The 243,793-nt window shown below is 40.7% G+C and overlaps 4 protein-coding genes and 1 long non-coding RNA gene across 19 annotated transcripts; 3 read left to right on the top strand and 2 right to left on the bottom strand.

Annotated features, from left to right (window-relative positions):
- Positions 1-333: 333 nt before the first annotated feature.
- Positions 334-116,404, bottom strand: zranb3 (zinc finger, RAN-binding domain containing 3). Of its 7 annotated transcripts, none has more exons than XM_039606903.1 (22): positions 116,293-116,404; positions 113,935-114,133; positions 97,129-97,147; positions 96,680-96,858; positions 92,842-93,073; positions 88,370-88,455; positions 85,854-86,025; positions 79,371-79,505; positions 73,430-73,549; positions 67,830-67,949; positions 67,206-67,385; positions 66,389-66,562; positions 64,144-64,591; positions 55,535-55,837; positions 43,984-44,138; positions 29,867-29,971; positions 22,991-23,133; positions 12,833-12,973; positions 7,815-7,976; positions 6,691-6,883; positions 1,615-1,746; positions 334-941 (listed from the first exon to the last, which is right to left on the bottom strand). In XM_039606903.1, the coding sequence occupies exons 2-22, from the start codon at positions 114,078-114,080 to the stop codon at positions 834-836; spliced, it is 3,453 nt and encodes a 1,150-aa protein (XP_039462837.1). In that variant the 5' UTR covers positions 114,081-114,133; positions 116,293-116,404; the 3' UTR covers positions 334-833. The 7 variants fall into 7 exon arrangements, with proteins under 7 accessions (XP_039462837.1, XP_039462838.1, XP_039462836.1 ...); XM_039606904.1 differs by having other exon boundaries at positions 116,283-116,349; XM_039606902.1 differs by lacking the exon at positions 116,293-116,404 and adding an exon at positions 115,722-115,784.
- On the bottom strand, positions 45,802-46,659 carry LOC120436242. Of its 2 annotated transcripts, none has more exons than XR_005610268.1 (3): positions 46,601-46,659; positions 46,147-46,247; positions 45,802-45,933 (listed from the first exon to the last, which is right to left on the bottom strand). It is a non-coding gene; the product is annotated as an uncharacterized LOC120436242 (long non-coding RNA). The 2 variants fall into 2 exon arrangements; XR_005610269.1 differs by having other exon boundaries at positions 46,147-46,191; positions 46,601-46,657.
- LOC116334382 (R3H domain-containing protein 1-like) lies at positions 115,788-166,820 on the top strand. 8 transcript variants are annotated; one of them, XM_039606909.1, is made up of 25 exons: positions 115,788-115,803; positions 124,963-125,122; positions 130,454-130,646; positions 141,616-141,739; positions 142,834-142,912; positions 143,795-143,854; positions 144,087-144,227; positions 144,468-144,576; positions 144,744-144,839; positions 145,226-145,251; positions 145,570-145,623; positions 146,328-146,560; positions 149,382-149,651; positions 150,204-150,358; positions 150,857-150,988; positions 151,902-152,252; positions 152,466-152,601; positions 157,554-157,711; positions 157,962-158,095; positions 160,277-160,380; positions 162,875-163,056; positions 163,664-163,805; positions 164,495-164,592; positions 164,682-164,766; positions 165,638-166,820. In XM_039606909.1, the coding sequence occupies exons 3-25, from the start codon at positions 130,494-130,496 to the stop codon at positions 165,955-165,957; spliced, it is 3,342 nt and encodes a 1,113-aa protein (XP_039462843.1). In that variant the 5' UTR covers positions 115,788-115,803; positions 124,963-125,122; positions 130,454-130,493; the 3' UTR covers positions 165,958-166,820. The 8 variants fall into 8 exon arrangements, 7 of the variants coding, with proteins under 7 accessions (XP_039462843.1, XP_039462844.1, XP_031613650.1 ...); XM_039606910.1 differs by lacking the exon at positions 115,788-115,803 and adding an exon at positions 116,048-116,179 and having other exon boundaries at positions 157,965-158,095; XM_031757790.2 differs by lacking the exon at positions 115,788-115,803 and adding an exon at positions 116,049-116,179.
- A 258-nt stretch (positions 166,821-167,078) lies between these two features.
- Positions 167,079-170,559, top strand: LOC116334380. The gene is made up of 3 exons (XM_031757784.2): positions 167,079-167,490; positions 168,860-168,954; positions 169,067-170,559. The coding sequence occupies exons 1-3, from the start codon at positions 167,292-167,294 to the stop codon at positions 170,384-170,386; spliced, it is 1,614 nt and encodes a 537-aa protein (XP_031613644.1). The 5' UTR covers positions 167,079-167,291; the 3' UTR covers positions 170,387-170,559.
- Positions 170,560-196,650: 26,091 nt separating this feature from the next.
- On the top strand, positions 196,651-211,084 carry rnd3a (Rho family GTPase 3a). Its single transcript, XM_031757803.2, has 5 exons — positions 196,651-196,962; positions 197,271-197,358; positions 206,376-206,485; positions 207,630-207,764; positions 207,940-211,084. The coding sequence occupies exons 1-5, from the start codon at positions 196,813-196,815 to the stop codon at positions 208,186-208,188; spliced, it is 732 nt and encodes a 243-aa protein (XP_031613663.1). The 5' UTR covers positions 196,651-196,812; the 3' UTR covers positions 208,189-211,084.
- The last annotated feature ends 32,709 nt before the right edge of the window (positions 211,085-243,793 follow it).

Below are 243,793 nucleotides of genomic sequence, written 5' to 3'. Positions count from 1 at the left end.
AGCTGAGATAAAACTACGCATATCAACTCTCAAAGAAAAGAGCAGAAAAAAAACATGTAAAAAGTGACTGTTTATCTGAAGCCTGAACTTTTGGAATTTTGTACATTTTCTAACTACTTTGGCAAGTTTAATACGAGCATCCAGGACTGTAACTGGGGATACACCAGTCTAACTTTTTCCACTTCTAATACCACACTGATACCTTGGCTTCAGGTATCTGCTGCTACCAGGTCCAGTGTTAAATCAATAATGTGTATTTCTCACTCTGAGGAGTGAGACAGAAGATTATCGACCTATTCATTAGTAAAGTATTAAAAGACAAACGTATTTATGCTTTAAAAAAACACATTTATTTGCATTAGCGTTATTTCAACTTTGTGTAGGATTAATTACAGCACAGTGCTGTAATTTATAGTCACAGTTTCTCCTTTAATTTCCTTTAAGTTACCATGAGTGACGCAAAAGCTTCCAAACAAGTGTTAAACCAAACATAATGACAGAGAAAGAGAAACGGACCGAAATGTTGTCGCTGAAGCTCTTCAGTCGTGCCAACTCACTTGTACGCATATTAAGACAAACTGGTGTTGCAGGAGCAAAACACTTTGAATTACTGTTGCTTTGCTGTTAGCTGACTTTAAGCTACATTAGCTCTCCTCCTGGAAGTTAGCAGATTGCTGCCGATGCGTGGGGTAGTAAACACAAAACATGATAGACCTGAAGAGCATAGATAAGCCCACTGTCACGGATGCCTGATCTAGCTTTTGGTGTCAGGCTATCTGATCCAAGTATTGGATCGCTCTATCCCTAACTGACAATAAGTGAAAGCGTAACAGCTAATTGTTTTCTTTCCGAGTGAAGAACCTGCTGATGTCTGACGAAACCTTGGAAGCTGCAGCACTCTTCCTCCTCTGGCTTCGTTCTTTGGCTTGCTGAGCCGTCCTCTGTGGAGAAAAATGGAACATGATGTAAGAGGTTACATCTGCAGTCAGCACAGAAAAGTCAGATCGATATATCGAGCATCTCTAGATTAAAGTGTCTGAGAGGGGGCATAAACAGTGCGAGGATCCCCTTATCAGTCGCAGTGCTTTGCTTCAGTTTACATACGTCAACATGTGAAGCGTTTCCTTCCAAGATGACAAAAAAAAGCACTCTGGTGTGAAAGCAAAGCACATTTCAGCTCACGGTGAAAGCTGTGTCTTATTTTGAAAAGTTTCTTCTCAAATCAGATCTGCTTTTAAGAAGTAGCTGACTGAAAATATGAAATATTGAAGGAGTGCAAGAAGGAAGAGGCAGATATATAGCATTTTCCAACGCATGCTATACATCAAAATGTCACACAGCCACATCATGTGATGTTATTATAGGCAGTATATAGCTTTGTGAGGGATAATATGACTTTTGATCAATGTGTTTGACCATGTATCACATTACTGCCAGCACATGTGATCCTCAACATGAGTGATGGCGCTTTCTCTTTATACAGGGATAAAGGAGAGCTCCATCTGCTGTGCACCTTAAAATGTTAGACAAATTGCTTTTGCCCCCTAAGCCCTTTGGCTTTAAAAGCTGGTGCTGCGGTTGTTATGGGTGCTGTGATGCGGAGTGTGCACATACGGCTTTGTGGCAGACCGTGCAGAGTGTCTGCAGGTTGTCCAGAGAGCACTGGCCTCCTCCGCTGTAGACCGGACGGATGTGGTCGACCTGCCAGAAATCCCCTTCGACTGGAGCTCGGATCATCTCGTTCAGCTGGAAGCACACCGGAATGCAATAGTGAGCGTCTCAGTACACCGGCTACCCTCGGATGTTCCCTCACACTGCTCTAAATTGCCTAAAACAACGTTTGATTGCGCTCCCCTCCCAAACCATCCATCTATGCTAAAGTTAATTCTTTGCACTGATGTGATGTCTTTAGTAAAGCTCAGTCTTTCGCTGGGTTCTACAGTGACCCAAATTGTTACTTTACAGCACACACAGGCACAGACAAATCATTCATATTAAACAAATCTCTGCACCGCGGGGACATTTCTGCAATGCGCCTCACAATAAAAGAAGATAAAAAACAGTCTCAAGCCAAAAAAAACCCACATCCCAGCAAAGCACATAACTGGCAAAATCCAGGAAATAATGAAGGCAAACTGCAGGAAAGGGCTTCTGATGGAAGTTTATTATGCTGAGATTAATGTAAGCCTGTGTGATTGTAAGGATAAGACCAGCTGATGAAAACATTATTTGTGCCGAATTGATGACAGCGAACTTTGACCTCCTGCTATCCATCACCATTTGCTGCCTCAGGTACAGCTGTATAAATCACCAAAATGTTTGTGGCCTACATTACAGGCAGCTGGAGGGAAACTTAATCAGGGAGAGCTCACAAGCCTGCCTGACAGAAATTAGGTTAAAAATACCGCTGGGAATATCGTGCTACAGTTAAGGTGCACACTCCTAAATGCCTCAACTTTTTGTGACTTTTAAAAAAAAATCTGCTAATTACATTTTAAAGCACATTTTTTTCACTAGATTAAGACGAGGAGGAGAGTTTTCATCAACAAGGAAAACTTACATAATGGGTAAGTTTGTAAGTAAGATAAAAAAAAACAACCCAAAATGCATTTGCACACAGCAACAATATTGTTGACAATATCCTGAGCAGTATTTCAGGTGAGCTACTGTTTTAATTGCTCTTTTTTTATATATGTTTAAATTGTTAAGGGGCTAGTCGACACAGTAACAGCTATTTTATCAGTTAAACTGATCTCTTTGGAGGCAAAGGAGGAGGAGTAGAAACACAGACACAATAAAAAATACACATAGTTCAATTCCTTTGACTACTACAGAAAATACAGCAAGACACCAGTGTTTTGCTAATCAGAATACTGTTTCCATGAAAGGGTGTACATGATCTGCAACAATGCTTAGGTAGGTGGTACATGTAAAAGCAATCCACATGGATGGCAGGACCCAAGGTTTCCCAGCAGAACATTGCCCAAAGGATCACACTGCCTCCACTGGCTTAGCTTCTTCCCAAAGTCCATCCTGATGCCAGGTGTTCCCAGGTAAGTAACGTACGTGCACCTGACCATCCACGTGATGTAAAAGATTATTCTTTTTTAAAATAATCTACCAGTCAACAGTAGCAGAAGTTGTTGTTGAACGTCTGAGATGCAACAGAAATAAGTCAAAGCTAATGAGTAACTAGCTGAACAATTCGAAGACCTCTAGTGCTTCTTTGTAAAAATGTACTGAGGTCCACTGGACACAGTGTGGATTTACTAGATAATGCTGTTGTGAATCTGAAATTTATTTTATTAAGAAAATATAAAAAGGAAAAAAGAATTGGAGAAAACAGAAAGCAAGAATGGGAAGATGACAGAGAACAGAGACAAAAAGAAAAAAGAGAGCAAGCAAGTGGAAGAACTGAAGACAATAGAGAGAGAGAATCCTGGTGGGAAGAGTTCAGGGCCAGAAATCTATTTTCCTACTTTGAGAACTACTCTGCCGACATTAAGGCAGGGAGCTGGAATTGATCCCAACAGATTTAAAGAACAGGCCTGCTCACAGGGCCAGAGTTCAGATCTCTCTCTTACACACTCACACACAGGCACTCTCACACAAGCTCTCACACATTCGAGTCAATTGAGCCTGCTTTTGTGCCAAAAGCATGCACTTTGGTGCACCTTACCTCACTACTGCACACTTACACACATACTGAAGCTCCTCTCACAAGCACCTAAAGGCCTTAACACATCCTGAAAATCCACACGCGCATCAAAATACCATTACAGCCACACCTAAATTCTGTTATACACATGCACGCCAAAAAGAGAGCCCAAGGTACAAACATAGACACATATAACCATTCTCACTCTCTCTCTCTCTCAATCACATAGACACACACACACACGTACCAAACCCCCCCAGTATGAACCAAAGAATGAGCCTATAATCTCAAGGCTTCTCCACCACTGGTGTCTTATCATGTGGCTGAGTTTGTTTCCTCTAAAGCTTGGTGCATCGATCGGCGCTGATGCTTCTGCCGGCGGCACTGGAAAGAGGGGAGGAGGGGTGAGTGTGTGTTTGTGGTGGGGGGTGGGGGCTGGCTTTGCAGGATAACAGCCAACCAAATCAAATAGGCTTACTGGTCGAGGCCTGGCACTGGGAAAAAAAATCAATGGGCCCAGCAATCCATTTACTGGGAGCTGGCCCCTTGGAGTGCAGATCAACCTGCGTGTGTGTGTGTGAGTAGATGCATATGTGCGTAGGTGGGTGGGATGGGGAGTACAGGGTGCTTTTATTTTTGCACGTACATAAACACACAAAAAATGGTCTACCTTGTCAGTTCTTTGACTCACATAGAGAGACTGATGTCAGTTAATGTGTGCATTTTGATGACTGTTTGTCTAACAAAGTTGATACAAATTTTCAATATTGAGAAGAAAGCATCCTTATATGAAAAAAAAATCTTAACACCTGAAACATCCAACCACATCAAAATAAAATTCCCTCAGGTAATGTGGGTGCTAATCACCAAATAGTTCACCCACCCAGTTCACCCACCCATTGCTTCCTGTTTAACCTCCTAGGACCTGGCGTCCACATATGTGGACATCACATTTTGGGTTTTTAGACCAAAATACTCAATTTTGCTCTACAAGGGCCTGATATCCACTCACGAGGACATTATACTGCTACTGTTCTATCGAAATTTTAAATGAATATCCTCATTTGTGGCTCTCATTTTTCTTAGAAACAAAAATTTGTTTTTACATTCATCAGGTCTCAATCAGCCTAAATATCAAAGAGAAATATAAAATGCATGCCGTGGAAGAGTTCGGGTCTTAGGAGGTTAAAGGGAAAAACAGATAATTTTCCAAACAGACACTCTGTTTTTTTGATAATGAGAAGTATAATGAGATTCCATGTAGTTGTATTAAATATTAAATATTTGCATATATAAAAATGATCATGATCATCATGATGTAAAATCTAAAAACATCAATTAAAACATAGCAAAAAGAATCCCCTTCTGCTTTCTTCTCAGATAATAGTATATCGTAAGGCTTCCTGTATATTACTGGCTTTTTTGGTCTCATTTGGCTATTGTCTCTGGAAGCAGGATTAACTCTGCTTGACTCAGAGACATCTTTATGGGATAAGCATTTTTGAAGGCATGTCTGTGCTCAAGCTCAAGTTTTTGTCCTGTTAACAATAACTTGAGCATGTCAAGCTGAGAAACCAGCAGCATTAACCCATAATCTCTGACAGGATACTGATAGCAGAGACCGTGTTAGCCAATCTGCCGCTGGGTCTGCTTTTACCGCTCTGAGATCACTTACCATCTATGCTTTGTGGAAATGGACCCAGCATTTGCAAGCAAACCATCAATCTGCGAATTACTGTTGTCGCAAATACGTTTTATTGTGCAGTGTTTTTAATAAAAGTTTTTAATAATTCCTTTAGCACATTAGCAAAGAAAGCCTTAAGGCAGAGGAGTGCCAGCTGCTACCATATCCGGTTTAATAAAACAGGCAAGTTTGCTTATTAAGTTTACATACTAAGTTTAACCAGCTGTTTTGCTAATATATCACCTTCCTGTTTATACACATATTTAAAAGACTTTTTAAAATCAAGCTGTAGGGCTGTGTTTCTGAACTCTAATAGCTTTTCATTTAGAGATATATCGTCCTCACAGAACAGCCACAGTAAACTTTAATATTTTATGTTCAATTTACAAGTAACACTGTTTCATGTAAAGTAATATTTAGAAGACATATACAGACTATGACCCCAATTCTGAAAATGTTGGAACAATGTATAAAACACAAATAAAAAAACAGAATACAATGATTTGCAAATCTCATAAACCCATATTTTATTCAGAAAGAACACACCAAACATATTCAATGTGTAAACTGAGAAAATGTACCCTATAAAAAAGTCATTTTAAATTTCACAGGAACAGAATGTTTAAAAAAAGTTGGGAGAGGACTATGCCTACCACTGTGTAGCATCACTTTATCTAGATGCTCCTTTTAGTACCCTTTCGTCTTACTGACCTGTTGCTCATTAACCTAATTAGTTGACATCAAATTAAAAACAGCCAATATTTTTGGAAGAGTAAAATGTCAAACTTGAAACATTTGGTTTATTGGTTTATGTTCTACTGTGAACAAAATCTGGGTTTTTGTGATTTGCAAATCATTGCATTCTGTTTTTATTTACATTTTCTATAGCATCCAAACTTTTTTGGAATTGGGATTGACACAGCTCTTCAGTCAGGAAGGAGTGCAGAAAGGTGAAGCCATCCAGGAAAAGTAAATCAAGCTGCAGCGGGCTGTCAGCTTATGTAAACGAATAAAACACAATCCGATAAAAGACATCTCTGCTCGCCTTTCTGTAAAAGTTGCTGCACGCCACTGTGGCAACTCCTTTGGTTGTATAAAGGTCTACAGGAAAGAAATATGACAGAAACTGACAGAAACAGTGATGTGGAATTGGTATTTGACTTGTTGTTTTTTCCCCTTGAATTTCACATTGACACAACTTGCCTCGTTGCACTGACTGACTACCCTAGTTAATGGCTGCTTGGCACTTGAAAAAAAATAATGTTTCTTCAGCTCATTCGTGGAGTTTTCCTGAAACATGGATGAGAGACAAATACGAAACAGTAGCCTCCCCTGCTCTGTGTCCCACCTGTTTGAGTGGCAGCTGGGTAAGCCAAGTGTTCTCCAGGATCTCCTTTCGCTGGGAGGGTGGAGCATCACGGACCTTAATGAACAGGTCATGGGCGTGGAGGCCACAGTGCTGACAGATGCCGCGCTCTGCCTCCAACACCCGAGACCGCATGTAAGTCTGGCTGGAGCGCAACTGGAACTCGTCCTGACACCTTCGGGTCAAAGCACATAGAAACATCTGCACTACAGAAAGAAACTTGTGATTAACTTCTTTCTATTATAAAAATCATTCTATTGAAAGCACAGAGAAAGTTTTTCTCATGTTGGTTAAAAAACAGAAGCTGGCTTTTGAAAACCATTTAATCGAATTAAGACTGCCAGGAAAAGGTGCAGCATCTTCTTGAAGGACAGAAAAACTAAACCGAAAGAGGTTTGTTTTAGATTTTCCATAAAAAACTTTGTTTTACATTGGTAATGGTATCAAGTTTGGTAAAGACCAAATTTGACTGATTCCCCCCGAAAAAATTTACAGGAAAAGATTTGGAAAAAGACCATTATACATGCAAGAGTTGAAGTCTAATCTATTTTAGTCTTGAGCAAACAGTATTCTTTCTACAAAGAAAGTAAACAACAGGGTGAAGTCAACATTGTACTGCTGTGTTTCTGAGTTTGTTTTGCACACAAAATCTTAAAGCTCTGAATATAATTGAATTTTTTGGTGCCAGATGGGTGGGCTTCTGCGCAGAGGACAATGAGTACAGGGAAGTTTTGGGGGGGGAAAACCTCCCAAACTGTGTGAAAGTTGATTTAATATGTTTTTGTTTGGCTGACATCTAATCAAAGACAGGTCTGTTGCAGTAAACCTCACATCAGGTGCACTGAGATCTATATTTATCTACAAATCTGCTCCAGAACTTTTTGAGCAATTCTTAAATTATTACAAGTTGGAAATGTCCAGTTTATGATTGTTGGGTTTTTCTCTGTATTTATTATTGTGCTATCTACTGTACAATATAAAGCGCCTTGAGGCGACTTTTGTTGTGATTTGGCGCTATATAAATAAAATTGAATTGAATTGAATTGAATTGGAATAGAATAGCCCGTAGCTTTCCCTCTAACTGTATGTAGTTAGTGTTGCGATACCTGTGGCTGCAGAATCGAGTGTCCAACTCTCCACCTGTGGTAGAGCAGGGCTGCTGGCAGGAGAGACACAGAGGGACACCCTGACTGTCCACAGCCTGCAGGTAGCTGGACTCTGTTGATGGCTGTGCATCTGATGTCCTACAGGACTGATTGTCCTGCCTGCTGTGACAGAGACAGAGAAAGGGGAAACAGTCGGGAGTGAAGAAGTGGGAGATGGTAACGTCAGTCCAAAAAGACATCATAAATTCTCAACAGATGGTTGTATGTTTGTATGTCAGATGTGGTATTGAAGGACTTCAGGAAGTCCAAAGACAAGATTTGTTGCTCGAGTGCAAACTGAGTTTTGGTGTAAAGAGAGTGCAATGACACGACTGTGAGCAAAAAGTGAGAACTCAGAGATTTTTGTTTTTCTGTTGCATATGAACTTCTTGGAGTTGTTTTTTCAAGGTGCAAAATATAGGGAGAATATTATTTAAATCATGCGCAGAAACTGATTTGCGACATGATATTTGCGCTGATATTTAACGCAGAAATTGTTTTTCTGCGCTTGATATGGCTGCAGACGATACGTAGACGTAAAGACGTAGAAATGTATAGATTACTGAGCCGGCTGAATTCTAAATTTGTTAAATGAACTCAGAGATGACCTGGATCCTCCAAACTAAAGAAGTCACGCAATACCAGCAGCAACAAAACTTCTTCATTTACATTACATTACATTATTACTCATTTACATTAATGAAGTGAAAAACTTCCCCTTAATAAAGGAAAAAGAAACTTTCCTTAATACAGTTTTATTACACTAGAATTTCAGGACCATGGACAGCGCACAAGGTTTTCACCTGATCTCGTGAGCTCTAACACTGTGGTGGACATACACAAATTCAGCTGCACATACTTTGACTCTACATGAGTTATAGATATGTGATCTATATGGAACTTGTCTTAATACAAGAACGCTACAGAACACAAGGCCAAAATATTGCTGTGCAGTTTACAGTCCTAGATCAGAGCCTGTCTGAATGACTCAAGCCTGTTTCCATTCAAACGACTCTCTGCCAGATTATCACCATAGGCCTACATCTAACATACACGTGTATCCCCTGTATTTATACGGTTTTCTGATTATAACTAACAAGCTGTGCCTGTCCTGTTAGTAATTTACCTGCAGCTGGATATCATCTCTTAGTTTGCGAGAGATTGTGTTAAATTGGCGCGGTTCCTGGGTGATTGGGGATGTTTTATTGAAGTGAACTTTTGTAAATTGCCTGCAAAACTAACCACACCTATCAGCACTAAGCCCTGTATTTTTAAAGAGCAGAGCATTTTATCTATATGGTGAGCTCACAACAGTCATCTCAAGGTGCTTTATATTTCATGGTAAGTCCAGCAGAGAGAGAACCCCTATGATTTCAAACGATGATGATGATGAGAAAGCACTTGGCGACAGCGGGGAAGACGAGTTTTCATCTTAATTTTTCAGGTGACCTCAAGAGAAACTAGAAAACACAGCGAAGAGGAGCACAATAAAACGTCAAAGTCAAACAGGTAAGGTGAGGCCAGGCATCCCAAGTCTCAACAAAAACAATACAAATGAATTTGTTATAAAAAATAGTTCACATTGATGAAGGAGGTTTTATTCTTTTCAACAAAATTCTTTTTTTAAATTCATGACAGCTTCTTCCAGTGTACATGCAAACACCGTGTTTAATGTGTAGCCATTGACCTTGAATCTGAACATGCAGTAGTGTGCAAAAGTCTTATGACACCTCTCACTTGTCTATAGTTTGCCTCATATTTTAAAGCGCTCTTGAGCAATAGTTCTCCACATTTTTTTCTTTGGATGCTTCATCACTGATTATCGGTCCTTGTGCGTGACCATTTTCACAGGAATACTTTTTTGCCCACTTTTTGTAAGTATAAAAAAACACCTAATGGCATGAACCAGTGTTAACTTAGCAAAGAAGCGATTTTAAATTGCAGCTTTAGGCACTTTTTCACTAGCAGCCTGTCACAAAAACACATCATTTGTTCTCATTTCTTTAGATGATTCTACTAAAAATACTAAAGATAACACAGTCTGACGTGCACAAAATTGTATTTTTTGCACCACCAAGCAGACTCCCAAAGAGCTATTAGCTGAAAACTTGGCATATCTCGGCTCGGTGTGTCCTTAAAAAAAATTAAGGATCCTAGACAAGTAGGGGACACGAGAAGAAATGTCACACCTTTCTTTAGTAGGCAAGCAGTATTGAAAAGCCACTTCTTTATAAAAAACAGAAAAAAATCTAACTAATCAACTAAGACCTGACCCAGGACCTGAGAGATGCATGTGGCCCTTCTGTTCACTGAAGCCTTATCAGAATTTCAGTGGTACAGTGGCTGTCAAGAAGACATTATTAAGGAAGGGAAACAGGGAGAAAAATCTGTAGCAACAAGTCTGATGGAGTGATTAATCCAAATTTGAATTTTTTGGTTTACCTGCTCTCCAAACAAGACTTCAGGAATGTCCTTCAAGAAGCCAAGAGAACTATTCCTGATGGCTAATTAAAGAAACGACAAGAAAGCTGCCTATGAGGCTGTGTTGAAGTAGAAAGATGGTCATACCATGTATTCGCTTTCAAACTCTCTTCTTGCCTTATATTCAGGGTTTTCATGTATTTTTGCACATTTTTATAACTCGCTGCACCTGGTTCCCATGTATAAAGAAATGAGGGATCGGTCAAGTCATTACCCTGTAAATCTGATCTAAATTAAACAAAGCTCACTTTCTTCTACAAACTGCAAATACATTTCAGCATAAATATCCATCCAACAGAAATAAATCAGTTTTTTTTCTGTATATTTAGTATATTACAGTGCTCTATCTGCAAAACATTTCTAGTATGTGTATCTGCGTGCATGTCCGTCTGGCAGAAGACAGCAAATCTGGGCATTTGCCATGTAGTCCCAGCAGGGTGCTAGAGCCACGTTGGAGGGGACAGATGGACTAAATTCTCTTTCCCCATGGTTTACAATTCAGAGAGACAGCGAGAGGAACAAAGAGCCAGAGTGACAGAGCACTACAGAGGGAAATTTAATCATTGAAATAGAGAAGAGAACCTTCTAAAAAGGGAACCTTGCTGTTTCAAAGTTGAGAAGATACCAAAAACTGGAAGTATCATGAGACAAATGCTGTGCCAGCAAAGTCTAGTCGATGAAAGAGAGACACAAATAGACTTTTTACTTGTGTGCCCAAACTGAGAATAGTGAAAACATCCAGAAAAGCCAGAAATATGTCTGTTAGAAACTGTAAAACATCAGTGCATTTTTGCACTGATGATACAATCAAAAATGTAGATTTATAGATGCAGATGTATAGACTACCTTACATTTAGTTTCAAAGCAGTTTGAATTATGCACATACAAAACAAATAGTCATGTTGGCATCGTTACAATGCAGCATGAGGTAACTCTCTGAAAACTCATATTTCAAACCCCCAAATCACGCAACATGCCTGCAGCAAACGGCACACAACCTGCTAATGTTTACCACCTTGGCTCATCTCTGATGCTCTATACCGAAAGAAACCAAAGGCACCAACGAGATCTGACACTGGTAAGTCCAGCTGTCAATCGAGATTCTTATTTTCCACATTTTAGCATGTTGCTTTCATGTGGATAGCAATGGAAAGACTGTTAACATTTAAAATGGACACCAGTGACGTATGGTGCATTCTGTTTTAGCCCACGCCCAGAGATAGGTGGCACACTTTAGGATCAACTGATACCTCCAATACCAGAGATGCGCTTGTTTTAAATGGATCTATGTTATCAGAAATTTCTGTTTCACAGATTATCAGTGCAGACCGACTCAGAATGATTGCAACACATTGCCAATGTATCTGTGTTTATAAACTGGACAACATTTACTTGGAAAACATTGCCAATATTTTAGAGAATGATTGCAGTCAGTCAGACTGTTTGGAGACAGGTTGCCTCCCATCAGAGGACTTGTGCAGATGCCTTGCAATCTAAGCGCTCGCTGTCCTTTTTTCTACTCTAGTATAACTTATAGCCACAGTTCAAATGTCAGCAAATGAAAGTGATATCAGCCAGGAGGAAGTATTAGCAAGAACTGAACTGAATTTGCTGTTTTGAAGGAACAGTTCAATATTATGTACAAATTTTACTTGAATGCTTAAATAGATAACAGTGATGGATATAAATCTTCCTACTTTATGAAAACATGGATTCTCCTCATCCCTCCAACCACACGCCTTAGTTGGAGGATATGTAAAAAACCAATGGATGGATGCCATTTCTATTCTAGCTACTAGCATATTTTTTAAGTCAGCTTTTATAAATGGCCATTTAATTTTGTTACCATGCTGCCTTTTACCGTGTTTATTCACACAGCAGTGCTTGCTTCTGTCAAACACTTTATACTTTCAGACACTGCTGTATACCTCATGCAGTAAAACGCTATCTGTTGTCTAAAAGCACAAATCCTGAGCAGAGCCTTTAAGGCACTTTATAGATTATCACAGACATTTTGTATGTAACACCAGTAACTGTGTATATGTGTGAGAGCTCGTCTGTGTGTTTGCTGCAGGTTTCCATAGAGATATTGCCTCCTGGGGTGAGCTGGCCGATGCATCTCACCCAGTAGATCGTATTATGGTCTATATTTACTGTACTAACACACTCAGTGGGCCTTTGTGCCTCTCCCACAAGGCACATACAGATCTCCATGGAGACAGCTGAGGGAAAGAAAATGAAAATACTCTGAATCCTGAAGAGGAAACCATGTGGTGAGACAAACCACCTTTATGTGCAGACCTTGAAGTTTCATCTTTAAATACTACAGACAAGAACGGATCTATGAATGATCAAAATACCGTCTGTGTAGTAGACAGGAGAAACACAGTGATCAGCTAGAAATACATTTGAATTTTAGTTTCATATATTAGCAGCAAACTACTTAAAGACCTGAGGACAACTTGACCTTTATGTGTGCATTTTTCCCCTTAACAAACCTCTGTGTAGCAGGTGGTGTTAGCGAAGAGGCAGACCTCCTCTTTGTGAAGAAGTTTTCCTTTGTGACCAGTCGGACGCTGCCTCCCTCCTCCTGGGCTTTGCTCAGAGACGCCTCGGCCACGTCGTCACGACCGAGGTACCTGTGAAACGGGATAAAATGTTGCTGTGAGGGAATGGTGAATTTGTGGACGTTACATAACCAAAGCACCGGGGAGCAGTTGCAAGCAGATGAATTCATAAACTCTCTCTGGACAGCAATAGAAGCAGGTATGATAGGACGCTTGAGGTTGCTCAAGCATACAAGTAATCTTAGTCATCTTTTTTTGGACTGCGGTAATCCTGGGACTCTACCACATCAATGTAACACACACCATCACCCACATAACAAGCAAAATTCTACAAATGGCCTCAGTGCAGTGCCAGATGCACTTTGATTTTTTTTCTTTCTTGGCACCAAACTGTGCTTAAATGCTCAGATCCTTCCTTCCTTCCACTGCTGATTTCCTATTCTGAATGTGTGCTTATATTCTGTTTGTCTTCTTCTCCTGCTGAATCCTATTACTATTGCAGCAGCAGCAATCTAATTTCCCCACAGGAATCGTCAATCATCTAATCTAATCCATCTGCCCCGCTACTGCTTTTTATGGCCGTTGTAATACAGATGCTATGTGTGCAAGTTGAAAATTGCACTAAACTCTACATTCCAATCTACGCAGGATTAAAATGACCCTGGGATGTCAGAGTTGACACAAATACATGTGGAGGGTTGGGGAAAGAAAATCAGTGATGTGTTCCTCTTGGTAGGAAAAGATTCCACAAGCCTTGAGAGAAAAGTGACCAATCGGCAAATGCCGACTGGTCACTTTACTGGTTTTAACAGAGGGATGGTACAACGCTGTAATGGTCTCCGCAGAGAGCAATTACCCTACCTTTTTACTCCACGGGGAAGTCAGAGGTCAGCCTTAGCCAATAAGCAGATCGCAGCCATGCTGCTGTCAGTACTTGCTGGAACTAGTACTTTACTTTACCAACCATCCACACACACAAGAAACAAACTGCTTTTTTGCTTTGCCAATAACATCCTGTACATGCCGGGTAAATGCCTCTAGTGCCCACTCAAATACAGTCAACGTCCAACTAGAAATATTAAGCATATACATTTTTAGAATGAGTTAATTTGGTCTCATTTGCTAAACTGTGTGTACTTGTGGCTATTTTGGAAATTATCCATCATGTAATATGTGTTGGAAACCCATGGAAGAATTTAATGTCATCAGTGTTGCAGGTGATTGACAGTAAGCTCCTACGTCATTCATCCACCCTCTTCTTTTTATCTAAAGTCAGGCAGGAAGATAAACAGAGTATTCCAAGTGTTCCCAGTATTATTTTCAGTTTCTTATGGGGAATACTGAGGCACTGGGTTTGCCCCACAGTTCGTCGTGCTGTGAAAACCTTCAAAGGGAGGCATCTTGAAGGCATTTTAATCAGACGCCCAAACCACCTTAGCCGACTACTTTGAACATAGAGGAGCAATGGCTCTGAGCTCCTCACCCTGTACCTACGGCTGAGATCAGCCACCCTACAGAGGAAGCTCATTTTGCCTGTTTGTATACATGATCGTGTTCTTTTCGTCACTACCCAGAGCTCACGACTACAAGTGAGGGTTAGCTTCAGCACTGTGACTCAACTGTTTGGTTTTTGTTGATTTGGTGATTCCTATTTGCACATTTTCTCACCAGCAGTTATCCCTCTGCTTTTTTCTTCTCTTACCAGATAACCAACAAAGAGCTTGAACTTTATCCTTTCTGCAGAGTCTATAAAGTGCAGGCTGTGCTTTCAACTATTTTGTAAAAATCAATGAAGACAGCCCTTTAACAAAATACAGTAGTTAAGTTAAAAAAAAAAAAAACAAACCTAATAAGTCATCTAGTGTTTCCAAGTCCAAAGCATCCTTTACCCCTAACACAGAAAAGCTTTCTGCTATATGAAGCAAAATAGGTTAGACTTAGTAAATGGCTCCAAGTACAGATAATGAGCTTGAGGGTTCAAAGAAGTGCGAAGAGCAAGAATTCAGATTTTTTAAAAAAGGGAAAAAAAGAGATAAGGTTTAAAAACAGACAGAAAGACAGCAGGCAGCTAATGGATGGTGTAGCCATTTCACAGACAATCAACTCGAGTGATGAAGCTGTTTCACTAATCGTCGAGCAGATCAATAATTAATGTTTCATCTTCCAAGCGTTTGTTCTGACAGTTGTGTCAATTGTTGAACTCAGTTTGATGTAACTTTACTGCTGGCACAAGGCGTAGCCGTGTACACCGATGAAACACGAGTCAATAACTGGAACGTCTCCTGGAACTATAAGATATGGAATAAATACATTTATCACTGTTTAACTAATAACAAAACATTTACTACACGGTAATAAAACAACAAAAAAAAAATGGGTAAAACACACGTCTCAACTTCTTGAATTGTTAAAAACTTCTGCCGATGCCTGTTTTCATCCAATATATTTGGATATATTTAGCTCTGTGTAGGACTTATTATAGTTCTTTCATAAGAAAAAAATCATTTGAATTGGTTATTGAATTCTACTTGATGGATTTCTATCCTGATTGCACGTTTTTTTTCTGATTACTAATGAGATACCAGCCTCCCAGAAACACCGTGCCGGCGGAAGGTGTTTCCACTGTTAAATTCAACTTTTAGTGTCTCTACTCGGCCCTGCAGGCTATGAAACGACATTTTTATGCAATTCCACCACCTCCATATGGACAGAATACTTTCTTTGGGAGGGAGATGGAAAGAAGGCAGAAGAGGGGAAAAAAATATAAAGGAAAGATGGATGACAGGAGGCAGAAAGTGGAGGAGGGAGAGACATCAAAGAGGAGAAGTTTCTCTGGAAGCTGAGAGGAGATGAGGAAGAAGGTAAGTCTCCATCAAACACAAGAGCTTCCTTTGCTTCAAACAGTCCCAGCACAGAGGCTGGATGAAACGAGATACCTTACACTAAACTGGAGTCCAACTGCGCTTCTGGGAGAGAGTGGAGGTGTGTGTGTGTGTGTGTGTTTGCATGTTTTTATGCAGTTAGGTGCCTGGAGAGTAATTCTGTACACTAAGGTGACTGCTGCTACTTGCTGAATGAATCACATTTTCTGTTATGATCCAAACCTCTTCTACCAGTATCAGGGGGCAGCTGGGTTCACTGATGTTGTTTTCAAAATGTTTGTCAGACCAGCTTACATCTGTGAAAACCTAGGATGATTTGGACTGAATGTACAATAGGGTCTATTAAAAAGTAGTTTAGTCTGCGTATTACTAAATATGTTCAAAGGTGCCGTGCCGAGGTTTTGGTTAGTAGCAGTAGTAATAAATGTGAGTCCCCCTCGCTCTTTATATTGTGCGTAAACAACTGACAGCAGTACAAATCATTTTATGCAAAGCAATGTGCCTGCAAAGGTTAGCAAACATGGATGGAAATCATATAAAAGATAAATTTAAAAAATATGTCTTTGCTAATGTTTTATGAGAACGTAAATACACTCAACACATTTATAAACTCAACAATTTGTTTGAATTTCCAGAGGGTGCCCGGCATGATGAACACAAACATAGACTGAATGCATTGGTTTTTAGACTTCTGGTTGCATAGAAAGGTTTAAGGACCCTCAGCTCATTAGCTCTGCGACCTCCGTAAACACTTTCCAGATTACTTCACAGTTTTAATTGCTAGTTTTGGGGACATATTTAAATATTTATTTTGAAATTACAGTCCTTACTAAAAGTCATAAAGCATGATAAATCAAGAAGCACCAACCAGCGCTGCCTCTCGCTCGTCATATCCAGTCTTAAACATCAGTTTGATGACAGATGAAATATTCAGCTTTATGTTTATCAATGGGACGTCACTACCCAACGTGTGGTAGCACATTATTCATCTTTTATACATAGTCCTATAATTGTGAATAAACTCCATTATCCCCATGTGTATTTTACTGTTACCTGGAGGATCTAAAACTTTCCCTACACTACAACACTTTTAACCAGGCAATAACATCTGCATGTGGCTAATTAGCATAACAAACATAAACACATGATACCACGTCATTAAGTGCAAACACATACACTCAGGCTGTTTCTCAAGTCATCTCTTATTTTTACCCACAATTTTATAGCAACAAAAACTGTTCAATTCAATTAAACTGCATATTTTACTGTAAAAATTGGCTAACATACCAGTAGCTAGCAGCTTATAGTAAGAAGGAGATTTTTCTGTTTCTCTGCCATTGTTGTTACATAATCTTCCTCCTGTGTTTGTTGTTATTTTTGTACTGCACATTTGGTGTCAGGTGGTGGTGTTTTGTGGGCTTGGAGAAGGCATTCTCCCTCACAGTCCCTCAAAGTGTTCTCTGGGTGGTGCTTCGGGGGTGTGGGGTGTCTGGCCAGTTGCTTCGAGCCGTTCAATCAGGCCATAGCCGGCAATAAGACTGAATTGTTCCCAGTGGGCGTTGGACCAGCGCTGCCCTTTGTCACTGATTCTCTTCATAATTTTTATGGTCTGAATTTCTAGGTGTAGCCACGTGGGGAAGTCTTCTACCTGGGCGGGCTCAGAATTTCATCTCTGCTTTCTGCAGATGATCTGGTGTTTCCCTTAGAGATAGGTGAGGAGTTCTGCCAACCGGGAGGGGCTCGGAATAGAGACGCTGCTCCTCCACATCAAAAGGACCAGGCTGAGGTAGTCTGGGCATCTGACGCCTCCTGGGCGTGGTGTTCCGGGCATGTCCCACAGGGAGGAGGCCCTGATTAGGAGACCCAGGATTATATTATAGAGATTATATCTGGCCTGGGAATGCCTTGGTGGAAACTCATACTTTGCTCAAATCAACAGTTTCTATACTTAGACTCACTAGTTTGAGTACATACTGCTGTAGTTAGCATGACACACTGAAATACTGTAAATGTCATTATTGGTAAATGACTCATTTTGAGAGAACCCTAGCCTGTCAAAATGTATGTATTAGACAATCACTTGGTGTACACAGTGTACTAAAGAAAACAAAACAACTGAGACCATTAGCTTAGATTAATAATGGGACTAGGCTGGCTCCGTCTAAGGTAACAAAAAGATGACAACCAGCAGCTCTAACACCCACTAATCACAGTACTTTATCTTGTTTATTCAGTCTGTGCAAAAATCAACTATGTAAACAATAATTCAAAGTTTTAAAAGGATTTTCTTTGTAGCCAGGACTAGTAACTTCCTATCTAACTGCTCAGCAGCTGGTGGCTCATAATTACTGTTAAACCTCATCCAACTTTCAGGAGGCAAGCAAATCAGTGAATTTCCCTAAACTGACAGACTATTCCTTTAATATTACAGGTACAGGCAGTTAGAAAGCTACAGTAAATTTAAACGTGCAGCACATATTTGGTGGAGGTTGCACCAGGACTGACAAAACGCAGCATGATTTGAACTTGATTATCTGGACACGGTTTTCTGCTGGTAGACATTTGATGCGCAGCTGCAGGGGCGCTGTTACAGGCTCAGGGAGTCAGCGGGTAGCTGACAGCGGACACGCAGAGGTGCAGACAGCCGCCCGGCTCGGCCCAGGCTGGCCTGCAGCTCGGCACAGAGGCCAGACCCTGCTCAGCTGTGTGAAATCAAACTAACGAGCTGCTGCACCGGTATGGCCCAGCTGAAGCCGCTTTGATTGATTGCTGTTCTCTGCCGGCCTCGGTCAGACAGAGCTGACAGTAACGGCCTTTTCAGTGGCAAAGATTCTCAGAGACACGTGAAGCTGCTAATTCCCATGTGTGTTTGAACATGAACGTGACATGAAGTATGTCATCTTTAACTCAACTAAATTTATAGAAAAATCAGTGTGTCGGACAACTCCAAATGTCCATTGCAAAGACTTTACGCGAGTACTGTCAAAACAATGCTGTCAACAGCTAAAAGTACTTTACAGAGAGGTTCCTAAAGAATGCAAATTTGAAAAGTTGAGTTTACTTGGTATAAGCAGCAACACTCAGCCTGTGAAAATGTCTTCTGTGGCTCTGGATGAGATTTGCCAAAATTGAGGAAATAGTCCTACCTTTACTGAGTTTCAGCTTGAGACTTTAAATTTATAACAGCAAGTCTGTATTACATACTGGGGGAGTTTGAAATATGTGGTATTTATCACGGAGGAAGATTTTCAAGGAAAGTGTATCATCCAGTGTTTGCGTCAAATCTTTTTTAAAAAGCACTTTTGCAGTGAGTCATTGTGGGGAAAAGCAAAAAGGAAGAAAACAAATCAGAAGTTCAAATTCTAACAAGTCCATCAACTATATGCAAATGCTGTACTGAATTTGCTAGAGTACAGCTTTAATGTACGCTGCCAAGACAACACAACAAAAGTACTTTCCACAGTGTAATCTTAGCCAAATACAAATGCACTGAGTTTCCATCTTTTAGATGCTGAACATGATTTCAGTGTTGTATATACTACTATAAATATAGCGTCTCATACTAATGCACGAGCAGTTTTACTTTTCAAGTCTTCATCGAGCGATCAAAGCGAAGGCTGGAAAACTGATTTCTTCAATTTAGTAACAATTACACACTTTCTGCTAGTTTTGAGAGAGGACGTTCTTCCCACAAAACGGTTTTAGTTCGTCAACATTTCTGGGACGTCTTGATTGAACAGTCCTCTTCAGGTCACGTCTGAGCATCTCATTTGAGTTAAGGTCAATATTTTCATTTGGCCTTTTGAAAAAAATGAATTTTCTTATTCTGTTGTTGATTTATTTGCGTGTGCCCTTCCATCATCAAAAGTATGTTCTCGCTTCATGTCGTGCTGCCCTGACATTCGCCTGTAAATCTTATTGATACAATTTAAAAATTCATTTGTCCTCTGAGTGATTGTGAGGTGTCCTGTAGTGTTGTAGAACATCCAAGTGGTCTTGTGCAAATTTAAAATGTGCAGTTTTTAGTGATCAGTGGTTTCCTTTGTGTTGTCCTAGCATTAAGACCCATCTGGATGAAGATTTATCAAGTTGTAGAGACAGAGCTTGATTCAGGATTGCATGTTGTAGCTACAGTCCTGGTTTTCTTCTTGTAGAGCAGGGGTGTCCAACTCCAGCCCTCAAGAGCTACTGTCCTGCAGCTTTTAGATGCATCTCTACTCCAACACAGCTGAATCAAATGCTTGGATTACATCTTCAGCATGCCATCAAGTTTGGCAAAGGCCTGATAACAAGACATTCATTTGATTCAGGTGTGTCAGAACAGGGATGGATCTAAAAGCTGCAGGATGGCAGCTCTCGAGGACTGGAGTTGGACACCCCTGTTGTAGAGAGATGGTACATTCAGGTTTTTCAACCTTCTTCTGAGCTCCAGCCAATCTTTCTCAGGAAGGGCAGACAATGTCAGCAACCAGACTTTGCATGTCTTTATTTAAAAAGCAGGGCACCTCTGCAGGTCCAGTCTCATCTGGTTAACTGGAACACTGGACTCCAAGTAGCTCTTTTAGTCATTACCATAGAGCTCCACTTAGTTTTTCCAACGTTCACTGTGAGTGATTCTGTTAAACATCTCTCAAGTCCCACTGAAATACTCCTACGCTGTAATTTTGAACTACCAAGTCTTTTGTGTTGTGCTGCTCACCGTTTGACTGGGAGCTGGTATATAATAATACATTTCAGATGACAAAAACTGGCCTGCACAACACCGAATAAAACATTTAACTTTAACAGCCTCTACATTTGATGGCTGGCTTTAACAATTATGTGTTTGTATGCACACAAAAATGAAAAAATAACATTATTATTTCTCTGTATTAAAGTGGTAATTACAGGCGCCAATCAACTTTTTTTTATTTACAAGGTTTTGGTATTCTAACAATGAAACCTCCTCAGTGCACATAACTGGATTAAAATCTCCTTAAATCTTCTAAAATTGCTGCAAATCACCATGAATGGCTTATAACAAAAATATCCAGTGTTGGAAACCCAGGCAAAGTGCATTAAGTTTGAAGCAGTTGAAAACTGAGCGTCTCAGAGCAGGGAAGGTGAGCTGTGATCGCCCCGCTGAGCCAGAGCTGGAGCTTGATTGGTTCTGATTAGTGAATAAATCAAACAGGTATCAAATCAAGCCGGGCCAATTGCCTCCTACTCACACCTTGATTAGGTTCATGCACCCAAACGCTTTCCCCAGTTGAGAAACACTCTCCCTCACTTACAAAACACACACACACACGTCTACCCTGTAATTGGCAAACTCTCCCTGCCTTAGTCCATGCCAGCTGTAATTAGTGTGCCAGTAACAATGCTTGTTTGTCAAAAAACACACATGTACGCATACACAGAGCTCATCCCATTTTCTCTTATGTCTCAGCAGACACCCTTTGATACACCCACACACACACACACACGTGCACGAAAACACACACAGACGCACACACGCATTATTCAGCCTTCCATGACGCCTGGGGCAGTTAGTATTTACAAATCCGCTTGTTTCTCTGTGAAATCTCTCACATTACTTCTTGGATTCTGTCATAATGTTGGGAACTACTAAATCTCACTATTTCCACCGATTCAAAGCAGCGTTAAAGGATATCTTACTGACTGGATCATTGTGGGAGATGCATTTTTGCTTATAGTATACAGGTTTGCTGAACTGCTTACATGGGAGGTGTGGCACAACCAATCATTAGTGCACACGTGCGGTTTAAAGTGATGATTAGGAAGAATTCAAATCTGAAAACATCGAGTCATTTAGGAGAAAATGGGTCTTTGATGTCAAACAGTGGTGAAAAATGGCAGGCTTCTTGTTTCCTGCTGGCAGATGTAGCCAGTTTGCTAAATAAGCTGATATGTGAGAAGAAATTAATTAAATACAGCAATAAATGATCATAAGATCATATCCATCCATTTAGTTGATATTACAATCTGTATGTTAAATTCTACACTTAATCTGTTAATATAGGAAACCCATCCACATGTGGGATAGCTTATTGCACAGAATGAGGATGGCAAGTGAAGACATGTTTGGCTAATGCATTAGCAAAATATTGATTCTAAATATTGTTTTTAGATGAAAGTTTTCACTAAATGTGGTACAAACTTGAAACGTTTAGGTAAAAGATGTATTCAGATAGCTGGACCTTCATCATTAATGCGTGTACATGGTCTACCGGAGGTCTGAATTTGTTCTCCAATGAATTTAGATATTGAATTGACCTTCCTGCAGTCCAGATCTTTCACTAGCTGAAAACATTTGACGATCCAGGACTGTAGAGCTGCTAGAACCATATATTAGATAAGAATGGGACAACTTTCCTCTCCCTAAACTCCAGCAGCTGTGCTCCTCAGTTCCAAGATATTATTACAGACTGCTATTCAAAGTAGTGGGGATGCTACACAGTAGTAAACACGACTCAAGACAACTTTATAGAATGTGTTGTTGCCATCAAATTCAAAATGAGCTCATATTTCTCTTGAAATTGTACACCTTCTCACGTTAAACAGTTAACATTTTTTATGTTCTGTTGTGAATAAAATTTGGGCTAATGGGAATTTGTTTTTATTTATAGAGCCTCACAGTGTTTTTTTAGAACTGTGTTTGCATCTTTTTGGAACGTAGCCTAAAACCACACAAATAATGACCTGCAGACTGTATATTAAAAAAAGAAAAAACCTAAAAAACCCGATGTAGCCAACATGAAGCAGGAGGTGATGAGTGAGGAACTGAGGGACATTCTTTAGGCAAAGACTTCAAGCTTTATCTTCTGCTTTGCCTCACAAAAGGAACATAATTTTGAAGAACACCTTGTAAAAACTCAAAACTAATGACTGAGAGCATGCACTCATTAGGCAAATGTTTACTGACAGACTTGAATACAACACTTTAGATTTTACAATTAGAGGAGTCACATCCTGTGGGCCACTAGAAATAATCCAGGTTTAAGGTATTTCCAAACTGGCTTCACAAACTACATCCATATAACATTAAAGGTTAAAGCAGAAAAACTTGTGTTTTTTGGGGGGTTTGGAAAAGGTTAAAACTCTATAAAAAACCACTTAACATTCATTTCAGTGACTGAAAAATCACTGATAAGAAGAGCGGTTTGGTGAAAGTCAAAGCACGTCTCCTTCAGGGAAAGAATCTGACCTCTTGGTGCTCGAGTGAGGGCGCTGGGCGGCGGACAGCTGCTGCAAGCCCAGGGTAGGGCTGTGGAAGAGAAGACCGCTGCGTCGAAGCAGTTTCTGCTTCATGGCTGGCAGGCCGCTCCACTCCACAGCAAACCTCAGCACCTGCGGGGCGACACGACACCTCACTTCATATTCAATTTCAAGCCGCGACTGCAGCCGCCGGAGTCTTCATTTTCAACACAAATTGATAGTTTGGACAGTGGAACCTCTTTAAAAGCAAAACATTTTTTTAGCTTTTCAATTTTGAAAATGCACTTCAGCCAAAAACAAACAATTCAAAGGAGACAGTTTTCCAGATAGCTGAACAAAACCCATTAAACCAAAAGAGGGCTGTATATTCTTCCAGCGAAGGCAGGATTCGAAGAAAATCTACCAACAATATAACAAATAGCTCACCAGACACCGAGCCCTAATGGACAATTTACCTACGTATATTACACTCGAAAGGGTTTTTTTCTCGTCTTTGCTATGGATGATATTTACCGTCACAAAAAAGACTTGGGTCAAGATAAAAGTCTTTATATGTTATATGCAGACAGGTTTCAAGCTATCACAGCATGAAAGCTGTCTTTGTTGATCTTTGCGCAGGTATATTTTGAAGGAATTAGTACGTACTACTCATTAAATGTTTAATGTTAAATGAAAGTACTCAACAGAAACAAATGTTTGACGTCTGGATGTAAAGATGAACTCATTAAAATAACGCTAATAAGTATATATTTTAAAATATTGATTATATAACATATGTACAACATGTGTCATGACAGCTATCTATATATAATACATGTGATATTTATATAACACACTAATATCCCCCCAAAAAGTAATGTTTATGTACCTCTGATTTAATAAAAATGAATGGATTGCTAATGCTTTCACAGATATGAGGTTCTATAAACAGCAATGAGGACGTTTGTATTGTAACACAATGATATCAGAGACGAAGCCCAACCATCAGATCAGCACTTGGTGAATGTGGGGCAGAAGACCTCTCTTTTGAAGAGGACTGATTGCAGTTTTCTTGGATTGAGTCCGATATCCGATTTTTTCCAAGTGTGACCTTCCCATATAGATTTTTGCTGATTCCAATTTTCTGTCTAAGAACTAGAATTGACAGCATATACAAACAAAAAAACAAACTTTTTCTTCAATATTATATTCTATTTTTATAATAAAATGAATTATCACACTTTATATTTCCCCCAAACTACAGTAAGTTATGGGCATTTCTCTCACTTAAGCAACTGAAGAAAAAGTGCTCTGCTACTCGGCAGCAACAGACATTTATCTTACCAAACAGAAGGTGTAGTGGATTTACACTGAAGCTGCTGGCTTGATGCTGGCTCTGAGCTCTGGACAGCTTTAACTTTAGCCGCTTTGCCTTTGTTAGCGTCTTCAAAATGTCCAACAATATTAGCATTAGCGTTAGCGTTTGCCTCTGAGTGTGTGCACAACTATTTGATATCAGCAATGACATACGTGACATTAACCGGCCAGTCCATGGTCAGCGCCAAGTATGCTGGAAACTGCTGGCTAGTCAATTAGTGCATCTATTTAATTCAATTTTATTTTTATTGGGCCTAATCTCAAGAACAGTTGCCTCAAAGCGCTTTATATTGTAAGAAGACCCAACAACAATATAAAGAAAACAGAGAAAACCCCAACAATCAACAAACATCCTGTGAGCTAGCACTTTGGCAACAGTGGGAAGAAAAACTCCCTTTTAAAAGGAAGAAACCATGGATTCAAGGTCACCTGATCCAATCCTAAATATAGGCTTTAAAAAAGGAAAGTTTTAAGCCTAATCTTAAAAGTAGAGATAGTGTCTGTCTCTCGAATCCAAACTGGAAGCTGGTTCCATAGAAGAGGGGCCTGAAAGCTCAAGCATCTGCCTCCCATTCTACTTCGAAATACTCGAGGAACCACAGGTAAGCCAGCAGTCTGAGAGCACAGCGCTCTAATGGGGTGATGCAGTGCTATAATGTCATTAAGATAAAATGGGGCCAGATTATTCAAGACCTCGCATGTGAGGAGCATAAAAGCATCTCTGCTTTTATCAGGAACAGACAGTACCAGAGTCAGCGAGGGGCCGCCATCTACTGCGACTCATTTTGCACATATTTTCACAAAACCAGAAAAACGGCATTTAAAACCACAAGCGATACTAAATTATTATCGCCCGTAACATCCTTGAGACTGAAGGCAAGTAGTACGCTGTCATTAGGAACTTGGTGTCAAATCACAGCATCAAGCTGAACGTCATGTGCCGGTAGAGCACAGAAACCCTCCTCTACAGCGAGACAATCTTCCTCCTGACAGGAGGAAAGTAGAGATGAAGACTGTGGGTAAGCTTAGTGAAAATCTGAAATAGTAATTGTGCTGCCAGGCCATCAAAGGTTAGATGAGAGCCAAAAAGTTGAATCAGATGTCAAAAGTTGAAACTAAGGAGGAGAGTGGGATGCTCCTTCCAGCTTGCAGATTGGCCGAAGGTCAGACAGGTTAATAGGTGAGACGTGTGGGTGGAAACAGAGGGTGCTGTGATTTTCACTGTGTATCTGGACAAAGATGTATGATAATGATACTTTTATCCTTTAGGTTTTACTTTTTTCTTGTTGGTAAATGATATTTCAAAGGCTAAAAACAAAACAAAATCATTGGTCCCAGTGGTTTTTGTCTTTTTTAGGAAACCTTCATGATGGTGTTTATACAGATGTGGAATTAATATGTAAAATTCTGTCTAAACTGTATCATGGTTACAGCCAGGTTACTGGGACATTTGTAACATCTGGGTATTACTTTCAACAGAACACATGTCTAAATATCACAGACCAGACTGACATACACAATGTGCTCTGTCCTCCTCGAGTTTCTCACTTCACTAAAATGGAAAATAGGAAAAAAAAGACTTATAGATTCAAAAAATTGGACAAACATCAAAAGTTTATGTCCCCAAAGTTGCCAAAGATAAACACAAACCTCTCCACAATGACCAAAGACTTTTTCGTCTCTCACTTTGCACTACAACTTCACTCGTGTATCACATTATAATGTTTATAAAATGCAAGTGGGCTAAAGTGGGCTGGAACTATCGGGAGCAGCGTCCTGGCTACCTTCACTATATCCGATAGGCAGACTTCCTTCGAATAAGTTAATCTGTTATGCACTGGAGCCTGGTTTCGCTTCCAGAGATATCAGGGATGTACTTGCTGAGTAACAGCAATAACCTCCCATGGCCTGCTTACACCTTCATTCAACACATGCCCTTATTCTTCCTATCGCTATGATGCCTTCATGGTACATATGTAAATAAAGGCTTTGCCATATACAGTGTCATGAAAAACTATTTTCCTTCTTCCTGATTTCTTTGTTTTTTTCCATATTTGTCACACTTACATGTTTCAGATCATCCAACAAACTTAAACAAAGATAAATTCAAAAAGCAAGAATGCAATTAATTGCAAGTGTTAATAGCAAGCAATAATTGGCAATAAGTTTCACTGTGGAGTTTGTGGAGCTCAATCTTTGTAAAGGAAAGTGTTTTTTTAATATGAACATCCTGTTTAAGGTCATGCCAAAGCACCTTCACTGGATTAAGTCTGGACTTTGATTGGGCCGCTCCAAAACTTTCATCTCGGGGGTTTGTTTGGCCATTCAGACGTGGACTTGTTGGTGTGTTTTGGATCATTGTCCTGCTGGAAAACCTGAGTGTGCTTGAGCTTCAGGGCACAAACTGATGGATGGACATTTTCCTTCATAGTTTTCTGGTAGAAAGCAGAATTAATGATTGCATCAATTAACGGATCAATGCACTCTCAAGGATACTTGAGACTAGCCGCCATCTACTGCCCACCTAGTCTACATGTGTTTTGTGGATTTGGAGAAGCATTCGACCGTGCCCCCCGGAGTGTCCTGTTGGAGGTCGTCCGGGAGTACGGGGTGTTTGGCTCATTGCTACAGCCCATTCGATCCTTATACAACTGTTGCAAGAGCTTGGTCTGCATAGCCGGCAATAAGTTGGACTCGTTTGTTGTGGGTGATGGGCTCCGCTATGGCTGCCCTTTGTCACAGATTCTGTTTATAATTTTTATGGACATCATTTTTAGGTGTAGCCAAATGGCGGATAAGATTCTGGGTGGTCTCAGAATCTTATCTCTGCCGTAAAAGGGTGGAGTGCTCACTCCGGGTCAGGGATGAGTTCCTGCCCCAAGTGGAAGAGTTTAAGTATCTCGGGTCTTGTTCACAAGTGAGGGGAGAAGGGAGCGGGAGATCGACAAACGGATTGGTGCTGCCGCTGCAGTGATTCGGACGCTGTACCGATCTGACATGGTGAAGAGAGAGCTGAGTGTAAAAGCTAAGCTCTCAATGCACCGATCGATCTACGTCCCTACCCTCACCTATGGTCACGAGCTGTGGGCAGTGACCAAAAGAGCGAGATCGCGGATACAAGCGGCAGAAATGAGCTGACTCCGAACGGTGGCTGGCGTCTCCCTTAGAGATAGAGTGAGAAGTTCAGCCATCCGGGAGGGGCTCAGAGTAGAGCCGCTGCTCCTCCACATCGAAAGGAGCCAGTTGAGGTGGTTCAGGCATCTGACAAGGATGCCTCCTGGGCAAGATGTTCCAGGCATGTCCCACCGGGAGAAGACCGCGGGGCAGACCCAGGACACGCTGGAGAGATTATATCTCTCGGCTGGCCTGTTAACGCCTTGGTGTTCCACCAGACAAGCTGGAGGAGGTGACTAGGGAGAGGGAGGTCTGGGCTTCTCTGCTTAGGCTGCTGCCCCCGCAACCCGGCCCCAGATAAGCGGAAGAAGATGGATGGATGGATGAATGGATGAATCAATTAACTGAAGTAGTTCACATCCTGAAGCATCAAAACAGGCCCAGACCATCACACTACCACCACCATGTTTGACTCTTGCATTGATGTTCTTTATATGAATTTTTTGTCTCGTCAGTCCACAGATTATTTTCCCAGAAGTCTCGGGATCATCAAGATGTGTTTTGGTAACAGTGAGGTTGGCCATTTTAATTTAATTTAATTTAATTTTGATCTTTTTGTTTTCACCTTCGAACTCTTCCATGAATGCCATTTTTAACAGTCTCTTTCTTACTTTATTTTGAAGTAAACATTCTCCTTTTCCAGTTTGTTTTGGACTTTTAACAGTTTCACAACCACTTTGCAATTAGTTTAAGTGACTGTGCAACTGTGGTAAACTGCTAGTGACCAAAGAAATAGCTAGAAATTCTGGATGCAGCACCACATACCTCTTTGTAACTAATTACACCAATCAACTGCAAGTAATTTCCTGCGACCGCTTGCCAAACAGTTTGATAATACACGTTTTCCTGGCGACCATTTACCAGTCTCTAGGCCTGACTGACTGAAGTTATAACCACAGAGCTCAAAGTGTGAGCACAGAAGCCCCACCCACCATCTGTTAAAACCTTCTGTTTGGCAGGGCCAGCCAATCACAAGAATGTTAATTTAAAGGGATGGGGTTTGGTAGCTATTTTGGCTTATTTCAGACAGATGATGACCTGAGACTCAGCACCAAAGCCAACTACAGGTGCAACTTCTCACTTAATTTAAAAAAGGACCGAGTAGCTTTAGTAAGAATATAAAAGCAAAGAGGTTAAAACGGTTTTTGTTGAAAACTATTTGGGTTAAACTGTATTTTAACCTCAATTAATGATTATCTTCACAGAAACATCTTCCGGTTTTCATTAAATACAGATTATTCATACAATACATATTCTGTAATTACTGACCATTCATCTCAAAGATGGTTTGATTCATTTGAAAGTGTTGTTGTTTTGGCTGTAGGAGTGTTTACACACCACTGCTTCCCCATCCAAGACGTTTCACATCCCGCATTAAACCGCTTGCTAAGTATTGATTGTGATGGACAATTGGAGTGTAACGGGGCATAAATGATGGGTCGGAGGATGGATGCAACTCACGCCTCGGTTTAACAAAGCAACATAAACAACGTGACAGGCGGGGCTTCTGTCAGTAGCTGGTACCGACACGGCAGATTGCAGGATTTAATATTAGCTGGTTGGCGCATGGGGTCCTTTGAGGCGATGATCTGTCTCCTTTAACAACCCTCATAAAACTGCCCACTTTCTTTTGCCCGTCTCCTCGGCAGCCCAAACCCCCAAGCCACCCCCCCCCCTTTTGTCCTATCTCCATCGTCCGCCACCTCCACTTCCTCGTCCTCCTCCCTCTCCTGCTCTCCTTCTTCAGGCCCTGCAGTAGTGAAACGTGGGCGTCCATACTCCACCTATCTGTCAGGGGCCCAATGGTGCGCTGCTGCTCTTCCTGCTCATGATCAGAGGTGTCATTAGTTTCACATGCCAGTGACACACACACATCCGTTAGGTTTAATAACCTCCGTACTGCCTCGTGTCTCATCTTCACTGGGTCAGTGGAATTGAAGCGATAGCTCCACTGGTGAGATATGAAACTAAATTATCTTAGTCTAAAATTAAGGTCATCCTTAACGCAGCCTATGGGCACACTAAGTGAAAAACTTTTAGCTCCACACTCCAGCATATGCAGACTTTTCCATCATCTTAAATTCTTCTCATGGCTACATTTTTTTGTCTTTGCAATCAATCACGAGAAGCAAACAGTGGCACATCTTATAACCTAGAAGTCAACCTTAGTTTAATTTGCCTTTAAAGTGTTTTAACAGTAACGACAAATTAAGTAGGTACATCTCCCTCGTGTGAATGCCCCAGTCCACGTACACACCCACACACATTCATGAATATCAAAGCGCACGCAAGAGACGCGCACATATCCAGACTCAGCCCGGCGGGAAGGGCAGACCTGTATTCGATTTTCCCTGCGCCGGCTGAAGGCCTCGGGCAGGTCATCCCAGTTGGTTAGTTTGATGTCCAATGGGATGAAACTCAAGTTCAGCGGAGCTCCGTCCTGAAAGATGAGGAGACAGAGACGAAGGAGACAGCCTGAAGCAAAGTTACCACCATCAGTCTTAAAGTAAAGTTGTTACTAATATTATTTCTAAACATCTTTAGCCTGAATTATAGTTTGTTACTCCACATTTGCCCTTCATCATCTAATATGAAGTCTTTGGAGGCAGCCATGCAATCTGTAGTTTTTGAAACATTTTAATTCCAGTTCAGTATAAAGTGCCAAGTCAACACAGTCATCTCAAAGAGCTTCATATTTACACGGTAAATATTGAGCAAGAACAACAACCTCTGACAGAACTTGGCTCATGGAGGGGCAGCCTTCTGCATGACTGGCTGACTCCCTATACCTGTGTACCTGGATTTTCTCTAACCCCAGTTGGACAAGCCATTTGTAAAGGGTAAGGATGGATGGAAAGAGACCCCAAACCAACCCAAAACAAAAAAAAAGAAAAAAAGAAATCTCAATAATTTAAAATGGCCAGCAGAGGGCAACTCTTCTGGTTGCTGTAAGGTGTCCAGTAGTACAGAGGGAAAATGGCCTTAGGGTCCACTGACCTGTGATCAGTGAACACTTTTCTGACAAGCTTATGTGCTCAGATGCTACTTTCAAGTCATACTGAATAGAACAGGAAGCTTATTTTGAGGATGCTAGATATAGAGTGAGATGGAGGCAAAGAAGAAGAAGAAGAGTACTGATCAGGCTGACAGCTCATTGGCTAACAGCTTATCAGTCTCAAGTTGTTAGCTAATGAGCCTGCTTTGTCCCTCGGTCAGATCCACCCCATACTGGTCACATCTACTTTCAAAACACTAAGATGACTACGACATAACGGGGACTTCACTAAACAATAAGTGCTCAATTATTGCTAAAGCCATCGTTTATATGCAGTTTATGATGCTGACCAAGTTTTCCTTGATGAAATGAGTTGCAGATCATAACGCACAACTCTGTAGTTTTATTCAAATTCATATAAATATTTTTTATATACTATCTCTAAATTGCGTGTAAACACACAGCCAAAGACACAGTATAATTCTGCTGAACTAAAAACTGTGCGCCTTCATGGTTATATGAGTTTTAAATAACTATATGACTATATTTATAAATGTACATTTTTATGTAAATCATATGCATTTATGTGTACTTATGTCAGTTCCTCACAACTGAGTCCACTAAATGAAAGCCATGAGACACAGCTGAATAAACACAGTCAGAAATACACTAATGAGCTAAAAACATCTTAATTAAACTACTATCGACGTTACCAAGCTTCACATGTCATTAAGTCTTCCATTATAGTTTTAAACCTGCCGGGGAATCATTTGTGTATGACTGCCAACAGTAACAAGGATTACAGCTACGTTACAGATCAGCAACCACTCCCAAACACAGGAACAAGTATTCTTTTACAGCAGCCATATAAAGATTCATTCAACTAATATAAACTGATCTGAGAAACATGAATAACTGTATATATATGTAAAGTAATGGTAAAAACAGCTTAACTATATGACTAAAATTATAACAGCTTTAATAACTTGGTAAGTATTTTATATATTAAAATAGTTCAAATGAATTCACTAAATTCCCCCAAAAGCTGAGAGGATGGTGAATGGTAAAACCCAGAGCTCAATAAAAATGCCTCATCACTGACCCTCTAACCCTAACAAAATTACATGAATATTCATTGTATGGCAAGATTCAATTCAACTTTATTTATACAGCACCAAATGACAACAACAGTCATCTCAAGGCGTGAAGAGTACTTCATCCATGTGAGGTATCTGTGGTGTTATACCAGATAAAAAACTGAGAACCGCTGAAGTAGATCATTACTTAGTCTTTGTGTAAAAGGTAATGGATGCTTCATAAACATGTGTAGCTATAGCCTATATTTTCCTTTGACAAATGCACTTGAAATTTGAATTTAACACTCAAATTTGAATTTTTTTTCTCTGAGATACCCGTTTCCACCTGGATAGATTTCAAAGCAGAAGAATATTTAAACAAGAAGCACATCCTTCCAGAAAGAGTAAGATCAGTTTTCTAGTTCCAACAGGGACAAAAATCTTAGATAGAAAGTGGTTTCAAAGCAACAACTGTTCACAGATGCCTCAAAACTTTTTCTTCCTACACCTGTGAGACGGGAAGTCTAAAGGGATTTATACACTGTAGAGCTGTATTATATATTTATATTTCTTTCGTACAGATTGATATGAATATTAATTCTGGATTAATGATCTGATATTTTCTTCATTTTTTCTGGATGTTAAATTATGAATAAATCACAGCGAGATGCAATAAAACTACCTTGAGGTTGTTTTAAATGTGTTTTAGACACACACACAATCACAAATCCACAATTTACTTGAAAATATTATAAATAATAGTAAATAATAACTTTATTAAGGTCCCAAATTCTATGCATAGTAACATTTTTTGCAGTTTAGCTCAGATACAGCACCACAATGGATTCAAACGAAATAATCAAGTTGTGGCAGAAATGTAGACTTTCAGCTTCATGGAAAAATGTTCCATGATTGTTAATGGATTTACAGCCACACAAAAATATTAGCAGTAGCAGAAACTTTAGCAGTGTCCAAATCAATCTGAAGTGTTTGGTGCATTTCTCCCCAGTTTTGGAACAACATTTTTTCCTTTGGAGCTTCTACAAGATCAACTTGTAGAAGATCCAAAGCATGCCACATCATCTGTGAAACATGGCAGAAGCAGTGTGATCCACGGGCATGTACGGCTGCCAATGGAATAGAAGTTTACTGAGGATGTGACCGCTGATAGAAGTAGCAGGAGGAATGCTGAAGAGTAAACGGCTTTACTCTGCTGAGATTTAGCCAAACGCTGAAAAACTGGTGGGACAGTGCTTCATAGCACAGATGGCTGAACAGCAGCAAGACCCACAAACGAGCAGCAACTGATGGCGCTGCAGTGAAAGCCTGGCAGAGCATCTTAAGGTAGAAAAATCAGCATTTGAAGATGTCCGTGGTTACTGACTGTATAAGACTGCATCCGAGTATTCGAAGAATTCTTATGTTTAAAACTGCATTAAAATCGGTGGATCAAGAATCAGTTCTTTGCTTTTTGAGGGGCACTTTCAAGAACATAAAACAACGGCTAGGTTGGAAAAAGAGCAATTTCAAGTCTGAAGTCGTTGTCTGCTGGAAAGGGGTGGACTCCCTACTCCAGGTTGGAGATGAGTTGCTGTCTCAAGTGGAAAAGCATCTCAGGGTCATTTTCATACACAGGGGAGGAGTGGAGCAGGAGGAAAACAGATGAACCTGTGCAGCTCCTGCGGTGGTAGAAGTAATTAACTGGCTTGATATGGTAAACAGAACTCTGATTGTGAAGGTAAAGCCGTCAATTTACAAGTCAATCTCTGTTCCTACCCTCACCTCTGAGCTTCCTCATGAGGTGGGCGTCTGTGCTCATTTGTAGGGCGAGGATGAGGTCCTTAGCCATTAGGGAGTACAAAGCTGCTGCGCCACTGCATCAAAAAGAGCTAGCTTAAGTGGTCTGTGAATCTAACTAGGACGCGTCTCCTGGACACTTCCCAGGTAAGGTTTCGGAAATGTCCAACCAGCAGGAGCTGATGAGGAGGAAAAAGAGAGATCTGGACCTGAATAATTTAAATAAAATGGATGGATGGATGTACTGACATACGCAGGCAAAATACCTCAAATTATGTCACTGTCCAAATAGTTATGGAGCTGACAAAGAAGAAAAAATCTGTAGTTTTGGCTACGATACCCTCACTCCCACTCACAAGGCACACAGAGAGACCCATAAAAAACTATCAGAGGGTCTGTGAAGCAATAAATAGTGCTCGAGCACGCAGTGACACCACCACACTGCACACAGGCCCTTCATGCTTCTTTGGACGTTTCTGAGTGGCTCCTCGTGTTTTCCTTTCGAAGCAGTTGGTGAGACGTGGGATTCTGCCGCTGACTCACTGGTGTAACCGAAGCAAACAGAGATACAACCGTTCGCCGAGCGTGCTTTGGAGCGAATCACGAGGCAGCGCCGTTATTGTTTCACTCGCCCGATGAGAAGAAATGTCAGGATAATACTGTGGTTATATAACTTCAAGCTAAGGAGGAGGGATACATCGCAAAGAACCTTGCCGACGCTATCAAATAAATGTTAACTATGTGTCAGAGAAGGTGGGCGTCTCTGAGTGAACTTTCTTTTTTCTCATTAGCTACAAGAGAATCATTTCTTGTAATGCCGTGCATTTCTCTTTTAGATAGCAGACATTAATGAGAGGCATCGTCAAATGCTTGTCCTGCACTGTATCCTCCCAGTTCTTACAATCAGTTCTCTTCTCTCTGGGTGCTGGACACCTGGGCTGAGAATACTGCAATGTCTACGCTTAACAAAGTTTAGAGGAGAGGAAACACAGTGTATCGATTTAGCTTAAAGCACCGCTTTTCATGTGTGGAGACTCTCTTGCAAGGATGACGTAAAAAGGTTGTGGATTACAACGCTCTGTTATCAGGAGACATGGGAAGTAAGTAAAGTTAAATGAGATCAGTGTCCTCTCCTCTCAGAAGAGCCACAGAGCTGTTTGGATCAAGACAAGCGGGCTGTAAAAGTGGCCTGTAATTACATAAAATAACTCCAGACAGCAAGGAGGATGAAAAACTAATACTAGTGAGTTTTTGAAGGGTTCAGGACAGTAGCTGTCCACTAGCCATGTCCACTTATTATAATGCTACACCAAACACAGCGGTGACCTCGTTTAAAAGGTTTAAGTTAAATGTTTCCAATGAAAGTGCACAGTGAGGGTCAATAAGTGAGGTACAGGTACCAGGCCCCATCGTATGCCCAACTACAGGTAATTCATATGTTGCTGTATCGTTTGAATTATTTGACATCAGAAAGTTTTGATCCCGAGCTTAATCTCCAGACTGAAAACTTCACTTTTATTCATCTGTTCTGAAGCATTAGGACTCAGCGAGCGTGAGGGCTGTAATTAATGCTGACATTTTAAACTTAGCTTGAAAGTTTGCAGCCCATGAATAGTGCTAATAAAAAGCTTTACAGGGTTCAAACTACAACTGAATAGTTCTTTAGGACTTGGGCTTATTACAAACCAAGGGACGCGGCACTGAAGCCTGTTGAAGAGACAGGCTTGGATCTGAAAACAGTATAATAACAGTATCAATATGTAAATGTTACACACACCCCTGTTAACTATTATAATGTTAGCGATGTAGTTTGTTTACTGCGGTTTCTCAAATAATTCTGCCATGACGCATTTCAGAAGCCGAAAAAGGCCAAAACACCCGGATGTGTTGCTCTCACCTATAAAACTCTCAGAGACTCTTAGTGAAATAGCCATGAATTAAACGCTCTTTAATCCTCACAGAGCCATAGAGCAACAGTACAACTATGTACTCCTCCTGTACAACTCCCGTGCGGAAAATAAAAAGTAACTGCAGGACCTAAACTGTCTGTAATTACAAACCGAATATACAGTTTTGCAGCGTTCACATGCAATTAGTTTCATTGTGTGCTGTAGCTCATTCTGCACTAAAACTTTAGGGATTGTCTGCAGAGCAATCAGATTTTTAATTACCAACTTACAGAACTTGAATTTAGTTTCATTTAAGTTCTGTAATCTGGCCACACTTTCTTTCTTTATTGGTTGCCATGGTAATTCCTGTGGTAACCAAGGAGCTCATTAGTGATCTTGCTTGTTTTATCCACCTTTATTCTAATATATGTTTGAAGATCCTGTTTCTCTTGTGAGAGCATGCATGCATGCATTAGTAACAAAAATAATGAGCATTATGAAGAGGATAAAAAAACAGGAATAAACCCATAAGAATATACCTCACTGTAATTATAGGTAATCATACCGCAGCGGCTTGGAAGCATCTGCATAATCACTGTAAAAAATAACCACAATAAAGAACATTTACCAGGTTATTACTGCTTCATTAGCACTAACTACTGCCAATTTGAAGACCGACAAGCCACTTACCCTCAGAGTTAACTTCAATCAAACAACATCGACTGTACCAAACAAGAAAGAGGCTGATGGGCGGATTCAGGTAAAAGCCACAATCTGGTTTCAGCTCTCAGAGCCACGTCAGGCTTGGAGATGATGGTCGGAGAGGACAGGCAGGAGGCAGGAGAAAGGATAAAGCCTAAAGGTTAATACCTGCCGGCAGCCGGCACATGGATTTGGAGATACAAATCAACATTAGGAAGTTTTTTTTTTTCCTCCTGCGCTGTACCCGCAGTGCAAAGACGCCCATGTGTTTATTTGGATTATGGTAAAATAAATATCATGGAGAGTCAGGGGAATGGTGGAGCGAGTTGTGCTGTAACAGCATGAAGCAGGATTAGAGCCCCGCTAGATGTGATTGAAAAGAGGCACACTATGCTTCCCACTAACAAGCTCATGAGGAAAGCAACTGAAAATATTGGTTTCATTCAAACATACGATATTATTATCATTATTATTATTATTATTGTTATTATCATTAATAAAATAAAAGAAGTATGTTTATTTTCAGGTTGAATAAAATGATGATCAGCCAAAACATTAAAACCACTGACAGTTGCTTTTAATTGTCATCTCTTTGCAATGCCATATGCTGCTGAGAAGCCCTTAGTCCTGGTGGTATTTACAATACTTGGATGATACTTTGACATGTACCACCCACCTAAACAATGCTGCAGAAGAAGCACATCCCCCTATGACAATGCATCCCGTCACACCGCAAAGAATGCTCAGGAACGCCCCAGGCATTAACCCGGCTTCTAAACTCAAAATTCCACATGATGTCCTCAAACACAGACAGTCCACTGCACCCCACTTTATATTCCACACAAACCAAAGGATCCACATCCAGCACTACTTATTTAAGTGTATGTATGTATAATTTGTACTCCTGATTAGAGGAAATCTGAAATGAATTTAAACCTATGCATCCAATTCTTGTTTTTTAAGTCAATAAAGATGTTTGCTGTACAATCATTCTATCACTAAAAAGAACTGCTCAAAGAAATCATTAAAAGCCCAAAATGACCATGAAATTCATACTAATGAGCAGTGGATGTAAATTTCTGACCACAGCTTTACACACGTATACACACACATACCAATACAGGGGTTACCTTTCATGAGTGACTAAATCTGACAGACAGATGAATGCCCATTACTTGAAATAATTAATGTTTTAGCCTAGCATTGCTACCAGTGATAGCATGGAGAAACCTGCTCAGTAATATAAGAATAATGTGAGGCAATCATGGTGCAGATGTAAAGCTTCTATTGAAGAGGAACAAGCATAAATGGTACACTATTTCATACCAATCAGACGGTGTTATCTGTGGCTTTTTTTCACTGTTTCAAGTAAAGACATGGGGAAAAAATTTGATACTCTGTTACTATTTTACATGGTAACAAAGTATCTCAGGATTGGTTCTTTGCAAAGATGTCTGTTATGTGAAGACAAAGAAAAAACATCCCTTGAATTAGGAGACTTTTTATGCTTTTTTATGCAAGATCAGTTGAGCAATAAGCTCCTTTGAAGCAAACTATAAACAAATGTGGGGTGGCTCAAGACATTTATATGGTTTATTGTGGATATTAGCAGTGTTAGCATCAACTCTGTTCACTGTCAGCTTTACAAATGTGCTAAAATAACTGACTTTGTTTTATTTATAAGCTAGGATCATGTATTGTGACCATGCATACTCATTTTTTACTTTTTTGAAATATCGTGTCAAGAAGAACCCAAAAAACGGATTTTTAGGTGTGGCCATTCTGGGTCCATGGGTAAATGGTCTTAGCTCCTGTGACCTGTGCCTTAAGTTCATGACTTCAGTTTCTAGTTTCAAGTCTTATTAATCAAAACATGTGTAGTTTATAAAATGAAACTATTCTTTAGTGTCCAGATGGATGATAAAGATGTTTTGGCTTCATAACAAGCTGCTAGTATACGAGAGTACAGTATCTCTCTGTTTGCAGTCACTCCTGATGTTTGGTTCCAAAAAGCTAAGATGACGACAGTGAAAATGGGAAACAGAAAACCTTTAGGTGACGTCATTGTAGGTACGTTCATCACTTATACAGAGTCTATGGTGTTAGCTCATCAGGCTCACGTTGCACTGGTTTCTAAATATATGGTTACATCCAGTTTCAATAAAACCAAGATGATGATAACCAAAATGCCAACGTTGAGGCTTTGCAGTCCAATAACCAAGGGTCTATCATTTACACACAGCTTGTGGTTAACTGACTCATTTTTCTCTTCAAAGTCTTTGTTCTGCACTTCTCTGCTGTCACTAATCCTGGACTAAAACTCCACATGCACATCGAAAAGCCTGACAAACGTATAGCTACTGAAGTCTTTCCAGATATTCTAAGAATAAAACAGTCATCCATGTGTGCAGGCCCTGACAAATGTGGATTGCTATACTGCTCCATTATTCAGTGGTCTGTCACATGTAACAACAGCGCAAGAAAAGTCTGAGAAATCACAACATGCCAAACTAATTGTAGTCCAACATATGGTGTTTCTGAATTATCCTCAGCTTCTTCACCACACTTATCGGTTCTTCCTGGTCTTGACAGGAGTCAAAAAACCTACCCACCAAAGAGAAGGGACAGTGAACCCTTGAATAAAACAACTGTTTGCTGTGCAGTAAATGGACATAAAATTACTAATACTCTCAATATTTCTCATTCAAGCCTCGGTGACAAATCTTCCTCTGATTGTGCCTCGAGTAGCCCCCTGTGTGAATACTTTGCCTTGTCCAGGATTATCCCAATGTGACAGCTTTCCAGCCAGAATTCCTCCACTTTATCATTTAAACGACAGCGGGAGACATTTATCTCCTCAGCTTATCGTCTCAGCCACGCGTACATGACACTTGTCTATTGCTGTCAGGCTAAGATTCCACTGGTGATTCAGTTCAGCGTCTTGCTCTTCTTTATGTAAAACCCTCTTGTCTCTTATCTGTGTTAGTGGGGAAGGAATTTGATCCCTCATGAATGAAGCAAAAGGGCGTGAAGTATCACAACGCGATCAATACAAAGGTCTGTTGGCAAGTGGCACTCGAGGGGAGTGCCAAGAATGCACAGGAGTGTAATCAGAGCCACACTGCAGTTAAACTATAGCTTGTGTTAGTCTGCTGGACGCGCCACAAGCTTCAATGGTGGAAGGCGCTAAAAGAACATTTGGCTTGAATACTGAACAAAACACCTGAACTCTTCAAATAAAAGTGCCTCATGGGTTACTATTAGGCCATTTATATTAGTGCTGATTCTCCTGAACGATAGGCGTCGCCACTCAGACAAAACCTCAGCATCAGCACTGAAGAAGCAGTCAAAACCAGATGCGAAGAAATCAGAAAGTGTCATCTTTTCAAACTGTTGAAACCTCTCCCTCTAAAGTGTGGCTTGCACCAGCAGATATGATGTCGCTTTTGGCGTTCGGTGCTGTTAGCTAGAGCAAGATCAGCGAGTCTAACGGCCCGTTATCGCAGTTCATTTCAAATATAACGTGTTACTGGTGACTGTTATTTTGGCTACTGCATGTGTATTTGTAAAAGTTTCCCTTTGTCAATCATAGAAACATGATTTACTCAGATTTCTAGCAGGCAGGTTCCAGCAAAATGTGTTTATAATGCTGTGAAAAAGTATATAAAGTACCTTCCTCCCTGATTTCTTAGATTTTTGCATAATTGTTTCACTTAAAAATAAAATTAGAGAAAAATTACCCGAGTAAATGCAAAATGTAGTTTTTAAATGATGAAAAAGCTATCCAAACCTATGTGCCACCAAAACCTCATAAATGGCTAAAACCTCATAAATGGCTGTGCCAGGACAAAAGTCCAGATAAAATTAGGGTTTTATCAGGATCAAAGCTGTGAGTGCAGTGCCAAAAATCCGGCAGTGTCCTCTAGCGCTTCCCGGACACCTACCATGTGAGGTTTATCAGGCATAAAATCTTCAGTGTCCTACAGAAGAGCTGGAGGGGGTAGCTGGAGAGAAAGAGGTCTGGGCATATCTGATTAGACTGCTGCTCCTGTGACCCAGATAAGTGGCAGAAATTGGATAGATGGAAGCTATCATGACATTGAACTGACTCAGTGATAACAGTAACATTTAAAACCCACATTACTGGTCATACTAAGGCCTCCAGTCACACAGACCCGTCAGAGACTACATAGAAAAATGACTGGTCAGCGAACATGCTAACTGTCATTAGATGAAATTGTTGAAAGAAGGTGTTACATCAAAAACCTTGTTGTGATTGTTTTGGTTGCTATCAGATTGCCGCGGTTGCCTGTAGTTTGTATGGAAGAGTCCAACTCGTCTCCACACTTGCCAACTACTCGCTAAGACACGCGCTAACACTGTGAAGAATTTGATGCAAACCGGAAGCAGAGAACATGTTTCAAAATGTTTAACTTTAATCTTGAAGAAGAGTCTCAGCACCCTTATTCAAGTTTCACGACTACTTAACGAGTGTTTCCACACAAATCTGTGTCTTCCATGCAAACTATAGGCGATTGCAGCAACCTGCTAGCAACTAAAGCAAACCCAAAGAGGTTTCTGGTGATGTTTGTTTTCCAAAACTTCCAACCAGCTGGGGAATATAGATTTTTCCCTAGCGACCAGTGGTTGCCGGGGTTATACTGACCAGTCTCTAGGCCTGCATGATTGAGCCATAAGTAATACTAGTACTAATATGAATGCAAACTTTTTGCTGGCCCAGCCAAGGAAACCCAGATGCCATATACAGGGTTATTTTGTTATGTCAAGTTCAACATTTAAAACCGTTTGGCTGCCTCCTTCACTTTTTACTTTAAGAATAACCTTTTGTGCACCAAATATATTAAATAAAATCCTTAGACGACCGCTTTACTGGCTGCTGACAAATACAGGAGAAGTGTAGATAAAAGAGGAAACGTTAGAAGGCGGCTTGGAAACTGGTGGCACCTTATTAAATCATATTGGCAATACGCTGGTAAATCCTAAACCTTTAATTTGTATTGAACGGAAGGATATGAATGGATTTAAAAAGCTTTTCTTTCACCTTTTACTCCACAGCAAAGGAGCCTGGTCCACAGAGGCGGCGAAGGTTGCTGCTTTACTATTTTTGAGAGGCAAAAGGAAGATCAATACAAGAGTAATTGGCTGAAATAAACCCTTAACAAATCTCAGCATTATTAATAAAATATTTTTTTCTGATGTCTTTGGAAGAAATCCATTACTGAAATTGACTTGAATGCTTCAGCAGTAATGCCTGCACAGCACAGAGGAGGGGAAAAGACAGCATGTGATGGAGTTAGTGTGGAGCCAGCACGACGGCCTTTGTTACTCGTTTTGGAAAATTTGGAGAGAATCATGCTGGGATCGTTTCCCCAGTATTCCCTTTGGAGCAGAAAATAGTCAGTTTCAAACGTATTTGCACTACTGCACATACTGTATGTGGTTTATGTCTGTGTAGCACAAGCAAGAGGCAGGACACAGGCCGCCCAGTCACTAGTGGTGATATTACTTTTACCAGTTTTTACTAGCAGTTAGCTTGTTAAAGTGTTGTAATGCTAAGGAAAGAACTGAAAATGCAGCAAAGGTCAATAAAGGTTCATATCAAGCATCATGTAGCTTTTTTCCTGTTTGTTAAAAGCTCGTTAAAACTGCCTTTTATGTTGTTTCTACACTAATTAACTGCACCTGTTTTAATCACTATTACTTCAGGTTTTTTCTTCTTAAACTTTGACCAGAACAGCTGGTTACACTGATAACTCTGCAGATTAAATGATTAAAAATGATTATCTGCAGCTCAAACCTGAGCAGATCTTGAACATGGAATTGTGTTTTATTTGGCCCTCAGTTAAATTTCACTAGAACATGAGGATATAAAAGAAAACACTAAGTGGACATCACACCTTTATGCATACTTTTTGGCTTTTTAGCTATTTTTTTGTTGCAAGAATTGAAATAGAGGATATTGCACCACACGTCTGACTTTCACTTAGAGTAGGAGGAGCTCCTCTCTCCTCACACTTAATGTGGCACAAGAAGAAGAAGCATTTTTTTAAAGCTGCAGAAGAAATACTTTTAAATATAAGACTGAGTATTTATCAGCCAGCGAGTACTGCACAGAGGAGGAATGCAGCTTACAGATGAAAATCATGATGTGGGTTATTAAGGTACTAACTAAACTACCCAAACTGTGGTGCACACAAAAAAACAAAACAAAAACATAATGTGGTGCTTTGCCTGTTATTTGTGGCTTGAAAATATTTTTAATTTCTGCTGCAATTTAGTTAGCCAGTCACAGCCCGTCACCGCCACAGCACGACAATGTGTTGTATTTGAAAATTCAAGTTGGATCTGTTGTGCACATAAGTGAATTCGAGCCCAGGAAAAATCCTCTCCAGCAACGACATGAAAAGGCTCATGAAATAATAGAAGCCGGCTCAAAAATGTTTGCAAAAGAGTTATAATTAAACTCTTAGCGACAACTCTTCCACAGTTCACACAGAGCTGCGCAATATCACAAGTCTACTGTCAAGTAACTTGCTTTTTTAATACTTGAAATTTTTGATTTTACTTCATGACATCGAGAAATGTCTGTCAGAATACAGGTACTAATTAAGTCAGATTCAAGCGTGTTAGAATAATGTCTTATGATGTTGTTCAGAATCACCAAAAGTAATGAACCAGCTGCTCACAGGCGGCTGTGGGTCAGATAGTAACTCTCCTAGAGTTCTTCTTCTTTGGGGTTGTGTGTGTTGGGGTCACCATAATGGATCATCTGCCTCCACCTTGCTCTCACATCTCCTTCTGTCACACCAACTTTCTGCATGTCCTCCTTCCCTGCATCCATGCATATCAGGCTTCTTTTACCCTTCATCTTCAGTCCCCTCGTTTGGTGTCCCTATTCTCACCTTTACACTCCTTCCATTACTTTTGTCTTGCTACCTCTGAACATGCCTCCTTGTACTCCAGCAGCAGTTTGGACTGGCACTGTGTTGGAACACAGCACAGGTGGGAGTCATTGTTAAACCTGGCAAGATCCTGTGGTTCAGCAACAACAATCATAGTCTTCTTCCTCTGTCTGGATCTTAGCTTCCTCAGGATCTTAGCTTGGTCATGCTTAACCACCCTAGGAGGCGTCTCGCGATCTTCCTGTATCCTATGCCAGCTACTTGGTTATGATGCTCCATGTACTGTATGCCCTGCCTGCCAGCGTCTTGCACCCTTCTGTAATGTGCTGAATTATCTCAGGAGCATCTCTGCACAAACTGCACCTTGGGTCTTGCCGTAGTGTAGTATATCTTGTGCTTGGAGCTTTTTCCTGCGATGCCATGATCTGTGCATCTGTGCAGTCCAGCTTTGTCCAGCCATTTTCAATATCTGATGAATCCTGCCCTCCACCTGAGCTCTGAGAATTATCCAGATAACTGATGCCCCAACCTCCAATGAAGTCCCTTTCAGTTTCTAACAGAAGAATTTGCCCTCATATCAGAACAAGCCAAATCTCCTTCTCCATCCCATGGACCCGAATTGCCATGGTGTTTCAACCAGTGAAACCACTTGACCCCTTGCTGGCACCCCTCTTGGTAGATTCCCTTTGTCATCACTGGTTCATAAGCAAACAGTTAGTGCATCAACTACAGAATTTCCACCACAGTTTGTTTTTTTTGCTGTTGTGCTATCACACCAATTTGTTTCTGGCCCTTAGAGAACCCAAAATAAAGACAAGGTGTGCAGCACAGAGTGGCAGAAAACAAAAAACGACTGAATCTCACTGTGAGTTAAACACTGACTTGCATTTAAGCTCAGAGTAATTCTTTGGCACAGATGGACAATACAGGCAGTTGAAACATTTCCTGTAATGGCACAACCTTGAGAGGAAGAAGAATTATTGGGAAAACACGCTAGAAAAAAATCTCTGGTCCCTCATGAGCTCAGTCTATGATCAAATATGCACAATCAAACAGACAGGCAGTGGTACCTTGGAGTAAAGATATATTCGGTCTGTGTACTGGCTGGCGCAGAACTGCAGGCCTGGGTAGAAGGGATGGGCGTTGTTGGCGTCCTCGCCACCATTGCCCCCATCATCATCATTAGCATCAGCAGCAGAAGACAAACACGGCACAGCTCCGCAGTCTGCAGGGAGAGAGGAATAGGCTGACTAATATCTCACTGAGCATATATTATTGGCTCATTATTGGTTTTCACTGCTTTATTGGTACTCTGTTTGCTCCTCTGGTGATGCAATGAGTAGAAGAGACATTAAACTCCCGCAGCTTTTAAGATTTATTATACTGAGCACAATATTGGGAAGATGTGGCATTTGTAGCAGATCATTCAAATATGTATGCATATACACTAGATGCATGGAAAAACACCCATATATTGATGCTTATTGCTTTCAAACACTTGATTAAGAATCTGAAATGAAAATGTTGAAGCAATTATCTCTGACATTTTCATATAAATGGGAATCAAAGTCAACATTCTTGCTATCAGCAGTTGATATAAGAGCAAACAAACGTGGCGGTTTAAACACTCTGCTTTACCCTAAAAGTAGACGCAACAGATTATTGAAAGAACGGGAATTTTACGTCACTAGAAATAAGACTGCCTAGGACCAAAAGATTAAGTAATAAAGTGCTTGAAATAAGTCACACCTTTTGTGTGTAACTTATTAAAAGAAATTAAAATTAACTCGCTTAACAAAGTAATAGCCCACATTTATTGTTTAGTTTTTTGTGAATTAGGTGGTGACAGATAACAGTTGATAACAGTTTCAGAATCAGCTGTAAAAGCTATTCAAAGAGAAAATCGCAGAATTTCTTTGTCCCACTGGTGTAAATTCTGCTTCTAAATGGGAAAACATGAAGGCATTTTAGGGTGGATATACATAATTTGTCACAGTCTACGACTTTTGTTGTTCTCAGTCCTTAGTTTAGTTTTTTTTTTAAATCTGATTTTAGACTTTTTAGATTCATTTGTTTTGTTTTTTGGTTTCAATTCCATTTCTAGTTTTGATTAAGGTCTGGTTTTGATTAATCTTGTAGTATTTCTTGATGTTTTGGAACACTAGTTTCTATGTAGATTCATGGGTTATATTTAATCATAAGTTTAATGCTAAGATGCTAAGTTCACCATATTTTGTCAATTCTTAGTCTCTGTAGTAGATTTTTTTTTATGTTATTTTACTTCCTGATTTATTTTGATAGTTGTACTTCCTCTTTATCTAGTTTTCTGATTCTATTCAGCTGTGTCTTGTTTTTCCTTTTTTGTGTATACAGTGCTGTCTGCCCCTTAGTCCTTGTCAGAGCGTCTATATACATCTCTCATGCATTTCCTCGTCGTTCCATGTGTCAGTGTTTTTCCAGCTTTATTTCTCCCATCGGACTTTGTTTTCCCTTTTGGACTTTCTAACAGCCAGCCTTTGACATATAAACACATTTCATTTATGCTAGTTTTGTTTTTTACTTTGCAATTAGTTATCAGAGCGAATGAATTATTTAAATGTCTAATAAACCAGGCAAAATGAATAGCATGTCACAGAGTTTGCGTCTTTCCCTGCTGTTATCCTCGTATACAGTCTTTCTGTTAGTGCTGTGCTGCATGGGGACGCTCCACTCACTCAGAGATAACAGTATACATGTGCAGCTATCCCACCGACACAGAGGAGAAAAACGGTTGGCTTAATTTAGAAAGAACAATCTTAGCTACGGATTAAGACAACAACAAATGTGTAAATGAATTATGTACAAGCACTGCATCAGAACGTCTTTTTTCCTTACAAACAAAAACCAGACCACTGGGAAGCATAATGTTTGGTTTATTAAAAAGAAGAAGCGGGTAAAGCTTGAAAAACTCTTGGAGATGAATCTCAGGGTCAGGGCGCCGTCTCACTGCAGAGTCTTCAGGCTGAATCCTCCTGTGGTTCCTGAGCAGAGAGAGATAGCAGAGAGAAAAAGACAGTAAATGTTAGACATGCCTGTTTAAGCTTAGCCAGGTAAATGCATTAGGAGATGATTTTTTTTATTACCCTGTAATACAGTATTAGTGTGCCAACACACATTTAATATGTTGAGCAAAACAAAAAGTATTTAGCACTGTGTAATATTTTCTTAGAGCCGCTGTCATATTTTAAACTTACCTTGTGTCTTCAGTCTCATTTGGTTCCTCGACGTTCCTTCTGCTTCTGCCGTCAGCAGAGCAGAAATATAAAACAGGTAACTGTCAACAAGACCACGAAGCCTAAAAACAGTATTTACAAGATGTCTCAAATAAAAATATTTTATTTATAGCTATATATCACAAAAACAGCTACTTGTTTCCATGACTGTTGTGCAGTTACCGTTTTATCAGCTGACCAGACAACCACATGCCATCATATTACACATGCCGTACTGGCTAATATTAAATTTGGTCAACTCAGCAAAAAGCCATGGTTTGAAAAAATAACTTGCATTTAATTAGTTGCTCCAAGTTACTTTTATGTGTTGCTAGCTTAATCTAGTGTCAATTAGCATTGTCTAACATCTACATCTATAATCCACTAATATGCTTATATTAGCTAGTTATATGTAGTCTTTTTTTTAACATCTTACCTTTTAAAAATGCTGATACAGCTCTGTTGTGCAGATAGCATATGTTACTAACTTCCGAGAACTATTGCAAGTCTTTGTGATTTGCCATTGGAATAAATTTGGAATTGGATTGGACCCAGTGTAGATGACAAGATTCCAATGGCATCTACATTGTCATGTAGATTGGGACTGGACCCAGTCATGTAGACAAGACTATTACTAGAGTAATGGGGTCTTGCCTAAGGGCGTGACCTGGCTGATCAACCAATTAAATTTGCCGCCTGATGTGCATGACTTTTCCATCTTTAGGCTGTGGGGATAATAATGTGTTGATATGCTATAAGTGACTTTTTGCATCATTACTGAATCACAACCATTCAAACAATGGACACAGTTAAAATTCAAAAATAAACAAAGATTAATAAATGAAATCTATTTTTATATGATAATCTAAAAGTTTTAAAATAAAGTTTTTGAAATATTTTTGAAAGTAGATTAGCTTGGTTTTTCCATGGCGTCCTAAATATCTGTAACCTATGGTCAAAGTTTTAAAAAATGAGCATGAAACTAGCTAGCATGCTAGTCATCTACAAGTTACAACCTGTCCTACACGCAGCACATGTTAGCTTGGCTGGTAAAACAGAGTTCATAAAAGAGGTTATATTTGTACCAATGAGTCCAAGTACATATTAAAAAAAAAAAAAAGATTAGAACTGGAGAAATGTAAACATTTGGGAGCCAAATCTACCAGATGTAGCTATCAACTGAAATTGCAGCAAAAATGCATTTTTAAAATAAAGTTAGAATTAAGCAATGTTTTTATTTAAACAAATGTGCAAACATAAAGCATAGAGTGTTAATGTCACATACCATGTAAAGGATGGACGCAGCTACTGTGACGTCACACATTGTTTCCAAATTCCTGTTTGAAGCTTTGAGATGAGCATTTCTGATGTCGCCATTGTGGCTGCAAAAAAACGGCTGTGACGAGAAGGAGTGACTTTGACTGTGGATCCACATGCTTGTTGGTTAATGACAACTCAGTTATAAAGCAGCATTGGCTTCAAATTCCTGACCAACTGACCAATTATAGTGATTAAAATTAGTTGGTCAGTTGGTCAATTTCCTGACCAACTAATTTTAATCACTATAGAAAACTATTCCTTCAGTATAACGCTGTTCAGCAAGACAGAAAGCCAACTTCTTTGACAGAAAATGCCCAATTTATTTTTCACAAGTTCACTCTAGAATTTGCTGAACAACAGGATTGAAACGCAGCTAGAGAGCAGAAAAAAAGAGTGATAAAATGATCGTCACACAAGGAGAGAAACAGAGAAAGAAGAGAGGGAGCGGGTCATTAATGTCAGCTATGTAGCTTGCTCATCCTGCCAGCATCTAGCACGAAAAGGTCAGGTGGTGGAAATGAGACCGCCACTGTTCGACCACGCTTCATTTAGACAATGACCTATAACACTCTGATAATACTTGCCTTAAATCACTTCGCGTGGCCAGTTGTCTGCCTTGTCGGTGTGTGTGTTAGTGAGACTGTGCGTGCGTGTGTGTGTGTCCATCTGGCTTGCTAATGGGGGAAAAATACTGACACAGGCTGTCTGCGACAAGAGAGTTTCCATTGAACAAGCGCTGCCCTGCACCTGCACTGGATCTCTAGTGAGTATGGGAGAAAGATATCTCTCCAGTGTTTTGGCTGGGAAACGTGTGAAGACTGCTGTTGCCAAGCCACTGTCAATCACCGTTTTTGAGAATTAAATGTATTTAACTCTTTATGTTTTCTCTACACAATCTCTCAAAAGACGTGTATATTTAATAAAAAAGAGAATTAATCGTTGTAGGTGAAACTGACTTTTCTAGCATTTTAATGCAGTTGTTTAAAAAAACAAACAAACAAACAGATTTTCCACCGACTGAGTGCTGCTGGTGGCGTAATATGAATCAGATCAGTGTTTAGTTCCCTTTGCTAGCTTGTTTCTTTCTTTCTGGCTATGGTGGCAAACTCCTACTCTTCTTAGCACATTTTCACTACCAGCTGCTGATCAGTAGAAAACCATGACATCATTAGTGTGAGTGTACAATGCTGACAATATGCAAACTCACTCATAGCAGAGTGATTATTGGTCACAGAGTACATTATGCCTGAGAGGTCAAACAATATATCATATTTTTCACTCTCCCTAGCACACCTTTATATGGCACTGCACAGGTAAGGTATTTAAGCAGAGACACACTGGGATTGGACATTTTCTAGCTGATTGGTCAAAACCAATGAACAGCTGATCAGGCTAAAATATCTGCATCTGATCATAGATGTTCACCTACTCAGAAATATAATTATACGTCTTTCTGATGCAGAACACAACAACTGATTGGTCCATTTGGCAGCAGTATGCTGTTTGAACATCATATTTATTTATGCAAAGGTTCTGTGAGGCTTTAATTCCCTCTCTGATACTAATGCTAATGGCAGCACAGCAGCCACTAATCTGCTAGTGTAACATTCGCTACACTATGGCTACACTACTGGGTTTATATTAGACAGATGCTTAAGTTTCTATTCTATCTCTATATCCTTTTTCATGTCATACACCGTTCTTTTAACATGCTCTTTGTATTCAAAGTATTTCAATCACTTCTACTTTGCAGTATTTCTTTAACCAGCTTTTATTTTCCACAGAAACTGTTTCTATTTACTGACTGTTTAACGGTCCATCGCTGCTTTGAATAATATTAGCGATGTAATTTGATGCCAAATCCCTTTGTATCAATGTGAGATCATCCAAGTAACACATTTTCTGTCCTTGACCTATCCTGTACAAAGTCCATATCTTTCACTTTTATGTTTGCCGTCCTCATAGGTGCAATTTTCCCAGGTCTGCCACAGATTGTTCTGCTCTCAGACCAGCCTCAGCTGGAATGGGCCACTTTGTATCTGAAAATACCAAGATAACCAGACGAAGGCATTTCACAGAGCTACAAACCTGGAACCAAAACATTTTTAGGACACTAGCTTTTCGCTAAATCCCATCCATCCTTCTGTCCTGCTGCATCTGTAATGAAACCTTGCAGCTCTGCAGTGTGCAGCCTATATTTGTTGTAAGCAGTTTTTTTCCCCCCCCCTTCCCCTGTTTGCAGTGGTAGAACGCGCCAGCTGCATTAAGTGGGCCATTTATACGATGGGGGCAATTCATCTTACAAAGCCGTCTTATTAGACTGTCACTTACACAGTATGAACAGTGCCTTCAAAACACCCCAAGGGATTTATCTGTTATTTTACTGAGAGAGAAAGAAAACAACGCCTAATTGGACTGAGTCATCTTATCTTCTGCAGAATCGAAACAAAAGATTAAAAAAAAAAAGAAAAAAAAAGAAATCCTAACTGTGCTTCTCAAGCATGAAGACGTTTGGTGCCGCTGTTACATTTGCACTAATATCCAAAAGAGACAGGTATCCATGTTTGAATGTTTGGGCCATGCAGATCGACTGAGCGACAGACAGTAAGGAGAGAGTGGGAGACGGAGAGGTGGAGGAGGAGTGATTGCCTGTCTGTGCTGTGAGGAAAGTAATCTCAGAGCAATCAAGAGGTGGGAGCGGCCGACAGCTCTGCGGTTTGCCTTCTAAAACCACAGGCAGGTAGAGGAAAATCATTAGGCATCACTCCTGACCCCATAGGTCACTTTTATTGGACAAACACAGTGCTTTGTAATACCCACGCTGCTGGAGACAGACTGGCAACAGCATGTAACTAAGAATCTGACTAAACAACAACAGGACAGATAAATGCCTCGAACAGTTTTTCTTTTCTAAAACAAATTACGTCATGCATACTAGCCGGTACACTCGTGCAGTTTTTGAAGGCAGTCTGCAGGTGATTTGTAGATTTAAGCTGTCAATATCGTCTGTCTCAGCGCTGGCTCGTGTTGAAATCAGAGCCGTGTGAGGGCGGTACTATCTGCCACAGGACTACTGGAACTACCTATAGCAAATCAAGTGAAAACATTAACGTAGTAACATGCGCCAGGTCACTGTGTCTAAACTCTAGGGTTAGACTTAGGTGGAGGGCTTGGTTACCATCCAGTCCTTCTTGTAGAATTGTTGCCTGTTTAAAACGCCCAAATATAATGTTTTAATAGAAAAGTTTCAAAACGTGAGACTTTATCTTCAAGACCCTGAAAATTTGTCTGTGTAGTATGTGGGTAGGACAAAACCCAATCCTGACCTTGGGAGTGAGATGGTGGATGTTAACTCAGAGGTCTACTTCATCATAGGTGGTAACCCTAACCCTACAGTAACCAAACTTTACTTCTGAAGAAGGCCCAAACACGTGTGAGTCAGATGACTCTTCTTTATTTTATGATTAAAGCGACTTGGGAGCACAATTTAAAAAAACTAAACTGGCACAGATTTACTGTAGTGTTGGGGTTGTCCGTGATGACAGCTTTAAGGTCAGAGGGTGTGGAGCTTCAAAATCAACTACAGAGGGTGTTTGTAAGTCATTTGGTTTTAATTGGCTAACACCAACTAGTAAGACTTGATGCATGCTCAATCATCCAGGTAAGGAAATCCCGAAAAAGCTGATTTTGTCCGTCTGGACGTAGAGTTTTCAGTGGGAGAAACGTTTCGTCAAGTGACTTCTTCAGTCTCAGCTGACTGCAGTCCAACCTTATAATCAGTACATTTGCATAATGACAACTGATCAACACTGACCAATGAAGAAACTGACCTCACAGCCTGTTGTTCTTTCAGTGGGCTAGTTCCAGTCATTGTGCAAATGTACGGTTTATAAGATTGGGGAAACCTGCAGTCAGCTGAGGCTGAAGAAGTCACTTGACGAAACGTTTCTCCCACTGAAAACGTCCACATGAACAGAATCAACCTTTTCAGGACTAACTAGTACAGTACTGATCAGTCCCATTTTAACACTTCTATGATCAAGATTTAGCTTTTTTTTGTCTTTTTTTTTATCAAAAACAGTCAAGTCTTAAAACTCTAAACTTAACTCTAAACTTAAAACCATGAAAAAACATGGTTAAAATGGCAGACTGTGGTAATGACTACGCCCCTCACTCCCACAAATATTTTTCAGCAGTCCACTGCTTGGCAAGCTAACAGGTTTATAGATGACCCTTAACTCTCAGCCTGGCCTAATGCAGTCTGAAAGGAGCTAGAGTCCTGCCGTGTGAGCTATTACATTATAAAGACTAATTTTTGTACCTTTTTCAATAAATTAATCTATGAACTGCTCATACTTTTATATCTATACATACATACCGTGGGTGGGCAATTAACAAGCTGAACTCAGTGCTGTTCAATATTAATTCTATCTCTTTATAAACTGCTACTGTTAAGAGTAGATGTTATAATTAGGCAATGAAAATGTGAAGTAGGTAAAAACAGCAGTTTATCTGTTAAAACACATTCCCAAAAACAGAGTGAACAAAATATCTTTTTGCTAAATTTCAAACTACTATTGCCAGTTTTCTTGTAGTTTAATTACTTTATCTGCAGTTTTTCCTTCTTTTTTTTTTCTTACTCAGTGGCAGAAATCCAGTTTTTTTGTCACAAGTGATTTAGGAGCTCAGGAATGTCCTCACAAAACTGCTCTCAGGTCCCATACTCTTTTAACGCTTTGCCCAAGCAGAGCCACGTGACAGCTGTGTGCTAGTCCACGTTCAGTCTGAAGCTCCTCCAAAAGTGAAAAACTATCTGTGATTCAGTCCTCTCGCCCTGATGAAGTTAACAACATGGTTAATTTTTAGCACCGACTTACACAACACCTCCCGACGTGCGATACAATCCAAAAATACCAATTTCAGTCACTTGAAGGTACTTTATGCTGTAAGCTAAATTTCCTAAAGTATTCTGGAAAAATCCCCAACAATCAAACACCCCACAGAGCCCCACAGGAGAGGGGCCTGATGGCTGAAGGCTCTGCCTCCCATTCTACTTTTAGAAAATCTAACAACTATAAGTAACCCCGCAGTCTGTACAGTCAGTACAATCAGATCTTTAAGATAAGGTTGGGCCTGCCCTTTTATGTGAGGAGAAGGATTATAAATTTGATTGTAGATCTAACAGGGAGCCAGTGAAGAGAGGCCAATATGGGACAAATATCATCTCTCTTTCTTGGCGCTGTTAGTTCCCTCTATTTTGGATTAAATGGAGGTTTTCTAGGGAATCTTTAGAACAACCTGATAATAATAAGAGTAGTTTCCAATGGCTTTTAATTTTAGAGAAACTGTCCAGATAAAAGAAAGTAGCTCTTCATATTTGGACATCTTGGTTAAAAATGACTCCAAGATTTCTTACAGTGTTGGTGGAGGCCAAGGTATGCCATTCAGAGGCAAGTGCCTGGTTAGACGCAATTTCTCTGATTTTTAAGGCACCAAGTACAGCTGTAGTTTAATAAACTATGTCATCTGGGTTCAATGATTGATATAACTAGGTATCATTTAAATATCAATAAAAATAAATCTGAAAATTGAAAAGTAGATCATAAAACTTGACAATTTGTCACAATTTCAGGATTTCAAGGATAAAGTTACTCAGCAATCAGCTCTCCACAAACTAAGCACACAGCTTTACCTTTGACATCAGTAAATAAATACGTATTAGTCCAGTTAAAAAAAACAAAAAAACAACAACTTTACATTGAAAACAAAAGAAAACAAAGTTGTACTGTGACTTCACAAAATCACAAAAAAACAAAACAGTGATCTATTCTCTGATGACGAGTTTTGGTGGCTGAAATGGGAAACTGCATAATGTATACTTATTTATGCTCCAATCCTAATTTCCCACTGACATCATGCAGGACAACCAAAGTGCCAGATGTGGCCCAGGGGCCGTACGATTCACAGGTCTGATATAGACCCACAAACAAGCAGCGACTGAAGGTGGCAGCCTTTGAGCATCCCAAGGGAAGAAACACAAACAAACACGGTGATGTCCATGACTTCTAGACTTCTGGCAGCAAATGACTTTTTATCAAAGTCTCAAAACAGACCTTATTTTTTTAAGTATGTTGGCTGAACCTTTAAAAATGGGAGATAATATATAACAATGGCTGTAATTCCTAAACACCACCACAGATCTAACCAATAATGATGGCTATTAATGCTGTGATGTCAGCTTTGTCACAGATTTCTTGTATGAAGCCATCTGCTACAGGCAAGTCCTCCCCAAGAAGTGTAACCCACAAGCATTGGGGCAGGGATTTAGCCAATCAGAAGAAAGTGGACTTTCAGAAAGGGGGTGGCTTAAAGAGGCAGGAACTAAAATGGCTTATAAATTGCATGAGCCAGGTGTCCATCCAATTTATAAGCGACAGTTTAAGGTAAAAATGGATCCTTTTGAACTATGAATCATGCAAACCTACTCGAGAGGACTCCCTGGATAAAATATTAAGAGCTGGAGTTGAATAAGAAAGGTTCAGATAAGAAAATTAAAAGTGAGAAACCCCTTTTATTCATTTATCTGTGGAATCCAAACAACCATTATTTCAAAAATTACAATAAAGTGGCAAATTTAATCCTGTAAAACACTGTGTTAGAATCTAAAACGCTCACATGGCTTTCCAATGAGTGTTGGGCACCTTATGAGCTTCTGTTTCTCTTGTTTCCATGTCTGTTATAAGACGAGGTGTTCTCATCACTTAAGACAGCCCTGTATCACTCTGCCTGTATGTTTAGGTTATTGCTTAAAGCTCTAGAACTCTTGCACAGTACTGCAGGTAGACATGAGCTGTCTCCAGGGGAAAAAGTGCATGACTAAAGGGGACGTAGGGGGCCAAGTTGGTATCCAGCGGTGTCTCTTTAGTGCTGCCATTTCTGATCGACTGTGAAGCTTTTATCGCTCCCCTTGAGTCAGTCTAAATAGAGGTGTTTTTATTTTTAAAAAAAGGGAAAAAAAAGCAGGCTTTTTGCTCACCTTTAGAATAAAGTACAGAAGGCACTGCAGGGAAAAGAAAAGCTGCAGTGGAATTCAGTCCTAGACTGATGGGGTAGCACAGGTATCTGCAAAGATGGGAAATTAACCACTCGACAATCTGGGCACTAATAGATGTCAAATTGTAAGTGTGTGCGTGTGTCTGAAGAACAGGAATCAGCCAGTTTGTTGCACGCTGATCTCTGGATGTTAAAGGCTAATGGGGGTTGATGGCTTGCCTGTTAAAACCTAAACGTCTTATGCAACACTCCTTCCCGTGTTGAGTATTCTAGAAAAATGTTTTTTAAAGAGCCCCGAGCTCAGTGTCACCCCTTTAATATGAACATCTACATGTTTTCAGAGGCAACACCCAGGTCACGGGCTTTTCTTAGACTCTGCTAGTCTGGCATTTTTTTAAAGCTCTTCATATTGCACACAGTGTAATTAGTTCTTTGTAATTAGTGCAATTTATTGCTTTGCGTATCCCTCTGAGACACGAGTACTTGAACACAGAGGTCTTAATTTGCAATATTACACACTGTGTAATTGGGAATTTGTTTCCTCACATCCCTCTGAGATTCACAGACATGTGCACATATAACCAGAGTGGACGGGGGAACGGCAGGTTGCGTTTCAGGGATGAGCTGGAGCATCTAGGGAGCTTGTGCCTTTCATGAAATTAGACCTCGGTCAACTTTATTAAAAAAAAAAAAAACAACAACACCCAAAAAACAAAACAGCCAATCAGGAGCTCATCAGTTGCCTACTGTACACTGGCCCTCAAAGCCAGTGGAGATCAGCGAAGTTTTACTTACTGTAAAATCTCCTGTAGCTTCATGGCGCAAAGTGCAGAAATAGTAATAAGAAGTAAGAATAATATTGCCTAGCCCCATATGGAATGAGCTATGGTGCCTTATTGGAGGTGATGATATTAAACAGCATTATATGGGCAGGTGACAAGAAGGCACTAGCCAATTTCCCTAGATATGAAAAGAAGAAGATTGCATGTGGGATTACCCTGTGTGCGGTCAGGGGGGAGGCAGCCACCACCGCCAGCGTCGTTGTCGCCTCTCTCTCCCACTGATTGTTTGCCTTTGAGCCACCGCTTGTCCTCTTCCTCTGCTTCTCCCACTTTCTGTTTGTCTTTGGGAGGCTCAGCCTCCTTCTCCTCCATCTCCCCCTCCTCGCTCTGTTTGCCTTTGCGTGATTTCTGAGGCCGGGCTTTTCCCCAGCTGAGCTCTGGCTCACTGTCGGAGCTGGAGAGAACGACACAAGCCTGGTCCCTCTGGGCTGCAGGGGGTAGCTGAGGCCTGGGTGGCTCTGAGCCAGCAGGGAGAGACAGAAAGAGCGAGAGATGAAGATTACTCTATTGGCTGAGCTGCACAGTGTAATCAGACTTTGAAGAGTTTCATTCCCGAGCAAGATATCCATCATCTGAAGAGTGTGACAGTGTGACAAAATGACTGCTGACATGAAAGTAAAACTCAATATGGCTCATTAGTGATGTTATTTGCCATCATAAGTTCTTCACTGACAAGTTTAGCGGATGTGATGGTGTAAATGAGTCGACATAAGCAGGGGCGCAGAAGAATGTGTATATTTTCAAGTCTTTATTGTGGACCTATTATGCTCATTTCTAGCTCCTTATTTTTATTCTTGGACTTGAGTATCTTTGCATGATTCACATTTCAAAGTGATCCTTATTTATCTTTTACCGAGCCTCAGTGCAGCACCTCATTATATCCACTGTCTGAAACAAGCCATTTAAACTTCTTCCTCAATACTTTTTTTTTTTTTTTGCACAGAAACTCGATGGTCTGACTGATAACAGCTGACAAAAGCTGAGAAAATATGAACAGTAAGTGCCATGATGTTAAGCAGATAGGTGTATTTTATTCACTTTCTTTTCCTTGGTTTTGCCCTAATAATATACAGACAGTAATAATATAGCAGAATTAAATTCAGTTTTATTTATTTAGCAGCAAATCACAACAATAGTTGCCTAAAGGTGGTTTCTATTGTATGGTAAAGACAATAACACCAAAGAAAACCCCAACAATCAAACAGTCCCCTATGAGGGAATACTCGGAGAAAGTGGGAAGGAAGAACTCCCTTTCAACAGGAAGATTGAGGCTCAGAGAGAGGCAGCCATCTGCAAATCTGAAGCATGAAAATACACAGAAGAAAAACTGAATATCTGGACCTCCCTGACTTTTATTCTTTTGCCCTTAAATTAAAATTAAAGTGAAGTCCACAGTAATCCTTTTTTATCTTAGAGTGGGAAGGGTGCAGCCTCTTAGTTCATCCTCTGTAGGGAGGTTGTTACAACTCAGTAACTTCTAAAAAGAAGTAACTGAATAAAATGGGAAGAACAGCAGGTGGGCGGGGCTTGTGTACTCACAGCCGGACCTGTGAACTCGAAATGACCATAAAAGGCATGTCTGCTATTAGTGACGTAATACTACTAAAATAATAATAATACATGTGTATCATTATCACTGCACTTGTACATACATATATACATGTACATTTTCTTTCCTCTCTTGCGCAGCTGTAACAAGTGAATTTCCCCAGCGTGGGATTAAATAAAGTCGATGTCTATAAATCCAAGAGTAGGGAGAGAAAAAAAACACACAATAAGCCCCCTTTAAGTAGCAGATATTTAATGTGATGAATTTTAAGTGCACATAAGCAAATATATTGAAGTGTATGTCTTATTTGTATCTTTCTATTCTGAGTAGTTGGTTGCTTGGTGTACAATGACCATTTACAGGAAATAAGCACTATCGGGGACTAAGTCTTTGTTGCTCTGCAGCCCATCAGCTGTGATGCAGAAACTTACAGATGAACACCTGCCAGCCTCCGTTCCCCAGCTACTGGATCCAAACAGCCAATATCGTTTGCTGAGAGAGCAAATTACGTTCGTGTCACATTGTTTTGTTAATTGCTTGCCTGCGTCATGTGCAATCAAACCTAAACAAAATAATTGTCAGCGATTGCTGCATCTGCGGCGCGCACCAGCCGGAGTGCAGTGAGCAGTGTTCAAACAGCTGATAATGGCTGAATGCCAACGGCAGATCTCGCTTTAAAGAGTCAGCTTGAAGCCCGCCTATCAAACTTGTTTTGCAGCTCCGCTCTTAAACCATTCAAGTGATTTCCATTCATGCAGAATGTTGTAATTCTGCGAAGGTCAAGCAGAAATCTGAGCCACAAAAATGTTAATGAATGCAGGGATTATGTCATCGTCGTTCGCAGGCTTCACGTTATTTTAAATGGTACTTTCTGTGCTGCTGTTTATTAGGAAAGTAGAATTAACAGACGGATTAGCTGCTTAAAGAAAAGACCGTTATTATTTATAGTCAAATGTAAATGTCACGGTCAGAACAGAACTTCTTAAAAAAAGTGTCATTTCCTACTTTTCTTAGTTAAACTTTAATCACATCCCTTCACAATATTTGTCAAACTTGAGGTGCGAAATGTAAGAAGACAGTAAGTTGTGAGTCTCGAGGACGCAGAGGGCTAATTAGTGATCTTGCCTCTCTGTGGCTTGTTTCTTCAAAAGGCCATCCCCTAGTCGGTTTCCTCAAATGCCATCTGAGTCTCTGGGCTCCTGGCCCCAGCGCTGCCCCTCTTCACTAACAAGCCGAGTGAGGCCGCAGAGAGACGGCTCAATTTGTGTTAAGCTGTCCCTGCCGAGGAAGATGTTAACGGGAAAATCCTGCCGGGCTGAGCCTCCACTTTACCAGTCAATCCCCCTTATTCTCCCCACCCATCAGGAGCCCATTATGTCTGTAGTGGTTTGATAAGGTTCCAAAATCGAGTCTCAAATCTAGAATGCCACGCAAAAGGATTCCAAAAGCATGTGTTCTGGCATGTGAGCTAACAGATGTAGTTAAATAAAAACAAGGAAATGCTTTGAATTTCTTCAGTTGGCAGGGCTCGGAAAAAACTGCAGCCAGTAACAGAACACCCATCAAACAAAAAGAAAGTAGCTGGTTCACATGCTGTACAATATCAGGCAGTTAAAGACTCAGCTGGACTTTGTTGTTAAATTCTGTAATTTGATTTTTTTTTTAAAGAAATAAATAAAAAAATCAGCACATGGTTAGAGTGCTAGCTGAGAGGTACAGAGAGCCAGGAGATAACCAAATTGCCCTCTCCCTGTGTACATCTCTCACAGTAGGTGCTGAGAGACAAATTGCTGGTCTACCAGTGAAAGAGCTGAAGGACTGAACTGTGCCCACGCTCTAGGTCTAAAAAAAAGCTGCAAGCACAGGAACTCTACTAATTCACCTTGAAAATAGTTCAACAGAAGCTGCCTGGTTGTTTCCTGGTGCCAAAACAGCTATAGGAGACGATACAGACGAACCCACCGGAGACACAAAACCCTGTCACAAGAAGGAGGTAATAATCCCTGACAGTTTGATTAAAACCAGGCCTGGATTACTGACGATACAGCACTACAGCGATTCAATTTGTATGCAATTAATATGACATGTTATTGTTTAGCACCTGGAATTAGGTAAATTCCCGTCTCTGTCAGACAGAACAGAACGTTTAATCGATTGAAAAGCTAAATGCCAACTTCAACATCACCAAAACATACATAAACATAAAAAACACAAACGTTAGCTGCTAATCTAACTGCTTTTAAATTTATTCATATAGTACCAAATAACAACAACAGTCACCTTAAAGCAATTAATATTCTAAGGTAAAGACCCTACGATACTACAGAGAAAAACCCAGCAATCACACAACCCACACAGCAAGCACTTGGCAACAGTGGGAAGGAAAAACTCCCTTTTAACAGGAAGAAACCTCCAGCAGAACCAGGCTCGGGGGGGGGGGCACTGCCATCTGCGGTGATTGGCTGGAGGAGAGGAAGACAAAACAAAACTGACTAAGCTTTTATCATAAGCTACCTGGCACCACAGGCTTAAATGGTTGGTGTGTGATTGGCAATTTGTAAGACTGGGTTTTGTTTTAGCTGCAATATAAACAGGCATATATATAATTTTCTCACATATTTAGCCTGTCAACAATTGAGCTGGGGGTGTTAATTAGCTAACACTTGCTAGCTAGGGCTCAAAAGGGGCTAAATGAACAAGTACTCATTTAATAAAAAAACACAGACTTTAAACTAGAGCAACTAAAAATGGGCTCCAAGTATTAATATGTAGAATACTGAAAGTAGAAGCTTTCTGCTATTTCTTTGTAGTCTATTGTAGTCAAAGTACTACTAACCAATCAAATTTGAGCAACTGAGTTTCACACAAGACTCCATGTGGACAGGAAAAGATGGACTCCAAAATTGGATGAAACAATGGGTTAACATTAGATAAAATTTTAGCTTTTAATTACCTTGTCTTTTTAAAATTTAGCTGGATTTGTAAAAAGTTGGAGGGAACTGGAAGTCTGGATATCCACTCCTTACAGGGAGACCTCCACAGAAGCCACTGAGCCTGGTTCTGCCAGAGTTTTCTTCCTGTTAAAAGAGTTTTTCCTTCCCACTGTTGCCAAGTGCTTGCTCAGAGTGTGTTGTTTGATTGTTGGGGTTTCTCTGTATTACTTAAGGGGTCTTTTCCTCACAATATAACAGGCCTGTGGTTGTGATTTGATGGTATATAAATAAGATTGAATTGAATTGATTTGTTTTAAGTTACAGGCACAGCACACCTAAGAAGTACAGCCGGTACAGCTCCTAATCATGGTGTGCTGCCCTTTGGCAAGCTTTTGGAAGTTAGTCATTCATTAAGTAGGCTTCTAGGAAGGGAGGGCTCAAAGAGAGAGCAGCTGAAACGACTTTTAAAACAGAAGAACAAAGAAGTTGCTCTGAGTTGATATAAAGTTGATATAAAAAGGGATTCTTTTGAACTGTCAATTATGCAAAACGAGTCTAGATGAGCCCGGGAATGAAAATCTAGAGCTGGAAGTTAGCATTAAATGTACCCTTTAAAATCTATAGTGACACTGATTATTTTAGTTGTGAAATTTAAAAGTGACAAACTTTCCCATTTTCAGCAGTAAATCTGCCACTGCAGTGTGATGTGCTAGAATATAAGAATTGACAGATGTAACCACAATAGCTAAAGAAACACAGGGCTCTGCAAAGGGTGGTAGCCAGGTTTTAAGCTCCCGTTTCTCCTGCTTCCCACATCTAGCATCAATACTTTCCACTGAACAATAAAAACCCCTTAAAATCTTATTCCTTCTTACTTCATGCATCTCCTTCTGTTACTTTCTGGTACATTTTATTCTGGTCCAAACGCCTCACGGTAAAACAGACCAATATCCCTTCTGTTTGCTCGCTGCTCTTCCTCTACAGCTGCTGGCTTGTTGTATTTTTGCCATTCTGTGAAAATACAGAGCAGAAGCCAAATGCCTCGGATACATCTTTGCCTTTACTTTAAATACAAAGCCCTGACGTCCTTGTATCATGTGTCAGTATTCTGTGATTCATAGCGTCCTGGCTTTCTTTATAGTCATTGTGAAAAATTGTTGCTCTTGAAGGGATAGCATTTCTCATGTCACACTACAGGCTTCGACCTGATTATTTTCTTACATTTCCACGAGCTGTGGATTGCAGTGCCAAGTTGAGAGATATCTCCATAAATACAGTTGTTATTTTTCAGCGCAGTCTGTCATTTGCAAATTTAGCAGGTTGTTAAATTCCCTGTCTAGCAAGCTGACACGGCCTGCTGCTGTGAATGCAGAGTGGCGCTTGTGACAAAGAAGAGTGTGATTGCTGAATAGTTATCAAGCATCTGCTGCAGCTGAGCATGAAATGGGGGCTGAATTTTGTTAAAAAAAAAAAAATGTGTGGGTGGGTGTTTTTATGCTGCTCAAAAGCTGAGGTACTGCTTGTTTGTTCTGTGTCTGTTTTAAGTGCACCAGCTTCACTTCCAATGGACCGAGCCGCAAACAGACCTTTAGCCAATATTTACTGTGTGCTTACACTCACTACAGAGCTTATATTATAATACAGAGACTTCAGAGTCATTAATGCAGTGTCAACCTTTTTCTTTAAACACACGCAGGGCTATAGTGTTAGGACTATATCGATGTCAACATTTTACAGAGTCCTAAAGTGCTATTAGGATGCTAAACTAGTTAGGTAACCTTAGATTTATGTAGAATGTAATCTACGGTTAGCGTGTTTCTAAAGTTTATCAAACACACAGCCAAATGGTATCACCCATAATAGACCGTAGGTAAAAGATGGACAACAATGTTGCCATTTGTTTGAAAACTTTGACTTTGGTATTTTGGCTTTCGTTCTCTTGTAGCAAGGACAGGGTGCAGCAGGAATATGTTTGAAAACAGGGGACTGTGTAGCCACGCCCAACTCATACCCACCTTTATTATCTATTTTACCCGCAGTGGGTCCATAATTTACAAAATACAGCAAAAACTAAAACAAAACCCGTCACTAGTAACATGTGGAATGATTTGACTGACGTCATAAAGCAGGTGAGAAGTAGCATCATTTTGCCATAGCCTTCCATACAATCAGATTTCATTTCGTAACCAGAGGAGTCGCCCCCTGCTGGCCATTAGAAAGTATGGCCAGCACTGGCCTTTTTCAGAGGCTGTGTCTATCTGTGATAAACAATCTATGGTGTCCTCCTGGGACTTTCTTTGTAGAACACTGTCCGCCATGGTTACAAAATGTAAAACCTAGAAAAGGCATAGATTGAATAAATGCGACACATAGTATTTAACAAATCCTGTTAACCCTGTAACGCCAAGAGTATCTCAATAAACACTACAGTTTCAAAGATGTTAATTTTTTTGCAATTATTTTACGGTTTAGGCATTACAAGGTTAACGGTACTTTTAAACTTAGTGAAACATCTAGCTTAGCTGTTCTCAAAGCTAACCGACTCCAGCTCCATATTTAGCTCACGAATACAAGGCTAACATCAAACATCACCTGTCTCTTGGTAAAAGCGCCAACAAGTGGTTTTTTTTCCTTTTCTTCTTCCACAAATTCTCAAATGTTTTCAGAGTGAAGGTGAAAAAAGCAAACCCCCTCACTGGAGCAAAAAGGCTTTTCATGGTAGATGTGCTCTTTATAATTACTGTTCTCCAACTAATAATTTAAATTTCAACATCAACCCTGAAAGGCTTTATTTGACAGTATTATACTCTGCTACCTCATCGAGCCGGCAGTCTGGAAGGCCAGAGGTTATGCTCACGTGGAATTACTTTTTTATGAGTCATCTGGATACATAACTACTCTGACACTGACATTAAACTGTGTCATTCATCAGCGTGCATTTTACTCTGTTTCAAACATTTTAATAATTTTATGAAGTACCATAGTTAAAAACATGAATTGATTAAAATATACCTGCTACGCTCATTTTTAATTTCTTTATTTTATTCTTGGACTAGAGTAGCTTTTCATGACTGATAGATCAAAATAATCTTTTTTCATTGTGCTGGTCTTTGTTGGTACTCTGTGCTGGCTCACCTTAAACCTGCTCCTTTTGACTCGCTGCTCTCGGCTGTGTGCCTACAACGACCATATTAGGGATGTCCACCCTCTTTGACATCATACAGATCCAAGAGTAGAAAAAAGTGTATACTAGCCATGGCTAACTGGGATTACTTTGCACAGAGTCTAACCTCATTATTTAACAGTATATATGAGGCATCAAATAAGGAGAAGAGTAATACGCCTCCTCTAAGTGCATCAAATACAGTGTGTGATCAGGCAGTGAAGTCTGTCTTTATAAAGCAATCGGTAAATGCTACCTTAACCTGCCATACACTAGGTTTTTGTTGACTAATGACTTATCTTTAGCTCATGCTCATATAAGGCTTTATTCAGCCAGGTTTGAGTGTGCATTAGCAAAAGTATTAAACTCATATTACCTCAGCATTACAGCTGTGAACTACATTCAAGTTTGGGGATTTTTAAAAAAATCATCTCTCAAACTGATTTGATGCATCTCAGACATCTAAAGAGCATGGACCTGCAGTCTGCCAGGTCATAACGACTTCCCTCCCCTCTTCTTTGCAAGATACAATCATAGGCTGTCAGAGATATCAGCTCGAGCCAGCTCAACTTTTCCCAACTTTGTGTGAGACGTTTGCAGCAATAGTAGGCGCCTGTTCGCTCTCTCTCTCAGCTTGACAGGTGAGAATTATACTGTGTCCTTGTCATCTGCAGAGAGAGAGAGAGAGGAGAGGGAGACAGACAATATTCTCTGAGCAGTGCTATTTCAGACTCTGGGAAGTCTGCCTCCATCTTTTGCTATCTCGCATCTCCATCTGGTGAAATCTGTAATGCTGTTCAAAAGTATTATGTCAACAGACTGCCACGATTGATATTGACAGGAAGGAAAATAAAGCAATGAATGGATTTCAGCTTCAGGTGCTTCATTTTAGACAAGAGATGATGGAAGCGCGTGCGTTTCCTTAATGAAATTCAGTTTGATTTGCAATCAGGTTTGTGAATTTAATTAAAAACAAAAATAAACAACAGCAAAAATAAAGAAAAAGAAGAAGAAGAAGAAGAGGGACACACAGGCAGAAGCAAACAGGAGGTTGGGGGTGGGATTGGTGGGAGGAGGGGGGTATCAGATAATTGGATATTATTTGTTCCTTACTCTTACCTGAGCTGACAGCAGAGGTAGAGCGCGGGCACTCACACATCTCGCAGTACGGCAACAGGCTGCTGTTGGAGTAGGTGCAGGCCCCGCAGTTCCACACGGATGCAGGATCAGACTCAGACGGCTGAGACATTAGGGAGACCGCGCTGATCCCCCCCGCAGACGACCTGCGCTTTCCCCCCAATCGAGACGTGGAGCTCCGGTTGGGCTGCGGTGTCCGCAGCCTTTTCAGCTGGGGCGAGAAATCCCGATCAGGCGTTTTGGCGGTTTGGGAGCATGACTCCTCGTTCCCCTCCTCGCTGTTTTCTAAGTATACCCGGATGCCAGCTGGCATGGCAGCCGTCTCTGAGGAGACGGAGGGACTTTCTTCATCTTCTGTTCTCTTCCTCTTCGTCTTGCCAGCTTGCGGGGAGAAGAAGGAACGGATGTCGTGCTGCTTTTCTTTCTCAAACTAAAGCAAAAAATATAAAATAAATAATGAATAAAAATACAAGCTCAAGTCGTTTTGTGTCTCCGTAGCACCCAATTTTCAATCCACCTGTAAAGTGACAAAGCATCCCTGATACAAATCCTCCTTTTGTTTCCACCATCAAAGGCAGTCATTTGCATACAAAGCAACACCATGGTAACACACGTAACGATGATCAGAAACCCCATTTAATTCTTTACACATCAGTAATGTAAAAATACAATGCTACAAATACAAGATGTTCTAATGTTGATCACAAATTTTGTGCAGCTCTTTCAGTTTTCATAATTCATAAATCCATCACACTATAAAGTGTCTTCATTTTTCGTCTCGAGTCATCACAGTCATTAAATAATGATCCTAACAGTGCCATGTGTCTCTCCTTAAAAAAACAAGCGTTACACATTTTACCAATTTGGCTGCGACATTAAAACCACTGACAAGTGAAACTGAAACATTCTAAGATGTGACACAACACCCTGTTTCCACCAGCTGGAGCAGATTTTAGTCGCCAACAGTCAGAGAGGAGCGCAGAGCTAACAGCTAAGGACATAACTGCTGGTAATGAGCGGACGACCTTACAAATGAACAACAAAGAGCAGCAAATATCTGCTCATAATGTGATTTTTCCAGAGACTGTTCCTCCGAATGTTTCACAATAAAAGAAGGGAAAGAAGGGGAAGGGTTTTGATGTGAAACTGAGACAAAGTGTGAGATAATAAAAGAACTCTCTGGACTTACTGGTTCATGTTCGCAAGATATTCCAGAATGAAATGACCTTAGATGAACTTGTTCAGCCTCTAACTGAAAAATTAAATTAATTTGAACTTTTAAAAAATTAAATGTATTTAAATATATTTAAATATTTATGAGAATTAGGAATACAGTCTTTACACTCCACACACTACATGACTAGGCGTGAGCGTAGCTGGAGCTGGATTCATGGCAGCGGGATTCCCCAGTGGCCGTGGCCTATTTCAGAAGGTTTACAGACCTTGTCACACTGCAAACACTTTTCAGGACCTTGACAAAGAGTTCAAGGTGCTGACTTGGCCTCTAGGTCTGAATGTGGTGGACCGTCTGTGAGGATGTCCCCATCTCGCAACATGCAGGACTTTAAGGATCTGCTGCTTAATGTCTGGGCTCCAGAGGACAAAGGTCAAAGGTCTCCGGAGTCTGCACTTTAAAAGTTCAGAGTTCGTGCGGCAGTGAAAGCCTACACAATATTCGAGGTGTGGTTTCAATGTTGTGGCTGATCAGTAGTCTGAAACGTTTCCACATCTGTGTGCACGCTTTCGTTTTCTTTTACATTCTGACAATAATCACAGCAAACATGAAAATCTGCACACAGGACGCATTCATCCGATTCTTATAAACATTCACAGATCTGACTACACACAAAGTTTCACAGCTTTCTACACTGAGTTTCAAATGACAATGTTGCAACAAGAACTCCTTATGCAGCGATTTATTTACCGCCACCCAGACCACAGCTCTTGAGCTCCCAAGGTCCTCGTGCAGATTTTTTTATGATGGCAACGAGAAAAAATAACTTTCTTTTCTCATATATCACATTATGCTTAGATATGGAGATACAGAGCGAGTGGTGGCATAGAGAGATGAGGAACAAACCAAACAGTAAGTGTGATGACTTTATATGAAATTAGACTCATTTATTATGAAAGCTCCTGTGGCTTTATACTCGATGGCTCGGCATGTCAGAGCTAATTTAAAGAGAGGAAGAAATAGATGTCTGGTGAAGATTTCCTGCTGACTCACATGAGTAAAGAAGACGTCAGTTTTGGCATTTCCTGCGCTTCCCTCTAGCGGCAGCAGCATCTCACTTGGCGTCCACGCGTTGGCAAAGTTGAGGAATTCCCATTTGTCCTTGTCGCCCTCGTCGGCCTTCAGATATTCCTTTCTTCCATTTAGAGTGCTGCCGGTCACCTTTTCCTGAAACACAAGGAACGTTCTGTTGTACCTTCACTTCACACTTAGGTCCACAAATTTATGAACAGTGACACATTTTTTGGTTGTTTTTTTTGTTTTTTTACAGTTTTGCTTCTTTACAGCACAAGAATAGATTTTAAACAAAACAAAAAGAAACTCAAGTGAACAGTTTAAGGAAAAGGGGTTTTCTCTTGGTTGGATGTAGTAAAGGAGTTTTCCCTTTAATCATGGAAAAGATCCTGCGATCATTCACCACTGTTGTCTTATGTTGACAAACAACTGGTCACCGAAAATGTGGTTAGTAAATATTTTTCAGAGCAAAAATCACATTTAAATTCATTCACAACTTCGTTTGTGATGATCAGTTTGGAAGCCAATCATTACCTGATGTGTAATCGGAATTTGGAGACAGAAACGTCCTGTCCAGGAAGAGAAACTTCTGGATGACTCTTAAAACTTATCAGGTAGGGATCTTTAAGCAATATGCAAATGTTTGTATTGCCTCCATTAAAAACACTGAAGAGCCTAATCAGTACAAGAGCAGTAAGGGTGACTTTTCATTTAAATTTAATATAACATCAGTGAAATCATAAGCAGCTTTGCATAAATTTCTCCAACTTTGCTGCCATAATGTCACCCACAGTACCTTCCTGTTGAGCATGGACCACATGACGGTGTCAAAGGTGCCCTTGGCAATGAGATAATGCACGTTGACGGAGGACGTCTGCCCAATGCGGTGGGCACGATCTTCAGCCTGCTTGATGTGACCGGGGTTCCAGTAGAGCTCGGCAAACACCACGTGGCTGGCAGCGGTGAAGGTCAAACCCTGGAGAGGACACACACAAACACACACGCTACATATCTGTTTCAGAGTACCCAGTACAACCACCTCAAAAATGGAACAATCCAGTCCGATTGAATGAAATTTAATTTGTTGAAATTCTTTTTAATAGCAGAATATTATCAGCTAATTGGCATGTAAGTGCTTCAAGCACCCACTTCTTTTGATTGGAATGCATAACATTTCTGTACATATTTGGTCACTCAGAATAATTGAGGTCAATGAGTTTATTATTAAGACTAGAACACGTTTCCACCATTCATTTCTCTATGATACTATGATTCACAACGACCAGTACAAACCATAATTATCTCTAATATGCAAAATTGAGTCTATTTAGCCGATTTTCCAATTCACTGCAGGGTGTTTTATTTTCTTTATTATGATCAGGCATAGCCTGCATAGCCTGCTGGATAAGTGTGCAAGTACCTGTCCAGCTGCCTGGATGCTGAGGATGGCCACTCGGGTTTCTGGTTCACTCTGGAATTTGTGGACCAACTGGATTCGCTCTGATGACGGCACGCTGCCGTCGATTCGGATATAACCAGCCTGTCAGGGTGGAGTCGAGACAACGCAGCGTTTGATTTTCAAAGGAAAATTTAGATGACTAAAGGTGGCAGTTGAGCAACGTAAAATAATATAATAATACTCGATAGCTTTAAGGCAATAATCTTTCTAACCAGGAGACACAGCTCCAATCTCCAGCTGATGCACACAGTTATTTTCACAAAGCTAAAGAAAAAAAGGAAAAAAGTTATCTGCACAGGACAAAGTGCTGCACAAAGTTTCCAACCAGCAGGTAACCAATGTGTAGCTAAAGGGAGAATATATTTCCTTCAAGAGAGACTAGAGCAACTAACAGAAGAGCTAATACATTTATTAAATGGACATAAGCAAAACACCAAATGAACAATGATGATGTCTAAATAAGCTCAACTTTAAGGTGTGTGAGTCACACTGTGTTTATATTTTACATGTTAAAATGTGCAGTTCCTGTACAACAAGAGGTCAGCGCCTTTAAATCAGATAAAGATCAACATCCGTCTGAAGTTTATTAACATTAATGTTAGCCTTCAGAAGCTACTGGTCATATCTGACCAAGGTTAAAGCCAGTCTGTTGACTAGAGCAAGAGCTGGTAAATCTGTGTTAATCTCCAGGAGCAATTTAAGCTGAAAAATAAAGCCAGTTTGAAAGTACTGCAATTCTTCAAAAGTCCAGTTTAAGCAGGCTCAGAAAAAGAGTCAATCCCAAAAAGAGTCACAAGTTAAAATGACCAACTGTACAGGAAATATTAGCCTTTTTAGAGAACGGTACAAAAATAGGGGTTAGACAACAAGGCTTAGTTCGTCCACCAGGGGAGACTCGGCACAGGTTTGAGCATAAATGAGTAAATACTACACATATGAACAGTTAGGAAGACCTCTTTATGTTTCATGTGTGTGAAAGAAATGAATATCAAAGATGTATCAAAATATCAGTATTGGCTTTAAAAATCATTTAGCGATCGGGCTTAATCATTTAAGCCTGCTTTTCGGAAGCCACAATTACCACCCATTTGAATCTTGTTTCAAAGCTAACGGGATGGTGACAGCCAAAACGCAAAACTAAAGGCTTTAAATCAGCAGAACAAACCACCAATGGATGCCAACATGTTGGCAACAATCACCTTTTGTACATAGTCTATGCTTATTATCCAGCACTCATACCTCTCTTCTTTATGCACATATATTAGTAAAAGAATCGGGCCAAAAACAGGACGAGATATGTGTTGTGAGGTTGTTGAAGAGAAATAAAGCTTCAAACTGAGAGGAATCGTATTGTTTGTCTGTAAAAAGGTGGTGCAGATTGGTGCTGGAACATTAAAGGAGTGTAGCATTTCATTAACCTGTATTCTAGGTTCCTGCAGACATTTCAATAAGAGAAATGTGAATGGATACACCATCAAAGACATCAGCAGGGGAGCTGCAATGAATTAAATAAAACGAGAACGCCGCTAATAACACAATATTTGATAGCATAATGAAACACCAAACAAAGGGAGCAGGCGGCTGCCATGTTTATTAAACCTGAACTCGACCTTCACCGAGCCGCTGATGTGCTGCGGTGACCTCACTCTTTTGATTTGGGGCCATTTGTCCCGCGGAGCTGCGCGGTGGCCGACAGTAGGATAGCGTGTTCGCACTGTGGCGCTCCCGCGTGTGAATGTAACTGTAACTGCATTATTATGAAGGAGAACCGCGCTGAGAAAGAACACACAGATCTGTTTGACTTTTCCTGGAAAAATAAAGGTCAAATAAATGTGCTCACGGAGAACTAGCAGGGAAAAACAATATCTCAAGGCCATAAAACTGAGTTGTTTATTAGCTGGTGGGGGGAAAAAAAACATTGACGATAAAAACTTCCAACCAGTTCGACACCAGGTGAAGAATGAGAGCGTGCGGCGCAGAAAAAACAGTGACAACACTGTAATTGGAGCACAGTCGCTTGTCCCTGCCAAGCTTCTCATCACAGTGCGTTGCTTGTCGTTCCTTTTTTAGCTCATTTCTGTTAATTAGTGAGTGCGAATGCACCACGGAGTGAGCGTCTCAAGGAGGAATGTGTTATCACACGTTGTACCGCTACATTACATTCAGCCGACACCTCCCCGACCTCAGTGACACGCACACGCACGCGCGAGCACACATCCGCAAACACACATTTGAACTCCTTAGCAGGTTGCCGGCGCCGAGCTAAGAGATATCGTTTGCTTGTGATGACTTGAGAAGAACTTAGTTGTGGAAGTAAAGTTTACTTTCTACGAAAGCAAAAGAAGAGTTTCCTTCAAGAATTTGGACGGCTCGAAGCGTCTCAGTGTATAAACTAATTTGTTAATCATCCAAACGGTGCGGCTAAACATACCTTATAAGATGCAGATTCATATAATTCACGACTAACATCTACTGTAAGTAAAAGCCCAACTGGCACAGCTCAGAGCTTAGTACCCTGTCGAAGGTAATCACAGCCATGAGAAGGATTTGACTTATAAACACAGTGGGACTATGGATGAAGGAATAAAACTTAAGCATGGGGCCAATTACCTCTGGTAAGCCAGGAAGTAGAAGTGAAATATGAATACAATCTACACATTTAGTACTTCCACGTTATACTTAATAAGCAACTGAGGTGTCTGCAGCCGGAAAAAAAAGTCAAAATCTTGAATGGAAATGACAGGAATGAGCATTTGTGCCAAAATGAAATATCAAGAATATAAAAACGGTGCTTTCACTTTTGCAAAGTGGTCCATGTGCTAAAATCACAAAAATTCAAGCTTGTTTTAAACTACTCAGAGCAACCAGATTGAAGCTTTTAGGAGAAGAAAGCCTCAGTGAACAGAAACCTTCCTGACCGACTGGTGGTGGCTGACAGAAAAAGTGTTGTGGAAAGGTTGTGACGTTAGGCTGAAAGCTGGATTTTACTGATATATGTTTTCCTGGATTGTCTCTAATAATGCACAGACAGCAACGCAGAAAGAAGCCTGCTAGTAGAACATATACTGAAACCTATCAGTGACTGTTAAAGACACTTATACACACACAACCTGCTGTTTTGGACCCATGATCCTCATTTCCAGACCCTCTCTTACTCTTGGACTACACTAGAGCAGCTTTGCATGAATAACAGTTCAAAATAATCCTCATTGTTCTTACAGTGGATCTGTTTGCAGCTGCTTTCTTTTGACTGGCTCCTTCTCACAAACAGATTGTTTAAACAGCAGGTGGGTGGGGCTTCTGTCCCTAGAGCCCTTTCTGACATCATACAGTTCAAAGATGGAAAAAAAACTGTTTGAAGCAGAGCATTTTAGAAAGCCCGAAGACAAACAGCTCACAGGGATTCCTTTGACATATGCTGACCTCATCACTTCAGCTGAGGTCAGCATATTCGAAAAGGTTTTACACAGCGAGCGTATTGTAGAAATACAACATTAAATTCAGAATTTTTTGGATGCAAATTTGTCGTTTAAGGTGTATACCCGATGCAAGCACTGCAATTTTGCAAAAAAAAATGTCCTAAAAAAAAAAACAAAACCCAGAGCTGCTCATGATGTTTTTAAACATACTGGATTTTCTGGATTCTGGGTTCACCCAGTTTTTCGGGAGAAGTCAGAAGCAGGGTGAATTTCATGGTTTGTTCCAGGAGTCGAAGCTGTATCACGACTGCTTTCGTACATATTTTGGGATGTCGGTAAGACAATTTGAACTCTGGTTGGGAACACATCTGAGGAGGCAGAGAAATCATTTTAGAGACCCAGCTGACCCCGAGCAGAGTCTCGCTGTGTGTCTGATTTCCATATCATTGTAAATTTAGTGCCAGTGTGCGTTTTGAGCTATGAGCAGACTTTCTGCCAAATGCAGTGGTCTGATTGACCAGATTTATTTATCCACATCCAAAAAAATCAAACTTTGGTCTGAAAAAATAAACGCCCCAAATTTATCCTGCGAAAGTACGTGGTTGGTGTGAATGGCTGCATTAAGGATTAGTCTGAAAAATATTTTAATGTATGAAGCATTGGTAAAACTTTTACATGTCCGGTGTGTAAAGGCTTTACACAGAACACAGAGAATTTAGCGGCTCCACAAGCTACCCTTTAGTCTTCAGTTTAATCCCATTCCTTTAATTCAGTGATTCAGTTACTTGGAATTAGAGAACATCTTTATTCCTGAAGTATAAAAGAAGAGAAATATGCTGGGGCAGTGTCTCAGGGCACTATGGAATAGTCCCCTACACATTACATGGCATCTGTCTCGTCACTGCATTTAGTTAAAGATGGACAGATTATAAAAACAACCTACTATATGTTTAAGTCATGGTTCTAGCTTGTGAACCAAAGCCTAACTTTATGTAAATACATTTTCCTTTTGAACTTAATTTCAGATGTAAATGATCATTTTAGAGCCAGTTGATTAAATACAGCTTCTTTTTTTTCCTGATATGTGTTGACGGCAGGGGGACATACGAGGAAATATGTCAGCTGTACTTCCTGATCCTTCTTTCTATCATTTATGGAAAATAGGTGCAAACCTGCCAACGGAGTGTCTTATACAGCAGTAGTCTGGTGCAGCACATAATGAATTATGTTTAGCAAGCCAAAGTAAAAAAAATGGTGCTCAAAAGAGGAAGGGGAGAAAAGAGCAGGATGAGCGTGCTGTCGGGATGTGAGCAATGCTCTCCTCAAAGAGTGAGTAGTTTGTGTTCATGTTTTTGTCAAGGATTGAAACACTGTTACCACTTTATATTGAGAATGTGCACTCATACTGTAATATGTGTGGAATATATGTAGAAGCTGGTCTACTGGAAATGACTGCTGCGTTTTGGCTGACTTGAATACGGTATGAGTTTGTAGCATAACCTAAATAAATGTGCCTGTTCCCCCAACCGCTGGCTTTAGTGTCTGTCCATGGTGCTGATCAAAGCTGGAACAATGCTATTGATATTATTAATTCATTGCTATATGTTACTAATTTTCATATGTGTGTGTATATGTGTGTGGTGAGGGTGGGGATGTTGGGAGTCGGAGTTGCTTGCTTGGGTACAATATGGTGATAATGGGCCATATATATATATGTTACATTGTAGGATGTTAATATGGGCATGCTGCCCTGTGCACAGGCTGTGTCAGAAACTACATGCTAATATACTCTTTACTGTGCTGAGTATATACCCAATAGCATGTGAGGTGCATACTGCTTCCTGGGGAATATTAGAGTATGGCTGGGGAGTTCGAGTGGAGGCCTGAGTGGGTCAGTGAGTTTGGAGCTAGCGTGTGAGATACGGAACAGTCTGCTCTGTATGGAGATTTCCAGGAGAAGCAGCAGCGTACTACAAAATTAATTATACTTGAACCTGAGCTAGCAGCTTTTAGAATTTCAAATAATTCACACACCTCTCGCAAGTGTTGCCACACATCCTACAGGCACCACCACAGCCGTTGCTTACTGCCGCTTTAATACATTTTAGAAACTCCAGTTGCCCGCAGAGTGCCCGAGGTTACCTTGGCCTCAATGACGGCCTCGGTGCAGGCCTGCAGCATGGTGAGGTGGTGGGCGAACACCAGGAACTTCAGCTGCTCTGCCTCCAGCATCATCTTAATGTAGTCCTTCACAGCTCCCGCCTGGCCACACACACACACACACACACACACACAGAAATAGACACAGATGAAAGAGAGCTACTGAATCCATCACTTCACCAGTCGACCACATACAGAGGAAGCGGCGAGATCAGTGAAGAAGTCAATTAATCACCGCGGCATCCTTTCCGTGTGATCGATTCTCTATTGAATGCCAGGGATCCAGACTTTAAAAGGAAAGAGCACACAGAGCGACTGGGGCGCATTTGTCAGCTCGGAGATACCAAGAGTCAAATCAATAACTCACAACTTGGCTTATGCTTGGTGAGTTTTTGGATTTTCTGTTTTTTAATTTCGGTCACAATAAGAAACAAGCAAAACTCACCTTTTCATACATGAACAGCCAGGATTTACAAAAAAATAATAAAATAAAGACCTTTTATGTCACATATTGCCAAAACTGATCTCACCAGCTGATACTGGCCTATCACTGGTATATATATCATACACTATGTGCAGATATTAATGGTATCATTTAGACAAAGTCAGATGATGGAGCAGCAATACTAACGGGTCTATAAACTGACAGTTTGAACTTTTATTGCCAGCTTTATTTAGGCTATAGCACTTTACTATTATCGCATTATTATTTCCTAATAATGTTACTATCATCAGGTATTTGACTGGGCTGATATTTTAGGAGATCTTATATGTGAACACATTCAGGACTTGCAAACACTCCTAAAAAGAATTATGACCTGTCAAAAGTGACAGCTGCAGCCTGGAATTAATGCAGGATGTAAAAGTTTTCTTACTGAAACTATTCCATTCTCAAGTTTTTGCTCATTTACTTTTTGCATAACCATATTTTTTTCCTCCTTCATGTCGGGCTTTTGATTTATGAAGTCAAATGGTAACAATGCTTAACCCCCCCCTAAAAACATCCCAGTCCAAGTTTAATGCACTTTTGTTTGTTTTCTGCTAAAGCCTCTGACCTTGATTGACGGTGTGAGTCTAACAACCTAAAAAGGAAGCGGCACAGTGAGGTAACTGTAGCCTGCAGGTATCTGTATCTATCATTTCACCGTGTGCTGGTGCCCAGCGATCACACTGTGATGGCTGTGGCCTGCTCCCCGCTACCTTCTGCAAGAGCTGTACGAGCGTGTCATTGAGCATCCGCACTCGGCTCATTTCAGAGCCCCGGGCCATAAAGCAGCCAAGAATAGCACCAACTAGTGAGAAATCCTGAGGTTTGAGTTGAGTCAAACAGAGCCCTTACTAGACGGTTTTTGGAGACAGGCCCTTTCTCTGTGGTGTGAAGCCCACCCTATAATCTCCGCACCTCCTGCAAGCTGACAACCTCTGCAGCCATCACACACCTGATGCTCTGGTGGGAGAACCTCTGCTTTGCCTTGCTGATAATTAGCCGACGCGCCTGATAATGAATCTCTCCGCCAGGCCTGCCCGACCCTGTTCTGATCTGGGGGGTCCTCATTACTGACGGCTCGGCTTCGCCGTCTTCCTTCCGCTGAGTTTAATTAGTGCACAAACTTCTCGGCTGTCTGAAGCGGCCCGTTAGCTTGCTTTAAAGTCCAGCATCAGAGCTGTCCTCTCTGGGTAATTGGGAGCAGATGCTTGGCGGGTAAAGCAACAAAAATACCCCAAAGGCGTTTGGCAGCATCGTCGCCAGGCGGACTGGCAGGCAGGCAGGGGCCATGATGCTTGTCAGAGTGACATAGATGTGTGAATCTATCATACCGTTCCACCCCTCTCGATGATCCAAAAAAAGAATGAAGCAAGCTTTCTCTTTTTTTTTTCTCTTTCTCGGAAGTAGAGAAAGTGTGTCCGACTCTGTGAACCAGTAGCAGAGGAAATGAGACTAGGCCAGCAGTATCGGCTTTGAGGTGGGAGAGCGGGTCGGTGTGGGTGGGGGCTTTGTAATGAAAGGAGGTCCAGTGTTAGGCTAAACTGAGCAGAAATCCAATCAGCAAACAACACCAAGCGCAAAAGAGATCCAAGCTTGGAGGCAGGCTGAGCGGGTAGCATGTCGATGATTGCGTTCAGTGGTTATCTCCGCTCTTCGTTAACCTCGGGGCCACACTCCTCATGGCTGAGGGCGCTGGGCTAATTGAGAGGAATGCCAGCCCTCGAACATGGCAGATGATTGGAGAGGGATACTATATCTGGTGGAACTGTTTGCTCAGCTACAAATATAAGAGACTAGGGAACTGCCTGTTCTCTTAGTAAGAGGCTAGAAGCGGAACAGAGGTTGAAAGCTATATTAGTGTAAAAATGCTTCCACTGACAAACAGGAAATGTTAGATTCTCAACACTAGTTGCTCTGACCCCCCTCCCCCGCGGGCCTTCCTTAGACTAAATGCCACCTTCCCATATTGCTCTCATTAAAAAGAAAAAAAGAAGTCACTTCAGAGAGCCAACCGAGTTTCCATAGCAACAACATCACAGAGATGCTATTTTAGTGCGGTGTGTAACTTTGATATAAGGGGTAATCATGCCAGGCTGGACGCAACAAAATAATACCTCAGTTATAACTCCCTACTTTGTCTAAGTGCTTTCACTGGCAACCATTAGGTTCTGTTACCATGGCAATGATTTTCCCATGAGATCTCACTGAGTGGTTGGCCAAGCGCTCTGAGAATGATGCTGTGCCATCAATTCACCATTTCCTGAAATAGGAAAATTAATAAAAAAACAACATCATCGAGCTAATTTTTAAGCTATCTGGGTGATATAATGTATGGCTCTGGGTTTGTTGCTTGTGAGACATTTGGAGGTTAATGTGAACAACAATGTATTTTCCTATTTTCAGTTATAGCCACATATTGTTACAATGGTAGATACTCACAATAAGCGAAGTATCAAATTATGAAGCCAGCATGTGTTCAAGAAATACCCTGTTTTGCAGTTTTTTCCTACTCTTACATCTATATGATGTCTCTGGGAACAGATACACCACCATGGCCATTGTCAGGACAGAAGCCCCACCCACGAGCTGCACATAACTTATTTTTATGAGGTGTGGCAGAGGAAAGTCACCTTAAAGATAAGGGGCAGGTAGACAACTCTACACTAGGGAAAACAATCGAAACTGTTATTGATTTCAATTTAATCCCATTCAGTTTAATTAAATTTTATTTATATAGCATCGAGTCACCTCACCTCAAGGCGCTTTATATTATAAGATAAAGACCCAACAATAATACAGAGAAAACCCCAACAATCAGATGAGCAAGCGGTTGGCAAAAGTGGGAAGGAAAAACTCCCTTTTAAACAGGAAGTATCTCTGGTAGAACCAGGCTCAGGGAGGGGCAGCCACCTGCCACAACCTGTTGGGGGGTGAGAGGAGGGAGGCAGGACAAGAAACAGCGATGGTCACCCTGTCTACCACCACTGCAAACAAGAAGGGGCTCAGAGCCAATCACAGATGAAATCCCACACCTGGTTATGAAGTAGGTTATAGATATAAATAGGGATTTGCGGTTATGAATACTTTCTTACAGACTATTATCTAATGACGCCTATCTATGTTCCCACCTGCCACAACCTTGCATTTTCCTATCTCTTTAAATTCGCTCCTTCTGCATAAGATGTAGTCCACCTGTGTGCACCTTTCTCCACTCTTATACATTACCTTCAACCCTCTCACAAAATCCACAAAATCCGGCTTTCTGCATTTCTCTCCTTAACACCAAATCTACCCAACATCTCACCTCTGTTCCCTTCACCTCCATGTCCACTGAAGCCCACTACGATCACCACTCTCTCCACCTGCGACCACTCTCTACCACTTCATCAGACCTACTCCACGATTCCTCTTTCTCTTCTGACATCCAACCTGTGGGGCACATGTAATGCAAGCCCTTCGATCTAAAACTTCAAACTCATAATCCTGTTGTTCACATACTCTTTCTTCAAGATTATTACTGACACAAACCTTCCCATGTACCTGGGCTTGGGACAGCCAATAGGAATAAAGTGTCTTGTTCTACTTCCTATAAACTGGTATCGTGATTATCCAAATCACTAGTTTTTCTAGCAGTAGAAATTAGTAACAACGTAAAATATTTAAAATGATAGTAATTTCAAATATTTTACATTATTTTAGTGTTTTCTGTTAGTCTGTGTTCATTACTGTTCAAATGAAAAATGAAACCTCAATGATGATCTCCCAATAAATACTATTTCCAGGTCTGGCATAATACAGAATAGACAGACATGTTAGCAGTATTAATGTTCTCTTTCCTAAATGTCAAAGCAGTCTTTAAACTTTTCCTAAACTGTCAGCTCTTTCAGACAAGAACGATCGATTTAACCACATTTTCTTGATACTGATTTAGACAGATTTTCCTGTTTTTCTCAAATCACATTCAGTGTGCTTCCCTTCTATGTTCTGAAACTCGAACCAGTGTTAAATAAATGTATGAATGCTTAGTGGTCATATTGAAACCAAGGCTGTGTTTTCAGGGGTGCTGAAAAGTTTACATTTGTACAGCCTGTAGCCACTAGAGCAATAGAAGGAGAAGACTGAGTGCATTATTTCCCCCCTTCCTGATTTCTTAGGTTTTTCCACATTTTTCACAAGTGAATGTTTTAGATTCTGAAACAAATTGTAATATTAGACAAAGATGACCAGAATAAATTCATTTATTAGGTGGAAAAAAGCAATCCTCTCCTTGTTAAATCATGAATTAACTAGTACTATTAGCTACACTCAGGCCTGATTATTGCCAGACCTGTTGAATCAACAATTCAGTTTAATTCAATTCATACTGCACCAAACAACAGTCAGTAAAGACCCTACAATAATACAGAAAAAACAATCACATGACCCCCTATGACCGTGGTGTCCAAACCCAGGCCTCCAGGGCCGGTGTCCTGCAGACAGTTTTAGATGTGTCCTCGATCCAACACAGCTGATTTCAGTGGCTTAATGACCTCCTCAACATGTCTTGAAGTTCTCCAGAGGCCTGGTAATGAACTAATCATCTGATTCAGGTGTGTAGACCCAGGGTGAGATCTAAAACCTACAGGACACCGGCCCTCGAGGCCTGCAGTCGCCTACCCCTGCTCTGTTAGGTTTGTGATCCCTAGTCTGTAAATACATGTGTAGAAGGACTTCAAACACATAACATTAAAAACAGCAAAATTAAAAAAAAATTAATTGGATAATGAAATCTCATTAGCTTTGATTTTAACTACTAGTCTTAAAACACCTAAAAAAATGAAATACTTTTCAAAGACTTTATTTTTTAAATCAAATTTTACTTTTTAGGAGTTTTTTAAAAAACCTTGAATAATATTACACTGCGGGAAAATTTGTTTTTGGCCCCCTCTGAGCCAATACTTATAATGCTAATATTCAGAAAGCTCTTTTCTTCATAGTAACACCACAGAACAACACAAATACAGAAGAACTGCTGGATATCCGTCATCCAGTTGGAAGATCTCACTCATAATCTATTCTGTGTGTATGCAAGGCCACGATTGGTGCAATAGTTTTATTGATTAAAAATGTTAACTAATTAACAAAACCAGCTGGAGATGTAATATTTAAAATCCATTAGTCAAACAACAGGTAATAGCGTGTCTGATGGGGACTATTTTCGGACTGTGGTGCTTTTGTGAGAATGGATGGTGTGTGTGGGATTGATAAACTACAGTATCTGTGTTCATGGTAATGAAGTAACATGCCACCAGAGCAACAGTGTGGCTCATTGATCATTTGGACAACAATGCGGCCCTATGGGGCTTAGAATACCCCACACAATAGAAAAATCCCCCTGCTTCATCTTTCAAAGGTATTCCTGTATGTAAGATATAACAGCAGCTGGTCTTCCTTTACCTTGGCGATGGCTGTTTGCTTGTACATCTGCGTGACCAGGCCCATGACTTCAGTGAAGGGGTTGTCCGTCGTAGCAACCCCCGACCCCTGGCTCTTCATCAGCCTCTCCCACTCGCCGAAGCTAGCCAAGGCCTCCTGCAAAGCAAGGAGAGGGCAAAGACAGTGAGGCTGCGTCCTCTACTTCTTCACCCACCCTTTTCTAGCTCTTGTTCTCTCTACTGTTTTGAGATATAAAGGGCAAAACAATTAATAGTGCTGCTGGGTGTCCTACTTTTCCTGGAAGAAAAAGAAAGAAAGAGGGAGAAAAGAAAAAAAATGCCAGAGATAGAGAGCGCGCGAGAGAGAGATGGAGAATTCCCAAGGATGCCACCCCCTCCGACTGGGCTGCTGTGTTAGGTGGGTCACGAGCATCTCCCAATTATAGCCGCCTTGTGACAAGCCGGGGTCGAAGATGGAGAAGCAGCCCGGCCGGTACAATAAATCAAAGGCGCTTCGCGTACTCTCAAGGTGATTGGCGAGAAGTATTTAAGGCGGGAGAGGAGAGTGGGAGAGGATCGCAGTGGGAAAGGCTGCCAGCGAAGAGCAGCATATGCTGCCTCCCCACTCATAAACAAGACACATAGAGAAGCTCTGCATTTGTTGCCGACATGTAGGTTAGCCTTGTTTATCATAAAAACGCCACTCAGGAACAGCATTTTTTTCTTTTTTAAGACTTTCTAGTACAAGACAAGATAATTATATAGAAATCGGGCATGAAAAGTAGCACAGGGAAAGTTTGAGTCAATCCTTCTGCAATAAATTCGGCACGCTTACAAAGTTACGGGGCTGGAAATAGTTATCAAGCTCCTTGGCTTTTTGAACCTCCAAACTGCTAACTTTGAATTACTTTGTGATTAGAGCTTATTTTGGGCCTCTTGTTCATCACCTCGCTGTCTTAATTCAAGCTGCAACGTCTGACAGCAGTGAATGTGTAAAAAAATTCAGCAGCAACAAACACTTTCTTAAAGCGCTGCATATCAAATGATGCAAAACTGTGAACCATATGGCAGAGCGATGGAAGGTGGAGGTGGGCTGCGCCTGATTAAGCACATACATACACATAATGGTGAGGTGGGTCAAAGAGGGGAAGGGGGGGGGAGGAAGAGGTGTGATAACTGGAGAGAAACCCTATTAATGCACGCACAGGCTTCTTCAGGAAGCAAGTTTCACGACTGCATTTCCCACACTGTGTTTTCTGGACTCCTTACATGAAAGCTTTGCACCATTTAGTGAAATAATTAGCATTTCAGTGGCTTCGAAACCTCGTCAAAGTCAAGGACGGCTGAATGAATAAATAGTATCGTATTGCTGAGGTACAAAGCTGCGCTTCCTTCATGTTTTTCGCCCTCAGATGTTTCACTCAGAAGCACCTGCATAAACACAGTTGGAGCCGTGCTTTTTTTCCTAATTAAAAACTGTACATTCAGGCATTTCTTTATAATGTGGCAGGGAAAAAAAAACCCTGAGTGGCTAAGCACTCCACCCTCGATGATATTCACCAGACTAACACTGACTAAAGGCCAAGGCTGAAAATGTAAAGGGCAGGTGGGGCATAAAAAGTGTCTGGCTGTGGAAGATAAAAGCCATCATTAGGGAGTAAAATGAGATAGGAGGAATGAACTGGTGAGTGCTCCTAGTATACAGATACAGTACAGTATATATTGTCAGTTAGCAAAATGAGGCTTCAAAAAGACAGTTTGTTTAGAGGGAAAATAATGTCCACTCGGTCTTTTATGTTTTATATTGTTCACATTTTCCTGCCTGTGGGAGGCAAAATGGATGTGGATTCGGGTGACTGGCCATTTCACACTTCCTTTTCTCATCTCAGAAACCAGTCCATTTAGCTGTGAGGATGAAACGCATGTCTATTCTTCTCAGCAGAAATCTGTTAAAAAAAACCAAAAAACTTGCAGATTCGTCTCATGAACAAAAATAAAGGCAAAAACTGCAAAGCAGAACAACTCGCGCTCTTTTGTTTTCCCACCAAAGAAAAATGATCTCCGAGGTCGTTTTCTCTGAGGATATTACGCATCTTGTTTCAGCCCAATGCAGATGAGAGAGAGCAACTCAAACACATGACACGAATCTTTCCAACATGTGGCTTAATTGGTGCTCTATGTAAAAAAACAAAACAAAAAAAACCCACCCACCAACCATATTTAGCCCCCAATTAGTGTCCCCTAACATTTAGGGAGAATAGGGGTAAAAATCCTAGATCATCACTTTTTAAGAAACTCATTGTTGTGTCATTCCTGCGATGGCTCAGTGAGTAATTAGCACGGAAAAAGCTCCTGCAGCATTTTCCACTCCTGCTAATACGAGAGTGTTTCCAAAAAAGCTGGGACGCTGTATCTGCAATATGTGCCCATAAAAACAGAATGCAATGACTTCCAAAACATTTGAAGCTTATATTTAAATAAAAATAATGCAGATATTTTATATCAAATGTTTAAAAGAATTAGATTTTTTTATGAAGAAGAAGAAAAGATGTTTTCTTATTATTGTTTAATACACAGTTTCAGCTGTTTTTCATCTCAAGATGTGTCAAATGTTTCCACCTTGAAGGTGGTACAGGTCTGAACAGCCATTATATGTTGCCCAATTGTGTGTGTGCACACATATATATATATATATATATATATATATATATATACACGATCAGGCATAATCATTACATTATGAACACCTGCCTAATATTGTGTTGGCCTGACCCCATCGATGCTTGGACTTCAATAGACCCCTGAAGGTGAGCTGTGGAATCTGCACCAAAATGTTAGCAAACAAATCCTTTAAGTCCTGTAAGTTGCGAGGTCGGACCTTCAAGGATCGGACTTGTTTGTCCAGCATATCCCACGGATTCTCGATTGGATTGAGATCAGAGAATTTGGAGGTGAAGTACACCCATCAAATAACCATTCATGAACCAGCAAAACTGGTTCATGAATGGTTATTCATGAACCAGTTTTGCTCCGTGGCAGGGCCCATTATCCTGCTGAAAGAGGCCACAGCCACCAAGGAGTACTGTTTCCATGAAAGCGTGTATGTGGTCTGAAATAATGCTTATGTAGGTGCTACGTGTCAAAGTAACATCCACGTGAATGGCAGGACCCAAGGTTTCTTTGGGTAGCTTATTCCCATCGTGCATCCTGCTTCTGGGTGTTCCCCAGGTAAGCGGAGCACCCGAACACCCAAGTGATGTAAAAGATAATGTGATTCATCAGACCTTCCATTAGTCCATGGTGTAGTTCTGATGCTCATATGAACATCGTTGGGGGTTTTGGTTTTAACAAAGGGTTAAGGGGTTATGCAGCCACACATGCAACAAACTGTGATGCTCTGTGTATTCTCACACTTTTCTATCAGAACCAGCGTTACATTGTTCTGATGGATCCAACCACACAGGCCAGCCTTTGGTCCTCACCTCACATGCATCAATGACTGGCAACACCCAACAAAAGCTGCAGTTTTTGAGAAATAGTCGTCTACCCATCACAGTTTGGGTCCTTGTCAAACTGGCCCAAATCCTTACGGTTGCCCATCTTTCCTGCTTCTAACACTCCCTAATATGTCCCACCCATGAACAGGTGCCATGATGAAGAGATAATCAGTTATTCATTTCACCTGTCAGTGGTCATAATCTTATCCCTGCTCAGTATATATCATTTAGTGTTTAATAGTGATGTTCATATGAAAGTGTATCTGACATCATCAAGGAGGATCACATGGCTTCTCTCTTCTTTAACCAAAGGGGTATACTGTACTATAGAACACGACTGATGGGTTAGCACGCTATGTTAAGCTGCAAATCAAAGTTCTCAGTAATTCCCCAAAACTTATTCTGAACACAGAACTGTCTGTAGCAGGTTATGTTCAGAGCTTTGATTTAAATCATCTGGAAGCAACACACTTTCACAGACTCTTTTATTTACAGTAAGCTCTAAGTGCTATGTAGATTATCTGCTGCAGGAATACATTTTATACATGGAACCTAATGAGCCATATCGTACTGATAAAACCAAATGATTCCCAGCTGTAAAGTTGGAGCAGTGCGAACTGTGTGCCACATTTTCACTGGAATTTGTATGGATCCAGTTGGTCATGCAGAAATGTTTTTATGTTTGATCCTCATCCTGCTAAGTCTCCTCTACCCTGCTCAAACTGCAGCTAATAGAGGTCAGATTAGAAAACGGATCGTTATGATCTTGAGGCTATTTATTGCCAATAATTTCTAATCAAACAGTTTATTTCACTTTGATCTGGCAACAAGTCTCCTTCGTTAGGTTATGGGGCAGAGTCACACTTGAAACACTGAGTAATCTTTAATGCTGAAATGTGTCTAGCTTTAGAAAGTTTCAGAGCTCTAATGTGCTGACGTGATGTTAGATATAAACAGCAGCACCGAGAGCACATTGAGCAATAATGTAACATATTTATTTTACTGATGATACACAATGAACATTAATTGACAAAACAAAAACGTTCTGCAGCTCTCCTGCATCTTAATATAAAGTCTCTGACTCTGACGGGAGTAGGTGGTGCTCACTGCATGAATAACCGACCTACACACACAATGAAGCAGAAAGCCTGGCCTAACAGAGAAAGTTGATAAACACCATGATGATGTCGTTTACTTGGGTTTAAGGTTTTGTTGAGTATCTAAAATGGAAGTGTGAAGTTGGTAGTGATGTAATGCAATGTTTACAGACAGTGGAGCTAAGAAAAAGACAGGAGGCTGAGCTGGAAGTGGCAGAGTTGAAGATGTTAGGTTTTGGAGTACATCAGAAGGACAGCTCAGTTTGAGACAAACTAGAGAGACAAGGCTGAGATTGTCTGGACATGTTGCAGAGGAGGGACAGTGGATATAAAACTACCAGGCAGGAGGAAGAGAGGAAGACCTCAGAGAGGATGCATGGATGCGGTGAAGGGGTGTATGCAGAGGGTTTGGTTAACAGAGGACAATAGCAGGGATAGGATGATATGGAGGCAGACGATCTGCTTTGTCAAGCCCTAAAGGGAGAAGGCAAGAGAAGAAGACGAAGAAGCTTCGACATCTGATATGTTGTTTTTGTGTTATTTCCAAATAAATACAGATTTTAGATGGATTTCAAATCAGTTGATTATACTTTCATTTTATACAGCCTTCCAGCTTTTCTGAAAACAAACTGAATGATAGAAAATGTAACAAAAGCCTCTTAGTGGATGCTTCTGAGTGTGCGCTGCTGTGGGTGCTCCCAGTTGGAAACTAACTACTGGTAATCCTTGACATCAGTGACCTATGCATAGAGCACAGGAGACACACTAACTTGCACACAAGCCAGGCCAAAGCCATATTGGCATTCACGTGTACATTCACATGGATCCAGTGCGGCGTGGGAGGCAGAAACCGCAACTACAACTTTGGGGAAGCTAAAAGAGATGCAAACACCTACACACAAAACATGACATTTACTCTACAAATACCCTGGTATCTTCTATATGATGGAGGAAAAATAGCAAACACACAGAGACCTCATTGCTAAGCTTAGACTAACAGAGAGTTATTTAATCTTAAAGGAGTAACAGGCATTTTTCTCTGGGAAAGAAATAACCAGGTGACTGAACCAAGTGCAGCAGCACAGCTCCTCACAGTGAGGCCAAAGGAGACTGATTAACTGAGGAACTGTGCTTAATTATTAGTTAATCTGTTCATTGTTTGCCTATAAAATGTCAGGAAATTGCACAAAGTGACCTCATCTACATGCTGGTTTTGTAAAACCATAAACCTGCAAATATTCCGTTTGCTATAATAAACACATGCAAAAATATTTGTTTTTATTCATCAGAAATCTCTCACACTTTTTTCAGAGGTTTTCTCACATGACCCTCTTCGAGTTGGATTCGCCAAACTCGCTTCTGTTCTGCCGATTGTGGGCGAGTTTTATACAAAAGGTAACAAGCAGACCTTGACACCGCAGAGCTCTGAAAACAGGACTCATTTAGCTTTGTCAGTAGCTGAAGGAATTAGATAACGTGAATGGAGCTGCCAGCGACGTGTTGCCGCGTGGTTACAGAAACAAAGACGGAATGTTTGACATAAATTTAGATTCTAAAAAAACGTCCTTCGAAAGCATCGAGGTCCACGACTCAGACGGGAGATGTCAAGACTTGCACTGAGCGTTCCAATGACTCAGAGAGGTGTTGAGAATTTTGAGAAGTTGTCCCAATAGATCAATTAAATCAGAAGATTTAAAATAAATAATAACTCAACTTATATTTAAAAAATCTGAAAACTCTCCGACTTAACAGGCACTTTTTTTCCTTTTATCTTACAAAATAGAATGCACAGATTATTATCAGCTGACCAAACAACCAGTTCATGATTCACCTGTAGTCCAAATATGCTACAGAAACTACACAAATACACATTACTTGTCTTCACATGTGACCTGCGTCACCCACGTCTACCTTTGCAGCTTCCTTGGGCAGGTCAAAGGGGATGCGTTGGCGGATTTTGGGGGGCAGCTGACTGAGCACATCAGCTTTGAGACGACGGATCATGATCTGACTCAGCCGCTGGTGCAGCTCCTCCAAGTTGGACGCCCCGCGACAGTCCCACTGCCTGCGAGGCCCAAAATACCTGTGAGAGAATAAATAAGTGATGAAGTTGTGCCTGCTTATTTTTTTTTTATACACATACCTCTAACTGAGATGCACTTCCCAAGAAACCACACTTATTTACTTGCAGCAGTGCCTTGAAGGAATAGTTAAACACATTTAAACATTCCCACCTGGGAGCTGCCCAGCACTAGAACAGCCTTCCGTCGTTTACTGTTAAGCAGCTCTGTTGGAGCAGTTGGGGAATCTTTTTTTTTTGTCTTTTTGCTTAAGGGCACTTTGCAAAGCAGGAAACTATTTTGCCTAATGGCCACAGCAGCAGGTTTATTCCAAAACTCACGGGCAACTTTCACAATTCATCAGCCAAATGGACTTTTAGAATAGAACTGGCCCCCCACACAAAGGCTGGTTATCTGCCATATTGGCTGGAAGTGTGGACAAACTTAACAAGGCACTGCCAAAATTGGCTGTTTCACACTTCTGTGTTTAAAGCTGTAATTGGTGTAGGATGGGAAACTAACTCATTCTTTCTAAAATAATGTTTCCCCCTTGTGTGCAGATTTGAACCAGCATCTCTCCTGCTGTTTTTCCTTTCACCTCTGCTGCTGTCGTTTCCCACAGCAACCTCAACTTTATAAAAGAAACAAGAAGGGAAGATTGCACTCAGATGGCACCGCCGTGCGCTCCTCTGAGTGTGTGTGAGAGAGTGCGTACGTGTGACTTAGAAAGGCATTCCCCAGCCACACCAAGCGCTCTTAAACACAAAGCATTATCTTTAATGGCGCCAAGCCATTCCCTGACCGAGTTGCTGACTTTGATGGACATCCAAAACAATGCATTTGATGTGTTTGTTCACACATGTAACCAATCATCACTGAAAACTGGCAGCCAGTTGGCATTTAGCACTTGGCTTCAGTTGCGGTCTGGCTTTGACAACAAACCATCAACTCAGCAGCACCACCAATCCAGGCTCAGGTATAGGCCGGCTTATCCCAGCAGACACAATTAAATGGTAGGTGAGAAGGACTGAAACTGTGCTAATTCCACAGAACTGCAGATAAACAGTGAATGAGAACACTTCAATCTGGTGATACTGGACTTAAAGGCAGGCACAGTAAGACAGGTTCAAAAGGTACGGATCCAATAACATTTGATTTGTCTCAATCAATTTTCATCAATGTACAGTTGCCACCTTAAATGAGTTGTATGCCTCCACCATCAATCAGGTTGCACTTCATATCTACGCCTGTCCAAACTAAATAAAGCATAGACTTTGATTTAAGGAATTTAATTAAAGATTTTTTTTAAAGATTAGCGGCACAAATTCAGTTTCTGGTTTCTGACCCAATGTAAAACGTGCTCACAATCTTCCCTTCTGTTCCTGAATAACAGTGTTGAATAATGGCCAAAGAAATGGTAGCCCTGAATATTACAAATTCACTGTGCACGTGGTTTAAATAGCACTACTTCACTATGCTATGTGTGTGAAATTTCATGACAGGTCACAAAAAATGGTTAAAAAGGTCACAGAGACTTTTATGACCACCGATCTCCAAAACCTGATCAGCTCATCCTGTCTGAGTAAACGTCAAATTTGAAATATCATTTTAAGGAGCTGCAGAGAGATCAAGCCCCAAAACCCTGTACCTGAATATTTTTTAATTTTTCTGTTTTACATATGTGTTCAGATACACCACACAACCTCAATTCTAGAGATATGCTAACCCAACACCATCTGAGGTGTGGTATGGAAGATGTGGCAGTTCTACTTAAATTGAACAAATATAGCTTTCAGCGTCGCTAGCGCTTCTATCCCTAGCTGTCGAGGCATAAAAATGTGCGTGATACCATGCAGAGTAATACAAGGTTAAAATAAGCAAATCAATAAGACAATAATGCTTCCCAATTTCAATATTAAACTTGTTGTAGAGTATATGCTGTGAAGGCTAAGAGCCAGAACACTTTTAGCATAGCCTAGCATAAAAAAACAAACGAACAAAAAAAACAAAAAAACCCAATAGGTAGCTATTTTCTCACACACACTTTTTTTTCTTCCTGGTAATATAACAACTCGGAATTTTTACATATTTTTTGTGCTTCAGTGGTTGTACTTTTAACTGTTCCACAGTGTCAGGCTATCTGTTTACTCTAGCTTCCTGTCTTTATGCTTGGCTAAGCTAACACGCTCCTAGCTCTATTAATATCATGTTCTTGGGTAATACTCTGGACAATATAAACAAAGTGTATTTGAATAACAAAAATGCTGACATAACACACAAATACAGTTATATAAAATGTAAACTAGCATTGCAGTTCATGTTAATAGGAACAACAATAAAATATGCAGAAATTTAGAAAAATGTCACCTGTAATGGGCATTGCAGTATTTTTTAGCATAGTCAGTCCAGGTTCCGAACCTCTTGGGATAAAGGGCGTCAATTTGCATGAATAGCTGTAAAATACACAGACAGGTAAGAGCCTTAGCTACAATTTTTAATAAAACCATGGATTAATTAATAGACATATCTGTGAGAGTGTTTATGTCTGTATGGGGGAAAGAGACAGAGAACTGAAACAAACTGAAGAGAGTGTGTGATATCTCACCGTCTGATTTCTGAATGATTTCTTTATAACACCAATGATCTTCTCATTGCTTGCATAGTTTATCTTATCATACAGTTTCTTTCCAACAATCTTTATGTCTTTATTTAAAGAAATGAAGCATAAAAATGGGGGTTTTGTTAGTACAGCTACACTGATATGGCTATGGAATCTATAAAAGTAGACGTAACTGTTGTGATACTGGTTTTTGAAGTCTCGAGTTGAGCATTTGGCTTCTGATGTGTTGTTTTTTTTAAACCAGATGTCAAAAGCAAAGGAGTGGATGTGACTGAAAATCCAAGGGCACTGCATCCTAATACGTAGCGACTTGCTTTATGCTCCATTTTCTCCTACATGGGACTATATATATTTACAAAAATGAACACTGATGTATTAAAGAAGACTTGAAACTAGTGCGTGAGATTATACACTACTTAGGAAAATGCTAACTGAGATTATAAACAAAGTGAGAAGTAACATAGCTTTCTCATTGACTTCTAAAACCTCAGACTGTTTAGGAGCCAGTAGAACTGCCCCCTGCTGGCCATTTCAAAGAATGCAAATGTAGGACACATCTGCACTGGTTTTACTTTTTTAGACACAGATCCTGCATCCACTTCTTTTATACAGTCTATGAAAATGACCACTAGCTTATGAAGAATAATGTTAGCTAGTGTTAACAAGCTCGACTATTTAACTGACATTAGTAGTTAAGCAAGGTGACCAGCTGCTGGGTCTAACTTTTAACTCTTATAAAGAAAAGTAAAGCAAACACAGTCTCCTGATTTAGCACGTATGTATCCTTGAAACTGCTGGCTGTTTTAGTTCCCACCTTTTCGCTTTTGCACAAAGTAGCATGAGCTTTTTTTAGCTTTAAACAGAGACCTTACCAGAGCTCATGATTAGTCTACTGTCATGAAGTACATCTTCTCTGTAGCTTACCCAAGGTCCTGCTGTCCTTCGCCTAGTTTACCAGCCCTGCGTTGTGCAACTGTGTGGTTATTTGTGTCAGCACCAATTAACCAGGTCAAACCGCTGTGCAGTCTAACAAGGTGAAGAAAATGAAACGGATTTGAAATTTTAAGGATGTGGACACAGTCGACTTACGCCAATTAAACAGCTCCTGACATAAAGATTATCAAAAGATCTTTGCTTTGCTTGATGTTGCAAGACAAAAGACAAGCTGCTGCTGTCTGTCTTCAGTGGACGTATGTAACTGCAGGTAAAGAGCATGTTTATATCACAGGTTGCAACAAAGCTCACAGAATATTCACGTGATGTGTGTGTGTGTGCAAACATCAAGGCTGCTGTTTGAATGCACACCATCCCTGTCAGTTTTCCAGTATATGCAGCAATTTTCCAAGTAATGACAGTTAATCGTCAGCAGCTACACTGACGAGCCCTATTCTAAATTCAGCACTTGTTCACCGGGAGCTTTGCATCCCCCCCCTCACACCACTGATATAATAGGTGGGAGGAATGAGGGCACATCATGAACGGTGCAGCATGCCCTGAGCTGTGTGCTAACTCGATGTCAGAGCCACAGTGAGTAATGATGGCAGCGAGGAGACTGGCACAGAGGCAGGGACAGGGCTTATCAGGTTTATGCTGTGGATGATAAAATGTTATATTCAGTTTCAGATTCTAGTGGCAGGGAGAAGGAAGCAGAGATGATATCTAAAAACTAACCTCACCACTGCAGGCGGGCAACGGCAAAGACAGGATAGCATGTGTCACGCACACACATGCCGAAGTCTATAACACACATGCGCGCGCACACTTTTTCGATGATACACCTTCTCGAGATTACTTGCAAGTACTAACTTTACTTCATTTTGGAATTAATTATCCGCCTGAATTTCATCAGTTAATTATCATGATCGAGTCTAGGCAATAATTAAGTTTCCCTCAAAGCAACGTGGCAGTTAGATGACAGTGCGATCCAAACCGAGGCCCGCATAAATAGTTTAGCATATATTAGTCAGGAGGTTGATTATTAGCTCACTGATAATGAAGCTGCTATATATGAACTGCTAAATATTTATATATGAAGCCTCTTTGATACGAATTTATTGGAAACTTGCAATATTTTATATTTTTTCTTCAACACATCAAATGAAAAATAAGCAATGAATTGATTCTATTAACAAGTGTGTGTGTGAGTGTGTGTGTGTGTGTGTGTGTGAGAATGCTGACATGTTACTCTCTGAACCACAGAGATCGAGCTCTTTTGTTGTTCAAAATCTAATAACAGCATCAGTAAGTGAACATGTTCCTTCATTAGTGTAAACACACACACACACACACACACACACACACACACACACTGTAATTGAGTCAATCTTGCAGAGTCTGTCCTGCTGCTGTAAATATAAACTGGAGCACCAAATGTGTATTAATCCACAGCTAAAAGTAGTCCCCCGTGATACTAACATTTCTTTTCCTTTTAAAACATAAAAACAGATATTTATTATGTTTTTAAAGAGATACAAAGAGGAGTAAGTAAGTCTTAGCAATAACAAGTCAATGTAACAAATTTGGGGACTTTAACTGATAATTACTAATAAAATATTAACTAAAAAATACTAATATGATGCAACACATTATTTATGTCAAAGACGGAGCAGTTTGGGGTTTTTTTAAAGTTGGGTGGAGGTTTCAATTTCTGACCGTCTCCTGTTTGGTTTGAGGTGGGTGGGTGTGGCTCAGCTGGAACATAGTGATGTCAGAAATTAAAGTGCACCAATGGGGAGAGACCAACACACACACTCCCAGCAAAGCAGATCATGAGTTTTTTTGAAATTTGAGCTGTATAAATAGTGTCTCCGAATGTTTTGTATACTCTTCATCATTGATTTTTTCAATTTTACAGACAGATGTTTTTCTGGTTCTTGTGCCTCTTCTTAGTTTCTCCACTGTGGTGTTATTTAACATATCTTTTACATAAATGTGCAGAGCACTTTGGAAACCTGTTTAGAAAAAAGGCCTAAATAAATAAAGTTGTAATGTTTTTAATATGCAGCACAGACATTCGGGTGGAAAAAAAAACTTAAAGATACACCGCAGGTTATGAATAATTATGGGGCCTCTGTGTATGTGCGTGGGTGGGTGCGTGTGGTTGTGTGTGTACTGAAGGAAACAGCTATTCACAATTAGGCTGCTCTGTACAGTGTGCTAAAACAAATTATTCTTAAATGTTGCACTGAAATTGCAAAAAGGAAGGAAAAAAAGAGGCTAAATTTTTATAGAAGATGATGAGAATTAGCTAATAAACACATGAACTTTCATCAATTATTCATTAAGCCAACATCATGACTATTTAAGCAACACAAACACAGTAAAAGCTGAGAGTTACTCTGCTCCCGAAGCTGCAGAAAATGACTGGAAGAATTGTGGGCAGTTTAAAACCTAAGCACACAGCTGTATCGGAGTACAGCGGGCACACGGTGTTTGTTATTGATACTGTATTGTCTCTTCACATTGAGACGGTGAAAGGATTTTCTATTCACGACGTCTTCTTCATCTTCCTTAGCTGCAGTGATGGAATATGGCTATAATCTACAGCTTCAATATAACATATATAAAAATGATATAATAAATCATTATGGAGAGGGGATTGGCTCAGCCGCTCTCCAAACACCGTTGTCCTGTGAACAGCCCTTCTTATTGTCTTGAAATTCAATAGCCCCCCCCTCCTCCTGTGCGTTTCTTTTTATTACTTGTCTCATTTATTGCGGTGCAGTGTCTCTTCATATCGGGCTTTGTAAATGAAGTTTTTGCAACAAAGGTTATTGAAATAAGACCACGGGATCCTGGAGGATAAGTGACGCCGGAGAGAGTTAATTGGCTTTTTGAATGTCGGATCCGAGCGTAGCCTGCTCTGGAGCAAGTTACCATGGCGATCTACCTGCGCTGCACAGTGGAGCACCTTTGTGAGCAGCCAGAGCTGAGCCCCGAGCTGGCCTGCTAATCTCTCCTCACAAGTGTGGGCTCAGGATTCCTTTATAAAAATCCATCTGTTCCAAATCTACTGAATGCAGCCTTCTCTATTTAGCCACACTGCTCCCTCCTCTTCAGCTCTGTGTTTAATTTTTCATTAAAAATTCAAAGCGGGGTTTGAAGGAACTTTGAATCTGCCGTGTCATTTGGTGAGAAAACAAAACAGCTTACTCCAGTTAAATTTGTATCCTTTCCCCCTGAGGTGTCATTAAATTACCATTTAATCAAGTTTTATTACCTCCTCAGGTCGACCCAGAGCAGGGGTACCGGTGAGCAGGATGGCGCGCTTGGCGCTCTGAATGAGAGGAACGAGAATCTTCGTCCGCGCTGCGTTCCTGGATTTGAGGTAATGCGACTCGTCCACCACCACCACGGCAAACCGTTGCCTGCTCAGTGCCTCCACCAGGGGGCGCGCATCTGTGGTGAGTAGGCCATAGCCCAGGACCGTCACTTTACTGCTACCAATGCCCCTGAAAGTATAAGAGCATACACATAAAAGACCAATAAAAAGAGTCACTTCTTTTAATGGCTTTTGCTAAACCAGTAGTGTGAAACTAATACAATATTAGGAGACAGAGATAGCTAACAATAGCCCAAGTAGAACTGGTAAAACCAGTGAATTTTAGATTAAGAATGAATAATGTGTTTATTACAATGTGTATCTGTAAACTACCTATGATTGTGACACAAGAAACAAGAATATTATCAGGTTTCTATGGTTGCAGTGAAACTAGTAACTCTGTGCTTGCTATTTGTGCTTTTTCAATGATTGCTGTATAACTGTTTGATTGACAATAAGCCTCATAAAAAGACCAAAACCAACAGTCTGTTAAATCATCTCATTGCTCAGAAATAGCCCAGAATTTATCCTTTTTTAAAAACATTTAATTAAAAAAAGTTTATTTAAAAAAATGCTCCAAAATCTTAGTAACTGACTTTTTTCCATAGTTCATAAATAAGCAGAAAGTAACTCACAATGGATGTGTATATGTGGAGGGGTGGGGGGCTAAATGCTAACTAACAATTGACTGTACATTGTAGCCTCTAAAAGCTAATGGAAGCTTTAGACGTTAAGCTTGGGCCACATGATATTTAGTTAAAGATTTCCTCAAGTAGCTAACTGCTTCAAATAAAAAAAATAAAATTTAAATTGGAGCGTCAAAGATTTGAGGATTAGTATCCTGCGAAGCATTATATATAAGATTGTTTCCAATTATTAGCATGACAGGTTTAAATCAAAGGTGTTACAGCATCTATCAAGGGTATTTCTGTATGGATTACATATGATTTCTGAGCCTTCCTCTCAAACCTACTGCATCCATATGTGAATGTAATTCTACAATGAAAAATAACAGACACATAGTTTTTTTTAAGGCTTGTTAAACTTCTAAAACATGTCTGTACTACAGGTTTTAACAAAAGGAAATCATTTATTATTTGGGGACTTGAGCAATATTAGCAAATGTTTAGCCACAATAGGATGTGTGTAAAAAAGGCACATGTCAGTTGTTTTTAGCTGTATGGTACAAATAAAATATGATGTATCTGACCTTGGGTACACCAACAGTACTTAGGGTATTTATTTATTTATCTAGTGTCAATTTATGGATGATTTTCATGGAGTTTGTTGGCGATGAGTATATCACTGTAGCTTTTGAAGAAGCCCCCTTTAAAAGTAGTAAACGTGTAGTTTACAGCTTACAGTCAGGATTGTATACACACACTCGACACCTGTTTAAATGTTCGGGTGTTATTGACTTGGCAACTGAGCCCTTAAGGTAAAGCAAACCAAGCTGTTTAAAAGAGCCTATGGACTTAAATATGTGTCAAGGCACACACGCACACACACACACACACACACACACACGCACACACACACACACACACACACACACACACGCACACACATGCCGGCACACACAAACCTTTCATCCATCTCCTTTTTTACGGCTTCATAGCAATTTCTATATTTTACAGCTATGGTATGTGCAGCTCTGACACGGGTACACAGGCACAGATAAACAAACAAACACACAGGCGACATTCAGCTGCATGAAACTCAATAATGATCTCTGAGAAATCAAAAACATTTCCAGCTTCTGTCAAGCTTTAATTCTTTGACTTCGCCACACACGCAGGCGCTCACAGACACACATTTCCAAGCTGAAATAAACCTAAGGTGCCATTCATGTTCTACAAAGGCACAAGTGAGTCAAAATACCGAGAGGAGGTGCTGCATAATTTTTTCTTGCCTCCTCGTTCAGTCATTAACACATCCAGTTCAAGGACACGTTTTCCCCAGAAGGCTTTCACAACCTCTTTGCACCTCATCTGTGATGCTGGGAGTGCCCCCCATCTAATCCAAGTCACAAATATAGAAAGTTTATGTCATTCAAAAATTAAAACGAAAAAAAAAAAAACTAGGGGAAAGTTGAGAAGATGGAAAAGTAGATGTTTTCTAAGCTTATATGCAACATTAATCCACAATACAGAAACCTGAATCCGTGCAAACAAAATAAAGCACGTTCCAGCAACAGCATTTTTCCTTCCTGCGTGGGAAAAAAATAAATAAATAAAATAAATTCAGCTCTTGTTCAATATCGCAGACGTCGCCTTGACATGATTTGTCTGTCAGCGCTGTCAAACATCGGCCCGTGCTGGCTCTTGACACCAGGGGACACTTTGAGATTAATTTATCGGCCCCAACTTTGCCGTCTATCACGCTGCCTCAGCTTCACACAGTGTGACCGTGAGCGCTCGCGCCTTTATTACGTCTTTTTAGAGTAAATGATTAGCAGAAGGCCGGAGAGAAGAAGTCGTAACAAGAGATGTTAGATGCTGCTGTGCAGCTTATTGTAAGGGCAACGACGCTTTAAATTCAAGTAATGGCTGCCGCCGTCCACTCGCACAATACTGTGCATGGATATTATGAAGAGACCCTGAGTGAGCTTCTACACAGTTTACCATTAAATGTATTAGCACCAGACATTCTTTTTGGGGGGGTTGAAACCAGAGAATTGATAATAAATTATATTCTATAAAATCACACTACAAGCCTTTCTTTTAAAGTTACTTACATGTGTTAAAAAAATATTTTAAAATCTCTTAAAATGAATCAAAGCTGTCCACAGAGTGGAAGGAAACAGCTGCCCAAAATTCCCGTGTATGTTCTATCAAAGTATTATCAGCCGAAGCTGAACTAAAGTCCGGCCGTACTTTCATGCAGTACCACTTTGTGCCACAGCGCGGTGTAGTGAGTCAGTATATTTAACCAGTAAAGTGTTACGTTTGCAATTTAATTTAAAAAGAAAAAACAAAAAACCTCACACTGATTATGTTGAAGTCAAGAACTCACAAACCCTCATGTGTCAAATATGATACACTTGGAGTTAAAGGTACTGTTTTTGAACCCTGTAAGTGCCTTCACCTGATTTTTAAGCCAGTATCAACCTTCCCTTCTGCAACGCTCTGTAAACGAGACAGCACCGAATAATGTACATGCTAAGTCACACCACAAAACAAACAAAAAATTCATAATTCACCATCTATCCAGAATTTCACAACCACTGTAGCAGTAATGTGCAGTTTGATGTTACAAACTGCTGCTTTAATAAGCTGTTAAGCTACTGTGGTCTTTGTCATTATGACAATATTAGACTTTCATTTGGAGGAGAACAAATCTGATTTTGCTGATTGTACATATATATTTAGGAGATGATTCAACTTGATCTTAAAAATACATTTTAATAAGGACTGGCTCCACCTGTCGAGCGGTATTTGTGAACAGATGAGAGCATTTAAGAATTAAGGGAGAGAGATTCGCTTTCAGGATGTGGTGGAGACCAAAAACAGACAGAAACTCAATTCGATTTCTAATTTTGCTGTTAAATGTAAACAAGCAGCTATTGTGTTTAGAGCTTTAGTTTAATGAAACAGTCAAACCAGCTTTAAGAACGTCAGAAGAGTCAAAACCTAAATTTAGTCCCAGTAAAACCAGACACTAAGAGGCTGACATGAGTATGGAGGTGATTTTTAGGGATGAAGGTCAAACGGGGTAATGTGGTGAGATGACCTACATGGTGTGGCTCTTGTTCTCCACCAAACTGATGTCTCCAGGCTGCAGCTCGGGGATCCACCTCTCCAGCTCTTCGATCCAGGGGTACTTGAGGGACGAGGGCACCACCACCAGGAGGGGCCACTCCTGCCTGAAGGCGTACGCCACCGCGATGGCCTGCACGGTCTTCCCGAGACCCATCTGGGCCGACCAAACAACAACACATGGCGAATGGGGAGAAAAACAAGTCAATTGCACACTGACTCTGTGGCAAATTGCATATGACGGCTGAGCTGATGTGAGGCCCAAGAGTAATAAGGTCTCAGAATGATTCTAGTGTCAAAACCGATTAAGCACGTGGGAGTGCAGCAGAGGGCTGACAAATTAATTTGGAAGGCATGCAGCAAACTCTCAGGTTCTTTTTTTTGGGGGGGGAAATAGATTTCCTGAGCCAGCGTTGTGTGTGCTTACCTCATCGGCAATCATACATCTGTAAAACAAAAGAAAAAACTTTATCAGACAGGTTTCACCCTTTGTAGAGCTGATGAGAAGGTAATGGCTTCTATATATGACAGACGTTATAGTTTACATATAAAGACACCAGGCCCTCCAACCAGAGAGAATCATTAGAGAAGCCTTAATAACCTGCAGTCACACCCCAACATCTCAGACTTTTGTGGGTCATGTACACAAAGTAAAAGTTAACATAAACCAACATCAAGGGGTTTCTGGACATACAACAAATCTAAAACTACTAATGTACATCTGCAGGACTCCTTGCTATTCAATATTTATGTTGTTGTTTCTGTCGTGTTTGAGATACTGCATCTAATGCAGCAGAGTACCTTTGCAGACCACAATGTTTATGTATTTGGGTTCATTCAGTTCCTAAAAACAACAAAAAAACCAACTCGCTGACTGTTGTAGAAGCCGGTGTTCCACTCTCTGTCTCGCAGGCAGCAGCAAATTTAATTCAGGTCAATTCATTGGGGAGAACTTGAGCATTTTTATTTCTATTGAGTGGTGTTATTTGGGATTTATGGTCCCGCGTTGGTGCCTGTTTGTCTAAGTCTTTGGCTATGTGGGGACGGGGACTGTGGGAATTCAACCAACAGTCCTTCAAAAAGCCAACGGCAATGACGATGCACGTAAGTAGGATTCTGATTGGTTGAAGAGTTGACTTGAACAGGAAAGTGAGTCATGGAGCATACCACAAAGGAGAAGAAGCAAGCTCTATACTGTAAGTATAGAAATAATAGAAGCCATCAAATCACTATTTTATGGTAAAAACGTTGGTATAGACCCGCCCCCAACAATATATGTCAAAGTCCCCGACGAACACAGGCACATTATTACTGTAGCACAAATACAACATGCGTGATTCATTCCTATATTTTTGCCATCTACTGTACAGTGTAGTACTCACACACTGTGCGTGAAAATAAGTGCAGTGTAAGAGGAAAGCTTTAAAACGTAACTATTAACATTTAAAAAAAATTACACTTCCTTCTTTTCCAAACATGAGCGTTACACCACCATCATGTACAAGCTTTTGGCTCGGTACATTCTCGGTGAGAATGCAGCATTATGACTAACAAGAGCTGAAAAAAAATAATCAATTAATTCTATTAGTCAGTCTACGGAAAATCGGCAGCTGCTATGACAATGAATTAATCATTTAATTATCAATCACAAATAGCTGATTTACTGGTTGCTAATCATTAGGGTCCTAATGTTGTTTACATCTGAAATCTGAGCTTTTTATGAGGGGGAGGTCACCTAAGGTGGCTCTCTCATATGACATTGTTTAGCAACCAAACTATGGTTGCTGGTGAGTATGGTAAGTCGATTTTATTTATTTAGGACATTTGTAAAATCCTAAAATTCAAATTATACACATTCACATTATATACATAAATATCAAAGAAACAACCTACTGCAGAGATCAGCAGTTTCCAAAAACTTGACAAAAAAAAAAGGTACATCTTAAAGAAAGTCGCAGCTGAGGCTTGTCTGAGGTCACTTGGGAGATCATCCCAAAGTCTTGGTGCAACACCAGCAAAGGCACGACTCTCTTTTGAAATAAGCTTTGACCACCTGGTGGTTAAGAGTGATGGGGAAGCAGACTTTAACGATCTTGAGGTAGTGTAACACAAGACCATTTAAGGCTTTAAACACAAAGAGCGCTGCTTTATGCTCCAACCTGTAATGCACGGGAAGCCGATGCAAGGCTGTCAATGCTGGAGTAACGGGAGCTCTCTTTTTTGTCCCAGTCAATTATCTTGCTAAGGCTCTTTGAATTATAAGTAAGCTAGAGATGACTGACTCTAGAACACAGTGCGTTACAGTAGTCCAGTCTAGATGTACTAAAAGATTGCATAGCCTTTGACAACTCTGACGACAGCATTCATTCGTTTGTCAAGTTTCAAATTTGTGTCAAAGAAAAAATGCTACTGAAAATGGTATAGAGTACTGAGTATATTCCTGGGTTTTCCTAGTTTAAATTCAGGTATTGTGACAACTTTTTCTGGAAGTACTTCGCATTTAGGACAAGCGAGGTTAACCGAGAAGAAATCGCATGCAATGAGTTCTGCAGACTTACTCAACCGACTGAAAACACACCACAAACTGATGATTTGTGCGTGAAGGCCAAGAAAAACGATGACTGCCAACATTAATTGTCCAACGACTCACACAGCCATAAAAGCGAGCCAGCGCACATCAGCGCACCCATCCAGCTCACAAACACGCGCCGAAATCACCAACGCAATCACCAGAATGCGACTCCACTAAAACACAGCGAGTAACGAAGGCTTTGGGAAAATAGTCAGTAAGGAAGACTTTAGATTTCGCTGTTAGGAGATGCACTCAGGCCATCACAATCACAGTGTAAAGAATAATAGTGACAAATAATTGTGATAATCATGTTGATCATAACTGTGCAGCCCTGCCTACTATCTAGTCTTCCATTCATGCCACACATTGTAAGGTACAATGAGAGTGCGACACAGTCCTTGGCTCAAGTTGTCGCTGTGGAAAAAGTGCAACTAGATCAACCTCTGGTTCTCCCTGCCCAGTGGGTTTGGGCCCATTGTCGTGACCTTGCCTATTCATAAATGCTTCCAACATCATGTCAGAGCAAACAGTGCGACGGAGCGGCTCTGAATGCCTCAGACACCGTCTCTCATTATTCTTTCTCCTCCTCCCTCTCTTCCTCTCCCCATCTCCGCCCCATTTCTCTCTTTCAGCTGAGGAACATGATTAATGTGCACCTTGCCACTGGTGGTTTTTCTAATTGCCAGCACACCGGCCCAGTCAGCGCAATGCACACACACACACACACACACACACACACACACACACACACACACACACACACACACACACACACACACACACACACACACACACTCTCACACCGAAGTGTCTGTGAAAAATGCACACAATAGACATGCAAAAATACACACCAGACACACACACGAACAAAAGGAAGCACACACATATATGGATACAGTATATGTGCTTGCACATCCAGCCGCCCACACACACACACACACACACACACACCACACACACACACAGGAGAGGGAGTGCAGCTGGGGCAGGTGCTTGCCATTTCTCAACACATTAATCATCCTCCTTTAAATAACCTGAGTGTCGTCTTGACGGTTTCAGACTGCGAGCATGCTGCAGTGCTGTTGCCTGACGACGGCACGCTCTCCGTCACAGCATCTTTCTAATGTTATCTCTGAAACCCACAAGCCCCAAAGTGTCAGGAAACGGGCTCCGGCGCCTCCCAAGCTGGCAGCGATGATTTGATGACTTTGACCTCTGCGCGGTGAGGCGCGGTGAGGCGCGGTGCGGGCTCCGCGTGTAACCCCAATCTTCCAAAGCCCCGTTAAGGCTCTCTTCTGAGAACTGGACCTGTGCTGCTCTCTGGTCAGTGGAGAAAACTGCTCAGGAGGTTAGACGCTGGATAAAAGGCTGACTTAAAGGGTGCTCCAGAATGGGCTCACTCTGATTGCGCACACAGTTAACGGGTTCATAGTGCAGTCTTGCTCTATAGTGTGACTCAAAACAAAGCAGGAAATGTTGAGGCAGGTTCTCACATGTTTTCATAGCATCTATGCCTTGAAAAAGGATATTATAAACCTTAGTTAAACAAAGAAATGTTCAGCTTTTGCTCCCGGCTTTTTTGTGCTCACCCAAAACTGTCAGAAAGCCTTTTTAGTTCTCTTCTTTCCCCACAAGGGAGAAAAATCTAATTAGAAAAAAAAAAGCTAGTGTTTCCCAAAGTAATCATAATGTTTTGCTGTTTTTATTGTAGATTTTTAATATCACTACACCTCTGCTGAACTATGTTTTTTGTATTCTGTTTTCAGCCACTTCCAGAAAGAAAGGAAGAAACAGCAGACATAAAATAATCACATTTAAAACAGCAATGACCTCTTAAAGATGCCGTTCTTCAGGAGCTATGATTACAGATAATAGTTTCTGTTCATCATATAAAAACAGCAAGGACTGAAAGAATGCTGTGCAGCATTTGAGAAGAAATAACATGATTTTCTTGTTGAAATTGAAAGGTTGCTCATTTCAGGATGTCCAGAGGTTTTGCTGCTACTTTCTTACTATTGAGGATGTAAGAATCCTGCACAGCAGAAAAAGCCTCCTTCTGCTAAACCAGAATCAAAGTGAGGGTCTGACCTTTGGTCGTGCAGACACCCCCACCACCGCAATCAAATGGCCTCGGTCCTCTTTTATTGAGTGATGAAAGAAATCTTGGTTTCATCCATGATTCAGGTTTAAAATGCCATAAACAAATCACCTCAGTTGTCAGCACTGGCATTTTCCATTTCAGATAACTTGCACAATTACCGTCATCAAAAGTAGAGTCAGTCGGCCATTTTTAGCCTGAAGTTGTTCAAAAACGCAGCAGCCAAACTTCCTTGCTGCTACCAAGAAGCGAGCCCATGGCTGTGCTGTACTGGCAGCTTTGTTTTTGCTTTTAAAACACTACACGAGCTGTCGCCAGGACCAAACTGGATGGAGCATTTTCATTCCTCAGCCCTAATTGTTGAACAGTTTGGGATCCACAATTAGACTTTCCCCTCTCTTGATGTTTTTTAAACCTCTGTTCTTCTCCTCTGTCTCCTAATTATCATCATGGAGCCGTTCCTGAATGTGTATATTGTGCTCTTTTCAATAAACACCTTTCTCCTTATTTATAGTGTTGTTTTAAATCACATGTGTCTAATCTCACTGTAAATCACTTTGGTTAGAGCAGCTGTTGCTTTTAAACACATGCTATAAATAAAAGACTTGATTTTGTAGCTGCTAGCTAACGTTAGCCAACTTTCATCTGCTGACTCTTTAATGTCTGCATATGTGCTACGGCCAATGCTAGCTTTTGCCACACATTTACATTCTCTTCATTTAGGACAAAATATCACAGCTGCAGTGAATTATTGGCCTGATGTTCACAAACTGATATTGGATCATGTGAAGACAGATGCTGCTTTTGGGTTTGAAAGTTAAACTGTGGACAAATTCAAACTTGGTGAACATGGACACACAGGTGAATCTGTGCAACTTAATTTCATTAACTTTTATTCAGATATACTCGATTTTATAACTTTGCACTTTGCAACTGCCAGTCTCTTGCCACACATTAAATATAATATGTTCCTTTTATGGTCTGTAGGTGTAGGTGTATCTGTGCTCTTACATTATGAACTTCATTGTTTTTTGTTTTTTTGTTTTTTGTTATGTTTAATCATAATCTTTTTGTTCTCCTGAATCTATTACATTACATAAAGTATATGAATGCACTGTAAGTTTGGCCATAACAACGCATTTATTCTTAAAACGTTATCAAATGATTAAGTGAACGTATTGTTTATGTTTCAATGTGTTAAGTATTTCTCAAAAAAATAAAAATATTTTCTCAAATACACAAATTGAACCCAGCAGGCTGGAACATTTATTTATGATGTGCCACCTCCGCACTTTGTTTCTATAAAAACCTCTTTACATCCTGGATGGATACTGTCCAAACAATAGAAAGTTACCTATTAAGGCGACAGGTTACTAATGGTGGGTGAAATTTTTCATGCTGTTTAATGAAATGCATCCCCTGCTGCTTTCACAAAACAAAATCTATCCTATTATAATGATAAAAAAAAATTATAGCAAATTTCATGCCTTATTAGGAAGAAATGGAATTTAGAGCACCTTAGGAAGCAAATATGAAAACTAGTTTTTTATTTATAAAGGGAGATACAGGACCCAGTCACTCCCTTTAGATTACTGCTAAGACGTGTCAAAAAACAGTCTAATTAATAAATTGCTGCGTCGTATTATGGAAAATGCAAAGCTTGATCCATACTAGAAAACAAAAGTAAGTATGATGAACTGTGGAGGTGTTCAGGTGACAAAAGGTTGTGATGTTTAAATGATGTTTAAATGATGTTTGCTTTGCTGCGTCACCATGTCTGTCTGAATGACAAAGAAACTGCTGCAGCGCTACTTTAAACTTTGAAAGTTTTTATTCAGTTCAATTCAGTTTTACTTATGTAACACTAAATCACATCAGCAGCTACCTCAAGGTGCTTTATACTGTAAGATAAAGACCCTACAATAATACAGAGAAAACCTCCTCTATCAGACAACCTACTATGAGCAAGCATTTGGTGACAGTGGGAATGAAAAACTCCCTTTGAACAGGAAGAAATTTGTTGTCACTAGCTGCCCTTGCTAGTAGCAGTAGCGGTCTGGACTTTCCTTCAAATCTATTGTTGAATTAAGATTTGGTAATTGTGGAGGCCATTTGAGTACAATGAACTTATCGTCATGTTCAACAAAGCGGTTCAAAATGATCTGAGCTTTGTGACGTGGCACCTGGAAGCAGCCATTATGGATACGCCAACAGTGGTTGTTTTCCATTACATCAAGTACCACCTAATGTGTGTGGGGTCTGTATGCAGCACGGACGCTACAACAAAGGAGGACGTCCAAACGACGGTATACCTGCTGCTCAGTGTATGACTTTCTCTCAGATTTGGGGACTACGGTGTTGTTTTTTTGTGTAGCCATTTCCCTTGTTGGCAGGTTTCAAAAATGGCAGTGCCGATTTTCGCAAAGCAGATGCTCTCGTGACTCGCTCTCGTGCCACGCATGCCTAGGGTTGCCGTAACTGATGGCATGCACGACCATAGCTGGACTGGCCATCGGGCATAAGGGCATTTGCTCGGTGGCCCGATTATTTTATTTTTTTTATTTTTATTTTTTTGGTGGTGGACTGACCAGACGCTGGTCAGTGTGTAAAAATAACTCAGTTGTTTGGTGTTGGCCATGGCGTAGCTTCCACAGATTCAGTAAAATTAACAAGTGATGGAGGCAGCAGGTGGATGAGGGAAGGGGAGGCAGGAGGAGGAGAGACCCGAGGCGGCCGCCGGTCGGAGCGTCAGGTGAACTGAACTTCAGGTAAGAAGTTAATGACCTGCAGTCTATCTGGGTCAGATATAAACCAAGTTTAGGTGCAGTTTATTTTCGTTGTGCTGACTTTTTACAGTCAGTTACAATAACTCATACTGCTACTAGCTAGCATGACGGAATTTATATACTGCTGGGCGGGTACTATGATTTTATTGATAGTGAACTTTATTTTATTCATAAGGTTAGTTAGTAGAGTTGCCAACCGTCCCGCATAAACGGAATCGTCCCCGCATTCAGAGAAATTATTACGCGTTTCGTGTTGAGCTGAGAAGGAACACAGTTTGTCCCGTACTTCAGCCAGGATGGAAAAAGACACAAAGCTGGAGTTATTGTGTCTTTGCTGCACAGCTGCATCTTCTTCTCCTCTCATTCTCTCCCCTCTCTCTCCTGTTGCTACTTCAATCGTGAAACTGATCAATGATCAGCTGATCAGCTTTTCTCTCTTGTTTGTTTATCGCTCACTTTGCGCCAGAAAGAGGAAACTGCCGGATGTCGCACTAAACAACAGCAGCACGTTTAAGCTTGGTCAGCTGTTGTTAGAATGTATTTAATATTAATATCTAGTATCAGCTGATGTTTGCTGGAGCCACAGCTGTAAAAGCTGCTGGTCATGGTATCGGTTTGGTTATCTGGTGAGAGGGAAACATGAAGATGAAACCAGGAGATGTCCTTACTAAATCATCAGAGCTGAACAGGTGATGGAGAAACAGGTTTACCTTTTAGGTGACATGAATGAGTTGAAGGGAAGTTATGAACTGTTTCTGAGAGACAAATAACACCAGGATCCTTTTCTAAGTAGCTGACAGCTGGTAACTGTGCAGGGGCGGGTCTAGCAAAGTTTTGCCAGGGGCCAGGTAGGGCATTAACAGGAAAGGGGGCACAAAGAAATACTTTCTTATTCTCATTTAAAATGTCTGGCTGTTATTAAATAATTATCTGAAGCTTACAACCAAAGTTTTTATCTGACGTAAAATGAATAGAAATCATACATTTACCAACAAGACAGTGTACATCACTGTCACAACAGCGTTGTTTTCATTCAAAGGCTTTATGGCTTTAATATCTGGGGGCGGTCTTTAGTCCAAATGCATCCATAGACTCGAGACACAATGCATTTTGGGACTTTCAGGTGTATGGACCAATGTTTTATTTTCTGATCAAACCAGAAATCTTTAATGAGCAGCTAGATTTGTCTGGCATTAACTGGCTGAGTTAATGACAGTTAATGCGACATCGAAGCAGCTGGAATCTACAGCTGTGCATGTTCATGGAGCTTGCATTTTCACCTGCTGAACATCACTACCTGACAAGTTTAACTGTCTTCAGAACATTGCAGAGGCCTTATTGACAGTATTTGGCTCTACATATCTGTGTGAGCAGATTTTCTCTCACATGAGTGTCCTCAGGTAGCTGTCTGAATGTTGGACACTGGGAGACCTGTGTCTCTGAGTGGGAGACCAGAGATCACATTAACATGTGTGTCTCTGTATTAACAAACATACCATATTGGCCCAGTTTATTTTTCTTATCATTGTTGTGAGGAGACCATAAATAGCATTTGTATTTTCTGTTGTACAGTTCATTTGCTGTTATGGAGTTCTTGTTATGAATAAAATAGCTGATAACTATTCGTTGATAGCTGCCAACATCTGCGAACAAATATAATTCTATAAAGTGGTTCTATATAATGTGTAACTGTTAATATAGAGCGTTATTAAATTTATTGCTAATGCAATCATATGGCACACTGACTTCTGAGGAAATTTTAAATGGCACTCGCCATCAAAAAGGTTGCCTACCCCTGGTCTACAGTATTTAAAAGTAGAATGGGAGGCAGAGCCTTCAGTTTTCAGGCCCCTCTTCTGTGGAACCAGCTTCCAGTTTGGATTCGGGAGACAGACACTATCTCTACTTTCAAGATTAGGCTTAAAACTTTCCTTTTTGCTAAAGCATATAGTTAGGGCTGGACCAGGTGACCCTGAATCCTCCCTTAGTTATGCTGCAATAGACGTAGGCTGCCGGGGACTCCCATGATGCATTGAGATTTTCCTTTCCAGTCACCTTTCTCACTCAGTATGTGTTAATAGACCTCTCTGCATCGAATCATATCTGTTATTAATCTCTGTCTCTCTTCCACAGCATGTCTTTCATCCTGTTTTCCTTCTTTCACCCCAACCGGTCGCAGCAGATGGCCGCCCCTCCCTGAGCCTGGTTCTGCCGGAGGTTTCTTCCTGTTAAAAGGGAGTTTTTCCTTCCCACTGTCGCCAAAGTGCTTCCTCATAGGGGGTCATATGATTGTTGGGGTTTTCTCTGTACCTATGAAGTGCCTTGAGGCGACCTTTGTTGTGATTTGGCGCTATATAAATAAAATTGAATTGACTTGAACAAAGGATGGATTCACTGCACATGTCAAAACCATCTCTAACTTTATCCCCAAACCACTCAACCTGAGTTATCCTACTGCTGTCTTGCTGCCTCCTAACACACCTTCCCCCTCTTCAGCCAATAGTAGCAGTAGAGGCAGTTATTTTTAACCTGGGCCCAGACTGTTCCAATACACAGATCTGATTCTTTATCACCTGTATGTTTGATTTGGCAAAGCCTTAACCCCGAATGCCCTTCCTGACACAACTTTCCCCATTTATCTGGGCTTGGGACCAACACTAGGAGTACACTGGCTTGTATCCCCCTGTGGCCGGGTTACACTGACCCCTGACATCAACAAGTCTTTTTCACCTGGGCAACTGGTGCTCACTGGGTTTTTCCTCTCCCTCAGACCATTCTGCAGAAACCCTAAAGATGGTTGTATGGGAAAATCCTAGTAAAACATTATGTCATCATCTGAAAAACTGCCATTCTATGTTATTCTGTTCCCTCCCAGACCGTGCAATATTACCCAAGAGTACTTATTGAATATTTGTTTTCATCCCCCCATCATACGCTGCTACTCCCTTTATTCTATTGCACAATACTTTGTCACTTTCTAGAACCGCCTGCACTGATAGTTAAGTTATTTATTCACCAGGATATAGTTATATATATTACTTTGTTAGAGTTATCCGATACTATGTCTTGCACTATCCTACTGTATATTACTGTACACTATTCTTATTGTATATATTGTATATCTTATATCTATTTCATCTGTTCCTCTGTCTCTCCTGCTGCTTTGAGCATGTACATGACAAAAGAATTTCCCTCGGGATAAATAAAGTTGTTCTTATTCTTATTCTTATTATTCTACGTTCAAAGACACTTAAATTACCTTTCTTCCCCATTCTGATGCTGGGTTTGAATTTCAACTTCAAATTCTCTACCATGTCAACATGTTACCACGTGACTAGCTGATTAGATATTTGAATACTACACTGCCTACATAAGTGGCCGACACCATTACCAGCATTTATTTTTATCCTGGTGTGCTGAGGAAACAATGGCACCAGACGACATCGATGTCAGAGCTAACTAAAGTTGCATTTCTAGGATGATGCAGAAAGGTTTTGCAGTTACAGCGTAGTGTGGCATAGACTTACTGTATAAATCTGCTTTCAATAGTCACTATTTCTATGTGCTAAACAAAATATCCAAATGAAAGTATCAGAGCCTGTGAAAGGGCCTGAATGGGAGGTTGTGTTTAGGTAGGTGTTTGATGAAAAATGGTGTAGTTATTAAGTCAAGTTTCTAAAAAATAAACTCTTAATAAGTAGATTCAAATAAGATAAAATACACTGACTGTTGCTGATTTAGTTGTGGGGTTTAAGGTTTCAGAGAAATGCTCGCTATGAATGATATCCATCGAGCATCGAGCCTCATTAGCCCAAATGATTTTATGAAAGCACTCTGTGTACAGTCTTTATATTAGGATAGTTATTACGGTTCTGTAAATATGGTTTAAACTCATACACCTACATTTATTCAGAGAACAAAACTCTATATGTGGGCCATTACAGGGAGAAAGAATACAGCATTGACCTCCTCTGGCATCAGCACAGCATTTCTTATTCAATAAAAGCAGAGGCAGTTCCTTACAATAATATTTAGGACAAATTAGAGCAGGTTAGACTGCAGCACATGGCCGGTTTCAAGCTACGGTCAACACCTTTCATCACCTTAATGGAAGCGACCAGGAGGTCTTAATGGACGCACTTTAACTCAAATTAATGCTGTTGTTTTTTTCACTACCTGGCTAGGCCCACTCAGAGCAGTATTTTACGTGTACGCTTCTTTAAAATAGCCGAGTCTATACAAATGTCAGCACTTAAATGGCAAACTTCTGCCCAACTTTCTAAACAATACAATCAACCACATCTCATGGGTTTTTATTGTCATACGGTACCGCAACTTTCCCACATTATCCCCCATCTAGCTCCATAAAATTCACTCACCCTCCTACACAGGCCGATACAGCCGACTCCATAAGTATTTGAATTGCAACAACATTTGATGTTTTGCTTCGGTACTCTTGATGCTCTGGATGTGAAAAGAGACAATGACTATGAGATTTAAAGGAAAAATCCGCCCACGTATCCTCCTACGCTGTTAGACATCCAACATCAATCTATGATGTTCAGTGCATTTCAGGAGGTATTTTATAATGAAGGGTTGCCATTTATTCTTCGTCTGTCAGCCTGTCTTGTCTAGTTGCATTTCAGGTAGTGATTTCCTACATTTACCAGAACTGTTATACCCCTTCCTAAAAATCTAGCAAGTCAGCTGCTGCATTATTGCATTCTGGTCTATTCATGCTAGTAGGTAGAAATATTATTTCCGCCTTTTCCACTGTGATATTCAGTTGAATATTAGTATTCATTTCAGTCTCTTTCCAAGGAAACTGAATGAAGAAATGAAGAACAGCAGGGTGGCTCAAATACAGAGAGAATGATCAAGGTTTCTGCCAATAGCAATTGCATTTTAGCTCATGGTCTCTGTCTATGTTCTCAAGGTAAAATTTTCAACCTCTTAGCCTCTTTTGATGTCTACTGTAACAAATATAGCATGTCCATAAATGAGAACTGTAACAAGACGGACCAAGCCCATTGAAATTTGCATTCCTCCATGTACTCAATATCTAAAAGCAATAATCTGCACTTAAAAAGAAATAAAGAAAACAACAACAAACAAGCATCCAGCTATCTAGCCATCATAAAAAAGCATAATAAGCATTTTCATTAGCTTTTTTTAAAAAAAAAAAAAGAAAAACACTTGGTTAGACCCAGTGTCATGCAGTGATGGAGAATCTGTAAAATAAAGGTCCATTCATGGACGCTAAGCAGCCAAACAAAGACAGTTTTAGATTAGCTTTATAAGCTTTAGCTTAGCTTTATTAGCTAGCCCAAAAAAAACAACTAACAACTAAAAAACACAGTAGGAACCAGCTAACTACACTAAATAGACAAAGGTACTGGGCCACCTATACATTACACATGTAATGCATGCTTTCAAAACTGTATGTAAAGGCAGACTGTGTGGCTGGCTGCATGATTTTATACAAATGTGGTGTGTTCGAACACTTTTGTCCATGTAGCGTAGCTTACTACCTAAAGTAACTGAACATCAAGGCTCAGACAGATTTTCTGGTTGATTATTTCTGCTTTTAACTTTAAGTACACGTAACAACAGAAAAAAAATCATGTTAACTTTATGTGAATAAAGCTCAACAGCTGTGTCTGTTAAATCTGTGGCTATTACTTTCATTCCTCTAAAAAATCCAAAACGGTGTGGTGTGCTGACTGGCTTGGAATACATCTGTTAAAAAACCCTGTTAAAAAAACAAACAAACAAAAAAAAACTATCGCTGGAAGCTAAGCTTTTAATAATCAATTGATATTATCAGACTTTGGCAAATACCTGCAGCTCTGTCCTAATATGGAGAGTTCATCCTACATCAGCTCCAATCTGTGTTTCAAGTTAGGATTTTCTATATACAACAGTTGATATTTTCTCATCTGAGTTTAGTGTGAAAATATGATACAAATAATTATGCAAGGTTGCCAGCCAATCAAATACAGGGTTTTTTTTCAGTATTTCTTAATAATTAATTTAAAAAAGTGTTAACGCCTCCTTTCTTTGCATGCATAACAGTCATGTGAAAAAAGTGTAGACACAAACAGAATCTAAATGGAGTTAGCGTTCCAATTTTATTGTTTAAAATGATTACTCAAAGACTCAAAAGTAGATTTGCCAATTTTATATTAATATGTTTTTTGCTTAATATTTATTACCACCACACCAAACCTGACATGCCTGTTATATGTGTTAAGTAATTAAAATTATCTTAATCACAAAAGAAAATATCAACTTCTGTCTGATTTCAAACCTCCCGCTACCTGTAGTCTCTTGTGCTAATACCATTTGTGCTAGTCTCCAGAGAGAAACGGTGCCTGCGCTGCTCTTCCTGTCACACTGATGCCAATTGACTGAGGTAGCTGTCCGCACGGTGCAGTGAGAGCCAATTGACTCCTGACCCAACGTGTAACAAAGCACTGCCTCCCAGTGTTCCTGAATCAATATGGCCGCGCTGCATCAAAGCAGAGCCCCTCAGATTGGCTCCTCCTGCGCTGACCTTCCCGAGAACCCACATGTATATCGACTGGTCAGGGAGGAGGAAACGGGCAAGTCCTGGTCGGTTCCTACAGTTAATGCTCCGCACATACAAACAGTTGGGGGCAACTCAGAAGCTTTTTGTGGATACCCGTTTTCATAGCTACAGTCTTACAGTCTTCTGAACATCTGGATTTATTCTTCTTGACATACTTTTCACATTTTGTAGCGTGGTAAGAAATCTCCATTCTCATTGCACTAAAGTGGAGCTGAACTGTCTACTTTAAAACTCCATTAGGGAAATTATCGGTGCAAAGATACCATCCTATTTGACTAAATCACACACTGATGGTATAGTGGAAGATGTGTTATACAGCAGAGCTTCTCTGTATGCTCAAATGAACATCCCCATCATCATCCCCATCATCATCAGGAAGTGAAAAATCAAAGCATCAGTGACAAACAGAACCTTTGAAGTGCTAGGAGCTTATCTTCCAGCACAGCATCACAGACTGAATGTTGTGGGAAAGATAATCAAGTTTATGCACTTGATTAGCATTACCTTGCAGGATTTATGGATATTCAGGGGAAGCGTATTTAAATTTAATGCCAAGACCACGGACTATCCTTAAAGCCAGATCTTGCATATACATAAGCCATACCATCACAGGAGCACCACATTTTCTTCCTGTGTGTGCAAGCACATCGCATATTGACAAAAACGGAGACCCACCGATTTCACACTCTTAAAAAGATTACTCCGCAGCCCTACACATGCCCAGAAACTCTACAAGGTCTCTTTAAAGAGGCCAAATAAAACTTCTGTTTGTGCCTTTTTACAAATGATAAGTTGAACTCATAAGCAGTAAAACACACCATTTCTTAACTGCTGCCTTGGCCTTGGGGAAGTGCACAGGTATAACTGCACACGCTGTACATTGTTGTTATTGTTGTTCTTATAATCCCACTGCTGAGGTCTGAGCAATAAATCAAATTTTATTTTCCGTCACCAGTTTGGATTCGAGTAATGAATAAAACAAAATGAAACTAAGATTAAAAACAATTATTATTCTTTAGTTATTTAGCAATGATGTGTTTTCTTGTTTTGTGCGTTGTTGTAAATCCACCCCACTTCTCTCCTTTACTGAGGCGCTCTTTTGCCCCACACTAAAAGCACAGATTCAATCACTGTGTAGTTCAGACTGAGCCACAATAACAGCAGTCAGCGTGGTTTATCTACAGAAAGTAAAAGTCAGCCTTGCACACCCTGCCCATGACTACATGTTTTAAGACTACTGTAAAGAAGGTCTTTGTATGACTTCTGTCTTCTAGGTGGTCAAGGGGACAAGCTTTAGGACCCAACAACAAAACCAATACAAACACAAGTAGCCCGCATCACAGTTTATTCCATGTATTTTTCACATTGCCCCAAGGTGACAGTACATAGCCACAACACGTGGGTCAGTAAAGCTCTGCATAGCATCTACGGGCTACCATGTTGGGACCTTCATGTGCAGGTTTCTTAAGAGACAACTTCACTGTCAAAAAACGCCCCCAAGTCCTGGTTTTAGCGCTCGACCGGATGGCCCTGTGCCTTCAGTTTGCATTACTTGGTTTGCATTCAAAATAAATCCCAAAGTTCATGGAAATCCACTGTTAAGAAGGTAAAAATGTTTAGGTTCAATAATGTGTGATGCTTTGAAAGCCAACACAGAATCATGTAAATTACCAGCAATCTCAAGATTGACCATAGCTGTCTCTTTTTTGCCAAAGTAAACCCTCTAAAGTACTTAATACCAGGTCATATGTCATTCAATAGTATTCCTCATTGGTAGCTGTTTCACTTGCTTGCCAGGAAATTGCTCCCTTCGCATTATCAGCAGTTATTTTGCCCTTAGCTGCAGAATGATATTTACATCCAGCAGCCTCAGGTCAGCAGCTCACTGTGAATCACTTCAAGTGTGGATGCAGCTTAAAGACCAGAAGTTTGAAGTATGACAAGCAGCGGAAAAAAAACAAACAACAACAAAAAAAAAACAGGAATAACATTTTCACATCTCAGTTTGGGTAAAAATGGATCAAATGGGAGTAGATGCTAATTTCCAGGTGGCCAACCTTTTCATCCAAGTTTGATGAAACCAGGCTTGGATTGCAACTATTTGGTAATGGACTGGTTTGGTAGCACCCATTCACTCACATTCACACATTCCTAAGTGCTTTTATTACAACACCGGGGAGCAATTAGGGGTTCAGTGTCTTGCCCAACGATACTGTGGCATGCAGACTGTAGCAGCCAGAGTTCAAACCATGAACCTTCCAATGAGATAGAGACAGAGAGATAGATGACCTGCTCTACCTACACCTCAGTACATGTTGTTCTTTGTTTAGTTTGAAGCATATAAAAATATCACACAAGCAACATTTTTCTTTCGCAACATGCAGTTGAAAATAGCCGTGTGAGTCATAGAACTCATGCATATACGCTTGACACTTCTTCTGCTGGTGCTCAACAGAGTTAATTGATAAAATAGGTCTGGCTGTGGAGGCATCCAAAGACCTGTAGCTGAGGGATAAAACCAGCACATCTACATGTCAAAATATTCTGGATAATTAATGAAATTGATGCTTATCTGTGTTGCAGCATTCCAAGTAGACACAATAAATCGGCTTGGCCTAGCAGGCTGGGCACTAAATAAAAACATTACAGTTTATTTTTGTGCACTGAGGAGGAGTAACTGTGCTGTCCTTTGTAACAGTCAGTCTTGTCTAAAAAGAACATTTTATGAATTTTGAAATTGTTACATAATGAAGAAAGCTGAAAGAATATCACATGAACTGACCAGGCACTAGACATAGTGTACAGTTTATGGTTATAACGAAAAAAAAGAAAAAGAAAATCAGCTAATCGGTGTAGATTCAGTGCATTAAAATCCAAGAGAACTAGCATGTTTGACCTCCGAAGCAGACAACTACCGTCGACCACTGTCCCCTTTAAAGTGCAGCTAGTCTCCTCCTATATGCTTACACAACACATTTGACTTGAAAACATCTTCACAGAAATCAAATCAATACTTGCAGAGGCGGAGTGTAATGTCGAAAACAGAGCGGTACTCCTCTGTTCTCTGTAGGTCTATATTCATTGACAACTATCTTTAGTAGCTATTATTGATTTGCAAGATGTAAAGCGACCTGCACATTTCATTTTAAAATGACTGGACTGTTGCCGGGGGTGTCACCACTCACCGTCCGTTCCTAGATAAAGCAAACTCCACTCCCTCCCTTTGGAAAGGCATCAGGCGCTGCAGGAGCTTGTGAGGAAGGCCTGACAGTTGCTCCGACCATCTTGTATCACAGCAAGAGGCCTGTAGGCCATTATCATCCATTTCCATTAGCAAGTCCTCATCAGTTTCTCAGTACTTGCTCAGTCGGCTCCAATTTGAATCTGGAGGACAAAAAAAACAAAACAAAAATAATTGTTAAACCAAAATGTACATGGATTAGCATCTATTACACAACAGATTTAGTTTAGCACTCTGACTGCTGATTTTGTAGTAATGGTGAGTAACTTTCCCCTGCAGTCTTGGTAGCATTGACAGGAATATCATTATTAAATGCTGGATGATGAAGCACGGTGATAGTAAAAGTTGCCTGTCTCAGCCACCTCCAGTCACAACACAACAACACCTCCTCTGTGTTGCCTCATCATTCGGGTCAGTCCAGGAAGTGTCTGCTGCCACATGTAATCACAGCCACCGAGACAGGCACACCAGCGACCCAACAAAACTATGACTGTGGCTAAGAAGAATTACTAAGGACAGAAAGTTGGCACTACCTGTGCTTAAGAGCAGAAGGAAAGTCTATCATTCATGTCTATTGGTATGTAACTGGTTGGTATCACATGAAAGGAATGACCACTGTGCAACTGAGTGTGCAAATAAAAAGTGAACAAACTTTTCATTTCATACCATGAGGGTATTTTGGGCCAAATATTCAGATTTTTTTGTGCAAATATTAAAAAAGAAAGAAAGAATACTCTGGAAACAGGCCTGGAAGACCTATCAAACAAAAAGACAAGTTAGGGGCTGAGGCCTGCCAAAGTAACAGCCAAACACTCCATGTAGAGGTATGCAGATCCATCCAAGTACTGATATCTTCAATACCAATGCTGGTTTCAGTATTTGATCAATACTAGCACAATCGGATCGATACTTTGTTTCTATCCTCCAATCCAGTATGTAGCCCACTGAATTTGTTTTAAATAAATCATAATAATGATAATAAATTATAAATAAATAAATGAAAAATGTGTTAACCTTTTTGTGTTCTAAGTGTTACATGTATTTTTTTTACAGCCTATAGCACATTTAAACAACAACCAATGTGCTTTAGAGACATATTAACATTCTAGGTCTCCAAAACCCCACTTTCAATACATTACTGTGTTAACTGTTACTATTGTGGAAAGTGAAAATCATAATCCTGGAGTGGTTATTAAAATGTGTTCAGAATTTGGCAAATTGAGGATGATTCAGCTCATAAATCATGACATACTGCTCTCCCCTACATGAGCTGCCTTTATAGGTTAAAGGTATAAGTATAGGTAACAGCAATATTGGCCAAGTATTTACTTGGTATCGTATCGGCACCAAAACGCAGCATTCGCACACAGCGCTAACATCGTTAAAAACTTAAGCGTGTCTGTAGCACCGTGAGCTAGAGCTAGTAGCGGACACAGGAAGTTGTGAAACTGCCTATAGAAATAAAAGCACCAGCTACATTAGTTACACTCCTCGCTGTTCTGCTGCTTCCAAGCTATTCTGTAACTAGACATTGTTATTAAGCTTTTATGTTTGCCGTGTTCACATATAACATAACATAACCACATGCTTCTAGCACAAGCACCCGTTTATTGCTATGCTGTAATGAGAAATTTGGTCACATGGCATAAGTGTTAGCAAAAAAAAGAAGAATTAAATAAATACATGAACAGTATTTTCGGTTGATTTTTATATATGTAAAGTTTCTCCTACCTAGTGATAGTGCGCAATGACGCGAAGCAATAAAACAGCAGACTGAACTAAAAGGCCAGGATGGTTTCGCGGCAAATTCAAGGTACACTCGGTTTATATCACCGGCATCCGCTACACTAACATACCGGTGACTATCCCGTGTAACTTCCTAGCACTTATTTAATTAAATCACAACTCGACTGACGGTGTGAAAAACACATATTTGTTTGGGGATGTGTGAAGAAAAATGACGAAACTGTCTGAGAAACTGCTTGTCTGATTCCTGGCACAAGTTAATTAAAACAACAACAACAACCACCACTAAACGTGACATATTTTCAACACCCTGCGTGTCGAGCGTGAGGAGCTGACGCAGTCAGCCTGCTGCTGGACGCTGCCTCTTCACTCTGCCACAAACACTAGCTACTTCACCCTCGGTGGAGACAACAGCGCCTGTTCACCGATTGTAAACCGAAGCGGTAAGGCAACGTAAGATATTTGCAGTATCCTGTCCTGCATTTACTGGTTTGCGACAAATAATGTTAAGTGGGTAGTTGTAATCATGCAACACGGACTAGTTACCAGTAAGCACCTCTCTTTGGTAGAGTGGGAAAGCTCAGGTCGCCGGTGTTTGGCCGTTCTCAAGCGTTAGCAAGTCACGGTGCCAGGTAAGAGTCGTTAGCTTAGCCCCGAGACGATTCAACGCCAAATGTAGCTCCGTTTGCTCCCGTGCTCCTCGGCTAAAGCACACACCTCGTAACCAGAAACCACATCTGAACTGTAAGCAGACACACTTCAATTCGGCGTTCGTCCACAAAACCAAACAGCCGTTGTTAAATTACGGGGTATTATTCAATAACTTTTAGGCCTGCTTCGACTGTGTCTGTCCTAGTAATCTGCCGCAATGGGTAGTTGACTGACGCTAACTGTTAACCAGTTGAATAAATTAAGCTTTAATTGAACTGTTGAACTGCTTGGATGGATATTTCGTTGGCCGAATTTTAGTCCCATAAATTTTTTACCAGAGCAAAATGTTTCATTCTGTCTGGGGTTTGTAGGTTTGCCGATACAAAGGTAACATTAAATTACCAGATTTGTAATGGAGCTCGGTGTGACAAAGTCGATGTTGCAAAACTGATTGTTTGGCTGAATCTGATTAAATCAGAGTAATCAATTAGCAGAGTAAATGCGTTTGTTTTGAATTGATTCTTCCAACCTTCCTCTGTGCTTTGACTCGGGCTGTAGTGTCTTGGTTTATAGGCTGGGAGCAGAGAAAAACAACTCTCGTTATTATTAATGAATTATACTATGTTTGAGCGGTTTAGCTAGAGATACCATAGAGTCTAATAAAGAGGATCTAAAAAGGTAGGATTTTTATTCAAATAGAAGTTCATTCATGTAATTTGGTAGTGTAACTCTTGATTTAAATTCATTCAGAAGTCTGAATATGGCTAATGATAATGAATGAACGCACTGAAGTAAAGCAGTTTAGTAAAGCTCTATTATTTTTGTAAGAGGACAGTAGATCCTGATTTGAACTTGTAAAAGGCCACCCAATCAGACATCCAATAACCCAGTTTGGTAGTTGCTTAATAAGTAAGCTATAACCATAATAATTCAGATGCACACAGTTATCGGTTCATTGATTTAAAGAGACAGAAATGGCCATAAAAGCCTCCAAGTTGCCACCAATGAGGCTGAGCGTCATGATAGTATCATTTTCATTACAGTACCAGTGGAGCCTGGTGGGCGGAGAGTGGATGCTGGTTCAGTCCCTGCGGCTGCTGTTTCACAGAGTGGAGATGTTGTGCTGTGCAGCAACGTGCTCCATATTGTATCATGTTAACATGGCATTATGCTAAATTATTACCATAATTGATTTGGAGATCTTTCGTTTGGTTTTTGCTGTGCTAGAGCGGTAGATTTAAGACGTTTTACCAGCTAGGTGAGTGCACATATTAAGATCACCGCTCAGATTCTCTCTTATGACTGCCTGTGTTCCCCTCAGAGGCTTAAAATAAATGCTAATAATTGTTTGCCAAAACAGTTTCACCCGCCGGCTGCTCAGGCCACAGCAGCCCGCTGCTCTGTTGACCATTCATTACACAGGTTTGGGCCATATTCGGAGCTGATGACATTATCCGATATTGAGGTTGCCGTGTAATAGCTTTCACCAAAGATGTGGCCCCGATGACTAAATAATTCATCGCCTTCCAGGGGAAGGTCAAAAAAAATCTCTCATTCCTATAATATTTGGCTTGAGCCATTAAATAATTCATCCCCTCGATCCATAAATTGTTTGTTCAATTGGTGACCTTTTCATGGGATTAAGAAAGCACAATAATAAATTCTTCAGAGACCTGGCATAACGAATGGTACAATTATGAGGCAGGATTGGATCGGATCGTTTGTCGCAGCCTGCTGTTGGTTGCTAAGTGACAGCAGGAACTTTTCCGCCCACTGTGTTTGCTCCTAAAAGTCTGAGTGACTGAAAGGACAAAAACAATCACATTATGGCAGTCTAGACTTCAGCTGCACATAGGACCTGTTTGTGACTTCCCGTGTCTTTGACAGCCTGTCAGTCACTTAGTGATGAAAGTGTCTCATGAAGTAGATTATATTCACCATGCAGCTATCAGCATCCCATCTTCTTTGCATGTACAGAGGACAGAAGAACAGTCTTTACTTAATAAAATAAACAAGGCAGATGGAGGAGGCCCTAATTGTTTTTCCTGTTAACCCCTCATAAGTTATGAAAGGCAGGCTCAAAATGGAAGCTCTTAAGGGCGATTTTGTAATCATGCACAGCCGGCATTCTACCTTCACAACTCTTATGTTGTAGATCCAAAGATTTATGGTTTTGTAGATTTTTATCACTATTTCACTGTTATATAACATCCCTAACTGGAGTAGGTGGCACTCGCAGGGATTATTTTGTGCCAAAGAATAGTCATGTGAGGCGTGAATCGTCCCTTTTTATGTCACAGACCCTAAAGCAAAGAGCCCGGTTTATTAAAAGAAATTTGATAACCACTGTTTGATAACAGTTATCTCTCACAGGGGTTTTCGGTTTTGTCAAGCCAGCTAACACAAAGGAAACCTGGCTGGGCGTACTATAAACTTACTTCATAGTATACCCCTCAGGTAAAGCTAGCAAGTCACAAGTGTGCCACAATTATGTGCCGTCCTTTGAAAGCAGTTTGTGATTGGTGGGGGCAGGCTTCTTTGATGAATATGGAGTTACATTTTTGCTTAAAATGTTGCATCTCTAATGTTGCCTGAATATCGGTATCCTTTTGACTGATACCAGCTACTGATGTGTCACCTCTATTTTGGGCAGGTTTAAAAAACACACAAAAAATTGGACAAATTGTTTGTCTAAACATCGTATCAGCTCTCAGTTTCACATTGCTTCATCTCTGCTATCTAACTCTCCTGTTACACTGTACAGTATTAATTTTGCACTGGTAAAGTGATAACAACTTGTGTGATGAGACGAAGAGCTCTTTAAACAGGTCAGTTACTAGACCTAGTTTACACAAAAATCTTTGTTTCCCCACACATAGAGCGTGCAATACATTCCAACAACAAGCAATAAAAAATATTGGTTATAGGCTGTATTGTCATGTTAATACATCGGTATTGGCACAGAAATACACTTTTTTTTTTTTTTTTTTTTTTTTTTTTTTTTTTTTGCTTTGCTGCCGAGTACTTTTCCCTTTTTCTTTTTACACCGTACATCATCTATTCTCTGCTGGTGACATTAAACAAACAAACAAACAAAAAATAGAAATGACGAAGGTTTTCAAAAACATCATTTGTTTTGTTATTTTTTTTATATGAAGATGAAGATGAATCCAAAACCAAAATATATGAACTGAAAAAAAAATCAGTATACCCAGAACGGGACAATCAGTGAACCTCTAATGCACCAATTATGCATTTATTATGTTGTTGTTGTTTTTTAAACAAAATGTCTTATTGCGGCACATTTCCTTTCAGTTGCAGTAACAGGAGGTATTTCAGGTGTTGTCTATCTCTGAGTCAGTGGGATTAGCTGTAGCCTTGATTTTTTTTTTTTTTTTTTTTTTTTTTCGTGCGAAAAGCAGGGTGCCAGCTTGAATGGGAAGGTAGCCCAGTGAACAGCTCGGCCTCTCAGCGGCCAGCGCCTCCCCATCGTCTCTCCACCTGCTCTTTGAGCACCTAGCTGGCTGCAGAACCGTCGCTCCTGTCCCTTATCTTCTCCTCCTCCCCTGTTTGCCGCCGCTCTCCTTTCTCTTTCCTCTGAGCACCTTTCTTTGTGTTTTCTCTATCTCCCGCCCTCCTGTTTTTCTCCTCTTCCTCTCGGTCTCCTTCCATCTATCCCATGTCCCTAGCTGCCCTTTTTCCTCCTCATCATCCTCCTTCCCCCGCCTCTATCCTAAAGCAGCTAATGAAGAGCCCCATTTAGCTGGTGACTTTGGTTCAGTCCGCTCTGTAGCGCCGGCTGGCCTCGGCCGCCGTGACTGGTTGTTGAGGCTCTGACATCACACAGGGGCCAGCTGTTGATTTGGCGCTGTCTCCAAGGCTGGCTGGCTTGATGGGTTGTGGCAGGTAGACTTGTGCTCGCACAGCTCTCTCCCTTCCTCCCTGCCCCCCCCCTCTCTTTCTCTCTCTCTCTCTCTCTTTCTCTCACTCACTCTCTCTCTCTCTCTCTGACACCCACACCCCTCGTCCTCTCCCTTTACACTCTCCGCTCCCTGTCTTCCACCCTCACTCAGTGGAGCGAGCGTACAGGAGGCAGCAGGCAGCTGCCGAGGAGCGAGCTGGGAGGCGACTCCAGCCTCCTCTCCAGCAAATTGTGCCTCCTGTACAATGGAAACTAAGCGGTCGCATAGCAGAAAGGATGGAGAACAGAGCTGCCAGGCAGGTACGTCCTGCAGCACTTTGACAGTGAGCAGACACGACTTAGGTACAGTTAGTATTACTTGTTCTGGTCCTGTGCTTTTTGAACATTTTCTTCATGTAATTTTTGAGTAAGGTTGATTTTCCTCTATTGTATGTTGCCTTTTGTTCTGCTGTTTTAAAAATGTCTCCTGCATCAGCTTTTTCTGCCTCTCTTCTGTCATTGCAAGGCATCCAGTCAGTAAGCAAGTGTGGGGTCTTTCTTCCTTTGGCTTGTCAAACTAAGCACAACACGAGCTGCGCTGTGCCGTCAGCGGCGTGTTACTCGCTGAAGCTCGAGCATTTCCAAATCTCCTGGCTGATTTGCTCAGCTCCGCTTCTGCTTTTCATTACGAGGATAATTAGCAGAGATCAGCCAATAAGAGGCTTCGCTCCGCACTGTTTTTTCTTTTAGCCAACCGTTGTCCTCTTGTCTCCCTCGTTTTCCTGTGTTTGTTCTGCAGGTGTTGTCTTGCAAATTGACTTTTAATGACTCTCACAGACTTTTTGAGTGCTTCTTGTCTCATAAGGCTCCATAGATTAAAACTGCCAGGCTTGCATGTTAGTTTTCTGTGTTTACTGTTTCTAGTACTAATTGCTTAGATTGATATTCCCTGGAAGCTCTCCTATGGGATAGGGTAATGGATTACCTCCATGTTCCACTGTGGATTTAATTTATTAATGCTGGCTGGCTGCACCTCTGCTGCGCCGTGCTGCCTTTTGCGACCTGGAGGCAGAGCGAGCAGCGCAATTAGAGTCTCATTTGTGCCTGTTTGTTTATTTCTGTTAATTCACTCTCGGCTATTACGAGCACTTCCTTAAACTGACACAGCCTCAGTCGTCCCAAAATCAAGGCGAGCAGTGTTATGAAAGTGATGTAATTTCATCGGTTTTACCCTGATCGTTCTGCCGTCCAATTATATAGCTCCCCTGTCAGTGCTTCTCTTTGCTTTGCAATTAGCAGAAATGGGTAGAAAATGGGAGATTAGTTACTCAGTTAAGCAAAACAGCAAAATCAATTTTATTGTAGCGCCATGAATGTGAGCCAGCATTAGTAGCCTAATTAACTGTTTATTTGATGCCTGGTTTTATTAGACAGGATGCATGTCATACTTTAAATGTTTTTTATGTGCGCTTGTGTGTGTTTAAGTTGGCACAACAAAGGGAAATTTTGGCATCCCCCTGCAAAGTAGGAAGAAATCTGCTAAACATAGATGGTCATTTTTATTTGGACAGCAAGCAGGTGACGGCGCGGTATCTTTATAACTATCTGAATAGAGCTCTGGTTACCGTTTTACATCTCCGTTGGGTTTTTTTCTGTGTGTGCAATATTTGCAAAAGCTCTTCAGCAGTGATTAACTTATTTTTCAATGCGGCAGAATGCCTGAAGACGCTACTTGCTCCTTTTCTTTTTTTTTTTTTAAAAAAAATGTTGTTTAAAAAAATTAATAAATTATTGTTTTTGAAATGCTGAGAAATCACTGGTAGATGTTCTTTGAAGCTTCTGAAGGTGATAGCTCGCTGTGTTCCGCCCCTTCTTCCTCCCCCGTTCTCTACCGAGAATAGAGCCGGGGGATAGAGTAGCAGATAGAGGGAGGGAATGAGGGTCCTTCACCTTCAGTTGAGGTGGTTTATAGGCGAGACAAGAGCCCTGATCCACAGAGAGCAGAACACAGCACAGCGGAGGTGTGGGAAGGAAAGGTCAGCCTTTGCAAAAAACAGAGAGGCTGCGAGAGCTGTGTGTGTGTGTGTGTGTGTGTGTGTGTGTGTGTGTGTGTGTGTGTGTGTGTGTGTGTGTGTGTGTGTGTGTGGATAAAGGCATAAATAAAATAAGTAGACTGGAGTGCGTTTGCTCTCCATCACCAGCAGGCTCTCATGCGCTTCACAGTGATTGAGAAATTTCTCATTAGCTCGCCATCGAGCATAATTGTCGGCGAGAGGAGCCCATCAAGAGCCCGCTGTGTGATTAACTCGGCTCAGTTGATGGCCACCCTCATGACCCTGCTGTGGGTTCCTCAAGAGTTAATTTGCTACAAGAACACAGAAAATGTTTGCATGTGTGGATATGAGGCTCATGATTAATGTAATGCATTCCTCAATTTGTGCTGTGCACAGGTGGGTATATTTGGTGTGTGTGTGCATGCGCATGTGCGTGCATGCACGAGGTCGCCGATATGCCGTCAAACGTCGCGATTAAGGTGGTGCGAAGGGGTGGTGTGACACTGAACGATGCCTCGGGCAGCCTCTTTAAGGTTCCTGTGCTCTGCGGTGACTGTAATGCCAATGAACCACTCCCTGTCAGCTCCAGCACAATACTGGAGGACACACAGGCAGGCGGAGGAGCTCGACAAGTCCACTGCTCTGTGCGTGTATGTGTGTGTGTTGTGCAGTGCTAGGGCGTATTATAAGCTGTTGAGCACCTATCAAATGGGGATGTTCCCCTGTCTGTGTCTGTCAAAGCATCTTTTGGTTGTGCATTGTTTGCGCCAGCATACGGTGTTTACTGCACACACACAGAGGCTGAGTGTGAAGTCCTGAAGCCAGCCGGCTAATCCACGTCTGCACCGTTCACTCAGCAGCTCTGGTCATAAAGCCTGGGGCGCGCACGGCCAGACTCATCTGCACTGCTGTCAGAGCAACTTTTACACTGTGTGTGTGTGTGAGAGAGAGTGAGAGAGTGAGATAGCTGCAGGAGCAGGCTCCCATTTTTTTTTTTTTTTTTTTTTAATTTTTTAATTCCAGATATTTGGCTGCCACTATCTGCAATGGTTCCAATCAACACCACTTCTGCTTTGAACTCGGGGGCGAAATCTCGAGCCGCGGCACCAAGATGATACTCCCGTCACACACGGACAGGCGTGTAAAAAGTGCAGAGCACATTTAGAAAGAGATAAAAGCGGGGCGGGAGGGGATAAGTGCAGCGCAGAACAAGAAGGAAAGATGATTCAGGTGATTGTGGGTGCAGAGGTGATTTTGGCTACATGACTACAAAATTCAGACTCTCCGAATGGAACAATGTGGAATGCAGTGGAAATGACACTAAGCAGTTCCTGTTTAAGTCAGTGTGTGGAAATATTCTAGGCAGCGTAGGTGGCTCCGTGGTGCAGTTTCAAACAAAAGCAACACACCATCATCTCAGTCTGTGCGTCTGGCTCCAGGCAGAGATGTCATGAGAAGGAAGAATAGAAATTGAGCTGAGATTGCACTCGGCCTTTTATTTTATTTTTTGGCTGGCACAGAGAGAGCCACACCTTGGCACCGTTGGGTACCAGAGTCAGCGTGGCATCTCGCCCACTTACTTAGCAACAGATTAGAGGAGTTGGGAGAGGCCAAGAGCAATGTGACGGATATGTGGGAGAAGCTTCGGAGTGGTTCAGCTGTAGGAGAATGTCCAGCATGTGGTCTGAGGATGTGATTAATCAGTTAGCCGTTTGATGGGAAATAAATGGGCAACTGTTCTTTTCTTGCAAAGTGATTTTATGGTGTTATCAGCCAACTGACCAAAAAAAATTTAAAATGCATAACCTTGAACTTTAAGAAATATGGCTGCTTTTCTGACATTTTTCTGACATTTTAAACATCAAATAATCAAACAAATATAACTAGAATATTGATTTGAAATGTAAATGGTAATTGGCGTCAAGCGTAACCTGATGTTTAGCAACTTCATTTGGCAGTTGCACCTGCAAAGTGAGCTGATAAGGTCATATTTTCACAATAAAAAAAAAAAAAAAGGAACATAGCGAATAGGGCAGCAGTGTGCATGGAAAAACACCGATTCGGTAATACAGCTGGAATTCTCAATTTTTCTTCTCCAGTATTGTGTCGATATTTCACAGCTGTGTTGTTGTTGTTGTTTTCAGATGTCTGCCCAGCCGGGTTCACCCCGTGGTTCAGCTAGAAAGGAATTTGCTGGAAAATAGAGATTGTACATTAGACGATTTGAAATGTATGTGGCACCAAATGGCAGAGGATTTCTGAGCTGAGAAATGCTATCTTCCCCTGCTGCTCTCTGAATTCCTAATGCTTGGTTTTTACGAGGTTGGCAGGGGTGCCTTCTCCTGTTGCCTCCGCCGCACTCCCAGTCGCTGTGCTCATCCATTATTTATGGGGCACACGCACGCATAGGCCCAGAAATACACACTCGCCACACTTCCACCGTTTTTTTTTTTTGTTGTTGTTGTTGTTTTTTTTCGGCCATGGAACACAATATATTTCAGAGTTGCTGACGTCCTGACTGCTGTCAGTCCACGTGACCTCGGTGACAGCGTTGCTCCTAACCTCCGACCTCGCTCGCTCTAATGCCGCAGCACTAACCCCGTCCCTCTCTCGGTTGCAGGTCAGCAGGGGTCATGAGGGTGTCGGAGGCCCCGCTCACTGTTCAGAGCAGCTGAAGCAGACATGGGCAAAGAAGTCTCGGATGGCATCGGTAGGCTCAGCCTCATCGACTTCACCAGCCACATCCTCCTTTGCCACAACCACCACTGGCTACACAAGAAGTAGGTTTTTTTTTTTTTTTTTTTTTTTACTATGTAACCAGAATAGTAAGTAAATTTCCATAAAATTTGCTCGATACACTGTTTCCACTCATTCGCTGTCATGTGACGCTACTGTCCAATCAGAAGGCGATAACAAGATAACAAGATACTGTAACTAAAACAGTCAGGAACACAAAGTTTGCGTATTTGTTTCATGTATTTGTTTTACGAATGTGTGCAGTTGTCATCACTCCAAATGTATCTATATAATTGTCTTGACTCTTTTCCATATTTCTTTTTATTATTATAAAAACTTAAATCAAATATGAGTTTCTTCTAGGGTACTTCATGCACACAAATTTAAAACATCTATAGATGGATGAAATACACTTAACTTGGGCAGCATGGACAACGTTACTATCTTAGTAAATATCTCACTATCATTTCTGATATTATGAATGAAAATGAACATTGACACAGTAGTTTGGTGGAATTTCACGGGGAATAATAAACCACAAGATCAATGAAATGTCACTCGATGAGAATAAAGTCTTGGAGTATTTCATCACGTCACACCGACAGAGTAAATATATGGATGTTGTTACATATTCTATAGCTATGCTGTAGTTATAAAAACAGCCTGTGTGTTCATATATATATCCAGGTTTAATAGAGTGTGTATTTCACTGACCGGTTTAGCATAAAAATGTAAATTTCTAACACTGCACAGAACTATACTGCTACAGTCTGTCATATCAATAATCATTCATCACTTACCTGTGTATTTACCTCGTGTTATGACACGATCCATCTGTTATACCCTGACCTTATCCCCATTTCACAAAAATGTATATTAAATCTATTTTAAGTGATTCTATACTTAAGTCTTTTTAAAATCTGTGTTATTGATTTTTAGTCAGAAAAGCTTTTGGTTTTAAACTGAACGAACAGAAGTCAGTCATTGTTTAAACCCCCCCCAAAACAAGACATGCTTCAGATAAGACATTTCAAATTTACACTCCTCTGAGGAAGGTAAAAATGTAGAAAACATTTACGATCAAGTACAACAGGTGTTCTAATGATGCTCCAATCGATCAGCTGCAAACCCAAATCATTTCCATTGATGTGTTCAATCTGTGCAGAAGAACTAAGTGTCCTGCTTCTGATTTGTAACTATGCATCACAGTGTAGCAGTATGTTGTGCCAACATGCAAATCAACTTAAACATGACTTATTGATTTGTTTCAAGACATTTTTTCATTGCTCTACCAGTGTCCATCTAAATTCAATGACTTCCAAAGTCTTCTGTTTTTGTGTTGATGCAGTTAGTTAAACTTATGATCTTTAACACTTACTAGATCAAATACTGAGATCTGATCTCAACTTGGTTAGGGTTGTTTAAAATACCCAAAGAAGCTTGAAGCTTGCTGCCAACTGGTATTTTGGAGCTGTAACTACAGAGCAATGCAGACATGAACAACATTAGATGGACATTCTGGGATATACTGCAGTTCATTTGGAGCTGGATTTTAACCTCCAATCTGCTGCAGATTTGTGGAATATATAAAAAAGAGATTTCTTCTTCTTTTTAAACTTTTCAGCCAAAGTGAAAACTGAACACAACGTCAGGACTGGAAGGTTACAAATGTATACCTCTGAAAATCTTTAAAACCCCTTTCTTTTTTGCTCAGTTTGAATTTGATATTAATAATGCACATAGCATTTACAACTTGTAGTCCTTTGTATGTAAAACTAGGGTTGTTTAAAAAAAAAAAACCTTTGGATTCTAAAAACTACTATCAGATTAGATGGTCATTCACGTTAACACACATTAACATTATCCATTTAACAATTAATAATTACCTAAAAGCCTAATAGCCACATTAGCCTTTTGCCAGTTATCATTTCGCAAATAGCTTGTGGCTAATAATAAAAACGAAGCGTAAATATTGGTGCTACGCAGCTAACGTTGTCAGTTCTGCCGGTCTGTAATGTTGTAATAGATGGTGTTAATTTAACAGGGTAAAACACAATTTTTGGCTAAAGTGTTAAGTATCGAGTACTTTCCTGGGTAACTGTATAGAGTTTCTAGCATCGTTGAAGAATACATGATACATGAAGACTTTGCCAAATTAATTAAAGTTTGTATTAAAAAAAATTCATACTGTATTTTTTAATCCTTTATTTTTTTAAATTGTGATGTTTATATTGAACTACACATTAAAAAAAATAAAAATGTTGATGTCTGTTTTCGCTCCAACTCATAAAGAGACCAATTTGCTACTCCCTGAATTCTTTAATGTAACACTAAGGACCAAATGATGATCTGTATTACTTATGCAGTCTAAGCATGGGGGATTCTAAACAGGCACACTGTGCAATTACCTCAGCCGTGAGAGACGAGACGGTGAAATTCAAATGCATCAAAGTCTGAAGCCAAATTTAGTCTAACACTCCAGTCCCATGATAAAATGTGTTTGGAAGAATGAGTGATTCGGTGAGGGACAAAATGGCTATCCATCACAAGCCCAGCGCTCAAAAATATCTGTCCAATATTGCGAATCTTCAACAGAGCGACTCAAGAGACTTCACTCATCAAAATGTCAGCAACAGACGCTAAATATTCAAAGCCATGTGCAGCACTCTGGAGTATTAAGCTGTTTTCCTTCAGAATGTGAAAATAATGTAAAGCAGCAGCCGGCATTGCTTTTGTCAAACCTCTGACAGGTCATAGAAATTCAAAATCTGATTCTGCAGTGCCCGGCTAGATTTTTAGCAAAACTCTTAGCCATGCAAACCGCTGGGCGAGCGGTATATCCGCCTGGGCTGTGGGCCGCTGTAAAAGTCAATTACTTTGACACGAAGGAATTGGATGCCACGTTTTTAAAGAGAGCAGCTCCCTCTTGCTGCCTCAGCTCTTTTGGGATGGATATAAACAATCAAGTCTCAGGCAGCCGCTTTGCTGCTCAGTGATCAGATAGGAAAATGGCTCTGATCACTGCGGGCAAATAGGTTGAAGGCCGGAACGCACACACAGCCAGTCACATACACGCTCAAGCACAGAGTAAGTGCTGTCATGTGTGCTTCCAGTTTTTGATGTGCAACGTGAATTCAATGAGCCCATTTCTAATTAACCTATTAATCATAGCTCTCATGTACCAGATGTCTGCCCTCCCTTCTTGTGAGTGTGCGTCTGTGTATGTTACACACTGCGTGGGACCAAGCTGCACAATTAAGGCATATCAGCAAAATGAACTCGCACCATGACTTAAAACACGGGGAGGTCGTGGTATTACACAGATGCGTCCTGCAGTGGGCCATAGGTCCAAGGCAACTTGTGCTCTGGGATCAGCAACCACGAAGAGCCATTTTATTTTGAAAGGCCTGCTTTTTACTCTACTTCACACCATATTAGACTGTAAACATGTGCTCTGCGTTAACCTACCAACTTTTGCAGCTGTAACCACGATGGGAGTGTTCCTGTTTTGTGCATAACTACAATCAGAGATTTAATTATAACCTTCTTCTTTGGAACATAAAATAATACAAAAATATGTGAATAAAATCCCTTTTATAAAATATAATATAAAATGTAAATCACACCGTATTATGTTTAATCCTAAATAAACATCTTTATGTGGGAACTAGAAAGTGTGTTTGCTGATATTCTAAAGCAGCCCCTTCAAACTAAAACACTATAATATTAATGTGTTTTCTTACAGCGCTAAGCTGTACGCCTGCTGCATCTCGTCCACTCATGCCTATTGTCTCGGGCTGAACAGCTGCAGAGCTGCGAGACAGCGTAAAGAAAAAGTAATGACTGATGACCACAGACTGTGTTGGTGCCACCAACCGCCTGCCTGCTACTGCGTAGACCTTTGTCACCGTAGACTTTCTTTGGCCCTTTTATCCAGTCTTTTACATTAATCAAAATGTGCCAGCTTTATGTTTGGTCTCTTTTATGGAGAAGTTGCAGGGGAAATCTCAGTAGGTCTGCTCTCATAATAATTGGCATCACTTTCAACACTATACAAGTCTAAACTGCATGCGGGCACATTAATGTGCTGTGTGTCTCAGCTCACCAAAATTATGATTGCTTTCTTAAAAAATACTTTATTTTCATCTATTTGAACTATTTTACAATTTCGCTACGCAGCAAGGAGTCAAAGAAGATGGAAACATTACAAACGGGTCATTAAAACAAAAGAGAGATTTAAAAAAACTAAATAATTAATTCAAAGCAAATGCATTTACATTGATCATTTGTACGAAAGACAAAGTATTCTTTGTCTTTCATTCCGATGTTGGATGTTTTACCAAACTGAAGCCAGCAATATGATACATCCATGTCTGAAAAGTGCTTGGGTTGTCAAACTCAAATCCAGTTAAAATGACCTAATGGCTGAATTCCAACCATCCAGTAATACTATTAGTAACACCTATGTTTGTTCTGCAGTAACTCAAGCTACCCATCATGGACAAAGTCAGTTACAGTATGGCTCCATATTGCACCCACATACAATCGGTGCAATTATGTCTCCTGCTGTATTGTTGCTTTGTTATTCAAAATAATATCCAGAAGGCAAACTTTCATTACTCAGCACTTTTTAGACAAGAATACAGTGGACCTGATCTAATAACACAAAGTAAGTCAGTTTTATTTATTACGACATAGATTATAGCTACTGCAACAAAGGAAATAATTTAATGTACCATAATGCCATACTAATACACTTATTACTTTTTATACTCTTATACGCTGTTGTTATTTGCCTTATATTTTTTTAAATGTACAAATTTTTCCATGGCATTTAGTAATAATAATAATAATAATAATAATGATAATAATGATAATAATGGTGATGATGATAATGATGGTGATGATGATAATGATGGTGATGATGATAATAATAAAACATGAAAGAATTATTATTATTATTATTATTAGTATTGTTATTTATAATTAATAAAATTGTTTGAACTTTTTGTCTTTCCCAGTCTAAAGAGTCAGCGTAAAGATTGAGGAAGGTCTCTACAACTCCTGAATCTTAGTGTCATTGCATGCCATCACATGCTGACATTAATTCTAACACTTATCTTTTGAATGACAATTTAAATGAACATAGCATAATTGTGTGTATGAATCTGCCACTACTGTTGTCGTTTTTAAAGAGCTGATATAATAAAAAATAGAATAAAATTCTGTATAATCTGTGTTTCAAATTTAATAAAAATACTTTGAAATGATGGCGTGTAGCTTCTTGTTATTTGGAACTTACCCTTCACACAATCATCCGAACTTCTTTCTCTCCCAAAGATGCTAGCTCTCATCGACACATTCCTGTCTTTCAGGTCCTCTGTATTTGCCAGCATCTCCCTGTAAGACTTTGCAATGAGAATGTCTGATAACGTCGACACTGAAACAATGAAGGTTTCCGAGGCCGCCGAACCCGTGTCATCTGCAAAAGACGCCAAGACTGAGGTGTCTGACCAGAGCCAGAACAGCAGAGATGAACATGGTAGCAACAATAAAAAGGACATACAGGTAAAGAATGCTGATTTATGTTCAACCTTAAAACGTGCCAGTAACAATTCTTCCGTATCTGTGTGACTATAACATTTAATTTTAGAATTATGGACTGCACAGCGATAGAAAAACTATTTTGATACACCGGGTGTGTTTGTAAAAGTGCTGTAATGAAATGTAAAGAAGTGCTTCCTGCCATGTGCCAACACAGTGCAGAGGAGATACCTGAGTAGATTATCTTGTCAGTAGCGTTATATCTTCGTCGCGTACGACTCTGGATACTGTGACTACTCTAAAAAAGAAAGCAGCAAAAGTTTGTTACTAATAGCAGGGAGTCAAACATTCAGCACTACAGCCAGACTGACAAAGAATCAAAGCCTTCATGAGTTTCTTCACAAATAAAACATGGTTAGTATTAACGCTTATAAATATCTTAAGTAACTTCTTCCTTTAGATCCTCATCATGTCTATTAGACCCCATTCCTACAACAGTGTTCAAAAATATTTACCATTAATAGATGTTACATTTTTAATACGATCAGCTTATCTTTATCAAAAAGGTTGTGTATGACAGGCTTTCCAGGCGGCTTGAATTAAACTATTACTTAAAAAGCTTTTACTTGATCCAGGTGTCTTAGCTAATTATAGACTAACATCCAAAATTTCTTTCATTTCAAGTGTTCTTGAAAGAGTAGTTGTTAAAGAGTTCACGATAGTACAGAAATGGGAGAAGTGGAGGTTAGAAATGACCTTCTTATGGCCTCTCACGGTGGACTCTTTTCTGTGCTTCTCCCAATGATTACAATGTTTTACTACAGAGATTTGCATTAAAGGAAATGCACTGCAATAATTGGAATCATATTTATAGATAGATTCCTATGTGTGCGTGCAAACGTGAGAGTTAGCCAGAGTTCCACAGGGCTCTGTGCTGGTACCACTACTTTATACATTATACATGCTCTTCTCAGAAAAGAAAAGTTAGAAACAGATACTTAACTCTGGATCATGGCATTAACTTGGCCTCCAAAAGACTTTGAGAAGTCTTGGGAGACATTTTTGATCGGGTCCTTCAATGCAGATGTTAAACAAATATGAATCGCTGCTGAATAACTCTAACATGTAAAAACATACTTTCTAGGTCTGATGCTGAAAAACTAGCTCATATTTTCATTATTTAGGCTGGAGTACAGTGGTCCATTATTATCAGGTTGTACTTGCAAAGTAGCAGAGTACTTGCTTGTAGGGGTCTCCTCCAGAATACTATAGGATCTTTACCTTACGAGATAAAGTGCCTTGAAGCGTTGTATAAATAAAGTTGAATTGAATGAGCACTAATGTGAAATGAAGTGTCAGTTTCACAGTGTTTTGGTAGACTGGAGCCTCAGTAAGCTGAGGACACTTACCTGACAGCTTCAGCAAAGTCTATCATTTCTTTTCCACACCTCGTTTCCATGAAAATTCAGTAGCAGTCACCGTCGAACACCAACTGCCCTGGGCATCTTCTGTCACCTGCGGCACTCCCAGCCGTTTCAGCGAAGAAATATTATTTCTGAAATGTATAATCGGCGCAGACAGAAATAATAATGCAGGGTTCAACTCTGCCTGAGCAGCACCAAGGTCAGTCATAGTGACTCTTCACTGCTGTCTACCTGGCTGCTGAGAATTGTTAAAGTTGTTAAGAAGTCATGGATCTTCCACGGGAGACATTAAACTGGTTATCTACTGAGGCTTCAGGACAGCTGAGAACACTTTGACATAAACTGCTAATTAATAAGGTCCTTGTCATTGCAACATTGTGCTTTGGGGCTGCAAAAAATTTGCATTTGTTGATTTAGAGCAAAACTGGTTCTGACAGGTTTTCCTCACAGAGGAATGGACACTAAAATCTAAATGGCAGAACTGTGAAATCTCTTCTTGTGTGGTCAAAGAAACAAAATCCAGGAAAGACGAAGGATTGTCTCTTTGGCTGCTGCCTAAAAATAGGATTCAGGCCAATCTGGCCTTGTGGTTGGAGGAGGGGAGCGCGAGGGAGTCAGGCAGGCAGATAATCGGAGCTCAAATCCAGGCTTATCTTCCAACTTCCTGCGCCTATGTTACCCTGAGGAACAGAATGACACCAGCGTGGGGGAAGCAGCATGGGAGAGAGGAGGAGATACAGGAGGAAGAGGGAGGGAGAGACGTGTGGAGAGGTTGTAAGAAGGAAGGATTAGGGAGAGGAAGAAGGTGGAAGAACATGAGAGACGCCATGTCTCTCGTGGAGAAAGAAGGAAAGAAAGGAGAGCAGAGGCGAGACAAGAAAGTAGCAAGAAGATGAAAGTAGAGGGATGATTTCTCCTCCTTAAATTATTTTAATCCACCACAGCAAAGAAAGAATTTCAGCTATCGGCTCAAATATCCCAAAATATATTTAGCCAAAGTATTGACTGCGTTTGAAACTAGAAGGCAACTTTTGAAGCACGAAATGCTCTTTTTGGAATAAAAAGTTGACTTCATAAGCAGTAAATTGGTCCAATTGTACAATCCAGTTCATCCACTCATACATTTTGCTGCTGTAGCGTTGTGTGGTCTGGTATGACCATTAGCTGAGTGACTCTGCTTCATGTCTTCTTGTACAACAGCTTCAGGACCTCTACAAATGTAGGGTACTTGCGATTGTGCTGCTTTTTCTGTTTTGTGTGTTATTTTCTTTCTTGCTTTTTTGCCTTTTGCTCTCCCTGACGTAGTGATTTTATGGTTACTGGAATGCCAGGATATGCTGACGGCACTGACACAGCCGACCTTTCCGCTTGTAATTTCCAGCAGTGGAGGAGGTGAAGCTAATTCCACTGCTCTGTGTAAGGGCATCGGTTAAACGCCTGAAATGTTCATTGTGAGAGGAACGGGTGGGAGGCGACGGCGGTACCTCAAACGAGGCGAGGCGGGGGTGGGTATGGCGGCATCGGGGGGCAGGAATGCATTCCTACAGAGGTAAAAGAGGGTGACTTTGCCACCATCTGCCTCCAGCTCTCTAGCTCTGTCCTCTGCGGCAGGACAGGTGGCTGGTGGCCGCCCTACTTCTGCTGACTTCAGCCCTTTCCCTCTCTCCCCCCGCTTTCCCATTCCTTTATCTCCTGGCGGCATTGTTCATTCCCCACCGGCCCCACACCGCTCAATTAGCTGGTGAAGCGGTGCGCTCACGGTCCCTGACCACCCTCCACCCCCGCTACCCTCTCCTCCACATCCATATTACCTGATATAGAAAAGGGGCACGGCAGGTCACAGGCGTTGGAAATAGGCGAACAGCGGCCCTCGAGCTCAGTGAGGGAGGGGATGGGTTGTCCTTTTGATTTTTAGAGGACAGGTGGGAAGGACAGCGTTAGAGTGTGTGTGTGTGTGTGTGTGTGGTGTGTGTGTGTGTGTGTGTGTGTGTGTGGTGTGTGTGTGTGTGTGTGTTGGGATTAGGAAACAGAGGACTGGGCTCTGTTACAATTTACACTGAAATGGCTCCTGCCAGGTCTCCCCCTCCCTACCTTTCCCCTCCTCCGCTCTTCCCTATACGTGCTACTGAGAGACCTTCTGTTTATACACACACACACACACACACACACACACACACACACACACACACACACACACACACACACACACACACACACACACACACAGAGCCACCAGTGCGTGAAGCGCAGAGGCACCGAGCTGTCTCACACACTAGTAGGCGGGCGGCCTCTCTCTGCTTTCTGCACCTTACATCCAGCGCCTGCTTTCACATGACAGCTAAATGGAGCAACGAACAAAACTGACCCGAATCCCTCGCAGCCAAATGTCTGGCTTTTGTTTTCTGCAGCGTGTGTGTGTGTGTGTGTGTGTGTGTAAAAGGAAGGGGTCCTGCAGTGCAGCCACTTTGGTAGCATATGCTATCCAGAAATTAATTCATTGCTCCCAGTAAATGATTATCTATCCATTATTTATCCAGAGAAAGGTCTGTGATTTGGCCAAGGGTTGAGCAGACACTTTAACAATAATGAACACACAATACTGCAGAAATTGGAGATAACGTATCAAGGTCAGAACTTCAGTGCAACTTTAATTGCAATCACTAAGCTGATGCAGATTCTCACAGATTTTAGTCAGATGTGACAATTTCAGGTCTTTCTGTAGATTGTTCCAGCAAAAAGGAAAAATTAACCAGTCCAAGGACAGAGTGAGCGTTTCCCTTAGCATTACATCATATTTGTGATATATAACGAGTATGGGTACATATTTAAATGTTTTTATTAATTAATTTTTTAAAGAAAGCCAAAACCTACATTTTGTCACTGAATTGGCTGCAAATCTGCTTCTATGGACAGACTTCAGCTTCATCAGCTTGGACGTTCTTCAGCCTTGGTGGTTGGTTAGCCTGCTTTCTGGTTAGATTGGCCCTTAAGCTCGTGTTGGAACGAGGACCACCATCGCCAGCTGCTGTTCAAGTTGTAGTCTGCCCAATTGTGAGACGAGAGACTGGAAAAAGCTGATTGACATAGAGACCAGCAGTAATTACAGCCTGGACTATAAAGACTATCACTAATGCTAGACTGTAAAGACTGGAGCTTGCTGGTTTGCAACAACTGAAGTTTCACCATAAGATTTGGGGAATAGTTCGAAAAGTAGATTGATTTTGTTTAGTTCATCCACGATAACAATGCAATCAGCAGCCTCAAACAAAAATAAACTTGGACAGTCATGAATACACCCAGGCCACCCAAGTGAGGGTATGTGCGAGAACCAAAGAGATTTATCTTTATGAACCAATCAGTGGGAGAAACTCGAGCCGTACAGATGCCCACTGAGCAGCAGCATACAAAGAACAGGGGTATATCCCCTTTCTGTAACCACTCAATATCCAGCTACTTTAGGTGTTTCCTAATGAGCCGATCACTCTAATCCAATAAAGGTTAAAGAAAAAAGTTGCCTGAGGGATGAAATGGGATTTACTCCTTTACAAAAAAAAAAGAAAAAAAAGAAGCAAATTTCATCTTAAACATGAGGTTTTCAGTGTGCATTTTAAATGACACATTCTGATCAATTATCACGCCTAAATATATTATGACCATCTCAACTTCAGCCCCTAGCGCAGTTTCACAAAGATTAGATGCCGTTTGAGAGCAGCATATACTTGTATTTTCTTGCATTTAACACCAGCTTAAGTTGAGTCAAATGAGACTGAGCAGCATCAAAGACTGAGTGCAGTAATTCAGGGGTTCATATAGCAGATGATGATGATGGGATGCAGCATTAGATAAAATGATCACACATGCTGTATAAATGGAGTGCTAATATAAAAACGGTGATTGCTTAACTTGAGATTTTCATTTAATATATTTTATTTTCGCAGACTGATGTCAGCACATTTTGTTCCGCGCTCTTTAAGTTGTTTTTTTTTTCTTCAGCCTGCGAACAGACATTAAAAAGACATCACAGAAACTGAAACCTATGAATTGTTTGGAGTTGCTCAAGCTCTAGAAGTGCACCCATGCACAAAATGTAGGCCACTCATATTTAATTCAAATATCGTTTGTTACTTTCTTTCCAAAAAAAAAAGTCTCCCCCCCCCCCTTTTTTTTCAAGCATCTGTGGTTTGTTTGATTTTATTTTCCTTTCCCTGCACCCCCTCCCCTACCTGTGGACAGCCTGTGAAGTACTCTAAGGTACGGTACTCTCGACATGCATGTTGCGCACGGATGCTCCGACCTGTCTCGTGCACTTGACTTGCGTTGTTTGCTTGGATTGAGATGGAAGTTGTACCCGTGTTACCTGTCACGCAGATGTCTAAAATGACTTTGCTGCAATGTGTTGAGATGCCATCACATGACTGATAGCAGAGGCTGTGATGTGAATTATGAATGAGAATACGGCTAGTTTGGACGTTTCCTTTGTGCTTGCTGCATTAATGTTTCCTGTAGAAAAATGTGAGACAGCTTGGGTCTTTTTTTCCCTCCTTTTTTTTTTTTTTTTTTTTTTTTTTTTTTTTTTTTAAAACTTAAGGTTCCTCTGATCAAATTGTTTGAGAAGTTATAAGAAGCTACAAAATTAGCAATGAAAAGCTCAGTCACTCGGGGAAGACGTGTCTGCTGAAATGTGAATTGTTGGATCTGTGTGACATGCTCGTAAGAATTGATTGTGCTCGCTGGCTGTTTCACTTTGGCTTGTCACTGTGATGTGTGATGAAATTGACACAGGTGTGTACGTGCATGGATTTAACTGTGCCCACCTACTTGCACCCCTCTCCTTACCCCCTTAGTCCAACACCAGGCTAAAGCTCGTGCGGAGCCTGGCGGTGTGTGAAGAGTCGTTTCCTTGCCCTATTCCTGAGCCTTCAGCAGCACCTCAGGTAAAGACCTCCACGAAACCAGCGTTTCACGTTAGAGGCGTGCCAGTTTGGACCATATATTGTGGCACTACCTGAGTAGTACCACAAACAGTTTGTTCATTTTTATTGTAATTGTAGCTGTTTTTAGATGGCATTTTTCCATGATGAGGTCAAATGAAAACACGGGTCTCACATGCCCACCTTAGCGCTAACACACTAAGCTAATATTAGCAAGTCAGCCTACTTGGTAACAACTAATGGTTCTGCTGACCGTCATGTGAGAAGGAATTTAGCTTTAATGCTAAATAAGAAATAATGAAGCTGTGCTTTTGCAGAGATGCTAGTCTGTCTCCTCAACGTTTTGTTTCACGGGGCACATGTGTGTTAGTGAGCCTTTTATAACTGACTGAATGAGTTACAACTAAAGAAAAATGGTTAAAAAGAGGCAGGCGAATGAGTTCATACCATTTTAGCCATTTAGCTGATATCCGTCCACTTAGGTTCACTAATTGCAGCAGGCTAAACCATTTATAGCTGTATGCGAATGAGATTCTCCCACTGCTGCAGCATACGCTCTTTATCTTCACGCTGGTAATGGGAAATAAACTCGCCAGCATGTGAGTGCCTCGCTCTTTCACTGGCATCTGTAGCACTGCTTTGTGTGTGTGTGTGTGTGTGTGTGTGTACATGTAATGGAAGGTGGATAGCGCTACATTAACCCCCGGCCCCTGCAGCAATGGTATCTGTTATCCACAACAGAGCGATCGGATTATGAAGAAAATCACCCAATTCTGTGCTTCAGGATTGTACGCACACATTTATCCGCGCAGGCTGGTTTCATCCCTGTCAGCTGTATTTGGTGTAGTAAGTGTGAGACAGTTCATTTCCTTTACACTTAGATTTAGGAGCGTACATATAGCTCTTGCCCTGTAGAACTGTGGTTGATCAGATCATGATTCTCACCTAGCAAAGGTCTGTTGACCCAGTAAGTTTAAAAATAAGGCCTTTTTCTGAGATTCACTCATTTTAAATTTAAATATGTAAACTTCCTGTCCTGTCCTGGCACTCGGATCTCTTTTCTGTTGCAAAGTTGTGGCAGCAGTCTTGCTAATTTGGACCTTGTAACATTTACTCATCGCTTTGAGGTCAGCACGAGTCTGATTTAATGCTTTTTACATTAACATGTAGGCACTCACATGATTACGGCGTGTATGGAGCCCACACACAGCGCTTCAGAGTCAACAAACTCCTCTCATTAGTTTTTCCTCATTCAGTTAAACTACACTTTGGAAAGTTCATTACACTGAAGTCTTCACCATGACTTAAAGAGACTGTGTTACAGATCAGATTAACAGGGTTCACTAGTAGTGAAAATAATGCTGGTTTTGACAGAGCTTTAAGCGCTCAGGTTAGCTTGTCGCTTTCAGCTGTTTCTGGAAGTCTTTCTTCAGAGCAAAGAGAGTTGAACACATTCCTGACACAAGGAGGTAACTTCATTAATAACTCATAACTTGATTCTCCTTGATCCTTTTTGCTTTATTCATTGATCTGTCGATCTAAAAGCAGCTTTGTCGTCGCGTATTGTCATTTAATGTCTATGGCAGTGGTGTCCAAACCCAGTTCTCGAGGGCTGGTGTCCTGCAGGTTTTAGATGTGTCCTTGATCCATCATAGCTGATTTAAATGGCTAAATTACCTCCTCAACATGTCTTGAAGCTCTCCAAAGGCCTGGTAATGAACTAATCATTTGATTCAGGTGTGTAGAACCAGGGTGAGATCTAAAACCTGCAGGACACCGGCCCTCGAGGCCTGGAGTTGGCCAAGCCTGGTCCATGGTCTTTGGTTGCCGCACCACAGCTAGTTGCTTCCTGTGTGGCCCTTTTGGGGTGAGGTGGATTAATTATACTTCCTGTTATTTTCTGTAACAGGTGGATACTGGATGCTAGTAAACATAAAGCAGGTTTCACAGAAGTCTGTGTTCACCATGAATTCTTCAGGCTGCGTAAATGCTCGAGTTCAGACAGTTTTTGCTGTTGTCAGCTCTGCGTGATGTCATAGAAAGTGGTTATCCCTAATATGGTCACCTCAGACAGCTCTGGGTGTGAATCACAAAAAAGAACAGGATGAAAACTGAGGAATTGCTCCAAGGCCCTGGTGTAGGATTAGGAATAAGTACATTATTTTGAACTGTTTGTCTTGTAAACTTACTCTAGTACAGTCCAGTGGTAAAAATACAGTGGTAAATAAGCGTAATAGGTCCTATTTAAACTTAAAAAGCAACAAACTGTTTTAAAATGTTTTTAAGTTCACTAATCTTGGTTTTAATGATATCCAAAGAGATAATTGGGATAACTTTCCCCCATGTAAGCTATATATCATAGTATGTCTAGAGCCTTATATGAAGATATATAAAGTTTAATTCTAGCATAAGTCATAATTGTAAGCATACTCTGTTAATAAAGAGCAAAGTGCTCTCTTTAAAGACTGTAAGTCACTGTGAATTCATGTTTCATCAAGCCCAGTTTAATGCAGTCTGACGCCTCAGCCCAGCTTGTTAAGCTACAGGGCCACTTGCCTTGAAAGTGCTGACCTGGGATCAGTTCTTCATTTCAGCCCATTACAATTGAGTAGATGGACCTCTGATGCTTGATTAGCGGCCTTCATCTGACAGCTGTGATTAAATACCTGGCTGCAGCCGCCTGATGAAAACATCACATCATCAAAACAGAAAGCGCGGAGCTCCAGCAGCGAGCCAGCCGCTGCTTTCCTAAATCGACGCTTCTTTTGCGCCGTATCTCCGGGCAAAAGCCCCCTCCCGTCAAACTTTCCCCATTACATGCCGCTCTGCACAGCTCCTGGCAGACACACGCTCACACACACATTTACACACAGGTGTATCTGTTCCAGGCATTTCAGCCAGTCAGCACCGAGCTCCATAACCAGAGGGCGGTGTTATTCCCACAACGGTCTCGCATCGTCTGCACTCACACGACGTCCTGTATTACTGTCATCAATCATGTCGAGGAAATTACAATTTCCACACGTCAGCTACAGAGAGCTGTGGCACGCTTTAATTGAATACTCCTGATATTTCCCCTGCTCCCGTTATTGCCCCCGGAGTCGAGACTCCTTCTGCGACAAACTAACCTAGAGGGGTGAGGTAATGCAATAAGGAGAGAAAGAAGGGGGGGAAACACATTAGTATGAGTGCTGATTCTCAATCAAACTCTTATGATCATCAAATCCAAGCTTGTCCCATTGTTCAGTTTCACATTACTGTCTCTACTGTCAAGTAGTAACAAAGACCCGTGTGGATCTGTGGACAGTCCAAGTCGTCGCTGCTTTCTGTAGGAAAAAACAAAAATCTACGTCTGCCCTTACATTGTTGGCCCGCTTGTCAGCTCCAATCAACGGCCAATAGTCGGGGGTGGGGGGGTGGGGGCTCTGAATGCACTTTTTTTTTCTGGGTTTTTTTTGTCTCAGAGTGACAGCATGTTCATTATATATTCACAAGACCATCATTTTCACGCTGTTTTCCCTTTATCTCGAGGTAAATGGATGTCAGGAAACAAATGAGGCAGCTCGCAACAGCTGCACATCAACCAGGCGGCTTCCATGTGATGCCGAGGGTGGCATTAAGCAGCAAACATCAGCGCTTCTCAACGGGAGGGGGGAAAAAATGTTTTTGCTTTGACGAACCCACCCAGACGAACACACAGGCGTGCGCTTGAACTTGCTGTCGCTTCCACAGCACACAATCCTAGACTCATTTTTGCTTTTTCCCCAGTCTCGCTCAGGCAATTAGTCAGCCACGTTTCTCATTAGCATATTACACTTTCACATATATTCGGAGCGTCTTAAAACGAAGGCGAACGCGGCATCTCATTATCTTGCTCCGCAGCTGTTACAGGGATCAAACTCGTGACCTTTCTCGGTTATGAGCTGCTCTCCCAACGCTAGGTCACCCCTCGCTCGCTCTCGTTCATTCATCTCGCTCTCACAGATTCTCTGATGTTAGCTTTCCACAGTTGTGTGTAATCCACTTACAGAGCGCTGGCAGTTCTTCTCCACTGTTCAACTTCCCTTTCAGCCTTGCCTGAAAAGCAAATCAGATACTGCTCTGAATGTGTGTGTGCGTGCGTGGTGAAGAAGAGTACGAGTGAGGTAAACTGAGCCCATGTTAAATAGATTTAAATAAAATAAACTAAAAATCCACACAATCCTTGCAGCCAGATTGTAACACAGTCATTTTAAAGAATTCTTCCAGTTGGAGGGGGATTATAGCTAAAACCTCTTTCTGCTGGATCGTAAGGAAGGAAATCTGCTGCCTTGTTTAATTTCAGGCTCTAACTCGAGTTCTATTAAGGTGGTTTAAGAAAAACAAGCTAATCTGCCTGATTTAGTCTCACAGTTATTTGAAACACCTTTACTTCCAAGTAAACAGGTTTCCATAGCAGAGTGTCTTACAGTGGTCGTCCTATTCTGTAATTAACCCAGAATTAAACGCTTGTGTTTAACGCCCTTTTCTAGATTAAGGTCTCATGTCTGCTCACGGTCACATCTAGCATTTGCGGGACACTCAGTTGTCTTATGTCTTTTTCCTTGCAAACTACCTGGTTCCACGCAGCTCCTCAGTTATATTTTCCTGTATGTACAGGATGGGTTCCTACTCCAGCCTTTTGAAAAGGAAGAACGAGCTGCACAAGTCCAAGCCGAGAAAGAAGAAAGCTACGACAAGGCGGACAAACCAGAGAAAACACAGAAAAAAATGCTGTCGAGAGGTGAGAAACGTTTGTTTTTGCAGTTTTGGAAACGAATATCTACGCTTCAGTTACCTCAAAATGAAGACCTGTCACAGTTTCCATCAACGCTTTAGCTTTTGTTTACATCCTAAACACCTGAGGCCTCATTTATAAACATTGCTCCAAAAATGTGAGTTTATATATAGAAACAAATGAAAGAAAACACATACATGTGAAGACAAGCCATGACAGCACTGTGGTGAGAGTGTCATTGGCAAACTATTGAAATGAAGCCAAATGCGTTAATGGTACTTATCACACAATCCGTGTCACTCAGCCAAATTACATTCTTGTAATAATTATATCCTTTACCATGTCACCAGGAATATCCAATCCTCCACCTTTTTTTTTGGCTCTGTGTCCTCCAGTTTGTCCAAAAGCACTTCTCCATTTTAAATGATATCTCATTATGGGCCAATAATTGGCGTGATTCAGTTAATTGCGACAAGCTCAAGGTGTGAAGCAATTATATGGATTCCCACAGGCGCATAAAGGTGTCTGCTTCCCTCTGTGGAGCGACACCACTGATGAGGCAGCCTCCAATTATAGAAACCAGACACCCACTAAGGGGATTGGGCTCCAGCGTCCCCCTCGACTCCCACTCACGAGTCTAATTCTTTTGTTGGTGCACAGGAACATGTTTTTCATTGTCAACTTTGTTACCCGACCACTTCTTCATTCTTAAATGCTGGCAGTGCTCACAGCTTCATACACGCTGGCAGCAGATCCCCCCCTCCCCCCTCTTAAATATCGGTCCCACTAATAACAAATCAAATGACATCACGTTGAACGATGTCACCCTCAGTGATGGTTTCCTGTGTCAGGCGTGCAGTTTGGCTTTTTAGGTTTTCCCACACGAATAGGGGACTAATTTGCATATCAATATTACAAATTTCTTAAACTGTCATTAATTCGGATAGTTGACAGAGTGGATCATTTTAAGTATCTTATTATTCATTGCAAGAAAATTACATTATAAAATTGAAAATTAAACTCTGGTAAAGTTAGTTTGGTTGGACTTGTTAGGCGTTAGCCTCGTTCAGTGAATCGGGATGTGTGTTTCTTTTTATCAGATTCCAGTCAAGACTATACAGATTCAACTGGGATAGACCTCCATGAGTTCCTGGTCAACAAACTGAAGGGCAACCCCAGGTGAGTTTAGGATACGTGACTAAGTTGATGTTAAATATTGAATGTCAGGGGCTCACAAACCAGTCATGGCAAAATTTAAAATTTGAAGTGTGATCCTTTCAGTGGTTTTACGTCACGTATGTTTTCACTTGCAGGGATATTATAATATTGGTAGCTTTGTCTGTGCTGGGGATTTCTATCTCGGCAGTGCTAAATTCAAGTCCAAAATGGAGGAAGCTGTTGTAGCTGTTATTAGTTCGTGTGTCACGCTGACCTGTTTTATGTAACAACCTCTGCTGCACAGAAGTCACGAGACATGATTCAGTGTTACAAATATACAAGGGTTCAGGAAACATGAGTTTCTGTAGAGTCCCCAAAACAAAATGTTCTGGAGGGAAAAGGCACAAGCAGGAAAAATAAACACATCTTTAGAGAGCTGTTATTAGCGATTTGCGTTAGCATGTACCTTGCTTGCTGAATTACAGAACGGTGGTCTTTCAAAAGATCAGGAATTGTTTTCTTTTCAGCCACACTGACTGTTGTTTTCTAATTTAAGCAAAGCTAGATCGCTGAAATTATTTTATTCATTGATTTTTGAACAAAACAAATGTTTTACTAAACGAAGAGGAAAACTGACTAATTCTGTGTTCTTAAATAATTAATACAGCCGCTGTTTCCCTGCTAGCTACAGTGTTAGCATTTAGCTAAAATTCTTACTGTCTACTTGACTACATCAATAAAATGTAAACATTGTGTAAAGACGCACAACTTAAACTTGTTGTGACTCTTTCTGGTGTGACCTGCCCTATGACAAACATATTAACAGACATGTACAGAGGGAGAACCTGAGAAATGGAAAGCTAGATTGACTTCTCAGACGGTCTTGTCTGTTTCATTTCCTAGGGATCGAATCATGCTGCTGAAGTTGGAACAGGACATCTTGGATTTCATCAGCAATAATGAGTAAGAAATGAATGAAAAGCACTTCCTGTCCTTACCAAACTCACCAGAGCACCTGGTTTTACTGAGTTAGAAGGGCTTTGAGTGTCCCCACAGTGACCTCTGAAGTGCAAAACAGCCCCAAAAATGACTATTCAGGATGCTGAATGCAGCTTTAATCCCCCCACTCATTGAACCTGGCGTTGGGACCTTTTGTGGAACTGTAATGTTGTAATTTCTTTGTGTTTACCTGTAGAAGTCAAAAGAGAAAGTTCCCACCCATGACGCCCTACCACAGGATGCTGTTACACCGAGTGGCGGCCTACTTTGGCATGGATCACAACGTGGACCCCAGTGGGAAGTCAGTGGTGATCAACAAAACCACCAACACCAGAATGTGAGTGTCATGGAGGTCTTTGCTATTTGAATTTAAGTTGGTAACTAAACGTTAGCGAGATCGCTCTTCTACAACATGTGATATTTCTGCACGTTAATTGGTGGCGAATTTCTGCAGCCATAAGCTATTTCAATCAGTCGAGAGATAAGTTGATTTGCCGCGCTGCTAACATATGTTGCTGTCAGCATCCGCCTGAAATTAAGCTGCCACTAAAACTCTTGCGAATTCCCCCACCGACAGACCCGATCAGAAATTCTCCGAGCACATCAAGGATGACAGGGCGGACGATTTTCAGAAACGCTACATTCTCAAACGAGACAACTCCAGCTTTGATCGTGAAGACAGCACGGTAGGTGTTTTTTCTTTTTTTCTTTTCTTTTTCTTTCCTCCACCAAGCTGTCACTTTCATTTCTGACATGTTGGTAAGAGTGGGACAATCTGGCGTCCCTGACATAGCTGTTAAAGAAGTGCGTGTGTGTGTGTGTGTGTGTGTGTGTGTGTGTGTGTCCTTGCCAGATTCGAATGCGTTTGAAAGCTGACAAGAGGAGCAAATCGATGGAGGAGAGGGAGGAGGAGTACCAGCGAGCCAGAGAAAGGATATTTGCACATGATGTGAGAGCTGTTTGTGTAGGCGGAGTAGGGTGGGGGGGTGTGTGTGTGGTGGGGGCCATGTTGCACAAATCTTTGTGTCATTTCTATTCATGTGCAAATGCACTAGATTTCTTGCTAACAATTACCACGGCAGGATTTTTGAAATTATAGACGGACGGGGGGTGCGCGCCGATTTTTCAAGGCCCTCCATCTTTGTGAAGAAGTCAGAGTTATTGGTAGACATGCACGCTTTGGAGCCCACAGTGCAATGGCACGTTTTGTTAACACAGTTATTGACAAATTGTTCAATACTACAGAGAATTTTCATAAATATAAAACATCTTTTAGTAGAGATGAGTTAGCTTTTCTTCCACGTTATTGACAGTAATTTCCCTCTTCACTTGCAGGGAGATCACTTCATACTGGATAGGAGGTAAGTAGTGAAATGGCATTAATCACATGATCACTGACGTTGCGCCACATTTCATTAAATAGAAATATTCCCCCAAAAGCTGTGTCTGGCTAACGCGGATGATGAATTGTCAGGTAATTGGCCAAGGTAGGGCTGATTTCATCCTATAAAGGGGAACTGGAGCTCTTCAGAAAAGCCGCTACTTTAACAGAAGTTCAATCACTTTTATAGTATTCCTGTCAGAGCAGCAATTAGAGGCAGCCCTGCCACGTTTTAAAATGGTAGATGGCTCATTTTTGTCAGCGCCTGCTCTCTGAAATGCGTCTCTCCTCCCTTCAGTGCTCAGGATGAAGACGCATGCATGAGCACCCAACAGAGGCGGCAAATGTTCAGGTGGGTCCACACACACACACACACACACACACACACACACACACACACACACACACACACACACACGTACGTCTTTGAGCTCCTTCCAGAGAAAACCCTTTGAGTCGCTGTCTGTCTTAATCGGCTCGCTCAGGAACAGGACTGCTGATGTGAGGATTTGTTTTTGCTGCTGGAGAAAGCTTGTGTTTAACAGGATTTTCTGCCCAGACCTCCTCATGTGGGACAGCCTATTCACACCAACAACACCAACAACCGGCCAATTAAACCGCAAAAACATTTTTCCCCCCCCAAAACGAAAACAGCAGATCTTTTCTTTTTTTTTTTCTTTAAGTGATCGTATATTTGTGCAGGTTGTTAGGAGTAGACACAGGCTTGCTGGACTACTCTGATATGTTATTACAGACGAGAGCGGGCGTGCTCAGGGTGGTATGGCCGTAAGCTACAGACTGCAGTCATCTTGTAACATGTCCAACACCAAAAATATACTTTTGAAAAAAACAATAGTTTGATCCTCAATCAGGCAACAAGAAAAATGATTAGAAATCATTTTCGACGGCTCATAAACCATTTTAGGGCAATTTCCAGTATGTAAGGGTGAAAAAGGGCCCTTTTTGCTTGTTCTTTAAGTACAAGCGTCTTAATTACAGACATAGAAATAAATGATGAAAACATATTTTAAAAATTTATGCTTTCTTGCCTTCCAGGTTACGGGCCGGCCAGTCTGGCGCCAGCCGGCAGAGCAGCTCGGAGACAGAAGCGCTGCCGCGACACGGCGAGCCCCGGCCTTGGAGCAGCACCGACAGCTCGGACAGCTCCAACCGACTTGCCCCGCGGCCCGCCATCACGAAGGCTAGCAGCTTCAGCGGCATTTCCCCCGTCCTCGTCAGAGGGGATAGCACAGCCAGCAGCAAGAGCACCGGGAGGCTCTCGAAAACAGGCAAGAGGCAGCCGAGCAGCACGGTGTTTAGGTGATGTCCAGTATTGATAGACACTGTGTACACAGATATTTCCTAACAATGGTGTGTTCACAGTATGGGTACACCATTAATTATTTTTTAACTATTTGGGCAGTTACCACCACTGATATTAAGAAATCATTATGATAAAAGTAGTTTCAGCCATTCTTAACCTTTTAGTTAGTGCGGAATTAACTATAAATATTACTTTTTTTGCCGTTATACAGTATGAGTCATAACAGCTGATATCAGCCGACATATTGGTGCAGAACGTCCTCACTTGGTTTGAAATGGAACGATGGTGCAGTCTGAACGTAAAACGCTTGAATGAAGAGTAGCTCTCATTATTCTGTTATCGACAGACTGTTAATGAACTGATTTTTGAGGAGGGACATTCAATCAGATGTAGATTTTTATGTGATTGATGGCTTTTGTTCTAAATGAAACTAATGGAGGATTTGTCTCATTAGCGAGCGAGCATCTAATTTATTCATGCAGTCGTGCAGACGAAGGAGAGGAAACTCTGTCACAGCATGAGGAGGAACGATTCACTAATTAGATGGTAAATGAGAAACAGAAATAAGAATGTAGCAGAAGAGCTTCAAGCAAAATGCTCTCCTTTTTTTGGGTGGGGGGGAACCTGAGGTCTCATCAGAAGGAATGTTTGTCGTCCCGCCGCGGTCGATAAAAGTCTGCGGGGCAAGCGCAGCCGGACAGCTGTCAAAACTAATTACCGCACATCAACCTGGTGATGGAGGAGGTTCTTTAAATGTGGTGCTGCAGCAGCAGCAGCAGTGGAAAAGCGAACAGTGAGGAGTTACTGCATAATGTATAAGTGTAAGCACAGGGAAGTGTCAGTGCCGTGTCACCGAGATGAAGTTCAGGCTGCTCCTCAACCGCAAGTGCTTACTCCACAGTACGATCCATTTGTAACCCGATTGGCTGCGATGAGATGTTCTGCATTACAGGCTTGTCTTCTTTATCTCTGTAACAAGCGGCAGTCCTTGGGCGACCTCTGCTCTCCATTTTGTTCTTGCTTCTTTTTTCCCCCCCAGTTTTCCTTAAATCGTGTGATTTTCACAGAGTCGAGGAGACATTTTCGCCTGTGCTGCCTTCCTCTTCTGCCTTTGTCTTTCTCTCTCAAATAAGCTTTCACTGCCACAGATCACCTGAAAAAAGGAGCTTTTGTATTGTTGAGGCTAAATGTTTTGGGTTTTTTTTCAGCTTTTCTGACGGAGTTATGACAGAATTATCTGTTTCTTACTCCCAGTCACGAACACAACTTATTATTTATGATGTGTTTTCTGAATCCAGGGGTGGAAGGCATCCACGGAAACAAATGTGAGGTCATTTGCTTTTTCTACTCAGCTAAAAATATATATTTATATGTTTGCGGGTTAGACGTTTACATAGAAACCATGTGAAAAGCTTATAAGGATGATCTGTTGTTCTACATTAGGTTACAGAATATGTTTGATCTTTACAGCCGCATTAACTCTGCACCATGGCCTGAAATGTTGTTGCAACAGCACAGACTTTAGCCACTGTGACAGGTGTATTTGGTGGTAATATGCTGCACAAACACAAAGATATAATGACACTGAAAGAAATGTAACGTGCTGTCATCGCTCATTATGCTAATGCAGTAGCTAGTATTCTGCCACACATGCCACTTTTCCCATTTTCATAACTCTGACAACATGTGTTCAGACTCAGTCGGTGCTCAAGTCAGAGTTGTTCAATATTTAATGGCCTCGAGCCCGACGTGATCAGTTCAGTTTGCCTCATGATGGCAGACACGGGCACAAACAGTAACATCACCTGCTACCGCGTATGCTCTGCGGGGATTTGGTGCAGGGAGGCAGGCCGTCTTCAGGTTTTTATGGCCGCGTCGGAGCGAAAGTATATGAAACGACATCGGGCCGTGAAACTGCAGCAAAAGATGGCTAATAAGAGCCATCGTCTGGTAATTAACCTGGCATTTTGGCAAGCGTCACACATTTCAGTGAGGTTTAAATGATCTGATTGGACAACAACGCTCAACTGTACTGGATGTTTGAGGTGAACGTATTTCTGGTACAATCCACACGCGGCAGGGTTGGAAATGTTTACCCGCGTTTGCGCAATTGAGCTTTGCAATAACAATCGATTTGCATGACAAATACAAATAAATGTGAGCATCAGCGATGATGGTTTGGTAATTTTGCTTTAATGGTGCATATCTGTGTAGTGTTATTGTTGTTACTTTAAAATGGATTAGGTCCCCACCGTGTGTGTTTAAAGCACATAAAAATACCGCTTCTTTCGAAGCCTGTGATATGGTTATTTTGTTTCAAGCTCTTTAAATGTAAATTTAATCTTAACTACAGGCTATTCTTGCTCTCCTCCTTCCGTGAAAGTCCTCTAACAAGTTTTCTAATGGGAACAATATTAAACTCGGCCAGCTAAAATCCTAAACACCAGATTGGAGTGTCAGTCCCTCCTCCCTAAACCCCCTTCGCGCGCTCACCATTCTGCACAACATTCGTTAATTATACAGAGAGAGATCCATCACAGACGGTGCAGAGTTACCATTTTCTCAATCAACAGTTGCCTCAAGAGACTGCGACGCAATGCTACCACAGGAGAGGTTGCATTAATGGCAAGAGGCACGACTGCGAATATCCTCCCGTGCTTCATTATCACCATCGGCTCTTCTCCTGCCATGTGAATAACAAACAAGCACAAAAGTGACAAGTTTGAGTCGCTGTGGGAAAATCTAGAGGCAGACGATAATCACCCCTCTGTTCCGCTTCTCCTCAGGTTCAGAATCGTGCAGCAGCGTCGGTTCCTCGTCCAGCTCGCTGTCCCGTCCCCAGCTGCCTCTCCCAGTCTCGACCTCTTCCCGCTCTAACGTTCCCAGCGCACCTTTAATCCATCCCGCTGCTGACGCCAGAGGCGCTGGACACCCTGAGATGACCAAGAGCCTCCTGTCACAGCCGCCGCCAGCTACAGACGCAGCAAACTATTACCTGTTACCGCTGGAAGCCTCAGGGATACCACCTGGCAGCGTTCTGGTCAACCCACACACAGGTGGGTGATGCCAACCCTCTGTATTCTTATTTGATAAAATCAGAAATGACTTTTAAAACGAGTTCCTGTGTCTTCATATGGGATTTTTTTCTTTTAAGTGTGGTGACCCAGCCACAGTCTACTGCATTAAATTAAACCATCCAAAAATACGATCCCCCATCTTGTAATTTGCCGCTTTCCAAATGAAAATTCATAACTTTGGGACAGAATTACAGGTTGGCACGGGCTTGCACTCGGTTTGTCTGTCAAATTAGTAGTCAGACCAAAGCGTGCTGATCAAAATGCAGTGAACAGATGGGAGAAATCTGTAAATATGCATCACAGGCCCAACGCGCAGTTGTGTACTTTTTGGTCTCCGAACTGATCTTCAAACGCTGCCAAGGTCGTTATTTCCTGTTGACTCTCCCCTCACGGACCCGTCGGGGTGTGTCCTTCACTGTCATCATTCCAGTTTTGTGTTTTTTGTCCTCTTTGCATGAAGCTGAATTATTTGTGTGTGAGAAACACTCGCATCACAGTGGTTTTCGGTCTCTTATGAATTAAATTTGACAGGCAAGCCTTTCATCCATCCTGATGGCAGCGCTGTAGTTTATAACCCAGCCAGCATCGCCCCAGCTGCTGGCAGGATCCAACAGCAGGGGAAAACCCCACAGCAGCCAGTTCCCGCCACAGCGCAGCAACAGCCAACCAATCACCTTCACTCCCAGGTCAGTGGGCGGTACTCTGTTTTTCAGGGATTTTTCTATCATTTAAACCACGTTTTTCCTAACTGTTTCCTAACCTCGCTAACTCAGAGTGTGGAGATGGGGCTTCACTAAACCATGTCCTAAACTAACACTCCAAGAGGAAACTTTAACAAACTGATTACACAGAATATTTATTAGCATGTCCAGCTACATAGTATAATTCTTATAAAAAGACTGGCTAATTGCATGTTAGCACATTAACTATGTGTTAGCTACTTTACCCACATTTACGATACCATTAGCATTCAGTGGAGTGTAGCATTATTTGAGCCTGAGCTAATATTAGCTTTGTGTGAGACTGAGCCTAGTGTTAGCTTTCAGGAAATCCAACCTATAAAATATATTACTTTAAAGCAAATATGTGAAGGAACGCTAGTGAGCTCCACCAGTTTACTAACATCCTCCGTCCAATCTTGTCTCCTGTCCTTCTGTCCATCTCTTCTTCCCTTCCCTCCTCAGCTGATCTGTCCTCCTCTCCAGCCGCCCTCTGAGCCTGTCCACAACCCAATGGTCTCTTCTTATCCTCTTCCTCCTCCTCCTCTTCCTCCTTCTCAGTTCCTGCCCGTCTGTGCTAACCAACAATACACTGTGGTACAGAACTTCCTTCTTCCATGTTATTATTCTTCCCCCGCTTCATCTCCTGTCAGACCTGGCTCATTAAGAGCTTATTTATAGGCTTCTTCTCTGAGCAGTTGGATTGGTTCATTAAAATCTGACACAAGTGTCCAAAAAGAAAAAAGAATCCACTCATTTTGGGTTGTGCTAAAGAAGTCCTCTGAGCTCTCCTCAGACCCAGGTCTCCATACTGTATTGATGTGCCTTTTGTATCAGTAATATTGATGAAAACTGATTTAGATTTTGGTAGTCTGTAGTAGATGAATTATCTTATTTCATAGAAATAGTGAAATTAGCAGATGGAGTTTTGCATCCTCACAGTTCACGTCTTGTCCTTTCTATACATTACTTAAGAAAAGCAGATCTCAACACCCCCCCGAATAACTATCCTGCTAACTTATGTTGTGGAAAGGTGTATCTAAATCCAGCCGGAGCCATTTACCCACATATATAGATCATGCATTCGCTTAACCTCATTTTTGACCTGGTTTTAGTGAAAGACATGCCTCTGTGACTAATTACGCCTGTGGAAAGTTCCATTAATATTTAATTCATCACCAGATGTTAGTGCTGCATAATCCATGACTAAAAACACTATTTTTCCAACAACATGTCAGAGATGACCTGGGCTGCTGTGTGCTGCTCATACTCATGAGGAGTTGGGTCAGTTATATGAGCTATGTGCATTTAGTTAAAGTGAAAGTCGATATGAGATGTCTTTGATTTAACACTTGGCTTAGAAACGCGCTGGTTGAGCTGTATATTGATCTAGATTATAAGCAGAATAAATGTGTTAAATTGTGTGACCTGGCTCTGAGAATCTACTGCTGTCTATTGTTGATTTTAATCTATGCCTTATTAAAAGTGTTCCCCTTAATTATCTCTGCAGCCTGACTCTCTCAACGCCCAGTTTAGCCACATGACTCTGGCGCAGCAGCCAGCCAATGACAGTGGCCCTTCAGCTCCTGACGGTCGCCACTATCCCTCTGTGTACCACCACCACCACCCCTCTGCTGTGGTGCTGCAGGGCGCTCCTCCACAGCAGGTTGCTAGCTACATAGTGGCAGGGCCATCAGGAGGACACCCGGGGGTGCTGCAGGGTCAGCCCATCCCACTCCCAACCCCGGCCCAAAATCACACGTATCCCAGCTCCGCCCTGGGTCCTGCTGCTTTTCCCGGACCCGCCCTGAACCAGCCACTCCTGCAGCAGCACACCTACATCCAGCAGCCTGTCCAACAGGTATGGACTTCAGCTAACAGCTGCACAGCTAAAATCCCGCTGTCTTGTCCAGAAGCGTCTCAGAATGTGCTAATTTGTCATCATGAGTCACTCCTGCAGTGAAAACCAGCTTTATGACTAATCCTACATTCCTCCTCCCGCTGTGAAGTGAATTCAAATGGGACCGCTGATGCGTCACACGCTTGTTGAATTTGTGTTTTGCGTCTCTCACAGATGTCCTCGTGTTACTGCTCTTCAACCCACCACCCACACTGTTCCAGCACGCAGCAGCAGCAGCACCACTACCGGCCGCCTGTCAGCACGCTGCCCTATAACTGCTCACAGAGCCAAAACCTGCCCCAGCAACAAGGTACCTACACGGTCATTTTAAAGAGCCGCTGCTACTGCTGACTTTATGACTGTGGTGTTTTTGGCAACTAATGTACTAGCAGATTAAACGGGGTGAGGGTGGTGACTAACCGACTGATATAAAAGCAATAAATTTATCAAATTTATTAAACCCAGTTTAACATGTTAGGTGTCAAATATAAGGCTCGGGGTCTAGAATCAGCCCAGCCAAAGACGATCCAGCCCACTGGATGTCTTTTTGAAGGAGGGTAACTTTTGGACTGTATTTTCATAAAGACTTTTATAAACCAGTAATCACATCCTGCAATAACAACATATGTTAAAGGAAGCTGAAGTGCACATCTCTCTGCGCTTTGAATAACTGCACGTACACAATGGCTTTGTCTAAAATTATTGACTCATTAACTATGGCTGACTCCATGTAAGGAGTCCTTTGTAGATGACTACACAGTGAGGTCATCGTCTAAATGAAAACTCACTTTCACACACTATTATGCTGTTATATAATCGCTGTCACAACATTACATTGAGTTTAAGGGGTTTTGAGCAATTTCTTAACTTAATTTTGTTACTTTGAAAAAATATGACTTGATTTTTTTCTGTCCTTATTATTTTTGACATGCACTGATGTGCTCACAGCCACACGTGGCTCCGTTTTAAATTGTCTTCTTTGATTGATAATAAATTCAGTCTAAAGTTGCACACTGGGATACCAAACGGCAGCAGTTCCCTCTACTTTTACCTCTACTCTTCTGTGCTGAACCGACGGTACAAATTAGCACAGCTTTGAAAGCGTCGCACTGTGGATCTGAAGGCAAATCAAAGGATGTTTTAATGAATAAGAACCACAGTTTTCCTTGAATTTGAGGCTCTGTGTTGTTAGGAGCAAAGCTCAGCCTAGCTGTTTTGTCATGAGTCATGCTCGATAGACTTTGTTAACTTCTCACTTTGAGCTCTTAGAGAGCATTTTTATGCCCTTCTCTGTTTCATCACGAGGGAGCTGTGCCAGCCGCAGTCAGACGGCTCTGTGAAGGACAAATATTCCTCCCTTCCTTCCCTCTGTTTGTTTGTTTTTACGAGTTCAGATGTCTCCCCGGGAGTCATCACTAGATTATTCAGTTTCTGTTGTCTTTCGTTTTTTTCCCTTTTCTTCATTTTGCCACAGGAATTGAGATTGTTAGCTCCTGCTTTTTCCTCACTACACACACACATACACCCACACTCTCTGTTACTTAACTGGATGTAATGTTGCCCCAGAGTTGTGACTTGTACAATCAGGCACACACGTCTCCATAAGTGGCTGCGGCACTATTCTGTCATCTGTAAGCTGCAAATGTGGCTTCCCTGCTGGGGAAGCGGGGAATAGACAGCGGACAAATGGAGCTGACCTACAAAGGCAAAGGACAGCAATTATTTCTCCGGGAAACAAAAAAAAAAAAAAATGACTCCAGCGCCTCGTTTCTCCTCTGTTTTTTGCATTAATTAGAGATGCACACATAGAAGAGCATCTAAAGGTGAAGACACTGCAGCGTGGGTTGCACACACAATAAATAAGTTATCAATGGAAATTCTCCGACGGCCCAGCCAGTGGCCACAGAGGAACCTGTCAGTGTTTCCACTCAATTGCATCAGACAGTCACCACTACCACAGGGCTTCAGCTTCTTTCTGAGAAAGCATCGTGTAATATATGTGAAAGGACTGAAGTGTTCCTTTTATTTCTTCACTACTGTTAGGAAATTATTAGAAGGCATTGTTATATAAATTAAATATCACTACTAGATAGACAATTGATAAAGCTCATGTCCTTTAAAGATAGTACATATTTTCTTGAAAGAATACAGCTGTGATTTGAGTCGTACATCAACCTTTCTTTGGTTTCTGCTGCTCCTTTGAGGATTTGCTGCTCTTGCTCCTACTACAAACTAAATGTCAGCCCTAGAGACAGAATGTCACTTTGATTGAATATAGTTATATATTCAATCAAAGTGACAGTAATAAAAAATGTTTTAGATCTGAAGCTCAACAGATTTCAATTGCAAATAAATAAGCTTTCCTGCACAGCACAGAGTCGCCGTGTGTGTTTAGAATAGGGATGAACTGATGAGAGAAGCCAGACCAACAATTTGCTGACAGTCTGACAACTGATACCAAACCAAATTATATAAAATATAATAGATCTCTATTTTTAAAACAAATGTGTTCAACATTTCTCCATTCAAACATGTAACCAGTGCAAATCTGATATGGCAGAACAAATAAATATTGACTAATTGCATTGGCCTTTTTTCCCCTTGAGTACTGATAGTCAGTACTGTGCAAAAGTCTTGAGCCAGCTTTCATTTCTTTGTATTTTACTGGGAAAATTGGATATAGGTGTAGCAATTTATGGAAACATAAATGGACAATATATGACAAAAACTGAGTTTGTGCAATTCTAACAACCTTGCTAGTCAGTACTTGTCATGGTCACCTTTATTCTTCAACACAGTCTGAGCTCTCTTAAGGAAGCTTTCTTGTTATTAAAGTAGTCCCGGTTTCATTCTGTTCACTGTCGAGAGGATCCCACACAGTTTTAGTAAAGCTGAGGTCTGGGGAGGCCAATCCATGACTGATAGTGATGCATTGTGCTTTTCTGTGCTTTCAATTGGTATTGCATGGGCAGTCAAAATCTGACTGTACTCTTTGTTTTCATAATTCCATAAATTTTAATAAAATGGACGTTAAATAAAACACCTCTGACTGAAATGTGGCCCCAAACCACGACAGAGCCTCCACTGTGTTTGTACCTCTGTCCTGCTGTGCCTTTCTTATACTTGAATGATTTATAGATTAGTGGTTTAATAAATAAAAAATCAACAACCCAGTCCAGTCTGCATACCTGAAAATATTCATGTATCAGGACTGCACTGAAAATGGGTGAAAAAGCAGTCAGTCGTTCAGTAACACTCTCATGTTACTTGCATTAATAGCTGCCTGATCAATCCACACGTGTCCCTCTTATCGATAGCTGCAATCAATTAACAGGAACTTGTTGTCCGAAATGTAGCTAGAAGCTCCTTTAAAGAGAGAATTTCAAGCATCATTTCAAGTCTTTACACCTTTTTGTATGTGAGCCTGTTTTCTTTTCCCCTGATGTAACATAAGCAAACTGTCTGAACAGGGGATCCCCTGTGACCAAGCCACACGCAGGGTGGAACAATTTACTGTGCTCAAATCAAGCAGGCAGTTTTCACTGGTCTACAGTTCTCTTAGAGTACAAGCAATTTCAGGTGACACATTTACCAGTCAGGGTTTTTCTTGCAGTGATGATGGTGCAGTCTAGGGCTTCCAGTACGATGGGGGAAAGTCTTGCTGCCAGCCTGCTTGTTAGTTTATGGAAATGGAAACATGAAAGTTTAATGACAGATGGCTCGAGAACATCAGTGACTCTCAGAGGTTAAAACCTCAGTACTTTCACTTCATCTTAAGGTTAATATAACTGATCACCTGTGTGTTTTACATGGAAGGAGTAGGAGTATATGTTTAGTTGTGATACGTCACGGGGAAAAACATTTTCTCACTAGTTGTTCAAGGATGAGACGTTTTTGTTTTGTGAATGATCAGAAATGGCAGGAACAGAGACTCAGCATGCTTTCATGGGTAGTTTCCTGCTAGAGGTCCTTCTCCTCAGCTCTGTATGATTTTTGACAAAGAAAGAAGAATCTGGAGCCTGAGAGACGGGATGCGGGGCCGGGACGCTGTCTGAGAGGCCTCTATGAATCTCACAGTGAACCGGTCTCTTTTCCAGCCCTCTCACGTCGTCGCCGTTAGACTGTGCGAGCACCTCAGCAGAGGACAGGTTTAAAGTGAAATCTGCAAATCCAGTCCTCAAAGAAGAACGAGGAGTGTATGTATACAAAGTAGAAACTTCTCCTCCCTCATGGCTTTAATCCCGAAAGCCGAACAAGTCCGTCAGGATGGTCAGCCACGCTTGCACAACAATCAGGACAGTCGGTCATTATCTGTGTCTGATGGAAGGAAAGAAGTCAGAACCGTCCCCTCGTCGCTCCCTGCTGGAGTGGAATAAAAATCGGGTGCTTTTGATATTACGGTCATTTCATGCTTGGTTTGTAAGTGAAGGTGGGAGGCGAGGGAGGATAAAAATAGTCCTCCCTGCTCCGTTCCTCGCCGAGCGCTCTCATTGTCTCGTCGTACTTTTCTCCCAGGGCGGCAGACTGTAAAGACACCTTCACAAAAGGACATCGTCTCCTTAGTCACTCGGATTACCGTGCATGTGTGTCACAAGGGACGGTATTTTCAAATGTCTTTTTGTCACCTTGACATTTAAGTGTCTGAGTCCCCCCCACCCTCACACACACCCTCACACACACACAGCCTGGGGTTAGGTGCAGGCATCGCCATTTTAGGGCGTTTGGAGAATGGTCGGACCTGCCTGCGTGACTTTGTGTCATCTCGTGTGTGTCCTTGTATTTGGCCCTCTCTAAATTTAAAAAACAAAAAGGTATCGTAGGAAGAAGAAATCTCATTAAAGTGACAATGTTTTTGTATTTTACCTTCATCAGAGGAGTGTCTCGTCTACTCCAGTTGCAGGTTTAGGCCACTGCAGGCTAAATCAGATATATTGACTTTCTCATTTATTCCAGACCTGCTTTAGCTTTAACAGCTCAACTCCCCTCACACTCTTCTATTGTTCTCAGCTTGATGGAGGTTCTGTGCTCATTGTTGGGATTGTTTTAAGAAACAAATACCCTTTGAAAATCAATAAAATGTTGAACAGTTGTCTTGTGAAATCGTGATAGCCTTGGCTTTTTTCCTGAGTGTCCTCTCCCGCCGCGCTACACCGAAATCACGAATCCTTAATTGCACTTTTGGCGGTTTGTTATCGCAGCGTATCCATCAGGGGTCTCTTTTCATTCGGTCACAGCGTTGTGCCTTTTCTCATTTTGCCTCAGTGCACCAAGCCGTGATGCCAAACCCAGCGTCCAGCTACCAGACAGTAGTGGGCGTGCAGCCAACACCCAACCTCGCTCTCACTGGCAACCAGCAAAGCAATATGGGCAACCAGATGCAAGGCATGATGGTCCAGTACCCTCCAATGCAGTCTTATCAGGTACTTTGATGATGGGACGCCTCTGTGAGCTCCCTCAGATAGATTAATAAGAGCACTGTTATGAATGCAACGTGCCTCGCTCGAGGCCTTTTGTTGGTCTTTATTTGACATAAGGAAATATGAAAATATGGCTCTGAGTTTTAAAATTTCTGCTAAAGAATGTAAAAACAGTGCGCAGCCATTGAAAAAGTTGAGTTCATTTTTTGAATTGTTGACACTTGCTTATTTTTCTTTCTTTTTCCCCCTGTAGCAGGTTTCTGTTCCACAGCAGACGTACCAGCAGCCAGTGTTTGTGTCCTGCCAGCCGGGACAGGGGGCAGTGGCTGTCGCTGGCATGCAGCCCTGCTACAGCCTGCTGCCTCCTAACCAGCACACCACCATGAGGTACGGATCCACATCTGTGACATCCTGCACGCTATTGTTTCAAACACAATGAACTTTCTTTTTTTTCCTCATTGTGTAAAACTAAGAATGCGCCCATAATATTGATAATAATAGTTATCATCTTAAACATATGTGTCGTGTCGGCCCAGAATTTCTCAGATGGTTGAAAGGATGTGATCAGTTAGGAGCAGCTAGGAGGTAGACTGAAATAGTCTTTTGTGTCCATACAGGACCGCGTATTAAACCTTTTCATTTGCTTGTCTGTTCATTATGGATCTAAAAAGAATCCATAATGATTCCCAGATTTCTACTTTAGCTCGTTCACTACTGGTTTTTCTTATGTGCCCATCAAAAAAAGGATATTTGATGCTGGTATTGAGTCCCTGGACACTAATTACTTGGGGGCTTTTTTTCTATGACAAATTCTCCCAATTTTTTCTGTTTAATGAATTTGTGAAGACACAGTTTTGCCAAAACACACAGCGTGTGATTTGTCCTCCCACCCCTCCTTGGGAAAAGGCTGAGGTTGAAATTCTTTTATCCAAATTATGGGCGATCATCCGTTTCGCAGTTTCTCGGAAAATACATTTAGCTTTTTATATTAAAGGAGAAAATGTGAAAGTCACCATCTTGGTTTCCTTTTTAAGCTCGTGTGCTAGGCGTTTCTCGAATCAGATACAGCTCAGCAGGAGAGCAGCTGTTAGTCACATTCTCATTTTGAATGGCTTACCCGTTGGGCATCCGATGCTGGGAAGCGACGCGATCCCTCATATGAAATAAATAAATAAAATCCTGCGGTCACGTATTGTTAGATTTTTGGGGTAAAGGGAGGATTCATGCATACTAACAGAACATCAACTCACTACTGCTCCCAGGCGGACAAACGTCACAGTGCTGATTTGAAATGACTTGTTTAACTGCACTGAAAATAAACTTTCCAAGTCCACTATTTGTATGAACACCAATACTCTACACACATATATAGATATATCAGATATGTGGGGGTGTGTGTAACTGCTTCAAAGCCACAAAGTTTACACTGATAAATTATTAGTATCAAGGTGAAGTTGTAATTATTACCTAAATGTTTACACTTCTAACAAAGTGCCTCTGATTTATGTTCATCCCGTCCTAATGACTCGTTTTAAATCGAAGTTGTTAATCAGATTTAGATGGAAGAAATTAGCCCGACTGTAGATGTTCTTTGTCCCAGAAAATGATTTGCAGGTGCTTGAAGGTGCCTCTTATTTCTAGACCAAATGGGGTTGATGAGTGAATCCCCAAAGCGCCTCTGAGCCAAGGTCATCTTTGTTCACTGTGGAGGGAAAGGAAAAAAAAGAAGTTAGGTTTTGCCATTTTCTTGTCATTACTCGGCTGCTGCGGAGTAGTGTGGAGCCTCTCATTATAGCTGATTGATAGAACTAGCTCACAGAAAGCAAAACATGTAATTAGTTTCTACCTCCGTGGGCCCAATCAATCTGGATACTGGCGAGAGGAGCACCACTGGGACTGCGTATACGTAACAAACAGCAGAGGCAAGCGCGGCCATGTACGCAGTCGTCACCCGCAGAAGAACAATGCAGAGATGCACGCGTGTGAGGAGAGGTCACTTTCTCATCGTCCCAGCTGTAAAATGAGGCTGCTTTAGTAGGGCAGTCAGTGCGGGAATGATTTATGTGGCAGTGTTGGAACGGCTCAGTCTGCTCCCACGAGGACCGATCGTCCACCTGCAGCCCGCTTTTTCACCAGCTGGAGACGAGTCCCTGCAGGCAGGTTGCTTACAGAGCAGAGCGCCTACTTTCCAGTTTCTTCTTTTTTTTTTTTTTTTTTTTTTTTTTTTTTAAATACCCCCACCTCAGATCTCCTGAAGGTGTACGTCTGTGGAGGCTTAGAGGTGGTTTTTAAACTTTCTCTAAACTCAAGTCCTGGGTGTCAGCAGCGTAGGGGACTTCCAGTAGCCGTTCATTGATGATTTGATAAATTAAAACACTTACAGACTTGATCCAGTGGCACCTTCTGGTTTATTCACTCATACTTGGAGCTTGAATTATTTTAAGTGGTCATTAGATGATAAACATTTCAAATTTCACTCACTCGCCAAAATCCGCTCTCATTTTAAAATAGTTTTAGCCTCCAGAAATCTATGATTTTGAACATCCCCGTGTGTGTTTTCATCCTCAGTTCAACAGTGAGTTTCCTGCCCACACCGATGATGGAGCAGCTCCAGTTTCCTCAGACCTCGTCCCCCTGCGTCTCCCAGCAGCACCCGGGCCAGCAGTACGCAGGTACGCTCCCCTCTGAGGCTGGCATGCAGCCTGTTCACAGGTCCAGATAGAAACACACGGTGATCTACAGTAGGATCACGCAGTAAAGTGAGAATATTCGCTTTTTTCTGACATTAGCTGCCCTGGAGATTCCCCATCACTGCCAGCGCTCTGACATTCTTTATTTTGCTCATCTTTCAGTGTCAATAACCGCAGACCGGATTCCTCTGTAGCCACAGCCTGCGCTTCATAATGAAATAATCTTCCCTGAGTTTACTTTACCTTTGTATGTGCGGCAGATGCATGATTAGATTTACACTCTGGATTTTTGAAATGAAAAAGCGCGAGGCCCTGTGATGGGAGGTCCCTGGAGTTTGAATAAGTAAAAGTGATTTGCTCATGTCCCTCTTCCTCCAGAGCTGGATGAAGATTAAACAGTGATTAGGTCAACCACTGCAAATGTTAAGCTGACATCAACGACTGCATTGAGACAAAAAAAAAGAAAACAAAGTAAGAAATGACTGATGTCACGACTCATCAGAAGAAGTTGTTGGGATTGCCATTGCGGTGCTCCAGTGGTTATAGAGGGTCTCTGACATAAGCACAAATATGTCTTATTTCCCAGTTGGTCCTACTCTTAAATGATAACTCTTTATTTTTTCATAGTCAGGCTTTGATAATATTACTCTTTAATATTTTGCTTCATAACCCGCTTCTCAAACCTATAGAACTTTTGTCATTTAACTTTCAAAGTATTTCCCATTCAATCAAACACACAGATGTGTCTGTATAAACTGATGATGGTAGACAGCGTAGCCCGTCTGATAAGAAAATGTGGTCGATATTTATCCGATTTTATACCAGCGCTCACAAGGGTCTATTTTTTTTAATAAACAAAACATAAATATTGATCGTTATTTTTATTTATTTATTTTTTTAAATTTGCCATATTTTTCTACTGAGGTACGTTGTTTACGTTGTAAATATGTATTTCCCAATGTATTTTTTTACGGTCTTGAAGCGGGACTGTTTGTTTCATTGTGCGATTCAGTACAGAAGAAGATTGTAGTATTTACTAAATGTTCCACCTTTTATGCATTTGAAATGAAGTGAGGATGAAAGCCGGTCCTAAAGTGTTTGTCGAGTGCTTTAGCTGCAACTCTGCTAATCAACTACGGTTATCTTCATGGTTCAGGGGTGTTTACACAGCGATTCGCTGATCATGCATCGCTTTGTAGATGATAGCTGGTTGCTAGTGGACATTCCAGATTCCGGTTGCCTCGGTAACCCTCTAATGTATTTACCACCAGTGATATGGCTCTCTCTGTGGTAGCTGCATTTGAAGAAAACTTTACTCAGAATCCACCTATTTGACCCAGTGTCACTTAAAGTTGCTGTGAACCCTGGTCGTCACGCCCCCAGCAGCCTAGACCTATTGCGGCGTATCTAAGGGAGGATTCAGGGTCACCCCATCCAAACCTAACTATGCTTTGGGAAAAAAGAATCTTTTAAGCCTGATCTTATAAGCAGAGAGGGTTTCTGTCTCCTGAATCCATACTGGTTCCACAGAAGAGCGGCTTGAAAGCTGAAGACTCTGCCTCCCATTCTACTTCTAAAAACCCTAGGAATTTGTCCCCCAGTTTACCTTAGTGGCATTAAAAGATAAATAAAGATAAAGTGGACTCGTGCCTTACAAAGCTACAATAACGCATCTTTTCATGTCTGTTTTCCGTCTCTTTGGACATGAATTGCTGTCCAGAGGCCCAGGTGGGGCAGTCTCCTTACTAATGACCTTTATTATTCATGTCTGATTATTATGGGAGCACAGTGGAGGGGGAGCCATCATTTCTAGCTCTTCCAGTAATGAGGTCAGATGAAGGTCTCACAACGGCCTTACCTACAGCGTGACCAGTAAACACTTTTAATTGGCTAGGCCGGGGCCAGAAATAATCTACAAATTAAGTCCAAATATCCATCGTCCTTGCTAGTGTTACGAGGTTTTATTTCCTAAATGGACACCAGCATCAGCTTTGCAAAGTTTGTGTATGATTTGCGCCTTATATGAGCTTCATGTAAACAGAAGTTAATTAGATGGCGGTATAATGTATGTTCGGGGCGCTGATTTATTTTATAAATTTTTTAGTTTTGTTTTAAAAGTCATGTTCATGTGCCACAAAATAATTAGATAATTGGATTTCCTGGATCATTGCAGAGGATTTAGCAGGAATAGGGAATGGACTCTCTGATTGCCAATTCCAATGTGCCCTTATAGTCGAGGCACTTAAGACGTAATTGCTGAGAGGCTAACGGTGTAGGAGCAGTGTTTTCCCTGATGAGGTGTGTAGCTGAACAAAAGTGCTGAAACGCAGCTTTGGGGCAAAAACACATTTACTTTGGTGCATAAATGATGAGCTGATGTGATGAATTAAATAAGTGGATTTTTTTTTTTCTGACCTGATTTGCCTCTTGTCGACACAAACACTGCTTCAACCTTTCCATTTCTGTCTGCGTGCAGGGTTGTTACCCCCGGCCCCCAGCAGCGGCATGGTGATGCTGCAAATGACAGCAGCCCCCTGCCAGCAGCCCCGGGCCCCCTCCCCCTGCCAGAGGAAACCACTCAGCCACAAACACTTGGGCCCCGAGCACCAACGCAACCGCAGGCTTGCCGAGCTCCCTCCGCCTCCGGACAACACCCAGGTACAAACGCTGCCCAGGCGCATCGATCAGGCAATCACAGAAGAACAGCGGTGCCTTTCAGACCATAGTTTCTCCTTTGAAACCATTTAATTAGCTCGGCGACCCAGAGGTTTTCATTTGACGGGAGCAACTTCCAAATAATTTTGAATTCAGTTGTAAATTTGTTCAGCTGATGTTTTCTACATAGGACCATACTTTACGTGTCAGAAAGTTAAGACGGTCACAAGAAAGCAATTTGAAAGGCAATTTAGTTTGTTTGTGCGAGTCTGACAGTTGCGTGAGAATTGTCGCCTTGAGCCAGACTCAGCTTGCCTGCTGTTCCAGGCAGGTTAAATGTCGTAGTAAATAGGCTCTGCAAATGAAGTGAGTGCTGCCGAAACCTGAAAATGAGGAGAAAATAGTCCTCGGCATTAGGGTGTAATGGTACATTAGTGGGACTAATGTGGATAGAATGGTACATTAAAGCAATGACTTGAACCACAGAATGACTTTGTGAAAGGAAGAAATGGCCAGAGTTGCTTTTTTTCTTTTTTTTCTTTTTTTGAATGAAAGTGTTTGTTTCTCCTCCCGGTTTCCCCTCTCTGCATCATCGGTGTGTTGTATGTAGAGCAGCCTGCCCTCGTCTCCGGCACTCACTCCCTCGCCAGGCCAGCCGCCCAGCGTCAAGGGCCTCCCATCAGGCATCTCACCCATCCCTGTCATGGCCCACCACCCGCAGCTCCCTACAGCCTTCTGCCACAGTGGACAAGGTCAGAGACGCGCAGTAGTATTGCAGTACATGCTTACAAACATGGCATCCTCAAAACTCAGTGACTGTGCAGTGCAATGGCGCATGAATACATTCAACATCAAAAAATGTACAGTTGAAGCATCTCTTATCTGGATGAATAAAACCTTCCATATTCACAAGCTTTTGCTTATGTACTGATGTTCCTGAGGTTTTAAGATTGGAGTGAAGAGCATGATCATGTGTTTTAAACTAACCCTGCTGAGGGGCATCATTTCCTGATGCTAAATGAAGGAGTCAGTGCATTGGAGAACACTTGAGGGTCTTTGCAGCAACTTTAAATACGACAGTAACTTCAGCTGTGCTTGTAAAAGATGTCTAACCTAAGATTTAACATTAAGGGACAAATTGCACTAAATTGCTTGAAAAGCATGCTGCAAAGTAGTTTAAGCAGGAGCTAACTTCCCAACTTCCTGCTTGCCATGAACAATGTTAAAGCGTGCTTGTTTTTAAATGGGTTCTAGCACACAGGAATTAATAAATGTCATATCATTTGTTTAAACTGGCAGCTATACTTGGAGTTTATATTTTAATCATTGATTGTCGAGTACTTTAGTTAGCTACTGTTTATGTAGCTGCAGTTAGGTTCTAAAGTGATTTAAATGACCACAGACTGATATTTGAAAAGGTTGTTTTGACTCTCATTACCAGGTGAAGCGCACTACTCTTTACTGGGCCAGCCTTTGCAGTACAAACCCTCCATCAGACCTCCGTTGATCCACACTGCACACATGATGGCCAAACATCAGGTAGTACTGGTTTTCTGCTTTTGACTGCTATTTCCTTGTCCTGCCGCCCACAAGCACACCTACCTTACTGGCATCTTCTGTCTCCTCAGGTTCCTCTGGGGGTTTGGCGTGGCGGTCATGGGAGGAAGGCCAGCAGAAAATCAGTCTCTTCAGATCTCAGTGTAGGTGAAGCAGGTAATAGGAAAACCAGAGGGAGGCTTAAGCTTAGTGAACCTCGAGTTAGCGGCAGGCTCTGACCGAGATTTGACCTCTTCAACACAGAAGAAGCTCCAAATCCTAGTCCAGAATATTATGTAGTGTTTTTTTTTTTTTTGCTTTAGCAAAGAAATTCAGGCCAGCAGTTTGTAAAAACACGCACGCTGGCTGGAATGTCAGCCTTTAGGTGTTTATCAGGAAGTCGTGCTGAGATTCATCACCAGATAAATCCAGCTGCTGTGTAGTCTCTTTGCCAGATTAAGTGGAGTAACATCACCTTTTTTATTCTGTCAAAATCTGCTTGGTGTGCTCCGTATCTGTGGAGAAAGCGTCTGTTTGTGAATGTAAGCAGAAATAATTTCCAGACGGGGCAGAAATCACACCTGGCAGTGGAACCTGCAGTCCCGGCAGTATTAACACTGACACAAATGTGCTGATTATTTCAAATATCGCGCTGTATTTTTTGCAGGTGCTGAGATTTTTTTTTTTCTCCCCCCCTTCATTATTCAGGCGCTTTAGTCAACAATCCCACTAGGGGCAATCAACAAGGACTGGGGGTCATACGCAGCTTCTTTTACAGAGGAATTAAGACTGAGAGATGGGCCTTTTCTTTTTAAAGAAAGTGTTAAAAAAAAATCCAGAAAATTATAACCAGACACATAGATCTGACTGTCCTTCCAACTCAAAGCTTTAAAGCTGACAGCAGCATTTTATTTGAAGCCTCCCGATGGTGAAGGTCTGATGTTGTTGTCGTTTTTTTGTTTGTTTCCCCCCCTCTGCTCACCCATGACAGTTGTTTTATTTACTGGCTCCACTGCTCACAGCGCTGTCTGTCTGTGTGCGTCTGCAGTGAGCAGTCAGATCCTGGACGTGACACATCCTCCGGAGGGGATCAGCTGTACAGACTCCCACCACCTCCTGGCAGAGATGTACAAAGGGGGCGAATCGATCCGCCGGCTGTCGGACCAGCAGCCACGGTTGTGTAACTCGACCCGAGGCGCTCCCGGCAGAGACCTGGCCTCGTCGCGCCCTATCTTTGCCACGCTCCCCTCCAGACACACCACCCCAAGCGCCGTGTTCCGCCCCGCAGGCCCCTGGGCCGCCTTTAAACTCAGAACCAGCAGCGGACACAAAGGGGAGCTGTGCGACTCAGACAGGACTGGCTCATAGCTGCTAAGATCTCGGAGCGGCACACATGGAACGCACATCCAACCACCTGCCTCTGCTGCCTCAGTCTGGACTGTCTCCCAGACGCTGTCCAAATCGAAACATCAAATGTCTGAAGAATGAATGTTCATTTTTATTTTGTTTTAGTTTCTTTTAACTTTTTTCCTTTTTTTTTTCGGCCAACAGGTCTGTGCAGGGTGGAAACCGAGCACCGGTTTGTAAAATTTGTCCGTAGCTGCAGAGCTCCGCTCAGCGCCCCACTTCTATTCTAAAACTCCAGTTTGCTGTTCTAAAGTCAAAGTGTTTGGAGACTTTTGGGGTCTGTTTGCCAGCTATCACATTAGTGTGTCTACTGCGGCTGTTTCAGTACCAAATTATTATTATTTTTTTCTTGCCACTCTTTGAAAATTAGATGATATAATTATTTTTAAATTGAACTGAATGTGTCACGTTGGGTGTTTAAAGGTTCTAGAACGGCACGTAGCAGCATTTGTACAAGAAGAAACACTGAATCACAGATAAACTACCTGAATTATTTAAAGTCACCATTAAACACCGTGAATGTTGCATTTGCACTGAAGTGATGATCAGAGGTGGAGATTTGACTGGTATCGGACAGAGCCTGGATTTCTCTTTTATTAACCCTTAATACCTGTTTGTTTGCACTCGACCAGGCCACTTTGTTTTATATATTAAAATGTTTATATGCACAAGAATAATACAATCGAGTTTGTCACTACTTGGCTTAATTTGTTTGGATTTCTGTTTGTGTGACTCATGAGAGGTGTTCTGTGTATTGCGTGGCTTTTCTTCTTCTTTTCTTTCATTTTTTAAAAATTAGATTCTAATAAATGTTTGCACCACAAGTGTTGACTTTTTCCACCAAGCTAAAATATGAGCAGTTAGCTGCAGTCAGCAATTTCAAGGTCTAATTGAAATGTTTCCTTGGAGCAAGATGTCGCTTCGGTATGGGAGAGAAGAGCAACAGATGAGGCAACTCTGTGGAAGATGTTTCCATGAGGTTTGTATCTGTGCCTTTTGGGCACTGCAGAGATGTTTGCTCTGCTCGGCAGCCTCATTTCCAGCTGCATAAATGAGCCATTTTGAACGAACGCTCCTCTCAGCCTGGGATGTAGTGAAACAGAGACACCTAGTGGATAAAGCTCGTTACTGCATTGTGAAAGCGGTAGGGAATTAACGAGGAGTGAAAGTGAAACTTAACAGAAAACTGGTTTAGTCGTTACATATTAATGACAGGCGTGTTTAGTGTGGCCGAAAAACGCGGGAGTAACCGTTATGTCGACGCTTCAGTGCTAATGTAGCGTAACAAAAGGGTAATGGAGACCGACACCTGGGAGAACGGCAGGACGGTGGTTGTCTCCGGTGTTCCCAATGTGTTACCCCCCGGCAGGATAACTGATAAGCTGACCATTCACTTCCAAAGTACCCGGAAGAGTGACGGAGGAGACGTCGAAAAGGTCAAATATCCCACCAACATGGACGGAGTTGCGTTTGTCACTTTTGTAAAGGCAAAAGGTAAATTAGTAGGTGGTGGCTAAAGGCAGGCTATAGGCTAACATGTTGCTACTGATAGTGTGTAAAGCTGTGCGTGCTTAAATAAATACGTTAATGACAACAAGCAGTTTTTGAGGGTGTCCCCTTCCAACCACATAAAAGCTAATCTACTTATGAGCAGTTCTTCAAGCGCTCAGTCAGTTAAATAAGGTTGTCCAAAAAAGCTGCTCTTTAAAGTTGTCCACTCTTTGCTAATTTAAGCTAAATGTTACTACAATACTTCAAATTTTGATTTCAGTCCGATTCCAAGTAAACCCAGGGCCAGTCGCCGACACTTTCAGCCTATCAAGGCTGTATGATGATTTATGAGATGACTCATCAGTTTGTAAACAATGAACACATTTTAATGACCGCTCACTGTGATTTTTACTTTTCACAATAAGTCACCGCATGTAAATGTGCCTGTCTCTAAAGCACTTTGGATTCGGCCCAACTCTACCAAAAAAAAGAAAGAAAAGCAGTCCCAGCTTACTTCAATTTATGATTTTTGTGTTCACAGTTCTAAAATAAAAACTAATGTAGCAAACAACACCTTAAAACTTCATAGTGTTGTGACAACACTCATGCTTACAGATATTTTGTTACAATAAAGGCCTAAAAACAACGTAAAGTTGGATCTGTATGTACTGTCTTCTATCAAAAATATGAAGTTTATTTCAGTTCAGACACATTATCAATGCTGCATAACATACAGGGTGTTGTTTAACTCTAAAACTGGGTGTATTGTTTACTGTACAACGGGATTATTTGAAATTAAAATAGCTCTCCCTGATTGGTGCAGAGTTCCAGTTACCTTAGTCAGACAATACAGTCTGCTTTATGAGTTTTAATATTTTTCTGTTCTTTTAAAATAGGAGGCTTATTTCTGGAGCTCTGTGAATGTAATAAAAAAATGAAAGACACAAACTAAGGCCACCGTATCCATGAGGAATTGAAAATACCTAAAGGGCTTACACAAACTGTTTCGTCATTGTCAAACATATCTGCTATTTTTCACTATAATTGGTACCCATGGGAACCAATTTCAGTTTCCCCTGAGAACCACTTTTACATTATGCTGAGTGGAAAGGGTAATGTATGAATGAAACATTTGATTTTTGTATGATCTGCAGCTTGGATGTGTGCCTAACTGATGAATGGATTAATCTGATATTATCAAAGTGATGTACTGTTATATAAAAGCTAACATTAGACTGGTAATTAATGAGTCGAGTCGAGCTCTGTGCACTCTGCATGACAAAAAAAAGTGTGCTAGCTTTGGGTTCATGGGGCATCATTATAACAATGACCTGGGTAGAGACCACAGCAGAACTGTGCTAACTTTTGGCAGATGCAGCGAGGGTGGTGGAACAGAAGCAGCATATCATGACAGACAGCCAGTTTCCTGAAGACTTCGTCCTCACTGTGTTTCCCTTCAGCACAGATGTAGGTATCGGTGTGATTTTTAAAACACCATGCCAACTTAAGTCGCTTGCTTTTGACAAGCTTTTGATCGCAAAATAAAAGTTGCTAATTCAAGCATGTTCCTGTGGTGCAGGTGTTTTTCTACGTCCCAAGTGCTACGGTTGATCTTTCCATATTCGGTGGCAATCGGGACTTGGTGATTGAGAGCCTGCGGTCAGCTCACAGATCACTGCGTTTTCGTCCTGTGCCCCAGCAGAGGAAAGCCTTCATTGAGGGGCCTTTTGCAGCTGTCCAAGCCCTGAGAGGGGACCTCATTCGCAGAGCCGATGAGCTTCAATCTGCAGTCACAGTCCAAACCGCTGGTATTAACCCAAGAGAAAGCAGTCATAATACGAGGTTAATATCTCATCACAAGTATGTCGACTCTGTAAGCCACAGCAGCTCTAAGAGGGAACCCGCAAGCAGCTTATCAACATTGCTGCAGAGCCCAGGTGAGGCAAGTGAAATCCAAAGACTGCTCTCAAAGACTCAAAACGCCTCCTTGAGGCAAAAAGTTTCCTCTGAGAGTTTGGCTCGAGGGAGGATTTTGAAAGCAAGCATCAATGGAAAGGACAAACTGGAAGTTCAGCCAACAGAACAAAGAAAGGCCAACCACATACAAGTGGTCGAGAAGGAAATCAAAGCATCTGCCTTATCGGGCCTTCCTCAACCAGATGCAATATCAACAACAGAGCCTTATAATGACGGTGCCTCACAAAAACATCCCAGAGCAGGCAAGATTTCAGCCACAGAGATTACAAGAGAGGGTGATCTGGGGTCTCACCAGAGCAGCATGGGCTGTTTGAAGAATCCGAGCAGCTCAGCAGTCAGAAGTAAGCTCCTCCAGACTGAACTTAAAGATGTCTCAAAAACCTTGGAGAGATATACTGAAGGTCCCGCAATGGCGTGCGCAGTCTGTCCGGAAGGTCAGGATGATATCTGGGTTGACTCTTACATATTCAGATACATCAAAACATTTCACAAGAAGGAGTTGGACAGATGCTTTGCGGGCACTGACTTATCTGTCAGGTATGTTGTAGAAACTGACCTCATGCAAATATCGTTGACTGAGCAGCAACGTTCCAAGGTGACCTCAGGAGTCCAGAAAGCCATCCAGAAACTGAAAACTTTGTTTGAGTCTTGGCAATCAATCTTAAGAGTTCATAAGATATTTTACCATGAGGTGGGGCTGTTGGATAAATACCTACTAAATCAGATCTGTGGTGTTTTCTGTTTCCAGTTTGAAGATGTTCTTTACATATTCGAGGACTCCTGCATTAAAGCCATCAGCCCCTCAGTCCCTAGTCTGCTGTTCAATAAGAAAATAAAAGAAGGGATAATTAAATTCAAAGACAGTCTTGTAAATTTCAGGCAATCTAGTAGGACTCATGAACGGATGTACTTTAATCACTGACCACAAGGGGGAGTAGTTTTCTCTTCACAAACCCTCTCCAACACTGAAGTCTATATTTATCTTGTTATTGTTACAGATGCAATGATTGTTGTTTGATACTGACACTGTGAGTTTTCATTTGAGCAGCTAATGATTAGAACCATAGAAATAAATTATACAGTACTGATTACATATCTCATTTTCATCATGTGTTTTTGCTTTTTCTCTCTGTTTCTATGGTGAAGCTTTCTCTTTGTTTGTGGATGGGTTAATAATTAGGCCTTTAAACAGCAATCCAGACTCTCTTCTCATAGCAGTGGGGATAAGTCTTAGTTACCCCCCTTCACATCTTAATTAAAGACAAAACATAGACAAACATCGACAGATGTCAGCCTGTCTCACATGACCAAATCATTTAGTCAGATATTATGTGAAATTAAATTTTAAAAAACTACTTTATCTGTCTGGATTTTCTTGATGATTATTAAGTTTAAACACATTTGTTGAGTATTTTTTTATTAGCATTTTTAAGCATTATTTGTATTTGAGAATTTACTACAGTGACATCTGCTCTACGTTTCTTTGTCTTTAGGCTTTTATTACTTGGTGTCCATGAACCCTCGTTTTGCTGGAATGCAAGGCCTGCATTGGGCAGCAGGGGGCGGTAGAGCACTTTCCTCTATACTGTGGGCTGTGTGTAAATAGAGACACTGTAGCTGCCATGACTCGCCTCAATAAAGCAATTATGGAGGCTGGGTTTGGCGAGCAGGGTGCAGATTGGCAGGCGAATGATATCAGTTGGATGTCCCATTATACATCATCTCCCGTCCACACACATACAGAGTGTTACAACACAGTGTTGCACCTTTTCCAAGGAAGTACGTATTACATGTTTTGTGTAGAAGGTTTTTTTTTTTTTTTTTTTTTGCAATTATTCAGACGAGCTTGCTGCACAGCCTCAATAATTGATTCATTATGTAAAAATAAGCCACACCACCGTAATGAACACACACAAACACAATCAGTCATCTCCCAGACGCACTCACTCTTACTTGTTACCATAGGAACGTAGTGGAAGAGGTTGGCAAGCTGCAACGTTGGGCGTCGTTAAGGGAAGCTCTTGAATACAATGAAAACAACCATGCGGGCGAAGGAATTACATTTCCAACAAAAGAACCCTTCATCAAAGATGAGCAGAAGAGAGGCCACCGCCTGGTAACACCCAGACCTCTCTCCTGCCCCTTTGATAGCACATCTTGAACAATTAGCCATCACTGGGGTGGGGGCTGGAGTTATTGTGGTAGAACAGAATGAGTCAACAAGCAGACAGCATGAATTACTTTTCCTGAAATGGTTCCGACTCTGGCCTTTCATCGCACCCACCCTCCTCATTATGCATAAAGTGTAATTAGGTACCAGCATTTTTGAATATATTAAGTATGTGTGACTTTCATGATGGAGGTCAGAAACAGCAGCAGGCCAAAAAAGGAAGCATTAGTGGAAATCTCAAGGACGTTTGCATCAGGAACGAGGTCTTCTGGGCTTCAAACCTGTAATTGGGCCTCTGAACCCTGTGCCTCTGGTAAATGTTATTGTTCACACTTCACATTAGAAAATGAGTCAAACCACTACAAACACTGACTGCAAATATATGCAGAATGACCACAAAGCAACCACAAAACAACCACAAACAGACAAAGTGACTATAAAGATAACAACTTCAAGAACAATCCAAGTGACGGACAAAATTACAAAGACAGTTACTACAAAAAGAACAAATAAAACAACTACAAAAGGTTGGAAATCAATTTTTAAATAAGCATAATGATCAGAAAAACTAAAGGAACAAGCAAAATTACTGGAAAGATCAAAGAAACAAAATTATAGAAATTACAAAGGCATTCACATTGACTAAAAACAATCAAAGAGCACAAAACACTACAAAGGGCATGCACAATGGAAACCAAAACAACAAAATAACTAACTCAATTATCATAATTATACAAAGTTACTACAAAATTAAACAAAACAAATAACCATTCTGATCTAATTATTTGGTTACAAAGAGGCAAAAGATCAGAAAATTACAAAAACATGTAAAAGTAGCAGAAGATGGGATTATAGAAAACTATAAAGGCTCAAACAACTACAAAAAAGCAAATGGAAAACACAAACACACAAAATGACTTCAAGAGGACAACTGCAAACAACAGCAAATTGATACGAAATGAAACTTGAAATTATGCAAAAGAAAAAAAAAACAACTGAAAGTGTCTAAAAAGGGGGGAAAGGTAATAAAACAACAACAAAAACCTACAAATTACAAAACAAACAAATTACAACAAAGAGGTACAAAATGACTACAAAACTAAAATCAAAGTATACAAAAGAACTACAAGCACATACCACCAGAGGTGGGCAGTAACACGTTACAGTAATCTGTTACTGTAATCCGATTACTTTATTTCATCGTAAAGTAAGGGATTAAAATTGCAAAAAAAGTAATTAGATTACTGTTACTTTCCCGTAAGCACGCTGTGTTACAGCGTTACTAAACCGTCGTGATTTTGTTTGTGAGAGTGTCTCATGACAATGACGTACGAGTGTGCGACGTCCGTGGCTGCAACAGACGTGTGCAGATCAATGACTGTTGGTGCAGATCAACAGTGGGGGAGAGAGTATGACCATGCAGCGTTTAAAGCGTGGACGTACTGACATTACTGAGTTTGATTCCGTAAAAAGTGACAAAAACATTAGTGTCCGCTGTACACTCTGCGTGGGAAGAAAACTTCCTTCTACAGCGAAAAATTAAACTTTAAATCTGAGCAAGCACCGAGCACGCTGCCACGGGAATGTGAAATTCACAAAGAAACCCCCGGATCCTCCCACTGACATGACCGTTGTGGCACCGGGCAAACCTCCACCCGCCCCACTCCTGCTACACAGGTGACAATAGACTTAAAAGTGACAGGACCCAGTGCTGCTGAATCTTTGATTTTATTTCTTTTTTGCTGTGTTTTACTTGCATGTATTTGAAAGAGTGTAAACACAAAACATTGTTTTATTTTATATGCTGGAATATGCAGAAAATAGGTTTAAATGTGAAACAAATTTCTTCCAGTCAAAGACTGTTGCATATAATTTAATTTTTGCTTAATGCAATGTGCATAAAGTTAAAAGATTCAAACTAATAAAACAAGTGTTTTAAAAGAGACTTTTTCATTTGATTCAATTTTATATGATGGATTATGCAGAAAAAATAGAATTGGGCTTAAAGGTCTATTGCTTTATTTCATATTCAGGTCGTGTATCATGTTTTTAAAAAGTAACTAAGTAATAAAGTAAATAATTGCTTTTGAAAATAAGTAATCAGTAACAGGATTACTTTCTTGGAGGATTAATTAGTAACTAATTACTATTTTCAAGTAACTTGACCAACACTGCATACCACAACTACAAAGATACAAATGGTCACAAAACAACTATAAAAACATACAAATCAAATACAAAAGAAATAACAACAACAACAAAAGAAACAGCCTAAAGGAGTAAATTACTACAGAGATACCAAAATAGCACAAACAGAAAAGTGACAAATGGACTACAGAAGATAGCAAAATGCTACAAAACCTGTTTAAAGAGACTCAAAACAGCTGCAAGAAAATGCAAAATTACTTTAAAACAAAACAAAACAAGGCCCCGAAAATCCAGAGAACATTTCAACTATGGGTAAAGTATCACATGAGAAGAGTAAGAGCCTTTGTCTGTTCTCAGAGTTCTCCAACTCCTCTGTGGATCGGATGTTACCTATCAGCACGAGACCATTCGCTGTTTTAATTTGAAGTGTGTATTTTTGTGCGGTTGTGTTCAGGTGCACACATCATGGAGGTCAAAGGTCAGAAAGAGAAGCAGCAGGCCTCTACATCATTCCTTTTCCACAGTGTGGAATAGAGCTTCAGGTGATGGATAGCATTCTTCAGGCAATGTGTGTGTGTGCACGTCACAGTCACAAATTACGTCTTAATGACTCTCTTTACAGATCATCACCCTGCCCGGGAGAAGGGAAGCTGGCGGGGATATGAGTGCCCCCCCGCTGCTCTGCCTAAATGCAGTAGTGCATGGGTATTAGCAAGTTGTGATGGAAGAGCCTTGTAGGAGAAATTGGGGGCAACAGACCAAGAAAATGGTTTGTGTGTTATCCGTGGAGAAAAGGACAAATGGTGTTTAATTGGTCTGACAACATATGACCCACAATGTAAGCATACTGAATCACCGTGGAATTTTACAGTTGGTACGCAAGTGTGACTGACAGTCAGTGTTTATCGTGCATGTCCTCAAATTGCATTCATTATGGTGTTATTAACCGTCTCATATATCTTTATTTCAGTTATTTACTTTCTGTTCAATATTTGGGAGACATACTTTAAGAATAAAAATATTAAAACCACTTTCAAAGAGTAAGAATTCGATAGCATCACTACATCACATTTGTGCTACACATAGAGCCCAAAAGAATTCACAGACATTTCAGATATCATTGCAGTATTGAAAGAGAAGTTGGAAAAAATAACACCACCAGTCTTTTTTTGTGTTTATTGTGTGTTCTCTTTTCCCCCCCCTTTTTGGCAAATAAATTATACTCACACGTGTGCAGGGAGTTCAAGAATGAATCTAACCGAAGCCATATATGCTCGCTAAAAAAAATACTTGAACAATGATTTACTTTTTGTAGTTTTGCCTCTGTACAGCACTACACTAAATTTTAAATCAGACAATCAAGAGGAGATTAAAGTGTGAATTGTTGGAATCGACTGTAGGGGTCTTTGGAGGAAAAACTACAAAATGTGTAATTGTCCAAATTCCTCTCTTTTGCTAATTACGTCATTTTTTTTTTTTCATTTTATGGCAAGTAGCAACAAGCTTAAATATACTAAAGCCTACTTTATTGGAGTTTACTTTATTAACATTATTCTAAGGAGATGTAGAAATTACTTTTATTTTCATTACACGAAAGCATAAGAGCGCTTTGGTGAAATGCAAACTGCATTATGTTGCTAACACAACTTTGACTTTGCAAACATCTGAATAGACATTAGTGCAAAGCTAGCCAAGGACCCAGAGTCATATTAAAGCTGAGTCTATGCTGACCCCAGCCCAGCAGCCAGACCCTGATGTTCATCAGGTAACTGCAGCCTCCATTTCTACCTGTACATGATGATCTCCCATCCTTGAGCTAATTTTCACCTTTAGTTTGTGTTGTTGGCTTTGTGTTCATACATTGAAGTTTGTGTCAAATGTTAAGTTTAAAATCAAATGTGTATCTAGAGCCAGGATGGCTGTGACTCCTGCTTCCACTCTTGACGCTAAGCTAATGATTGTTCGAACAGTAATTAACACTCAGACACGAGCATTGTACCAGTCTTCTCAGCTAACTGTCAGCAAGAAAGTTCATGTTGCAAACTAGAAATATATAAATAACCTTGTCTAAAAATATGCCATATGTGTTAGTTTTCAGGGTTCATCACTAAACTTTAATATTCTGTGTTTTCAAGGTGCTGACTCCCTGCAGTCACGATAATCCTGTTGGATGCTGTCATCACTAAAAAACAAAAACAAAAAAAACTACTCAGAATTCAAAGCATTCACCATATTTTCTGGACTTACTGCAAACTGTGAGCAAATCAGTTTTCAGGTCACTTTGGTGCCTTAGGCCAGACACCCTCAGAGGAGACTGATCTTTTCATATACCAATGATTTCATTATACTTTAGCATAATTCAGTTTCATTCAGTCAGTGTCTGAGTCATTAAAAACACAGTCATTCATTGTTTTTCCATAAAAACTCGCATCCATGCCTCACCCCTGTGTTAAACTCACTAAATATGAACTAAAACAGAAAACCTGGTATTAAATGGTTTAGATAATCATGTACCACTACCTTGTCTAAAGTATTGATGCGACTTTTTGAACCTGAACCTTTCAGACACTTTACTTTCAGTTTTACTTTTAAATATTACTGATTTATTTGCAACATGTCCAACCATAGCTGTTATGGCAATTTTGCTGTTTATTTTTTCTTTTTTTTCACCACTTTCTTTTAGCACCGTGTTACAAACCTGTGAAAATCAGACTGTTGCACTAAATCAGAACTATCCTCTGACTACAACACATCATCTGCTCTGTCTTCTTCCTTCCTCACATCTCGACTCCCCAGCTGTTCGCCCTCACTTACGAGCCGATCCAGGAAGAGTGAGTGTAATTATCAGCCTCTCCTCTGACCATTTCAAAAGCTCGCAGTTAGTCGGGTGTGAAGAAGAAATGTGATTGCCTGTTAAATTTTGACACCGCAGGCTGCAAACGCTCAACAGACGGATGCCACATGTGGACCTTTCTCAATTTAGAATGACAATTTTTCACTTATTTGGAGACGGAGGACAGTTGAGGCTGAAGCTGACATGTCTTTGGCAGGTCCATCAAAGAAATGCAAAAATGAATAAAAGCTGCTCTGTAAATGTTTTATTTCATGCCCTGCTTTGATGGTGATTAGATAGAATTAACACTCAGGTGAAATTTATTATAAGCTGTTTATTTTTCTCCTGTATTCCGACGAGTTAACCTTCGTCTCCTTTCCAAGATGGCAATACTCAGTTCATTCAAAGAAGCTTGACCAAAAGCAGGCTATAATATCTTTTTTTGCTGCTTTGTATAATTCATGCTGGAGTGTAAACATTTTTTTTCCTACTTTACTTTCCAGAAGTGTTTTATTTCCAAGTCCTTGCATAAAGACTTTTAAGCCTTGAACCGAGCCAACCAGCTACAAAGTGAATCAAAGCCATAAAAAGATTTGATTGGCAGAGAAAAATAAAGGGAAACTGTGTAGTTAATTAGCTTTAATGGTAAAGGAATTACTTCTCCTATAATGCACTACATAATCCCAGATTCCACAATGAGAGACTTCCAACCTTCTTGAATTTAATTCCCTGTTCATTGCTGTGGTGCAGTAAATTTACAGTTTTGAATATATTTTGTTGTGCGTGTACTAATGTATAGTCTAGTTACCAATGCAGTGCTCCATTCCTGATTGCAATCACTGCTCTCATAGGTTCTGAAATTTGTTGCTTACTTAGCAGTTTGTCATATTCAGGTTTAAATATTTCCACAGTAACAGCGAACTCCACCAATCATTGCTGCTTGAATGTAGGATTGTGGATAGTGTCGTTCTTTCCTGTTTTTGTTAAAGCAAGGTTGGGTTTTTTGAGGGAACGCATACTATGATGTTGTCGTAGTCCATGATGTTTAAAGCAAAATCGCTATGAAAATTACAAATGGGATTTTTAGTTCCCAAACATCACTTTTTAGCTACATAGAGACCAAAACTTTTGACATTTTGAAAGAGTATTTTGGGCATTTTTGTCCTCAGGATTATTTTTTTATTCATTTATTTATTTCTTTTAAAGACACACTTGACATACTTGAAAAGGAGGATTATTAGTTTTTAGTTAATGCTAGCAAACGTGGTTAGCAAGTTGCATCAATATGCAAAATAAAGACTTAATTACTTACTCCTACATAGGCTAATAAAATACTCAAAAAAATTCTTGAATGGCCCTGTTAGCCTACTTTCTACACAAATCATTTGTATACCAGGGTATAAACATGCTAGTTTCAAAGCTAAAGTTGGGCATTTTAGCATGGGAGTCTGTGGGGTTGGCCTGCTTTTGGAGAGAGCCTCATGTGGCCAATGGAGGAACTGCAGTTTTTGGCACTTTTTCATGTTGGGTTCGTTTTTACATCCCCAAAGGTTGTAGCTGGGTCCTAACCACCTAAATTTTATTTGAATGAAACTTTAATGAGCTTACCTAGCAAGTTATCAATTTATCTTTTACATAATGCTTTGTTAAATGAGACGATGTAAACATACTTGTTAGTTGGAAACACAGCAAAGGGCCCAATGAGCTGCTAAGTCACCAAAATGAATTTGACATTTTAAAACAGACAACATGTTATTTTGTCTCTTTGGAGACAGAAATCATATTCTGATCATATAATGATTGTGAAGAAAACTGGCACATTTAATGGGCTAAACAGTTCACTTTCTGCTGTCATCATCTGCAGCTGCTCCAAAATGATTGCTTGTGCTACCATGTGGGAGATCTCAGTTAGATGCCTCATCTCTCAGCTCCATTAACAGATAAAAGGTACCAGGCATCGGAGGGAAGTGTATTTCTCAGGTGGCACAATGTGGCACCGTGTGATTTGTGGGTCTATAGATTAGTGGGGGCACTCTGTCTTGTTTTAAAGTGTATGTGGCTGTGCCCCGGAGGTCACAATTTTTCAGAAACAGGTCTGATAGTTCACATTTATGTGAAAGCCCGTGTTTGATTTAATGGCCTGGACATTTTTAAAATTGAACCCACAACAGAAAAGGCATCGGTTAGGTCCATCCCTTCCAATACAGATGCTGCACAGACCGTGATAGGCTCCAAGGGTGGTAATAAAATTTGTGACATTGTGAAGAGCCAGACCGTGTAATCGCTTTTAATTACAGCGTAGGAAGAACTGCAATGAACTGGACCCCAAAAATGAGAACATTTCACTGTCTATGCCACCCGAAATGAAAATCCAAGAGGTCTCCTTTGATAATTTAAAGATTTACATAACTATACAGACAGCAGATTATGTAAAATGAATCCATGTATAATTAATTAATGCCCATTCCCCTGCTTCTTTCTATCCACACCAGTGCTATCTAACAGTTTTGGGTTCATCTGTATTAGAAAGACAATGACTAGATGGATAAGAGAGAGGTGACACCTTATGAGAAAAGGCTGTGGATACATCAGGAGCCTGAAGCAGTAGGAGATGTCAGCATGGGCGTGTTTGCTCCTGCAGGTGTGTGTGTGTGCGAGACAGAGAGAGATGAGAGCATTTGTATTCAGCAGGCATCAGAAATCAGTAGAGTGGGGAAGATGTATGGCACTTGCACATGTGAAATGTAAAGCTTAGACAAAGGACCAAGATTTATCGAAGTCCACCTCAAGAAAAAACAAATCAGATAAACTAATATGACAGTGAGGTGAAATGTGGTCATAACAACAGAAGAGATGACAGCTAAATATACCAAGATATAAGCTTTTTATATTATTTGATCCCAAAATTCATGGCTTATTTTAAAAATCACCGTCACAAAAAGAATTTTGCAGGAGTTTTCTTGCTGGTAATGAAAGCCAATGATTTCCACAGTTAATTGGTTGTGTCTTTCAGACTGATATTGTCTATTAATCAAATTCAGTTCAATTCATGTTTATTTCTACAGCACCAAATCACAACAACCGTCATCTCAAGACCCTACAATAATAGAGAGATGACCAAAACAATCAGACAACCCCTATGTGCAAGCATTGGAAACAGTGGGAAGGAAAAACTCCTGTTTAACAGGAAGAAACCAGCAGCAGAGCCATTTGCTGTGAATGGTAGGGGGTGAGGGGAGGGAGATAGGAGAAAAAACAGTCTGTGGAAGAGAGTCAGAGATAATAACTAATGATTAAATGCAGACAGCTATATAAATGCAAACAAAAAACTAAAAAAAAATGTGAAGAAAAACGCCTCAAAGCATTATGGGAAGCTCCCAGCAGCCTAGGTCTTTTGCAGCCTAACTAAACGAGTGTTCAGGGTCACCGGATCCAGCCCTAACTTTATAAATAGGAAAATTTTAAACCTAATCTTAACCCTAGAACACTATCGCCGGGTGATTTACACCCGAGCAAATACATTTACATGAATTCTCTCTCCTGCAGCTGTTTGCGTGTCGAGGAGCCTGTGCCTTCACCAGGGAAGTCTCAAATTTCCCAGGAATGGGTGGACCAAAGACCAGCTTTCCAGAGTCATTATTATTTTGTTTTAGGAGGTTTTTTTTTCATTTTGTTAGACATGGCACAGTTGAAAGTAAAAGAAGACCACTCTAATTTGTCATGTGTTGTCATATTTTGATATATTTGATTACTTTTTATTGGTTATATTATATCGGGTAAAAATCACCCGGCATTAGTGATTGTGTTACTATTTATAGTGATAGTGTTCTAGGGTTAAAAGTAAAGAGTAGGTCTGTCTCCTGAATCCAAATTGGGAGCTGGCTCCTACGAAGAGGGGCCCGAAAGCTGAAGGCTCTGCTTCCTGTTCTACTTTCAAATATCCGAAGAACCACAAGTAAATGTGGTTTACTTGTGATACTGTGCTATGAGGTCTTTAAAATAAATGAGGCTGATTATTCAAGACCTTGTTTGTGAGGGGAAGACTTTTAAATTCGATTCTGGATTTAACAGTAAGTCAGTACGGAAGAAATATGGTCTCAGTACTCTGGGAAGAGCATTTTGGAACAACTGAATGTTTTCAGGGAGTTTTGTTATCTATCATGCACAAAAACTGTTTTCTGTTTATCATTAAACTCAGGTACTTTATCATTATTTGCAGAGCTGCCGTCATCTAAAGCTTCCAATATCAAGAGAAATGCTGTTCTACATGAAAACTGACAGCCAGCTGCTGCACCATCATGTTACTGTGACAATACCTTAATTAAAAACAAGACTTCAGTATTATGCCTAAAATCGAATGGCAAAAACCCCAGCATGACCCACTGGCATCTAGCATTCTGCTGTACAGTAAACCTCTAGTTAGATAAAAACACCGGAAATGTTTTTTTAAAGAAGAAGGAAAACAGGAAATTATTGCCGAAGTACATGAGGTATGTTGGGTTAAAGGGTTCAAATGCAGAAATGTCAAAGTATTGTAGCATGTATGCAGAATGAGATGGTATCAACTACATGCATCTAAACACAAACTACAAAATGCACTTTACTTTTTCAGATAGCACTTGGACTCCAATGTATATAAAAAAACTTCCAACTCCTAAGAAGCTGACCCCGTCCACACTGCCTGACCTCTAAAGGGGAGAAAGCACACTGGTTTGATTAGCCTCACTCAAGTCTTTAAAGTCCCCTGGAAATGTCAGCAAAATCATCAAAAGCACTCGTCTCCTTCATAAAGCCTTGATCAAAGGCATTCTCGACATACTGCGCCCTCTATATTGTTAGCTCACGGGCAAAATGTCTACATCTGCACAACATTATTGGTTTTATGGGAGTTTTATAAGTGGAGACAGACCAAAACCAGGAGAGAGAAGTGACATTTCCCCCTCTTAGCTGCACCCTCAGCCCACCAACTCTCTGCTGCATTCACAGATATGTCACATGTACTCTGTGTGATATCACCCTTGTTTTACAAGGAATTCCACTCTTAGCTCCGGTTGCCTCCCACATATTACATTACATTACTTGTTGAGCATTTTGGATGTAGGGTTGTGTATTTTCCCCCTTCCTGATTTCTTAGGAAGTATTAAAAATACAGTTTTTAAAGGATAATTATATTTATTAAGGGAAAAAAGTTATTCACACCTACCTAACAACTGCAATCAAGTGTTTGCATTGACTGGCAATGAGACTTTTACATCGCTGTCGAGGAATTTTGTCTTCTTTGCAGGATAGTTTTATTTCAGCTACATTAAAGAGTTTTCAGGTATAAACTAATGGGCAGATATTCTCTTTCATGATTTAATGATAGAGAGCAGAATTCATGGTGCCATAAATTACAAAACCTTCCAAAAAGTCCAAACAATATTTTCCCAAAAGTCTTGGGGATGATCAAGACATTTTTTGGCAAATGTGAAACACGTCTTTGTTTTTGTTGGTCAGTGGTTTTCACCTTGGAACACTCTCACAGATGCCATTTTTGCCCAGTCTCGTTCTTATTGTTGACAGCTGAGCTTAAGTGAGGCAAGTGAGGTCTGCAGTTCTTTAGATGTTGCTCTGGGTTCTTTTGTGACCTCCTGGATGAGTCGTTGATGCTCTCTTGGAGTGATTTTAGTAGGCTGGCCACTCCTGTGGAGGTTCATCATTGTTCCAAGTTTTCTCCATTTATGAATAATAGCTCTAACCATAGTTCACTGAAGACCCAAAGCCTTAGAAATGTTTTTGTAACCCTTTCCAGACTGATAGACGTCAAATACTTTGTTGACTTTAGTGGCTTCTTTAGATATGCTGTGCAAAATCTTTTAGTCTTTTAGTCTAAGTTCTATTTTAGTGATTTCTTGATTCTCTGTCAGTAATCAGGCGGTGCTAGTGAAAGTGAACTCAGCTTTCCATAAACCCCCCCAAAACTGGGGTTAACACAGTTAATTCATGATGTCACAAGGGGGCAATTACCTTTTTACAAAGGGCCAGGTAGGTTTGGATAGCTTTCTCCCTTAATAAATTAAATCATCATTTACAAACTGCAGTTTGTATTTACTAATTTGGTTGCTGATCTGAAACATGTAAGGCATGTGAAGACTAAGAAATCAAGGAAGGAGGCAGATACTTTTTCCATAACGCCATAGATGACCAAAACACTTAGTTCAACATGAATGATGTGCAGTAATTATAGGGAATTATGTAGGGAATTCAGTGCATAAATCAAAATGAATACATACCTGCACATCATACACAAACCATAATCATAATGCATGTATGCAAATCAATGATGGATTTCTCTTGTATTTGGGTTTTTCAAAATATTTTATTTATACCAAAGCAAATGACTGTATTAGCAGGAAAATAAAGCTAAAACAATGACAATGAATTTCATTATAGTTAAATAGATTATTTACATCATAGAATGACAAATGACACAAATACACACAGAATACAATAAACCCAAAGGCCTAACATAATTAAATTAGATTAAGTACCATAAATTTAATATTAAACTTAATTATTCTAACTTAAAATTGTTGAATTTCTCTGACATTTTCTCACCCTTAAAATAATGAGTCATTATGTCTGATTATTTAAAAACTGTATATAATAATGCTTTCCCAATTACCTTATAACTTCTACACAAATTAAAGGAAAACTTCACTCATTTAGTCCATAAATGCTCTAAAGCTTGACTTTTTTTCCTCAAATCAAACTGCATTTCTTTATAATTAAATTTCATTCATCCTACATTATCATGCTGCTTCACACACATGCAAAAACCGTTATTCTTTCTTATGCGGATACTTGCATCACAACCTTTTCTTATAATTCTCGTCACATGATGCCAACCTTCGGCCTCACATGTGATGGTCTGTGTCAGGCGGTGTTGGTGAGAATAAGACAAAGGTGTGATTTATGAATTAAGCTACCTCTCATACACACAATCTCATTAAAGCGACGTAATGCTGTGTGCTCTGGTGTCTTCATGTGTAACCTCAGTTTTATATTTTGACAAACACACAGACACACACTTGAACCCCATGTGCTTACCCCTCAGCTCCACCCACCCCGCTCATGGCAGCCTGCACACACCTCAGGCCATCACCAGATCAAAGAAATGTTGGTGTGAACACCCGCTTCCTCAAAATCCCACCAACAGCACCCCGGTAACCCAAAATAACCCCAAAATACAGTTCTTTTTAACTTTCTCTCTATATATCAGCAAGCCTCTCCCCAGCATGCATGAAGACTTTTCAATATTTGTGCAGATAAATGCGCACTCACAGATGCTGACACAATCACACCTCCTCCTTCTGTACCCATCCCCCTCATGGGCCCACCTCTCATAGATGTGGGCAGTGTTACCATTTGGCTCACCATGCTGCAGCCTCATCATGTCTGCTGCTGTTTTCCAAACCACAGCACAGAGGAATAGCAGTAGGGAGGTAAGCTGTGGAGGAGCTCCAGAGATCTCATAAAGATTCCCCACAGCGATGCCAACAAAGAGAAAGAAAGCTCCGACCTGTAATGCTCTTATCACTGTGCGGCACACTGCAGTAAGATAAGAGCATTTTCAGACGCTGTAGTGGAAAACCGATTGTCATCAGGGTGCTTGAGTGAAATTTGAAAGCATTTATTTCCGATATGCTTTGACTGTGATCATACTATTTACCCATTACATCATGTCCCAAAACCACACCTAAGCAGATGCTAGAAGAAGCAGGGAGTGGTGGTCGGCTTTTCTGTCAAGCTTAAAAAATTAAAAAATTAAACAATCAAACAATTGGTTCCAGATCATAGTGATGTTAATGAAAATTAATGAGAATAATACAGATGAGGAAAGAATAATTAGATCTGCTATGAATTTTAAAAATTAATTTCCAAAGTGCTGTTTAACAGACCAAGGGGCTTTTCCTATCATCCTAGTTTCATTTTGGAGGCTTACATTATTTTACTTTGCACACAAAAATAAAATAATTTCTCAAAAAAAATAAATAAAAAAATACCAGGGCAAAATGATTAGCCCCCAGATGCTTAAAGTCAGCTGGGTACCCTTTTGCTGGATATCAGCCTGCAGTTTGTTGTAGTTTTCAGCTTACACACGTGTCCCGAGAAATCCCAGTCCATTCTTCTAGGACGAATCTTTCAAGCTCCCCAAGATTCGATGGTTTTCTGACATGAACCTTGGTCAATGAGATCGAAGTCAGTGCTCTGTGCAGACTGGTCAATAGCAACATAAGTTTCGGGTTGTTGTCATGCTGGAAGCATTACCAGTTTGGTGGTGGGTCAGTGATGGTGATGGTGCCTACATGATAGGCAATGGCACTCTAACTTCCACCACATGCTGGTGCTGTGGGTCTTGGGTTTCTCCTAGTGCACAACAATGGTTGGCCTGATACGGCGAGAGTATGTAGGCAGTTCATAAAAGATGAAGATTGATACCTTTCAGTAAATGACTGTCTTAAATCCAACAGAACACCTTTAGGACATTATGTTTTGTTCCATCCAGTGCAGGCAGGTTGCACCACAGATGGTCCAGGAGTTCGGTGATGCTCTGGTCCAGGTCTGGGAGGAGACACCATCTGCTGGCTCAGGTCAGTTGTCAGGCATGCATACAAGCACGTGGGAACCTCACAAATTACTGAGTACCATTTTCAGTTTCTGCAATGAAATTCTGGCAAAATATTCTTTTCACTTTTGGTTTTTTGGGTGTCTTGGAATTCATCTCTCTGCAGGTTGATAATTTTCATTTCCATTAAACAATATGGCATCCTTTCATTCCTAACACATTCTACATCAGCAGAGATATCCATCATGATTTTTTCCCCACTGAGATATGTGACACAGTGTATTTAGACCTGTTTCTTTATGCTGTATGTTAAAGACGAACATTTTCACAGTTTTCTAGGGCAAATAATTATTTATAATCACTTCATGAAATGGATAAAAATGGTCACTAAATGTAGAAAATAATTGCGTAGAGCAATAGCTCAAAAGAGTTCAGCATTCTCTAATTTTATCATTTACACTATTTTTATTTATTTTATTTGCAGTACCTGCTTTTAAACAAATAGGGCAAAAACAAAGAGCATACAGCAGTGTAGGTAAATAGATCTTCCTATATTCAAAGTGTGTCTACAGTGTGGTTTGGGCATTAAGTAGAGACAGTGTACTTTAAGATATCGCTGCCCTGTGGAGGCTCTCAAACCAGCTGGCAGCATGTTTGGCATTTTCATATAGGACTGCTGAAGAGTTACAACATATATGGGCCAGAGAGATGGCCTGGTTGTTAGCTATATATAGCCAGATGAAAAAAAAAAAATGATGTGAAGGCCTTTTGTGGAGTTGCAGGCAAATTTTTATTCAAAGATGCTGCTCAATTTGTCACTGTTACATTGTGTTAACTCTCTGAATCAAATGCGTCAGAAAAAAGGATGATCTTACAAGCTAACTAAAGGTTACAGAGAGACAGAAAGCACAGTAAAGGAATATCTGCTTCCCCTACACGCTTTAGTAAGAAGTCATTCAGGATCAGATTTCATGCATCTTTTTTCAGCTGGGGCAAAATACACATATATAGATATTAAAAAGAGGAAATTTAATTGAAGTCTTAATAAAATAGAAAAGTAATCGCAGTTTAGCATGTCACCAATTTTATCATTACTAGCTATAGCACTTTAATGCTAGCTTAAAACTAGCTTTAAAAACCTAAGCAAGTAGACTTTTTGTAACTGATTCAAATACAGCATATTCTTCTGAACATCCAGATAGCTGTAGCAAAGTCACTAGACAAGGTCACAGAGATCAGATGATTATAGACAAAATTCAAACCTTATTTTATTAGTTAGTTAGTATTTTGCTAGTTGTAGTAAAGGTTTCTAAAAGCATAGACTATGTGCACGTTAGCATATGCTACTTCCGGTGCGGAAACTCCTGTGGGGAGCTTTGTTTCCGGTGTCCTATTCGCGCCTTGTTTACGGTCCAAAACAAGTTAAGCAAATGAATGAATCAAGCGGCGATTTACATTTCTATAGATGTCTTGGGCATTACCCAATTGTTACGTTCCCCCGAGGGGTCTAAGTGGTGAGGGGGAAGTAACAAAAAGTATCCGGGTCAGAAAAAGGAGACAAGAACGCATAAGGGTTAAATTAAAGAGTTTTATTAAAGTAGCTCAACTAAAAGAGACGGACAAGCCGCTATCACCATTTAAAAAAAACCAAACACAACTCAGGCGTTGGTCAATAAAGTAACACCAATATATCTTTAAAAGATGTTCATCGACTTGTTGATATTTTTTCACCCGTGCCTCAGAGCAAAAGAGAAAAGGGGTTCAAATTTTATATTTCTCTGTGTCTGTAAACAGCGGTCCCTCGTTTATGGCGGGTGTTATGTTCTAAAAATAACCAGCGATAGGTGAAATCAAGTAGCCAATTTTATTTTTTGACGGTGCAAAACGTTTCATCGACATCGTGGACATACAGTACTGCACTTCAGTCACACTGCTAGCGATCGATGCAGCGATTCTGTACTGTACAGGAGAGACGTCACGGAGGAGATCGTCTGCAGCGATCAGGACGCAGGACACAATGTGATGTAAAAAAAAAAAAAAAAAAGCATGCAAACTTGCACTAAAAAATCTGCGAAACAGCGAGGTGAAAGGTGAACCGCGTTATAGCGAGGGACCACTGTAATTTTGAACGTAAGTCACAACATACCCTTCGTAAATACTAATGTATAGAAACTCTTATCAGCAATCATTCATTTTTTGTGTGGCTTTTTTTCACGGTTTGTTAACATGCTGTGTAGGTGTGTACTTGACTAGCTGATATCGACATAAGGAGGAAACATCTGGTTTGACTATTCCTCACCTGTAGTTTGAATGCTGAACATTTGCCTGTTTAAATGTCTTCTGCATGCAGTAATGCAGTTCTGCTTGTGTTGAGTGATGTAAACAACTGATCGATCTAAACTCTTTAAACGTCAAAATTGATCATTAGATTTTTTATGACACAACAGTGGTGAGTGTTCCCACCTTCTGCTCTTTGTAACTTAACGCGATCTTTCCGTTTTCAAGTTTTGGACATGATTTTGGAGTATATCGTCGCAGTAGCGATTGACAGCAAAGTAAAGCTACCGGAAATGTACAACCCCACATCCGGTCTCAAACCATGAAGTTAGCATTTTCTCGTGCACAGGGTCAATTCAGAGAAAACAATAGTTCAACAAGTCAGACAGAATAAAATTATATATTATGTGGGACCTCTAAGCAGATAAATAGTAAAATCCTAATATATTTAAATTGACTGTCTTTGTGCTGAGATTTCAAACTGTGCTGCTTTGGAATATAAGATGATGCCTCGGGTCATACATTTGAAATTGCAATCAACTGCTGTCTGTACTTAACAGCTGAGGACCTCCCAAATAGCGGCCTGAAGGCACATTATGTTACCTCAAAGCCTTGTAAAAGCATATCAAAAACCCCACTCATCATTAAATCAATGGTGGTTATTTAACATTTAATGCGACAATTATCTTTGTCACATTATCTTTCTCATGTATTTGAAAGAGGAAATTGAAATCCTGACATTAAAGTTATTGCCGCGCATATGGAGCTTCTCATTTATCATTCCCGTTAAAGCTGGATGACACCGGCGGCTGTTTCCTAGCTGTCGCCCTCATCTTCACCTCACACATCATACACACACGCACCCAAACACATGCCACCTCAGCTCTGTATTGAGCCTGTGATGTGATTTGAGTCATCAGAGTGGCTGTGGTGGGTCTTGCCTGATTAAAATAAAAAAGCCACATCCGTGCACAGCAGCCACACATTTCCAGGGATCATGTGGAATTACAGCAGGCGCTGGTTTGGAAGCCAGACTGGCTGCAACATACAGTGAGAACTTGTCAATGGTGAAAACAGTTTGTTACTGTTACCGTTTTTCAAAGACAAGAACTAAATAGAGAAAAAATGACATAAAAAATACTGGATTTTGGAGTCACTCCCCCAGTTTTTGTTGAAATCGACAATGATAATTGATTAAAAATGTAAACAATGGACAATAACAATGACTCAGTTGTAGTTGAGTATGCAAAGTGCCCTACATGGGCTGCAGACAGTACTGAGAATTGTAAACAATGAAGTCTTTCTTCTAGAAAGAGTTCTCCATTAACTCATCAGCTCATAGTATTTAAGAACCAGCTTGAGCTGCCCCTGTCTACCAGACAGTTGCCATTGTTATGGTGGTAATTAGGCCTCCCATGTCTCTAACTAGTTCCTGTGTTTTACACTCAATCACCCTGCAGTTACCTGCCTGAAGTTTGAGTGATTGCCTTTTTCCCTTGAATTCCTGTCGCCTTGAGGAGTTTAACAGACACAGACACATAGTTTCTTCCACTTCCACCTGAGCCTTCCAGCCAGTCGCTGAACCTGTGAAGGAAAATACTTGCCTTTTACCCGCCTGCCTGCCCACTCTCTCTGAAATCCCGTCTGCCTGCCAGCTGCCCCTCTGAATCACCTCTTCAAGATACAAACAAGTAAGACGAGTAAATTCTCAGAATCGAATCATAAGTACTGCAAGATCTTGTGAAACTTACCTTGACCACTTTGAGTGGTATGTGGTTAAGCATGACGACACCTATCATATCTCTGCACGGTGTGATGTGTCCTTAAAAACTGGACAAGTTGAGGCCGAAAGAGACATGACAGGTGTATCTACAGTGGACGAACAGTATCCAAGACATAGTATAGAATCCAGCAAAGAGCTGGCACAGGACCTGAGGGATGCATCTGGGCCTTCAGCTGATCCATCGACTGTTGTAGAAATGATCTCAATGAAAGAATGACTGTCAAGAAGCTATTCTTAAGGAAGGGAGAAAGGAGAACAGTCTAAAGTTTGCCAGATTACACAAGAACTGGACTTAACATCAGTAGTAGCATGTATGGAGGAGGTTTAGGAGATGGGGTGGACGTGTTAGACAGATACTTTAAATCACGTAATGTGGGGTTAAAAAAGTAATTGTAGCATTTTAATGACTTTTTTACTGTCATCATAATGAGTACTCGCAGACATCCTTTGTTCTTGTCATGTAGCTGACAGATATGATTATTTTTCCATCATGAGCTTTATGCTAATAAAGACATCATTTTATGCGCCATTAACCTCCACACACGCATATATTCAGCCACACACATGCTCAAACTTCCCTGAAAAACCAGGTCATCCTAGAAACAATTCATCCTTCTGTCTGTTAAACACACACACAGACACACAGAGCGCACACACTGCCTCGTGGCAAGTGTGTGTATCCATGCCTGAACAGACCTAATGACTGATGGGAGACAGTTGACAGAGTTCCTGTACTCAGTCTAACATATTACTGCCATAGTGTGTATGCCGTGCCCTCTTTGCCCTACAGTACATTCATCAGAAGATATTAAGCTAATGGTTTATTAACAGAAAATGTCATGTGTTAGTAAGTCAAGCGGGGAGGAAAGGGAGACGACGCTTGTTAGGATTCATTAGAGGTTCCAAGTTACCACCGTTTCATGCACCAGAAACTCCAGAACGTAAGGCTGGCTCTTTTTTTTTTGTCATTTGTTGGATTTTGCATGTAGTGTTAGTCTGGCCTGCTGGCAGTTTACCTTTAGCTCTAGGTCCTCCATACTAATGTTTTATAACAGTGAGAGATGGCAGGTGACTCACAGTATGTGGTAAAACTGTACACTCCCATCAAAGGCTTAAAAACAGACTGAGCCCACATAAGTTACTCACAACTACTGGTATAGGAGATTAAAGGATCTCCAGCAGTAGAGTAACATGTAAAACAACTTGTTCATTTCTCCTTAAAGGACAGAGTGAACTGTGAAGGTTCCTGGAAACAGGAGGGGAAAATTTCTCAAGAGATTTTTTATACTAAAAGGAATTTTGGAAATCTTCCCAGAAGTGTTCAGTGATCGTCTCCATTCTTCAAAGCAATACATGAAATAATGTAGAGTACAGTGATATCATCATCATGTTCTTGATACAGCAATATACATATTTGATTGATGAATTAGAAGTGGCACTGACGTCACAGAAATAATAGCAACATTATGGAAAACCTGCAGCTAGAAAGAGTCACGAGAGTAGTTCTCAAACTCCATGAATCCTTACATTCAATCACATGGATCCCTCTTTTTTTACTTGCTACATAAATAATATTCATGTTGGTTTCACTCCATTTTATGTCCCCCCCCCCTCCATAACAACTTTCAAGGGGGGTTAAAATAACTTGTCCACTTGGATTACTGCTTTGTTTGACAGGTGAGAGTCCACAATCTGGTTACGTTGTGACATCACTGTGACATAGGGGAATATAAGCTAGCCACGGCAGATGTTAGCATATGAATAACTAGTTTAATGTGAGCGTTGGATTAGCTTGTGTCCGCATGGATCATAGTTAAGTAAATGTAGGTTTGCATAATCACATATTATTCTTAGCCTCTCTTAGGATGCTAACATAAATGATAAATAGAATTTTAGGGCTTTTTATGTAAAATAAACCGTTTCCAGAAACTACTTAGCTTATCTAGCTAGCTAGCTGACAGAACTGCTCTCTCTCAGAATACACGAGGAACCTGCACTGTGGTTTTTAATATGAAATCATCTCTGTTATTACTGTAAACTACAATGTTGTAAGTTGACACCCAAAGCAACAGTATGTAAACTTAAGCTTAGTGAAAGATAAAGGTATAATAGTTATATTATGACAAATAATGAGACCACTAAGATGGAATTACAGTAACTCCAGTGATTACAAGGGATGATTATTGCTTTAAGCATTTGCTTTTTTTCCACAGGATTTGCAAAAAAGAAAAGAAATCTGTGTTCACACAAACACATAGACACATGTCACACGTTGGGTCACTCACAAGCTCGGCTAGTGTGAAATAACATCTGTCCTGGTCCTAAAAATGGAGCACTTTTAGGCTGTGGCCCCCTGCTGTGAGCCTGAGATCAAGGCTGAGAATCTGTCGTCTCGTGTTCAACAAATTGTATTTATCTTTTCCGAGGCCCTTTGAAGCAGGTGATTTAAAGGTTATGTCAAATTTGTGTTAGTTTTGTCTAAGAATATGTGATTAAACCTCTGACTGCTAGCAGTAAGAATGTCCTCTTTATGGATACCATGACCCACGGTGCATGCACGTTTTTTTTCCAATAAAGGAGAAATAAAGTCTATCGCTATTTCTCCCTGAGCTGTTCTGAATCTGTCCTTAATTCCCCAGTCACGATGACTAACCATCGAGGAAACCCCTCTCAAGCTGGAACAAGCAAGCGTACGCTGCCGTTGCCCTAGCAGTAAATGTCAGCGGCCCCGCTGATTGAATGCACGTCGACAGAGATAACTGTGGGGCAGTCGGGGCAGAGGGGGAAGAGACCCAGTGACCTAGACTACTCACACACCTCTAGCACTGCTGGCCTGCCAGCTAAAACCAAGTCACTTCAGACCTGGATCCAATTCTATTCTTTGTTACTCACTGTTGATCTGTTAATTTGCAACCTGTTTTTATCCACAGTTTCAAGCGGTTTCCTGCGATTGCTCAACATTTCTGGAAGTCATTGCAGCCTTTTGGGAAATTCCTCTTATTCAGGGCTCTGAGAAGTTTTTCCCAGCAGTGATATCCAGCACTGGTGTGTGACCCAGACCTGAACTGTGCTGCATATCACTGATAGTGATGGCTTCTTGGTGGAAATGGGTTTAATCAGTGGAAAATACAGCTTTGGTGCTCTGAGGTATTTTCTCTATGAAGGTAGACATGTTCTGACCTAGTTATGCAGTGAATGAAGGTCAGGTATCTAAAACATTAAGCACTCATGTGTATTAATTATAATAATTCTCATCATTATTTGCAATAAAAAAAACCTATTTAGCCAGTATTCAGACTTAATACATCACGTCTACAGCTGCTGCATACAGCACATTCACAGAAATCCGTTTTCTGTAAAACATTTTATCCTAATGTGACTGCCAGTGCGGATACTTAAGTAGCACAGATATTCCCAAAGGAAGAACAGAAGGCAGCGTCTGAGCTTATTAATAGAGGATGCCTCGACATTATCACTGAGACACATCATGCTCATCATGCTAAGCTACCAGTGTTGTTTAATTATGGCTTTGCTTTCTTCTGTTATAATTAAAAATGTAAATGAAAGTTTAAACATGGAAAGGTTGTGGAAAATTAGTTGTGAGCAGCCCCTGTGGAAATACACGAGATCCGCTTGATGCTGACAGCACCATGTGACCAGAAACAGGTGGTACCCTCATTTCTATTCTGAGAAGCATGTACAGTATTTAGGCAACTGTACTTGTCTACCAGCCCAGTTTGCTGCACTGTGTGCATGCTTCGGGTCTGTATCATCATTTACATCCAGCCAGCCAGTGTCATGTTTAGTGATGTTCACAGAGAATGACTGCAGTATGACTCTTTCCATTACCTGGAAGCTCTCGGGCACTTTTATCCTCCATCTCTGCGGTGTGTTGTGGCACTACTGTACAGGAAATGTAGGACATTACAAAGAGATTTTAAAATGGTCACAGCAGCCCCTGAATGCATCCACTGTTACAGGCTGATGCTATCTCGTATATCAGTTTACCTTTAAGATGTTTCTGCATGATGTCACCCTGCACGGTCTCACTTTAGCCCAAATGTGCGGCTGCACCCAAGTGAGACTGGCAAAGCTTCAGGCTGCAGCAGAGAGCAGCGCACACAAGCACAGACGAGACAGTCTCGCTAAAGCTGGAGAAGGGCACCGGGGCGCAGTGTGTAAACAACTCAGTTAATGTGGTTTTGCTCGCCATCTCCTCTGACGCGTCTCCACTGCAATCTCTACAAAGCTGGGTTTATTTACTGATGTAGAGCTGATAAAGATCAGATGAGGGGAAAGTGACGAGGTAGGGAGTCACCACAGAAACAATGGTGTTTTTTTGCAACCTAGGCAGGTAAAGCCTCCGTAATCTTCAAATTCTGAGAGAATTTGAATGAGGTCAAATGCATATGGTACACAGATAGCAGCCAAGCAGCCCCCACCCTGCCAATCCCCCCACCCAGTCCATTCTCTCCTGGCAGTGTTGTGTCCTGGAGGCAGAGCTCCCACACAACAGACGGGACTCCCACTGCACAGCCTGCAGGGTGGAGCTGTCCCACTGTAAAAATGCTGCCAGCAACTCGCAGTCCAATCACTCTGTGGCAGAGGGGAGAGCTGCTGTAGAACGCCGCTGTTCCCCTCATTTTTGTGAAAATTAGCAGTGACGCTGTGCTAGGGAACAAGTAGCCTGAAGGCACAGAGAGGAGGCCTTTAAACCAGAAGGTTCCTGTTCTGAAAAAGACACAAGAAAATGTGGTTCTGACACGTTATTGATCCCATCGGGAAATCGAGTTTCCACTTCTTCTAATAAGTGTCTGGAAGAAAGCTGATATATTTTGTGTGGCTGTGTATTTTACTGTAAATATATGTATTACTCACAGATAATGAGGGGAATCCTCCCTGGAAACAACTAATGCTGTGCATTGGAAATAAGCCGCATGTGCTACTGGGTTCACTGGATTTATTGTTTTGGTCATGTGGCAGGGAAATGAAAATCGTTCTGTGAAAGGGCTGAGTGAAATGTGTATGAAACAAAGGACCGTAATAAGGTGTGCTGCTGTGAGTAACAAAAGGCTCGATGAGCCCTTTAGAGTGCGCCGACCATTTGAAACTGAATCACACATTGTTTAAAATGTGAGGGGCGGTGAATTCATTATTTACTAAATCATTCCTAACACTTCATGATAAACAGCACGGAGCTTTAATGCTTAAAATTCAGCAGCAGTTTTACAGATGAATCAAAAAAAGTTATTTATTATTTTGGTGCTCATTGAGAGTAATTAGAAAGTGTTTTCCAGCTCAGTTTATTCATTAATTTTAGCTAAATCTTTCTAAAGATGAAACTTGAGCACTGCATAGCATGAATACTTTTCCATTAAACTTATTACATTAGTTTGTTGGGAAACCTAAACACTAAACATCTTTTATCACCTTTTAATCCTTCAGAATAAATGTATTTGAGAAATCAGCTATCCATACTATTTACATATCACAGTCTTTCGTCTAAGATTGTATTATTTAATTCATTATTTAATCAATTATCCCATGCACATCTCTGTAATGAAGTATTGTTTATCCTTTTATGTGTTATTTTTTTATTTTTATATAGAGTAAAATATATCGTTCTAAAATAAAGGAATTAAATATGATACAAGTTTGCAAATAAAAAAATACAATGTACCTTTATAATTTTTATTTTGAAGCATTTCATTTTAATTACACTGAATAAAGTATTTATATTAATCTATACATTTTTATAGATGTAACACACCAGAGGTGTCAAACATGTGGCCCGGGGGCCCAGAATCAGCTTGCCAAAGACTCCAATCTGGCCCACTGGACGGCTTTGGAAAATGTGAAGAAAGGTAATTTTTGACTTTTAACTGTATTTTGTAAAAACTTTTCCTACTGATTAAAACCTCTGGGATCATCCATGAAGACAGAAATGACTTAATATCAGACTTTTTCTATTTACTACAGAAACGTTTACTTTATCGTGCAGAAAAACTGAGACATGCTGTTGAATTAGCATTTATTTTTTCTTGTATGAAGATAACTGAGGGGTTCAGCGCGTGGTTAAACTTCTTTACACTGAAAGACGAGTGTCACTGGTACGTCCCACTTAAGGCCAAAGTGGGACGTATGTGGCCCACGATGTAAAATGAGCTTGACATCCCTGCTCTGTACCTTTAAACCTTTTTTATGTGGTTTCCTCCTCACTGATCTTGTAGCAAACGCTATAGCAACAGGGTGTTTTAAGAAAACTAAAGTAAAACAGCAATGCTGGGCTATAATTGCACATTATATTTTGTCTGTTAGAATAGTCACTGTGTCATATTAGACAATTATGGAATCATAAATGTTTATTACCCTTTGCCTTTTAGTCAGTCATGCTAAAGAAAGTAAACAGACAGTGTGTGTATCATAGACTGACTGTGACGTGTTCCTTAACTCCAGGGGCGGGGCCTATGTTCATGACAGTAACTCCATTACCATTTGTGCTAGGGACAAAAAGCCTGTATGAGACTTGGATGATAAAGGGTTAATTCCACCTAGTTACAGCAGCAGCAAGGTTATTTTGCTTTTGCTTGCCCATGTTTAGTTACACAGATAACTAAGTGGTAACTCTAAGCACACCTATCTTCATGACTGCCCTACAAGGACTGATCATTTCTTGATTTGGGCTACATTTACTTGCTTTACTACATAGTCACAACTCAGCAGAAGGACTTAAGGGCTGAACTGTGGCTATAAAACTAATAACTATCTATATTTTATAGATGCATTGATGTGCTGGATAAATATCAGCACGGGCCTTGTTGACTTGTATTTGGTATACTGGCAAATAAATAGCAAATAAACTGTTTGCATGTATCTGCTGTATTCCATCAATTTTAAAACTTTAATACAGTTTTATGCTGTTATGTTGCAGATTTCCTATTTCGTAGTTTCAAGACAGGCCAGTCTTTATTTTTATCACTATTTTATAAAATCATGTTATAGTATATAAAGGAAAGGCAACATAAATAGTTTGAATTGCCTTGTGCTGGTGCTGCTCTTCTTGTAAGTCTAAGTTTTGCGCAAAATTCTTTTTTTCAGTGCTTCACAACTATTTCACTCTAAAAATTGGCAAAGGGAAACTATAATGCGATTTACTTTACTGATTAAAAAAATCTTAGTTTGTGTTTTATTGTTTTGATGTTGAAGCTGAGGTCTGTGTGTAGTCCAAACGGGGGCGCCATCACGGTGCCTGGCCCGGCGTGCGTCTGTGTGGAGGCTCGCTGGACGAAGGGAGGGACGTGCCTCATCCCGACGGAAGGAGAGCCGCTGCCATTGGCTCCTGCGACGTTATAAATGTAGGCAAATGGAATTTACCGGCTCAGAGCAGGCGGAGACACCGGGGGAAGAGAGCAGGCGCGCAGGCTTGGAGGCACCGAGACCAGCTGCTTCTCGACGGTTCACACACACACACACACACACACACACAGGATTGGACTCATTTTTAAAATCTTTGATCCCGACTCAAATCAATGAAGGAGAGACGCCCGTGTCAGAAGTTATCTCTGAAATCCAGCATGGATCCCAGTCAGAGTGTGAAGTGTAAGATAGTGGTGGTGGGGGACAGCCAGTGCGGGAAGACTGCGCTGCTTCACGTGTTCGCCAAAGACTGCTTCCCTGAGGTGAGACCCTGCAGCCACGATGCATGTTAATAACACACACAGATACCACGACCAGCACATCTCATTGTTCTTCTGAACCTGGCTGTGTCACGTGGATTGTTCCAGTAGTGATGAAGGACATTCATGTTGTAGTGCTTGATACGTGTTGGGATGAGTTTTGGCTGAAATCCAAACGTAGTAGTACCAACACCTTTGTAGTATACGATCGTGTTAATAGGGTAATAAATCTAACGTTGCTCAGTTTCTTCAAAGTTTAAAACCTGGCAGCTTTCCTCCCTGACCTCCCCTCTTCTAAATGTTTCCCGCAGAGCTACGTCCCCACTGTGTTTGAAAACTACACAGCCAGCTTTGAGATCGACACGCAGAGGATCGAGCTCAGTTTGTGGGACACCTCAGGTAATCCTCACCTCCAACAACCTCTCTGTCTGACTCATGCTCCAAGTGTCACCTTGTGCCAGTTGTGGCGGTGGTGTGGACATGTTCTGACACGCACCTCGGTGATCAGTCACTCTCCAGTTGCTGATTTGAATGATATGGAGCTAGTTTATTATTAACTTTGTGGGGTAGAATACACCCATGTTTGACTACATCATAAATAAATAACAGGTTTTAGCCCAGAATGTCCAAATCAGAGACAGGAGAGTCCCAGGGCAGCTTTTTTTTCTCAAATAATGAAATTAATCTGTGACCCATTTTAATCAATGTAGCACAGTTAATCCTTTCCCATAGTCTGGAGTCGCTGTTCCTCGAAACTGCACGTTTCCCCTCAGATTAGATCGGGGCTTACCTTTTACCTACATGGAGACGTTCAGCCTCGTAGCTCAGTTCGAGCGCAGAAACGCCTCAGTGGAATGGATCTGATTTATGAATTCCTCCCAGCTGAGCAAAGCTCAAGTGGAAACAGGAAAGGAAACATAATGATAGGCCGAACGGAGCTCATATTCATACATCTGGTGAACACACTTTGAAATTCATCCTGCTTCCTGTGCTTTTTGGGAAGGTTGAGCAACATTGGCTCAGCAGCTTTTTTTCTTTTTAATCTCCTGCGGGTTAGACTTTGTGTTTGGGGTCTGAAAACCAGCATCGTGTGTGTGTGTGTGTGTGTGTGTGTGTGTGTGTGTGTGTGTGTGAGTAAACAAACCCATTTTCCCATCGATCATTGCCTGAGCACTGAATAGCACAGCAGCGAGGTGTATGTTTCATGTGTGTGAGCATGTGGTGTTTGTGTGTGTGTGTGTGTGGGAATGAGAGGAAAATCCCTGGCCTGGAATTCCTGAGTGACGTTTGGGTAACTTGAAGATCGAGGTCAGTTTGAGATCTTTCTTTCTTCCTTTGGAAACACGCAAAACATCAGACTGGAAAATCCAACAGCAGCTTCTTAAAAGCCAGATTTCTGAGCAGTTTTATACTTCAGAGCAAATGAAAGTAAAAGCATCTGCAGAGTGGCGCTCCTTTGCCGCCTCAGTAACTCTACAAGAAAGTGAAACAAGGACATCAAATTGAAAATTCCTTCATCCCTCCAGTTTTGTGTGTAAATGTGGAAAGGCGAAGAAATGAAAACTGGCCTGAGTGAGAATTTTCTTTTATTGAATTGTGTTGGCTGCTTGCCTGGAGCCATTTTTCTTTTTCTCTGTTTCATAAAAGGAGTGTTGGGGGGTGGTTTCCTATTAGATCATTGGATTTTAGAAGGTGCCAGATACCCCTATACCAACCCACCCCCTACCTTCACTCCAAACCCACACCCAGCACACAAACACACACACAGTGACCAATTGATGCAGCTTTCAGCTTGACTGGTCCCTTTTTTTTTCTCCTTTTTTCTTTTGAAACCCCCATCTGCCACAGCCAATCCAATTGATCCCTTATCTCCTGAGGTGTGTGTGTGTGTGTGTGTGTGTGTGTGTGTGTGTGTGTGTGTGTGTGTGTGTGTGTGTGTGTGTGTGTGTGTGTGTGAGAGACCCAGGCCTGCACTCTGACAAAGACCAACACGAAGGGAGGAAGACAAACATTGTGGACTGCCACCCGCTCTTCCCCTCCCTCTCAAACACACACCTCCACACACACACCGAGGTGGTCTTTGTTCTGCAGTGATGAGTGGCCTAATGAGCAGCCTGCTGTTTATATGTGTTTGTGTTTAAAGGGGACGGTGAAGGGAGTAATTCGGCCCATTAAGGTAAATTCCTGCCAGTTATACAGCCTTCCATTTGCCCCCCTCTCCCCTACCTACTTGTCTGCTCTAGCATTGCCACCCCAGTCTCAGGGTGAGGTCCGCCGGGGCCAAGGCGCGAGCCTTTGATGCTTCTTTCACCAACAGGGGAAGTGGTTTACGTTGTCTGCCTCCGTGTCTGAATGAGCAGGAAAAGTGCTTGTTTGAGAGTCAAACAGGAGGATAGGAAAACCGCGTGGGTAAACAGAGCAACCCCCGTGGCTCAGCACCTGCGTGCCTTAGGTCTTTTCTCGTTTTACAGAGTGGAAATGAGCATTGATTATTTTTTTCAAATCAGAAAATCCACCAAAAACCCCCCCACAAAACATAAAAATACCCCAATTCAAGCATCAAATTCTTAGATTTGGAAAGGAACCACCAGGTAGGAGTTACCCTTTTTACAAATGATGGCTCCGACTTTTGTCCCTTATTCATTGGGTTTCATTTTTAACCCCTTGGTGTTGGAACAACAAGCAAAAAACAAAACATTCACACAGCTTTGGTTTAGGTGACCCATTTCTACATACATTATATTCGCTCTCTGTTTTGGTCTCCATCAGCTCCTGCTGTGACCACCAGCTGCTAGCCAATCTGCTCTGCTGTGGCATTTGTTGTTTTTAAAAATGTGTCCTAGCTTTTTCTCTGAAAACAGCTGCTTGTTGCACCTGGAAACAGTCATTAAGAAAGACCAAGACTGTAAAGCTATAAGCAGTTAGACCAAAACAACAAGCTAAAGATGCTAAAAGGCCAAGTGGTAGAGCTAAGGGAGACCGGAGACTTTCTTTGGTCATATGACCTCTTTGTTTATATTAAAATGTCGATGAAAGCCACTTCAAAACTGCTGTCGTTTCATTTCCTGTCAATCAACTAATTGTTTCTGTGCTAATCCGAGGCTCGCAGAAGATTGCTTTAAACTGATTTTGCACTTTTCACAGTTGAAATGTTCATAATATACTTACGCTGGAACTGAGCTGCAGGAAACGGCTTAGTATTTTCATACTTCCGAAATCGGTCTGGCACAGTTGTTCCAACTCTTAGGCAATTTCCTAAAGCTACAACAAATATGTTTTCAAGCTTAACAGGAAAATACAAGAACTAGAGGACTTTTCCAGTTCTAGAAATCCCAATGGGAAACATCAGACCCAGTGGATCTCATTTGACAATATTTATCACAGGGAATATATATGGGGAAAATAGTTTTTTGTTTACTGCGCACATTCAAAGTTGACCCACTTTGCAAACTGGGAAGAAAGACAGATAAAGGAGTTGTAATGGAAGATGCATAATGGCAGAGCTTGGTCAGAGCAGCACAGATCATCCTTCCCTTCTATAGTTACTAGAGCATATCACATGTCCTGTTTCCCATGTAGTGCAGGACAGCTTAACTATGGGACTTTTGCATGCACTCAGTAAGCTCCTCTGCTACTCTCTCTCTGACACACACACACACACACACACACACACACACACACACACACACACACACACACACACACACACACACACCCCCAGTCTTCAGTCTGTAACCATTGTTGGATTGGATCACATTTCTGGGCTCAGCGAATTGGAGCCGCATGTCTGGCATTCCTCAGACTAAAGGTTTCTACTTCCTCCTCTACAAAGACCCCCTTTGTACCCAGCAGGCCCAGATCCTCAGCCAGTGAAAGAGAAGTGGTGTGGATCACTAAAGCCTTACCTCGTTTCCAGAGGGGAGAAACTGAATCACGGTAGAATTTGCCGACTGACTGTGGGATGGTGATGGTGAAGCAGTGTATGAACTGAAGGACAGTGGGTTCCTGGGAGAGATTAATGGACTTCCTGTCTAATGTCATGGAAGGACTTTTTTTCTTTTTTTTTAAACACCTGACATTAAAATCCATGTCCGGCCTTCACACTGAGCACTTTGCATTCTTGGCTCCCCGTGTACATGTGTCTTGCCAGTCCATCACTGAGAAACATCTGACTGTCCTAAATGCTTCACCAGCATCCCTTTTGGCCCGACTCTTGACTCTTACCCAATTGGCACTTTGTTATTGTGGCCAAAGTAACCTCTCGAAAGCTTGTTTAAGTAAAGTTTAGTGTACTTTTGGTCAGCTCATATCTCAGTGTCTTTTCAGGAAGTTTCTTTCAGCTGGATTACACAATTTGAGAAGTGAAATGGATTTCCTGTTTTCAGCCCTTTTTGTGGACTTTTTATTTCTTCAGTTACTGATTTCTTAGACTGTATCATGGCTCATGGAGTGCCATATGATAGTATTGTATCTTAAACAAATTTAGCTACACTGCAATTGATCCTAGTGTAACGTAATGTGCCGTGATGTACTGAAACAGTACAGTATAGTGTACAGTACTATGCAGTAATCTTGAGCCACCTCTAGCTTCTTTATATTTATTGAAACATGAAGAAATATAAATGGAAATCCAATATATGAAGGAAAACAGTCAATCTTTACAATTTCATTGAGCTTGGAAGGCAATATTTGCTGAAGCATTTGGGAAGTTTTTTGTCTTTTAATTAAGTAATCTTCAGGAATAGTTCTCCAGGCTTCCTGAAGGATATCCCAAAGCTCTTCTTTTGGATCTTGGCTACCTTTTTGTTCTATTCTGTCAAGATGATCCCACATTACTACAGTAATTTTTAACTTCTGTGGAGGCCAGGCACTTTCTCAATAGTGGATCCAAATCTAAGAGCACTTGTCTGCATTTATAATTCCATCAGTTTTGACAGTATTCCTGACACCGCTGACTGAAATGCAGCTCCAAACCATGGCAGAACCTCCATCATGTTTAACAGATGGCTGTAGACACTTGTCGTTGTACCTCTCCTGTAACATCCTCCATAGATGTTGATGGTTTTTAACCAAAAATATCAAATTTGGATTCCAAGTCCAGCTTTTGTGTACCTCAGCCTTTTCCCAGAAGGCACAAAAGTACAGTTATGCCTGTCAAACTGCGTCATGTGTCATTATGACACATGACACACATTTATAATGATAAATCTTAATGGTTGGTCAGCTATTATATGTTGCATAACTTTCAATAATGTACTTTTTAAGGTATTAGATCACGTTGTAGTGTATCATAGTGAACTTTAACATAACACACATGCACAACAGGGGCGACTGTGTCTCAGGTTGCACCCTACACATCCAGTAGGGGAGTGTGAGTGTGATAAAAGTGCTAGGCTATAGATGGACGCACTGTATAGGTGGGTGGGACTCGTAGTAGAAAGTGCTTTGAGTGCTCAAACTGAGTATAAATGTGCTCTATAAGTACCAGTACATCCAGTTACCACTTACATGTGTTAACACAACATACCAGTGTGTTACAATGGTATTGCTATATTAGCATTGGCTATTTAACACAGTACAAAATATACTGAATTATTAAATTGCATCCAAAGATATTTTGTGATACCAAAGGTTACTTTAATAATCCTTCATGTCCAGATTATAGATTTACTGCAACAAATATCATGGTAACCACAGCAACTACAGCAGATAGTCATACGTGTATAAGTGTAAATTGTAGCGCGTGTGCTTGGCAGGCGAGCGGTATAAACTTGCTGTATTTCTAGACGTGCCTGTCAACGTCTGTTGTTTCCACAGGTGTCCCCCAAAGGCCTAATGCCTCTTTTTATGTATTTACGCACACACAAGCTCACCGCCCAGCAGCTCCGTTCTGCTCAGCTATGTTAGCTATGCAGTAAACCAGCAGGCCTGCAGATCTGTTGCCATACCTCCAGACTGTAGACTGTCAGCCGCAGCTGGCTTACCTCAGGTCTGCATGTGCTTGTGTGAGATAAAGCAAAAAGCTGTTATTGTGTGAAGTTGATGTCTTTAACATTATGGAATATTTTATGAGATTGCATGAATAGACCAGAATGTATTTTCCACATCATTTCATGTAGATTCATTGCATTAAGTGGTGCTTTTTATCCAAGCTATTGTGGAAAGTGGGCTGAAAAAGCACAAGAGCTTTATTTATTCCTTGATCACGACCACAGTGGGCATTTAGTGGCATTCTACAGTTTCCTCTTATGTCATTGTGCCCAACAGCAAGACACAAGACAGGCTATGGTTAATAGAAGGCGAGAGAGGATGGAGGACATATCGAAAGGACAGAATAAGGGAGGACAGGGTGTGTGTCTTTCTTCCAGATTTAGAGATCCTGTGGGAGAACAATGACAGGAGCTAATTAGATGACAGTTACCAGGTCTTTGTGTGTGTTAGCTGTGGGACTTCCTCTTATCTTTCCACTTGGCAGGAAGATGACCTCAAAGCGGAGGCTGGTCTCAGATGCAGAACTAATGCAGTAACGACTCTAAACAGCTGACAAAGAGGGAAACATCTGCTATTAAAAGTTATTAGCAAAACACTTCCACAGAGGGTCGAATTTTAAATGCACCATGTTGAAATTACAGCTCTCGTTGGATTTAGTGCATTTATAGCAATGAATAACTTGCAGGTAAATTCACAGAAATATGTGCAGACATAATAACACAGCAACTTCACACTGCAGCTCAGATACGCATTTCCTCTCATTAGGTTAATAAAAACAGTCTATTCATTGTGAAATGTCAACCGATTCTACAGCATGCCCTTTTAGTCGCAAGGTTTTATTTTTCCACTGATTTGTTCCAGGCTACAAGCACTGGAATAAAAAAAATCGAACAGCCCATTGTGGTCATGATCGATTGCGAGACGGTCATGAAAAATGGGAAATAAATTCTTGTGGGGGATACCACATTCCCCCTCGCCTTGTATTTCCTGTGCTCCCTTGATAACAGTTCAGCATCTGGCCTTTTGTTTAGGCAGTATCACCTATCAGGCGGCTTTCCAAACCACTCCAAGAGCCAGTGGGAAATAACAAGTTCCCATTCAAACTACACTGTTTAGATCAAGATATCAAAATAATTTATTCAGTTCATTCCAACACAAGATTTTAGGAGCAGGTACAGATTAATAGGGAGCAAAAAACTATCAGATTATATGCATCAATGCAGACACGTCTTTGATAGGCCAAGATCGTAATCATAATCCTTTTTGAGCCAATATATCAGACTGTATAAGTTAGCTCGTGAAGGTTAACTTTAGTAATAGATACTGTGGATTTTACTGTTAAGACTGGAAATACTTCATTTGTCCCATGTTTGGGAAAGGCGACCACCTTCTTGGGAAGTCCACCACAACTGTTAAGGAGTTGAACGGATACACACAATATACCGAAGAGGGTGATAAATCTACTGCAAAAAAAAACTATCCTGAAAACACACATGTGGCTACCTCGACATGATCCATTGCGTTCCTGAGGTCGTGTTTTGAAGCCTCGAAGTGGATTTTCACTGTTGCCGTCTTGGTTGCAAAGACTGGATGCGACAAGAAAGGTGGTTCTGACTGAGAAACCACATGCTTATTGGCTAACGACTTGTGATTGACAACTATCAATTGACCCAAAACAAGTGACTGAACCCATGATCTCACCAGAAGTGTGCACAAAGGTCAAGACAGGTCCCAGACTTATTAAAAACAAAACAAAAACTCTTTCACCAACTAGTCTTCCTAAGAAAATACAATGATGAAACCAGTATGAGGTTGCATTTTTGTGTGTGTGTGTGTGTGTAACATCTGTAAACTGATGTCAAAGAGCTTGGCTAATTATGACTAGCTTATCTGACAATGTCCGTCCGTACTGTTTTGATAAATGTTAGCAACTGCTAAATATTTTAATTCCTTTCAATTGTTAGCAAGAATTGCTAGAAGTTGTTGCTAACTTGCTATTCATATAGCAAATTAGCAAGAACTGCTAGCAAGAATTGCTAACAATTGAAAGGAATTAAAACATTTAGCAGTTGCTAATGACTGACGGCTAATGATAGAAAATGCAAAATAATGCATCATATCAATGTCTCAGCAGCTTTTCTCCTCATTCTGTAAAATGATTGCGTTAGTTTACATTTTAATGTAATTTTTAGTGTAATAAAATGTGTATATAGTAGGCAAAGATGAATTTTTTTTGTAAAAAAACAGTTCTGCCATTAGCAAAGCTTAATGTGCAGTTTTTCATGCCAAGTGTTGAATTACATGCAATATTAATTCTTGTGTAATTCTATATAATAACTGGGATCTCCTGTATATACATGGTATGGAACATTACGGACATGGATATTTGAGATGTCTGTACGCACACTTTAGCCATTGTCGTGCTTTGTTGTGTGGGGTCCAGGCCTGGAAGCATTGTTTAAAACGATGTCATCTCCCATCCAGACTGTTTAGATTAGGAACACCAGCTCTGTGTGTGTGTGTGTGTGTGTGTGTGTGTGTGTGTGTGAACCAGTGCATTCCTGACTTTTCTCTGCAGCCGTGTTTATAAAAGACCTCCCAAGGGAACCTAAAGTTACCAAAAACAAAATTCCCCAGATTCTTGGCAGTCGGTTGTGTGTGTGGTCACTTCTTGCTTGCCATGTGATCTTGACTCACCTTGACATGACGGTAAGCTCCCCTCCCCCCAGCCTCCGATGCGCTTCAGTCAGGCGGTGAGATGGGCGTCGCCCTCGCACATGGTTTCAATTTGAGGAGGGAGTCATTTCCTCGCTCTGAAGTTCTATTCCTTCAGAAAGATTTTCTGTTTCAGTAAACGATCTTGTTGTAGTCAGCACATTTTTTCTACTGATGCGGCACTATTTGTTTTTCTCGCCTAGTTGCTATGGATTATGGCTGAGCTGCAATCATGACGTATGAGAATAACTATCTGTAGTGCTCAAGTGATAATTTGGTCTTCCTTGTGCTTTCTTGAAACAGACTTTGATCCTGCCCCTCACTTGAATACTGTTATTTCATTTGTTTAAGCAAAAACCTTCAATGCCAGACATATTTCAGGTCTTCCAATAAAAAATGAAATCTACCAATCTACCAAGTTTTAAATAAGAACACCTCTGCTAACCAGCTCTGTAATTCAGTTTTCTGTTCTGCAGCTCTGATGGCAAGTTTCTTCTGATGTCCCTTGAGCTGGATCCCTGTGAAGATTATCCAATAATAGCAAAACTGCAAATTAAATCAGGAACATTTATCAGCCTGAGCTGGCCACGTGTTTCTTGGCTGTCTGTTGAAACAAAAGAGGCTGCTCGCACAGTTATGCGTACAGCAGTTTTGTCCTTGCGCAACAGTGTGTGAATGCAGTTCAAGTTTCTTGTTTTCCTTTGTTTTAGGATCTCCATACTATGACAACGTGAGGCCCCTGTCCTATCCAGACTCCGATGCTGTACTCATCTGTTTCGACATCAGCCGCCCAGAAACACTCGACAGCGTAATGAAAAAGGTTTGTTGCTCCTCTCGGGCAAATCCATGCAGGAAACACGTCTTTAATTAGCTCGATTTTTAAAACATTCCTCTCAAGTACTTTGATTTTTGTCTGAACTGGTGACAGAGGCCTGGATCAAAGGTCTGCAGTCGTTTCTTTTTTCTGTGATCTCAGTCATGTGAAGTCGTATAGCTGTAATGTGACTTCAGTGTCAGGTCAAAACCCTGCTGTGGCTGGACGTGTCACTGGCTGATTCTCACATGCCCAAATGTGTGCTGTACATCAAGCAACACAGGTGGTGTCAGTCATCTGACTGGTGGAGAAACGACAAAATGTAAAAGTCATTATCTTCCCACATTAAAACACACCTGGCATGTGCTCGTATTTTTGCAAGGCATTTCCTGTTTTTGCTCGCTTTCTGCCGACCTGGAATGTTTTCTCAAAGCAACTCACGTTTACCAGAATTAGCGGTCGAGACAGAGATGGTTTTGTCTCGCTCATTAGGAACAGAGATGACCTCAGATGCACTGGGATTTTTTGGCCCTTTCAGTCTGCCGCCGTGATGGGTAACATCAGTTATCTAACCATTTGTTGTCTTGTGTTGCACACTGTAATTGAACCTGTTGTGAGTAATTGGGAACACGTCATATACAGCTAATCGCTAAGCTTGAACTGAAGCTTAAAGTGCTTAAAGCTGTGCTAGTCGAAGGCTGCGTTTCAGACGATGAATGCCTACATGAGACGTAACCTCGGTTTAGGCTTTTAGGTTGTTCAGACACATTATACAAACCAACTTCCTCCTCAGATGTCAATGAACTTGATCCCCTGACCAGCCAGACAGCCAGCCCTGAGGCACATTAGCCTCAGATTAAAGCCCCAAGAGAAATACCATTGATCACAGAGCGTATATTGTTGTCAGGGAGGAAACATGGAGATTACTTCTAGTTCCTTTCTAGGGTTCAAAGCAATGAGGGGCTTCAGGAAGTGGCAGCTTTAACCTTTGTACTTAAAGGGCAGGTGTGGGGGGGGGTTATCAAATTCTTTATTAGGGCAACAAACATTTGAACACACTCACAAGAAAAACATTCATTTAAAACACAACATTTACTTTATTTTTATGTCAGAACTCCTGAATTATTGAGGCTGTTTTCCTTCTTCACAGTGGAAGGGTGAGATCCAGGAGTTTTGTCCCAACACCAAGATGCTGTTAGTCGGCTGCAAGTCGGACCTGCGCACCGATCTGAGCACACTTGTGGAGCTTTCCAACCATCGACAAGCGCCAGTTTCTTATGACCAGGTTTGTAGATTAAAAGAACATTTTGAAATGTTAGATGGTTCCAATTTCCTGACTCTAATCAGGTCATTGCCGTGTTTAATTGACCCCTGTGAAAGTGTGCAAATCCTTTCGTTATTGACGCAAGCTCTTTACAAAAAAATAGAACCTCAGTAAGCCTGAACGTTTTCCTTCTTAGGGTTCCAGCATGGCCAAGCAGATCTCGGCGCCCTACATCGAGTGCTCGGCCCAGCAGTCAGAAAACAGCGTCAGAGACATTTTCCACGTGGCCACGCTGGCCTGCATCAACAAAAACAACAAAAACGTCAAACGCAGCAAGACCGCCCGTGCTAGCAAGAGGATTTCACACATGCCTGGTAGACCTGACCTGGCGGCCGTGGCCTCGGACCTCCGGAAGGACAAAGCCAAAAGTTGCTCGGTCATGTGATTGCACAGACTAAATCGGATCAGACTGAGGAGAATGAGGACAGAGCACAGTGCAAGCAGGAAGTTATGGGGCAATGCTCTCTCTCCTGCATGCTAAAGACCCCTTATTTGTCTGGAAAGGGGTTCTATAAGCTTAATTCATGTACATGTTACTGGAATACTCTGCACCAATGAAAACTCAATGCATAGTAAGCATCCCACTCAACGCAGCCCCAACCCCTGCCCCACCAAAAGAGGAAGCTATCTATCACCTGCCTGGGGATGTGACCTGCTTCCTCTGGGAGGACAAAGCGGATGCAGTCAAGGCTTTCCATGCTAACAGGAAATGAGCAGGGGGAATGATGTCATTAGGAAATGCTCATTTATAAAAAGATGCGTAGGAACATGTGGTCTCCTGAATAAGAGCGAGAGCCGGCAATGGGGTGGTAGGGTAGGGGGGTGCTGCCTCGGGGGAGGAAAAAAAGAGGAGCTGCTGTTGTTTGTGCTGGATCAAAGACTTCTTCCTCGGAGGGCTTATACAACAACTCGTCACTGTGGTTTGGAACCGATTCACTCCCACCTCTACTCCTGTAACTGTTAGTCTGTGTGCAGAACAGATTAGAAGATTTATTTCTTAATTTCTTTCAATGGAAACATGAAGCTGAGTGTCCCCTGTCTCTGATATGTTGTTGGTGTAATGTGAAGTCATTGGTGTATAACTGTGTCATTGCTTTATTTTCATCCTGATGAGATTGAACCAATATTACATTCTTTTACATCAGCAGTTATGGATAGACTCGTGAAAACAAATGCATACTGCAACAGTGCAGGTTAGCCTTTTTTCTCCCAAAACAGAAATGGTGTACTTTAACCCTTTTATTGGGCCCTAAATGGGTCCAGTGAGCTTTAGCTTAACAAAAATTAGCAACCAAAAATAGAACACTGTATATGAAATATGGACATAGCCACTGTGACTTATCCACAACCCTAATGCTAGCCACAGCCATGTTGGGTTTTTTTGAACGCAAAGTTACATTTTGGACAAGAAGATGGAGTTGTGACTTTTGCTCCCAGATCTGAGCTGGATGAAGATATATTTGCGTCCAGTTAAGTAACTTGGATTAACAGAAGCAAACCACAGATAAAAGATGGATGTAGCCAGTGTGATTTCATCTACTGATTACTAAGCTAGTAGGCTGCCTTCTTGGTGATTTGAACTTCGATTTGAAGTGCAAGAGGCAGATATGACTGAGATACCAATGGAGACCAATGGAGACTGTATATTCACAGGTTGTTAGCTAGTGAACTAGCTAACAGTTATAGTCAGCTATATCCTTTGTTCTGTAATGAGGATCACTACAAGTCTTACTCATTATGAACCAATTCTAGCAATTGAACATATAAAATCAGAAGGTCGTCACAGAACAAAGGAGCTGAGAGCCGTTTCACCTTAGACCTACAACCAGTGTGTTTTTGCAGCCAGAGAAGTTTTCCTTTGCTGGCTACTAAGAAGAATGCAGGTGGACGAGTTATAAAAACTGTTAAGAGGTGTCATCAAGGTTCAAACTGTTTCCTGTACCAGTCTGCAAATATTCTTTTTTTTTAGTTTAATAAATGCTGTAAATATAAGCATTTTAATACGGGAGTCTCTGGGGATGGACTTGCTTTTGAAGCTAGCCCCAAGTGACATTAGAAAAACTGGAGTTTTTGGTATTTGGCTTACTTTTTCATCTTCTGGAGGGTCCCCTCGACCTTAACAGGCTGGAATCTTTGCGTCATGAATCACAGCACATTAAAAGAGGATTAAAACAGAAGAAGATCAACAATAACTTTAAATGTCCAAATTGGAGGAAGCTGTGGTTGATTAGCTAGACTGCGAAAACCTCTGCAGGAATGAACCATCCCATGACAGGAACAGTTTGTTTTGTCTCATAAATATCTGCAAACTGTATTACTGTATTGGTCACTGAATAAACGAGGGAGACAACCAAAGGATGAAGAAGCTAGCTGATATGTGGCAAACTTGCTAAGGCTTAATTTAGACTTATAAGCCGAGTCTACCATGTAGCCTGTGCTAGTGGCAGATGGTATTGCCACCATTTGTACCTATGTGGGCTATGTTGACAAAACGTGTGGTTACATTTTCAGTACATTTCTGCACTTCAGTTTATCACGTAGGGCTTTAGAAGAGTTACGTCATACTTATGGCGCAGATTTAACGCAGAAACATACATTCACTGTAATTAGAAGGACTTTGCCCTCTTCAGTATTAAAAGAAGAGGTTATCAGATATTTGGAATACCAGGAATGCCACGATACAGATGACCTGTTTGTTTTTTAAAAACTAGTCCACTTAGCAGTTAGCTTGCTAGCCCTCACCGCACTGCACATTTCACAAACCTCTGGAGATGAATTTTGCTGTTCGACTTTATGCTGTGACCAGACCTTAACTCGGAAAGGATGATTGTATTTTTTTTCTTCCATGGGTCATTTCAGTGTTTGAGTATCATGACCTCCGCAGTACTATCACATAATGTAAGAGATTTGTGTCAATTTCAAAATTAGTCTTTTTCCAAAGTCTTGAGAAACAAGTGTTTTTGAACTAGTGATTTTTTTCTTCCTCTCAAACAACAGTGCAATGAAGAAGCTGTTTAAATATCAACGGTATTGATGCACTTTTAATGTGACCATCAGCTTCTTAATTAGCTTGTTCAAATGCCAGTGCTGTCACATTTGTCAGCTCAGCGCCCGAGTCCTTCTTTTCTTTTCCTAATCCTTTCTTCCCTGTGTATACACACGTTTTCTTGAATGTTGATGTCACCTTCAAAATGTCTTTGTCAATGTTGTTGCCATAATATTTATTGAATTCTATATTTTTCCCTTTAGAATAAATGCCAATAAAACTGAAGAGAAGTGTGTTTGTGTTCATTATCGGGTTTTTTTTAGAGATCTCAGTTCATGTGTTCAGGATGTAGTTTGATTATCCTTCATGGATGGTCAGGTACTGTTAAATTATGCCATGCAGACATAAGATTTATTGTGCTTTGAGTTCACAAAGGAAAGCTCTGATTTGGATGCTCTTTTGCTTTAGATTTCCAGCAGACTAGATGCCTTGCGGCTACACTGACAATTCCAATAGAAACAACATCTACAAACTCCAGTGCATCTATGGGACAACCTCATTTGTGCTTCTGTAAGAGAGTAATGTGCTTCAAGGCAGGAAGTGTGCTAGAAATCCATTCAAAGAACCTAAAAAGGTGGCTTCAGCTATTGTGCTTTTTAAGAAAGATTCTGTACAGTCATTTATTTACTCTCCCATCAAAAATCCAAATCTCATAAATTAAAGATAACCAGCTTATTGTTCCACAACCAGACTGTTACGATCCCCCCACACCCCAACCCTTCCCAAAATGCATGTGAAAGTATGACCAATGTGGCAGAAACTTGACCCCATTTTAAGGGATTAGTCAGCAGGGGACAGATTCTAATCAGAATCAGGTTTTCTGTAATTAGTTTCAGAGTTTTCTGGTACACAGTGGCTTGATTGCTGTTTCTTAAACATTTATTCCCAGACACAGCAGTTTCACTGTGATGCCCATGCCTATTATTCTCACTTTCACATACTCAGACATGCTGTTTTGACAGTAAACCCAGGATGTTATGTAAGCAGAGGGGAATCTGGCATAGTAAAAACACCCTTTATACCAAAATCAGATGCGGACACCTATGGAGGCCCTCCTCCATAGGTGTCCCTTCATTCCAGCTCCATCTGAGTGTTTATATGTAAACAGATACCACAGCTATGGGAGCATAAAATGACTGTACCTGTTCAAAAATCATATGTTTATCTCTTCTATTAATATATTCAATCATTTTGTACTTTAAAAAGTCAATAAATCTCAAAATTTGGAATTGAATCTATAATAATTTTAATTATTAAGCTATTAGACATTGTAATGTATGCAACTTTACAAAGTTTACATTTGTGGTTGGTAGCATTTGTTTGGGGGTTTCTTTTTTCTGTGTGATGACCCACATTTAAATTTACACACCTGGGGCATTTTCATCCTGAAAATGGTGCGCACTTTTTCCTGCTGTCTGGGTTGGTTGGCATGCTTCCTTGAGAACAAAACAGCAACAGGCTTTTTACTTTTGTCTCTTTCGGTAGGTGCGTCGGGAGTGGCGTGTAAATATTTGACAAGGCAGTGCACACAGACGACAAGCTTCCATATCTTGTGTATTATAAGAGTGGTCTTTAATGTACCGCCGTTTCCGTACAAATAAATGTTTTGCTACATTATTTCAGGCCTGGACAAAAGGCACACCTGTGATCGGTTGTCTTGTTTGTACAGGTGCAGCTTGTGTAAGGCCTGCTCATTTCCTCCGCTGCAACACTCAGAACGTTGCAGCTGAAATGTGAAGGTGGCTTTGAGCCTTTGTTTGCCGTCTCTCATATGTGAAACGTACAGAAAGACTGGGATTCAAATCTCTTGGAAAGTATAAATATACATCCTTTCTTCTGGGGATTTATGAGTGCTTACTGTTAAACTTTACTCTGCCCTCTATTCAGGTTGTTTAGGGAGAAGAGTAATCTTTAGTCGAAAGGAAATTAAATTTCATCTGATGACAGAGAGGTCTGAGGTAACTGGGTGGAGAACCTGCACCACCTCAATCCTTTTCTTTCTACAGAGAAAACTGATGCAGCTCGATTTGAATATTTATACAGAGCTGTTGAAATTATCACAAAGTCCATGTCCAAACCTGGCCGTAGTCTCAGTATGTAATGGATTATTTATATCTTATATACAAATAAAGTAAAGAAATCCCTGTAGACTTCCAACCCTGCCCCCTCAAAAAAAAAAAAAAACCTCCTTTGGTCTGACAAACGGGGGATGAGTAAATTTTTATACAAATAAGTCACTTGTTCTGTAGTCTAGCCCTCATTCACATGGATGCATTGGGGGCGGCACAGGACTCAGTATCTTGCCCAAGGACACTTCGAGATGGGATACAGTCACCGACCACCTGAGCCGCCATCTTTGCTTTACAGCAAGCTCACGAGGAAACAGTTGATACATTTTGTGCTGCTGCTGCGATATTACGCTCTGGCTTTTGTACTTATCTTTGTTGCATAAACAAACCGCAAAACGTTAGCACCACCTTTAAGTTCATAGATACAACAAATTGCTATTTTGGAAACCTTTTCTTCTGACACCTCTTCGTCAAACATCTACGAGGTATTATGCTCACCAGGCAAGAAAAGCACATTGGCTCTTTTTCTCTCTGATTAAGCAGGTCACGAGGCATGATGCCCTGTGTATGTAGCTAACAGCTTCTCTACGCTACATTTTTGCGTGTTACATTTACTGATGACATTCCAAACAGGACTGAAAAAAGGAATAATGGATCATTTCTATACAGCCTGTGTTGATTGAGTAATTTACTTTTCTGAAAATTTGTCGTGTTTTGTAATCTCATCTGATTTTGGAATTTCTGTTAAAATTCCTTAGGTGTACAATGATGTAGCAGTACAATGCTTTCTTTTTATCCATGATAGACTGTTATATGATTGCCAACTATAGTTTAATCTCAGTATCCACTGGTATTCAAGACAACTTGATGCAGTATGAGTTAATCAAATACCTTAGCTACTAATCTACACTCAGAAAGGCCCCTACTTTGTAACAAAGCTCTCAACATGAGGCTTTATAATATGACATTCCTACCCAGTGGATGATGTTGTGGTTATGTCCATCTTTTTACTGTCTGTGTTGTTTAATTCAACTCAATTAAATTTTATTTGTATACCACCCAGGTAAGATAAAGAACCTGCAAGACCCTACTCTGCTCCTAGAGAGAAGCTCTGCCTCTCATTCTACCTTTGAAAACTGCAGACTAAGAGCAAAGTGGTCTTTTGATCCAGTCTAGAAGTTATAAATGAATGAAAAACTAGTTTTTCAGCATGACTCTGATACAGGATATTTCCAATTTTAGAAATAGTGTTTAATGTATCATCTGGCTTCATGGATAAATAAAGCTGGGTGTCATCTGCATACAAATTAAAATGTATGCAGTGTTTTCTAATAATATTACCTAAGGGTAACATGTATACTGTAAAAAGTACAGGTTCCAACACAGAACTCTGCTGAACTTTGTGAATAACTTCTGTGTGTGAAGAAGATTTCTCATTTACATGCACAAATTGGACTTTATCAGATAGATATGATTAAAACCATTTCAGCACAGTACCAATGATGGTGTTGGTGCAGTTAAAGGTGTTGTATTATTCTGTCTTTGTGAATCTTTATGTTTAAGTTAATTTTTGCTTTTGTTTGGTTTCTTTTTTAATGCAGACACAGGAGATGCAAGGAGGAGATAAGATTCAGAGCAGTGTGTAAGACCGAGAAACAGGAAGAAACCTGACATTGGTTTAGTAGAATTACACATCAACTCAATATTAATTGTATCAGTCATGACCTCCAGCTGTAGCGACCAGGTGTCATGACTGCTGCTGTTAATTACATTTACTTTTAGGCAGCAGTTTTAAATTTGCTTCCGTGTTGGCTGCTCGTGGTGAAGAGAGAGCTGAGTGTAAAAGCGAAGCTCTCAACGTACCGGTCGAGCTACATCCCTACCCTCACCCATGGTCACAAACTGTGAGTAGTGACCGAAAGAACGAGATCGTGGATACAAGTGGCAGAAATGAGCTTCCTCCGAAGGGTGGCTGGCCTCTCCCTTAGAGATAGGGTGAGAAATTCAACCATTCGGGAGGGGCTCAGAGTAGAGCCGCTGCTCCTCCACATCGAAAGGAGCCAGTTGAAGTGGTTCGGGCATGTGACAAGGATGCCTCCTGGACGCCTCCTGGGTGAGGTGTTCCGTGCATGGCCCACCGGGAAGAGGCCCCGGGGCAGACCCAGGACACGCTCTCTCAGCTGGCCTGGGAACGCCTTGGTGTTCCCCCGGATAAGCTGGAGGAGGTGTCTGGGGAGAGGGAGGTCTGGGCTTCTCTGCTTAGGCTGCTGCCCCCGCGACCCAGCCCTGGATAAAGCGGAAGAAGATGTATGGATGGATGGATGGTTGCCTGCTCTGGCCCCAGGAATACAACTGAGTGGTGAAATTTCTAAGGATAGAGTCATCAATAATCAAAAATCAATTTGTAATGTTAATGGACTGGTGGTCTGCAGGGGGTTTCTGCTTCAGACGGTCCTCCTTGCAGTTATCCAGCAGTTCTGATTTCCTGGTTTCTCTGGAACACCCGCTGGGGCTAAGGTAGCTAGCTAACTAGCTGGAGAACGGTAAGCCATACAGCTAGTTACACAATAAGGGAATACTAAGAACACTAAGAATATCATCTGCAGCCAATTCAAGAGAAAGTGTGCTCTGATAAAGCATGTGCTTGTTACAGCATAAAATAAGTCATATGTAAACGGTTGGAACTGAACTACACAGTTTAAGCTATAACACCAAGTTAGCTTGGTGGTGGCAGTTAGCACTGTTGCCTCACAGCAAGAAAGTCCTGAGTTTAACCCCACCATCTGGCCGGGGCATTTCTGTGTGGAGTTTGCATGTTGTCCATGTGTTTGTGTGGGTTCACACATAAACAAGTCAGTTCTCCATCAGCATATAAAATAAGTAAAAAGACAAAAACAATTTAGAATAGTTCAGTATTTACTCATAAGTGTTAACATAAATCTCTTTCAATATGACAACAGTCTTGGTTTTCAGAAAAATAACTGACTTGAGTCCTTGACTGTCTTGACACTCCGGTGAAAGCAGGTTTTTGTTACAGTAAGAAACAAAAACGTCTCTGTGAGTCAGACTGCACTGACTCGTCTGCTTGAAAAACTAATGTATTACTGGAAGCAGGCAGCCATGTAGGGCCCGTGGTAAATTCCCAGAGACCGCCAAGCATGCAAACTGCTTTTCCTCACATAGCAAGCCTATATATCATGCAGTGACTTCATCATATGCATGAGGACTAAGATGTATTAGGTTGTCAGTGACAGGAAAACAGGCTTGTCAGGTGAGAAATAAATGTCAGAGATGAAAGACACACAACTGTGCTCCTGATGGCTTCTTTGATGAAAGATCTTTCCAAGTAAGATGCATTGATGTGAGATTTAAACCTTATTGGCAACGTTTTAAGAAGGGACCGACATACTGCTAAGGTTATAAAAAATGTTGATTTGACCTCTGTGTTAACATTCATTCTGTTTGATGATACATTACAGGAAATAAATTTATCTGATGTTTTTTTGCCGACAAATAAAATCTAAATGAACTCTGTACAGTGAATAAAAAGCAGGAAGATGAGCTTAGCTCTGTTCCCAAACCTCATTGTTAAATGATTTTAACTGGTGAGCTTGACAGATGCTGGTGGGCAGATTTTAAAAACAGCAAAGCTGTTTGTTCCTGTTATTCCTGTGTAGTTATTATGCCAAATTTATAATGCTAACTGGTAGTTTATTTATTCTGTTTATTCTATTTATCTCTAATGGAAATGAGAACAGGAGTCTTTCCAAAAATTATTCATCTTTATTGATGATTATTAGTATTAGCATTATTTCACTGAGCTGTAATAACTATCATTTGGTGTTTCTGATTAGCCATCAAAGATGTAATATGCTACCCACTGGTGTGGAATACTCTACTGAAGCCTCGGTTTGAGGAGGTGGAGAGCGTTTGTATACACAGAGAAAACAAACAAAACAAACAAATACAATTATTTTAAAAAAACCAAATATTTCTGATGTTATGTATTATGTTAATAACATAGTACAATAATTAATAAGAACATGATATTATCATTCCCTCCTGCTGTAACATTGCAGTGGCCCTCTGCATCTGCAAATCTCTCTGTGCTTTCAATGGGCCGTCCACTGCGGGCTGTAATCATCATTATTTCTGCTGTAATGAACTTTAGAAACTACAAACTGGTTACATGATGCCAACATTTCTTTTGCTTACAATTTGATTAACTGCAACATTATATATATTATGTATTATATTACACTATCTGGCGTAATGATTTTAGAATTTAAATGTCATTTGTTTTTATGTGTTGCTATCTTCTTTCAGTCTGACGTCATTCGCTGTGTCTGGGCCCAAACTCCACTGCAGGTCCCAAATCAAACGATCACTGCGGCATCATTGAGAGTTGAAAAACTGTCCAAATTCTTTTATCTTTAGTAAAATGATCAGTGTGGCTTCTCTACCAGGTGTAACAATTAAGTTTAACATCCAGGCATCCAAAAAAAAAATGAAATGAAATGAAATTCATTGACCTCATAAGGGAGTAGTCTATAGAGTCCAGTCTAAATAAATGAGAATGCAGTGCGTGTAGAGCAAGGGCGTAGGTTTGGTTGCAACTTTGGCAGAGACACATAGAAACCTTTACATGGTCTCCATGCATATGTTTTATGTGGTTGAAATAAATGGAATATTAATAAAGATCTTACTGTAAATGCTGTAAATACTTTGACCTCGCAAGAGTTTCGGCAGTTTTTTTCCCCCCTTTTTAACATTGCATGAGACACAAGAGAAGTGCTCTACTTGGGACCTAACAAATGCCAGGAATGCACTGTGGGTAGAGGGAGGCAGGGTGGGAGAAAAAGGAAACCGCAAACTGAATTTCAACACTTTATCACCAAAGTAACTCCTGCAACATATTGCATTAAGAATGGGTGTGTTTTCCTCTAAATGCAAAGTACAGAGACAGCTACAGGCAGAGCATTCCTCACGCTAATATGGCCGACGTGCAGCTGTTTAAACCATGAAACACTATAATAGAAACACAGACTGACACAGACCCTTACAACGAATACATTTAACCTTAATTCTGCAGCTGGGTCCTGATGATAATTCTGTTTAGCCTGACCCAGACTGTGTAATAAGAAAGGAATCCCACTAAAGCAGAGTGCCTGGGCGCAGCTCTGGTTAGACAACACTCCCTATATGTGGAATTAGCTGGCAGAAAATCAGGCTCTGCAGTCCACCCTGTCCTGCACTGTATGCTTTCCTCAACACTTCATTTTACACAGGCATGTCCCAGACATATGGGACGGTAAAGTGAACTAATCCACTCATTGCACACGTTATGCAAGTGATTTCCACTCTTATCCCAAGGTCGTGCTCTTATGATTTGCAGCTGTTTTTGTATGTTTTTATAGTGCCCATCACTTTTGTCCAGAATTTTCAAAATAAACATTAAATTCCAAGTTTTTATATGAGCTGTGATGAAATTTCATACCAATATTTTTGGTCCTCATTGGGTAATTTGTTCTGATGATAGACTGATTGTTCTCGTGGTTTCCAGAGGATAGCTCCTTACAACTTTGTAATCGCCTGAATTTTAATCTTTGTATCAGCTTTCGTTGCTGATGATCATGGTTCCCATGTGATGAATTGTACTAATGAGTCATCGTTTAGTCGTTCTTGGACTTTTCCTTTCCTCCCACCCTACTGTAGCATTGAAATGTTTAGCTTTCGGGTAATTGTCTGTCGTTATGTCTTGTTAATCAAGACTTTTAATCAAGTCACCACCAACTCAAAGTTCACTCATCTAATTTTTCAATATCCATAAAAATACATCATCAGAACATTTCCTGCAGAGATGCATGCTTTCGGATGATGAACCACATCAGATTTTGGCTATCCATAAACTTCTCCTCTGGTGCCACCCTGGGGTTAACATGTTTAACTTTTAATGAAATGTCCCAACAGCCTTGAGACTGCACAGTCAGGTCAAAGTTCACGTTATATATGAATGCATCATCAGAATATTTTCCATAGTGAAAACAGTCTTATTGTAGGGTCTGTACCTTATAATATAAAGCTCCTTGAGGCAACTGTTGTAATGTATAAATAAAATTAAATTGAATTCAAATGTCTTGTCATTAAATCTGTTCACACCTATTTATTTTTCAGCCACTGTTTCTCTTTAGAGCTGATGATTCTTCCTGGCCTCGTGAATCAGCTGACTTTCCCTCTGGCACAGACATGACTCACATATACATTCAGCAGCTGTATGAGAAATGTGACAACACTCTTCTCCTGTTTGGCACATGTGAAAAAGATGAGCTGCATTGTAGCCTTTAGCAAGCCGGCCCCGAAAGGCAGAAGAAAAGAGATTAGTGAATCTTGTCTGAATTTTCCTTTGTTTACACCTGCCTCCCCCTCCATTACGCTGACAGCTGACAAACTGGGTGCTTGGAAACATCGCTGGAAGGTGTTAGACTTTTCACACAAAGCCACTCTTCGGACATTTTTCTTACTTTAACAGCACAAAAGCTCGAGTTTTAGTCATTTTTATTGCTTATTTGATTTTGAACTGAAGAGCCTTTTAAACCATCACTCTGGGTTTCCTGTATATATGGTTTTGATATATTGTTTTAATATTAAGCCAAAGAACCTTTTCCCACTCTCCAGTGCAAAACAGAATAAATTACTTAATCCGTCAGCAGTAACAGGCTTAGCAAGAGAAGGACACTATTTATCACCATCTTTGTAGGGCTCAAGAAGCTCCTTTTTTCATCTTGATCAGGAAATGAAATTGCCTAGACGAACTGTTCTGGTGAAGCAACAGCTTGATTGAGCACGAGTGATAATCGATCAGCCACATATTGGTTTTTCGCCACTGTCTTGTCTAGTATGGAAGCTGTTACGTTTCATATGTTTGGATTTTCTCACACTCTCTGAGTTCACTGAATTTAAATCAGCTGGCTTCCTCAAGTTTTTCATGTAGGCCATATGTGAGGACCCCTACCAACCCCCACTCCACACAGTTTCCCTATTTTCCTGCAGGACCAGCTGGGACGGACACAGACTGGGAGCGTGTAGATCAATAGATCTAAACTGGTGGTGCATTGTTTCCCCCCAGTCCTCCTGCCTGAGACAATCAGTCATGCACAGCTGTAATGTTGAGAAAGGCTGAAAGCAAAACAATAAGGGTTTTTTGTTTTTTTTTTTTCAGAAAAATGCTGGACCCAGGCTGAAGGTCTTGAGAAAAGAGGATGAAGAGAAGAACGTGTTCCCTGTGGCTCTGAGGCGTGCAGACGGCTTGGGCTTAATGACAAGCCTTTAGTTCATTATGAATGAACTGGTGGCGAACATGGGGCTTAATCTAAAATGCTGACACAACTAGGCAAAGTAGCAGTGTGGAAGCAACGCGTGAGTGGTTATACTCAGATATTGCTTCAGCTAAATTTTATGAAGAAATAATCACAGTAAGGCCTGAAATGTGCTCAGTGTTAAAAACGTGTGCAAGCTCAAATGAGAGCTGCAGATTTAAAAACACCTTATGTAGCACTCTTTTTGTGGGACAATTTAAATTTAAGAGTCCTTGAGAAACAGCTTCATTCCAGAAGCTGTGAGACTCCTCAATGCATAAATGGACAAGAACTGATATTGTAGCACCTTAATCACTACTGACACTTACTGACACCGTCACTTTATCAATGCTGGTCATCATGCCCTTTTGCTTGCTAAAGTATTTATACCTATATTTATACCTACATTCTATATCCATACTCCATACTGGTACTCAGGTTGTTGCACTCTATTTACTGTATTACTTTATTACTTGTTATTCTGTTAGTTTTTTTTAAAAACTATTTATTTATTACTTTTTAAAAATTCTGTTTCTTCGTTATTCTGTTTCTTTTCGCTCCGGGACCATGTGTACATAATTTCGTCCCACCTCATGTAAACATGTCATGCGAATGACAATAAAGCTCCTTGAATCCTTTAAATTCAATGATGCAATGATTTAGGTGCATCCAGGAGGAGAATTGGTAGTCTATCTCAGTTAACGATCTAATGACACTGTTTTTATCTCCAGTTTTCTACATAATAATTGAGCAAAATTTGGATGTCAATGGACAGATGCACTATTCCCCATAAACTGTAAATGAATGATTTATGATTCGATGCAGAGAGGTCTATTAACACATAGTGAGTAAGAAAGGTGACTGGAAAGGAAAAACTCAATGCATCATGGGAATCCCCGGCGGCCTACATGTATTGCAGCATAAATAAGGGAGGATTCAGGGTCACCTGGTCCAGCCCTAACTATATGCTTTAGCAAAAAGAAAACTTTGAAGCCTAATCTTAAAAGTAGAGATAGTGTCTGTCTCCTGAATCCAAACTGGAAGCTGGTTCCACAGAAGAGGGGCCTGAAAACTTTTTAATTTTTTTTTTTTGTCTGTCCCATTTGGTTCTTTAGCCGTCAGAATTGTTGTCTGAAGACCAACAAGGATACCAAATGGATTTATTTTGCCAAATGGATCATCATGGCATTGCCGTATTGGTCCATTTGATCAAACTTTGTTGTTATTATTTACTTTATTTTCAGTTGTTACAGATGGGACAGACATGACTGGGGGATAGGAAAGGGAGAAAGAAAGAGAGGAAGGAAAAGAAAACAGAAGGAAAAGGGACAGTGAGAAAGGGCACTTACAAAGACAAAGAGAAAAAAAAAATCTCCTGGATCACCTGTTGAGAGAAAAAGAAGAGAAGACAAGCAAAAAAAACAAAAAAACAAAGCAACATACTAAACACAACACCATCACGTTTATCTAGCTAAGTGTGAACAGCAGTAAATACTAAATATTGAATTCTACATTCTACTTTTAAATACTCTAGGAACAACAAGTAAGCCTGCAGTGTGAGAGCGAAGTGCTCTAATAGGGTGATATGGTACTACAAGGTCATTAAGATAAGATGGGGCCTGATTATTTAAGACCTTGTATGTGAGGAGCAGGATTTTGAATTCAATTCTGGATTTAACAGGAAGTCAATGAAGGGAAGCCAAAACAGGAGAAATATGCTCTCTCTTTCTAGTCCCTGTCAGGACTCTTGCTGCAGCATTTTGGATTAACTGAAGGCTTTTCAGTGAGTTTTTAGGACATCCTGATAATCATGAATTACAGTAATAAATGCATGAACTAGTTTTTCAGCGTCACTCTGAGACAGGATATTTCTAATTTTAGAGATGTTGCGCAAATGGAAGAAAGCAGTCCTACATATTTGTTTAATATGTGCATTGAAGGACATGTCTTGGTCTGCAAGGTTCCTCACAGTGTTACTGGAGGCCAAGGTAATGCCATCCAGAGTAAGAATCTGGTTAGATACCATATTTCTAAGATTTTCAGGGCCGAGTACAATAACCTCAGTTTGATCTGAATTAAGAAGCAGAAAGTTAGCGGCCATCCAGGTCTTTATGTCTTTAAGACATTCCTGCAGTTTAACTAATTGGTGTGTGTTATCTGGCTTCATGGACAGATACAGTTGGGTGTCATCTGCATAGCAGTGAAAATGTATACTATGTCCTCTGATGATGCTGCCTAAGGGAAGCATGTATAATGTAAATAGAATTGGTCCTAGCACTGAACCCTGTGGAACACCATAATTGACCTTAGTGGGTGAAGAGGACTCTCCATTTACATGCACAAATTGGAGTCTATTAGATAGATATGATTCAAACCACTGCAGTGCAGTACCTGTAATACCTACAGCATGTTCTAATCGCTCTAATAGGATATTATGGTCAACAGTATCGAACGCAGCACTGAGGTCTAGCAGGACAAGCACAGAGATGAGTCCACTGTCAGAGGCCATAAGAAGATCATTTGTAACCTTCACTAAAGCTGTTTCTGTGCTGTGATGAGCTCTGAAACCTGACTGAAACTCTTCAAATAAGCCATTCCTCTGCAGATGATCTGTTAGCTGTTTGACAACTACTCTTTCAAGGATTTTTGATATGAAAGGAAATGATGGACAGAGCCACGTGACCTTTTGGTTTATGAACTCATTTGAAGCATCAGCGTTAGCATTTTGGCTAGAAAACTTGATTTCTGCAATAAACCGACCATAATTGAAACACACACCTCTTGTACAGCCTGTACCTCTCAGCAGGTACACATTATTTTTTTAATAATTCCAAAATCAACTTTAAATCCTCACAAGATAAGCTAAAATTAATCACAGCAGACTGTAAACATCTTAATTTAATCAGTTGGGAAATTTAATGTGGGCAAATTTGGAGATTGACTCATGTTTGAAGCCTTTCCCCAAGTGACCAGTGGGGGTACTACGTCCTTTTTTTGTTTTGTTTTATTTTTTTGCACATTGGCTTCATTGCTCAGCCCAATAAGGGCCATTTGGTATTACTGTTTCATTTGAGGAAAATAATAGATGAAATTTAACATAGATGATAGCTTGTTTATATTCACTGTTGCTCAAATCTGTCGTATTCGGTGTTTTGTTTGGTTGGTTTTTTGAGTTACAGTACATGAAATCACTGGCCTACTTGTAGAAGTAGTTAGTGAAAATATACGATTGAAGTTCCTCAGTGAGTACCATTAAGTTTGAGTCATCTGTCAATCCTTGCTCTATTTTTTGAGTGGACTGGTTCAGTCTTACAAATACACGTCTTCCTGTTTGTGTTGATTTTCATTATTGTAGAGAACTGAAAACCATATCCGTCATGACAAATGAAGCCCCGAGCATTAAACAGGGGACTTTTCTGCTAATTTACTCTGCCTTTCCACTCCAGCATTCATGAAATCAGCTCATATTTCAATGAAACTGAAAACTTGCTGGCTCACCGCTGCTCTCCATGGGGGAGGAGGACTGTGGGAATAACAGAAAAGATCTTTGCACGCTCCTCGTGGGGATTTTTCTGTGGGGAAAGTTCCTCACTCCTGTTTTACTGGGGTGCAGAGTTTGCCGGCACTGGCGCTATAGCCAGATTTTTCAATGGATTTTGGCAAGAAGTGAGGTTAGACAACAAAGCTTAAAGTTGTTTGGACTTAAACATTTTAAATGTTTGATTTTTGATGCAACAGATTTTCTTTATATTCCAGCGAACTGGATTCCCATCCTTTCCTCTCCTTCCCAGTCTGCTTTGCCATATGCGTGATCCTCACTGTGGGCTATATCCAGACCACTGACCTCCTGCCTCTCTACTCTCCTTGCCATCTGCTCCCCCGCCTTGGCCTTTTTGGTCGGGGGCCAAACATCGACTGACTCAACACATGTCTGAGCATGTTGTCAGAAGAGTCTCTGTTGCCTGTTTAAGCTCTAAAAGTATCTGTGTCATAGCAATTATATCATGTAATGGTCTACTGGATGGATGATTCAGTTTTTGCAGCGGATGCTTTGCTTCTAATTCTAGTTTAGGATGTAAACTTGTTGACCTCATGAAAGGGAAGCAGAATATAACACAAAAGTACCCCATTTATTTTAGTCATGCTAGAATGAGTTGGCAACTAACTAACTATTCAATGGACTGCCATTGCATTTCATATAAACACTCCTTGTCCCGAGCAGTTGTACCTTACTTTGATTAATGTTTTAATCAAAGTAAGATAACCACCATGAGGTGATGATGTTGCATTTTAAAGTGAAATGTTTCGGAAAATGCAGGAGGGATTGCTGTGAAGCTGTGAAGCCCCTCGGCCTCATTGTTTACTGATGTTTTGGATCTCACCCCAGAACTTTTCCTACTAGATTTCCCACTACTGCTGCTCCAACAGTTGTTCTCTTCTCACTTGTTCTAGTGCCATCTCAGCAAAACCCAGAAGTTCGCCTTCCAGACAAGCAGCCCTAAGGCTCTGGTCTGTGAGAGGGCTTGCTATTGAATTTCCTACAGAACAGATTACTTCCTCCACCACAAGACAGAGCCCCTTCTATGCAACCTACAACCATATCCTTTATTTTCCTTTTATGGCTTTCATTCAGTCCCTTCTCCCATGTTATGGTCACCTAGCAGTAGTGTTATTGCCGGAGCCCATGCCTGGCCACTGAACAATCCCCCCTGGAAAAAGGAACAGCCTGTCCAGATCCACCTCCATCCTCCATTCTGTCTTGCGTATTGGAAGTTTTGATGTTGGATTGTAGTATAAAACCTCCTGTGTTTTTTCAGACAACTGTGGTACTCCATGCATCTACACGATTTTATGATAGGCTTAATAATGTGACGAAGGACATTACTGACGTCTGCCGTGTTGAAATGTCTGTAAAACTACAAAAAAACCTCATTTTCAACACTTCAACCCAGGTTGTTTCAGCTTTTACTTTCCTTAAAAATTTCATTACTGTGAGCACTGAACACCATATCTGTCACGTCACTTGTCACTGTCAAGGTCCTCTTCACAAAAATGCCTTCAGCACACAGCGTTTTTTTCCTGCTGTGCTCATGGTCTGCTTTGTTTAAAATCATTAGCCTTCAGTGTGACTGTGAGACTAAAAAATCAGCTCGGTAAATAGTGGAAGACAAAACTTTGAAGAAGATGGTTTTGGAAACCTAGCAACTGTAAATTAATGTCTGGCTCTCATCCAGGTGCTTCTTTTGTCCTTTCTCTCTCCTCTCACCTCCCCCCAAACCACTCCCGGCAGATGGCTGCCCCTGTTGGAGGTTTCTTCCTGATAAAAGGGAGTTTTTCCTTCCCACTGTTGCCAAGTGCTTGCTTTTAGGAGGTTGGCTGTTGGAGAACACCTTCTAAGATATAAAATCTCTTGAAGCAACTGTTGTTTTGTGCAGTATTGACCACTGCCCCCACCCCCCAAACAAACCAATAAAAATTTTTTAGTAAACAGTCTGAATTCAGGTTGGAACTGTGGGATGTCAGCATTTACAGAATTTTACCAGCTTATGTTGCAGCTGTCACGCAGATGGTTCCAGGTTACACTTGGATATTTCAGAAAAAGGACAACAATGTCCTTTCTTGCCTTCATATTAAATCTGGACCATGGGCTGGGTTCCCTTATCTAAGGCATGTCCAGTCTAACTCCTTCCTGCCTCCTCCTCCACGTCTTCTTGCCACCTTTTACACCTGATCTTCAACCCATCCATTTACTTCCCATTGCCATGTGCACCCATCAATCTGACCTCATCATTATTAAATAATTAATGTTGTTATGTTCTCATTTCATAAATAGTGGGCATGCTATTCTGTGGCAGAATTTTCTTTGAAATAAAAGTGGTGCAAAATCTAAAAATACACTCTCCCTGCTCTCTGAAACACTAATAAAACATTAATGAGCCATTTTTACTGCTTTTTAGACATTCTAGATAGATAAATGGTTCAAAAGTTAGAACAGACACTCATTACAAGGATTTCTTTGGGTCATAGTATAAAGTCAGGAAAAAGACAAGCATGTATGAGTTAATAGCAATTTCCCTTTAACCTTGGTAACCTCAGCTATGACTTCCTCCAGTCTGGCAGTAACAGACAGGGAATTTGGCACACACACACACACACACACACACACACACACACACACACACACACACACACACACACACACACACACACACACACACACACATACTTGGGTTCAGTTAATCCAAATTCCACCCATCCACTGACAGTGTGTTTGTTTATTTGTTAGTTAATTTGCAGTGTCCCCATGAGTCGAGGACCCCCGAAAGATCAGAGAAACAAGAGTATCACTTTGTGTGTGTGTGTGTGTGTGTGTGTGTGTGTGTGTGTGTGTGAGTGAGTGAGAGAGAGGGAGAGAGAGAGATTCTCTCCCTTCTGCTGAGTGTGTTTACTTCACTGGTGAAAAAAAAGAAAAGAAAAGCATGCAGGACTCCCACCTGCCCTGATTAGCATTAATCATGCCCACCACCCATCAACACCCCTACCCACGCACTCATACCTCCCCACCACAAACCCCTGCTGCGCCACTGATGCTACATCAAGCCAAAGACGCTTATCAGTTGTCAGCCACTCCTGGTGTGCTGCCGAAACCCTGCGGTGTGTTTGTTTGCTGAGCTATAACTCAATCTGCTTAAAAATCTCATCCTTTGTTGAGGACGGACGTGGTTTTCCCCTGTGGATCTGTGAATGTCTAAGAATGGCAAAGGAGGCAACTGCAAGTTTTCGCTGCTCGTGGATGAGTTTTTCACCAACGCTGATAAACTCTCTGTGCAACTTTGCATCTTGCTTCACAGAAATAAACATGCTAAATAAGGAAATCCTGCTTTCCTGAGTATTTGCATGCACTGTATAAATAACCCACAGATGAATCTTGTGCTAAGACCGAATGTCATCTCAACATACTGTTTGTGCACGTTTCAAAGATGGTTCACACTTAATGATCACCCTCTTAATCAGACTTCCATTTGGTGCGTCTCCTGTCTCAGGCTATTAAATCACAATTACAGCCCTGCTGCGGCTGTTTGTTAATGGACCGTAATGTATTCAGATGCATTAGCTCAGCAGAGAGCCTCTGAAATCGTTTCTGTGTAAAGTGGGGACAAAAAGACTCTGACGATGGGGAGATGGAAGAAAGCAACAAAAGGGAATATCATCACATGGAGTTTGAATTCACGCAGAAATGACTGATTATAGATGAAAAATTAAGATGTACAAGTATAGCACCTTCACCTGGGCACAATTCCTGGCTCAGTCTGGGTTCCCTACAGATGGAGCAGAAGATGGAATTGCAGTATCATTAACAACTGTTTAACTGTTTACAGAGCAAATCAACCTAATATGGTCTAATCAGATGGCTCAATAATTATATTAAAGCTCCGTTGTAACTCTTTTTTTCCCTTCTTATTAGCTTCACACTTGACCAGTGTGGCTGAAACTCGCAAAAGGAAGGTAGTGGGTAGACTTACAGACTGTAAATAAAAGACAGAAATAGCCAGCTGCCAGCAATAACAGTTGCTTTGAGCTGGAATCGAATCTGTTTGGGGGAGCAAGCTTGGCTAACAAACTGCAGCAGTAAGCTAGAGCTGCCTCTATCAACATCTACCTGTCAATCAAAGTGGCCACACCCATAACATTGAACCATGAAGTTTGAAAGAAAGAATTGTGAAAAATATTTATCTTTTTACAACTGTAGGGTTAAAAAAATAGAAAGCTGAATTTTAAAAGTCTTTGTGTGATGCAACAAAGACGGCAGTTTTTGGCAGGTCCACACTTTCTTCATTTCTTTAGCCTAGGACATTGTTCACAACATGACAGCTTCCACAAAATACAACCACTATTCCATATTAAGAGTGTAAGTGGAGTCCATTTCCCCCTTTTGTTTGGTTTCTGTTTGTTTAGGTATCAGTAGCCAACAATAACTGTTTACTATGTCATCATTCGTGACATCTTTCTCTTTCCTTTTGTCTGTGTTTCTCCAGTGAGATGATGCTGCATGCAGTTGGAGTTAAACTGCTACCAAACAAACGCATTTTACATTTAGCTCGAGGCACCTGTGGTTAAATGCTGCCTCACAAAGATATTGTGAAAGTGCAACCACAGTAGGAAGCAGTGTCCTAAAAGCCCCATTAGCATTCAGTGTCTGCTGCAATTGTAATCATGTTAACCTCACATTGAAACCCCAGAAAATACAACTGAAGTCCCCTTTTTTAATTTCTGTTTTGCACGAGGCACAACAATTGTTGTTGTTTTTCAGCTGTTGCTATTCTTTCAATCATCACGTCAACAGGACTTATCAGTCAGCAAGTGAAATGTAGTTCTTCCATAAGCTAACTATTGGTTAACCGCTTCTATGTATGACCATATTCAGTGAGCACTGAAGAAAACCTCTGTCTTTAACAGATGGAAGAATTAGCATTTTTATTTTTAACAGCAGGCTGGAGTCATCAGCAGTAATCTGTAATGTTAGCAAACAGCTGAAGGCTACCCGTGTACTTTTGCTACCTGATGGGTGAGCCTTATTCTGTGTTCATCCAGCTGCTGAACGCAGCTGCTCAGCTGGAGTAGATGTCCGCAAATTCTGTTACACCAGCTTGATCAGGCCATGCATACATACATTCTGAAATTAAGGGAACATTACAAGTATTAACAGCTGCATAAAGCTAGCTAAACCGAACAGGTACTCTGAAATTTAAATAACTTTATTTCACAGTCTGCATCAACACAGCTCTAATTTTAAAATTCAAGCAGTCAGCAAATACACCTGCAACCCAGTCTGCTGATTGATCTTTGGGAACAATGGACAATATTTTAAGGCTTCTGGTGCAGACAGGGTGTCCACATAGCAACAAACAACTATAAGACATCCTGTTCGGCACCATTTCTACAACTTGACTGGTCAATACCATCAGACTACAAGCAGACGACACATTGAACCCAGAAAGTTTCCAGTAACAAAAATATTGGTCACATTGAGGAATCTGTTTATTGCGGAGACTATAACACCTTAAACAGCCACATGCTCTACTTAGTGGAGAAATCTACTGTCTAACCACAAAGACCTTCAAAACTTTGTGTGACATCCAAGTGGCTGCTGTCATCTTTTATATACAGTCTGTATTTCTGACAACATTAATCAAAATGAAACACCCCATCCTATTTGTAGCAAAGTAGCTAACTAATAATAAGCCTAATGACCTGTTGTAGGATTCAGTAGGACCACTGCATTGTCTTGAACATATTATAGTTTCAAGGGTCAACACAGTAACTGTCTTTGCTCTTCCAATGCACTAGAAAGATAGTATCTCTGTATAGTGGCCAAAAATATCAAGGTTAGGTGGCCTAGGACACACACAGACAAATACACACAGAAACCTCTGGAATCAAACTGACTGTGGAGATTAGAGGGGAGTCCACAGGGTTGTGCAGACTTGGCTTATCAGCTATGTGCAGCCTACTGACTCTTAACCTATCAGTCATCTGTGTGTAAAGCCGCAGATTGACTATGGATCGCAGATGGAAGAAGCCACAGCCACTCTATTATTAGAAACCTTCTTAGCAACATTCACATACATGCTACTGCACCAGAGAAGCCAGCAGCTTACTGAGCGGAGAGTGCATCGTTGACTTTGCTTCAGTCAGACATGTTAAAGTCTGTTGGCAATGAGCATGCTCATTCTACCCAAGGTGAAATAAGAAATGTGCAGTGCTCCTTTCTGTACATGAGGAGATACCTCAGGCGTGAGAACAAAAACCACTGGAGGAGGAATATCAAGGCTGTCTTTCAACACTAGAACACAAAGAAGTGAAGCTTCTCGTTTTTCTTTTCAAGCAGCATTCGAATAGAAGAAAAGGTGAATTTGTGGGCAGGGAAGCAATCGGGCTAACAAGCTAACAAGCCATTTAAACAGTTTTCTGCTATGTAATCACTATAAATTATGGGAGCTGCAAATGTAGCATAATTGCCTCGTTAAGTTGAACTCGCAAACAATATAGCACAAAGGCAGAGGCAAGGTTTGAGTGCACTCTCAAAAATGATGAAAATTAACACATTTGACACTCTATTAGCACTGCCACAAATTAGAATTGGCGTATCTGTAGCACACTTTGTTTAGAAATCCACTTAGTGTGTGTATGATGAGTGAAACGAAGCCTTTTAGCACAGTGAAAGTGTGTTTGAGTACCTCCTAACGCAGGAATTCTGTCCAGCTGCCAGTTTTCTCCCCGAGGTGCTCCACAGCCAGAAGCAATTAAAACTCAGTGAGGTTATGGATGACTCAAAGTCCCTGTGAGGTGTGGGCCCCAAGAAGTGAAACTCGATTAAACAAGGGGGAAGACTGTACCTCCACTGTCATTCTGCATATTTCACGGCGAACGCTCGGGATTTCCCAAACCATCTGGAAAATTAAGAAGTAACCTGACGAATGTTCCCAGAGGTGTTTTACAACATCCCGCATCATTTAATCACAGGTTCTTCAAAACACCAGAAACAGCACGTGTAGGTCATTCAGAAAACCCCCAAAAAACAACAGATGGAAAGTAAGTGATGGGTATGGACGCTGATGGGAAACCTACACCCAGACGTAACATACAGCAAAAATCAAATCTGTTGTAAAACTTTCACTCTGTACAAAAACCAGACAGCTGCAGCTGCGAAATAATTCACCTCCTCTGCTCCCTCGGGCCACAGAGAGGAAATTTGGGCATTTAATATGATATTTTAATATTGCATGAATGCTGGATGATGAAGATTTTGATGCAAATGTGGTGTTTTACGGCAGGCAGGTCCCAATCTGTTGTCTCAGCGATCCATGAAGATACAATCATTTCCAGTTTGATCAAACACAAAGACTGCAGGAAGTGACAGCTCTCCATTCTGAAACTGCCGGACCGTCCGACCTTTTGCCTGGATTGTTCCCGTGGTGTCCTTTGCTATTGTACTGCTTAAGCACACCAAGTGCAATTTACTGAAGTCATTTTGTTGTATTTCTGGTGACTAAACTCATTACATTTCAAGCACTTATCTCTCAGCTCCATTTGCGGCTGCCAGCATGTGAAATTGCCTTGTGTTGCTTTAATGTTAGACATTCAAAGAGGTCCCTTAAGAGATCTGTTAATAGTCCCATTAAATGAAAAATGTTTTTCTGTGTTGTTACCTTGTGTCCCTGAGTGAATGGTTGTACTATCAATGACTGCATTCTAATAGCATCCTGAGAAAAACACAGATCCTGTTTTGTTGGTGTTGTTTTTTAAAATTCCACCTTAACTCTGTGAAAGATTCAGGTTCACCACCAGTGCTAGGATTTTTACCTGGTTGGAAGATTTGTAGTCTAAAACTACTACAGGATTAGATAGCTGCCAGATAGGTTTATGTTGTAACTTCAAACATTTTTAAATTCTTTCAGTTTTTTGTCCTGAGAAATGCCAATTTTGCACATTGTACATAAGGGAATTCAAAACACATATTAATCAAATACAGCTTAGTTCCATCAGTACCAATGTTACCTCTTCTGCTTCTGAATTGCTTTTAGCCATCTGCCATGATGGGGCTGGGGTGAAGGCAAAGAGCAAAGAGGAAAAAGCAGAAAGAGACAGGACAAAGGCAAACTGTAGGGGAAAGAGTCTGGGTTTATGATTAAATACCGCAGTGGTGTATAAACACGCAGAGAATGAAAAGGGATGAGTATCCAAACTAGGAGCTGGTTCCATAGAAGCTGCCTCCCGTTCTACTTTTAAATACTCTAGGAACCGGAGTCTGGGAGTGAAGCGCTCTATTGGGGTACTATAGTACTATGGTACTACAATGTCTTTAAAATAAGGTGGGGCCGGATTAGTCAATATTTTGTATGTGAGGAGAAGGATTTCAAACTCAATGCTGAATTTAGCCAGGAGCCAATGAGGAGAATACAGTATTTGAGAAATATGCTCTTTATTTCTAGCCCCAGTTAGCACTCTCTCTGCAGCAGTCTGGATCAACTGAAGGCTTTTCAAGACGTTTTAGGCCAGCTTGAGTATAATGAATTACAAAAGTCTGGCCTAGAAGTAATAAATGCATGAACTAAACACTCTGATACGGCAACCTAACCAAACCTTATTAAGCTTGAAGAGTACGTCTACCACTGTTGTAAACTGTGTTCGTCATGTCGATTCACTGGGTTGTTTTACGTGCTTGAGTAACAGCGATGAACTGGTCAAGGTTTCATCTTTTCCACAGAGAATGATGCTTTTTCATCATCTGTCTGTGGGAAAAACATAAAATCTTTTTTTTGTTGTTGACGTTGTAGATTTGGTTATTAGGAACTTCTCCAAGATTTCACTTGATACACATATCAAGGTTTTTATTTTAAAGGACTAGCAGGGTTCACATTATGTAGTTCATAGTGGTTTTAAAGAGAAGAGAATGCAAACACTGCAGTAGTGATGACAGAAAAATTACAAAAAAATTCAATTCCAAAGAAGGATGATAATGATATTGATCCTTTCTAATATCTGTAACATTATTCACCACCATAACACAAGCCAAAATCATCACTCTTAAAACTTTTTCTAGGCTATTTGCCAAGGACAGTTTCTCTCATAGCTACTGCCAATAATATATGCTGTGTGCACAAAAAAAATCCTCAGAGGAATCTGTTTCCATCTCCTGCACACACACAACATACCAAAAAGCAGTACTTCGACATTATTAATAATGGATCAAAGAGGGGCCATGTAACCAGGCAATCATCCATGTTGGTTTTCCATTGATCCATATAAAGTACCTCCTACATGAGGAACATCGATACATGACCTTGGGCTCAGCCTCAGTCTGTCCACTTTTATGTGATACGTAACATATGGCATGTTCTCAGATTCATTAGTTAAGAAAAAAAGCTACAGTTGGTTATCACAGTTGGTTTTCATACTTAGTTGCTGCTAAAAATAATGTTTTCCACAGACAGATTTCTAAAACAGGATTCATGATGGAATATTTATAGACCACTTAGACATTCAGATTAATTAACTAAAAACTGCTGTTGGGATGTGTTGAATAGCCAGAGACCCAGGCTTTATTATCAGCGATGACACTTGACAATCAAAGTTGGATTAGGTTAACTAAGCAGTTATTTTTGCTTCCTTTGGAAAGTTTCATGTCTAAATTGCAGATGGAAACATGCAAGTGGTTAAAACAGGACTTCCGTAGAGCTGTTCTAAAATTCCAGCTGTAGTGAAAGAGGTCTAGATGTCGTATAGAGGTAATATAATATAATAATTTTACCCCCTCAAGGCTTAGTGTATCATAATTGATACATACAGGTTCCAGTGTGTCAATTTTTCTTTCTAGTCTGATTTTGCTAGCCAAAAATTGCTACCCATCAAATGCCACAGTAACTAACTAACTAGCTAGCACTAGCCCATGCTAGGCTTAAAAATAATAAACGATAATAGGAAAAATTCCACGGTTGATTATTAATGATAGTTTCAAAATCTGAGAGAGCAAATGCTAACGTTATACCAGAAAAAAAGTTTGTCTGGCTAATTAGCTCCCAACTTTAAAATCAAACAGAATAACAATAAGGATGGGAAACTGAGAACCAGTACCAATCATTTTTATTGCACAAATGAACGAGAGAGCAAAGGCAAACTGGAAACAGCTGCATTATACTGGTAACACAACTTCAGCTCTTTCTAAACAAATGCATAGGCATCATGCTAATGCTAAGCTAGCCAAGAAGAGTGATGATAAAGCTGAGTGAATGCTGACCCCAGCTCAGCAGCCACACTTTGAAGTCTCTGTGGGTTGGTTTACATCTTTGCTTTGTGCTATCAGAGAAAGATCGTATGTGTGTCCTCATTAGGACAGGGATTTGTGTTGGTGTGTGGGACTGTAGCCTGCAGGTTTTTATTCCTTAATGGTAATTATAAGACAGTGTGTTTCAGGTCATTTTACAAATAAAATGTAAATGTAAGTGTGCAATATGTGTAATCCATTACTTTTTTAAAGTAATGAGCCTAACACTGATCACAACAAAGAAATACCTCCAACATGCACAAACATTTGACCACACAAGCATGCAATTAATTAGCATGAATGTAATGTCTTTGATATGCTGCTTAGAGTTGATGCCGGCTCTCAAAGCGGAGTCAATGAGAACCAATAAGAGAACCGATAAGGAATCAAATCAATAGGTGACATTGATAATGGAATCGGAATCGTTAAATTCTTATCAGTTTCCATCCCTAATGATTGGTCTGCCAAAATACTGGATTTTGTAAAAAGAAAGGTATTTAATCACGAATGGTTTATATGTAAACTTTCTTGGAAAAAAGAACACACTGTGTTTGTGTGTATATAAATTTCCCAACCTTTAAATGACTGTCAGACTGTAACAAATTAGAAAGTTGCTTTTCGATGTTTTTTTAAAAAATACGCTGGTTCTTGGATCTGCATGAAAGGTTAAACCAAGCTTTTATCTTAATGGATTTTTGTATTATATTAAGTATTTTATCACTAATCGATTCTGTGTAAAGTTGTTCGGTGTTTCCTTCTGGGAAGCTCCCAAAGAGAATTAAAGAATACCATTTGGAGAAACAGATACACACTCACAGGAATCAATAATGCTACTTCCTCCATTCAAATCCTCCTGAATCTCCTGTATTAGATGACAGTAGTTCACCACACCCTGCTTGGATTCATTTCATCTTTTGCTCTAGAATGAAGCAAAAAAAAAAAAAAAAAAGAAAGAAAAAAACTGGAAACCATTTGATCTAATTTGATCACTCTGTAATAAAATATTGATTCATTTTTACTTTTTGTATAATTGTTTTTAAATGTCCTTTGAACTTACTTGGAAATCCTGATAAAAAAGACTAAAAGGAAAACTCTAGGTAGCATCAAGAGGACAGGCTCCAACACTTCTAGCCGTTGTGGTGGCCCTTTGATAACGATTGATCTTTGCAGCAGTGTGTGTGTGCACGTGTGTGTTTATGAACTGAGCTCATCTTCCAGATCCGAAACTCCTGGAGGTTTCACAGGAAGTGCATCCCGCTCCACCACCTCCCATCCACCGCCCCTCCTCCGCTCTACTCTTTCCTCTTCTTTCTCTTCGTCTTTCCTTCCTCTCAGCTGGGACCGATGCTGACTCAGTTCAAAGAGGAAACAGAAAAAGATTGAGAATCAGGCAAAGAGAGATGCAGGGAGGAGAAGGAAGGCTAAGCTCTCTAAACATCCTAGTAGCTAACTTCCCTTCAGAATACAATTGACGACATCTCCGGTGTATATTTCCCAGTGTGAATCCACCCAGCGATGTCCTGAAACACAGCTCTCTGCATTGCTGCGGCTTTGTTTCATGAATACAATAATTTATCTCAAATATTCTTATTGTTACTTCAATACTGTCTGTACCTCTGTTATAACTTGCACTAATACATGTATATATATATATATATGTACATATATATATATATATATATATATATATATTTTTTTTTTTTTTCAATTCAAACATGCACAGAGATAGGTATTCTATGGCCTTATTACCCAAACTGGAAGTAGGTAATAACATATTTTCTTTTTTGGTACCTGCCCTGTACTTTAAGATTTTTCTCATTAATTGCAAGAATAATAAATAAATAAATAAAAATAAAATCCACCTAACCTAAAACCAAAGTTTGACAAAGTCAGCTAAAATTAAATTTTTTAAAATAAATAAAAAGAATAAGAATAATAACTTCATTTATTTTAGAGAAAACAATTCATCATAATTCCATAAATACAAAAGAGGCAAATAAAGAACTACAGAGAGCATGTAAACCGACATTTTTAAAATCTATAGGAAAAATATAAAATGTGGTGGAAACACTGTGCAAATTAAATATGCACATAACAGATGGATGGAAAGCTTTCTTATGCTGATTGCTCGAGAGCGCTTATTTGAAATCCGTCTGTTATTGTTGCCATAAATGTCATTTAGCCATTTTTATTCTAATGAAGGCAGATTCATCTCTCAGGGAGTATTGTTTGCAGTGTCTGCAACATTAATACCTTTCTGAAATATGAATTTCAAGGTCAGTTTAGACAAATGAGAAAACTGAAGACTCTGTTTTGTTCCCAGCTATTTATGACTATTTAACTAACAAGTGAATTTTAAACTTAACATCAACCAATATTATAGATATAATTGAACTTAATAAACAAATACATTTCGGTTATTAAAGATAAAAAAAAATGGCCCAAAAACATGAAAATGTGTCTTTCTCTTTTTCTGACTAAAACAAAGAGACTGCATGCATGTAACATAACCATATAGATCAAAGAATATTGATTAGCTGACGTGAACATCGCAGGATCAAAGGAAAATGCTCCACCAGGGAAAACCTGATGGATGGTTCCTTTGCCTTGTGTGTCTTTGTTATTTTTCTTTTTGATATTGACCTTCAAGGGTCAAGCACTGTGCTGAAATTGCGTGCATATTATGACCAGTATTATCAAGTAGCTTAAAAACAGAGAACGAAAGAAACTGAACACTGCAATAAACAGGCCTATATTTGTGATTGATTCAATAGTGTAAATAAAGGATGGATATAGGTCCCATAGAAGCCTTGAGCTGAGCTCTGTGACCTTGATTGGACTAAGAAAATGTGAAAGAAAGAAAAAGAAAAGCATTACCATCTGTCAGCCATTGGAATGAATTCAGTTTTATACCTGATGTTTCCTCCAGGTTTGGGAGACGAGCTGTCATGGTCTCCAGGATCTGTAGGATGTTCTTGTTGTGTTTTGCTTTCTGTGTCCAAATTCAGGGGCTGCATCCTCCTGAGGCCACATTTGTAGACCGATTACGTCACAGCCAGGCGGCGAAGGCTGTCCAAATTCGAAGAATCCTCTAAATCCGGCCGACAAATGCGTCCTCCTTTTTCCCATATTTGAAGGATGGGTCGGGTGTATCCTTCGTGGTCCACCATATCCCAGGATTCATAGTGCAGCCCAGCCAATTCCAGTTTCCAACAATGGCGGCAGCTGCTACTAGTTTTAATATTACTCTTATTAATCTTTCTGGGTCACAAAATAAACTTTTAAGATATTTTCAGGCGAGAATGTAGCTGTGTAAACTTCAAATATCTGCTCGGTTTATCAAGACATCACATATTTGCAAAAGGGTTCCAATGTTTTCAGAGACGGCTGTTACTGATAGCTTGATAGCTAGCCGGGGGTTGAAGGCTCACTAGGGCCGGTGAGAACAGCTACTCAGGTTAAACATGGTATATAAGTCACTCAGATAACTTAAAAATGTTATTGTTTGGCTTTTTTCAGTGTTTTATTTGTTCGTGAGTAAATGGGTTTGGCTGAGATTAAAGTTATAGTTTTCACACAGCTGAATAAATGTCAAACAGAAAACTGATTAAACCGAAGTGTGAGATGGTTGAGAATTTACGCCAGTGTCCTGTTATATTTTAGATAGCAAGGAGCAGACGGCTGAGGTTATTAAACTCTACTGAGACAGCTGGCGACGCAAATCTGAAGGCTAGACCGTCCCATTTGACAGCCGCTCACTTCCAGCCTACCCAGCCTTCGGAGGACCCAGCCCACGTAGACCGCGTAGAGCGCCTCTGGCCTTGCTTAAAATGCTCACCTGTCGCCCATCTACTATAATCACTCACTGTGGGTTTTTGCTCCTCACACTATTTAAGACCTCAGTGGAGCTTCTTTGCTGGATCGTTGTGCTAACTAGTGTCAGTGTAGCCCCAGCTTGTAGTTTCATAGTCCTTCTTCCCAACGACCCTCTCCTCTCCTTGTACAGACTTCCCTGGACCCCAGCCTGTTTCTCCTGCCCCTTGGACCCAGAGTGAATGTGAATGAGCGTGAGTGGACTTTCGTGGAGTGGATTAGGAGTGCTAGTGAGTCACGGACTGTGTGAAGAGTGTTAACGTTTCCCTGCCCTGGACCTTTCTCCCTTGGATTCCCTGGAGCCCCTCTTCCCCTTTTTCACTGCACATATGTATATATTTCATCTGGTATGCAACTGTAAATAAACCCCTTCACTTTTCACCAGTTTTGGAATCCTGCACCTAACAGATAGTGACATGAGCATGTTTCCACATTAGTATTTTTAATGCTGCCTCAGACACGTGACCAATTAAAATATGCTGCAGCTGCTTCCTAACCTCACACCTTGCACGCGATGATAACAATAACTCATCAGCTGTGGAGAACAAACTGAAAAGCATTTAATTGCTTTTAGAAATTGCTCAGCGCCACCATAAAAGATCAATTAACATCGAACTCTCTTCACGCCGCACCAAGTGCCATTTGGATATAATATAAGATAATAGAGTTGGCAGACATTTATGGGAATCAGCCTTTGTTTCTACATGGGGCTGAATTACCTTTGTGGAGGGATTTTAAGGTTGTCAGGTTCAATGTGAAGTAAATAGAAACGTTTCACTGAGCACCTCTGGGTGTGTTTGGAGCCTTATATGACAGCCACCACCATTGCGTAACATAAAATTCACCACCTACTTGCTTACTGCTGCTGTGTTGTTAAGAAGGTTTCATGTCAGCCTGGCTGCTTTGATCTCGCTCCAGGTTTGGCACGTTAGTTATTATCTCCTCTGTGTTTTCCTCTGGCTTCCTACACACTGTGAAAGCCAGGGAAAGGCAGTGGGAGTCTATCCAGAGGCTTATATCAAGCAAAGTCATAGCCAGATGCTCCTTTTAAGTGGTTCTTGGTAGAGTGGTGAAGGGGAAACTTGCTGACATGTTGGAAAAGTGTTTTTTTAAGACAGATGGTTAAGCAAATGACATGTTAAACACACGATCTCTGTCACTGGGTGTGGCTTGGTTGTTATTGCACAACATATAACATCAATACATTGTAACTTTTAGACCTTTTTATTGATAATTGTAAAGACAGGAGGATAAAAGATGTCTATAAATGGAACATTAGTCTTAGGAATTTGCTAATGTAGTCATTTTCACATCATCCTTTAGGGCGCTGCTTGGAAATATTATTATGAGGCGATACTAAATACACGATTCAACACCAGGGATGTTCTTGATCAAGACTGTTCTACTAGCTGTTTTTCCTCCAGCATCTACGTCGCAGAGGTCATTCAGTCATTCGTTAAACAATCCCAGTGTCTGCAGAGAGGACGCCATGCAGCTGGCGTTTGAAACAAAACTGACTAAAACATGTTAAAGTGATTTAAAATGTGGATGCTGTTGTGATCCACTGACCAGTTCTACCCTGGATTCTCTGTCAGCAGATAAAAGTTGCCTCATAAACATAACAGTCAATCAGTAATATTGCACATGGTTCTTCTCCACAGCTGTTTACTTTAGACTCTAACCAAACAGACCATAAAAAGAGTATATCCAGTCATCTGCCACTGCTCCTTCTGAGGACGCCAAGCCTTTTTCCTGGTACTTTTCCAATCTATCTAAGTACTATTAAGTCACAGTGTTTACAATTTTGACAACTTTAAGACAAGTGATACACGTTGCTTCTAAAATCAGACCTGGCAAGTCAGCTCATGTGGGATAAAATGTATATATAAGAATTTCCTGCCTCTATTTGTGCACATTTTGATTTTGAAATGGGAAAGTATCAGATGTATTAGTCTTCTAAGTCGCACTATACATTAATATTAGCATTTTTTAAAATCCACTTGGAAATGCCTAATGAAACACACAAATCTTCAGATTTTACTTTTGTACATTTAAACACAAAATGTATGTTTGGGACTTGCTACAATGTCACGTTTCTTAAGCTGAGTGTGTCGTATTTTTTAAATCCACTGATGTTTTCTTTTATACACACGCGACTTTCAGATGACCACAGTGATGGGAAAGTTATCCTGTTCCTAAGCTAAATGAGGGATACTTGTTTTTTGTCCTGTTAGATTTCCTTCTGTTGCATATAAATGAGTATTTCTATAATACTGATTACATCTCTGATGGTGTGTGTGTTTCCCTCTTTAATAACCTTTATCTAAATCTCTTTATAAAATACACTTGTGGTCGGAAGTTTACATGCACTTATTGTTAGCATGACTGTTGCGGTAATGTTGGGCTTTTAATGCTGTCTTTGAACTGTTTCCAGGATGGAATGAAAAGCAAGAATTGGGTGCACAAGTTTGTATTTATATTCACAAGTTTGAACAAACACAAATTTCTTGTTTTTTAAAGTCATTAAAGATGCATGCTGTACAATCATTACATCCTGGAAAAAGAGCCCAACATTACCACGACATCCATCCCCATGATGAGTGTGTGTAAACTACCACAACTGTACAACAATAACACAGTGCAAAGTTGTCCCATATGGAAAAACATACATCTTAGTAAATTTTTGCACTGAAAAGTTTGTGCAGCAGAAATGACATTTAAACCGCAAACAAGCTCCTAAATACATTTTTGTAATAATAAACTTCAGCATTCGGGAATTAAAAAATATTGTATACGTAACTATATAACTAAAACAGTGGCAGTGTTTGTAGTAAAATAAATACAGTTATATAATTTAAAGATGTAATAAAAAATTATAAACATTATATTTAACAAAGCTGTGAAACACGAGTATTCATGCACTTCTGTTTAACCGACATACAGAGAAGAAAATGTTATTTATAAACTAGGAAAATGTAAACATGGCAGCTTTCACAGGAGTCTTATACGAGGCTATAAATAAGTACTTCTTTTAAGATAAGATAAGCCTTTATTAGTCCCACAAGTGGTAAATTTGCTTGGTCACAGCAGAAACTGGACAGTACAAATTTACGAGCAGCAAAAATTAAGAAGAACATATAATAGAATAAAATAAAATAGAATAAAATACTACGTCAATTGCACATGTATCAGAAAAATTGCAATCAGTAATATTGCACATAAGTGAGACTAAGCGAAGACTACCATGGTGCAGGGGTGTCGAACTCCAGGCCTCGAGGGCCGGTGTCCTGCAGGTTTTAGATCTCACCCTGGGTCAACACACCTGAATTAAACGACTAGGTCATTACCAGGCCTCTGGAGAACTTCAAGACACGTTGAAGAGATAATTTAGCCATTTAAATCAGCTGTGTTGGATCAAGGACACATCTAAAACCTGCAGGACACCGGCCCTCGAGGCCTGGAGTTGGACACCCCTGGCTTGGATGTGTGTGCTGGGTTTTTACTATGCAAAAGCCACATTTTATTTCTTCAACTGACCAACAAAACTTCAGAACTGTGTTTCCTAAAAACATTCCTAAAATAAAAAAGTAAATTGCTCCACATGGATGCCTAATCAGAGAGAGAGACACCCTCCACACACTTTGACTGACTCAAAAGTGTGTGATGTCTAACTGAGGTTAAAATTGGCTTGTAAATCATGTTTCCAGCTCTGATTTTGAGCATAAATCCAAACCCCTGAATAACCCAAATATGTCACCACATGTTTGATCTTTGCATTCTCGTGAGGACTTTCTCAGAATATGCACGCACACGCTGGTGCAGTGATTCCAGTGGCACAAGTGCAGGGTGCATTTACGTAACAACGCACGCTTGTTTGTGATTGTACATGTGTGTGACTGTTTTAAAATTGGACAATTTTCAAATGATGCTAAAGAGAGAAAGTCTTTGACATGTGAAGCAGATAGACTCAGGCACTGCATGTTGCTTAAAGTGAGAGTGAACGCCTAGAAATAGTCCTAATGTGTGTTTGTGAAACCATCCAGCACAGCAGGAGCAGCTTGACTAATTTAAACCTGAAATCCTTGAACAGAAGTGACTCACCGACGCCGGCACGGAGCAGAAATACCACAGCGAGTTGTTGTGACTTCACTTGTACGAGCTTGAGACAATTTTTCCACGCTGGTGGAGACCCAGATATGTCATATCTGTGATGCGTTTTATAGAAGACTTATCTTTTTGAATTCTGAGGCTTCAGACCTCTACTCCAGTGGCTGGGCGATTTTTTGGTTTTTTCTTCCTCGGCCATAGATTTGCTTGTCAGATTGTGTAAACATGACGCCCTCCTCTCTGCATGAGGGACACACAGCTGCATGCACACTAACAAGAATGCATGCACTGTAAATATGTGGACACGTGTACACACTTTGCCCTCTGCTTGTTGTTAACAATGTCACTGTGTATGTGTAAGAGCGCATGAACTATACTAACAAAAATTCTGTTTAGAACCTCACCTCCATTCAAACTAGTGATGACCTGATCATTTTTAAACGCTGTTCTTTTACTTTGTGTCTATTTTTTTATGCCGATATTGATAATTTACATAAATAAAGCAACACAAAAAATAAATAAATAAATAAATAAAGCAACACAACACAGTCATTGCAGGCTGAACTAAAGCTAAAGGAAAACAAGTTCAACTGGTACAAAATCTCTGACAGCTCAGCCTCTAGGGAAATATAAATTAATTGGTTCAAGACAGGCCAGAACACCACACGTGGGTTAATCCACAGCTGGAAATATTCCACAATAAATGTACAGCCTCCTGTTTAAGTCATGTTATGTTAGGAAACAAGGTGCTGGAAACATTCCTCACAGATTTTGGTCCATATTGATACGACAGCATCGCACAGTTGCCGCAGATTTTCTGGCTGCACATCCATGATGTTAATTCCACTCTATTAGATTGAGATCCGGTGACTGTGGAGCCAATTTGAGCACAATGAACTCACTGTCATGTTCAACAAGCCAGTCTGAGATGACATGGTGCTTCATCCTGCCCGAAAGCAGCTATCTCATAAATGGTCAGCAACAATACTCAGGTAGGCTGTGATGTTTAAACAATGTTCAGTTGGTACAAAGGGGCTAAAAGTGTGCTAAGAAAATATCCCCCACACCATTACAGCACCAGCAGCAGCAGCTTGGGTCAGTGATGCTATACAAGGCAGGATGGATCCATGTTTTATGTTGTTCCCTTCTAAATTCTTCTTTTCTCTAAAGTCTGTGTTGTTCTGTGGCACCTGATGTGGTCTCCTGTTGTTGTAGCCCGTCTCCTTCAAGGTTCAACGTGTTGTGCATTCAGAAATGCTCTTCTGCATACCTTGGTTATAATGAGTGGATATTTGAGTTCCTATCAGCTCAAAGCAGTCTGTCTGTGATCCTTCAACCATTTTCCCCACTGAACTGCCGCTCACTGGATGTTTTCTATTTTGTGGACCGTTCTTCGTAAACCCCAGAGATGGCTGTGCTGGAAAATTCCTGCAGCTCAGCAGTTTCTGACATACTCAGATCAACCCGTCTGATATCAACAACCATGCCACATTCAAAACCATACTGAACTTCAGCACGCCGTCTGACCATGTTTACACATGCCATGTGATTGGCCGATTAAACATTTGTATTTATGAACCATTAAACAAAGCCGATGTGACTATGATTTGATGTAATTCAAATCATAAAGCTGAAGTTGTCTAAATATATTTCAGTCTGTCTTTGTGTTACCTCACAGCAAGAATGTTCTGTTAGCTGTAGCTGTGGATCCAAGA

The sequence above is a fragment of the Oreochromis aureus genome, linkage group 23 (assembly GCF_013358895.1).
Source record: "Oreochromis aureus strain Israel breed Guangdong linkage group 23, ZZ_aureus, whole genome shotgun sequence".
NCBI lineage: Eukaryota > Metazoa > Chordata > Actinopteri > Cichliformes > Cichlidae > Oreochromis > Oreochromis aureus.
This window is presented reverse-complemented; position numbering and strand designations above follow the sequence as displayed.

What these genes read in the sequence shown, in the direction of transcription:
- rnd3a (XM_031757803.2), top strand. Translation starts at nt 196,813, where the DNA reads ATGAAGGAGAGACGCCCGTGTCAGAAGTTATCTCTGAAATCCAGCATG. An exon ending in TCGACAGCGTAATGAAAAAG is followed by an intron (nt 206,486 to 207,629) that starts GTTTGTTGCTCC and finishes CCTTCTTCACAG; the next exon opens with TGGAAGGGTGAGATCCAGGA. An exon ending in CGCCAGTTTCTTATGACCAG is followed by an intron (nt 207,765 to 207,939) that starts GTTTGTAGATTA and finishes TTTCCTTCTTAG; the next exon opens with GGTTCCAGCATGGCCAAGCA.
- LOC116334380 (XM_031757784.2), top strand. Translation starts at nt 167,292, where the DNA reads ATGGAGACCGACACCTGGGAGAACGGCAGGACGGTGGTTGTCTCCGGT. An exon ending in CACTTTTGTAAAGGCAAAAG is followed by an intron (nt 167,491 to 168,859) that starts GTAAATTAGTAG and finishes AACTTTTGGCAG; the next exon opens with ATGCAGCGAGGGTGGTGGAA. An exon ending in TGTTTCCCTTCAGCACAGAT is followed by an intron (nt 168,955 to 169,066) that starts GTAGGTATCGGT and finishes CCTGTGGTGCAG; the next exon opens with GTGTTTTTCTACGTCCCAAG.
- LOC116334382 (XM_039606909.1), top strand. Translation starts at nt 130,494, where the DNA reads ATGAGAATGTCTGATAACGTCGACACTGAAACAATGAAGGTTTCCGAG. An exon ending in AAAGGATATTTGCACATGAT is followed by an intron (nt 144,840 to 145,225) that starts GTGAGAGCTGTT and finishes CTTCACTTGCAG; the next exon opens with GGAGATCACTTCATACTGGA. An exon ending in CTTCTGCCACAGTGGACAAG is followed by an intron (nt 163,806 to 164,494) that starts GTCAGAGACGCG and finishes TCTCATTACCAG; the next exon opens with GTGAAGCGCACTACTCTTTA.
- zranb3 (XM_039606903.1), bottom strand. Translation starts at nt 114,080, where the DNA reads ATGGAAATGGATGATAATGGCCTACAGGCCTCTTGCTGTGATACAAGA. An exon ending in CCTCACTCGAGCACCAAGAG is followed by an intron (nt 12,974 to 22,990) that starts GTCAGATTCTTT and finishes CCCGTTTCACAG; the next exon opens with GTACCTCGGTCGTGACGACG. An exon ending in ACACCACCTGCTACACAGAG is followed by an intron (nt 7,977 to 12,832) that starts GTTTGTTAAGGG and finishes TCTCTGTCACAG; the next exon opens with CAGGCAGGACAATCAGTCCT.